We start from the raw sequence: 288,358 nt of genomic DNA on the forward strand, positions 1-288,358 counted from the left end.
ATAGCCATTGTCAACCAATAGATTAATGCTGATATACTTTTCTGCACTGTTTAATAAATGCTGGGCAGGTTTGGGTAATTCGGCAAATCTAGCTTGAGTTCTTCTCTCTAAAGTGACTGCAGTAATGAATATGTGTCCAAAGATCATATTGTTTCACTGTGCTTTTTGTGAAGTTACGTTGTTTTAGAGAAAGTTTATGTTCTGTAGAAATTGGGAAAGATTCTGATTAACAGAGCAGAATGATTTTTGGAGCTCGGAATATGTCTTTTTTTATGCAGATACAATAAAATTAGGTATTTTCTTGATTTGCTTAGACATAATTGCTCCAGGGGAGGTTTAGATTGGATATTAGGAAAAATTTCTTTACTGAAAGAGTGGTTAAGCATTGGAATAAGCTGCCCAGGGAGGTGGTGGAGTCACCATCCCTGGAGGTTTTCAAAAGACATAGAGATGTGGTAGTGCTTAGGGACATGGTTTAGTGGTGGGCTTGGTAATGTTAGGATAATGGTTGAACTTGATGATCTTAAAGTCTTTTCTAACCAAAATGATTCTATGAATATATCAATAGCTGGTGTAAGCTTGAGTTCACCCTTAGGTCCCCAGCTACCAGCCAGTTGTACTGCTACTGTTTGAGCTGTGGTGGCATTCTTGCTAAATATAAAAAAGATCCTGGTGAATTTTAAGACTTGAAATTAAAGCTTCTATTAGCCTCTTTCTTGCCTTTCTGTACCCAGGATGTTATAGGAGTATGTTGCTGTGGGCCCCATTTTCAGGAAAGCCACCAGCAGAATTCTGCATTTCTTCCTTTGACTTTTTTTCAGTTTTGCTTACTGTGATGGCTGCATTATTTAGCCCTTTATGTAACCTTCTCCTGCCCCGTGCTTGCATTCACCTGGCAGAATTAGCAATTGCTGTACAAGCAAGACTTTCAAATACTTTAGAGTACACCATGTTCTCCTGCACACATAGCAGTTTACGATGGATGGCCCTCTCAATCATAGCTAGAAAAACACTCCTCTAACATAATTTTGTAGAGTGTAAGCGTGAGTTATATGTCAAATGGATTCAACACAGACAGGATTAAGCATGTAAAAACAAAATACGACATAGTAGTAGCGTGCCAGAAAGCAGCCGAGAAGGTCTTAGTGCTTATTGTAGGGAGTCTTGAGAGGTGCCGTTGTTACTCCTAAAGTTTAGTGTTTGTGAGTCATCTCTTCAGCTTGCTGTATAAGAGTGAAAAAAGTGGAGAGGAAACTTGACCTTGACCTCAAGAGTACAGCTGACCCATTGCTACTGGAAGAATTATGGAACTACTTTTCCTGTTCCCGTAATACCTTCCTTATATTTAAATAAAGTTTTAGCAGCCAAGTCATATGACCCCGCAGCAGAAGGGGGCTTAGCCTACCAAGTGCCATACATGACTTATTCTTTTGGGAAAAAAATGAGGCACAGGCTTCCTGATAGGCAGCCAATGAAGTCAGGTGGAATTTGCCTTCGCTTGATGATAATCAGCTTTGTCCCTTTGCTGATGCCACCTCAGCTATACACTGTTGCCACCTTCTCATCCTGCCACTTACTGTTGTAAAGCTCAGCAGGGAAAATAAACTAAGGCCACAATAACATATGGAAGTGTCTTGGCTAGATTTGGCCGGTTGTGAAGGTTTTTTTTGTTTTTCTGTGGGTAGGAGGTGAAGTCAGAACTATATGTTGTTTCATGTATAGGCATCATTATTTTTAGACCAGCAGCAGGTCTTAGCCTCTGCATGTAATGCGCTCAGATAGAGCCACAAGAGGCATCAAGGTTTGCTCAAAGTGTCTGTGGATCTCAGAGTTACTGAGTATAACTTGCATTTTGGAAGTGTGGATGCGCAAAGCACTGAATTGTGTGATAATTTAAAGCTCAGTGACTCATGCCTGTCTATGTCAGCTTGTTTCAGGCACAGCACATTTGTGATAAAAGCTTTTTATAAAACCAGATCCCAACTTATATAATTCTTAGTACATTGGTGTTCTGTGTGTCGAGCGGGGGAGATACAAGGCTGTGCTGTTAACTGTGGCCAGACTGCCACTGCGTTTGGGGTGTGCGTGTATTGCAGACGGGAATCTCTGCCTGGTCTCAGCAGCCAGGGCCAGTGCATATGGAGGGAATCTTGGTACCTTTAAATGTTATCAGGGCCTGTTCTGAGAAACACCAGCTGAACTGCATGCATTTGGTGCTGCCAGTGAGAAGGTTTGCCTAGGATGTCATCCCTCAGCTATACATAGCAAACTCAAAGCTCCTTACAGAGAAACCTCTTACCAGTCACTTTCCACAAATGGTGCATATACCTAAAGGTACTTAATGAAAATCCTTGAGAGGTATTTAATGCAAAAGCAGTTAGTCTCTGGTATTTTTCAGAAGCCTCTACACACCACTAGCAGGGAGAAGTGCAGTGCAGCTACAGCATAGCGCTTGGGCCAGTTAGTCATTTTGTTTCAACCAGGCTCTGCCACCCCAAGAGCTCGCCAAGATGTGTGACATGGGGGGGCTTGACAACCTGATTGCCAACACAGCCTATCTGCAGGCAAGGAAGAGTGGAGAAGGAGACACCAAGGAGATGCAAAAGAGACGTAAGAGCCTCTCGCTGCCCAAGATCGATAAATGCGGAGAGGTTAGACAGTCCATTGTTGCTGATTATGACAGCATCTGCGAGCAGCAGCCCATTGGCAAGAAATTCTTCAGAGACTTCTTAGAGACAGTGCCAGAATATTTGGTAGCTAGGGACTTCCTGGATGAGGTCTCAAACTGGGAGTTGGCAGAGGACAATGTCAAGAGCAGTACCATGGAGAATATGATCACTAATTTTCTTAAGGCAGGCTCCAAAAACTATCTGGCTTTCATGAGCTCTGACTTGGCTAGCAAATGCCAGGCAGCTACTGTGAAAGACTATGAGGATGTCACACACCTGGCCAAGGAGGAAACCAAACTCTTCCTTAAAGACAAGCCCTTCCAGGACTTCCAGACCAGCCCTTTCTATGACAAATTCCTCCAATGGAAAGTTTTTGAGAAGCAGCCGGTAACTGATAAATACTTCTATGAGTTCCGAGTGCTGGGCAAAGGTGGCTTTGGAGAGGTAAGAGTTGTACTTTTAAGGATGTGGTTCGTCCCTCCCCTTTCAAGACCAACAGGTGAGTTTGCAAAGAGGAATTTGGCAATGGATTAGGGAAATTGTCTAAGGTTTTGCAAAACTTGCTTGTTTAGATTGCCCATTTCCCAGAAGTTAGGCTTTGTTTGTTGGGTTTGTTATCTATACTGTGATAAAGGCTCCAGATGCCTGTTAGTGAAGAGCTACTCTAAAATTCTGATATTCTGTATCTGTGCTAGTAAAAAAGCAGGCTTCTTTGCAAAAGCTTGCATGACAGTCCATATAGGTGTTTATTAGTCTGCTCCTTGGCACTGCATTAGCCTGTGCTTGCTTACACACTCCCAGATAAATCCTAGATGCAGTTTGGGGAACAGCAGAGGTCAGGATCTGTTCCCAAAACACGGTATGAATGAGTTACCTTTTTTTGAGATGGAGGAGAGTTCAGCTATACAGATTCAAGCTGTATATGCCACTTAGTCTCATGGTCAGAGAATGGGTCCGTGTTCATTTTATTTGCTAATACATGTCTACTGATGGTGTCCTCAAGAACTTTGCATAAGGTCCACCATAGACTAGTCCAGAACAGATTGTATGCTTTTTTCTTCCTTATTTTCTCTGCTAATACACTCTGCCGCAGAAGTTAGCATCAGCAGCTACTAATAGGCATCTGTGATTCCTCGGTTCCTGCCTGTTACTGCCTCTGATATCCGAGTCTGCGTATGTAAAATCACTTTGTTACTTTTCCTTGTGCATCTTGCTTCTCTAGGTTTGTGCTATCCAGGTGAAAAATACTGGCAAGATGTATGCCTGCAAGAAACTGGATAAGAAAAGGTTGAAAAAGAAAGGTGGAGAAAAGATGGCGCTACTGGAGAAAGAGATCCTGGAGAAGGTCAACAGCCCTTTCATAGTCACACTAGCTTACGCCTATGAGAGCAAAAGCCATCTGTGTCTTGTCATGAGCCTCATGAATGGAGGCGATCTGAAGTATCACATCTACAATGTGGGAGAAAGGGGTTTGGAGATGAACAGGATCATCTATTACTCAGCTCAGATCACCTGTGGGATTCTGCATCTCCATTCCATCAAGATCGTGTACCGGGACATGAAACCAGAAAATGTCCTCCTGGATGATAATGGTAATTGCAGACTGTCTGATCTTGGATTGGCAGTGCAAGTCAAAGAAGGAAAAAGCATCACTCAGAGGGTGAGTACAAATTCATTGAACGTGGGCAGTGGGAAGGGAAGCTGTTCTATTTCTAATGCATTATGAGTCCAAGGCTTAATTCCCTGGGATTTGTCCTTTGCTAAAGACCTTACGTGGTCATTTCATTCTAAGAGACAGGTGGTAAGAAGATTTGGTTAATTAACTCTCTGGGCGCTATATGTAGTAAAATAATTTCTCTTACACAGAAACAGTAGAATCAACTTGACCTGTTGATTCTCATGAAATAAACTCTTGAAGCAATCATTTTAGAGAGGCTAGCACAGATACCTTGTGCCTTGAGCAACAGTGTGTAGTCAGGGATTTAACGAATTGTTTATTGAGATGCAGTCAAAGATGTGACTCCTTCTGTATTCAGTTTTTGTTCCTAGAAGCATACAATTTCTTCCAGATTACTCTTAAGTGATGCTACTGGTTGTATTGCAGGTGTTCATGGTGCTGCACAATAAACCATTGCCAGCCTTCCTTCTCCCACAAATTAATTACTGAAAAAATTAGCAGGCTTGATGACAGTTTGCAAGTGTACATGCCTGTGTGCATGTGTAGGAAGAAAGGGATGGATGACCAACTGGTTTTTGCTGTGTCGATTAGACTGTGCAGCACTTCAGCTGTGGCTGTGGTCATCCCAAACTAAATGACATTTATAATAATGTCATGAGGTTTACACAAGAAGGATGTATTCAGGTAGCTTAACTATGAAAAAAGCGTATTTCTCCCAAGGTGTCTAGAGCTTAAAGATGTGTATAATCAGTAAGTGTGTCTGAAATACACTAAGAAACAGAAGCAACGTTATAAACTGGTCTAACTGCCTTATGTTAAACTCCCCAAGTCTTTTAAGTTACTCTGTTGAAATTCAGTAGAGAGAGGACCTGCTAGTGTAATCTTTTTGCATCGTGCTTGAAGTACACACATCTTTTGACATTGTTACTTAATACAGTAATTTGTAGTTTGAAGGGTTTGGGTTTTTTTCCTGGCAATTTAAAAGGTTTGTATTATGAGTGTTTTTAGTTCTCAGTGAAAGAAAATACGGAAGCCGATGTATTTTTAAATATGAAATAATTTTAAGATGAGACTGGACTCTTTTAAATATCAAAATACAGTTTCTGTGAAAGCTAAGGCAGGTTTTTAAGTAGAACTTACGTGAAATGGGAATGTTGTTTTGTTTGTGAAGATGGCATTTTGATCAGTGAACCCAAAGCCATAAACCTTACTATGCTTTGCAAGTTATAGATGCATGCAATTGTTACGATGAGAAAAAGAAATTTTGTCCAAGGGCAGTTTTTCTTATTTGTAAATATGTGTGGTTTTGCAGAAGAAAAAAAAAAACAACCCAAAATGCAAGAGTGTATTTAGAAATGTCTAACCACTTCAGCTGGTATTAGGGTAGAACCTCACAGCAGTAATGGACGAGGCAGTTCCTCCTCACTTTCTTGACGGTCATCAAGTTGTTACAATGATTTTTCTTGTATTGTTGTTCAGTGTTTTTTAGAAGCACTATTTACAGTTACGTGGGTGCTTTTATTAGAGCAAAACCCACAATGAATAATATACTACACGGTTGTAGTGTGTTATAAGGGATTTCTGCTAAAGGCAGTTTTATTTGTACTGGAATCTGAAATAGGGGAAGGAAGAAAAAGAAGTTTTGTGGGTTTTTTTCTTTATCGTAGCTATGAGGCACTTGAATCAGTAATAACTCCCACTATTTTGCATTTCTATAAACTAACCTTATTAGAGTAATTTTGGAGCTACTACTAAAAACATTATATAAGATCTAGATATTACTATTATTTGTAGTAGTGTCATACACAGGAAGACCTAAAAACACCTTTACAAAATTTGTTGCATTAAGCTTCACCCTGTAGTAAAATAAAAATCGTGCTGTTAAATTAATTTTTGCTTACTGATCACAGTTACATTGTGACTTAAAATGAGCAGAAGGTTTATCTCATAGCGTGCTTTTTGAGTGACTACCAAATCACTTTAAAGAAGTGTTATCACTTTAAAAAAATCTTGTGAGAAGATATTTATATAGCTTAGGGGGTTTTTCACCCTCAGATACACATGGCTCCAAGACAGATTTATTAAATTAATCAATTGTACCATATTGTGGACACAGTTCTGTAAGGGCAATTTTGTACACTAAAGCAGAAAATATGTTCCTCCAGGACAAATCAGTGTTGTACTGTACATCTGAGTGAAGTGCCTAGCATCATGAAGCTGTTCCTAGATTTTGGATGATGGTCTGAACTGATAATTTAAGGCTTAGAATTTTCAGTCACTAATTATAGAGAAGACACTACTGATCTAGAACATAAAGCCTTTTCCTTTAAATTTATTTACCCATTTGCAAATAGTCCTTCTGTTTTGATGGATGCTGTAATACACTGAACTTCGTTCGTATCTCCAGCAGTTCTGACTTTGAAGCTTTGTAACCTTGTAACCGTCTTTTATGACCTTGTTCTTCAATGTCATTCTTAAAATACTGTTCGATTGCACTATGAGAATAATGCCTAACTTTACTTTAATCATACTCGTAAGTCATTCTACTGCCTGAAAGTAATTAGCTAATATCCCTAGTACAAAAAAATGAAACAACAGTTTAGCTGTCTGGTACAGTTAATGGTGATTTATTTCCTCTGTTAAGATAAATGTTACTTAGCCAGTCTTACACATACTATGAAGAATTAAGATAGTTTATTTGTTAAATAATTTTAAAAATTGCATCTATTGTGGCCTTTCTGTAAGGCGATGTATTAAAAAAACAGTAGGATTTTTTTTCCCCTGCTCTCTAATGAAAGCTTGTGAGCTGGAGTTGTTTGGTCTTTCATTTTATTTCTTGTTTATTTCGTCTTAGAAATATCAGTAATGGCAACCATTTAATTCCTCGTTTTGCTGAAGTACCATTTCAGAGGAAAAAAAGTAATATGCTTTTCTAGGTCATATTTTAACAGTTTACTCGCCACTGAACAAATTTGTACAATGCAAGCTACCCTTCTGTTCAGTAAAGCTACTTTTGGTATGAGATTGTATTCATTCTGAGTATGGAGATCCTGTTTTAGTCTCACACTCTGAAATGAAGAAACAGAATGGTGCCTTTTTTAGAATAGAGCACTTTCCTCCAAATTGTTTTCCACAGGTGTGAACTGAATAGGTACTAAAGATAAAGGAAAATAATTAAAGATTTTTCAACAACTGTTTAAAAATCTCTCCCAGTAATTTAGGTTTCTCGTCCTGAGTGCTAATCTTTTCATGATCTCTCTAGTTCTTCAGGTGTTAAGTGGATCTTCCTTGTGAATAAGCAAAATAAAATAGAAAACTCTTCCATACCTTTTATATATCAGGAGGAGCTAAGTAAACAAATGTGGAGTAGACATCTGATCTTAGGCACCTGCTTAAAAAATGTTAATCTCCATGTGTTTGACTGTAACTATACTGGTATGAAAATACCTCTTAATACATCATAGACAGTGAAACAAAGCAGCAATTTTCCACTTTTTTTTTCCTGTCTCTTTTTGCTATATATTATGAAGTAGAACATTGTGTGATAACTTTCATCGTTCCTTATACAGCATTGAATAGTATATAATATATGGCTTTATCTGTGTACTATGTATTAGTAATTGCAAAAAGTATAGAATGTCAATGCATTCTGAAAGGTTTTTTTATACCTCTCAAGAGTGTACAAGCCATTAAAGAAAAATTTGTTTGGCTTTCAAAGCTTTAGAAAATATCCTAGCCCCTCATGTATGAATAAGTGCACATCACCCATACATCAGCTGGAAGATCCATAAATCCCTTTTAAATCTTGTTAGGTGATTAGGTTATCACATGGCACAAGTGATAAGCTAGTTAACAAGTTCCTGTTTTAGACATTTTCCAAGTTTTCGGTGAAGATTTCTATGAAACTGTAACGTTCGTGTACTGTTTACCAGCCAAAGATTATTTTCTTAATGGGTGGAAAGGTTTTTTGAATTTTAGGTGAGTGACTTCAATGTGGTCATCTTATAAAGTAATGCGTGTTTATGCTGCAGAAAAAGCATTGTGCAGCTGGTGATTTAATACTTAGATAAATGAAGAAGTAGCCTTGGAATCCTTTAAGTATTGTCATTACACACACTCCTTTTGAGAAATACTTTTGTGTTCTATACCAATTGTCTGTTGTTATAAATAAAAATACCCTACTTTCAGAAACAATGCTTTTTACAGTTATAGAAAGAGTTGGATTCCCAGCCTTAGTTTTCTTCCCTTTCTTTTCAGTTGCTAAAGCAGCAAATAGAAACATCTGGCTTTCCATGTGAATGCTATTTTGAGCATATATAGGTAGTTGTAAGTAATTGGTACAGTAATCATCAGAGACTTTAGAAAACTTATAATATCACTAAGTTGTGCTGATTTGTATTTGTAATGTGCTAGCTGGCTTTAAAATGGAGAAATCACAAAAAAGCCCACACAATTTTGAGCAAAATCATTGTTGGAAATAAGTAGAAGGCAATTGAAAGCTACTTATAATGTATTTTTTCTTCATGAAACAAACATGGATTATATGGGATCTTCTCATGATACAGACATGTACCTGTGCAATCTACCTAGAAATGCACGCTCTTTGCCGGTGAATATATAATTATTCATGACTTTTGGAAATATCATTATGACTTTTTGTACAAAATTGCTTGTAACAGAGGCAATCTGTTCTGATGTGTTGATGATACAATGCATAAACTAGATTGTATCTTTAAAGTACACCTTTTTAAATGTTGATTTTCTCCTTAACTTATGTAATTGAAATGGGCAACAAGGAGAAACTGGGAGCCTGCAAAGACGGCTTTTGCGTAGGCAAAATGTTTTGTCCAGCTATGTATTCGCTTGATTGATTCTGGAACTAGTTCTTTTTGCCTGTGACAGAAAGGAGGAGCCTCCATCCCAAGTTTCTCCACTTGAACAGTTTAACCTGGCATCCTTTTTCTTGAAGTCTCTGCAACTTTTTCTCATACACCTCAAAATTCACTTGTTGTATGTGAGTTAAATGCTCCTGCCCTTATCCAAGAGAGTAATACTACTTAATTTCCTGAGAACGGTTGTGAGAAAAGTGAGCATACTCTTCTGTTTAGTACCCTCATATCCTCTGCATATCAAAATATAGAGGACTTAATTCCCTCTTTCCAGAAGTCAGTGCGTATTTTCTGTTTATTTCAGGAAGAACTTTCTGCCCTTACTGGGTATGGCTTTGTGCAAAGCAGCTGTTGCATGTAAATTGTAAAGTACTTTTGTGCAGATTCATGTGAGCCAGAGAGCTTAAATATTGATATAATGACAGTGGAAAATAAGACAAACATATTTTTGTAGTATTTATAAAAGTGCATTCATATCTTCAGAGGTTTCAGGCTTCTTCACAGTTTTCCTGTGCTATGTTTTATATATTTGAAGGACATCATAATATTTTTATAGGAAAAACATGTTTTGGTTAAAATCTTACTCAAAATGTCCTTTTGCCCTCCTGTATGTTTGTTTATTATAAGATTCTATTTCTTAGGAAAACAGAAGGAAATCTATTTAGATGTTCCTGAAACTTGCAGTTTAATTTCAAGGCAGTTGAGAAGCGGGAGGAGGGTTTAAACTTGTGAAAGAAAAAATAACTCAGCAAGCTATTCTACAGTTGACCTTTGGTCATTATTACGTAGCATTCTTATTGGATAAGATTCCGTAAAAACTTATTCTTCCTTTGCACTTTGAAAAATGACAGCCCTTCATTTGCCCAGGATGAGAGTGACTTGCTGCTATTTTATAGTTTCAAAACCGCCATTCTCCCGGTGCATTTTAAAGTATGACATATAAAATTGATTATGTTTTGCTAGCAGAACTTTGTTCTTAAAAATTTTGATAATCATAGTTGTTACGAAGTGCGTCATCATGACAGGTATTTCAGATTTTTTTTAAATCTCTGAAACATATACTTTACAGAATACAACCTTATCCACTACGAATGCCATGATCATGAGAGTGAAGGGAGCAAAAATTAGTTTGTGAGATCATTCTGCCTTCTGCACTTTTGGAGATGGCAGAAAGGATACTATAGTCATCTAAAATTATGAGAATGCAATGTGTCTCATGAAATGCTTTTCCTACACAGGGTGTGCCGCCCATGAGACACGTTTTTCTCTCTGGGAAAAGACCTGGAGCCCTTTAAGACATAGCGTCAGGTCACTTTGCATGACTTTCAACCTTGTTCTTCATTCAGTTTAATCTGACAGTTAGTAAGTGCTATAGCATGTTCTGTAAAAAAGTAAGAGACAAGATTCCTTATCAAGTTGCTAGAGCTGGTAGAAAGCTTAATTAAGCTCTTTGAACTTAAAAAATGCTATCTAAGTGCTAAATACTACTGTTTAGTCCCTTTGTCTCTCGAGACTCGTTATTTATTATAAAAAATAATATACATTCTGGAATGATCTATTTCGTAAATTGTCTAGTGGGCCACTTGTTGGTTCAGTATTGTCAAAGATGTTTTTATTTTACTGGATAAGAAATGCAATGTTTGGCTGACAGTGTAATTCTTTGAACTGTTGCTTTGACCAGAAGCAGTATTGCAGGTACTGTAATGGTATGGGATGGTGAGGAATGTAGTACTTCAGTTCTTATTGGACCACATGTGACATCCCACTTACTGTGATGAGTAGTTTCAGTTAACAAACATGTAATGACTTTTCTATGAAGACAAAATAAAATCCTACAGTTACTGACACAAACAAGTGAAAACTGTGGCCTTGGTTTTGCTCATTGTTCAGGTTTACAATCTGCTAGTGAAAGGTAGCAGGTTCAAAATATGCGGAGATGGTTCTTAACACAATGTGTAGTTAAGCTGCAGGACTCTTTTGCAATAGATCATATAGGGTCTAAGAATTTATCTAGGTTTCAGGGAGAGAGTGGACAATTGATGGAATATGTCTTTTTTGAGAGAAACCGTTTCTTTCTGTGGAAGCCCTTGAACTGCAAACAGTTGGAGTCTAGGAACCTATTAGAGAAGTAGCAATGTACACACCAGGTTATTGCAGTCTTCCCAATGCATTCACTTTTGGCCAATTCACAGACAGTGAACTAGCCATATGGGCCTTTGGTCTGATACAGCCAGTACCCATCTTCCTGGATTTACATGTGAAAGAATTGTACCTCCAACATCAGTCATAATCCTGAAAGACACAGTGGATGAAATCCTGTGGATTTCAGTGATACACAGTAACCATCCAGGCCTCATTGTCATTCACACTGCTTAACCTACAGGGGCAGCACCTATGTTGGAGGGCCAGTACCCTTCTCAGGGCACCCTGCAGTCCTGTTCCCTCAGTCACACTGGCACTGAACACAGAATTTTTCTTTGATGTCCTCTTTTTGAGAAAGCCACCTACACGATGTGCTGTGATACTGTATTTGCATTCATTATAAAAAGCTTCATAAAATATATACAGAGCTAAGCAGGTGGAGAATTTTCTCCCTTATTAATATTGTTCATGGAATATTCTGTGGTCATTAAATAATAAAACCATAAACATCTCTGAAGTGAAGTTTTACTGTTCCTGCATTAGAGATGGGAAATTGTCAGGAGAAATTTAAAGGGAAATTAAAGGGAAAATCATGTTACAGGAAGACTAGAGAACTCTGATAATTCTTGAATTCTAATTGTGTGGTTATGAGCCTGTACCCAGCGTTCTGCATGTCCTGTATGCTGTGTCCCTGTAAGATCTGATTACTTCACTGTCTATGAATGCATATTTATTCTAATTGAAACTTCACTAAGGTGGGGGTGTAAGCAGGTACTATCTCCAACAGGGATCTGAGGCAAAGATGGTGATTTACGTGTGATCACACAGGAGGGAAGTGGGGAGATGCTCTAGAGTCCAAAGTTAAAATCGGTGCCCAGTTACTCAACCATCCTTCCTCAAGCCGTTTGTCCCTTTGATTTTCATATAACATGAATCTAAACTGAAAAATGGGCTATAACCATGTCTATTTCTCTTCCCCAGTGTGAACACAGAGGCAACCTGCCCTTACTGTCACAGAAGTGGCTTTCTCTTCCATTTGTGGATTTCTCTTTCATTTTTCATTTTTCTTTCATCGACTTTCTTGCTTTCAATGACTACTGATGTCCAAGGTTAAAAGAGTAAAAACCAATGGTGGATTTTTTTTACTACTCCAGTTGGTGACTTTAAACCCATAGGCAATTTTGTTTCCTTTTTTCTAATATAGCAGAAATTTGTTTTGTCCTGTTTGTGCTTTTATCTATGTGGGATTTTTTTAAGGCAGATGGCTTTCCCTGTTAAAATTATGTCCCTGTGTGAAAACGAAAAAATCTTTGGTCTTGAATTTTGTGTAAGCATATGGGATTCAGTAGCTGCTAAGCTCCTGTACAGTACCTTTTGCATTATCTTTTCCTGGTACTCTGAATAGTCCTCCTTGTGTTCTTCTGAATCAACAACAGATCAATTTATGGGCTGTCCCATCGTAAGGTCCTTCCTTTTCCTAAATATTAACAATATGCCGAAGTCTTTGTTCTGTGAGACTTTTCAAGAGTGCGTTTTGTCCTAATGAGATTTGATTTTATCTTCTTTTAAAAGATAGTTGCCTATTCATTTGATCAACTAGCTTCTTGTTACTGTATGATGATATGGTGATAACGTGTAGAGGAACTGCAATTCCATGTGACTCATTAAAATTATACTCCATTCCTCCTCACAGTGGCTCTTGGGAGGAAAATGAAGATTCTAAAGTGAGTGACAGAGGCGGATTGGTTGTTCTTCTCTACATCTAGGGCCTATTAGCTCATGTGCATAGAAGAGTTTTCTGTGGTCTGTTCCTGCATTCCTGCAGGGTCTATTAAGGCCATTGCTGAAGGAGTGGAGGAACAGCTGGACAAGAGAACAAAGCAGGCAGTGGCACCCCTTGGAGGAAGGAAGGACCGAGCCCCAGGATACAGCTGATAGAGCTAAACTCAGCTTGTTTTTTTTCCTCTATTCAACAGTTCTTGTGCCATGGCAAACAAAAGATAGACATTCTGATTTGCTTTACTGTTTGGTTTGTGATATCAATTGAGTTTGTTTTGCAGAGATCTGTGGGAAAAGGTAGAGAGATCTAAATCCTATTTCTCCTCATTTGCCTCTTTCTGTGCTGATGAAAGCTCCAGAGAGTTCTGTTTCTTTCTCCCCTGCATCTGCGCAAGGCTGGGATAACGACAGTGTTCAAGAGACTTTCCCTTCTCCGGTCAGCAATCTGAATAGGCTGTATGAGTGTACTTGCACCGTGGGCCTCGTTCTGCTTGGAGCTGTGGAGTGCCAAGTACCTGTGGACTGTACTGGGAAATGAGTGCACTTAGTGCTTCTCAGGATCACATCTTGTATTATTAAAAGATTATAATTATGTGACCTTTTAAAAATTTATACAGGATCACATTTCACAAAAGAAACATTTGTATACTTTCAGATGAGTCATTTCTACTATGCCCTGTCAAACCACACTCAGAGCAACAATTCCACTTAACGGAACTTCTTCGCTAATGTATCCAAGGACAACCTTTGGTTGTTACGTTTTAGAGGATTATTGAGAAATTGTATTTTGGGTTGTTCTCAAGATAGAGAAATAAAGGGAAGCGTAGATCTGTTAACCCTTTTCAAAAACAAGTAAATTAAAATTTAGTGACTATTTTTATATTTCAAACAGCACATGCAAGTAAGGCATCCTGCTTACCATCACAAAAGACAGTATTAGATGGAGAGCAAGTGAAAAATAGCTAGTGTTGCACTGACTACACTTCAGAAAGTTGTGTGCCTCTGAATGGCATATGCTTTCTGCCATCTGTAAAAAAAGTTGGGATATTATAACATTCTTTGGTTCCTTTGTGATTTTGTTGTTGTTGTTGTTGTGTACTATTAGATACTTTCAGGTCAGTGAATGAGTAATTCCATGTGTTCCATAAGATCACTTGACTGGTCAACACATGTTCAAACGTTCCTGGTATTACCAGGAATCCTACAGAAAAGAAGACAATAATGTGCTTGGTCTTAGTCTCAGTCAAAACCCAACCCAATGCACATCCTAGTAATGTAGAGTTGACAACAAGGATATTCAACTTTCTGAGTGTGGGGTTTTTTTTTAGTTTTCCCTGTTTCCATGAAAAGAGTGAAACTTATCCACAACCTAGTAAGAAAAAGTGGGGGTTTTTTTCAGTTAATACACAACTTCTGAATTTACTGTTAAATTGTATTGAGCGAAAACAACTACAAAATTATACAAACCTAATGATTTTTTGTGTGATAGACATACCAGTAACCCATACCTGGAGGTATCTATTCTGAGGCACGGTCAGATAATTCTAACTGAATTAAATATTCAGTACCGACCCATGGAAAATAGACCCTGTCTCAAAAATAATGCATTTATCTTTTTTGTGTTATCTTTTAACTCCATTGTTTTCTGTTCTTTTTTTTTCCTTTATACATGTAAGTATAATTTACAGTATATATACTGCTGAGTGTAACTTAATTCATTACTCTGGTTCACTTTTGCTTTGGGAATCAGTGAATATATTTTCCACCTAATACCATATTTTTTGCTGCTCAAATCTCTACTGCTAGTGAGAGTTGTACAGTTTAAAAGCCCCCTTCACTAAGCTTCTGTTTTACCTGCTTAAATAAACCTCTCCTGAGTCATTGAGGCTGCCTTTCATGGTGCCACAGGATCTCTTCTGCTTGAAAGAGGATCTGATTTTCGACATCTTGTTCTCCATAATGATTAGTGGAGGGATGTTAGTTTTTAGCTTCCCTCTGATGCTATCTACTCCCCAAAGATAGAATTAAATCTTCGTTTGAAACATGTATGTTCTTCCCGTTCCAGGGGTTGAATAATTCCTTTTTTTGTATTCCCTAATACAGCAAATGCTTATAGCTTTATCATCTTTCTTCCCAAATGATTTTGCCAAAGCTCCACATATGTAGAAATAGGTGGAAAAGACTAAAATTTAAGCTCTTTTCTTCATTTCTTAAAATTTCTGTTTTAATAAAGATTGCAGAGATTTATATATTTCTTCCCCTCCTTGTTTATATGTTTCTTGTTTATATGTTTCTTCCCCCTTAAACATCACTGCTGACTACTTGTGAAATGTATTCTGTTTCTGCTGTAAAATGGTAATGTTTAAGTGGATTTTGAGTCTCAGGGGTTATGAGATTAGGTTTAGATTCCTCATTCTCAGTCTGTTCCTTCATTATGAATCATAGGAAAGCTTCAGAATTGGGAGAGGTTTGGTTTAAGATTAGGTTCAAGTTTGATGAAATTCCATGAGCAAAACAGCACTCTCAGAATTCTGAATTGGAATGGTTTGACATGTCAGAGGATCAGTATGTTTCTAGACTTCTCTTGGATTGAGCTGAATCAGCTCAATGACAGCTCAAAAGATTTCGGTGCTACTGCTTTAGAATTTTGCTGTTTAATTCTTGTTCACAGTAACGTCATCCACAGTCTTTCACTTCAATCTGAAGGGGACGCTGTTGTTGATCCATCTCTATTTTCTATTGAATAGTGGTTATGCACTGTTCTTGGTCTGTGATCATGGTCTTGCTTTCTCTGTTCTTGAGAAACACGAGTACCACTTTAAAGCACGGTGTTCTGTATGGTGTGACTTGCTGAAGGTTATGTGGAAAATGCACATGAAAGAGACTGAAGTTACTTGACAACTGTTTCTTTTGAAAAAATAACTATGGAAGAAAGAACAGAAGTGGAAGGAAGGAGAGGCAGTCTGAAAGGAGCTGCCTTGAGACGCATTTATGATCGCAGAATTCTGACTTTTCCATGTCAGATTTATCCAGTTCCCATATGATGATGCTAATTTGCAGCGAAGTAATATCTTATCAGAAAGATCATACTGCGCTGTCAGGGTACACTGTGGTGATGATATGACTCATAAGTTCTTCAAGGCATTAGTGCCCCAGCTTCATCTCAGTAAAAGTAAGAATGTTTATTGCTTCCCAGAAGGTTAAAAAAAAAAAAAAACAAAAACCAAAAAAAACACCAAAAAAAAATTCCAGAAACCTATTTAGTGTCTGTGTTCACTAACCCACAATGAGTTCTGTGTGCATCCTTTTGTACCAAGCTTTCTCTACTGCTTTCAGCCCCTTCTCTCCCTTCCAGTGTTCATGATCTTCTGAGACCAGATGGATCTGGGTTCTTTGGTCCGTATTTGAGAGCTTGTACCCCTTTTTTGAATGGAGCAGTAATTGTACATAAAAATGTAATACTGTCAGGATATATTTCAATATTAACTTTTACTTAGGGAAATTAAATGCAAACAGTACAAATTACCTGTGGAATGATGTCAGCTGCTGCAATGCCACTATGGCTCCTCTGTACTTTTGTGGTTTTAGTGAGAGACAACAGTTCACTTTTAACCTTTTCTTTTGCTTTCAACCTGGCTGATGTTTTTGTTCTTCTCATTTCTGTTTTTCAACCAAATGGAGGATTTTACTCCATATCTCTAAAAGTAAAAAAAAAATACAAAGAGGGAAAACAAACTGGATTTCATTTTCTGTCTGTTAGGCTTATGTTGTAGTTGATGCTGAGATGTTCCCTCTTGCACACATTGTTTACAGTAGAGTATATTCCATAATGTATAGCGGCATGCGCTGAAGTTTGTAGGGAGACTCGGAAACACTATGCCTAAAGTTGCAAAAATTAGAGGAGTTACCCAAACCCCATAAAATAAAATTAATCTGAGGAGCTCTGCTTTTTACAAATAGAATTTCCCAAATGAGCTCTAGTTTTAGTTACCTTTTTCTAACTGTTTTGCTTTGGACTGAATCTCTGTCACTGCTTGTGTTCTGGTAGCAGTAGTAATGACCATCTTGAATAACCTGTAGTGGGATTTTGCACAAACATAATTTTTCATTTTAAATTATAATACTGCTAATACATCATTATCTACCTGGACTTTAGTAAAGCCTTTGACACTGTCTCCCACAGCATTCTGCTAGGAAAGCTGGCTGCTCATGGCCAGGTGTATTCTATGCTGGGTTAAAAACTGGCTGGACGGCCAGGCACAGAGAGTTGTGGTGAGTGGAGTTCAGTCCAGCTGGCGGCTTGTCACAAGTGGTGTCCCCCAGTGCTCGGTGCTGTCTTGTTTAACATCTTTATTGATGATCTGGATGAGGGGATTGAGTGCTCCCTCATTAAGTTTGCTGATGACACTAAATTGGGTGGGAGTGTTGATCTGCTCAAGGGTAGGAAGGCTCTGCAGAGGGACCTGGACAGGCTGGATCGATGGGCTGAGGCCGATGCTATGAGGCTGAACAAGGCCAAGTGCTGGATCCTGCACTTGGGTCACAACAACCCCAGGCAGCGCTACAGGCTTGGGGATGAGTGGCTGGAAAGCTGCCCGGCAGAAAAGGACCTGGGGGTGCTGGTCAACACCTGGCTGAACATGAGCCGGCCATGTGCCCAGGTGGGCAAGAAGGCCAACAGCATCCTGGCCTGTATCAGAAATGGCGTGGCCAGCAGGAGTAGGGAAGTGATCGTGCCCCTCCTGTACTTGGCACTGGTGAGGGCACGCCTCCAATACTGTGTGCAGTTTTGGGCTCCTCACTGCAAGACAGACATGGAAATGCTGGAGCGTGTCCAGAGAAGGGCAAAGCTGGTGAAGGGTCTGGAGAACAGGTCTTACGAGGAGCGGCTGAGGGAACTGGGGTTGTTTAGTCTGGAGAAGAGGAGGCTGAGGGGAGACCATATCTCTCTCTGTGACTACCTGAAAGGGGGTTGTAGTGAGGTGGGGGTCGATCTCTTCTCCCAAGTAACTAGTGACAGGATGAGAGGATATGGCCTCAAGTTGCACCAGGGGAGATTTAGATTGGATATTAGGAAAAATTTCTTTACTGAAACAGTGGTCAAGCACTGGAACAAGCTGCCCAGGGAAGTGGTGGAGTCACCATCCTTGGAATGTGTTCAAAAAACCGTGTAGATGTGGCACTTCAGGACGTGGTTTAGTGGACATGGTGGTGCTGGGCTGACAGTTGGAATTGATGGTCTTAGGGGTCTCTTCCAACCTAATGATTCTATTATCAGCCCCAGTATTTCAAAAAGATATAAAAGAGGTTCAAGCAATTTCTGACATAGTTATCACTGTTAGCTGAATCTAGTAAATACATAAAAATACAGCATCAGATGTGGCAGGAAAAGTTGGGTCAGCTTAGGGAATGCTGTTTCAATTGAAATCTCATACCCTCAGTCATGTGACAGCGCAGCAGAAGGTGAGAGGTTGACCTCCCCTCTTCCCTCCCAGGTAAATGAGCTCCCTAGAGAGAGAGGCAGCAGGAGCTATTTTGAACGCTGTGTGGTCTGTCCCCCAAGGTGAATGTGCTAGGCCTGATCTGGGAAGGAAGCAGGCAGATTCCTCTCTGAAAAAGCGGTCACTTCTTCTCTTGGAGAAGGGTCCAATAGTACTGTATATAGCAGTAGTTTTTATTCAGAGAGCTAGAGAGCTTTTTTCGTTTAGGAAATACGAACTTGTTTGTTCACCTGAATGCGTGTAATTTACTAATTATAATTTTCATGATTTTACTTTCTTACAATGATATTAAGAGGTTTTCTTGGCCCTTGATGGTAGTACTTCCTTCCAGAAACCAACAGGGAGTGTGGATGAGAACTTCCTCATGCAGCTTAGCTACTGGCTTGATGAGAATTCTGTCATTGGCAGCAGACCCCTGTGTTGGACCAGTTATAACCACTGAACAGGGAGGGAATAGGTGGTTGGTTGTCTGATTTTTGTCTTCTGTTTTTTTAGTATTTTCAAATTGATTGCTAGTTGTGTTCACAGGGCAAAGCTAACAACACTGTCTTCAACAGGAGAAACATTAATAGGGAAGAAGAAAGCAAGCTGAACATTAATTTAAAAAGAAACCACTTTTAGGTAGAAATTGCACAGACATTCCACCTTTGAAGAGCATGTTTAAGACAGTTTTTTCCATACACTAAGATGATTAAAGACATATATAGTCCATGTGCTAAAACAGAGTTATAATTCAGTTTCTTGATTAAAAAAAAGTCAATTATACAGTTTCTAGATAGAAGATATATCAGTTGTATTACTAATATTTTGGAAGAATTGTAGACTAGTCTGTTTAATTGTCTGCATTTTGTTACTGGCAATGTATAGTAAATCTGTCTGTATGTTTGCAATAGGCTGGGACAAACGGTTATATGGCTCCGGAAATCCTGAAGGAAGAAGATTACAGCTATCCTGTGGACTGGTTTGCTATGGGGTGTAGTATTTATGAGATGGTTGCTGGGCGAACACCATTCAAGGATTTCAAGGAAAAGGTCGGTAAGGATGAGGTTAAAAGAAGAACTCTGGAAGATGAGGTGAAATTTGAACATGCCAACTTTACAGAGGAAGCGAAAGACATTTGCCGACTGTTTTTGGCTAAGAAAGTAGAGAATCGTTTAGGAAGCAGGTATGACTTACTTCTCAAACTCAGTAAAAGCCAGATTAAAGCTGCAAACAATATTGTTATTTTACATATTACACAAAACGAGGTTAGATCTTGACTTTCTACAGAGTACTGAATTTTCCCTTTCACTTCTAGGAAGAGAGAGGTGAAAAGTTTTGAAGATAATACGGAAATAAGGAATTTTGTTGCAGTAGTGTGATTGTCCATTCTCACCCCAAACCAGTCATAGGAGTTCAGTTCTTGATATTTTGTGGGGTTGGACTCTATATAGTTTCGGGAGAAGGGAGCAGCCCATTTCTCTTGCATTTTCTTTCCTAAAGGAAAACAATATTCAGGTAGATACTTGCATCTATACTAATGCAGACTGAATGCAGAATCTTAGGCTGTATCACTTACTGGCATGATGTGGGCAAAAATCCAAATCTGCAATGTGGATTCTCTTGCCTGCAGATATCTAGCTTGCAAGGTTGCGTCATTGGCTTCTTAGTGACCTTAACCCCTCTGCTTTACTCAAGTGCTTAAAAAAAACCCTTGTAGAGGTTCTTCCTGACTCATCCCAGGGAGAAAAGGGAGGAAGGTTCTTGTAAAGCAAAACATTTTTGGGGACTTCAGAGGTGGCTTTGGGTTGATGAAGACTGAGGGATGTGTCCCTGACTTAGCAAATTCAAGTAGCTGTTCAATAAGAAGAAAATTGGAAAGCTAAGCATTTTAATATTTAACTTGTAATGTCTCTGATCCTTCTGATACGTGTGTGTGTGTATATATATAAAAAAAATATGTAGTGCATTTCTAATGAGGCAGATTGGGGATCTACACTTGCAATATAGACAAAGTAAAAGAAATATAATACAAATGTAAAAAATGAATAGGAAACTGATAGTACCTGTCTTTTGAATCGCCTGTGAATACAAATATATGTATCAGGTGCTTTTCCAATCTAAAGGTGGAATAAACACAGGGACTTAATGAAAATGCACATAGTCTTCTAAATTTATATTTCATAACAATGAGGAATAATTTGGCAAAATGTTGAGTCACAAATTTGCCTGAAATTCAACTTTAATGAAAGATAATATATCATTAATATACATATTCTTATTATTCCAGTGCTAAATGAAGACAACTACTCTTTGTGCCTGATGAGTTTTCCCAACAACTCTGGAAGGCTGCAGAAAAAAATATATATTTTCAACAGCACATAGAGTATGTTTGATATAAAATCCATATTATTTTAATATGTTTAAAAAGCTTATTTTAAAAATAAATTTAATATAAAAACATTTAGAGCATTCTACCTTCCATGTCAGCATGCTTTGCAGACATTTAGTCTTACAGCATTTTGTAAAGTATACAAATTTCAGAGTAGGGGAAAATGAAATTTAGAGATTCTGAGTGACTTGATCAAGTTCATTCAGTGAGTCTCGAGTAGAACCAGCAACAGACTATTCACTTACTGTAACCACATTCCTTTTGCCAAGGGTGCCATTTACAATCATTCTGTCTGCTTACTGTTGCATTATTTCTCAGCAATGGTAGAAATGTACACAGAAAGGTAATTGCACAGATTATTTTCAATTTTCTGCTATTTAAGATGTGCTTACTCTTATGTGTCATACTTAGAGAAGGAAAATGATAGGATATATACCATGCCTGGGCATGATACAGAATAAAAGCCTGCATGTACCTCTTAAACAGGGCAATACTATTCAGGACAGCTCATCCTTATGTAAAGATTAGCACTGTAATTCTACTAAGGACAGCAAGACCTTGGGTTATCTACATAAGTGCCTGTTGCATAAGTTAAAGCTGCTCAAGGATAGCTTTACTTTGTACACCTGACCTTTTAAAATTCTCCCCTTTTTTATTGAAGACTCAGTGTCACTGGCTAACTTGGGAAAGATGTAATCTTTTTTTCTCCACTCAAGCTTTTTTGGATTTGTCATCTCAAATCCCAAATCTGTAAAGTGATTTTTTATTATTTTTAATGGAGGAATATAAAATTGACAGAGTTTAGATTAGTTCATTTGCTCTTTCTATTTAAGTTACGTAAACATGCAGTTCACAGAGGAAGAGCTCAATCTCATCTCCCAACTAGTTGGAAGATGCCTCAGTTGGTTCCAGTAGATGGCGTTCCTGTAGCTTTATGGTTTTAAACTTTTTATGGTTTTGGTGGTGTCAGAAAATACATCGGGGGAGAAACTGCAGCAATCCATTCTGGAGCCTTCACCAGCTTCAAGTGCTTTTTGGTTTATGTTACAGAAAGGAAAAGCAAAATAAAGTGACATTTTTGTAAGTCCATCTGCCTAGAAGGATTGTCAGCACTACTAGCCCACTATTAGTGTCCCAGGACACTAGTTAATTTGAACAGCCACTCTAATGCACTTCAAGCTTAAAGTGAAGGTAAATAAATCACATCAGGCTCGAGGGCTGCTCAAGTATGTGGTTATCACTAGCTAGTTAAGTTAGGAGATGATTGTGAGACTTGCCAAAGATTTGCATTACATTTTCTTCGTAGAACTTTGGCTAGAAATACATGAGGGCTTACACTTTGATAAGTGTATGATTTTGTAAGAAAGTGGGAAAAGAAAAAAGCAACATGTTAGGAACTACAATTTCCTGAGGCAAAAAAACAGACAAATTTGTTTTTTCTGTGTTACCATTTTCAAGACCAGTGCATCCCGAAACACGTTAAAGAATGCAGAGGTGTAGAAAATATAGTGGTCCTCTTTCCACCTCCTTTCACTAGAATTCAAAACTCAAACTTTGCATGCCTTGATGCTAGGGGCACAGTTCAAAAGCTGTGATCCTTGGTCATGCTTTAATGAGCACACATTTGAGGCTCAGATTATTCTCATCATCAGAATATCCTACAAGTCTCTCTGGGTCTACAGTGAAACAATTCACTGTTTCTTTTACAAGCAAAAGTTCTCCCTGAGATCTGCAGGTTTTTGTAAGATATACTTAAAACTTGTATTTACAATGATTTTAGTCCTTTCTGGATTTTATTATTGGCTTTTAACAATATTAATAAAGGATTGTGTTTGTGACAGTGGCACATGTACTGTTGCTAACGTCATAATTTGTGAATCTCTTGCTTAAAATCTTTGTTCATTTATAAGAGTAATTAGTTTGAATGAACAGACTTACTGAAACTGGGAGTGTTTATTAGAGCAACCACATAACTGAGTTTTATGATGTAAAAGCATAACTGCTTTGAATTAAGATAAAACCTGAAATGTCATTTCTCACGTTTCCCATTCACTGTTGTTCCTCAGAGTCAGTCCCTAGATGTGTTAACCCAGTGCTCCCCAGTCTGGAATTTAATAGATATTCTTGTCATAGTTAATGTAGAGCCAACCATTGGACTTTCATTGCTGGACAGTAAATCCAATACTTCTCTTCCCCATCCTGCTTTATCTTCAGTTCTGGTTAAAGTGTATCTTTGGATATGGGTCTCTCAGTGCACTGCCAGAAGCAGCACTGTAATTTCTTCGTGGCACCTTGCCCAGACTGAGTTACCCTGAGAGGCAGAGAAATGAATAATGGGATCAGGATGTTTTCTGCTTCTCTCTGTTTTCTTATATTGTGCAATGCAGTGATCTTTGGTTATGAAAAAAGGAATTTCAGTTTATGAGAGACATATAGACATGTATCTACAGATATAGCCATGTATCTAGGGATATATCTCCTCCTAACTATTAATTACGCTCATGTACAAAACACAGACACACCTGTATCTATCTGAGAGCAAAATATCACACTGATTAACAAACTTTTGCTTTATTGCAGAAATGAAGGTGATGACCCAAGAAAACATAGTTTCTTCAAAACAGTAAATTTCCACAGGCTAGAGGCAAACCTTATTGACCCTCCATTTGTGCCAGACCCATCAGTTGTCTATGCCAAAGATGTTGCAGACATTGCTGACTTCTCTGAAATACGAGGAATTGAGTTTGATGACAAAGACAAGAAGTTCTTCAAAAAGTTTGCAACAGGTGCTGTCCCTATACCCTGGCAGGAAGAAATTATTGAAACGGGACTGTTTGAAGAACTGAATGATCCTAACAGAGTAGATTCTGGGGGTTATGCAAACGGAGGTGAAGCTAAGTCAGGAGTTTGTTTGTTGTTGTAAATATCACATCGTTAACAACAAGAGTAGAAACCACCTCAGAACTTTCCATATTCTGACGCTATTTCAGAAACTCGATGCATCTGTTTTAGAACCACCAATCAGTGTAATATGACATTGACAGGCTATGTAGGACCACCAGCTGTATAGACTATATTATTTTCCTTTGCTCTAACAAAGGAGATAATACTGTTTTATTGGAGGTTTATGAACACAAAGAACCATATTTCTCTAAGAAACTTAGAATGATAGAAATTCTGAAATACAAAAAGCGATAATAGAGTGAAGAGGCAACACCTTTTGAAAATAACTGACTACAATTTTGAATACAATGATTTGTTGGTTTTCTTTCTATTCTCCTGTTATATCTCTAACATTTCCTCTTTGTTCCACAGTTTTCAGGAAATATTTTTTTAATATTTGAGTAATATTCTCAGTTAGACAATGGAGCTCATATACCATGTCAAACTTGGAATCTTATTGGTTAACTGGTCTGTCTGTTGTTTTCTTAATTTCTAGTAGTGTTTGGATGGTTTGATTGTAATATGTTCAAATTGTCATAAAATGTAAAAGAAGGCTCTACATACCACTAGGAAATAGGACCAACAGGATCAAGCTCTTTTCAAAGTTGATTTTAACAGAGTGAAGATAATATTGCACCAATTTAATTGAATAAAGCATTTATTTATTATTATTAAGTGTATTCTTTTATGTGATAATACCATATACAAAGAGAATACTAATAAGTGAATGCACATTCTTTTTCACAATCAGTTTTAAACTTTTATCAGGTTTCCTTGATAATTGTCTATTTTAGTGATAAATTAAGCTGCAAATAGACCAAAGCAATTTGTAACTGGCTTTTTGAGAGACACTTAGTTCAGTGTAATATCAATTTTAATTCAGTAGTTACAAAATGCATTATACTCATAAGTGCTGTAATGGTGGAAAGGTTATGCGTTCAAGTTGACACTATCTTCAAATGTTCATTGATTCTCATGCAAATGTTGATGTGTTTTATTTTTCAATTTTATGACAACCTAAATTGATTAATTGAAAACATTTCTGCAAATACTTGCTACTGCTGAAGTGTATTACTCATGAGATGCATCCTGCTGATGTACTCTGGTAAGAAAATAGGCAGTAGTTGTTTGCAACAACTTTTAAGACTCATTCTCCATGCTCTTTACTGTCATCTATCTAGCCATAATTTCTGTTGACTAAAGTGGAAGTTTAAGCTGCTCCATTCCTTGGAGTCCTGGAGGCTGCTAATACCCCGTTTCCTGTTTTTGATAGAGTAAACCTACTGAACTCAAAGACTTCTTTTATATAGACATTGGGAACTCACATATCTCATTTAAAAGGGGAAACCCAATAGATACATCTCCTATAGCTGGGTCTGTCATGTGCAACACATAGCTTTAGTATTTCTTTATAATCTAATAGCTCATCCCAAACATTGCAGTAATCAAAAACTCTTTAGCTGTAAATACTTTATATGATTTAGTCACAGCTAAGTAATACCTTGGTAAATACATTGTGGTGTTCTAAGTAGAAAAAGTATAGTTCCCTTTTTTTACTTTTAAATTTGCTTTTCTAGTGCTTTATATACTTAATTTTCAAGTGAAAATAATGAACAACAGTGTTACTTAGGATTAGTGGATAATTCTGTTCATGAATTATGAGCATATAATTGTCTGCCTTTTGAGGGGAGACTTTCTATCAAATAGTTTGAAACAATATAAGCTGGATTCTGACTTGGGCTTTTAATTGAGAAGGACGATCCTGAAAGATTGTGAAAAGCAGGAAAGAGAGTCATGTGGTTCTGTCAAGGATTTAGGAGACAGCTTCCACCACTGACATCCAGTGATTTTATTTCTCATTGATCCCATCTGTAGAAAGCTCTCACAAAGTGGTATTAGGAGATATATAGATAGATAGATAGATAGATAGATATGGCTATATAAATATATAAGAAACCAGACAGAAAACTTTTATTATATATATATTTAACAAAACAACAACAACAAACCACAAAAAAACCACACCCCCACCTTATTACAGCTCAGAGAGACCTTTAGTGCTAGTGATACCAAACTTTTTCATGAATCAGTACGCCTCAAATCCACAGAAATGCCATTTCGCGAATCCTCCAGAGCTAAAAAGCAGTAATATGAGATGGCTGTAGGTTTTCTAGTGCATAACTAATTTTTCAGTATGTACATGTTCCCATATGGAAAGAGGTTATGTATAGACAGAATCAGAATTGAATGTTGTGTTAGAATCCCCCATGATACCAGGTGTTGTAAGCCTCGGTTTTACAAAATGTGTTGCAGTACTGAGATCATAGAATCACAGAATCATTCAGGTTGGAAAAGACCTTTGAGATCATCGAGTCCAACCATCAACCCTACTCTACCAAGTACACCCCTAAACCATATCTCCAAGCACCACATCTAAACGACCTTTAAACACATTGAGGGATGGTGACTCAACCACCTCCCCGGGCAGCCTATTCCAATGCCTGACAGCCCTTTCGGTGAAAAAATGTTTCCTAATGTCAGGCCTAAACCCACCCTGCTGCAGCTTGAGTCCATCCCCTCTTGTTCTATCGTTAATTACCTGTGAGAAGAGACCAGCACCTGCCTCTCTACAGTGTCCTCTCAGGCAGATGTAGAGAGCAATAAGGTCTCCCCTCAGCCTCCTTTTCTTAAGACTAAACAGCCCCAGTTCCCTCGGCCGCTCTTCATCAGACTTATTCTCTAGGCCTTTCACCAGCTTTGTTGCCCTTCTCTGCACTCTCTCTCCAGCACCTTGATGTCTTTCTTGTACTGAGGTGCCCAAAACTGAACACAGTACTCGAGGTGTTCAGGACATCATATGCGCATAACATTAGGTTATTTACTTTTTGAAATGTTAAAATGTCAATAAATCCCAACAGGTTGTATATCAGTGAGATACTGGGATGTTAGGTGTTCCATGAATCATTCAAAGAAGCACATCAGAAGTTGATAATGCACAGTTTGGCACAGCATATGACAGAGAATAATGTGTTTGAAATTATTAATTTTAATTTTCGAAAATTCTCTATTTCAGAATGTGGACAACTTCTGTTTGCACTATGAAGAGACAGAGCAGAGCAAAGATTATTTCTGTTAGCATTTTCAGTGCATCTTTTAAAAACTAATTTCGGCTTCTTTGGAGGAGTCTGTGAAATGCTTGGTTCCTTTCTTCTTCCTGCCACTGTGAAGTTCATTGTTAAACTTTCAGGAACAAAGTTATTTTAACATCCTGCTTCACCTTAGCAAAACAAAGCCAGCGATCCTAAAAGATTTACACATTTGATGAATTGTCTTATTGCAGCCCATGATGCTACTCATGTGAGTAAATTTAAATGTATATGCAAATGTGCAACATCAGGGCCCAAGTCAAAAGTATCAGCCAAGTCATTGGATGTTTATGATAGAAAATGAGGGATGATTTTGTGGGAGGAAAATAACCTTGTGGTTGTGGGATACTTAAGTTCTTGTGGCAAAAGAAAATGACATAATTTGAAACTGCTATTTTTTTTCTTCTAGCTGTCTCTCTTTTTCCTCCTTTGCCAGCTTTGTGGCGTCTCACTTGCCTGCCTCTTTTTCAGGCAGATCAGATGCATTCAAGTATTAATCTAATCTAAAAAGCTAAATTGTGAACTCTATTGCATTAAATGCCATCTGTAAAAGGTTACTGAGTGCCCTGGCCACTCTGTACAGTGATTGTACTAACAGTGCTGTCTTTCGTACCCTGTTTTACTTAGTACTCCTGTTAGAGATATTTGATAGTTTTAACTGAAGAAGGCTGAAACGTGAGATTCATAATGGCTTGAAATCTGTTCTTAAAAGAACATCATTTAAAGTACCCTGGACAACACTGAAGAAAGGCTGCTAGCACTGAGAAGGTATAAAAGAAAAGCTTTCCCTTGTATCTCAAGTCTGCATTTTCTTTGGTACCATTCCTGTTACCCTTACCATTACCCCACCAATTTCACTGAGCACAGAGACAAAATGAGGTTTAGTATTAACCTAATGAAATCATTGTTCACAGAGCTTATTTTTCAGTGGTAGTAAAGCTCTGGCTGCGTACCTTCAGTTGTACCATAGCAAAGGCTCGTTTAGTCAATAAACACCTTGTATTGCAGCAAGTAGTTCACTTTTCTGTTCCAGTATGAAATAGAGTCAGTAATTGGAACCTGCACGCAATTTCCAGGCTATTGAGTAGCATCCGTATTAGGGATGGCAACTTTACATTAAGGTAAGAGCCTCTTATCAAACATAATACTCGAGATATTTCTTCAACCATAAACAAATGTCAATACAGAAAGCAAAATGAAACTAAGTTGAGATCTCTAGTTAGAGCAGATGCCTGTAATTTTGCAATGTAGCTATAAAGGGATGCATGGTTTTATATACTTTTAATATCAGCATTGTTTTTTAGAAATAAAATGCTTGTAATACTGTAATTAACATATTGTTGCTTTTACAGATTTTAATGATATACATGTAACATTTTTTGATCCAAATATCCACATCTATGATTAAGATAAGTATGCTCATGTCATTTACCTTAAAAAGTATAAATTGCTTCTTTTACGCTATGATAATCATTTCTATCTTTTTTATCATTAGTTTTTTAATACCAAAAGATTTAAATTCCTTATTTTTATGCAGTAATGAATTGTAAAAATTACTTTAATTATGCACAGTGTTTTTTGTCTATAATAGTATTAAAATTTAAAATTAAGATCTTGGCAACTGTGGCTCATAGCATGACAGAAGCACTGAAAATCCTACCAGTTCTGGGACTTCTGCCAAAAGCAAAGCATACATTTTTCCTAAGAGACAAACAGACCAATTTTGAAATCTGTGGATAGCAGAAATTACTGGCTTTTTACAGTATGAGACCTATCACTTGTAGTGTTATGGGTAAAGGTCACCTATGATCATTGTGCCTTAAGGAATATGTTTGAAACATTGCCTTATGATAGCCTTGGGGAGCTTTGTAGACGCATTAAGGAATGCATGGACAGAAACTGAAAACCAATTCAATTAAGCCTATAACTTTTTATGATTAGGCATTGCATTATTGCAGCAAGTAACTTTAAATCTAGTATTTCATTTAAAAAATAGACCAAAAGATTAATATTTCTTAGGAAATCATTGTTTGGTATTTCTCTGGCTTTCATTTATATAACTGTCTGAACCTGAGCAGAGCTGGTATAAAGTTCTTACTAGTTAGCCCTCTGAATTTGCAAAAATGTGAATAAGTACTTAGTGTTCGTAAGAGAGTGGAAACCCTTTAGGCATCTCTTGCCTGGAAAAGGAGGAGCAGGACACAGGGGGGTGTCACTGGGTCTCTTACAATGCAAGTATCTACATCCGTGGGAAAACATAGCTGGTGACATCTATAGGTAGCACCATTCATACCATTCTCTTGAGTTCATTTCCTTTATGTGACATAGTGTATTGCTCTTACATTTATCCCACATCTGTACCACCTTCTGTCACCTCCAGAAAGCTGGCACAATTCTGAACAAAGGCACTTTAACTTTCAGGGAAACTTAATTCTGTAGCTTGGAGAGACAAAAGGTGCCATAAGGAATAGCTGACAACACTATTTCAGTCAAGCATTGTTCCATGTAGTGAAAGGCTTTGATGGGGGTGGGGGAACATGGGAAAAAAATCACGAGTCTCTTTGAAAGGGATTCTGGGTATATTAGTTCTGCTCCTTTTCCTCTGACAACTTTGGGGCAGCTGCAGTGGTTAATTCCTCCCTTTCCTGTTGACCAAGTGCAAGCACAATCTCTTTTAGCAGTTATTTTATCCTATCTGTGCTCTTTATCCGTGCTTTTGAATGCCTGAGTTTTGTTAGTAGGCCAATTTCTTCCAAGTGTTTTGTTTTCTGATTAATGTACACCAACGTGGTTCTCTTTCAATGTTTGGTAGAATGACTTATGAAGAAAGAAAATTTTCATTTTTCTTCCATACACAAACATTACTTGAAGCTAAACATAACTAATTCATTTTGACATGTGTTTTATCAGAGTTGTTCTTCACCAAACCTACATAGTAAGGTTGTTGGCCTATGTGATTCATTCAAGTTGTTCTGACATTTTAGAGTGGAAAGATACAGCGAGGCTGAATGACACACTGTATATATGTCCTTATGATGGGAGTTCTTCATGATGAATGTTTCTGATTCATGTTTTTATAAAGAATGCCAAAGGGATGACTATGGATATATCAGTTGTCATAACTTGTAGTTCAGTTAACAATAGTGAAGTAACTGTTTAAAAAAACAGCTATTGTACAGGAATGTTCAATTGTTTGCTTTGCAAGGCTTCATGCAAGTATGACATGGGATGTGCTAGACATGTCTTGTGACTTTTGAATCACTGTGGTAAAAGGTCTACTGTGAGTAAGAACAGATTTGTTGTTAATCAATCCTGTCTGCAGGCATTCCTACAGTAATATAGACTGTTCTGACTGAACACCTTTTGAACAGCAGTGAAGACTTTCTTTTGACTACACTGCTAGTCTGCAGTCACTGTTCCATCAAATACATTGATGGAACGACGAAGAGATAAATTGTTCCGATATCTTGGATTTCTCAGGAGGACGTAGAGCAGAGCCTGTCACTGTAGTGGTTGCTTCTGAGGGCTTGAGCCTGCTTCTGACATCATCAGCATGTGAGTCAGAAGTGGCTTTAGTAATATGAAAAGTGGAGAAAAAGAAGTCATGTTGCATGATGCATTGAGCCAGTTTGGTCATACTGTTAGGAACTGCTTCTCTAGATCAAATGGCAGTAGAGGTATTTCTTGTTAGAAAGGGATATTGGAGTGGAACTGGTGAGATAATGTCTGCAGCAGTACCAAACAGGGAAGCTCCTAAAGCATTCCTGTTCATGCACTTCCTTGTATGAAGGAATTGAATTCATAGCAAGAAGATAATTTTTGTCATTATCAGTAATAGCAACATCATGATCATAAAGAATAACCACTAGTACCAATTACCAGTTTAGCCTGTTCCTCTGTAATAAACTGGAGAGAGATGCCTGATTTACAAACAAGCCCAAAGGAATTTTGCTTCTATTCCTAAAACTTAATACCAACAGGATATCAAGAACAACAGGAGGAAATTCTGTTGAACTTGTACAGGAGAGCTGACAGAATAGTAGTCTCAAATATGGTATCTGGCTTGTAAATTTATTTTATTCTATCCTAATTATGCACCAACTATGAAGCTGATATGAAAACACTCATTAGGTGAAGAAGTTTATTCTGATGAATACAGGAAAATTTTCTTTTTTGTTCTTTTCAAGGTATCTGTTTCCTTCTTTCCTCCAGACTGACTTCTATACTATCCCCCATTAGGACATGATATATTAATGCATTTCTGCGAACAGGTAAGAGACTGTTTTTGACCACAAAACCATGATGGAGTTGGTAAAAACGAGGTACCTCGAAAATGTAATGAGAGATCAGCAATTAATTGGTGCCCCAAAAGATGAAAAATATTAAATCAACCTATACGGAAAATTAGGCTATAGTTTAAGGAGTATTTTCCTAAGCAAAGAGAGCCTTATTTTAACTCATGTCAGTTCCTTAGTACAATTACTGTACATGTCTGTAAACAAACTGTATCACTGGTGCAGGCTATTTTAATCACCATCCACATAGAAATAAATATTCATCCTAATAGTAAGTAAAGTTTGAGGAGACCAATTTAAATATCTTGCTGCCCAGAGTGAAGGCAAAGACTTAATTCTGGATATTTGATTAAGACAGCTAAGCTGTGCTGCCAACATGTTCTCAGCACTTTTAAGAAATGTAGGCAGGTCTTTTCTATAGTTGTGTTGCACAACTGAATCTTTTCATCCTATACAGAGGAAAAAATGAGAAAATGTGCTTGATACTAGATGGTAAGGATACTTTGTATGCTGCTTAAAATAGTCTGATAAATACATTGTCTGATACAACCTAAGAATCAGTAGTTTCTCATGCCTTCACCTTAGTATAAGACATCCCATAATGAGAATTCTTCTCTGTTAATCACGCAATGATATCCAAATACTGGTTTTCCTGAGTTCCTCCCCCCAGTGATTTTTTTTGTTATTTCTGCAGCTCACATTTTTGCTTCTCTCTGCATCTTTCTGTGTCAATACTAAATCAAAATGTTATATTCTTTTTGACATGAATGAAAATGTGGTGACAGATACTGGATGAAAAGTCCTGTAATTCATGAATTCGTAATCCTAATCCAGGGTCTACTACCCATGTGAACTAAAACCAAATATATAGTCTTATATTTGGTCCTTTTAAAGACCAGTTCCAGGCAGGGAAAGCAATAGTGAAATGGATAATCTCTTCAGAATTTTCTATATGCCTTGTACAGAGAATAGTGGATCAAGTGTTCTAAACAAAGGAAGGAAGGAAACTTTGATTTGTTGCCAAGAGATTGAAACCTCCCTGTCTCTTACCAAGCTAGTTTATTTTGCTGCCAACAAGGAGTTTCCTCTCCTTAAACAGCTCCTTTTTGTCTATGAAACTAACAGCAGTGAGGGCTTTGCAGAATAGCAACGCTGTAAGAACCTGCTCTAGTTAAGGTAGGGACTGATTCACATTCAAATTTAGGTATGGACCAGAAAACATGCACAGTTCACGTCTGGGGTGTCCTCAGATAGTTCCAAATCACATTTTACTTTTTTTCTCTAAGTACATGAAAGCTGCTGGCATTGTGAACGATGATCTCATACCACACAAAAATGATTTAACTGCCTTTGCTGTTGAATAAAATATGGCCCTGATTTTCAGGATTACATATATTCTTTTTTTTTTTTTTTTTTTTTTTTAAATTGTTGAGGTTTACACAATTTAAGAACTACTTTGAAGTAAACTGAATGCATCAGTTCTGAAACTTAGCCTCCCTCAAGACTGGTACGTTAGTTATCATACAGTTTACATCATATCTGTAGTGTTTATGCTAGTGATTTCAGAGCAATCTCTAAGCAGATGTGGAGCACAAGTTCTTAGTTATTTTGCGTATCTTTCTTCAGTGAGAAGGACAAGGTGAAGATGTTTGGTAAAGTCTGAAGTCACAGTCCGGCCATGAGTACCATATGACAAGGTTTTTAGTTTTGTTGTCCTAATAAACCCAAGAGCAGACATGTGTGATAAAATTATCTTCTGTGTAGCAATCAAGCGTAAATCTGCACACCCCTTCAGCCTTTTGTCCAAATCATATTTATGCAAGGCTAATTAATTGAGAGATTAACCAGCTACAGGTATCTGTTTAGTCCTTAGGTTAGAAGTAAAATAGAGGGAAAGATTTTAATTTGAGAATTATAAATTAAGACAATAATGGAAATTATTACTTTTGAGGGGAGGAAGCTGTAATTAGTGAATTTATGAATTAGTGAATGTAATTAGCAGACATTTTGTCTGGATGGACATGGACAGTTTGTTATTCTGACATCCATGGAACAGCCACTGCTCCAGACTGTAACCCGTTGTTCTGAAATGACCATGATCTTGACAGTATCTGATAAATAAACATTTTGAAATCAGTTTAAGACAGGATATACAGAGCTTTAAACCTTCATTTGAATCAGCAATGGCAGCAAATGCATTAATTGTGTTTTGTTCTTGCAACCTTCTGGTAAGGAAAAACATAGACTCATTCTGTAAAAGCTGTTATTTTAAATGAACAATGATTTGGTGTTTTGCGTTTTTTTGGTTTTTTTTTTTTTTATTTTTACAATAACAAGAGAGGAAATGCTGTCTGAATCTTTTTTTTTTTTTTCCCTTGCAAATACACTCTAATTTATAGTAAACCAAGTGAACAATCCTCTTAATTTATTTTTTCCTTTATGTAGCTAGCAAATGCAGTTAATGCTTCTACCAGCAGAACTGATAAATAAGAGAATGAGGAAATAATGTTTCAGACTTTGATATATATCTTTGGGTCACCTAGATGATCAGAAGGTATTTTGACTGTTTAGAAGAAATTAATTTATTTTCCAATAAGTGTAAAACACTTATTGTAGCCTACAGCCATCAAGCTAGAACTACGCCATCTAACTTAACCGTGCACACTAAGCTGACTGCAATAAAGTTCTGTTTCTCTCTAGAGAAATTGGTAGGTGAACCATCCCTCAGTTGCTCAATGTACATTTTAAAGATTACTGCATAGCCGTTCGTATAGTTTTCTGTTTCTAGCGAAAACATAAATGGTTTTATCAACTTAAAGGGCTTTTATTTCATTAAAGAAGCAAAGCAATGAGGAGGGAGACACAAAAGGAGACACTTGAACAGCTTGAGAGCACAGTATATGTGCTCAGTAGAACACAATTAAAAAAATATTTTTATTACAAGAGTCTCTGTGGTTACAGATGCTTATCTGTGTAACACTAAGTGATACCCTAAGGATTTTTTTGAAGGCTATTCTGCTGCTTCGTGTTCAGACAGCAGCGTTTTTATTTACTTTGTGTTTAATGTCAACTCTTTTTAGAGCAGGGAAAAGTCTTATGAAAGAGAAAATTAGAAAAAAATATTTTTAATTGTACAGTAGGAAAGGTCTTTAGGATTGTGCATACCCTTATGAAAAAACACAGTCCCTCTTTTCTTATTTAAGCAATGGCCATGAGCTTTAGTGAAAGAATACCTCAGATTTCCAGATGCAAATGGATTGATTCTGAAATAAGTTGTTCAAAAACAAAACAAGAAGTGTACTGAACCCAGCACTATTTGACTGAAACTGCATACAAACTTACAAAAGTGAGTAATACGAAGGAATGAATTTTTTAATTAATAGGAATCTTAATCAGCTAATTGTCCCTAGAAACTGATTTACTATGTATGTTTTGACCCAAAAGAAGTGGAAATCTTATGTCTAGGAAACAGCAGAGTATGTATGTCACAATGGCATCTTTGTTGGTATTACAGAAACCAAGTTAGAAAATATTTTTTTGTCAGAGTTGGCAGTTCTAGCATTAAAACCAGGGAAAGTTTCTGTATGATTATGCAGCTGAAGAATTATGGCTAAATTCATTTCAGGAAGTAAATTTACTCTTGTCAGGGATATATATCATAATACATCTCATTTTTAGCTGATTGTTAAATTTATATATTCATATATATATATATATATAATTTTCATGTAATGTATCATATATATATTTCTCACTTTTAGCTGACAGACCCCTGAGTCACCAAAGGCTTTAAAGCCGACCTACTCAGTCTTTTTTTAAAGTGAACATGCTGAAAGAAAACAAAAGCTTCCTGTCTCTAAAGTGAGATGGTATTAGCACCCAAAATAACAAACAAGAGCAAGAGTTTTTTACAGAGAAGGCTGAGGCTTATCAGTGGAGTCTGAGAAAAAGTTTGCAAATAACTTCCTGCCCAGTGTGCCTTAAGGGATGAATTCCTCCACTCAATTTTGCCTTCCATTTGAGCAACTTTCAGCTGCCTCCTAATCTGAATGTAATTTACACAGGTCCCCATTAGGTTCCTATAGAAACACTAATTCCTATAGAATTTCTAGGTCTGATTCTGAGCCTTTTGCCTGCTGCAAGCAAACCCTTGTGTTTGTTTCGGCTTTCCTGCCTGCTGTTCCCTGCTTGCTGTGCTTCTGCCTGCCCTCCCACCCTCTGCTCCAGAGCTGCTTCTTCAGAAAGGCCAGTGCTTGTCCAGGCAGCTCCCCTCTCCTCAGAAGGCTGCAACCCAGATAAGGCAAAGAGTAGTCTACCACTCTGCTCTCTGTACCATTTAGATAATATATACATGTAGAATCTATGTATAAACCAGAAACAAATTAGTAAAAGAAATACAATCTTTGTCCCATCATTAACTCTTCAGTGTTATTTTTCTACCTGCATGTTAATCACAGGATGATAAATCTGCCCCAAGTGCAATTACGATGGAAAGATGACAATATAGTAGAATACTCACAGCTTTGTAAATAAATGCAATGCAGGAAATTCAGATTAAATGATGATTTGTGCACAAAGATACAAACTTTTTCAAAGTTAACTGCTGAGGATTGCAAATGAGACTTTGTGTCTTTCTGCTATAGAAGTGGCAGTAACAGCAGAACCTGAATCCCCACTGGCTTCCAGTAAATCCAGAATTTCTTAGGTCTGTGTTCAAGAACACTGTTCAACAATAATTACTGACTGTTCCTTATGCTGCATGAACAATTTCTCCTCCCATCTCAATACAGAGTTTCCAATTTGTGGCTTATTTGTCTTCCAGTTTACTTAAGGGTATGTATATCTAGATCAGCATATGTAGATAAGATGAACTGGGTTTGTATCTTGGTAATTTCAATTCTTAATGATCAAGTGAAAAGGCCTAATTTAATATAAAAAATTGAAATCAAGCCTTCTTCTAAGAATGTTTTAAAATACGGACTGTGTATTTAAAAGACATATATTATAGCTGCCCTAACTAGACGTGGGTGTTGACATAATGACTTAGAATACTAACAAAAAAATCTGCTCTCGTTGAGGTCATCTTAACCACTTGACAATTACCAAAGAACAAGGAACAGGCATAGTTGTATTTCATGGTCAGTCTTAAGGCAGATGTTTAGTATTTCCTGGCATAGTATTTATTTGAACACTGTTTTGGGCAATATATAATGGTTTTGAGAAATCTGCTGTATAGCGTCATCGTGTTAAGAATATGAATTCATTGCCTGCTGTCCTCTGAAAAAGCCTATGCAAATAACCATTTCCTCCTCAGTGACTTCAGTGTTTTAAATGTGATTAACTCTGGGTAGTTTTCAGCTATAGTTATCCAGGGCAACAGCAGTCATTCCTCTCAAGTATTGGTTAATAATCTTTAATAACCTTCTTAATAACCTTCTTCTGTCTGCCAAATTTCAGTAGTCCAACTTGACATGAAATGCAAGGATAGTAGCTTTTCAGCCTTAACGCTGTAGGTGTCTTCCATGCAGTGACTAACTATACTTAGTATGTGTTTACATGCTAAGAACACAGCACTAGTCTTCATACATGTATGAAGTACAGTTCCTTCATCAGCTTCATACTCAGGGAAACTGCAGTGTGATTTCTTTCAGAAAACGCAACCAGATTTGCTCCTTAGGATGACTGTAAGTACTTAGTTTTATTTGTATTATGGAATTATTAAAAAATACCCATTTCTGTGACCCCAAATTTCTTAACAAATAGATCTCTTAGATATAATCAGCATCTTTGGACTGAGTGTTAGAATGTGCAGTTATGATTGCACAGATCTATGCAGATGGGCTTTTATTATAAATGACCTTATCTTTCTTCTGTTAGCAAACAATTTAGTAAATAAATAAAAAACAAGTATTAATGATACCATAACATCATCGTACCCATTACGATTGCAGCAGCAGAGAACTGCAATAAAAAGGATGTAGAACATTTCAGTCTATTTTTTAATACATGGGTGTTTATTGTAGTTTAATATTTTATTTTATCATAGGCTCTGTGGTTATAACAGACCACATTTTGACAGTTTTGGTTTGGTTTTTTTTTCCTTTACTTTTTCGGTGGACAAAATCTTGCTCCCCCTACTCAAATACTTCCATTCCTATATGGGAAGTATCCCATTCCTGTATGGGTAGTATCTCCCCCTGCACAGGGAAACAAGCACGGGGAAGAAGATGCAGCAGTTTCACTTATGTAAGCACTTGAATGTGTTTTTTTCTTGTTTTTATCTGCAGTATGAATCTGAAAAAAACTCTCCCGAGCCACCATATATTTGAAAACTTATGTTTTACCATCATCTGGTAGTTACCACTGTTGCCCTTAAAGTATATAGAGATCAGTTAAATGTACTGGTTTAAGTATAGCTTTCTTTCAAAGGACTGCATGTGGTGGTAGGTGGTAGAGTGAACATTTTTAGATTGTATTATGCTTAGGGAGCAATGGAAAGGAAGGCCTGTTGCATATGCTTGTTCAAACATGAGAGAAATTGGAAAATACAATTAAAAAAAAATTTAAGTCTTATTGGTGGCATTTTTGGGGGAATGTACCATTGGGAATGAAACCTGCAGGAGCCTGCAGAATCAAAAGAAATGGTTGTATCGATCCTATGTAGCTCTGATCCTCTTTTATATTATTCATATAGTATTTGTTTATAAAACTATATTATAGACTACAGTGTGTATCTACTGCTCTTTCAAAGCCACAGGTAGTTAAAAATCAACAAAAATCAGTTTCAAAGAGGTTATATTTTGTTTAAAATGATGTAATAATTTGCTCCAAGGGTAATATAATCTTAAAAAAAATGCTGTAAAAATGTTAGACAAAAATAGAGTAATGGTGGAATTCCCACACATTCAGACTAGAAAAAAATGCTGACTGTCATTTTCCATTTTCAAAAGTTCTCTTTTTTCCCAACTTCTTCTTTCAAAATCATATAAACAAACAGATTGGCTGCGTAACATAAAAAGTTAACATTATCTCACTTTGCAAGTCTTGTGACTTTGTGTGGGCATTCCACAATTGTACTTCCTGTAGGGATACTCCCTGTGAATGAATCTGTCAAGAACAGATGGAGGTGGGACTTCACTGAAAAAATGGTGAGCATCTTCAGTATCATTTGTGGTTAATGAGAGATGAAGGTGGTTAGCCTTTTAACAAATCTAGCTCTCATGGAGTGGCAGAGATATTCACAAAGAGTTAGTAAATAACCTCAGATGAATACATGAATCAAGAGCTGTTCCTGTATACCAGCTGGTTAAATATTTTTATTATTTCAGTTTGATGCCACTATCACCAAGGTGTAGGTATGTAATACACACTGTTTGGGTTAGGAAGTGAAATGAAACATAGCCAAAACAAGTAGGTTACAATACGTTTTTTAACAGTTACAGGAGAACTACATGACATGGTTTATATAATACAGTGAACTTTCTGCTAAACAGTACATAAAAGCTAGCTTGCTGTAATTTTTTTAGCTAATGTATGCTCAGAAGGACTAATAATAGGCCTTATGAGTCACAAGCATTCATTAAGTAAGCCACCAGAGTTTTAAAAACATTACAGCTGAGATCTAGTCTGTTTGAAGTGAACAAGTAAATTAATACGTTTTAAAAAATAGTGGTTCTTTTAAAAACACTATGATAATATGCTTCTAAATATTTAAGATCCCTTATTCTGTGCAAAACCAGCATGTTAATTACTGGATTAGCAAAAACGTCTTTCAGAACCAAACTTGAACCCGTCTTCTAGGTTTTGAAATGCATTTAGAGTGCTTGACTCCCTCACAACGGTCCCAAGGGAAAATGGGTTAGTCTCACCCGTGTTTGTTTACTCAAGAAGGCATGGTTTAGGCATATTTAGTTTTCAGTGAAGAGCTGCTTTTTACTTCAGTTATCCAGCTGGCTTGATATGGGTACAATTAAATCAAATGATTTGTTCAAGATCACTAAGGGAATCAGTGACTCGACTGGAAGAAGAAAGTTAGACTGGGAAAACTGAAAATACTGGTTCCCATCGTGGAACAATTTCTCAGTAGCATTTAAGTAAATTAGAGGGACAACCTATTGTATTTCACAGTCGTCTGACCAAACTACCAGCACTGTATAAACTAAATTTACATCAGGAGGGAAATGTAGACGCAGGAGGAAAATTGAATGAAAAAAAAATAACACTTTAATGTGATAGGTGTCTAAACATACATGCCAGATAAAGAACAGGAGAACTTAAATGAAAACTTGTCTTCCAAAACTATTTGGTTTTGTAGGTATCGCTTTTAGGGGAAAAGTTTGGCTATATAATAAGTCTTTCTTTCTTGGCTTTAGTGATTTATTAACCAACCTATATGAACTGTAATTCTAGGATTTTTCTAATTTACAGGTGTTCAAAGTTCCTTTGTGTTTTTTTTTTTTCTTAATTATCTTTTTACCATCATGTTGATATGATACCACCGCTTTTATCAATATTAGATTATTACAGAAGACTTTTGCCTGTTGCAGGTGTTGATTACTAATAAGAGTAATAAGTTGTCATCTTCTATGATAACAGAAGGCAATGACATATGCACATTGGCTCATAATTGGCATTGCAAAATTTGGTGGTAAAGCATTTTCTGATTTAGTTTCGGGGCAGGACATGTTGCTCCAGCAAGGACAGGGACTTCTGCAATTGCTTTCCACCCTCTCCTTCCATCCAAATCCTGCCTCACTTCTCAGGCCTCTCCTTCCCTCCAACACTAGTTTTTCAACAGTTTTCTGTCTTCATAGACTCTTCATTTCAACCTCATTCTCCTGGCTCAGCCAGTGCTGGCTTTCTCCTTGGCTTGCTGCCCGAGTCCCCTGCTGAACTCAGGATGCGGTTCTGCCAATCTAATTGTGGGCTGCTACTGAATGGGATAGTCCCATTCCTTCTACTGTCTGCTCTGGTCTCCCTTGTGAGCAGAGTCAGGGAACTAAACTTGTATGATTCGTTTTCTTTCCGTTCAGCTCTCTGAATCAGGTCATCATGGGGTAAAATGAACACCAGCGCTAAAAATTACAGCCAGGGTTGGAAGGGACAGTGGAGTAGGGAGACAAGGGACCATCTCTTTCAGCAGTACTTCACAGTTAACACAAATTTCATCATTAAACTTCATTTTCAGCTCCAAACTCCTCACCCTGCCTTTCCTGTTCATCTTCCCTCTTTAGTCCCTCTTCATAATGGCTTCCCATTTGCCCCTGCCCTTTCTGCTCCCATCCCAGAGTGACCCATCAGCTAATGCCAGCCATCTTGCCCAGGTCCTTTTTCTGCCTCAGTCCTTGCACTTCACTGGTCTCCTTTAGACAGACCTTGTCAGTAACAGTACCTGTGGTCCTCAGTCAATTGCTTTTACAAGCTATTAGCTCAAAATGGGAGAAAAATGCTTCAGAAATTAAGACCGATACCTTATTTTTATAAACTCTTCTCAAACCAGCTTTAATTAAGAAACTCTTTTACTTGTCCATGAAAAAATTCTGAAACAACTCTGACTGCATGTGTTATAAAATGGATAAAAGCCTAATAGTTATGAAGTGAAATTCCTACAAATTAAGCTTTCCTTACTTCAAGCCCTTTGTATTAAAAATAAGCAGTGAAATAGTTTTCAACAATAGTTAGAGGCTCTTTTTCCTACTGTAAACAAATGCTGAATATCTGGGCAAAAGTCTCCTCTGCGTACTGCAAGTCAACTCCCATTGACTTAACAGGAGTTGTCGTGCTATATATGAGAGCAGAATCTTGTCTCTGTGAATAAAGGAGTTTTTTCAAGAGTGAGGGGGCTCAGCACAATGAACGCATTTTTACCAGCCCTTTATGATTCATTGGCAAACTACCAAACACAAGAACTGTTTCTGTAGTCTTTCTGCTCTCACAATGACAGACATTTTCTTTTTCAGTTTTAGTGGGAAGTCTTTTGTATTTTTTTTCCCCTCATGAAAATATGTCTTATGTTTCTTGGTATTTTGTACAATGAAGTAGAAAGGATTTCTCAGTCATAATATCTTTGAAGTTGGTCCTTCCTGAGTTTATATATATCTTCTAGTTCCAGTTTAAAACTTAGCTGAGGATAAAGAAGCAGATTTGGGTCTAGCTTACACACACATCTCTGGCACTTCAAAAGCTGCTTTGAAACTAGACTGGGCAGACCCCTGTAGAAGTTAGAGCAGCTCCAAGGAGCTATCCAAGTGATGCCAACACTGTGTCTTGCTGTGGTCCCCCCTAGACTCAAACTAGAAAAGAAGGGGATGGCTTTCTAGTCATCAAGAATCCTCCACTGGGCCAAAGAGAAATTTCCTTTAGCAACACAAAGGAAATTTAGCTTGTGCTAAAAACTGCCCTCTGTAGAGTCTCTGTGCTGTAAACTGTAGCAATTTTGCTTCCAATCATATTTTATTTTCTTCAGAGTTGTGCATGAGAATTTAAAAAAATAATTTAGCAGGTATCTTTATACAATTAATATTTTAAAATTTTGGAAATTTTTGTGTCCTATGGTTTACGTTTTTATCATTATCATACATTAATTTCTTGATAGTCAGTCGAGGTGGTTTTCTTCCTATTGTGCTTTGGAAAACATGTATTACCAATTACACCATTACAAAGGTCAACCATGAAGATAAAACTGCCTTTCCAGAGAAAGAAGGAATTGTAAACTGAGGACCATTCCTAGGGCTGAATGGTCTGTGAGGCGATGAGCCCAAACCTGACAATCGTCAGCCAGCCATATTCAGAACCACCAGTGTCATTTGTTTATTTGTGTCTGTGGAACCCAACCAAATATTTCAGTAACCATCTGATCAAACATGGGCAAAATCCTTGTGGACAGCAGAGACAATTTGTCTTGCTTTCTGGACAGTGTCTGCAAGTAGATGATACTGCTTTGGACCTAGAATGTCGCATTGCAATGTTATTTGGCGGTAAGCAAAAGCTGACTGCCTGTCCGCACACAACTGGGTTTCTTTCAAAGCTGAACTAAAACCTGTCTTTAAATTTATCTTTAAAAAGTATATCTAATCTCATGTTTAGAACCCAAGCAAAGGTGTACCCACTATCTCTCCTGATATAAACTATTTAAATATTTAATTGCCCTCACAGTCATGAAATGTCAACATTAGGTTTGCCTAGCTACAGTTTCCAACAAGTGGATACCATTGCCTGTGTCAGCGAGGTTGAAAAGGTCATATTGTCAAGATTTCTTTTTCTATATTTAAGTACTTATTCAGAGTAATCCAGTCTCTTGTCAGGTTTTTTTCTTTCAGAAGGTGAATAAGCTGAAATGTGGAAGCTTTGATGTATAAATTAGCTTGTTTTCTGCTCCCTGGATAATTTTTCAGTACTCTTCGAATTATCACTAATATTGCCATTTTCCTGCTAGCGTAAATATCAGAACCGGGTGCAAGTTTTTTTGTAGTGTGTATTCACCAATGTGAGCACAGAGATCTTCTTTCTACAAGACAAGTTTTTATACATGCTAGATTGCACTAGTTCTTTTTGCTAAAGCATTGCCTGTGCGTTGCTGAACCAATGAACACGCTGATCTTTCTATCCTTTCCAAACATCATCACTAAAGACTTCATACAAGCACCGAGACTGCTAACACAAAATACCTTCAGCTTAGGAATCAGCATCCTGAAGGATGCTGCTAGAAGCATATCAACTCATTGGTATCTTGCCACTGACAATTACATTTTGAAATGTCAGTGAGCCAGTTTTTAGTCCAATTATTTCTATGTAAATCAGGTGTTTTGAATCAAAATGTCTTGTGGCATTAAATCAATACCTTGGAGAAATCCAAGTTTAAAATGGGATTGCAATTAGTTTTATCAGCTGATTTTTATTTAAAAAAAAAAAAAAAGGAGACATTTGTTCCTACTCATGAGAGCCCTGAGTGCACCAATAGGTCTTAATTGCCCTGACCAGTCTGACTTCACCCTCACCCCCCATGGCCCTAGAGCCCCATTTCACTCAAACCAGCACCTCCAGAAGCGTGCTGGTCTCCAGCCCCTGTCATGCCTGCACCTGGCTGTGGGCCCTGCTGATCTAGGCCCTAACTCCTGTGCTGATGTCCAGGCCTGGGCTCTTGTCTGCCCCCCTGCTGTCTGTCAGACCTGCCCCGTTCCCTGGTGGGGTGCAGTGGGAAGGCCCTGGCGGCGAGGCCATGTCCTGCTGCACCCACCCTGTGGGGTCCCCTGTGGCTCCCGGCCCCCAGGGAGCCGCTGGCTTGCACTGCGCCCTGACGCTGGCTTGCACAGAAGATAATGCAGATCGGGAAGGGATGTAGGCTGTCAAACACGGCACTGTGATTGCAGCTGATCATATAGCAGGTCACACGGTCGCCATTTGTTACTTTTTACTAACAAAGACTGGAGTATGGGTGGACTTTTCCATCATTTTACCTGGGATCAGTGTCTAGCTAATGGGTTTGTATGTCCATGAGTAAAAATATTTACCCTTTTGCATCTGGGAAGCAGTTTCATTTTCAGTGGGGAGGAGGATCCACCCCTCCATCCAGATCAGGCTGGGCTGCATGAGACTGCTGATTTTGCAAACAAGTATAATAGTTATGACAGTCACACTGAGCCTCTGAGCTCACTGGAGCAGAGCACGGAAAGGTTCCTGTGTTTTATGATGAGTAGACTGAAGAGTTTCAGTGGTTGCTGGATAATACTAGTTCCTCTAATACTTTGGTTTCTATTTTCTTTAATGTTTTAAAAATATGAATATATTTAAACGTTGAAATTTCATTGCATAATGTAGGGCATGGTCATTTCTTAGAGGCAATTTGATTTTTTTTAATTTGCATTAACTCCCCCAATCTTTGTATCTAGTAAACTTTAATCTGATTGAATCAATTGGTGCCCCATCCAAAAAGGTGGCTATAGGCACATTTTGCTGACATATTATTTCTTAAGAGTGCAGGATACATATTTGAATAAACAAGGGAAAAAATTCAGCAAAGCAGTTGTTAGAATGGAGTGACATTCGGTCTTTCGCTTGGTGACATTTAGAGGAAAAAAGAAAAATGGAAATAGCTTATTTTTGACCTGAAATGAAATATCTTAGCTGATCAGTGTTACACAGAGTAAGTAGTAAGTTATATGTTATTTTCTGCTGTTGGTTTAGAGCAAATAGAATGATTTAGATGATGTACTGTAACAGAAGAAAAGGGACTACTGCAATCAGACATTCAGGAGGCAGATAGGTTTATTCTATTTTATGCTTCACATTTACTGCTTTCTGGCATGAATAAGACTGCAACCATCATAAGGATTTAAACTAACCATGCTGATAAATACTTAATTCTTCTGGTTTAAGACATCTCTTATATTGTTGCTCTTACATTTTTAAGATGCAGTCTGTCTTAGCGTTTTCACTCGGGTTTGATCTCTGGCTCATTGACTATTTTAAGAACTGCTTTGATGTAGGAGCTCTCCTGTTACACTTGAGTTTTGCAAAGTCCCTAATTAACGGTCCATCATTTACTTGGCTGAGCAATAGATGAGGGAGAATACGTTAGAGCCGACCCACAAGACTGAGTGATGGGGCCGGTGGTGTGCAGTGACTGGCACTGCTCCGTTCAGTGTCGGGGAAAGGGGGAACTTAAGGGGGTAAGCTCTGATCCACGCCAGAGAGTAAATGGAGTCTGTTCCTCTGCTGTCAGCTGAGAGATGGAGAATGCTTTTCTGTGCTATTCTTACTCTGACCTTTAGGAGTGTGTTAGCAAATGGGTTTTTGAGGTCTTAGGCTCAAAGAAGTCGTACCACCAATCCCCCTTCTATAGCATTTTTACACATACGTCTTCTTTTACCAAGGGTTTCAGGACGGTGCCACAATTAAAGGGAGTTCCGAGGTGGGAATTAGACTTGCTAACCTTTCTCTCTTCTGGTATTTTTCTAATGTAGGTGCGCTTCGGCAACAAATTTCCGCAGCGCAGCATCCCTACCCTGCCGCACCGCCAGGTCCCCGTTCGGAGCTCTGCCAACACCGCGGCGGCCAAACTACCCGGCTGTAGGGCCTGGAAGGGAAAAAGCGGGGCCCTGGCGGCGGCTGCAGGCGGCCCGGGGGGAAGCACGAGGCTCAGCGGGCGGCGGCGCCGCACCGAGCCCCCCCCCGCGCCCGGCCGGCGGGCGCCTGAGCCGAGACCCCCCAGGCGGAGCCGGCGGGGCGGGGGCAGCAGGTGTCACGTAGGGCGCGATGGGGCCGCAGCACGCCCCCCCGCGCCAGAGATGGCCGTGTCTCGCCGCTGCCGGCCCCAAGCTTCTCGGAAACGCCGCCGAGGCGCCGGAGCCGCCGCGCCCGGGAGTGGGACCGGCGGGTTCCCGCCGTCCCCACGCGCCTCCGGCCCTAACCGCGGGGAGTGGAACCAATGGGTTCCCGCCGCCCCCGCGCGCCCCCCGGCCCCAACCACTGCCGGGCGCGGGGCCTCAGCAGGGTGCGAGGCAGCGCCGCATGCCGGCGCGCACCCGCGCCCCTGCGTCGCAGGCGCGCGGCCGCTGGCCGCCAGGGGGCGGGAGCGCGGCGGGCCGGGATTGGCTGGCGAGGGCGGAACGATGTGGCGGCGGGTCCCGCCTCGCCGCGGAGGTGGGGAGGGAAGGTCCCTGCGTGACTGGTCCCCCGCCCGCTCTCCCGCCGGGCGCCGCGGCGGCAGTTACTTAGAGGTTGGGAGCGGGTGCTCGCTGCGGCTTTCTCTGCCTGGGAGGCTCTGCCGCCGGGGTGCGCGACGCAGCCGCTTCTCGCCTCGCCATGTCCAAGGAAGCGAAGAAGCCCTTCCGCCAGAGCATGGCCGAGTGGCGGCAGTTCGTGTACAACCCCAACAGCGGCGAGTTCCTGGGGCGCACGGCCAAGAGCTGGGGTAAGGGTTGCCGCGGGGGGCGGGCAGTGGCGAGCCGTCCCGGGCTGCGGCGGAGGCGAGGGGCGGCGGGGGATGAGGCCGAGCGCGGGGGGCGGCAGCAGGGGGCCCCCCGCGGTGGCGGGAGGCGGGGGCCGCGGCGCGCAGGTGAGGGGGCCCGCGGGGCCGCGGCGCACGCGCCCCGGGTACTGTTGCAACGCCGCCGCCCGCCGGTCTAAAAATAGCTCCGGCCGTGCCGGGGGCGGGCGGGGGCGCCCCCCGGAGCAGGTGGGGGTCGGGGGAGGAAGAGGAGCTCCTGGGAGCGCGTCCCGAGCTGACTCACCCTCCCGCCTCAGTACGCAAATGCAGCAAACTGGGCCCGCAGGCTCCTCCTCCGCGTGATCGGCGGAGGGATGGGGTGGGGAGTGGGGGGCCGCCGGGGGCCGCCTCGGTGCGGCCGTGACGGGCTTCCGCCGCCGAGGTGTGGGGCCGGCTCCCGCCCCGCGCTCATCCCTCCCAGGCGGTGGCAGCCTGCGTGCGTAACGGTGCGGCCGCTCTTCTCCGTCCCGTCCTCCTCCCTGCCCCCTCCCCGCTCTCCAGCACCGCAGGAAATCGAGAATGAATGAGCGCGAATTGCCTTTGTACTTCTAGGCGGTAGCTGCGGATCAGAGAGGGGAAAGAAAAAAAAACAAAACAAACAACCCCAAAACCCCAAAAAGTTTATGAGCACCAGTTCCAGATGGTTACAAAAGAACGATTGTTGTGTGTTATTGCGCGTCACTGTGCTAAATTTGTTCCAACGTAGGGCTTCTGGGGCTTTTATTTTTCTTCGAGGAAGCTTTTAAGTGAAGGTTCGCCAGTAAAGCTTGTGAAGGCAGTGTTTGTTTTCCTATTTTCAGGTAGTCTTCCCATTGCTTTCCTCTGAGCTGGAAAGCATGTTATCATAGTCGTGTTGCTTCCAATAAAAATATTTGGATTTTCTGAGTATGTTTTCTCATATTAAACAGTTGTATAAATGCTTAATATTAGGATGTTTCTTCAGGCCTCATGGGACATATTTACTGACTTCAGAAAATGCTGCGTCTCCTCCCAAAACTTGGATGTAGTTGGGATATTTAATAGTTGTGCTTACAAAACCAACAAGAATCTCAGCGTGGCGTAAAGGAACAGGCCAATACATCCTTGGCCTTGACACAATCTCAATGAATACTAATGTTGAAATAGTGAGGAGGAGCCTTAAGCAGACTATGCACGGGGGGTGCTTTCTTTGCGGTGCCAATGTCTCCTGTCTATCAGAGGGCCCTAGCTCTGACAGGAGTGCTCCTCCATTCAGATGGAAATAAGAGCTCGCGAGCTGCTCTGCCAGTTGAATAGCAAAGGAGAGGAAATTTCCACTATGCTGTTGTCTAGTGATCTTTCTGTACAGGCACGTTTCCTGAAGTGAGTGGGCTGGGTGGATGGGTGTATGGATTGCCGAAGTCTGTCTGTGCCATGAATCTGATGAGCACGCAGGCTGTGGGCACGTTAGAAATAGCTCGTAACTTTTTTAAAAAGTGAAGTTGAAACAGCCTTCTCTGTTTAAACCTATCTAGTAGGATAAGTCGCTTATAATGTTACTAGTCTGTGCTAGTCCAAGGCCAGTCGGTAATACTTGAAATCGGTACAATTTAGTTGGTAATTGAGTTTCTACAGCCAGCTCCCTTGATAAAAGATGTTTTTCCATATTGAGAAAGTCTGTATAGGCTTAGATGGCAGTTTGAATAATTTTACTTTGTTAATAAGTTTTCGTAAGTGCTTTAGGTGATTGGTATGTGGTTAGTGCTATGTGCCTTTTCTTTGGCCTGGATGTTAAGAGGTGTCTGCTCAGCCACACTATAAATTGTCAGTGGTTTTTTTCATCAGTATTTATTTGTCCTGGTGTTTTGTGATTAATATACTGTGCTTATTTAATTTAATTATATATATTAAGTAAATCATAGTATTTGACTGTTTTGGGGGGTGGTGTGTGGCTTTCTATTTGGTTTTTATTTTTTAATTGCAGAACACTGATTGGCACAGAAGAATATGCAGGGTTTGGTCTCACTTCTGCCCTTGCAGTACTGATGTGAGCTTAGAGCAGTCTCACTGGCTATTGTTCCTTTTCTGCTGCCGGTCTCCCCTCTGAAAAGCGGGGAGGTAGAAGAACAGAGCTCTGGTTGCCAGTCTGCTAGGCTGTGGTGTGTCTCCAGGGGCAGCACGGTAAGAATTCAGTTGGCTCTGATTCTTCCGTGCATATTTCTCTTGTCTCAAGACGGCTTCCTCACAGAAGTAAGACAGAAGCAGTAGAGAAACTGTTAAATAATTATTCACAGTATGTACATGTTTTGCCCTAGTCTGAGGCAGTCCTGGGGGCTTCTGTAAAGTGTAACTGTAAGGCAGTGATTCTCTGTGAATCTGAGTACTGTGCCCTTGGAGTACTCATCTTTATCTGCCATTTCTACACCAGGATGTAAAAAGATCAAATACAAGCAGCTCCTGTACTCATTTGTCATGTAACAGAGGTATTTTGCCTTTTAGAGTTTGGTAAAGAGTCGCCTTTTACAGGCTGGTAAAAACCCAGTACGAAGTCTCCTCTTGCTGTAAAAAATGAGAGGTTTTTACTTTACTTTTTGCAAACTTGAGGGATAATTCAATTCAAATCGGTATCCAAATCTAACAGGAACACCCCACCAAAACCCTTACGTTTTTAGTTATCTGGCATAATCATTTGTTGTTTTAAAGAGATAGAAAGTACTGGAAAAAAAACTGTTGATGAGTTGGTGGTGTTCTCAGCAACAAGGCATAAGGGGTGCTAATAGTTCACACAGAGGTGATGGGAAGGAGGATGGGTCCTGGGGTCCACACAGGGTGTAATCAGGTAGGGCAAAGAAAGGAGTTGGAAGACTGCCATGGGGGGCCTTCCTGTACATAACAGGAAGATTAACATCTGGCTCTGCCTGTAGTGGCAAGGTGCTGTGCCTGCCTAGAGTTACAGCAAGAACAGAGTGAGATGATTACAAAAGTATTGTAATGGGATGCTCACTACACACTCCAGTGTGTGCATAATCTTACTGTATAGACAGGAAGCTCTTTTTCCACAAGGTTACAGAAAGATAATATGTGCCCCAAAAATGTACAATATAGAATCTGGCAATACTTCATTTATGGTCACACTAGATGTCATATCAAGCCTGTTAAGCCTTTCTGTAAAGCCAGTTATGTCAAGGTGTTCAAGGTAGAAGTGACATTGTCTTTGCAGTACCCAGAAGTTCAGACCTACTGAATATTCTTTTGAATGTTTAGCTGTATCCTTCAGTGCACAAATGTGTGCTTTGAAATTAAAACAAACAAGAAACCCCGCTAACAAAACCCAACACCTTATTTTTGGGAAAGCTTTCCACCGTGTCAATGGATATACAGTCTTGTCAGTCACCATAACAAAAGATCAAGTTTTGTTTCTGTTTAGTCTTCACTGAGTTTTTGCTGGGACACACAGTTCTGTCAAAGTTTTAACTGCTTTTCTGACTTGATTCTTCTGTGTTCTTTAGCAGTGTTTTGAGCAGGGTTTTGTTGTGATTTAGCTTTCTTCACAGGTAGTGTAACACTAAACATTCTGGCATCACTGTCTGCCATTGCAGTAGAAGCACTTTCACATCCAAGTTGTGAACTGGAGAGAGACATGGTGCTCTTTTTCTGTATTGTGGCAGATGGGCAGTTCCTGTAAAAAGTCCTGCACCACCAGGAATATGACTGCAGTCAAAATCTTAGAAAAACTTTTCCATGATACTGCATATTGTAAGAGATGAATATTTGAGAAATCAGTAGCGTATTTTGTTTTCCATGACATGGATTGCTCTGAACAAGAGAAGGCAAGCCTTCTTTCTTCAGAGCAGTAAGCTTCAGTAAGCTCTGGTGGTACAGTAAGTGTACTTTGGAGTTTTGGGTTGGGTTTTTTTTGTATGTTGTAAATGCTTAATCATTACATTAAGCACTAGCTTTTGTGATTATTTGCAAGTGTTATATATGTCAATTTTTCTTGCGTCCTGAAGCATTTAGCCATGTTGTATGTGGATCCCTGGCTTACTGTGAAATAAACTGTAACACAGGACTGAGGTTTTATTTCTTCCTGAAGTCTTCCTTCCCCCTTTCTTCCTCTCCCTCCCCCTACCATCCCCAAAATTTGGAAAACAGTAATTCTCAAGTGTGTAGGTAATAAAGTTGAAACATGATTAGTGCTTATCTAATAGAATCGTAGAATCATTAGGTTGGAAAATACCTCTAAGATCATCAAGTCCAACTGTTGACCTAACACCACCATGCCCACCAAACCGTGTCCCGAAGTGCCATATGTACATGTTTTTTTGAACACCTCCAGGGATGGTGACTCCACCGCTTCCCTGGGCAGCTTGTTCCAGTGTTTGACCACTCTTTCAGTAAAGAAATTTTTCCTGATATCCAATCTAAACCTCCCCTGGTGCAACTTGAGGCCATTTCCTCTCATCCTATCTAATATGTGTAGTTGTGTTAGTTTAAGGCAAGGAAATCCATCTGCACGTGGACCAAAAGTCCTTCTCAATGTTGCTGACATTGGTGGTGGTCACTAGTAACATTACTTAGGTATTTAAATCCCACTAGTTAAAGATACCGAAGAATGACCATGCAGGTGATGGGATCAATGCAGCATGGAATCCAACAAACCATAAAGACAGCGTTTAATTTTCATTGTTGCAGGTAATATTGAATAGTTGCTTCCATGTCTGTTGTGAGAGTGTTTATATTGACACTTGTATGTATCTACCTATGTATTACATATAGGTAGATCTGCCAACCTGGTTTATGCCAAATTGACATGCTTTTTATTACTTTTGCCGTGTAAAGTTTGGAAAGCTTGTATTCATCATGGAAGTGATGGCCAGGTACGTGATATCTTGCATTCACCAGAGTCAGAAATTCTGATTTTCATAGTGGAGGTGTTTTGATTCCTGCAAGTGAACTCCAACTAATGATGGCACCAACATGTTGGTTTAGAAATAGCATTTTCCAGATTTGAGTGTTGCTTATCCACATGGTTAGCATATGAAGGGTTTTTGGTACTGCGATGCCCTGCAAAAAGGGGAAAAAAACCCCACCAAACCTGCAACAAGAAGCCCCAACTAGGTAAATTATAATGCAGAATTCTGGTGTTGACAGTTTGCCTTGTGCGATACTTCTAGTGTCAAAGACTGAGACACTCAAAGGGTTTGGTGTAGCAAGAAGTTCTGCAACAACTGAATTGAGTTGCAAGTTAGCTGTGGTAGCTGTACTTTCCTTGCAGTGAATGTGGAGGATAGCTTTCCACTATTACTTGGGCACATCTTGTTTCCTGACAAGAAGTCCAGCATTACGTGAAGTTATTTTGGCAGAGCTTCTTGACAGGTTATGGCTTGTTTACTGTGATTAGCTTAGGATAATTAATACTAATAAGCTCACAAAGAGCAGCTTACTCAGTTTGGAGCCGTTGGAAGTTGCAGAGGGTTTTTTGTTTGTTTTTTTCCCTCTTTTTGATGTGGCAGAGTAGCATAGATGGGGCAGTTTAGTCTGGCAGTCAGTGTTCTGCGGTGCATTTACAAGTTACATTAAGATTAAAAATAATCACTGTGTGTGTATGCACATGCACGCTTTGCTGGACTGGGAGTCTCAGGGCTGTGAATACAGTCAGTCTTTCTACCCTTGTTACTGCTGCAGCCCTGGTGGGTGTGATGTTGCTGGGAAGGACAGGGACTCTGTGAGGGACTGTTAACACTGCAGCCTCCACCACGGGGTTCATCACTGTGTTGCAGACATTGGGGTCCCTCTCATTTCCCCCAGTATTGGCACTCCCTCTGTGGGCGAGGACTCCCCAGGGACTGCCTACACATAGCAGTTCTGCCCCACTGCAGCGCTTGCCAGGGGAGGGGGACCCCAGCAGCCCCATTGCCTTGCCTGAGGGAGCAAAGGAAGAGAGCTGCAGCAGGCTTGGATCACCTCTTCGGGGTGCTTCAAAATGAGGTCCAAGGCAAGGCTGCAGATGTTATGGTAATATTGGCCAAAGCAGTACCATACTTAAGGCCACGTCTGCTTAGAAGTGCACTGCTGTGGTGCTGTTATGCCCATCAGTAATAAATAAGTGGGCAGGGATTTTTGTTTCTTTTTAACCTGGTGAATTTAGGCATCATCTTTTGAAGATTAAAATACATACGTATTCTGAAATAGCTCAATGAAGAACATTTCCCTGACTTTCTTGCTTTTATGGTAATTGCCCCTGAACATGCTTGTCATAAATGTGAAACTTTTTTTCTGTTCCATTAAAACTGCTTGGTGAATGTCTTGGTCACTTGATGGGAAGTGTACTTTTTAGACAGCCTGATGAAACTGTATTCAATAATTGATTAACTTGTAGGGATGGAAATGAGATCTGACCAAAGCTTTTGTAAGGAAGTTTTTTTTTTGGTCCGGTTTTGTGATACTCAAAATACATTGGGTGTTAATCAGAAGATCATTGTTCTGTTTTGGATCCAGTTAAAGCAATTGTAAGCTTACAGGTAAAGCAAATTGCTGATGTGCCAAATACACGTGCAACTTCTATAATGGCTTTTATTGAATAAGATTTCTACTATTCATTTTTTATGCTCTTTTCAGCTTCTAAATAGCCTTAGAAATAGTTTATAATAGATGTCTAGCTTGTTCTTATGTTCACATACTTTGCTACTTAACTTCTAATCACTACTTTGTATTTTACATCTCAGTGGTTCCCAAATGTATTTTAAATAGCTGATCACTGATTATTGCAGATTGGCAAATAACTTTCTCAATATGTGAAACTGAAAACTAAAACCAAACCAAAATCCAGTAACGTTCAGCTGGTTGCTGCAGAGAACTTGCATTATGATAAAAACAATTTGGGAGCCACCTCATTGTTTTAATATATGTACACTGAATTCTTTCAGGAGAAGTAATACAGGTACTTGCATCTTCAGCGGCCCTGGATTGCCGGGGGCTGTAGTACACTAGATAATATTTCAGTGCGAAATGCAAGCAGAGTTTCTGGGACAGGAGCCGGGGTTAGGCTTCCTTCTGTCATCTTCCAGTGGACAGTATGCATCACTGGGTTACAGTCATTTTTCCTTTTAATTTTTCCTTTTCTATGGAAAGGTGAAAAGTACTGAACTTGATTCTCTCATATAATCAAGTGTTAGTGGTAGAATGTTGTGTAATGGTTTTGATGTGATTTTCTTGACCTGCGTTACATCTCTTTGGCTTCCTGATAGCAGCCCTGTAGCTAGAATATTTTATAAAAATTGAATTTGTGTCATTGTTCAGTTATGTTTTTGAATTAGAAAGGTTTTGGAGATGGCAGTCTGTGCAAGCATCTGAATTCCTCAATACTTATTCAGCTCTCGTTCTTTTTGACAATGTCTGTGCTTGTGTCCTTGTCTCAAGTGTTCAGTCTTAAAACAGAATCACATGCTCTTTTTTTAGGTTAGTATTGTATACCAAATTAATACAACAATTTCTGTTGAATCTTAAATGTCTTTTAGTAAGCCTTCCATCCATATAATATATATGCTTCATCTTTATTTGGGTACTATCTCCAGGTAAACATAAATTTTAAGAGGCAATCTAGTAGTAGTCATCAATATCTTGGAGCTTCTGAAAACAAACCCGAGACATAGCAAACAGTATGCTGTTTTTTTTTTTGCTTTGATGAGATATACTAATATGGGTCCATCAGGGTCAAAAAAGAAATAATGCAAGATTATAAAACTTTGTTTGAAAACTTAGTTACTAAAATAATTGAGCTGTCCCAAATTTTGAAAGGCTTTTAAATAAGGGTTATGCGTCATACCTCTGAGAAAAAGGGCAGAAAGTTCTTTGAAAATCTCTGCAGCTGATCTGAGTCCCTGTCATCTCTAAAGTAAGATTTTAACTTTGACCTGTCTGTTACCTTGTCTTTTCAGTAAACAACTGATCTGTGTATCCAATGCATGTCTGTGCATGCATAATGAAAAATGAGGGGGGGTGGAGAGAACAGGGAAAAACAATCACAGTGAATTTTCAAGCTGTTTTGCTAAGTAGTGTTCTCACTTAGCGATTTGTGGCAGCTAAGTGATGGAGAGGTACAGCAGTGTAACAAGCTGTTCCCTTCAGGCTGTTTCCTCAGGTTTTGAGGAGCTCTTCCTTAAGCAAGTGTCAAGTTGAAGCTGGTAACATCAGTGTAATTGGTGAATTCCAGGCACACTGCTGGGTCCCTGAGGTAGCCTGGTAAAGCAGGTGGATGTGTTAAGCAAAGACTTGATAAGTTTGAATAGAAGCCTTGGTTTGTTTTCCATAATAGGCAGCGGAAAGCATTGTCACCTTGAGAAGTCTCTTGTAAGAGGACATACGTGTGAATGAATGCTCTGTGTGGTCTCTCAGATATCAACTATGTTATTAAACCACCAACTGCTTCCTACTTGTTCTGGATCGCATGTAATGATTTTATCTTTTCACTCAGTTCTTTTGTCTTCCCTACCACCTCCTCCTTTCCAGATAAAAAACTAATTCCCTTAAACAAGTGAAACTAATTTTTTTTCTAATGGATTGCTTATTTGCCATTTTGATTTTCAAAATCAGTAATGAAATTACCTGAACTGAAATAGTAATTTTAGCTTTTTCTTTACAGGTTTGATTTTTCTATTCTATCTGGTATTTTATGGCTTCCTAGCAGCACTCTTCACATTCACAATGTGGGTTATGCTTCAGACACTGAGCAGTGATATACCAAAATATCGTGACCGGATTTCTAGTCCAGGTAACAGTGTATTTATTTTTTCATAAACCTCTGTCTGGTTTAACAGCGAAGTTTCATTTGAGAGTTTGTTTGAAGTATGGACTGCCTATGGGAAACTGTGATTATTATTCAATTACTTACAGGTTTCAAAGGTAAAACTTGGTGTGAGGCAAGTTGTATACGTTTATAGCGTAAATTCAGTCAGTAGCTTTTTGTGTGTATGTGCTAACTTCTGTTTTTTCTCTAAGTTCTTTTCAGTTGAATTTGTCGTGTACTGTGCAATTTTACCTGCACAGCAACACAACACACTGTTGTAGAAATGGGGTAATCATTAATCAGATTGCTTTAATGATGCTGTAAGGAAGGCCACCTGCGATTAGTATTTGCTACTTCAAAGAAAGTACAGGAAGGCTGCTCAGGAGCGTGTAAGGACTGTGATACAAAGGCATTTCCAGACTTTCCATTACAGTATTAGATAGCTTTCAACCGATGCGGAATGTCTGTGGGTGCCAGGGGTTGTTGACCTGTTACGTGGGGATCCACTGGAGAGAGAGTGTCCTCTCTTATGATGAACCAAAGTCCACATAACATGGAGCTCCCACTAAAAGTGGTGTCTTGCTTCCTGGAACTACTGCTTCAGTTGGATACATGCCCATCCAGTTGCCGCTGTTGGCTGGTTCAAGGAGCTCTACATGGCAGAAAAAAAACCCTGCACAAATAAAAATTAATAATAAGGTGGTAGTTTTTTCTGTGGGTTTTAATTTTTTTTTTTCCTTCTTTTTTCCTTTTTTTTTAAAGATTGCTTTAAATATATCACAGAAATCTGTCATTATAGGCTCTATTTTGGTGTATCTCCACATTGGGGAAAAAAAAAAAAAAAGGATTTTCACTCTGAAAGATTTGAAAGATGCTTCTGCATACTTCAGCTACACCAAAGAGATTAGTGCTTTCTAGTTACTGTTTCTGGACAATGTGTGTGTGTTTGATTTGTACATGCAACTTAAATGATTTGGCCACCTGAAAATTTGATAAAATGTCTCAAATTTTATAATAACTTGGTTTAGGGACCAAATTTATGTTTAAAACACAACAAAACTAAATGTCTGTGCAATGTTAATATTTTGGTGTTAGAAGGCATTATTTTTTAAAATAGTTTTTCCTTTTTTTGATCTCCAAACTTTTGAAATTAACAATCATCTTGCAGCTGCATCAGTACTTAACATGATACAGTAATCTTTGTGTGAGCAAGTTGTGATTGGGCCAACATGATAAACGTCTTTGGATTCTGAGCAGAATTTGTTTTGATGTAGTGTTCAGGCCTTCTCTAACAAGTGTCCTCTTATAAGGGATTCTTGAGGATTTGTGCTGTTTTTTCAAGCTAAGAATGGGCCAAATGCTGAAAAGAATAATAAAAAACACCCCAAAACCTGACCTGCTTTGTTAAGAAAAAAAAAAAGAAGGGGAAAAAAAAAAAAAAAGAGGGTGGCTTATTTGACCATTTCTCCCAGTTTCCTTTGTATTAGTCAGAACTTTGGTAGTGGATGGAGCTGTGGGTAGCTGTGACTTAATACTAGACTTGCGACATTTTTTTTTCTTTTGTGCCTCTTGCAGTTCAGGCTATTAATTTTCCTTTGTTCTAAAATAAGTCATAAGAGATGTTTGTTTTAAAAAGTACATATGCCACAATTAGTTTTTAATTTAAGAACGCCTGTTTCTAAGTTAAATTTTGTTATTAATGATGTCTTTAATTACTCATACATAAAAGTTAATAAAATTGCTTATTTCTGTTTTAATGTTTCTCTTTAACTGTGTCATTTTTCACTTGCAGTGAAACATGTCATGTTCCTGGCTGTAAAACTCTAAATTATAAAAAAAATTCTACACACAAAACCTGGATGGCGTAGGTCAAAGGTTTTAACTCGTGTTAAATGTATTTGGAAATCTCACAGTTGATTTATTTTATAATTTATATTTGACTTGCATTGTACACTGGGATATAATAGTATCAATCAAATCCAGATGATTTTAAAACCTTTTTTTTTTTTTTTTTTTTAAATCCCTCTTGGAACTGTAGGATAATGTAATCTCTGTTACAATCCTAGATGTGATCCTATGTTGAGGCTGCTAATTCTGTACCTCTAGAAGAGCCAAAATCCTGCATCTCTCACAGTCTATGCATCAGTCCTTCAAAGAGCTTTTTCTGTAGAATTTACACCATAGTCTCTAGGCAGACTGTGAGCCACTGGAATTGGAGCAGTCCCATCTTCTTAGGATGTTTTTGAAGCTTCCCTGAAGCAATAAATCTCTTCAAATTATTGTTTCACTTATTGATGACTAGTTTAGTTACTTTGTCGTATTCACTTTGAAAACCAGCATCTAAGTCCTTCATTTACAGTATAATTCTATAGATAATAACAATCTCTGTGTGTAAAAGCCCTTCAGCAATTTTTCAGCCCTGTTACTCATTATCTTGTATTTTGTTGAATCCCGGTTCAATGTGGAGGCCAGATGATGACTGTAATGATGCAAAGGAATTTGCAGTCAAAATAGTATTTGTGGTTTTATATAGACTGTCAGTCATTAAGGCATTTAGTTATGGCTTGCCTGGAAATAATTTAACTGCTGCTAATGCGGAAAGGAGAAGTTATGATTTATTTGAAATCCTACAAAAAAAGGTAGAGAAGAAAAGCATTAAATTATATCTGGGGTTTTTTAGACTCTAAAAGATGTTTGTCTGTGATAAATTTCTAGTATATACCTTTATTATTTCTCAGTTAAAGTATCTGTAATAATTTCTGTCTTTGGATGAGAAGCCTGGTCGTTTCTGTAGGTGAATCCCTAATAAGCCTGGGCTGCTCAATTGCACTTTTTGTATGCTTTCCAAAAGCTCAACTGTGATTGATTAACCACAGTAATGTATTAAGAATCCAACATTAAGACAACTTATCTGACTTTATCTTCCCTCTGTAGTCTTATCTTCTTAAATGTTTATTTTGTATAAGGAAGGCCTGATTTTATTTTTGTTTTCTGCCTTAAATTTTATTCATTTGGGAATCTAGTTTTAAATGGTTTTGCCAGAGTATTGGAAACTACGTGGCATCCTAAGCTGATACAATTAATTGCTGCTGTAATTGCAAGTTCCTCCCTTATGCCAGATTTGATGTTGATCAAACCATTTTAGTATTCCAACTTAAAAGAAAACTAATCTGATAAATAGGTTGGGATTTTTGTTTTGTTTTTTCTTTTGTGCAACTGCAATGTCAGTACTTAGCTATAGTTGAAGAGACAGATGCATGGACACTCATCTGTTAATCACAACTGCAGGGTTTTTATCCATTCTAATTATTTATATTAAATAAGAGTTACCTTAAGGTAGTGTGAATAAAGCAATCAATCATACACCCTTTTTTCAACAGATTTCATCTCTTCTGCAATATCTGGTGGTGTAGTGCTATTTCATCTGTTACTGAAGCTGTGATGAATAATAGTAGCATTGGGTATCCATGTTAGACAACTCTGATGGTACAGGGCTTATGTATTAGCAAAGAGTGTGCCTTTTGCTTTCACCTGCTACAAAAAAAAAACCCTATGACTTAACTTTGTACTACCCTTTACCCATATCCTGGGGAGAAGGACAGTTCACCTCTATCAAGGGCCCAGACTCCATGTCTGCGTCTGCCTTTTTCATCCTTCAGCCCAAAGCTGGACTTCAGTATTTGGTAATCTGTGTCCTTGTTTCTCCTGCCGGTCCTGGCTCCCTGGCTATAGATTGTTTCTGTTCCAGTGCCCTCAGCCAGCAGCTGAATGAAGCCAGCCGTGGCCCCCACTGCTGCAGTGTCCCTGCTAGCAGCCTGGGCGGCAGCTCAGGAGCGTTTGTAGCTACCACAGACCGAGTAAGGCATACCCCTTTCAAGAGACACGGGTGCCGTGGTTTAAAAAAGTTTCCTGTATTCTCCGTGAAATAGACGACATCTAAACTTCCTGTTTGAGGAGAAGGAGGAGAGGACCAACAGCTAGCTTGGCTTGTCTATTTTGATTGGGAAATCTTTCAAACATCTTTACACATTATAATGTTTTTAAAAATACTTTGTTTCTTGTGAGTTTCTATGAGATTAATACAATCATAGCTTCACTCTATATTGCCTAAAGCTTTGAAGCATAGCTTTAACTGGAGGTTTTCTGGGTGTGCTTTGGAGTATTTTTTCAATTATTTTTTAAGTTTAATTTGCTGAATATGGGAAGTGGGAAGCGAATCAGTAAAATTCTTTGATTGAAAGTGATTAAGTTGCTGATTTTGCTGTTCCTGATCAGTTTGGTTTGGATTGTAAATTGCAGTTCTACATTGGATTGAATATTAATTAATGTAATGTTGATTTTGATAACTGGCTTCAAACACAAACTACCTTCCAGTACTGTGGCATATGGGTTAACGCTGGTGCTTCTTTACAGATAGATATTTTCCAATTTCTGGGTATGACTTTTGAGCAGGTTAGAGTGGTGTAGGGAAGAGAAATTGTTTAGTTCTTTACTTGAATTTTTTCTTTTTAAGGACTTATGATTTCACCAAAGCCAGACACTGCATTGGAATTTTACTTTAACAAGAGTGATGCCCAGTCATATGCAGAATATGTTTCTACACTTAGAAAATTCCTTGAATGTAAGTAAGTTACAACTGCCCAAGTAATTCAAGAGTCTTAATGTTGAGTACATTAGTTTCCTTTTCTACTTGTAGTTACCAATTCCTAATGAAGACTGATGCAAGTTCAGGCTTACTCTAGACATGTGTTATTAAAGTATATACTTTACAGAAAAGGTAAGTATCAGTACTTATCAATACTGGACAGACAGCCTGAGCATGAGGAATAGTGGGGTACATAATGGAGAGTCTTGGGTCCTAGTCCAGTGTTTTGGTGACATGGTTGTTTAAGTACTTTAAGATATAGAAATTACATTGGCCAAAAGAATTCAGTGTAAAATTACATTGGTTGTGTATTTGGAGGCAAAGTTTACCAAGACTTAACTGTTCAGTCTTCATCTAAATGGCTTGGTAATGGAGTGAGAATCCTTCAGTCTTAAGAATTTGAGTGTTTGCCTGTTTAAAAAATGAGGCACACAATGATTAACTTAATTGCAATTTATTAGTTTTCACCCTGATGCACAGTGTTTATGGGCAGAAATATTAAAACACTGAATTTAGAAGAGAAAAGGTAACACAGGACAAGACTGAAGGATGGCAAAATCGCTAGTTTAAGTTATACATGATTATGTGTACATACTGGCACATATATCAATTATAGTAATACAGAAATCAATTAAAAATGTTAGTAAGTTTAACCCCTCAGAAGTTGTAAGTCAGAATTGAGGAGGTGCTGTAAAATCTCACCTGTGTGTATGAGTTGCTTTGTTGGCTACACAATCTATACTTAAATCTACCTGGATTTGTAGTTTTGGTGCCTACTAAAAGCTTCGATGAGTAGGCTTTTCTTTCAGAGCTCTGCCAAGGGTTCCTGGGAGGAATGATATATTTCATGACTACCTGCCTCTCCTGCTGTTCACTGGGTTTTGGACTCTTGCATTGAGGATGAACTTTCCCTTTTTCCATTTTACTTTGTTTATGCTTAGCTGGGGGTGGGGTGTAAGGGCAGGGAACAAACCCACAAAATGTGTTAAGCATGAATAGATGCATGTTTGTGACAATGTGATCTGTGTACTTGTGAAACACAAGAAAGTGAGAAACAACTTGGGATGTTATACTAACATCAGTTATACTACTTGATGTAAATGTAGAGGCAATTTAATATTAGTTATTGAAGTATTTGAAGTTTTCCTGTGTGTTTATAAAAGAAATATGTGCAAAGGGAAAACTGGTTTAGTTTCCAGGTAGAAACTTGGTTGTTTATATTTTAATACATTATTAGTTTAGAAAACATAATTAGTTTAGAATTAGTTTCTGTACAGAAATTAATGAAATTGTGATTATTGATATGATTCGAAAAGCAGGACAGCATTATTTCTTTTGTAATTCTCTTATTTTACTCTTTCATTCAAGTGTAGTGCCACTTCTTCAAAGGCTTTGAAAAAGCATTTAGTAAGGTGGATACAGGAGACATAGTGCTCTGAAAATAGTCCTTTAATTAAACTCCTACACAAGTAACAACTATAAATTAGATGATTATATAGACTTCTGCAGTTTTTCGCTACTTGTATGCTTTATACCATTGATTTACAAGCTATTTCTGTTTCATAGCATATGATGATTCAAAGCAATCCCAAAACATAAACTGTACACCAGGAAGGATTTTTGATCAGAATGATGTTGCTGTTAAAAAGGCATGTCGATTTAACCTCTCTGAGCTTGGACAATGCTCTGGAAAGGAAGATAAGACCTTTGGCTATTCTAAAGGAACTCCCTGCGTGCTTGTGAAAATGAACAGAGTAAGTGCCTACTTATTTTTTAATTCTTAGTATAAGTGCTCCCAACTACCACTGTATGAAAAATGACTGTAGAAAAGGACTGAAAATATGTGTTCAGTTTGCTTCTCAAGATATTTGCATTTCTGGAATAGTGTAATGTTCAGCAATTCATGTGTTTCAGAGAGTAAAATGAAGTGAGCTTTTTGAGCATTCTAATACTTACAGGTATTGGCTTTGATTACTTGCATCAAAATATCTGAAAACCCTGTTTTAAGGAGCACAGTGCTCTGGTTTTACTTACTGTTCTCTGTAACAGATTCTAAACCACTGCACAGGTAAAGTGTGTTTTACTTCATGTCTGCATTCTAGAAATGTAATTAAAATGTTACGCATTCTGTAACTCCTAGACTATGTAAGGTGATGAAAACTGAGTGAATATGTATTTGCCTTTTCAGTGATGTTGTACATTACTTGAACTACTAACTGGTTTGAGCCATTAATGTTACATGCTTAATGTAAAATAAGAAAATAGCTCTTTCTGGGGCCGCTGTAACTATTTGAGCTTTAACTTTACAATGCTTTAAATCTTAGTCCTAGTCTAAAATTGTGCTTCATGTAAAAATGACACTAGATAGATTTGCTCCCTGTATGAACTCTGTCATATTAAGTGGGGGAAAAGTTCAAATTCTGTCTGTAAAACAGGAAAGGGGATGAAAGTCTATAAATATTTTTAACTTTCTTTCCTTCAGATAATTGGATTAAAGCCTGAAGGAGAACCACGTATATACTGTACATCTAAGGTCAGTTCTGAATGTAAGAAATAAGCGTGTAGTTAATTTTTCTTGTGATCAGGATGAAAAGTGATGTAATACGCTGTGTCAGAGCATTTATTTTACTCTCTTACTTTCTTGTTAGTCTTTATGATTTTTTTTTCTTGTTTTCATCTTACTGTATGTCTAGTTTACTTTTGGTGTCTTTAATTTCTTCAGTGTACTTATAAAAATGCTTTTTTGTTGTTCTTTCATCTTTAGATTTGTTTGAGCTACCTGACTTGCTTTAGAGTTGAGGAAAATGCACACATGTTATTTGTGGTCATATTTATTTATTTATTTATTATTAGTTGTGTTTTGTTTTCCCATTTCATAACCTATATTTTTGTTTTTTCTTCATGCTGCAAGTGCACCTTAGACAATTTTATAAATGATGGGTAAGACACAGTGTGGAAACCAATGTTACTGTTTAAGTAAAAGTTGCCTTCAAATGAAGTATAAACTACTTATAATAATGGCTAATCTATGCGTATTTGTTGTGTACCAATGGATTTACACTGAATGTTTTACGGAAACTGTAATAATTACTTTGACTTCTGCATGATTTTCCTAGACCGCTTGGGGAGCAGCGAAGGCCTTGGTTAGTTAGTAGCTTGAGCAAGGGGGACTCATAGCTTTTTAGCTTGAGGTGACTGATAAAAATGTAGGTTGGGAAATTTCAGCAATTAATGACACAAATACTGTGAGTATTCCTGCCTTCACCCTAGGTATCTATGGCAGGCATAAATTTTAATACTTGATTTTTGTAGCGTCTTTGAACATTTTGATCTCCCTATGGTGGTCTGTTGCAAGTAAAGCTGACTCCTCCTCTTGTTTGAGACTGGTTTCTTTGTGTCCATTCCTAAAAAATGTTGTTCTGTTGGACCATTTATTTGTTTCTTTAGAATAATGCAATTAAGTTCCTTCTACTTTTAGTAGTACTCTTTCTTCTGTGACTTCTCTAGTTCATTATTTTTTGTAACATGGTATCCCAAACTGGACAGACATTTACCTCTAGCCGAAGTATTGTTAATGACAGAATTTTTCCCTTTGTCATCACATGCGAAGTAATAATGCCTCTTGAGGTGATTTTGCCATTTGTAATACATTGAGTCTTTATTTTAATGATTTTACTATTTAGATCTTTCTTTTGTTTATTTCCCAGTCTGTATTTGTAGATGTGATTTCTTGAAGTTCAGAGCTTTGAATTTCATGTTGCTATTTTTTGGTCCCCCTCTGTAATTTTTCATGATCATTTTAATGGGATTGAGGTCTCTGAAGTGTCTTGAACTACTTACGGCTTGGTGCCATCAGTGACTGAACTTTCTTTTACATCCCTCAAGGCCTTACTGAAAACACTGAATAGGGTCATCTTCATTTCTGCCTGAAGTGCCTTGTGATGTGTTGCGAACTAATGTTCAAGTGATATATAAAATATTGATGGTAATCCTATTTTACGATGGTTGTATTTCTTCAGCTTTCTTACGTGGAGGCTCTACGAGGTGGGGGTAAAAGCTATACTAAGCAAATCCAAGATGATGCTTTTTCTTACCCTCTTAGCTAATTTCACTAGCAAAAGAATAAGTTTGATAACAACTTGGTTGATCATGGTGGGGGATTTGTTTTATTTTGTTTTGTTTTTTTTTTACTGTTTGAGATACTTATAAATAAATGTGTTGTATGTTATGTATTTTCTTGCATTCTCTTTCTTTAAGTATGAAGTACTGCTTTTCACCATATCCAGTTAGAATTTCTCTGATCTACACAAATATGGTGTTTTTAAATTTTAAGATTGTTAATCTTATTAGTTCTTCAGTGACTTCCAGGGAAAACATTTGTCAGATTTTACCACTTCAAATGCATCTATTTTATCTTTAATAGCCTGTTCTCGCCCTAACTCATCATGATTTGCCTGCTTAGGAAAGCTTAAGTATTGGGTACAAGTCATCCTTCTCTGTAGACAACAAAGAAGCACCATCAACAACTTTCATTTTCTCCTTTTGTCTGTGCTTCATTTTTAAAGAACTTCTTTCTGCATTGCATCTGCCAGTGTACTTGAATGTTCCCTAGATACTGTCTCATAACCAAAATTGAAGCGTAGTGGTCATTGTACTACTTTATTGCCTCTCTTATTCAGGGTGTTTACCTAGTGTTTAAGTAACTGATATGTTCTGTTGAGGTGTTTTGGGGTGGGTTTTTTTTTTTTCCTTTTGTGATGCTGTCAGCGAATGTGGTTTAAAAGAATTCAGGGTGTACTACAAAGTTTAATCCAGGTGACATACATTTCTGAAAATAAACCTGGCACTGGATATTGTCTTCGAGAATATATAAGCCTATTTGTGCAGTTCATAGCACAAAGGCAACTTACTAGCAATTTTCAGTTTTACATCAGAAATCTTTAACATCTGACTGACAAAGATGGATTTTGCTTAAAAGGTGATTTAATTGAGCAGAGCGGAAATCCTGCTATCATGTCCTCTTCATTATAGAGCAGACTTCTTTTTAACCTGTAGATTTGCTGTTTACGAATTTTTATTTCCCCATCCTCTGTGTTTTTAAATATTTCTTGTTCTTTATAATTAGTGTTTTACATATATTGAGAGCAATTTGGAGAAGTGTCTGCCTGGACTTAACACAATCTGTCTTTTAAATGGAAAAAAAAATATTTTTTATTTTTTTTAATGAAGAGGACAAGTCCCTCAAATACACAATTAGGTTAATAGCTTCTGTCTGTGCATCCTGCCAGTCTTTGCCAACTGAAACATCATTTAAATTTTTCACTTTGAAATTTATGTTCTTCGGGCATTCTCCTGTGAGATTATTCTTCTTTCTTCTCCCTGCAATTTTCCTATGGAATTTTTTTAAAATAGAAGAATTTTAGATAGGTCTGTGATTTCAAAGTCAGCATACTTGATAGTTGGGGATGCTCCCCTCTCTGCCCCCACATAGTGGTAGCTGTCATCACTGTAATTTCTGTAGATGAGGGAGGTGAGTGTTTCCAGTGTCAGACGCTAATTACAGCTGGTTCTTCCTCCTGCAGCCTGGAGGGACTGAGCTGCTGTAGTCTTGAGGATCTCCACAAAGAGAGACAAGCCAAAAAATAATTGTGTTTCCAAGAAGTTTGAAGATCAGCATTTTAGGTCTTTAGTTTGGGGCTGGAGGTGCGCAATTTCAGGTGCACTGAAACATCTTGCAGCAGTATTCTTTCAAGTTAAAACTACTGAAAACTGGTAGATTTGAGCATGATTTTTTTAACTACAGAAAAGAAAAATAGCCTTAATTCCAAAATATGTATATTTCTGCTGTTTAGCGATCATCTTGACTTTCTATTTGGTATAACTTTCTAGTTTACAAGAATGAAGAATGGCTGTATGAATGACGCTACATGCCTTGCTATTGGCAACATACTTAGCCATCTGAGTTACCTTGCTTTTTTTGACAGAAGTCTTAGATGTTTTACAGTTTCTACTAATGGATACTGCACTTTACCTTGTGCAGTGATACCATTTCTTCTTCTCAAATTATTACAGACCAGTCTTGCCCAAGTTCTTTCCTTGGGTCTTTGTGCATTATTTTAACATCTGCAAAATTATTCTTTCTAAGACACTGTCTTAATAAAGACCCAGTAAGTGAGGTGGAAGTCTACATGTCCAGCTAAGTCTGATTTTTAGATTTGGTGACTGCCTGCAACTCTTTGTGGAAGCTGTAGATGGTAAGCAGAAAAAGTGACACTCACTAACAGACTGATTCATGAAGCTCTCAGCAAACGCAGCTTGTTTAGGTGTTGTGTTCCATTGTTTTTTTTTAACTGTGTAGGCATATTAATTAGGATTAATTAATTATTAAAGAAAATGCCAAACCCCACAGCAGTTGCATGAGACAGGCAGTTGCATGTCCCAGAACCTCTCTGCTATTGCATTGATAGCCTCATGTGTTTGTATTTACAACTGCATGCATGCCTTGAGTTTAGCTGCTCCAGAAACCTCTACTCCTATTTATCCTTCTTGTGCTACTCTGTATTATGTTTTTAACCATTCTTTCAGAAATATATTTGAAAAAATGAGTATTTTCAGGTGCATGAGCTTTGAATAAAATAAAGAATAATGGCGAAAAGCAACACATTTCTACTTAGTAATTATATTTGCTACCTCAAGGTCCAAAATACTTAGTTAGCATATATTGAAGAATTGCAGTAATTTAGACTGCAAAGGAACAAGAATGTGGCCGTATTCTAAACAACATATATTTTATGTTCTTTTGAGGAGGCAAGGAGAAGGTATTCTTGAGCTTTGGTTTATTCTTTACTATTTTTTTTATCTTTGTGTTCCTCTTTTTTGCTTAGTTCTGTTACTGCAGTTGTCTTCTGAACTTTGTAGTGTATCTTTTTAAAATTGCAGCTGCTGTATATGGTAGTATAGAAAAAACAGTTAAAGTTACTAACACACTTTGAATTTGTGAATGACACCGAACAAGCAGTGATGTTCTGAAAATACATTTAGCATTTTGAGGCGGTTGTTTTACTGGCCTTTCCCTTTATCATGGTAATGTTTACCATATTATAAAAAGTCACATTAGATGTGGGTGTTTCCGGGTGGTTTGAACTTGTGGTAGTTTGACATCCTGCCAGGATTACACAATCCTGAGGAATACTGTATATAGGGAGATGTGTCTATGTATTAGTATACTGGTAGCCTATGTCTGGGACAGCTCAATTTTATTTATATATATATATATATGTTTTCTGTATTATCTTACAGATTGAGTGATTCTTTAGTCAGAAATAGGCAGCAACTTTGCAGTTAGCTGCTTCTTGTTACAAGATCTGGGATTATAGGGGAAGTCTAGCAATAAGGCATGCATATGTATATTGTTCCTCTAAGGTGGTGATAACACTCTAGTAACATCACCGTTTTAAACTTGAGTTTCCTTTTAGGTAGCCTGTATTCCAAGGCTAGCTGAACAAATGTTAGGAATAGTGCACCATTGTAGGGAGGGGGCTATTTGCGAAGGCTTGTATTGTTCCAAATTTGAGAGGCTTAAAAACCTGGCTTTAAACAGAAATTCATCTTTAACTTAAATACAGATACGCTCTTGCTTCACCAAAATATACAGGCTTGCTTGTGGATACTTTGAGGTTTTTTTGGTTGTTGTTAAATTATTCATTGCAATGAATATCCTCTTCCTCTCTCCCCTTTTCTTTGACTCATAAGGGAAATGTGAAGGGAAGTTGTCTTGATTTGATTACTAATTTAAATACTATTGTTAATAATCCTTACTATAGCAGATGTGTGCAGCATGTAACTGTTTGCCAAAAATAAATCTATTTTGGAAATTATTCTAAGAGTTTGAAGCTCAGTTGCCTTTTTTTAGGGATCATGCACTTTATCATTAGGTTAGAATTCTAATTTTGTATTCATTTTTATGCAAGCAGATGTTAACTTTTAATTTTGCTGCTGTCTCCAATCACAGGAAGAAGGCATGGTTGAGATAAATTATTTTCCGCCTGAAGGCTTGATTGATTTAATGTACTTCCCATACTATGGGAAAAGCTTGCATGTGAGTATGCCTTAATGATGGTCTTCATTTTGTAAATATTTTGTTTCTGTTTACATTTACAATTACTAATATCAGATTGATTCTGGAGTTTGAACTTTGTAATGAAGCACTCGTAAGGAATATTACATATGCAGAAATTTCACAGTGCCTGGTGAGATTAAAGATATGCTTTAGCAGACTAAGGAGATAAACTGGGCATTGTCCTAATGGAATAAGAGGCTGTATACTAGCAGAATTAAGGGCATCTACTGCTTTTTGGTTACTGATGTCTTTTGGAATCTTTTTGAATGCAGGGAAAGGCAGGAAAAGTAAATTGGTTCTTTGAATTACAGTAGTTTCTAATAGTAATCCTTGGGGTTTATGTATAAGATATTAAGTTTATAAGTCATTATGGTATTGTTGATTATATTTCTTTGTGACTCTGCGGTCATGTTTTCTATTTGCTCTGTTTTATGAAGAAGCATTTCAAGGTAACAGATAGTTTGCTTTTGCCTTTTTTTTTTTAGTATTATTTTATTTTTAAAACTTTCTTATCTTTGCTTTTCTTTGCTTGCTCCATCTATCCTTATTGTATTCTGACAGAAATTTTATTTATCTAATTGAAGAACACTTGTTTTAAAAAACCCCCAGAGCTCACTACTTTATGAACACAGAATACGTAGAGTTAGAACTCCAATTTATTTTCAATCTTGAATTTAGTGGGTTTTTTCTTCTCTTGCATCAACCTGTGATAACTACATACAGAAAATTTGTACATTATATCACATATAAAATTATTTTGCCTGTTACTGACCAAGTCACTGTTCACCACTGAAGATAAAAGTACTTTTTAAACATAAATCTATTATATCCATAATATACCACATTGGTTGTTTGTAATTTCCTCAAGGTGATTTTTGTACTAAATTATTCCTTTATCAGTTATTTTTGCAGTGTAGTCTGTACTTACCTGCAGCAGTTCACATAACCTTTTTTATCCTCATGTGGCTTTTACTAATGAGGAAGGAGTTTGGTTTTTCTTCAACATTTGCTTTCATATTACTTATGGGTGGTTCTGTGTTTTCCATTTTGTTGACAGACTTTCTGAGTTGGTTAAACCATCCATTTTCTTAGACGTACTAGATTAGAGAAAGACTGTCCACCTGTGCTTCCAACAGGCAGGGTCAGTATGTACTCTATCCCATTCTTGGAATGAAAGAATAGGTAAGGAGAGCACTGCTCCTAAGAAATGCAAAATACAGCATCAATAGACCTTGAGGTGTTAGGAGGAGTTTGTATCAAAGACAGGATGAAGAACTTTCATGACAAAACTCCTATCTTGCTGCTATACAGATGGAAAAGGAAAGATTGAGAGTAATGAAGCCAAGCAAAACTCGGTGCTATTCGTTGCTTGACTTGGGTAGTTAAGAAAAAGCTTTACTCTTCCCTCTGCCCCCCTCTCCAGTTTTTGGTTCAATGTCCTTTCATGTTCACTTTGTCATGTGGGATAGGGACTATGGTTTGAGGGATCTTTTCTTATGTGAGGCTCAATTCTTATAACAGTAGTTATTGTGACAAAGAAGAGGCAGTAAGAAGAGTTGAGAGGTTGAGGTGTTTGACTAGGTCTCAAGAGAATGGATTGATTTCTTGGCTATACAACTGAATTTTTACATTATATCAGCATGGAATTGTTGAGATACTTTATTATGTAAAGGAGTGAAGAGGATTCAACTAATCTTGCTGCTCTTGTGCTAAGGTAGGAGCCGTGGAAGTACTAATACCTACAGTTTTGTGGTCCAGAGTAGTTACTTGCCTTTTGCTGCTTAGCACGATGAGCCCAACTCCCAGACCTTAGGGAATGTTACCTTTTTTAGGTGATCTGTAGTGCTTAATGAGGATGCTGATTCTCTTACCTCCTCCCCCAAATTTTATATTGAGTAAAAGTCCATTCTGGTATCATCTGCCTTCAAAACATCATAGAAATTTCTGTACCTATTTGAAAAACCTTGGCAATGAGGAGACTTCTCTAAGGAAACACAGGAATTTTATTTCTGATTTTTAGAAAACTCAGTTAATTCTTCAAGTACGGTATCACCCTTACAGCCAGAGAATTTTGAGGGTGCCTTGCCTAGCTGCATTTCCCCCTCCCAGTTTGAAGTTTATAGGAGCACAGGAAAATTTCTGATCTAGTAAAATCGCTATCCAAAGAAAGCAGTTACTTCAATCTACTTCTTACTGGTACTTCACATTAAAGGCTTTAGCACATCAACTTCCATGGCATCATTCTTGGTAAATAAGACTTTGAGTATTCTCTAGTGCTTTCTTTGGTAGAGGAGTAGAGAAGATAGCCTAAAAAGAACAGAAATGTATTAAGGAGTCTCTTAAGTTAATGAGGGGAAAAAAAACCACTAACACAAAATTTTGTTCAATTAAAATTTAAGGCTTATACGTGTATAATACTGTAGTGTCATATTTAGTCCACTGGCTTATATGAATTTTTACCAAGAAAGTAAATAATTTTGCTTAATCAGCAGTCATCAGTATTTACCTAAGAAATATAAATAAATTATGGAAATACTTTGAGTATTGGATGAAATGCTGCTTTAACAGTGTGTAATAAATAAGCTCTTATTTAATTCATAGGCACTTTACAAGAGAATTCAAGTTGTCCTAATTGAATTAGACTTGAGAAATAATATTGGATTGACAAAAAAGCGCCAAATCCTGCATTCATTCTTAAAATTTAATTTTTATTAGAGGGAATGGAGTCAAGAATCGTAATTGTTCCGCCAAATATGATTGACCAGGGCACTGTCAGAAAGAATATTCAAGAAAAGGTTTCTGTGTAAAGCTATCAAACAGATAACACATTTTAGAATGGATTGTTGCTGAACAAGTAAATGGGATAGGGTGGAAGGGAAGCTAGTTTACTGGTATTTGTTGAATCATGCTTTTGGCAAAAAAACACATAAAACCGTGCTAGAAAAGTTACGTTCTATAGCAGATTTTTTTTTTTAAAAAAAAAAAAAAAAAAGGCAAAACAAACAGAAGAGACAATGGAATGGAGAGGAAGGAAGGCTATCATTTCAGAGGCTGTTTCAAGTAGAGGTTGCTAGGAAAATTGGACCCAATATAATAGAAAGGGGTAAAGTCATATGCCTGTTTAAGATACTGTCTGTGACTTAAATAATGTTGAATGTCTTAGTTAAGAAATAGTATGAAGAATGTATGCCTGACTATCTAACTTGGAAAAAAGAGTCTTACCTGAGTCAGATTGGGCTTTGGAAAGTTGGGTTAATTAGCTTTTTTTAACTGTTTGATGGATTAAATGTTAATTTAAATGCTAACTTACTCTGATATCTCAAATATTTTCCTCGTCTTTCTGTTTACTAGGCTCACTATTTACAGCCTCTAGTGGCTGTTCAACTAGCAATTAACTCCAACAGTACCAAAGAAGAAATAGCAATTGAGTGTAAGATCCTGGGCTCACCTAATTTAAAAAATGAAGATGACCGTGACAAGTTTCTGGGACGAATTGCCTTCAAAGTTCAGATGACTGAATAGCTGGAGTAAAAAATTCTCCACAAAGTAAACATTGTGTTGTCTGTTTTGTAATTAGCTGGACATGCCATTCTAGGATATGAGACCACCTTGGAGAATGTTAAGGTGGTTTATGGCATTCAGGGTAGCATAATAATATGCTTCCAAATTGTATGTTTAAAATCCCTCAAAATAAATGCCTATCCTGCTTCTGCCTGCCCCATTGGAACAGTGTACAGACTATAGTTATGTTATAGGGACCTGTAAATAGCTGTTTTCAAACACATAATAATGGTGACCTTTGTCCTGTTCTAAAATGTGGGTTTATTGCCCCAATTGAGTGTCTCAAGCTTCATGTGCTGTGCTATGTAAATATTGTACTGATTTAACACTGGTTTAACTGTCATATCTCAATGCTGACACAGTTATAGGGATAAATAATAAATGGTACCTGATTGACATAGTGATTTTTTTTGTAAGAGCAAACACCTCCAATGTAAATTGTGTGTATGGGAGTGGGTGGATGGCTGGCTGTGTAGAGATGCCTTAAATTGTAGACTGTGTGGCGTGGGAGAATTGAAATGGATTTTAAAAGTTGGTATGGATTTCTGAAAGTAAGTGCTCAACTTGTACTCTCTTGTGCTTGTCACTGTGCAAGTATTGTGTACATGTAATACTTGGTATAGAGTTTGGTATTCTAGCTGAGGAATTGAATCTGTCTTCGTGTTGTTAATTGCTTGCGATATGTGGAGCACAAATAAAATCTATACAATATTTTAAAAATTTTTAGTTCAGAAATATCAATATACAACAATTTAAATTGTTTAGAATCCTGCTAACAGTTGTACAACAGAGCTGCTTGAAAGAAATGGCCTCACTATTGTGGGAATAGGCTTTCATTTTCCAATTAAAAAATCTGAAGAACCTCTGTTTAAAAAGAAAGAAAGAAAAAAAAAAAAAAAGAAAAAAAGGATTGTCTTGATTAAACATTCCTGTTTAATTTATATACTGTTGTTTTGTTGCATCATTTTAACATGCTTTATGTCTTTGTCTGCTCTTTCATCATGTTTTCTGTGTATTTCCTCATCATCCATTTAGAAAATCGGTGTCATCAACTGCTTTATAGAAATATCCTATTGACTTGGAGTGGATTACTTGCAGTTTAAGTTAAATATTTTTATTAATCCAGTTGCTAAAATTACTACAAATAGACTGGTTTATTTGTGACTGTACCTCACATTAAACCAAGTTGACCCATTGGTTATAACTTCCGCAGTTGTGCTGACATGGGATTTATATTACTCTTCCCCAGGGTTTTTGTTTGTTCTGGTCTTGGGTTTTTTTGAGTACATGGTCCACATTCTGGTGTCTTCTCAATATTAAAGACCACAGCAAATCAGCATTTGTGTAAATACCCATATGTTCTGCTAGTTAGGCGTAAATTTGTTACTTAATGTGCTTTTATGCCCAATTCTTATAGTGGTTTTTAATATTTTATTTAAACAAATTAGATTAATGATTACTAAAATTCAAGATCCAGTCTTAATGCCCTGCTTTGAAAATGTTTGAGGCCAGTCTAAGCAATATCAGTGCAAAACTTTTTTACAACCTGTGGAAGCTTACACTGGTGCACAGTTGGAGGCAGCTGCTCTTAATGGGACTTGAACAGTGTCTTGAACTTCATGAAAAATAGATTTATAGTGATCTGATACCATTCAGCATGCTTTTTTGTTGTCTACAAAAGAAAAATTGTTGTTCCTACAATATGCAATGGGTACTTTTGTAATAATAGCATGCATTAATACTGAATAAGAATGTTCTTTCAAAATATTCCATTACTAACGTTTTAAATCATGCACTTTTAGAGCTGGGATACCTGGGCTCCTGAAGATACGACTAGTTGCTTCTCTGTATATTAATACTGCTTGAAAATATTTTAATAGTCGTGAGGGAACTTAAAAGTGTAGATGTTGCATCTGGAAATGAAAAGGACTACCTTAATGTAAAAAAAATTTGACATTTGTGTTCACTTAGGAATGGTAAGAAGTTCTGGAGAAACACTCAGTTTTCAAATGAGCTGATTTTTGCAACAATTTCTCTTTCGACTTACCTATATAGACAAAGCATGAAATGGCAACTCTTCACCAGCACTTTTCAGACAGGTAGAACTCAATAAACTCCTGTTCTCCCTAGATATTGTAGAAGTGTTGTTTTTTGGTTTTTTTTTTAACTTTAATGACATAAGGGTGATCATTTGGGGGAGGGGGAGAAGAAAAAAACTTTTGAAACTGTTCAGCTATCAAAATTATCATGTAAAATGTACATAGGTAATGAGTCTAGTCTTAAACTATTTAATTAAATTGACCTATTTCCTGATTTTTCTTTCTGTGTCTTAAGAATTTGAGCATTATTTATAAACAGGTGTATTGACTATTAGTACATGATAAAATTACTGATTTTCTTCACATGAAATTTACAGTAAAGGTTCCTTGGACTTAATTTTAAATTATGATTAAAGATTTAAATTTACTACCTTGTTGCCAGAAACCTGAAATGTTTAACTTTTATTTATACTGGTAAATACCTATTTGTCTTATTGGGTAACTTTTAGTGCCTTCAGGTCTGGAACAAGGACTTTTGAATGCTGTGAAGTTGTCGGTTGTTGCAGGTGCTGTTTCATACCACCATGAAAACCTACTTATGCCCAATTCAGTTGAGGTACTTTCTTCTCTTTGCCATACCCACTCTCAATCCCTCTGCCACCGCACACATGAACATACATACGCAGGGTTAAAGGGGAAGCTGAAGATTGTTAAGAGACAAAATTAGCTGAAGGTTTTATTTACATTCATCATGCAGTAGATAAGATGATCCCTTGAGGACAGATGCCATTCAGCACTGCAGTTATTTCCTGCTGGGGATGGTGCTGCTTCTGGGCCAGTAGTAATGAAAGCAGCCTTTCCTTTTGTACTGAAATGTCATCTTTAGTAGTTCCCAAGCAGTAGAGAGAAAAAGAACAAATTTGGATGCAAATGAAGGAAGAGCTGTAGACTAAAGGAGTTGTAAATTGGTATAAGAGACAAAGACAAGAGTTGGGGGATGTTGGGTTTTGGTTTTTTAATTCCCTGCGCCCTTTCCCTCTCTCAGTAGGAGGTCTGGAAAGGAAAAGTATGTCCAAGTTGCTAGGCCACTTTCCATCATACTTGAGAAGTCATGGCAGTTTGGTGAAGTGCTCACTGACTGGAAAAGGGGAAACATCACCCCCATTTTCAAAAACGGAAAAAAGGAAGACCTAGGCAACTACAGGCCAGTCAGTCTTACCTCTGTGCCTCGCAAGATCATGGAGCAGATCCTCCTGGAGGCTCTGCTATGGCACATGGAAAATGTGGAGGTGATTGGTTTGTGGATGTGGACATGGCTTCACCAAGGGAAAATCCTGCCAGATCAACCTGGTGGCCTTTTATGATGGAGTTACAGCATCAGTTGACAAGGGAAGAGCAACTGATGTCATCTACCTGGACTTGTGCAAAGCCTTCGACACTGTCCCGCGCAACATCCCGGTCTCCAAATTGGAAAGACATGGACTTGATGGATGGACCACTTGGTGGATAAGGAATTGGCTGGAAGGTTGCACTCAAAAGAGTTGTGATCAATGGCTTGATGTCTGAGTGGAGACCAGTGACAAGCAGCGTTCCTCAGGGATCGGTACTGGGACTGGTGCTATTTAACATCTTTATTGGTGACACGGACAGTGGCATTGAGTGCACCCTCAGCAAGTTTGACACCACCACCCAGTTGTGTGGTGAGATCAACACACTGGAGAGAAGGGATGCCATCCAGAGGGACCTTGACAGGCTGGAGAGGTGGGCCCAGGCCAACCTCATGAAGTTCAACAAGGCCAAGTGCAAGGTCCTTGGCAATCCCAAGCACAGATACAGGCTGGGCGATGAGTGGATTGAGAGCAGCCCTGCAGAGAAGGACTTGGGTGTGTTGGTGGATAGTAGGACAAACACGAGCCAGCAGTGTGCGCTCGCAGCCCAGAAAGCCAACCGTACCCTGGGCGGCATCAAGAGAAGTGCGGCCAGCAGGGCGAGGGAGGTGATTCTGCCTCTTTGCCCTGGTGAGACCCCACCTGGAACACTGCGTTCAGCTCTGGAGCCCCCAACACAAGACAGACATGGAGCTATTGGAGCGGGTCCAGAGGAGGGCTACCAAGATGGTCAGAGGGTTGGAACACCTTTCCTATGAGGACAGACAGAGAGCTGGGCTTGTTGAGCCCAGAAAAGAGAAGGCTCTGGGGAGACCTTACAGCGGCCTTCCAGTACCTGAAGGGGGCCTGCAAGAAGGCTGGGGAGGGATTTTTTACAAGGACCTGCAGTGACAGGATGAGGGGTAATGGTTGGAAGCTGGGAGAAGGCAGGTTTAGACTAGATACAAGGAAGAAGTTCTTCATCCTGAGGGTGGTGAGACACTGGAACAGGCTGCCTAAGGAAGCTGTGGATGCTCCATCCCTGGCAGTGTTCAAGGCCAGGCTGGATGGAGCCTAGTGGGAGGTGTCCTGCCATGGCAGGGGGGTTGGAACTAGATGATCTTTGAGGTCCCTTCCAACCCAAACCATTCTGTGATTATGAATCTATGATTCTCTGCACCAAGCCCTGCTGACTGATTTCCTACTATGTTTTAAATGCAGTGTTCTCATGAACCTAGCACTTCGCTGATGAGGCTGGATTTTCCCTATTTCCAGATTTTTTCTGCCTCTCTGTGAAGCTTATTCATCTTAACATTTGGATTATATGAGTCAAATGGAGTTTGAAACAACATGAAGTTTTGCATATTTAAACATTCGTAGAGTACAATTTGGTCTTAGCAAATGAGATAGGTCTTCTGTGATGGAGAAAAGCATCTTAATTTTATAATTTAAGGCATAACTGAAAAATACTGGATTTAGATACGAAGAGTATGGGGTAGGTCTGGGTATGGATTTCCAAACCTTAAAGTGCTTGAAGCTTCAGTCTTATCTTTTTGCAATCATTCAGAGCTTTGACTTCCCTGCTACAGAAACGTTCATCTTCTTGCTAGTTAGGCACTTTGTTGAAAGACGTCGGCATTCATGCTAAATCTACTGTCAAATTACTGAAGCCTTCTAATGAATTTATGTTAACATGTTCATAGACAGAATAGCTGAAAACTAGTATTTTTCCTCTTATAGAATAAACCATTCTGCTAATACCATCTTCCATGAAAAATTTAAATTTAGAGAGAGGGGTTTTTTGGCATTGTATTAGTAGACTATTCAAGGCATAAATGTGTTCAGAAGCAACTGTTCAGCTTTGCCTGTAGATCAGATCTAGCTCTGAGAGCAGAAGAAACTTCACCTACAACAGGCAGAACTCTGGTCTCCCTTTGCTAGAAGATGCTGCAAACTTGGAAATGGTATGAGGCCATTGTGCTTTTCTACCCGTGCTGTACACTGGCAGAATGTAATTATTTTATTTAGTTCAGCCCACCCTCTACATCAATACTGAGTTGTTGTTCTGGTTTGGTATTTTCTTTTAGATAAGAATAAAGAATGTATGTGAGGTTTCCTTTGTTTCCTTTTGAAGCATATTCCTTCTGTATTGGAAGCTTTACTTGTATTAGCTATGCTGGGGGAATAAATAGTTGGAAGTAACTTTTAACCTCAGCTGTTTCACATGCTGAATCTTTGTCCTGGTGCTTGTTTGGTTACAGGTGTTGGGCTACACACCAAAAATGTGAGCGCTCTTTTACCTTAGAAGTTACCTGACTATGAATTCAGTGTTGCTGTGGACAAAGATTCCATCATAGAGGCTTGATTTTACAGTAGTCTTGGTTGCCCTTCAGTTACATACAGTAACTGTCATTGTCTTGTTAGAAGAAGCTTTTTAATACAAAAGATCAGAGTGAGTTTCTCTATAGGACACTTTCTACAGTTTTTCTTGCTATCTAAGTGGGAGGGAAGAAAATCAGAAAAAAGCTAAGCCAAAAATTCAATTTATTGCAGTTAATTTGGTGACTGTGGTTTTTAATGTAAAATCAGTGCAACGTGAGGGTTATCAGAAGCTTGTATGTCGCTGTAGTTTATTTGGATCAAATAGCTCTAATAATTCATGACTAAAAGTAAGACTTTTTTGTCTCTTTAAATCTCAGGCAAACACCTAAAGAAGCCAATAAAGGAAATTTCAAAGTTATGTTCGCTAGCATGCGCTTAAATCTTTTTATGTGGTGCAACTCTGAACAGTGAGTATTGCGTATAGTTGTGGAAGCAGTGCCTTACTTTGATTTTGCATTAACTGAAGGGAATTGTTAAGACTTTGATCTGGATTTGGCAACAATTCCTTAAAAGGGCTGACAGGTATCAATGTATTTGAAGCAAAAATTGTAATCCCATATTTTATTTTAGAAAGTATGCTTAGCTCTGTGTGTAAATTATGGGTAAGATAGGATTATAATCTTTTCAATTTGCTTTACAGTTGTATGGAATAAAAATGTGTCCTTCCAGTACCAAAATATTATGTGACTTGTGAGCATATTAATGCTGTTTCTATTTTTCTGACAAGAGAGCCCCTACAGTGATAACTCCTCCAGGGTTTATTGTCCCTAACAAGGTCTTTCTTCAGCCTGCTGTGGCTCTAGGTTCTAACTTCAGAAACTGCCACTTCGCTCCTAATTACAAATGGGACAGATGCACTTACTTAACACTTTAAATATTTTAATTGCTATTACTTAGTACCAAGTTGTCTCAACATTTTAAGTGTTCTTGTGTATGAGAAAAAGCATAATGCATCAGAGCTTGGATGAGTTTTAGTGTAAGCAATGGTTTTTGGTTAACTCCAGACTTCTTTTTGCTTCTTCTTCCTTTTAAGTTTAGGGAGAGGTTAGCATAGAATTAGTACAGCATCTGTAATTCCTTAAGTTCCTCTAAATCTATTCATGTTTAGAAATTGCTTAATTTAAACACTACTTAGAAGTGGTAGTACATTTCAGCCTGAGTGGTTTAAATGTTAGTCTAAAACAAATCCACAGATAAGGATACAACTCTTAATCTACTCTTCAGAAAGTTACACGAGTGGCTCTGCCTTCATTTGAAGTGGCAGGTATAGTAGCAGCTCATTATTTTGTCTTGTACCCCTACTAGAAACTGCTTGATAATTCATTGAGCTATTCACTTAAGGCCAACTTATAGCCACAGCTGTAAAGTTAGGAGCTTTCTAAGACTTTTCTCCTGGTTCCCCACCCTCAGCATTTCAAGTAACTAAAGCCCTGGACAGTGAGCAAATAAAGTACAGAGAATTTTAACTGCTAAAGAAAGTGAAATGAGATTCTTCACCTGAACCTGATTATTGACTTTGTAAGAAAACAGAAGAAAATAATCCACTTCTGAAAAAGTAAAGCTGAAGTCAGAGAAATATCTCCAGGTGGTTGGGAGTGTCTTAATTACTTCATGTTTTATATATCTATATGTCTTTTCAGTAGATGGTGCATGGATTGCTTGCTGAGAGCAAGTACTCTCTCCTGAAGCCAGCTGTGCAGCTTGAACTGGAGGAGTCTGCACTCATGTTGACAAGACTTGCAGGTTCGTTGTAGCGCAGTCTTATCTTCAGGCTTACAGCCCTTCTGCTATGGAAGAGAAAGGATGTGATGTAGCCCGAGAATGTAGTTTTGAAAGACGGGAAATGTTCCTGTAGGTAGTTCCCTCAGTCTAGATTGGTAGCTCTATATGCTTGTGGGTTGAGGAGACTTTTTTGCCAAAGGGAACACAATAGCTGTTAAGAAAAGGAGGATGTGATGTGGACTGGTTGGGAACTGGGGGGGGTGTCAGGCACGGGACAGGAAAGGTTTGTAATGCTTCTGTGGATTGTATAGTCACTTCCTCGTTGGGTATAAGGAACCTTCTTGAATCTATTAAGAGATTGTTGGCAAGGTCTGAAGTGAATTACACGTAAAGCAACAGCATTATGGATAAGAGAAAAGTTAAAGAGGTAAAATATTATCTGTTGCGTTTGGGTTTTTTTTTAGAGAGCTGTATGATCAAATACTATCCCCTTTAGTAGCCCTTTCGTGTAATGTACCAGTTTAGAAAATGATATAGAAAAAAAGAGATTAAATTTAGGAAAACTGGGGACAGCTTACAGCAAAAAAAGAATATATTTTCCCACTGTAAATTCCAGCTAGAACAGAACGGATCTAGACTTCTGTCACTTAAACAATTTTCAAAGGGAAGATGAGTGAAGCTGATAGGCATAGAAGGGTTTGCACTGAGGTTCAAGGTGAGGCATTAACCTACAGGTGAAGTCTGAAACACCTCTTAATTTTATTAATTACCTTAAAGGATATAAAACCAGAACAGTGAAGAACAACCTTCATTACACAAAACCCCTTTAATGTGACAGAGAAGTAATTGACCCCAAATCAAGAGTATACCAAAATGCTTGTAGTTTACCTGCAATATAATACCCTCACATAAAAGCCGAGGGATTTCAGAAAAATAGTAAAAGAGAGATCATTAGGGGCACTGTGGTAGGGAGGTACAAATTATACTGGAATGGCAGGGCAAGAGTGATAACTGGATGTCGTTTGGACTTAATTATTTTGTCTGCATGAGAAAAGTTCTAGAAGGTTAAATTAGTAGTCAGTTATCAAGCTTGTATAGTGTCAAGTACATGAGATTTTAATGTCAAAATTGTAGCTAAGTGTCTATAGATTTTTAAGGTGAAAGAGCATTATTCCGTTAATGCAAGATATAGAATGACCAAAGAAGATACAGGAGGTGATAAAACCATTAGGTCAGAATAGGGAGTTGTTGTGAGCAGTGACATAGAATACACACATGTACAAGCCAGATGATGGTGCATATTGTGTTTGCTTCAGCTGTGCTTAAAACTTTCCTGATGTCTTAATAACAGAACCGGGGGAGGACAAAAAAAAAAAAACAAAAACCTTTCCAGGATTGTTCTGAAAAAAACCCAGTGCTCTGTAGATCTTGAACTTTAACGTAGTTTGCAGTGGCAGGTGTCCGTGGACCCACTCAAATAACTGTGGTCAGTCACCTTAATCAGATTACAAATTTGAAATGTACACACATGTGGAATGTGTCTTGTAACTTTTAAACAGTCCTGTTTCTCATGGTGCGGGGACTGTCCCTTCTCAAGATGAAGAGAATTGCAATTTTTTTCTTGTTACTACCCCTCCTGTTCAAAGATTAGTTTGATTAATAGTGGGAATACCTTTATTTGCTATCTCTCCTTTAGTAGTTGTGATTAGCTCCTTAGCTGTTCACATTTGGTAGTGGAATAGATAATAGAAGAGTATCAAAGATCCTCTTTGATAAAACCTTTAGTTCCTCAAAGACCTTCTGCTTATTGCTAGAGTTCGGGGAGATATCTAGAAGATGACAGCTTTCTTGTCCAGCATCCCGTCTGATAGGGCAAAATGTATGTATCACTAACCCTGTAGTGTTTTATTGTAACACATGCAAGCGCTGATTTGAGGTGTTCTTCAAGACACTGCAGCCTAGAAAGATTGAGAAAGAGCACACAGCTCAGTGTATATGTAACAGCTTACTGATTTTTGACCATTTGATACTTTTGAAATAACACGTACAGTCTGTAGCTGAAAATAATAGGTATCATGATTGATCTGGACGCTCCTAATGGTTTGACAAATACCTTGAAAATTAAAGTCTGTTTTAATTTGTCACCTGTATTTTAGTGGATCAGTGTATTTGTCTAAAGACTTGCTTCCTGCTGCAGTGTAACACAGTCAAGCAGAAAGCTGCTGCAGTGGATCTCGTGTTTCCAAGTGCCCCAATGCGTTAAAGTAGGTCAAAAATTGCATAAGATGCCATTACTGGAAACTGCTGTAGGCTGACTTGCATATAAAAACTCAGCAGTGCAACTAGCAAATGCACTCTGACAAACAGAAATGCAGCCACGACTTAAAACACGACAAGAGAGCTCTCTGAAATCTCCCTAGGACATGAACGGCTGTTGTAATCAGCCACTGAAATGTCTTTGCCCCTTGAGTTCATGTTCCTGCTATCTGCTGAGCCAGTCGCCTGCCCGGCTCGTCAGAGGTTTCACATTGTTCTTGTCTGCAGGGAGCTCAGGCACAAGGCTCCTTAACTCGTTCTGGACCGCAAAGGTGTATTCTGTATTTTCCTGCTTACCAAGCTTCTCTTAAGAACAAACATACATAGCACAGGGAAAATGATGTAAAGTTAAGAATCTGTGACAGCTCTTCCATGACTGAACTGTCGCTGGTGACTAGTGATGACCAGTGGGAGTTTGTGGAGATAAGTGCAAAAGTCTTCATAGTTTCTGCGCGTGGGAGCAGCCTGTTCAGTTTTACGCCGCTGCGCCCTGTGGAGCACTGAGCAGAGCACGGTGCTCGTGTTCTCGCTCTTTTGAAGCACTGTTTCCTGGCTTCAGCACGGAGGGGGAACACATGCCTAGGCATCCAGTTTTATGGAGCATTTTACCTTCTACACAGAGTTACAAAAACGTGTAAATGGAGAAGGAAAAAAAATTCTGGAAATAGGTAGTATCACCTCCAAAGGCTCATCAGTGTGCATTCAGACCCAACTGCCTGTTGGCCCACTCTGTGGCTGTGTCTGTGCCCTTGTACTTCTTCACTACGTTGGGCAGCATGGAGAACAGCGCATGGGCCGCTTCCCTTCAGGTTTTGTATCTTTCAAGAGTCTGACCACTGGTAAGGGCAATCGTCTGTATTATTTTTTTCTTCTTGCTACTGATACTTTCATATTTTCTTTTTTCTAACACAAGTTTAACTAGTTGAATTGAAACAAGAAAAAAGCTCCCAGTTTCAGGGATTATATCCAGTAGCAATCAGAGTGGGGTATATTTGGCTGCAATTATTTTTCAGTGCAGTACATTTGTTTAAACCGTGAACAGTTTATTAGTCACAAAATATACCACTCGATGGATTGCATTTTTCCAAAGGTTTGAAACAGAAGTAGTCCTCTGTGAGATGAATTAATGAGACCTGTGTCTGAGTCTGGCAAGAATTCTTTGGACTCTGGAGTAATTTATGAAAAATCTTCTGCAACTGGTACTGCTTTATTTCCCAGAATTGTTGCATCTCTGGTGGTATATTCATTTGTTATTGTGCCAGTCACACATTTCCTGTCTTTAAATAGATGGCTTAATACCAGTCATTTCGGGAACACACACACAATCGTACAGTTACATGGGCTAGAGGGTCCTCAGCGAATGTACAAACGTGACATCAGGTGTCTGTCAGTGCTTCTGCCCCTCATTTGCTGCTCAAAGGCCAAGAAATACTGATCTGATAAATGCTCTGATGCAGTTGACTCAGTCATTTGGCGATGGGCCCTAGACAGAATAGACCTATCACATTCAATCTTAATTTAATTGTCTTAATTTGTTGCCTGAAGTCAGAAAACTGTAGGTAGAAGCTTGGCCGTACATCAATAAAGTTTGTAAGCCTAGGATGTTTCCAGCTGGGCTTAGTCGTGCTAATGAGATGATGAGAAAACATCAAAGGTGAGAAGGTTTGAAAGTAATAATAACAATAAAAATCCTGGGCTTTCCCTGGGCTTACATCAGAATGGCTAGCCTGACTGCAAACAGCAAACAAACAGCTGTATTAATTTACATCTTACAAAGTTATCTTATGAGCAATAGGTATTGCAGCTTCTTCTACAATTTGGTTGATTTACTACTAATAAGATTTAATTACTTTGTTATGGTAATGTGAAAATGTTATCTTAGTGTTAAGATAATTTAAAAAAAAAAAAAGAAAAGACTTCTCCCTCAGAATTTTGCAAGCACTGGATCGTTTTCCATCTTGAAGTTTTTGTCTGCAGATTCTCCAGAGCTGTTTCTATATTTTAACTCTCCAATCTGTTTAAAACTGTTACGGTTTAGATCTAAGTGCTTAGCTGAATCACTTTTTTTTTTTTTCCGCAGTTAACACCCGATAGATTTCATACACTTCATATGAATGTATTCTCCCTGTCGTGATTATTCTACATTACTTTGATTGTCTGTTCAGAGTTGTGAAGTAGCAGTCTTTGTTCCTCATGGTGAGAGGCCCTTTTCTGTGGGAGTGGCTCCTTGAATTTCCTAAACCCAGCCGAGGAGTCTGTGCGAGGACTGGCGGCTGGAGAAGCCCCAGGCACTGCTGTGGAGGGCTTTAGAAGCAGAATACGTTAACGCATCGGTCGGGAACTGTTGGGGTTGGGCCGCTTTTTCTTGAATTAGTTTTTGGTAAAACCAGAGTCTCACATTCTTGCAGCTGAACACTGCTGGCCTACAGCACGCTTCAAACGGCGGCATTTCCTAGAGCAGCCCTAAACCGGAGGCTCGTGGCGGGGCTCGTTTCGAGCGCGGACATGGCGGGCGGGCCGGGCCGCCCGAAGGCGCCAGTACTTCGGGGTCGCTGCTGAGCCCGGGCGGGCAGCACCGGGGGAAGGGGCTTCTCCGCCCCGGCCGGCGCCAGCCGAGGGCGCCCGGGTCCGCTCGTCGTTAACGCATGGCGCGGGGACTAGCGTCTTGTACCGCGGGCAGCCGCCAACCGCCGGGTTCTAGAGGTTCCGCTGGGTGACGGGGCGTTTCCAGCCCCAAACCCTTCAAAACCCAGGGGTGTTTACGGAGGGGTCGGTCCAGCTTTTGTTCGCCCTCTGGTTCAAACCCCGCGGAGCGCCGGCTCCGCGCGGGCAGACTGGCGGAGACGCGGGGCCCCGCCGCCGGCTCCTTTCGGCGCGTTTTGGACAGCAGCGCCCGGGGCCGCGCGGCGGCGTTGGGGCTACGCTCGGTGCGGCCCGCGCGCCTCAGGGCTGGTGGCGGGCGGCGCCGGCGCGCGCAGCCGCCGATACCCGCGGGAGCGGGAACTCCCAGAGGCGCCCGCCGCGGGGCGGGAGGGACGGAGGCGGCGCAGGCAGCGGGGCGGGGGCAGGCCGGCGGGGAGCTGGTCCCGGCCTGGGGGAGGAGGGCCGGCTGCCCTCGCCGGGCCGGCGCCTCGGGAAGGGTGGGAGCGCAGAGCTGCGCCCGCTGCGGCCAGCGCGGGCTGCCCGGTGGTAGCGGAGCTGAGCGCCGGCACGGCAGGTCTTGGAGAACGAGCGACTTCAGCCACGTGGAGGGGCTGAGCACGTCGAAGCCCGTGTGCGTCTGGCAGGGCTGTGAAGAGGAGAAGGGGCCAGCCGGTGGCTCCGGGCGGTGGGCGCGTTTCGGCCTTGCTCTCTGCAGGCGCGGGGAAGATGTGCCCATACGTGTGGCTGGGGGGCACCGCAGGTGTGAAACCTCAGGTGTGACTTGGCTTTCTGGGAACTGAGCGCAAAACCAGCCTTGGAAGCGCTGGGGCAGTGGCAGGTGGCGTGACCTCGCACCATGTGTTCGGGGCACGGCACGGCTGTCCTGCTCTGGGTCTGCAGGCTGCGACGCCGTCGAGTGCGGTGTCACAGTGCGTGTGCCCGGGGCGCACGGCGCTGGGCCTCGCGGGGGCCGGAGGGCAGCGGTGCCGGCGAGCTGGCGTTCCCTGAGGTGCGCAAGAGCTCTCGTTTAAGAGCAGGCTGAGCTGGTGAGCAGGCGTTCCTGTGTCGCTGCAGCGGGAACGAAACAGACAGAGGCACATACGGGAACTTGGCAAATACGAGATGTACCCTAAAGAGAGGGATGTTGTTTTTTGAGAGCGATACAGCTGTTCTGGTCATAAGCTGCCATCCCGCAACAGTAGATTTAAAGCACAAAAACTGGCTCTTAACAAAATACGTGAACATGCAAACATCTGTTTTTCTGGTCCTTAACCAAGGCGTGGCCTTAGAACATGCTGCTAGCTGTGGAAGCTCCACTTTATCTCTTTTTTCCTTAAAAAAAAAAAAAAAGCCTCACCTTTACCACAGAGAAGCTTTCTGTGGGGTGCATCATGGGCAATTACAGTGTGTGAGCCATCTGTAGTGAGTTCACACCCTTCCTTACCTTGCAGTAACTTGTTCTTGTCCATGCCCTCACCTAGTGCTGTTTCTGAGGGCTCTGAATGGCATTTAATTTCATTCCGGAAAGCTGGAGGCTTAAATTGTACACAGGTATATGCTAGGATGTTTTCTAGTCGTCCATGTGGTTTACTCATTTGAAATGTTTTTTAACTCCTAAATGTGCCAAGAAATTTAGGTCCTTGTTGTGCTTATTTATTAAAAATAACTATCTTGCTTATGCCAGCAGCTGCTGTAAAAACGTAGTCTGCTGCTTTTTACATAATATGGTATTAAACGGGATTTTTGTAATTTAATATTTGGAAAATAACATTCAGTTAATGGTGATAGATTAATTAAATGTAATATTTATATACTGTCATTGCTGCATATCCTGGACTTTAATGTCAAGATGATGAAAACTTGGGTTAGCACAGGTCATTTGAACCAAAGGAGAGTATTGGTTTTGTGGTTTCGTGTATTGTAAAACAATGGTGCTTAGATAATTTTGCCATTTTGTAACTGTTTGCTGCCTTATGCTGGAAGAACACGAACCCTTCTGTTTGCCAGGATGTCTTCCTTTTGATGGCATCTCATTGTTGCAGGCTTTTATGGCACATCCTGCTCAGCTATGCCTGGGACAGTGGCTTTCAGTTACGGTTTGTGGATCTGTGAGTTCTCTGAGTGACTGATGAGGGATTCTGGAAATGTAACAAAATCAAGCCTGCAATCGGTTTCCAGGAGGCAGCTGGAAGAACCAGTAGGCAGGAATACAAATCCTTCAACAAATTCTGGGTTTTGTTTTTCAGTATGACAAACTTATGTTAAACTTATGTTAACCATTGTGCCAGATGAGAAGTACCGTTTGTCCTGTGAAATACATCGCAACCGTTTCTTGTGTTTTGTTATCCTTGAACAGTGGTTTCAGCAAGGAGACCATCCCAGTGATGTTAGGCTTTTGCGCCTTTCAAGTGATCTATAGTAGGAGCAACGGAATAGGAATTCGGTATTAAGTAGGACCCCAAGAGCAAAGACACGCTGTTCTTCAGGCAGGCGAAGGACAGGCCTGTTGCAGTAAAGCTGAGCTGTGTTCAGGAGCAACCTACACAAATCACACGCGGTCAGGGACGTTACTCGTGACAGCAGACTTCCACAATAAGGTATTGTTCCAATTTGTCCCCTATCCTACACTTGGGGTTGAGACAAAGTTTAATGAAATACAAACCTACACAAATTTGGTGGTTTTCTTTTTCTGGTTTCCCTGAATGTTTTGAGAGCTTTTCGCTTTCAAACAGAATGTGTGTAATTCAGCAAAATACAATTTGAAAGACTTTTATTTTTTTAACCAAGGAAAAGTTTTGTTGTTGTCTTTAATGTTTCTGTTGTTACCACAGAGCACCTTAATGCTGCAGCAGTTACTGTTGCTCAATTCCTTTTTTTTAGAAAACATACAGATTTATGTGAAGAAAAATATGATGCTGTCTTATTGGACAAAGAAATTCTAGGGAAAGCATTTGTAATTTCAGAGAGAGCTATTTGCAGACTTCTCTGTTCTTCGAGAACCACGCTGAGTACTTCTTTCTTAGGAAAATAAAAGGGCTCTTATGCTTTAACACCTTCTCGATCTCTCTGTTGGGCTCAGAGATCTCTGGGCTCATCTCTCAGAGATGGGAGCTGCCCAGGTGAAAATGTGGCACAAAGAGTCCTTTTAGATTCTTTAGAGGAGAGTATTTATTCCAACGAGCTTCATCCTTAGTTTAATGTTCCAGAATCCTTCTGGTAGCAACTTAAGTAGCACTGACACAAAAGGAGGTACAGATAGACTTTTTTTTAAATAAGAGTATCCTTATTACTGTGATAAAGACTGTACCCTCTAATTTCTTTAATTGTGTTGCTTGCCCATGAAAACCTTGTAACATACATTTTTTTCTAGTTATTTGGGGCTAACTGGAGTCGGCCAAATTGTTCACAAAATTGTCTTCCCAAATATGCCAACACATTTTAAATGAAAGGGGTCGGTGCTAGAGTTTCTATTTGTTACACAAGAATGAATTTACAGTTTTGCAACTCTCTTCCTATTGTCTTTTAACCTTCACTTTCAGCTGGTCTGAGATTAAAAATATTGAATCATGGGTCTTCTGTGCACATGGCAAAAAACAAGCACTGTGAAATTACTTGGTGGTTTTGTATTTGGTGAAGTTGCAAAACCAACACAGATGATGAAAAGGGACTGTGTTTAATGCTCCTAAATTCTCATCATTTGGGTTCTTTCTAAGAAAAGCCGGGGAGGGGGTTGGAAGGAGGGTATACGTTCAGAGCCTATAAACGTTTGAAGGGTGTCCACAGGATAGAGGGGGTAGCACACAGAGTACTGGAACACAGCATGCTGAGGAGAGCTGTGAATTCCTTCCTAGCAGACTTGACTGTTAAAGACATAACACTTAAGAAAACAGAATGAAAAAGCCGTGGGAAACGTGCATTCAGTTAGATGTGGAGATTGAGTAGCTGTTTCTGAGGCCTTCTCTTAGGTGTCGGTTGGGCGCGTGCCTTGATGAGATAGAGACAGTAATATTCCTAAACACTTTGTGAGTTACTTTGTCAAAACGTACCGATTTCAGAAGTCTGTCATCTTTCCCTGGGTAATGACATACTAAGTTTCTCTGAATGGCCAACCAAGCAATGAGGCCACAGCTGTGAGATTTTATATCTGTTTTCCAAACACCAAAGGATGCAGTATTTCCTGAACATTAAATTGTAAAGTAGGAGGTTTCCTTTTTTTGTTTTATTTTTAAATGAGGCACATGTACTGTCGACATTACCCTTGAGCAACTTTTTTCCGCAGTGTTTTTGTCAAAAACAAGCCCAGTCCTGTTGCCTTGAAATTCTTTTATTCAGTTCTTCTACAGTTAAGCTTCACGTTCCTGTTCACAGACAACTGGATGGTTTTCTCCAGAGCGTACATAGTTCTCACTTCAGTCAGACTTGTCTGCTCCCCGCCCCCATTTTGCAATGTACAGTCCCCATTTGCAGCATTTTCAGTAAACATGGGATCAGTTGAGAATACAGAAATAGCTTCTTCTATAAAATTTCCATTAAAAAAATAACAAGTTTTTATTTACAAAGTGTTTGCTGCTACAAAGTAATATTTCCTATTGGTTTAAATATACTATTTGCTAATGCCAGTGTTCCTATTAGGAAAGTAAAACTTTGTATATGCATTTTTCTTTATATCTTTGTCAGTGTTTAAAGCACACATAATACTACCGCATCCTTTTTTATGCTACTCCTAGCCACGTACAGTGTGGTAGTAGAAAGTAACACTATTTGATCAGGACAAAAAATCAGCATAGCTTAATAGCAGTCTTTCTGCAAAAATAAAACTTTAGTTTATAATTTAAAGGTATTTGGAAAGACAGAAATCTATGGAGAATTCAAAAATACGCATCAAATTGTTGAAAAGATGAATGGACAACTCGGACTTCCCTGAAGACACAGGAGTTTAACACAAGAAAAGGGAGAAAAAGTTCTGCCGAAGTGTTGTGTGACACTTAAGCCAATACATATTGGGGGGGAGGGGGAGAGAAAGACCAGTGAGTTAAGAAAATAATTGAAATTTCAAATCCCATATAGTTAGTATCCTCATAAATTGGGTTTGTCAGTGCTTCTTTTCTTCCCACCCACCGTGTTTACAAACCCTCCTTTGAGTTCAGCATTGAAAGAGGTCATAAAATAGCTTTGTCCATGACTGGCCTTGTTCTTAAAAAAAATTTTAAAAGTCTTACTTCATTTAAAATTCATTGGACTTCAAGCAGTCTCTGCATTTTATACATAAAAAGGAAGTGTCTCTACAACTTACTTCCACGTAGAAGATAGTAGATGTCAAGAAGTGCTACTGTAAGGAGGGGGACGGATGGACCTGCCTCTTCTGTCACAGACTGCATGTTGCAGGGGCTCCGTAGCGCTGGTTGGTGCGTACGTCAGCACGAACGCGCTGCCAGGGGATTGATCTGCTGCCAGGTCGCCTAGCGAGCGCCAGCAGGCAGGTGCGGCTGGAGAACCGGTGCCCGTACTTGCTGGCTCATTACTGCTGACGCCGGGTGGGATATGCAAATGTTCAAGGTTGGTGCCTTGGTCCCAGGGCATTATTTGCAGTCGGGCCCTGAGGAACGAGGATGACCTCATGTCCTCGTTCTTACAGGTTTGTTCAAAGTAGGATTGATTTTTTTCACAGTAGGTGCTCATGAGATAGTGTCATAACATTTGCATATACTTCTCTGAAGTATTTTTCATATATACAGCCTGGCTTTAGAGACGAGGGAATGTGCCAGAAACCATGTGTGATGGGTTGTGATTCAGCTGGTGTTTTCCTAAGGAAGTTCTGGGAGACTCACTTAATCCCTGCATTAGTGCAACCAAATCTATGAATTGTTAAAGTTATATTAGCGATTTAACAAACCTACCAAAAAACTGGAGATGATTTTGTGGACTTAACCTTTTCTGGACAATGTTTTAGCTTTAGTGGCCATTCAGAATAATTGTATGTGACCTAAAAATTTCAGTGGGAAGGGCTGTGGATATGTGATGGTTTTTTCCTCTTTGACTATCTTGGTTCTACGGGTGTGCCACTGCTGCTTCACGGAAGGCACAAGAACCACAGAGCGCTAGGGCTTAATTTCTCTGTTTCACTCAGCCTGGATAATGAGAAGAGGCTAAAAACACGTCACCATTAAAGACTCATTTTGTCTTGGAAAAAGTTTCCTGTCTACTGCATAGATGAGTTCGATTTGCATCTACAACGGGATTTAAATTTTACATAGCTGTACCCTGCTATCCCATGGTGTTAATGTATCTAAAGCGCCTGTGCCTGGTATGAGTATATAAGAAAGGCGTTTAGAGAAGTCAGGAGAGATTTAAGTGGTTGCCACTTATTCCAGCCAAAAGATGCAAGTCTGGGCTACCAGGGGGTTCCTGTATCTGCTTGGAATTATCATGTCATTCCTACAGATACTGATCTGATCCAGGTCAGCCTGCTTTTCTTGTTGGAGAAAGGAAAAATTAAGTTATTAACTTGCTCCATATTGTTCCTAAGCGGGAGGCTTTCTCCTGGGATTTGGGTAGTTAGATCTCAGATGTTTCTTCTGCCCAATTTTGAGCAAGGATTTTTGGTGTCCTGCGGGTTAGGTGGATATCCTAAATGCTGGATTCTTCGGTACAGTCAAAAAGATGTAAGCAGAAAGAAAAATTTTGGTTTGGGCTGATCTTTGGGGTAGGCCAGACAAGGTAGGAGTATTAAAGATGTAGAATGAATATGTGCTCTCTGAACAGCTGCGATGAACAGCCCCTAAACTGAGCATTCCCTCACCTGGCTGTCAGTACCAGATGGGTTAGGTGTCCAGGGATGCCAACTCAGGTAATTAGACTGAATGAGCTAGGAAGGACTTGTATGAGCAGCTCTACAGTGACTTGAAAGGATGGGAGGGAATGAACAACTGAGAGTAATGTTGGTTATGGGGACTTTTTTGGCAATATACCTGGGTCCAGGGGGGACAGTTGCTCACAACCTCTTAAAAAAACTCACCATGCTAAATTCTGCCACCTAAATAGGAAAGAGAGAATCTGATTTGGGAACTTGGTTAAGTCTAAGGAATGAGAGTTTCAGGAAGCCTCGTGGTATCAGGATTTGGTAATGTGAACACCTGCCAGCAGAAAATTAAGTATTTAGAGCTGGCATATTGCTTCCAGACGTAGGTCAGAATTCAAGAAGTGGCATATTTTAAAAACCAAAAACTCAGTAAATGACCAAGGGTGCTTAGCCTCTTGTTCATCGGTAATGCTGCAACAGGCACCACTTCCCAGTGCTGAAGGCTGAGACGCTTTCAGCTGTAAAATATACCAGGCCTTGGAGTAACTCAACTGCAGCATTTCTTTATTTAAAATTAATTAAGCTTGTAGTAAGTAGAAGGATGTCACCTCAAAGTATGACTATTACTAGAATGTTTAAATCAGAAGCTTTAAAAGCTCATATAGTCTTTTCCCAGCCTCATTGTATCTGGTTATTTAAAATACTGATGTTCCTGAGAGGCTCTTTTAATTACAAGATCTGAATTAGGTGCGTCAGTCAGAAGATAACTTGGTTTGGTTTGTTTATTGTCTAATATACCCTGCGGTTACCAGCTTGTTTTTAAATGAATCCAAAACCCAAACATCTTTAACTTGCTAAAAGGAAAGTCTTCTTGACAAACTGCCTGAATTATTTTCAGCTGGAAAGAGCCCAGTTAATTATAAAAATCCGTATTGCCCAGTGTTCAAATGTGATTAAGTTTCAGACACGCTCTTGAACTAAAATGGTGGATACAGTCAGAAAAAAAGAGCATTTGACATTTAAAACCTTAAAACTGTGGAGTTCTAAATTCAAGCATCATTTTATGTATGAACTTCAGGGTTTTGTTTTTCTTTTTTTTAAAAAAAAGATTACAATTTGATTATTAGGCCTTTTTACATCATGTTGCTTCAGGCTGACTTAGTTGATCAGCACAAGTCCTGTGGGTATCTGTGTACTCAGCAATTTCCAGCAGCTCAAAGGGATGAGGATGATTTGCAAGCTATAGTTTAATAAACCCTTAACCAAAGTGGAAACCTCTGCAGTGCAGCTTGTACTAGGTATCACCTGCTTTAGTCTTTCCTGAAATAGCAGCCGTCTGCCATTAATTCCAGTGTTGAAAGGAGAAGACTGGCACACCTTAATACAATTTTAAAAACAAAGATCCATGAACATTGTCAGATTCGTGCATAATGGAAAAACATTGTCTCCCACTCATTGTTTTTTCACCTAGTTCATGGTGCTGACAAGTTTTTCTAAGTCAAATTTAAGTTTTCGAGCACCATAAAGTAACTCCAGAAATAAAGCTGTTCACTGCAATACACCTGAAAAGGCATTTACACACAGCATTGTCTTGCCTGCAGCCAAGTGCCTTCTGAATGTATAAGCAAGAAACATGTCACGCCTGAGAATTTAAATGTTAGCTTTGTCTTCAAAGAGAAACCCTATAGTACCAGTTGCTACTTGCTTCATACCGATGAATGTCAAGCGTATTGCATGAGACAGGAGAGGGTGATGGTAACTGAACACGCTATGGGAAAACCAGTCTTGCTAATGACTGTTTTGTCCTGGGCAGTACCTGCTGCTGGCGTGCCGCGGGAGGGAAGGCCTGCGCGCTGAAGCAACTGAGCACCACTACCGCCGGTAGCTTAGCGGGAGCTCTGCGGTTGCTTAATGTTCTCAATCTCCTTGTTACTCCTAATTGCTCAGAGCTCAGTTCAGCTGCAAGAGCTGCCTTTTGTGAGGTCCTGCATTTACCTGTTCTGCTTTGGGTATTTTTTGTGGTGGTGTTTTCTTTTTTTAAAATATGTCAGCGAAGATGAACAAGAATGATTGAAAGGCTTGTCTAAGATTATACAGGAGTGACTGGCTGGGTAAGGCCCAAAATTCTCCTAGTTCCCAGACTTCAGTGTAACCACAAGACCGCAGTGCTTTAGTTAAACTTCATCCTCAACTGGAACTTGCCACAAAGAATCCCAAGGAAAGAATTTCCTTTTGAAGTCTCTTCTGAATGTTCTAACTTGTTTTGTCCTTTGTATTCAACTAGTCCAGGAAAAATAACTTACTTATAAAGTCTTGGTTCAACCATCTAAATAAATGTTATGTGCTCCTAGATTATTGTTTATTTTTTTAAAAAAAGTTGATAGCTTGAAGTTTGCCAGAAAGCAAGTGTTGTGCAGTCTGCTGCTGTGAAGGACATGGACATCAGTGAAGGAAGGTATCAATGAAGATCTTCCTCCTGTGAAGCAGAATGTGCACTGACTGCTAATAAAATGCATTCCATTTCTGGGCAGGAAGCCTTTTTTTGCTGGGTTCTTATAGTTCAAAGTGCTCCTCTTTAGCAATTGTTACGTCTTTTGCTGGTTTTTCTTTCTGCACAGATCTCGAGTGGAAAATGTGAAGAAAGCGTAAAGTTAAATGTGCCCCATACATATTGGGGGGGGGAATAATAACTTTAGAAAATGTTCCCCTCTTAAAGAGTTCTGTAGGATCCTGCATATATCCGGTGTCTTTGATCTGCCCTCTCCAATGAAAGCTGACTGACAGGACAGTTTTTGAAAAAAAAAAAAAAAAAAAAAAGTTTTTTTTAATAAAAGCAATTATCTGTTTAAATGAAATGTCAACAATTCCACAGCAATATGCCTGGAGTATCTCTTGCCTTCTCCTCTTATTTCAGAAGTAAGCCGTTCATCAAGAGGACTGACTCTCTCAGCGAGAATGTTATTTTGCATTTGTAAAGCTTTTCTTCATATAGAGGTAGTGTTACAGATTTGGTTGCAGTGAGGTGGTGTAAATCCCTCAGTCTGCTGTTGCCTGTGAGCCATGAGCACAGTCTTAACAGTCTTGCCCAGAAGGTGAATAACATGGTAGGCATATAAAAATTCTTTTAACTCATTTGTGTAAGGTGGCTAGCTCTAGCTCAGCCAAGAGCTATACCTAAATAACAGTGCCGCCCTAGCTGTACCTCAAATGCAGGAGCTCAGCCCCTGAGAGAGGGCTCTACATTTTTAATGCCAACCTGCACGTGTGCTTGTATGTTCCTCGCAGCTTTACCTGCCCCTGACGTAGCTGAGCCGTGTGCTGACTCCTGTACAACAGCCCGGGGGCTTCTGAGCTGGAGCCTGAGTTCATCGCTCAGGCCTCGTGTGCTACGGAACACAGAGCCTCCCGTGGCAGGTCTAATGTAACGGTTCAGATGGGATTCATGTCGTATATTTTTAGCCACAAGTTATTTTAAGAGGTGGTTCAATACTACTGGTTTTCGAAGGCGCATCAAGGTGACTGCAACTGAAGTTCATTTTAAGAAAGTTAGTCTATCGTAAGCCAAGCTGACTAGAATGCAAAACATGAAATGATGTATTGTTGAAGTTTAATTTTTTCCTAAGAACCTCAACCTATGACTTTATAAGTAAGTCACGTGACCTGCCCACCCTGAATTTGAAAATATAGCCTTGAAAACATGCTGCTTGAGATCCTTAACATAGAGGCCTTTCTAAAAAAAAAAAAACCAACACACACATGCTATAAAAATCAAAGGGATTATAAAGTTAGAACAGTAAAGGAGAAGCTATACTGGATACAATGTAACCTAGAAATACAATTTTAAAACTCTTTTTTTCCTTGAAAAAAGCTGGTGCAGAGAATACTGGGTTTATCCTGACTGTTTAATAATGGCTAAGAATAATCACTTATTTATAATAAATTACGTCTGCAGTATAAATGAACATATGAACCTTTTAAAAGAGACATTGTTGTTACTTTTAGAGTATCTAAAATGGATTTAAACTATTTCAAGATTCATTTAATCACTTGCAATTTATATTAAGAATCTTCTATACAGCAAGTTGAACAGAAAAAAGCAAACATTCTAACAGCCCCTCTTCCCTAGAGCAATTTTCATATAAGATAGTTTTAAATAGCTATTTTAGCGCATTTGCGCCTGCTCTCTCTCCCTTTTTCTCAAGGTAGCACAGCCAAAAGACAATGCAAGAACTGGCATTTGTTGACTGACTCTGTTTTCTTCTCCAGCTGGTAAAGATAAGGGGAAGACAGAGACTTGAGACAGAACGTCCCAAAATGGAAAATGTGAACTTGATGTTTACTTTGCCAAATCTCCAGGGACTTTCTTCTTTTCCTTGGTTATAGTTGATAAAAACCACTTCCCTCTGTGTCTGCATGTCACTCTGTGCTCAATGCCAAAAAGTTTTCAACTTCAGCTGTGGATGAATTTGTTTTGAAGCTTTCTATTTTGCTTCACTGAACACAGTGCAAACCAAGGCAAGAAACTTAAGTAAAATCCAAACAGGTGCTCCCATTAAGAATATTTATGAGCAGCATTTTGTATATTCCGTTTTCTACTGTCCTTATTCTGGGGAAGAGGAATCCTCATCTTCATCCTCTTCATCTTCATCATTGAATGAGCATGGAGTTTCTCCCCGTGATTCCGAGTAGCGGGATGTTGCACTGCTGGACTGTTGACTGCTGGGGGCGAGAAACTGCCCAGTTGCTAAGGCCACTTCAGCATCCAAGCACAGCCCTGGATTCTCACTATCAAAACAACAGAAATGTCAAAGTTTAGAGGACTTGTCATGAAGTTTTAAGTTTTCTTTTTGTCCTCAGCTTTTCCTTTAGTTAAAGAAATGCTACTAACAAGGAAAAATCCCACAGCTTTATACGTAACACAGCTGACAGGTATGAAGACTGCTAAAATACTGGAAAGTTGCATTAAAAAGATTATTCTGTGGCTTTTTTCTCATAACTGGTAGAATTGCTCAAGCCAAGGAAAGCTTAATGAAAACCCCTTCAGTTTTGTCAATATACAGAAATGTTTCCAATATGAAATTAAGCTGTTAAATGCCATGAGGAAGAACCTGTGCCAGAATAATCCCTTCTTCCATTTTGTTAAGGTAAAAGTAACCTCGAAGCAAAGTATGGTTGTTCGGTGGGTTTTGGATTGGGTTTGTGGTGGTGGTTGATTTTTGTTTGGTTGTTTGGTTTTTAATTTAAAATTATGATTAGACTGTGTGGACTAAACTCCTTTCATGAGTGCTTAAGCAGTAGTGCAGTGAGACACCAACATTCTTTTGTGATGTTCTTCAGAAGCGCCATCAGGCTTTTCTCCACATGTCATTACGTATTTGTAGTCCATGCCCAGGCAGGAATTTAAGGTTAATCAGGAAAACTCTGTCCTTGTAATAAGGGCTTGGAATTGACACTATTCTTCTGAAACATAGATACAAATAGCTGGTATGTTCAGAGTTCAAAGCGTCTTGATTTGACCTTTCAAATCAACCCTCCCTTATCAAAGAAGACAGAATAAGAGTCTTTTTCACAATCAAAAATCAACCATAATGGAAAACATCTCATGTCCTGCATGTAAATGATACAAAATACTGAGGTTACCGAAAGTACCACAAGCATGTATCACTATCCTTGAATTAAAAAAAAAAAAAAAAAAACACTTTATTTACCTTGATTTAGTATCAGAAGTGCCTCCTGCTACCTCTAAATGTGAAACTGCTTGTGCTGAACTTGACAGTAACCCTTGGTTTATCCATGAAAACCCTGCAGACATATCTAGAAGAAAGCATAATTGTATTTATGAGGAGTTACTTAATTTTTTTTCTTCCTTTTACAATCACAAACTTTGCAGTTAGGATTCCTTAGTTTAGAAGAGAAGGTACCAGTAGCTCAAGCTGATTTCATCCTGCAGCTGTGCCCTGTTTCAAGATGAACTATATCTGTACCCGCCAGTGTTTGCAGATGCACTCAAGCCTTGCCCCCCCTCACACTCAGAACTGTGGTTATTTCTATGCAGCTTCTCCCTCGGCCTGAAGAGAATTCACACTGCAGATGACCCCAGCTAGTGGCTGTATGCAGTCACAGGGACCTGAAACAGAGTTTGGGAGTCCTTCCTGGAAATTCACTGCAGTCACATGCCCCAACAGCCGTCAGTGCCTTTGCTGTTGCACTTGGTGAAGGTATAAATGGAACTGAACTTGTCAGGATTGGGCAAGCTGCAGTGAAGCCACCCAGGCAGTATGCGTGTCAGCCGTGTGTTCTGATGGCCCAGGGCAGTTTCACCTTGGTGGTCTCATAGCTGGCTGTAATGCAGCCACCTAATTCTTTCGGACACTGAACAGAGGCGGCAGTCAGCTGGGGACATGAACAGGTCTTGTGCCAAGAGTATGAAAGAAAGAGAGAGCCTGTTGTACCCTGCACGTCTGATGTGCAAGTAAGTCTCCTCCCTAGGGCCAGGAAATTTTAGGATTAAAATGGACTTGCAATAAGGCTGAATTCCTTGAGAGAATTTGTTAAAAGCCCTCTGAGGGATGTGAATGGGTTACTTACAACCCTCAGTATTGTTTTCAAATTCCCTACCAGTACTGCCTGTCTGTTGTTTCCAGTTACGCACATTCTGCCAAGGGAATGAGCAAAACAAGTCCATTGACCCAGTTACGCTGATGGGATTTTTTTTTGGGGGGGTGTGTGTGTGTGTATGTGTTTTTAATTTCTTAGGTAAGGTGTTTCTGTTGACCTACCCAAATTCCATCTCAACACAAATTTAAAATTATCAGGCCTGTCTAGTTCTTTTTCATAGTGCTTGCACGTGGTTCTAGATGGATGCATTGAACCAGGAATTACAGCCCTTACTGTTCTTTTCTGTGCCTAACAAACCTCTGTTTTGTACAGCACGATGGCAGTAAAGTGGGATTGTACTAGTCATTTTATCTAGAATTGGTCTCACAGTGCATAAGAGGAATAACCAAATGTGGTTGTTACATAGGCTTTGTCATTTATCCTTCTGGGTTCTTATCAAGCTGTGGTTCCTTGAGATTTGGCAGTGTACTGCCGAGCTCAGGAACTGATTTAACAGCCATGTGAATTGGCTCACCCATCCATTGGGATTCACAGGCTGCCATGTTCTGTGCTGCGGAGACTTGTTAGCAGCACGGTGGTTAAATTACCTGCTACAAAGCAAGGCGAGCAAGGCGGATGTTCCTGCCAGCAGAGTCTTTGGAACATGACAGGAAACATTAATAAGTGGCAGCTTTAGGGTGATCTGTGAGGATGGAATAGATGAGAATAGTTGAATATGGACAGAGCTGGGTGGTTTTCATTAAGACTGCCCTCAATGCAGGTTCGTTTTTACAGAGAACAGGTTCTGACAGTCTGCTCCCGTCTGTGCAGGAGGAGGCTGAACCATTTGGAATGTCTGCCTTGTATTTAGAGTAATAAAGTGGATTAGAGATGTATCACAGCATTGTTTCCTGGTCTTTTGGAGGGCTGTACCTGTGTGTACATGCTTAATATTTCAGAAGAATAACAAGTCTCTGCTAGTAATCTTGTGGTTTATTAACAGCCTGGGATAATGGCTAGTTAGCTTTTCTTTCTGAAGAGCGAGGTGAGGGAAAGCATGGCTTTTACACATCAGGCAGAAAGAAGGTTCATGGGTGCATATCTGTGCCTTGTACTTTCATTACCTTACATTTCTAATTTCTATTTTCCAGTGGGCTCTGAGGAGCCAGGGAGAAGAGGAAGTATAAAGAAGTGGCATAATCTAGAGGTCCTAAACCGCCAGTGCCTTAGGGGGATACACAGAAGTGGAATGGTGTTACCACAACTATAAGTGCCTCGGAATTTTTATTTCCTGCTTTTTTATCTGTAGTCTCCTTCCTAGGAGCGAGGACTGAACTGACAAAGGCAGGACTTGGTTTTGCATTAACAGCCTGCAGTATACCCATGGCGTAAAAGGCACAGAATGTTACTCTGGATAGGGTTGTACAGGAGTGTAGGCTTGTCTCAGTCAGTGGCGTATTTCTGTTCATCCAGCAATCTCACTCTTTCCTTCACACTTCAACTATTCTGGTTTGAGCCCTTCACTAGGTAGTTCTATATGCTAAACTGTCAGGAACTCCTCGGCCAGATAACAGGCCTGCAGTTCAGTGCCCTGGACCAGCTCGTGAAGAGGGCAGAGGAGAGCGCCTGGGTCAGAATGAGGAAATGGGCAGCCCTGTGTAGCTGGGACTGGGGCCCTGCGATGCTGTCTTACGCTGGTGCAAGAAACAAGTGGTTGTTAGAAATAACACTTCTCCTTCTGCAGTAAGAAGCTGGCAAGTGTTGTGGTTGTAGTGCAGTCTGTTCCATGTCCCCCTCCTTCTCTGGATTTCCAACTTAGCTGAAGTAACACTTCAATGTTACCTTTTACTGTAAGGTATGGTGAAGCTGCCATATTCTCTACTCTTGCTCCCTTCTGGGAAACAAGAAAGTCAGTTTTAGAAGTCTGCATCAATTATGAGAATTGAGCAGCAGAAAAATGTGTTAGAAACATCATTTAAGATATACATAGTATTTTTCTTTATGGTGTTGATATGCTTAGCTTCTGCTGATTTCAATGGCCGTCAGACACGTGAGGATAATACCAATGTAGTACTTTTAAAATACGTATTAAAAATCCCACACTTTTCTGCTAAAACATCATGAAACCTATAGAAAACATAGAAGATGCTACTGTTATCAAATCAGGGCACTTGAAGAATGGCTAAAACACATGATCCTCCTGCAAAGAAAATACACTAAATAAGGTTTTGATGCACACAATGCCAGTTCAGCAGTTCCAAGCAAATTATTTGGCATGTTTAATGCAACTAGAAATTATGTTTAGGTTTGGTGGTTTTTTTGTTGGTTTGTTTTTTTTTTTTAAAAAAAAAACCTGAGGTGGTCCAAGTATTTTGTCAGTTTTAAATTTCTTTGCCAGTTTTTTGTCAGTTTTAAGTTTCTGAACTGGTTTAGACTCAGATTCTTCCAACTGCTTCTCCAGTCCTGTTAGCAAGCATGACAATGCAAACTACTGTTAGTGATTGGAAGTCAATAATTACCTGAAAACGAGATGACCAGGCTAAGGTCAAACTAACATTGTACAGGAAATGACTTACCTACACAGAGGTACTAGAACAGGACTGGTTTCTACAGCAGTTGAGTTCATGAAGCCAGCTAGTGTGAGAGAACTTTAATCTTGATAGTAATACATTTACCCAGTGAGTAAGTAAAAGCCCTTGATTTGCTTTTCTTTTATAGTAGTAATTGGAGCCAATGTACTTAAAAGTGCCATCATGGAAGCCATGGAAGTAACAATGATTTCTAAAAGCCAGTGACAAGCCTTCCATTTCACTGCTCCTGCAGTGTAAGAACAATGTCTAAAGACTGCCAGGGTTAAAACAGGAAGTTAGACTTAACTGGAAATACGTCATCAGGCATGCCGGCTTTTCAGGTATTGTGCAAAACATTTAAATCTGTTTCCCTAATTTGTCAGCTGCCTCTACTATGCAAGGCATCCTTAACTGTAGATTTGTGCTATTTAATTAAGTAGCAGCCAACAGACAGAAGAAACCTTTAAAATAAGTGTACATACTCTAGTAACAACACTGCTGGACTGATTTTTTCAGAGGCTGAAACAGCTGAATGTAACCCATACCTGAAGAGTGCGTTACGTGCCTCAATGCATTTTGAGTAAAAAATAAAATCAATACATTCCTTATAATTAAAATTCTAGATAGGTTTCTGGCTGCTGGTCTGCTACTAGGGAAATAACCCTAATCATGACATTCTTTAAGAATATGCCATCTTAGAATCTGTTTTCTTTTCTGTTTAGTTTCTTTGAAACAGAGTACTACTTGTTTCCTGCTTGCACAGGAACATCACTGTTGTTTTCCCTTTAATGCTTTCAATAAAAACACCACCAGAAGTACATTGGTGAGACTGAATTTTTTTCAAAAGAAACTCAAATAAACTACTAATCACTAGTTTAGACATGTAGTTTTATTGCTTAATCTGGTTTTACTCAGCAAATAGTGTAATGGCACAGGGGTTTTTTGCAAATGTAAAGAAACCCTATTCTCTGCAGATAAATTAATGCAGGTTTAAAATGAAGTAAAAATTTTAGTTTGCTCCTTGATACATGGGAGCAATTAAGTAACCTGAAGACTGCAACACTATTAAAAGATGTGGGTTCTGCTCCTTTCCCCTTTTTTACATTGGTGGTAAATCATGTGGTAAACAATGTTTAGTTGAATGAACATGCAAGGAACAAATCAAGATTTCTTTCAACTTCTTTTTTTGGCACCAGTGCAGCCTTATAAAGACTTGGTGTGTAATTTCAAAATTGACCAAAATTAAAATATGAAATCTTAGTTTTAAAACCCACAGGACAAGGGGAAGAGGAATCACAAGTGTTTGATAAACATAAGCACGTTTGATGTCGTTTGAAATGTTAAGCCATTTTAAACGTACTAATCTTAGTGAATGTAACTGAATTCTAATTTATATCCAGCAGTGTTTTGACATCACAAATTTTAAGAAACTGTTTAATTCTTAATTGTCTCGCATAGTAAAATCAAGAATACAAAAACACATGTTCAGCTTCCTGACTACTTAACTATATTTTTCTTAGCAAAACCAAATAGCATTTTTAATATAAACCCTGCATTTAAAAGATCCTGACATGAAGATTAAATGTTGCCAAGAGAAGGGGTCCTGGTTTGAGCTAGAACAGAACTGGTTCTCTTCAGTCATTTTACTTGCAGCTCAGCATCTGTCACTCGTTAGTGGCCAGCCCGGTGCTAACCTGTGACAGGGGGGAATCAGCTTTAGGAGAGTTTAAAAAAATTATGTCAACCTCCCTGGGTGAAAGACACCATTTTATACTGCTGTAATTTAAACATGACCAAAGCCTGGTTAGCAGAGAAGTCAAGGGCACTAGCTTTGTTCCCCCTTCCCTCAAAACAGAAGCTCTGTATACAGTAACTCATAGGGTAATGCCTCCTTTACAGGTAAGTCCCTCCCGACACCTGGAAAATGTTGGGCTACGTTTAAGCTTTGGGTGGAGCAAGAAGAACGCAGTCTGGCAGTAACTGAAGGACGTGATTACCAATTTTAGCAGCTCCAGTCCAATGATGCAACACTGAAAGAGATCTAGGTGTGAGTCTATTTAAGCGTGACCTGTCCAAACAGTGTGACTAGGGGAGGTTAGCGCCTCTGCACAGGACCCCTGTCCCGGAACTCTTCAGAGCCCCTTGCTGTATGCAGAGAAGCTCACTGCTCAGCTGGCACCTGCTAGCCATGGGTTTAATCTAAGTACCGCTGCTTTACATGCCAAGTAGCGTGTAAATGCCTGGACACAGGAGAGCCTACTGTCCGTGTATGGAGCGCACACTGAGCAGGTCTGCACGGACAGCGACAGGGAGAAGTCTGAGCAGAGCTCACCGACCTCAGGCCAAGTAAAGTGCAAATGCAGCTGGGTCACATATGGATTACACGCATCCAGTTCAAGATGCTCTTTTTCTTTCCTTTTCATCCTCAACTTGGGAAGAGCTGCTTTCTTCCAGTTTGCTTCTCTACACACCCACAGTTATTAAAAACTAATACTAACCCATGAAAATCTGTTCTTGGTGTTAGTTTCGTTCCTGAAGAAATAATTTCTTCATAATGCAGCTCAGAAGTTTGTTGTCATAAATCGGTGTGAATTAAGTTTACAGGACAACTATGATAAGCCTTCCAAAATTAACTGTAAACTAACTTGTTTATGTACCAACCCCACTAGCACCCATATAACTTCAAACGTTACACACCTGTGTAGGTTAAGATCATTACATTTGCTTCAGCCAATGTTATAAATTTGATGAGGAACAATAAAAGTCTCATCTAACTTACCTGTGATGTAGCCTTCTAAAGCTTTTGGCACCAGTGACTTTGCAGTTCTTAGGTCCTCAGCTGAGCATTTGCCTGCCTCAAGCCCAAAGGACATTCCCATTCTTTTCAGCACCTCACTGTCATCATGAATCTCAAAAGTGTTATCGAAATTAAAGAGGTATTCAAATCTGCATGTAAAAAGTCAAAGCGAGATGGTTTTGAAAAGAACACAGCTATGCTTTTTTTGCCTATTTTTCCTTTTTTTTTTTTTTTTTTTAGTATGCACTGAGGTGCATAGATTCTTCATTATCTATAAAGGGTCCTTAAGGAAAAAAAAAAGTGCAGCAAATGCTTTTTCTCTTCTGCTTCTGTGACTGGCATGCTTACAGGGTTTAAAATGGCACTTTCTCAATTAAAATAACTTCACCACTGCAGGAAGAAAATCTAAAATTTTCTACCTCATTAAACAGACAGAAAGGGGAAGAGGGAGGCCTTACTAGACATGAACCTCATTTGTACTAAATCCAGTATTTTTAAAGGTCACCTGCAGCCCTGTCACCAAAATAACTATTTTGGTTTTGCTTCTTTTACATTTCACCTTCTGTTCTAATGTGCAACACCTCCTGTGAACTGATCTATTTACCTTGGTGTAACTTTGCTTTTTTGGATGCGGTTGGATGCAGCTAGCAGAGCAGTCTGTTCAGCGTCCTGCATGTTCACAGCCTACCACTTCTGCTGCAGGACTCTCAAAATGTTTTTCATTGCATGTAAAAGTGGAGATAGGGATATAAACTTAATACAGCTTTAAGAAAAATAGCGTCACCTAGACTGGCCTTATGCTATGATCCCAGGCTATTAAAAAGCCTGGACAGCACTGGTCCCGGGATTACCCTGTAAGGCTCCTTCCTAGTACCTCATTTTCTGCTGACCAAACCTTTGTCCCTGGAAAAGCAACCCATCCATGAGACACGGCCTTTAGAAGAGAACTCACGGGTGGGTCTTCCATCAGCTCTCCAAGCTCATGCATGTCACCTGGATTTTCTCAATAGGTTTTTTTTTTAATACTTACTTTCTTATACCTGATCCAGTAAGTTTGGAAAAGTTACATCTTTTGTGCTTATACACAAAATTTTCATCTAGAAATCTACATGCTTTGTACTAGGTGTAACTGTCAGTTACAGGCATCAGTTCTTTGGTGACTCATAGGGTATTGTAAAATCTGTTGTTTATGCTGCTATATTTATGTAAGCATAACCACGTTAAAAGGGAAAATAAGATGTGTCACTGTACCTTTACTGGGTACAATTGCATCCCTGCTACCTAGACTGGTGCAGCTCAAGTCACTTAACTATGTTTACACCAACAGGGGATGGGAGAGCAGTGTCATACCAAGTTACTACCAGCAAGTTGTGTAGTTAACTAAGTAATAACTGAATCCAGCTTTTACGGTACAGGATGAAAGGCTGTATTTATTCATGGCTCTGCCTTTCTCCTCCCAAGTGTGGTGGTCAAATACTGGATGCTAGAAAGGAGTGTAACTCCTTTCCTCCCCTGCAGGTTTCCCAACAAAGAAGCTTACAGTAATATTTCTCCAGTAGAGTTTCTAGCCACCAGCAGCTTCTGACACAGGAAGTCCTACTCTTCTACCTTTGCTGTTAATAGCTACTTGAAGATTTTGTTTCAGGGACTTGACATGACCATTTTTGAACTTATGTAAACTCCTGGGATGAACAACATCAAACGCTATGATTTGCATAGACTAACTGGTACAAAACCACTTAAATTCTTTTGTCTAAAACCTGTCACCTGGTATCTTCACTTAATTTTAACTTTGATAAGAAACCGTGTACAGCTGTTCTGTATGCACATTCCCCATGTCATCCGTGATTTTATAGGCACCTCTGAATCCACTGTCCTCTCTTTTCTAGGCCAAAGAGTCCATCTCTTCCTTCTGTGAAAGCCTTCTCGTAGCTTCAGGCATTCTTGAGGCCCTCCTGTGTCTCTCTCCTGGTTATGCTCTACTCTTTCCAAGCATAAGACACCATATAGTATTCCAGATACAAAAGCACAGTACGTATTATTTATTACTGTTTTTCCTAATAATTCCTAGCGTTATTTTGGCCATTGCTGAGAAATCAACTTTTGTCCTCATAGAGTGATCTGCTGGGCTGCCATCTTACTATTTAGCGCTGAAAGCTAGGTCCAGAGGCCCGTACTGTGTGTGTAAAGTTTGGGTATGGTTTCTGTCTCTTTCCCATGGCAAGTGCAAATTTAATCTGGATTTTCTGCTCTTGCAGGCAATTCTTTCTCTAAGGGTACAGGAGCCTACTTCCTACATGTTTTCTCTAATGTATATCATCATATCTCCAATGCAAAATCATCTGCATTTCCTGTAAGAATGGAGATGTTCTAATTTTCCAAGTTTCTGATACATCTGTTGTGTCTCAATGCTTGTTTAAAACGAGGTATTAGGGTTCCTTTTTTTTTCTTTTTTCCTAAGACCCACAGCATTTATATAGAAGCACCATATACACTAAATACTTTTTCCTGTTCAGGTGCTTCATCTTTTCAACATAATTATTAATTTCTTCCTTTTTATCTAAAGACTCCTTTTCTTTACTCCCAACTTCAGGAATATCACTCCCAGTATGCTGCTTGGCACCCATCTGCCTTCTCAAACTCTAAACACTACCCAGTAACCTCTTTGTTTTACATGCGAGAAATTTCATACTGTTTTGGCTAAGTAAAGCCTGGTCTTGCATAGGAAAAAACTTGGAGGACACAAACCCATGTTCCTCATGATGCTAAATCCCCATTCCATGTACCATTTTTCCGAGCAGTTATTTTCTTTGGAAGATCCTCTGTAAATACCATTCTGAGTAGAGCAGCTAACACTGTGAGCTTATCTGTTCATTGGACTCTCTAACATCACCCGCTGTTGCATCGCAAATACCGACCAACCAGTGCTTTATGTAACTGCTGTCTGGGAGAAGAGAGGAAAACGGAAGCCCATTACAACCGCGGGTTATTAACTGAGGTTGAAACCAAGTGAAGGGCAAGCACTCAAGCTGACCAGTAAATGGGGCCAGGCAGCGCAGATACTCCCCAGATTTTGAATTCTCCCAGCTGAGTGACCACTTTTGCCAGCTGCCTTATTTAGCAGATCAGTGTAACAGGTTGACACACTGGCAGTTTCTGGCACTGCTTACCTATATACTGCTGCTGCCACGGATCAGCTGCACAAATAACAACCGCAGTGGAACGCTTGTTTAATTTGGGTTGTACAGCTAATGATCTCCAGATGATGGTAACGTTGAAGCTGGGTTATATAAACTGAAATACCAACAACTTAAATAATTTTGGTGTGCTCATTTTCAGTAGTGTTTTCTTACAGTTTGAGATTGTAGAAGCGTGTTAGGCTTGTCTAGATCCCAAATGCCAGTTTAATCTCTGACAACTTCAAAGCAGCAGTTCTGAAGTTTCAGCATGAAATCCTTGAACTTTTTAATGACTTCAAACCTAAATATAGAGCTGTTTAAAAGTGCATGAAGAACTGTATAGTATGCCTATAAAATAAGTGTATAGTTAAGCTAAACCAACATTGATCCTAAAATTCCCAACCTGCTGAACTGCAGTGCTGATGGGAGTATTCCAGAAGTTTTGTCACAGAATGTATCAGCCTTCAGTCCTATTTTCTACAAAAGTTCAACTTTTAATAGTATTGCTTTTTTGCATGTTGGTGCTTAGGTTACTAGAGACTGTCTATTTTTTGCTGTATGTTAATTGACTTGAGGTTCAGTGCAGGATTTGTATAGCACAGAGTGAAATCTGTAAGCTACAGTATTAAAGCAAAGCCAGCTATTTTCAGCTAATAAACTAGTTGTGATCCGATTAACAGTTAACATTACCTCATTCTTTCAGCCATCTTTTCACAGGATGAAGAGCACAAGCACGTAAGTGGAAGATTTCCAGATTAATACAGGAGTACAACTATAGCAGTTCGCTTAAAAAGGCAATATTTCAAGTTTCTTTATAATTTCCTTCCTTCTTTTCCTTCAGAGAGCTACATGCAACCATTTTTGCTATTAAAAGACACTTTCAAAGTTGTTGTTATCACCTCTAAGATGTTACTTTTGTGTTGCATGGATCACCTTGTGTTTCTGACTGAATCATTTATGTCATACTAGGAATAAGAATTCAGAAACACTGCTACATGGCTTCGTGAAAAGCTAGTGCTGTCCTAGTATAGAACTTCATCCAGTTACTTCTCCTGTGCAGTGAATGCTCTTTGAAATGCCAGTCTGCAGTCCCTTTTACAACAGTGAAAGGCAGCCTGTTTTAACTAGCGGTTGTAAAGCAACGTTGATAACTTACTCCTGTTACCCCTGCAGTTGCATTAAATATTTAAAAAAAAATGCAAACCAAAAGACAGCCTTGAAGTGACGGTGGCAAATTTAAATGCATAATTAGTTTTAGTTAACTAGAAAAATTTCTCTCATTTGTTCAAAGAAAAATTCTAGTTCACAAAGAAAATAAAATTCTAAAACTGGATTCTATAAACACTCACTTATCACTTGATATGCTGCAGTCTATAACTGTTCTTTTGCTCGTGTTGACAATTAAGAAAGGCAGCTGTATCGTTGAATTCAGTGCTGGAGGGCCTTGGTTTTGTTGTTCATTTTGCTGATTTCTTTGTACCAAGTTTTTGAATGCTATTTGCTGTAGAAAGAAAGAAAGAAAAAATCATCACTGACAATAGAAGAGCAGACGTCAGTGTTTCCAGGAAGTGGAACTTCATAGCTCTTATTTACCAACTCTCAATATCTCCAGTAATTTTCTGTCAAAAAAGTAAGTTGTGGCCTGATTTCCTCTTTGCACTCATGAAGCTCACCAGAACAGAAGTTAAACCACAAATTTGTCACACATATCCTAATGGCTATACCCCTGGCTGTGCCCCCCTCACAATCCCTGGAGCAGAAACAAGAAAGGAGCAATAAAGTTTGGTGGAGAATGGTGCCCCAGTCCTTTGGAAAAGGCACTGGAATCTGAGGTCTTCTCTTGTTTTATATGCGTAATCCCCTCAGACTCGGAGCTAGTTACAGTGAAACAAAAGTTAACAAATTACAGCATTCCCCCACTTCCCATGATCTATATTCTCTTCCCCTTCTCATCCATTGCCCCCTTTTCTCTCTCTAAAGAGTTAGTTTCGAAATTCTTCTCTAAAAGTTTTTAAATGGGTGCCGTTCATGACACTACTCACCCTCTATAGAATTCTTATATCTGACTGTTTATGTATGAAAATGTGTGTTTTTAGGAAATGTTATTTGAGGGGTTGGAAGTCAGTGTACTTACCCATTTTGAGGCACTACTTATTCCACTTAAGGGGAAGATGGATAGACAGAATCCCAAAGAACTGGTAAATCATTTGACAATGAACATAATCAAGGAAATAATGACAGGTGTAGATAGTGAGTGAATGCAACACCGTCATTTTCAGACTAACAGTTAAGAGGGCCTGAGCTGCCTTAGTTTTCACCAGGATAATTTCATGTTACTGTTAGAGAAGCTGCTGATTTATTAGATCAGACAGATAGAATTGTGCCTTAAGTAGAGAAACAGTTTTGGTGACGAAAAAAGGAGAAGCATCAGGTATTTAAAAGTTTCAGTGCATATCTACTTACATGAAAATTGTGTCAATATAGTTGCACCAGGAAAAAAAATATAGTCTTACTGCCTGTAACTTCACAAAAAAGTTTGACTGCATTTAAATTACTGAAAGTCTGCACAGACCAAAACACTTAAGAATGCTCATAACTGTATTTTTAAAATGTTACTTTATAAGTGAAGATGCATTCGAAATCTATTTCTGCAAGCAAAGCCAAAACCCAAGTCATCTCAAAGGTGCGTGTCAGAACGCAGGAGAGCTGAGTGTGGCAGCCCTCTGCTCGTAGGATCCAGAAATGTCTGTCTCCCCCAAAACAACTCCGTACACGCTCACACAAGTTTGGTTGTAAATGCCATAGCTTAGAATCGAAGAGAAGTTTTCCAGTAAGAACTACGCAGAGGGAGCAACTTTGGGGGGACTTGGAGTCGACAAAGGGCACTCGTGAGATTTTCCCATTCCCGCTGATGCTGACAGAGCTTCAGCAGACACTTACAAAAGCTTATGCAGCAAGCTGTTTTACAGCAGGTGAAAATGAACCAGAAAGTGACCTTTCCAGATTCAAGCGTGAGACTTGTCTCCCTAGTATATCACAACTGCTAAATCAATCTAGAAAGAACTTCAGAAGTTCTAGCATGTTGGATTTGCACTTAATAATTTCATTTATAGTAAAAATAATTAAAATTAAATATACCTGCAGCAGCAGTTCTTGTAGTTGGGCTCGCTTCTGTTTTATCCTTTCAATCCGCTTCTGTTTTTCTATCTTAAAATATAAATGTAAATGCATCAAGATATTTACTTAGTCACCTTGTCTGTTCCACTGTGCAAACTGAACAGGCTTTACAGCTACATCAGTGTGCAAGCACCACTACAAAAATCCACCCTTTCTTTGTAAATGGTGGTGAATTCCACGGCACAGTAAGTAAACTGCACAAGTCTTTTTAGGCCCTACCCATTTGCCATATATATTCTTCTTTTTCAGACTAACTGCACAGTCACATGAATTTCTTCATAAAACAGGTCTGACAAACTGTAATTTCTTTCTTTGTTGACAATTTTAACTCCAGTAAAGAATCAATTATTACAAGAGACTGTATTATTTCCCCACCCGTTCCTTCTCTTTTGTATTGTGCCCTCAGTGCCAATTAGCACTAAATTACACACTTGCTTGAGGGGATGCTTTGGGATTGTTTTTTTTTTTTTTTCCTCTGGCCCTCCACTCTGTTGGAATTGCGCACATCCTTGCCACTGTTCCACCTGCAAGCTACTAGACATCGGTGTGTGGAGGCTGGGCTCAGGATCATCACCTGCAACTTTCCAGTGACCTCCACTTTTTGTTTGGATTACTCATGGGAGACTTGATTAAACTAACAAGATTTCAGCAACAAAAAGGGGGTAGAGGGAACATTTTCTACGTGAACATGAACACAGAATCCATTTCTTGCAACAGTTTTGTTAATGCCAGTTTATGGGGCAAAGCCATCTTCAACCTAAATACGCAGCAGTGCTGGATGCCTAAGGAAGTGGCAGGGACAGCCAGCAGTGTTTTGAATAGTGCTCTGGGGCAACGCTAAAGAACTGGACAGTAGTCATCATGTTTAAATGGTAGTTTTCCTCACCATCCTGTTGGTGCCAGCACTGTATTACTGCGGCCAAAAAGATTAAACTCTGAAATTACTTGTTCATTCAACCACTGAAACTAAACCTTAGCTGGCCTAACCCCCCTGTTTTATTTACATTGTTGTTTGTGATGGTGTCCGTGTCCCGCCCCCCCTTTAAAATGCTTCCCTCCGAGCACAGTACTTCTTTGCTGGGACAAATATAGAACTCTTAAAACCAATAAACAATACAGATATAATTTAGACATGGTTTCTATATAACAAGCTTTTTTGTACTGATTTAGCGGTTTTGTACTGGTAATCTTATTATGGAATTACACTGTAAGAAGACCTGGCACTTTATACAGCTTTAAAAGCAAAATTAATTCTGATTTTCACACCATGAAAGTGCAGCTTTATTTTCTGTTCTTTTCCATTATGTCATAGGAAGCAAAATTTTAAGAAAATATGCCTGGCTTCCATTTTGTTCCTATGTAATTAGAGCCTGAAACAGTGAATAGCATATGATCACTGTAGATGACACAATGAAATTAAAGTTCCCTGTTTGTAACAGTAGCCTCTACTGAAGATATTCACATTCACATGAATGCAGGTAATACGTAGATTTAGGCACGATTTTTTTTTTTTTTTTTTTTTTACAAAAGAATCCTGGAGTATCATGATTGAGCATATGTATACTCCTTGGGTGGGTGCATTTGCCAGGTTGCTGTAACGGACAAGGATAGTAAAAGCTTTTTTCTTACCATGTCTAGAAAGACAATTCACGTAAATGAACCTGCCCCCAAAAAATTGTTCTGTACTGGAGAAGCACCCCACCCACCTTATAAGATATTTACTGTCACAAGTGTCACAAATATAATACATATTAAGATGTGTTTACAGACATTACAGCACTCTGCAGTAAATACAGTAACTTCTGCTTTTTATTTATAGAGCATTGCCTGAAGGACAAGCAACATTTGTGCACATGGATTCTGGCATCCCTGCAAAAACATGGTAACTCTTAGCCTGCTGGAAAAATAATGGAAAGAACCAATAAGTAAAATGTCATTTTTTTTCCCCTGCTGGTTCATAACTGGTATCTGACATCCTACCAGGAATTATTTTTCAATTTAATTTCCTTTGAATGGCATTTCCAGGTACGGACTTTAATAGAAAATTGGTCTCCTTTTAAATGTATACCATTTTGCAAGCATAACTGCACCATGAATTCTTTTGACTTTCTTCTGGTTAATTCAGGCTGCTACAGACTTGAATCTTAAAAGTAATCCCTGATTTAATCAATGTCCATTTTTGTAAGGTAAAGGGTTTTTTTAAACTTCATATAATATGTACTAAATAAAACTGAACTAAGCATAAACATATCCCTTCAGTTTATTCAAATATCAAAAGTTGTAATTTTCAGAGTGTGCAAGAATCAAAACCTCAAAGAGGTTCAAATTGAGAAAAAAACCCTTTTCTAAAGTAGAGCAGCTCCATTATCACAACCTCTGAACTATACAGAACTTCCCATCTACCTCACTTTACCTCTAGATTCTGACATTCCTGAGCAGAGTTTGTAGGAAGTCCGATCCATCTGATTTCCTTCTTCTCCTTGGAAATTATGTTCATTGCCATCAGGACATTAAGGGCATCGTAAACTCTCCGTCTAATATTTTTCTGATCATAAGCCTGCTAAGAAAACAATGCAGCATTCATTACAAGGAAAGAATTCAAAAAGCAGACTGCCCTCATCCTTCACAGATAGGTAGAAGATAAAAAGCCAAAATGGCAGGTCAAGTCAGAACGGTATTAAAACGTGATGCCTCCGCCTGTGGTGCTGCTTGGACAGCACATGGCGCGTGTGGTTGCAAATGGAAGCTTCAGGCCTGCCCGAAGCCTCTGGGCAGCAAATTCCCATCGTGGCAAGTCTGTTCCAGTTGCAAAGCCTGACAAGACCACCTAGGGTGGGTACAAGGGTAGCCTTTTCTTAAAGGTAAGTCTTTTGGCAGACTTCTCTATTTTATTTATCACTTGGAGGGAGTTCAATTCTTCATTTTAATTCTGTGTTTTCAAATTTCAGAGGTAAGTCTTTTTAGCTGGGAAGCAGTTAAATAAGTGAAGGAAAGTACGGAGTTTGGCAGGACTATTATTCCATGATAAATCAGACAATTTTGTAAAGGTGTAACAGATTTCAACACGTATTTGCTTACCGAATCTGTGGCTAGGTGGCTGTTAGAATTTGTGAATTCTGATACCAGCTCATCAGCGACTTCGTTGTATGAAGTTGTTCCTTTACGTTGAACTTTTTCACATACTTTCATTGAAAAATGCCTGAGACCCTTCCCATTTTTATCTCCTTTTTTGCTTCTCTTACTGGAATGAGAAAACTAATTATTTTGATACACTGAATGTTAATAACCTACTTTGTTACACAGTAAAAGGTCTAGTTTTTGCAACAGGAATCAGGACTCATGACATTATTTACTACCTAAATGAAAAACTGTTCTGCTTTTCTGAATCAGTTTCTTGTTTCTTACAAGCTGGTGAATGTACACGGAAGTCCTTTCCCCTTTCTTGGTGATTTCTACATTGATAGTATTTGAATACTGCTACTGGGCAGATGCTTAAAAAACTGCATTTGTAATTCATCTCCAGGTAGTTTCACAAAGAAGCAAACAAAACAAGAGGAAAAACCTCACAGAGTGTTTCTGTGCCTGGAAGCCAGATTTACAGGGAACTCTCATGTTTGTGCTTAAAATAGAAAGGCTCAGACATCCCTATTTACAATCCAGCAGAAAATACCTTAATTCTCCTAACGACCAAGTCTAACGTCTGTGCTGTCATCGTGAAGACTGAGATACAGGAATCTCTTTTGTGGAGAGTAAGTGCATATTCATTGGGTTTTATGGTGCCAAATCAGTAACTGGCAACTGTCAGGGTTATTTTCCATTCACTTTCTTCCTCCAGAAAAGCAAGAGCTTAGTTAATGGTAATGGAAAAAAGAGAAGCAATTGGCTTTACCACACACACTAGATTTGGATGCATATTTCAACAGCATTAAAAAAAAGCTTTAGAAAGCTCAGTTCAGCTGTGTTGTGTTGTTTGGGTTTTTTTAATTACAGTTTTACAAGTTGGTTTGATAATATGTTTCAGGGAGATCTGTTATTTTACATAAAAAGGCCTAGTTCTGTCAACAGTAACAAGCTAAGGAAAACATTAAAATAGTAGAATGCTTTTCTAAATTTTAATGTATTTAAGAAAAAGAACACTGGAAAGAAAGACCAAAGAAAAGGAAGAATGGAAAGGAACACCTGAAGATTTGAAAAACCCCAACACTCCTAATCCGTACACAGTTATTACAGTTGAGTAACCCCTGATAGGTAAACAAACAAAACCAGGGCATTCAAAGAAGTTCTGGAAGCAAAGGAACACATCATCTGTTTACAAGTATTTGTCACATTGAAAACTAGAACAGTCCTGTTTCTGAAGACGTGTTGTGTTTGTTTTTCACAACTCCCAGAATCACCAGTAACAGCAAATGTATTTATCAGGAAGTGATAAAGTGCGAGAAATAACATATAACAGAGCTTCTACATGGGGGAGTGAAAACTGCTGGAAGTGGGAACTGGCACCACCTCTGTAACGGGCAGACCTGAAGAAGGAAAACAGGTATGATTGTATACATAAACCAGGTATGTCTGTGTTCCGTAATACTCACCTTTCTGAAAAATCTGACTCTATAAATTCTCGAGTCCGCTTTCTGTCCCTAGGAAAAAACAATTCAAACTTAGATGAAAACTGCACTATGTATTTAGACCAACAAACCAACTGTTTGAGGCCTAGCTGGGTACTAGTTTGCTGCTACATGTTTACTGAAGGGGGAAACTAGCACATACACAGCTTGACAAAATTTGAGAGAAGGTGGTTAGGACTTTGGAGGCTCTCTGAGCTCACTGCCAGACAACTTCTGTTCCCAGTTTTACCACGCTTTGCCTGTATGATTTTAGGGAAGTCACTTCATCTGGAGCTACAGGAAGTGCTGATGTGAGCTAGTTAACCAAATCCCATCAAAAAGGAGAAGCTGGGCTCTTTTGAAAATTCCCATTTAAAATTCCTCCATGTGGAAGAAAAATGCCTTTAACTAGTCCGTAAGATATACCCTGTATTTTCAGGATCCTGAATGCTTTGGTACCTTTAAAACGAGGTTAAAGAGTAAAAAGGTGCATACTAGAGCTGATGCATACACAGCTGAAGAGAGTTACTCTGAAGAATAGCTGACAAGAATTTTGCAGAGGATTGGCAGCCGCCAGTCATTGCCGGTTGGTTTCCTTATCATTCTGTTCACTAGCCACAGCAATCAGACGTCAGCAGTCGTATTCCAAACTTGCCTTTTGCTTTTGCAGCTGATGCAGCGCAGTTGCTTGACGGCCGTTGGTGAATTGCTTCCCGTTGTGACCCTGCCGTTGCACGGGGGGGCTCGCAGCAGCAGCTGACGCAGCTGAAAACCCGACAGAGCGCTGGCGGGCGCGGAGCAAGAGGGCTGGCTCCGCAGGCCTGCGCCCCGACAGCCCGCAGGGGCGGCCCGGCGAGCCACGCCGGCCGCGTCCCGCTCCTCGGCGGCAGCAGCGGCCCCGTCCCGGGCGGGCCCTGTCCATGGTGCTCACCCGGCCCGGCCCGCGGCGGGAGCGGCGGCGGGCGCGCCCTGCGCTGAGCCCGAGCCGTGCGGGGCCCCAGGGCGAGCGCGCTCTTGTCTCGCCAGAGTCTGGAAACCCCTTGGAGTCTGTGAAGGGGAGCGAACGGCGGGCAGGGCAAAGGCACCTGGGCTCGCCACCCTCTGCAACCGTCTTCAGCAAGGGCTCACCGCTTCGGTTCGGCAGTGCCACAGCCCCCTCCTCACCGCTGTTCTTCAGATGGAGACATGACCTCGCACGGACCTCGTCAGGGATCAGTACTGATCGGCCAGCCTGGTGAACATCTTGGTCCTTTTTGTCGGCGACACCACAGTTGGGCCCATTGGAAACACTGTGTTTGGACTTTCACAGCATACAGAGAGAAGGACAGGGCTTCTCTTTGTGGTGGTGGCTGATGTGCTGCAAGTAGGCTTCTCTCTGGGGATCTCCACCTGGGTGTTGCTGAACCTTAAAGCAGGTATTGATCCTCTGGTTTAGCTGTGAACAGACACTAGCTTTTCCACCCTCTTGGTACTGAAAGAACTTCTGCCTGGCTCCACATTTCAGGAAATTTGCAGAAACAAAGTAATCTTTGACAACTTCTTGTGCAAATAAAATCAGAACTAAGTGGATTCAAAAGGTATTTGAGGAGATAAACACATACTTAGCAAAAAAATCCAGCTTAAAAACTGCTCAGCCCAGCATGCAGTTTATTGACTCTGAGGTGGGAATATAGCAACTGGGAAGTACAAGCCTATGGCAGTTCTTGTTTATGGCATCAAATGAAGAAAATCAAGGTACAAACATTATACTGTCATTTCTGCCATGTCCTAGATGCTCCATTTTCCCACCTCTAAAGCTGGAAAGGTACTAATGACATTCATCAGCTGTTTAGAAATAAATTACTTTTTAACTTTCAGAGGCAAAGCACTATATCTGTCTTGGGACAGATAAGCTCAGCAGTACTGGTATTAAAAACAAGTAAATCATGAAATACTGTGAAGACCAGATTTCTATAGAAGAGCTAAAGATAGTCATGTTACTCTGGAGTACCTCAGAACCCCATGAAAACTTGTTGCTACTGTAAAATAGTAATAAAAATACAACATTAATTACACTAAAAATTTTCCATTAGAGCTTTAAACGCCTCTTGAAGTGTTTTTGACAGCCTCCCTCCCTGCTGATAGGCTCAACACCAAAGCTACTCGGATATACCATGAACTTGTGAAAAAAAAAAAAAGGCTTCTTTTAAGAGGACTCATGAATTTGTGACTCTCCATTTTCACAAACAGACAGACACTGCCGTAGAACAAAATTAAAACAGACAGTGAAGTGACTGGTGCTTGTATGTCTGTGATCACATGCTCCAGACATCAAAAGTGCCTAACAGGCTAAAGAGCAGACTCCTTTCAGTTGTAGAACTAGAAGCTGTAAGCCAACATACAGATCGAACAGTATAAATAAAGGAAAAAATCAGAACAGATCCTCAAACATCTTTAAATAAAACACAGATCTTACCCTGGGACCCAACCAGAAGCTTCTGTTATGTGTGTCTGTGTGACCATTGTCGGAGCTGGGTTATATGGACTCCCAATCAGAACACTCCCTGAATTGGTCAGTCTTTGCGATGTGCTTATGATCTGTGAAATTTAGAAATAAAAACCTGTCTTAAGAAAACAGAGGTTACCACAGCCCAGAATTCATACTAAGCACGGTACTAAGAAAAAAATACTAATTCTGTACCAGATACGAGCTGGGGTCAAAATCAACAGAAGACATGTCTCAGAAAATCTTCAAACATGGAAGTAATTACAGCACTGTTAAGTTTGCTACTAATTGTACCGTGTTACTGTATTACTCATACGGCCAAGATCTAGACAGAGAGACATAATTACTAGGTATGGCAGAGAGGATCTGTGCACAAATACATCTAATGGTTTCTTTGAGAGTATGTCTAGGCAATTTCTTGATCACTGTAATCAATAAAGCCTCATTTCCCATGGATTTGTCTGTTGCTATTGTCCGTCTTTGGTACCAAAGACAGTCTGAGCTGCAGGCAAAGTATTCCCTGCAGTTTCTGGCGTTCACAAGATCTCCAGGCATTCCGGCAAGCTCATAACACAATCCTGTACTCACAGAATTAACTGTGAGGTCCGTGCAGCATAGACAGACTTTACATTCTTTCAAACCTGCAGGTACAATGGTTGTTAATACTGAGACGCTTCATCTCAACTTTTAAATCACATCTAAGTTCATTCTTTAAAGTAGGCCACCAGAAGAATTTAGATTGTATTTAAAAACAAAACAGTGTTAATTAGTTAATCCTTAAAATAAAACACATGTTAAATTATTTTGATTCCAGTACAGTAAGATTCATACCAAAGCTTCCTGGACAATGCTTTTTACTAATACACCTTATTTTGCTTTTTTAAACTTCATTTTGCTTTACTGCATTTGTCAGTGACATTTTGAGTACCTACTGTATTCAACTTTGTAGTTTCGTTTACTACTTAACTTAGCCCACACCCGTGTAAGTATACAGCAGAATCTTTGTTTGGTATCCATCACTATCGTTTAAGCAAGTAGAAAACATGGTATCTGAAGAATTTCCCATTGCTTAGCTCACTGAGCATCACTTCACATCCCTCATAACATCACACCATGATGACATGTATGTATTTTTTATCTTAAAGACATAAATTTATCTTATTTGTTTTTGCAAGTGGGTAGCTTGACAGAAACAAGTGAAAACAGAAATTTGGGAAAAGCAAAGCACTGGCACAAGTTAGGTATTTACTGGCTGATACTGGAGAACAAAAGATCCCTGGCTGGCTGCTTTACACACTGCACGCAGGCACAGGAAAGGTACCAGCTTCTATCAGCTTACTGCTACATTGGCTTGAAGTCAGAAACATTTTGTGACAGAATGATTCATTTTTAAAAGCTTGCTGAAGTTCAGCCCTGGTGTAATACCAGTATGTAAGTGAGAATCAGTAATGCAACATTTCAATTAAACGTCAACCCAATCCAGTAACTTTTTATATCAATTCCTTGCAACACTAGAAATAACGTTTATTTTCAAGCATATGGTAAGCATATGGTTCTGCCAGCATATGGCAGACAGACACCAGGGAGAAATGATTTTAAGTATTCTGCCTACTGAAACGCATTTCACCCTCTCGGTTTCACATTGCTTTACTGACGTCTTGTAAATCACACATTAAACGTGTCCTAAAAGAGTATTTTATGTCCCATTTCCGTGATTTCTTTGTGACAAGCACGGTATCAGTTGAGGTGGCAAACCCCCGTTCGGTGCTCCCCAGACCGGCCTGTCCCGTCTCTCTGTCCCCCGGTGCCACCTAGCGGAGCGGCCCCCAGCAGACGCTCCCCGCGCTCGCTCCTCCCCGCTCGGGCAGCGCCGCTCTGAAGGGCACGTACAAGCCTCAAAATCCACCTGCCTGCGGCGTGTTGTTAAAGCTAAAAGTCCTTCTGTGTCACGGGGCCGCAAATCGGTGTTATTTCGGTGTCGCTTAAATCCACTATTGAACGTTTGCTTTCACAAAAACCGCCACACGGTGTATTTTCAAAGGACTATTTCCATCTTAACAGCAAACATTTTTCCAGTGTGCCTGAGAAATCTCGTAAATCCACCGCATAGCATAGATCAGAAAAAGAAAACCTCACCCTAAGGGAGCAAATAGAGCATCTGTGGGATGTGTTAAGTTCCTGTAATTAAGCACTAACATTTTATCAGTCGTACTTCTGTAGGCGTAAAGAAACTGTAACAAACACCGTACACAAGAACCCAGACCACAAATTGGGCTGATTCCACTGTTTGGAGCGCTGTACCCCGAGGGATTCACCCTTCAGCCAACAGTCCACTCCACTGGTCTAGGGGGCAGTGTGCTGGTTTGAAGGACCTGGGGCAGCCCCAAGGGCTGTAACCTACAGTGGCTGAATAGAGCCAAACCCCCTTGCAGCAGCAGGATGTTGCTAACACAGGTGAGATGCCAAAGGAGCACTAATTCATCACAAATCCCCACTATTAACAACTCGTGAACATTCTCTTTTAAATGGTCTGGGACACAACACAGCCATACACTGGATGCCTTAGGAGGACTGTGTTGATGGCTATTTAATAAGATGTTTCCTGAATATAGACCTATCCTTGCAAAGCATCAGAATGACATAAAATAATTTAAAAAAAAAAATAAAATGAAATGCGTGTCTCTCCATGCAGTAGCTTTTGCAACTTCTCCCTGCTGCAGAACCCGCACTGTAACTAGGGTTCACTTAAACCAAAAGCGGAGCTTTGAGAAGCCATGTGTAAGAGCAGGAACTGCATTGACTGCCTGCTCTCCCCCGTTCTTGGCTATTATTTATCACACCCACAAAAGACACCTTCTGTAGAACTGTTCCAGCACAACTCCACAGGGCACATGCTCTAGCAGGACCTGCATCAGTACCTATGCGCTGAGGAACACTACGCTGGTGGCCAGCCTGTGGCTAGTACTTCAGATGGAGAGCTCTGCACAGTGGAGAACGCAGCTCAGGCTGGGGGCTGGCTGTAAATGCTTGTGCCCATCTGTCTGACCAGGAGAAAAGCCACTGAAGAACAGTAATAACTTCTGATGTGAAGAAAACCTACCACGAGTATCTATAAAACACATAGTTGGTCCTTGCACTCAGGCTAAGCGCTTGGCAAGTGGGCACCAGGTTACTAGAAACACTTCACTATTTCCTATTTAGTTCTCTGGCCACCAGAAAAATGAAAATTTTTCTCCAAACCAGATCCAAAATCACAACAGCAATATATGCTCATATACAATTATCACTGACAGGAAAGACAGTTTTAAGAGTAGTAGTTTCGACAAGTTAAATCTCTAGCAAGATTTACTGGTGAGAACATGACTCACACTATTCAAAGAGTATCAGTAACATTCTAAATGAGATTTTTTTCTTAATACACTTTTGAGTACTAATTAAAATGTCAGCTAGTAAAGTTGTTCCAATTTCCATTAAAAGCCAGGAGGACAGGCATCCCCTAAGGTCACATACCAGACTGCTGTTGGGAGTGGCACTTCTGGCACGCCCAGCCAGCTGTACCCACGTGCCATCACCTCCCCGGCCAGGTGGGCACTTCAGCAGCCTCTGCAGCTGAGGCAGGAAGCGGCCAGTTCCTAGCACGGGTCACATCTTTGTTTTTCATGTTTCCATGTTACACCAACAGGAAGTCACACAGCTAGTTACACAAGTTCGCACTACCGGAGTTGCAAAACTTACCATTTGGGGTCCAACATTCACATTGATTGGTCCTAAGGTTTTTGGCAAAATCTTAGTTGGGGAGTTGGTGCTGGAAACCGGTAATGTGATTATTGAAATATTACCTAAAAAGAGCAGTAAAAAGAGAATTTTAAATTACTTCCTTAGTACACCTATGAATAACGAATTTGGCAAATTCTCACATCACTTTAACATTTTGGAATGAGGTTAGCTCTTTTTGTCTCGTACACCCTCACATAACAGCCTCCAGACCTTTCAGCAGATTCCACAAAGACAGCTCACAGAACTACACCTTCACTATCTTACCTTTAAAACTACGTGTTAGTATTTTATTTCCAGAAACAATTTCTTCTTGCCTAAGACAAAGAGCACACAGCCTGCCATACCTCAACATTAAAGTTCAAATTATTGAGTCCACTTCTAGAAAGTCAGCATACAAATCCTATTTATAATCATAAGCACGTGCACAAAGTATGTACCCACGTATCTTCATAGCCTTAACCATTCCTCATCCAACTACGCTAAAGTATTCCATAACCATCAGTGAGGTAAGCCTGTTGCAGCCTATCACTGTACAGATGGAGTAAACGACACTTTTACAACTCACCTCACGTAACGCAGCAGGCAGTTGGACGTCAAGACAAAGCCAGTCATGCCATCTCCAACCCAGCATGTTCTCATCCCAAGATGTTCTCATCCCAAGATCACCTTTGTGATCCCGGGCTGTTTACAGACATCTTACCTTCAGATAGAGAAGTGCAGCTCTCTGCTGAGAGCCTCATGAATGCTGCTGCTCCTGCTCTAGCCCAAATTGTATCTTGTAATCTTGATTCTTCAGACTCAATGTCTTAATCCAAACTGTCACACAACACTGCCATTAGCCCACGAGCGTTCCAACTGGTGTACCCACACCACTCAAAGCAGTGAACACTCATATTTATCGATGGACACCGTGGCAGCAGCAGCTCCTGACTCTATGACAGTTTGAAAGCAAGAGAGCTGGGAATCGATCTGCCAAATACCTCCCGCCATTCTTCTGCACAGCCTTATTCAAAATGGGGAATGACAGTGGTGAGTCTGGAGGCAGGATCAAGTATAAGGAAGAGCTGCCACTGCCTTGTAATCCAGAGTCAGCTTGGGTCTAGCTGGGATCATGAGCCGTAAGGACAAGGATTGGTTCCCGAAGGGCTACTTATGCTCGCTGGCACCAGCAGACAGAAACTGAAGGCATCTGAGGTGATGGGTTCCTTCAGGACGGCACAGACACCAGCCCTCACTACCGCCCTGCCCTGCCCTCCTTCCACAGGTGCTGGCCAACATTCAGCTTAGCCCAGATGGTCCCAAGCTGACTCAGTGGTGTTTGACATCTCTGTTCCCTGGTCTTTTCTCATATAACCTGATCTCCACTGCCCACTTTCTCTCTTCTCACTCAGTCCATTGACAGAAAAAGAATACTTAATCTTCTGTAGCTACAGCACAGAAGTAGAAAAGATGTAGGCATACACAAAGTGCCACTTTTATAAAAAATGAACAGAGATATGAGAAATATTTACAATTTGAGACAAGGATGTTCTAATATTCTGTGTAAATTCCTCTGGTATCTTGAGTTACAATACTACTTAAAACTAATTTTCCAAAAGGCAGATTTGTATCTGAAAGCATCTTCAGAAGCAGCTTGCCACTACTCTATTCAATGAATTGAATAATCTACTCAGTCACCTAACTCACCTAGAAACACTTACAAAACTCACACACTCTCAAACGCACCCGCACAGTAAATCCTTGCTCTATTATGAAACAACTTTTGTGAGGTAGTGCCAGTGTGCACAAGCCAAGAGTAATTCATGATTTACATATGCTGTGTTCCCATTTTGAGCTCAAAACAGTTCTCTAAACTGGCCAGTTACTTGTCAATTTTACTTTTGCTACACGACTTTGCCCAGGACTTGCTAGCTGTGCTAGCATATTCTCATCAAAACCTAGTCTCCTCTCTCATTGCAGGCTGTTGTCATCAGTGACTTGCCTGTCACTTCCCAGTACTCCTGTAGGAATTTTCCTCTTTTCTGCTGCAGCTGAAACTTTTAACCCCTTTTTCTCCAAGATCAGCTCTAATGCTATTTCTCCTTGTCCCTTTTCTTACAATGGAAAAGAAATTAATTACTTCCTCTGGTGCCAACAACATAAGGTCACATTGCAAAGTGCAGTAAAATTCTGAAACGGCAGCATCTGGCTGACAGTTCTCTTACACAGGGCTACCTCAGAGTCGTCTCCAGCCACACTTCCTGGCCCGCAAGAGGCACTGTAACGTCAGTCAGACCTGCTGCACCTACACTAAAGCTGCTGGTGTGTGGCCAAATGCCCCACACCAACCGCTGTGCACACGACTTGTTCCTTTCTCAGCACGCAGACTGTGACCTGTTTGCACCGGCAAGTGTTTAACACACATATGTATGTACCTCCCCTCGCACACACATGCAGATTCTCTGAAAATTGTAGCTTAAAAATACAATAGCCATGGCCAAAGCCACACACAACCACTGGATTTATTGTAGCAGCCCTGGAAAAAACACTGATTAAGAGCTACTGCTGTACTGTGCCTGCAACTGCAAGGCTACCTAGATAAATGCATACAGTCACCATTAGGGCAACTTTAGTAAATACAAGGGTCATTCAAATTACTTGATCTTGGTTTTGAAAAGACAGTTGCTTACACATGACAAACGTTTAGAAGTCTTTTTGGCTGGAGTTACTGTCAGTAAGAAATATCTTCATCTTCTAATCCCTATGCAAATCCCCCATTTGGCAACAGCAGCAGCATCAAAACGATCTTAAGAGTTGCTCAAGTTTTCAAAGAAATGTTTCTCTGCCCTTGTCCTTCCTTTCAAATTTCTATTTTGGGTAAATACAAATATGTGAATGTGTAAACTTTTAAACACGGATATAAAAAGAAACTGGTCTCTTTCTGTCCTGAGTGAGGTCTCTCTCATCCACCATGGACAGAAGGAAAGAGCAATCAAGTTCTTCACAATAAAAGATCATTCTGTGTGTTTGTCAGCAGCTGAAAAAATGATAAACAAAAAGTTTTATCACTTACAAATAAAATATTCCCTCCCTCCTGGTGGTTTTTTGTTTGTTTGTTTGTTTTTTGTTTTTCAAAAATAGTGTCATAGTCCAGATACTCATGTGACCTCAACTTCTCCAAATATTTAATGGTGGGAACACTACCTTCCCATCTCTCTTCACAGTAAAGATCATAGCTGGTTCAGGTAGTTGCTGCAAAAAGTTGATGCTTTTCCAAATAGATGAGGCCAGCACCCCAACCTGACCAGGCAGATTTTACAGTCAGTATCGCCAGCGTCACTACTCTTCTCTAAACAAAGAGAACCCCAATTTCCAGAAGCATTCTGTCCTGCCAGTGGCCCCAGTGCAGCGGCAGCCCAGGTCCGTGGGACACAGCTGCCACTGAATACCTGGAGCTGGCCAGGACCAGTCCCAGCGCAATAAAAACATCACCACAAACCAGAAACTGCCAACACAAGAACAACCAGCTCAGAGAGCAGGCACTTGCTTGCTAAGATAACCAGCTGTATTTTATACCAAATTTTGAGGTTAGTGCACCTCTTTTTGCTGAAGAGCTGGTAATTTCTAAAGTTTTGAAGGCAAGGTAGTATTACAAAACAGCGTGTATCACAGGAACAATCTCTCAAAGTCTTATTTAAAAGACAGCATAGAAAAAGTAGAAGGAGGAAGGAGATGTCACACTCATTGTAGATCATCTAAAAAACACTCAACAGACTTCTGTATGCAACCTAAAGCAGAAATATCACCAAATTATACATATTTTATCACATAGCAACTGTAAAGGGTTTAAACATGATCAAATTCCAAATAAGTGCCAAGTCTTAACAACGCCCGTCATTTGGGGACAAAAAAGATTACACTGACTTATGTTCTGCTGAAAACCAGCAGTGCGTACAGTGATAAGCTAAACACAATGAGACCCATCAGCCTCCTAGTCACGGTAATCTTACTGCATGGATGAAAAAGGTCAGCAGAGATGGATCAAACTCGAGTGATTTGTGTAATAATACTCAATTCTTATATAATGTTTCTCGCCGGTCCTTTCAAAGCACAAAGGAGGTCAGTGCCATTATTCCCATTTTACCTATGGAAAACTGAGGACATGGGAAAGAAAAATCACTTAAAACTCTCATAGAGAGGCTTTAACTGCAATATATACAAAACCACCACAAACTGAGTATGCTCATCAATGATGTAAACTCAAAATAAAAATCTGTCGGTGGATATATGTATATTTCTCTTAGAACAAAAGCTCTTTGCTTCGACATAAATTAATTTTCCATCCCTCAGGCACTACTATTGTTCCTCATGGAGAAAAACAAGCACTGCTATTCTTTCATATTTAGAAAAACATGAGCATTACATAACTATTCTTCTTCCTGACATTTGTGAAATATTTTTACTTGCACACACAAAGAAAAATTAAATTTAAATTATCTTCAGCTTCAAGCAGTCACAGAACAAAGTTACTTATGTTTATATACATGTACGCTCACACGCACACACTAACTAACCATCCCACAAAACTAAATCGTTCTGTGGCATCCTAAATACCTTAACTTCACACAAACAACAGGGACTCGATACAAATATGAAGCTAAAGAGATTTTAGTGATTTTTTTCCTGTATAACTAAATCTGTTAGGTCTGCAGCTTAGTTGCAAAGATAATCAGAAACAATGTCAACCGGAGAATCTATAGAATCTGTCACAGCCAGTTTGAAGGAAACCATAGCTGATGGGAAGCACAGACCAACCAGCTGGGGTCACACACAATGCGTAGATCAACAAAAAAAGTCTTTGAGTGTTTAGACAAAACACCAAGAAGTGCTGGTAATTTGGATTTCATATTCAGAGCTCTGAAACTAATGTCCACATTTTTTAAAGTGTGTCAGTGAACAGCCATTTTAAATAATACAGCCTATGGCCTGATGGTAATCGTAGTTCAGAGTTGTTGAATACTGGAAGTCCATCAGGGTATTTTGCAGTAACCCATGTGGTGTGTCCTCAGGCTCCTCTGTTACGCTAAAACATAAATTGATCTCCAAGATCAGGACACAGTATTATAAAAGCATACAGGAAAACCCAATTATTACCATGGTATTAGTATGCATGTCTTTTCTTGGTACATCTCTTCATTTGTTTATTGCATTAACTTACTAGTAGGCTATAAACCTACTTTAAAAAATTCAGTCTGTAGAAGCACATACATATCTAGAAATATATGAAATCAGAGATCTGCAGAAAAGAAAAAACAAAATGGGGCAGACGGTATTTCACTGTGCCTCAGGGTTACATGAATCAGTACATTTTCAGTCTTTTACTGTTCAATTTGAGACAAATTTATAGGAGCTAACAGCTGTATGAATCCCAAAGTACCAAATGTAGGCCTACAGATAACAGATTCTGTTGTCTCGGTCATTTTCGCAGATCTCTTCAAGCACACAACCTCTTCTCGTGCTCTTCAGGCTTTGAGCTGGAAGCCCCTTAGGCCCTTATCAGATATTCAGCATGCTGCCACTAAAATTCGTTTATGCAGACCTTGTCACCAATGCTCATTCCTGCCTGCAAGCCAGCACAGCCGCGGCTATGGCTACGTAGTGAACTTGCCTTCTCTTCTTTTGGCAAGGGGGAACAATGGGCATTTTTTTGGCTGAAACTGTTCCCTGGTCCAGCTCAGCCACCAACACAGCTACACTGGCACTAAGCAAAGGAAAATGTTTGAAAGCAGCTGTGAGGTGATCAGAGCCAACTTGACTGGCACTGCTGCGAGAGAAGGTGTGTCTCAAAGCAAGCAAAAGATTACATTCACAAGGAAAAGCAGAAAATGGCAAATGCATTCACTAAAAAAAGGAAAAAAAAGAGAGAACTGCCTTACTGCTTCCATTACAGGAGCACAGGCACATGGCAGCCTGTGCATTGAGGAGTTTCTAAAACACCAGCCCTATCAGGACTGAGTAAAAATCAAGTGCTGCATAAAAAAAAGACATATTGAAACAAAGTTCATTGTGAAGTTGTATTAAAAGTTAAGATTCCCACCCAAAGCAATCTGGATCACAGTTTGATCTGATTAAGGGATCCTCCCTCATGCAGTCTGTTGCAAGGCAGATGGTCTAGAGCTGGACTTTTCCCTTCACAGCAATAAAGAGAAAACACCATGAACATTCACAGAAATGTAAGAATATAGTAACAGAAAAGTATTAACTAAGGACAGTACGATTCACCGAAACTATTGTGTTAGTCTACATTATACATTTTAAGATGAGAATCAAGTACGTCACTCATAGTCAACCAGCTGAAAACTGTTGTGGCTTTCTTCCACACCCCATTAACTAATAACCGTCAACTCACTGTTCATAAGACAAAAGTGGATCAGTACCTGGTGTCTTCACCCGAATACAGACACACTGGGTCAGGCAATAGATTTTGTTTAGGAGGCAGAGTGGTTAACTGGTGAAATAAACTCATTTCTTAGTGCAAAAGTATTCCCCATGAGAGATAAGAAAATATGGTATCAGTAACTTTTCTAGTTTTTTAATGGGCACTTACAAATTTAGAATTCTTAAAATTTTCAGGTCATTATCTATTGAAAATTAAGCTTGTGCTCCAGGTGACTTCTCTGTGTATTTAATTGATCTGATTTACTTTTGGGAATATTCCTTACTTGCAGGTCATGTAAGCTAAAAGCATGCCAAAACAAGACCTTAGAAACAGTATAATTAAAAATGCAACCTATCAAATACAGGTTAATCCTTACTTCTATTTATATCAGATGTATTACCTCTTCACTCCTACCAGCAGCTATGAGCTTTAAATGAAACAACATTGTTACAGGAGACATTTTGGGTTTTTTCAGAACCAAAATCTCATTGGGAGTTTTCTGGCTCAAAGTCTGGTAAGACTTTTTTCCCCCAAAATAATTTCTACTGATTTTGCTGTTGTTTTTCTTCTAACTGTAATAATTCTGATCAAACCACAACTTCTCAAGTTTATGAAAACATTAACTCATACCTAAACCACTCTCCTCCTCAAAACCTAAACTAACTATTCTTGGTAAAACATGTGCTTAACAAGCAAAGCTGCAAGAATCTACAGACAGAATCACAGAACAGTTGGGAGAGACCTACGGAGGTCGTCTTGTCCAAACCCCCTGCTGAAGCAGGGTCAGCCAGGGCAGGCTGCCCAGGACCACATCCAGACAGTATCTGTCTGTCTCCAAGGATGGAGGCTCCATAGCCTCTCTGGGCAACCTGTGCCTGTGGTTGGTCACCCTCACAGTAAAAAAAAAGTGTTTCCTGATGTTCAGAGAAAACCTCCTGTGTCTCGGCCTGTGCCCTGGCCCTGTCACTGGGCACCACTTGAAAGACCCTGTCTCTATTCTCTATGGACCCTTCCTTTGGGTATTTATATACATTGCTAAGTCACCCACTCCCGAGCCGTCTCTTCTCCAGACTACAGCCCCAGCTCTCTCAGCCTTTCCTCAGAGGAGCGATGTTCCAGTCCCTTCATGATCTTAACGGCCCTTGGCTGGACTCGCTCCACTCTGTCCCTCTGCCACTGGAGAGCCCCACACCTGCAAGCAGTGCTCCAGGAGTGGCCTCCCCGGGGCTGGGTGGAGGGGAAGGGTCACCTCCCTCGCCCTGCTACCAGCCCTCCTCCCCGCGCAGCCCAGGATACCGTTACCCTTCCTCCTGGCAGGAGCCCACCGCTGGCTCCTGGCGAACTGCTCCCCACCGCACCCCGGCCCCTCTGCAGAGCTGCCCTCCAGCCGGTCGGCCCCAGCCTCTACCGGTGCCGGGCCGTTCCCCCCGCCATGAAACTCTCCCGCTGTCGAGACTCCCCTGGGTGGCAGCGCACCCCTCTGCCGTACCATGCACCGCCTGGCCATTTCGGGTGCGCGCTCCCCAGACCGCTGTAAAACCTCCCGCCCCCCGCGTTCGGCCAGGAGCTCCTTCCCCCGCTGCGCCTTCCTCCCCCTCAGGCGGCGCCCCGCACGGCCGCGCCTCTTCCGAGCAGGAACCCCGCGGAGTGCCATGCCGTCCCGTCCCGCCCAGCCCAGCCCGAAGGAGGCCCGGCGGCCAGCGGGCGGGGCTCCCCGGCGCTGCGGGGCCGCCGGGCCGCTCCGCGGGGACTGGCGGGGCCAGGCGGGAGGAGCCGTGGGCGCGCGGGGCGGCTGTGCGGGAACCGCGTAGGCAGAACAGGGCGGCGCAGTCTCGGCCCTGCCTCAGCAAGGCCCCTCCGGGTCCACCCGCAGCCGTAACGCCGCCACTCCCGAGCCCCAACAGCCAACGTTAAAGCGGGCAGTCCCAGCTGCAGCGCGGCGAAGCAGCAGCGCCGGGAAGGTGAAGGGGCCGAAAGATTCTGCTCGGCAAGGCAAGGAACGTCAGCGCCTCGGGAGAGCAAAGCAAAGGCACAAAACCCCACAGCAGCCAACGCTGTTCTGTGCCCAGGACAGGGTGCTCTGCCAGCGCAGGGGCTGTAGCGACCGGCAGCAGGACGGTCCCGCTCTGCCCGCTCGGTGGCGGCCGGCAGGGCGGCAGCAAGGGCTCCTCGGCCCTGCCCCCACACCCCGGCTTGCCCTCCAGAACTGCACAGATCAAGTAGAAATATTTTCAATCTGCAGTTGCGTTCAAATTTAGAGTTCTCCGCATACCTTGTTTCATTCCAAGGAATCCTTGGGACACGCTGTCCCGTTTCCTGTCACTGCTGATGGTAGCAAACCAACTCATATCAAGTGTGCTGAATTAGTGTGCTCACTTGACAGCACCACATCGCACTGAATTTACAGCTGAGAAGCAGCAGCTTCTTCAATTACCAAAATGATTTTGCAAATAATATCTGATTGCAAACCTTGATTTTATTACAGGGCTTCATACCTGGGCAACTTCAATGCTCAGCAGATCAGGTAGCCTTGGGACTACTCCTAAACTAAAATGGAGCCGTCGAAGCTGTGGACACCCATGTGGATGCACAGAGGGCAGGTGAGGTGGCTTTACGGGACAAGCAACCGAGTGGTAATAGACAGGCCCTCTGCTTGGAATCAGTGGAAAAGATTTGATTGTCCATTTTTATGATATATATGAACGGGATTACAAAACTGGAAGTGTTTAACTTACTGACCAGGAATGTCTCCCAAACAGATACAATTTTAAATTCTCCAGGTTACATATGCAACTTTTCAACATGAACTCTACAAAATGTCTGATTTAATTCATTCACAGCTTGAAACAATCACCCCACAAACACAACCGAACTGTCCGTATCCAACTCATTCACAAACCTAATTATAGCTCTTTAAGAACTAACTTGAACTACTATACTGAATAATTTTAACAGAATGGGCCATCTTCACAAAGACAACTTGCCACTTAAACCAGGATTTTGCCTAAGTAATGGAGTACCTTAGTTGTTGTCAATTAACTTCATGAGGCACCAAAGTTCTGCCTACACCCAAGAGCCTGTCAGTCTTTTTAGCACGGAGCATGCTTGCAGTTTCTCCCAAGGGGCACAATCTACAATAAAACACTAGAATAATACCTAACGCTTATGTACAGATCTACCCCCAAGGCTGAGAACAGCAACAATCATCTCTGTTCTCCAAAACATGAGAGGAAGCATCCATTTTGCATTCAGTAACCCAAGAGCATCCATTCACTAAAGAACGAGAACCAGGGCCAATTTTTTCTGCCTGGGAGAATCAAATGCACGTCTCCTAGAGGAATAATTTTTATCACTAGTCTGCCAGGTACTTTCAGATAAGGAAATTAAACATAGTCAGCCCAGCTTGCCATAGCTGAAGAATTTTGATGAACAGTAAGAATCTATTATGTCAAAGACTGAGTAAAAGTGTAAGTGAAAACAACTTTCAGAAAGGAGATACGCAGACTGTGCTGTGTGGTCTATTTAAAATATTTTACTCAATGACCATCCTTGCACAAGCAGTCCCTGGCCATTAGTCAAGATCCATCTCAGATCCAATGAGTATTCATTTCAAGCAGAGGAAACAAGCTCCAAAGGGAGATCCTTTAGCCAAAAGAGCCTGTTGCCTATGAGTTAAAGGCACAAGTGTAGGAAAATAAACTGTCTGTTGAACAGGAATTGTTCACTAAACGAAGTGAACAACGTTCTGAGTTAATGCTCTACTGAGCACTGTGATATTTCTTCTAGGCACACCTAGAAAGAAAAATCTTGTTCCCTTCAGAATGAGGCAGTAAGTCTTTTTACGAAGATTACAAATTTGGATGTGCTTTGATTCTGCAACCATCACGTTTAAAACATCAAATTCCTTAGTAACTCTGTATTGCGTTTCGACACACCAGGTTCTAGAAATGCTTCTTTTTCCCAGACATCATCTAATCAAGGAATTAAAAAAATATTGAAAGTATTCTAAATAGCCGTAATCAAAAAAAGCTACAGCAGGAAGACCACAGTATTTCCTAACAAGCACAGGAAACAAGCAAGTCATAAGAAAACAACGCTCAAATAAACCAAACAACCTGTCAACCTGTTCAGGAACAGCAATTCAGATTTAAAAATCAGCAGAAGTGACACAGCAGTACTTGAAGATTAGATTGCAATACCTAAGCAGTCTGTGAGCATTAACTTCTGTAGCAAAATAACCTGAGGTTATGCATGGCCACTACAGGTCATGGACACAGAGATAAAGGAAGCCTGACCAAACACATACTGGAACAGCAGCAACAGAGTAACTGCTTCAGACGGTTCAGCGGAAAAACTCAGCGAGAAAAGAGATTTCAAAAGTGAAGCCTGTGAACGGAAAAAAAACAGAGAAAGTAATTTTACAGCGCAAGGGTCAAGTGACTAGTTCTTTTGATTCGTATTTTTAGTAGAAAAAGCCAGAAAATTTCCCTTGCATAACTACATCTAGTGGTGCTAATGCTACAGAATGAGGCTGCAGTTCTATGGGTACAGAAAGTGCAACAGCTGAGCTGGTGTTTCAAGACATTCTGCAGTTTCAAACAGCATCCCCAAAGATCCAGGCCGCAGTCTACTGTTACTAGGCAAAGTGGCAGAGCAGTAGGTTTACCCAGAACAGTCCAGCATTTTTCAAAATTAAACCCAGTAAAACCAGGATTACACAGTAGATTTCACAGTATAATAAAAGATCAGAGTTCATTTAAAAAAGGAAGATAAATAAAATTTGCAAGGAATTTTCTATGTGCTCATGGCTTAGCGATGGAATCTGAAGTGTCCCTTTAATGCAATATTGGTACTAAATTAGTATGTTTAGAGGCAAATAATGAACAAACACAGACCACAAATAATCACCTTTTTTGAAAAAAAAAAAAAATTACATGCAACTTTTCTAAAGAAAATTTTCTAGCACTTGAAATCTGATGCTTTCAAGAAGATCCTTATTTGAGCAAATGGCCTCTCCTGCTCTTGAACATATCATAAATCCATCATGCTTCAGTCTAAGAACACCGTGAAGGCACATTATGAACAAGCCCAGATATGCAGCAATAAATTGCCTTTATTTTTAGTCTGGCAAGTGAGTTAAATAATGGATAAAACAATAAAAACTGTATTCACTAGGAAGTTCACAAAGCCCTGTTAAGAGACAGTGGATCTGAATGCCTGGTTGGGAGTTTCTTCCTCCTTCCTTAATTTCCAGAGTTCAACAGAAAAAGTAAGCAAAGGATACTTCAGATTGAAAGTAAGAGACAGCTTTGATACTGGCATGCAAGTTTTTCCAGCTTTTACAGAATATTTGATTCTCCGAGAAGAATAAGCCAACATGAACAAGATGCTATATCTCAACAGAGATGTCAGTGATTTTTAATTATACCTGAAGGTTAAAAAAAAAAAAAAATCATTAGACCATAACATTTTAGAAAATATAGAAGAATGGAAGTAATAAACAGAAGCAAAATCTAATAAGAGACTGGGATAAGGATCACTGAGGTATTACTACTAACAGTAACGTCCTAGACTTTATAGTTATTCAATTCAGTTATTCTCTGAACAAATCAATTTCTTGTCCCACAGAAATTATTTGAAAATGTTGCACTTCTTTTAGTCTTCTTCCCTGGTATCGTGACACAATAATCACAAAATAATGAAACGCAAAGGGCAGTTATCTCACCAGTGCGTAATAAATTGAATCTCAAAGGCCTAAAATGTAATGTTCTGCATAGTTTAGAAAACTAGGAAGATACTGTAGCTCCATCCATTTTCTGTTTAGACTCTTAAGTCTGATGCACCTAAACTGTCGTGATGAGATAGCAATCATTCTTCCAGCTAGTACATGCACTTGTTTATTGCAGTGAGTAACAGCAAACCAGTATTTACTTAGAAAGGCTGATCAAAGTGTTTCCTTAATTGTAAATCCTCAAGTTTTCTAATACTGATAAGGGGTTGCAGTTTTATTTTACTGGAATTGTACAGCTGTTCTGACTGCCAACACACTGTTTTAGAGTCAAAAGTGAGTGATCTAGAAATGCTAAGATGAAACAGGATAGGATAAAATATAATTATTATTGTAAATTATCCTGAACACTTATAAAAGCACCACAAGATACCACTGACCATGAAGACATGCTTAACCTTCTCTCCCATTTGGAGTACAACAGAATCTGGGAACTTTAAGGGCAGGGTAGAAATCAGGAAATTCAGCACATTGTTCACCACCAAGGAAAGAAAAAAAAAAAGGGCTTATTTTATCCTCTAAATATTTTTACTATGCTCTCTTTTCCCCTCTGAAAACCTGAAGATCTTCCAATCTCTGTTACTGACACTTGCACGTCAGTAATAAAACATCTACCGATGTGGATGTATGAAATACATTTTGAACATTTAAATTCTGAGTCTCCCAAAACTGAACCAACCATACACAGTGAAATGAGCAATAATAGTCATTTAGTAAACATGTGAGAAGTAAGTCTTAATGTATGCTTCTTTTCTATGTATACAAATAGAATTCTCTTACCTTTTGTTGGACTCTGGTTCTGATCTATAAATCCTTTCAAGTCTCCATTTGTGGAAGTCACACCAACCTGAACAAAACATTTTTGAAGTCTTAAAATATGATAAACCTTTCTGTTTTCTAGTATGCAACCAACAGTATTATGAAAGTAATCTGTTCTGTGTTTCTGAAACATCATAATACTATGCATATCAGAGTCTAACAAGAGCATGAGATTCAAAGCAAAGGATCCAAGACATTTACTGTGTATATATAAATACAAACTCTAAATTTAACTAGGTTCTTACCTAAAAAACCCCCTACATATTCTGGTACTGTACTATATATGACCTAAGAGCACATTCTGGCTATTATGGTGTAAGTCACTGTCCCTTCCAAGTCAAACAGAGCAGTTGCCACCAATTACACAGCAGAAATCTGCCTGATGCCCAGTATTCTCGGCACTAAGCCGCAGGGTCTACAGGTCCGAGGAGATGTGACTATTGATGCATTTTAAATACGTTCTCTAGTCTTCAGAGATAAACTGATTTACCCCGAAGGTAAATTACCAGAGACATGGAGAACTTAAATCATATACAGAATGGCGCATCTCAGATTTTGGCACGTACACAAAGCATAGAAAGGTGGAGTTCGTACAGAAAAACGCAAGATTGCTCTTCCTGGATGAGGGAAGGAAGAGACGGAAAGTCCCTCAGATCCCAGCTAGCAAGGGATGGGCCCAGCAACAGCAAGTAATGGTAAGGCATTCTGCAGTTACAGAGCATTATGCTTGCACCACCTTAGTAACCTCTCGAACAAAGCTCAACAAAGCATTTTGATTTGCTTCCAAGACAGAAGCTGTGGTAAACACTGAGGGACTGAGCTCCATTGGAGGAGTAGGCAATTAAAATACTACACAAAATCTCTTTTCAAAATATTATAAAATTTCAGTACTTCTGTAAATAATTGGGACAAAGGGTTCAGGTGTCCAAGTTAAGAAAAAACAATCATACAATCAAGGATCGAATATTTGCTTTATTTTACAGATGTATGTAGTAATAATGGAACGTGTGCTAGGGCCACTTGTAGAATTTTAATCATATCAAATTAGAGAATCATTTAATTGCAGGCAAATTAAACAGCAGTAACATAACAATAAAAGAAACTACACAAGAACAAAAAATACCCACTACAAGCATTCAAGCGCTCAGTTCTGCTAGAGAACTACTACTTGGCAACTAATTTTTGAAGGGGAAAATCTGCACCCATCATTGTGACAGACTCTTTTGAAACTACTTCTATTAAGATTTTTTCACCATCAGGAGCAACATACAAACATTAACTGTTGCTCCACTACCCTGATAGTGAAATACTGCCTAAATAAACTAAGTCACGTGCTTCTGTGAACAAGCCCTTAGAGATGCTCAATATAGTTCATCAATTTATCCCAAGTGTCGTCTGTATCAGACTTGCTCTTTCCCGTCACACCCCACTAGACAGTCATACACTATTTCCAATGGACAACCAAGTGCTTTGGTTGTTGCAGACTATGGTATCACTAGAAGTTGCTTTTGAAACAGAGCAAGTCTGCTTCCTATTTTCCTCTCAGTTTTCCCGTTTGTCTCCCACCAGGTGGCAGCGGTGCAGAGGCAATGCAGCCGGGCAAGGGAGGACGTGAACAGGAACTCCTGGTTTCGAGCAGGGGAAAGAGGGGGATGACATGAAAACAAACGCAAGACGTCCAGGTCCATATGGAAAACAGCAGCGTTCTAATATTCTTCCCCCGCAGGGGGCTTGGGCGGCAAGGAAAGCTCACGTGGTAAGAGGTCACTGTGATTCCTTACACTGAAAATGTATTCTTGAGGAGATCTTTAAAATAAAGGTTGGAAAGGTTAGTAAATTGCACAGCATATAGCACTGAAAGGGCATTACGACTGCAAAGCCAAGATGAAGAGCCAGCACTCTTGGGTCATACTACTGCTGTCTTTGCACAATAAATAACAATTCACCTTCTCCCTAGAACACCTGCCTCTGCAAGAAACAGAAGACAAATAGGAGAAAATTTTTATCTGGAGAAGGAACAGGGGAGCCACAGGGACAAGTATCAAGTGTCAGATACAAGGCCTTAACTCATTCCAAAAGAAAGAATAAGAACTATGATTCCCAAGAACATCTTCAGACAGCACTGCAATTTGTTCACAATTGAACCTCTGGCTCTAGATTTACAACTGTACATTTCCCTATTGATTCATATTGGTGCTTCAGTTAAACACTGAGGATGATACGCAAATGCACTGTCAGCCCAAGACGACTCTCCAGCTGTTATGAAAATTCAAAATTTTATTTAATTTATAAAATTTAATTAAATTTACATTTAATTTTCTGAAATATTTACATTATTTAATTGATTAAATATTTAAGGAAATGTAATAAAGTACTTTTTTGTGTGTATCTTGTACTTCAATGATCCAAATGATACAACATTACAGCAGAATTTTAGTTTGCATAGAAATATGTATTTTCATGATGATGGTCCCAGTAACACATTTATAAAAAGCATCCAATGAACAGGAGCACTTCTCAATTTTATAATCTTCATATCTAAGTTTAGAAGAGCTTGAAAACAAGCTTGAATTTCATGAGAACTTAAATGAGAAATGTGGCAGATCTAAAGGAATTTGTTCCTCTTACAGAAGAATTATCATAACTAAGCCCTCAGAAGAAGGAAAGTGTGATGCAGTATTACAATACTGCAGCAGAATGAGAACTTTATAGTATTCCATATCGATGTTAAGAGAGGTGCCAGGCCATGTTGTTATCTGGAGACTGTACCACGCACTGCTTTTGGCAATCTTGTTATTTAACCACTCCTAAGCTGAAACCAACAAACAATCCAACGCTTAGATAAGTATAATTTATTACTTTTTGTACAGCTCTCACATGATGTTTCTGCTCTGTAACACTGCCCCACAGTGTCTGGATTACTGGGTACGGCAGGAGCTGGACTCTTGCTTCTGTCCATTTGCACCACGACGACTCCAGCCATAAAGTAAGATGAAGCAAAGCACCTGGCCAGCCTTTGCATCTTATTAAATATTTTAATCAAGTCTTTTTTCCCCTTTTCCTAGTAGGTGACTAAGAAGTTTCCAAATGGGCTAAGGGGAAAGAAAAAAAGAATCACAACCAGAGTCTTGGATGGGACAAACTGTCACAAGCTGCTCTTGTAGCTTATCAGCCTTTTCCACTGCTTGACATGCTAGTAGTTCAGGTAGCAAGTCTCCACCTGCAATCCTCCCCTTTCCTTACAGAAATTAACTTTCCCATTAACCTGAAAAGATTTTGTTCTCTCTGCTCCAGAATTAATTCAGATTATAGCATGTAGAAGTTGTAAATGGGTAGGGAATCCATTAACTGCTCATTTTCTTACACCTGCAAGCCCTAGCAGGCTCATTTGTAGATATGCTGTAGTAGTATCACTTACAGAAACAACTCAAGTAGGACCTAAAAAGGGCTCCTTCATCATAAGCTAAAAGAAACCTGCATGGACTACCAGTGCAGAACAGCTAGTGTCCTTTAAATTGTTTTTGAAGAGTTTCCTGTGTAAGACAGACATTCAGGTTTGTTTAAGGCCCTCTTGACCAACTTCAGCAGTTAAACTCGTTTTCTTCCATACTGGCATGTGAAAGGAGAGCTATTCTAGCCATTTAACTGACCTCATCTATGACAAGACAAGCACCCTCTGAGAAGCAGTGACAAACAACTTTACAAGCACATGTGTATAAATATATAAATTCAGATCAGACAATCAAAACTAACAGTCTTACTCAAAATAATCCTCTTGAGTCATATTATTTATTATTTATTTTGTCCTAAAAATAAGTTTACCATGAGCATTTGCTCTTTTTTTCCCCATTTCTCAATACTGTTTTGGTGCCTTCTTACCTGAAGGACAGATGGAAATAGAAGTACAAAACAGGCAAGAAAAAATATATAAGCAAAGAATGAAACAACCGATTATGACAGGGCGATTCAAATTACATCTGGGTACAATGTGTATGCCAAGCACATAAACATCTCATCTCCAAGAGAACCCATAACTATTATTCAACAGTTTATGATTCATAGCTGTTTTGGTTGGATTTTTTTTCTAAAGAAGGTCAAATTACCCATAAGCAATGTTCCATAAGCAGATACCAGAAAGTGCCTTTAGAGAAGGCAAGCAGTGAGCCCAGTCTTGATAGTTCTCCCATGATGTACTCAAAAAGTTATCATGGAAAAACAGTGATGGGGAATGTTATTCATCTTACATTCAGTCTACAGAAGCACAAGCTTCCTTGGAGACAAGGTGGCTCAACAGAGCTTATGCATGTGAGATCAAAGACATTTTAGCCTAAGCTCACTGCACTTGGGTTTTGCAATGCATTAGGAGCACAAACATCCCTAGACTACTGTGTCCCAGTTGAGGGGTAGCGATTTCAAAACAGAGAGGTGACAGCTTCCTGATGCATACATATTTGATGAAAGATATGTGCCCTTTAAGAGCTTCACAGATGTCCAAATTCCAGTACTTTAAAGTTCCCTTTCCTTGATGCTTCAACAGAAAGAAAAAAAAAAAAAAAAAAAAGAGATGGAAATACTTCTGCAGAGAAGCTCTCTTCCTCAACTCACTCTGCAGATCATTAAAATATTTCAGCCAGTATAACAGAAAAACACTAACCTTACATTTGAAACAGGTTTTGGGCTGCAGAAACCCATAGACATAAGCTAAACTCTGGAACTCTGCAAATTTAGAAGCATTCTTGGGCCTTCTAACAGCAACAGACAACACTACAGCTGACACTGTTGGCCTGAGTGTGCAGTTCTGAGTAACTGTGGTTGGGAAATCCTGAAGAAGTGCTACAAATAGGGACAGAAAGCATATGACCACCCCTGTTTTTACACTGTTATTTATTTTGCAAATCCTTTGAACAGGTAGACTGAACAAACATGAAAACTGAGTTCTACTTTCAGCTGCACCACAGTAACTGATTTTTTAAAAATAAACCGAAATATTAGCTAAATAACTGGGTTTTCATAGTTTCATTTGCAAAATTTCAAAGAATACATACCAATAAAATATGATTTCTATAAAATAACTATAGCCTTGCATTAAAGTAAACAACAACTCCCCCCACATTTCTGTACTCAGCACAAGAGTAGGTTGCCCAGACTGAATGTCATATGTCTGTCCTCAGAGGTTTTCAAAACCCAAAGCCCTGAGCGGCCCTGAACAAAGCACCAAGCAACTGGGTTCTGAATTCAAGTGTCAAAGAGCTTTATGCAACGCACCAGAGTAGATGCCCTCCTGAGATCCCTTCCAACCTATGTCACTCCATGGCTCTATCACACAACACTCCCTGGATTTCATTGGCATTGCTATTTATCCTCTGACTGCATTGAACAAAAGGTCAAAACCACAAATGATTTGGATTTGTGCAGCTGTTCCACATGCATCAGCAGAATTACCTATTTATACTACAGTTGAATATGGCCCATGAAATAAGTCAAAGGGATTTGCATATACACATCAACTTATTTTCTGGCTTGGTCAGCTTGAACCAAACAGTCAGACAGATACAAGACATCTGAAGCCTTACCTAGAATTACACACCAAATGAAACTACTAATAAAGCCAGCAGAAAAAAAAATTCTGACACTTGAGAATTAGTTTAACTAAACTATGCCCTTGCCATCATCTAACCAAATATGCACAAAAGCTTTTGCAGTTACTGAACAGAGAGCCATCCTAGGGTTACCTGCGCTTCTATTGTGGAGTACTTATTCAGTCACGTGCGTTCCTAAACCTGTTCAGAGTTAAATAGACTGCAGGATGCCCTGTCAAAGGCAGTCTCAGGGCCTAAAATCATACTCAGCACTCTGACCACCAAGCTTAATCAGAACTGTTCTCTATACAAACTGTGTACCCCAGGAAGCACAGCTAATGAGGCAGAAAATTAAGGTCAGGATGTTAGACATTTCATAAGCTTCCTCAGAACTCAGGATAGGGGAGTCAAATACAGAGCCTCTAGACAGCACACTACAGGCTTGTTAATGTGGCAGACAAAGAAGCAGGAAGGCCCTCAGTCTTCTGGAAACCAAGAGTGTATCGACTAGTAAAGAAACATGCTGTCTTTCTGTTAGTTCTTGAGTTTTGAGGCTCAGACTCAGTAGAAGGATTTTATTCTGGTGCAAAGGTTAGATGCTTCAACAAAATGAGAAGCTCTCCTGATAAGTTTGGAGCAATGTTAGAGGAATCATAGAATCACACAACGTCTGAAGTTGGAAGGGACCCGTAAGGATTGATAAGGAAACAGCATAAAAGCATTGCCCCTGTTACCAACCTGACCTATAGCTGAGTAAATTCCATGTCCTTAAAGAGCTTCTAACCAGCTTAAATTTATCAAAACACTGCAGGAGATGATGGGATACACATTTGTAGTATACAAAAATTGAAAAAGATTTTTGAATTTGAAATCAAACACAAAGACCTTCAAATTCTGAAAGTCAGAAGTGCCAATATAAAAAGTAATACATATTGTATTATTATACTTACATTTTTTGCCGTCATGTCAGACAATATTGTTTTCTATTCTGTAAAACCATCAGATATCCCTTTTCATCTTCACAGAATCTTTAAAATGAGCATCCTGTAAGAAAGTTAATAAAATAATTTGGTTAAAACAAATATATTTTCAGTTACCTCTCTAGCTGAAACCCTGCATCTCTAGAGGATAGATTTTTTTTTTTTCTTATCTTTTTGATAAAATCAATCACTACAACAGTGAGGTTTCACACAGATACCAGAAATGCACATTGCTTGGAATAGGCGGAGATGTAATCTTATATATAAAGGCCCAGCTTACATAGAGGCCTAACTATATTAATGTGCTAGCAAAGCATGTCATACTATTACTAAAGTCTTGTGATTAAAACCATGCAATCATTTGCATCTAATGCAGATTGACTCTAAAAGTGGAAGTGAATTAATTCTCTCCATCATATCTTTAGCCTCCAAGAACTGAGAAAGCTTCTAATTCCACCACTACAGACAACCAAAGATCTTGATAAAAAGTAGGAAACACTATAAAATGTATATACAGAGCAAACACGAAGTATTTCTAGGATACATCCAAAACTATTCCTGTTCAAACTCATCGTTTTAATATTTTCAGGCTTTTTTATTAACCCAATGTAATTAGGATCACATTAGAATTCCAGGAAAGGCAAATATTTCAGTATACTGAAAAATACTTAAAGTGACTTCTTTTTTAAAATCAAAGCTTCCAGAAGTCTTACAGAAAACAGAGGAAAACAGATTACAAATCAATGCTGGCAGCACAAACCATTTTAAAGACATACTTAACTTGACAAAGCATTTAAGTACTTCGGAAGTACTTTATGAATACTACTTGCTATTAAAAAACGGCCTACAGAAGACGTATGAATTGCACTTGGATGTGTAAGACAGGGAGAACTGTTCACACTTTCAGTGTGGAATCAATTCAGCAAAATCTTTTGGAAGATGCCTAAAATAGTTACCAAATACGAGTCCCGACCATGTACAGCCAAACTCACCTACAAAACTCAGCTACAAAAGCAGGGTGCAATTCATGCTATTTCCTCTGTATTTTAACCTATACAAAGTTTGAGAATCCTTCTAGATAAGTGCGAAAAACTGTTTCAGTAGTGTGTGTAGCTAACGGGGAACTACCATCACAGCATTAGTGGTTTTGGACAATCCAGAAGAATTTTAAATTCTAGGATGTTTCTATAGATCCCTCGGTTTAATGAGACATCATATCAATTAAACTGTTATTAGAGTTAGTGGAAAAACATCCTATTCAACTTAGAGGTGCTCTCCATTTCCTGTTGAATGAGTTGTATCTATCTTCCTTAGTGACTCAATTTATTGCAACCATAATTAAGCAGTTACTCCAGCACGTTAACGCCACAGAATTCTGTCTACTAATACATTCTCTGATGAAAACTTGTAAGTTTTAGTTTCACAACAAAACATCCAAGAAAATAAGAAGCATTTTTCTCTGCCTTCAGAGAGGACACTGCAGAGAGCTATCTATTTCTACCCCAGGGAAAGGGGCTACTGGATCTGTGTAGCAATCCTGAAACCTGAAGAAGCGCCACAGAAAAGTTATAAAGCTACAGTGGTAACAGCACAGAGAAAATACTGAATCCTTGCATTGCATCTGAAAATTACGATCTACGTGCCTTCTCTTTTTCCATCTTCCTCCTCCTTCCACACAAACTCTCCAAATACATCATCTGGAGCTCTGGCCAAAATTCATGATGCAGTTTGACCTCCTGCTCTTGCTTTAAGAGGCTTTACAAGTAATTTACTCAAAACACAGTTAAGAACACATTTGCTAAGCAGTCTTAACCCGTTTACAGATAAGCAAACTGGTTTCATCTTTGACAAGTTATTTGCTGTTAAACTTAGTGATCCAGAAGGTATTGTCGATAAACTATTACAGTCCTTTGCCACAATGCTCTTTAGCCAGTACGAACAGTTGGTATTCTTCCAGCTTTATGAACACATTTTGTAAAGCTCAAGAAGCCAGATTTTGTGACCCCCACCATCTGCCATGATCTCTTGTCAGGTTCAGACAAAAGAACCTACACAGATGGCCTCAAAATGGAGATTCTCTTCATTCCCAATTGCTGTTTGACAGCTTGCACCACACAGATAGGGAAACATAAAACTCAACCTTTTTGTCCTTCAGCTGGTTTCTACTGAAATGAAGCTGCATAAAGACAGGTTTAGAGTCCAAAGCACAGGAGACACAAAGACTGCTTTATCTGAACTAAGGTTGTCCCTTCATAATCTGAGCCTTGGTTTATAATCCACTCCCATAATTTTGCCTTTTCGTCAAATATCATACAGTACGGTGAGCCGATCGAACTGTCTGACTTTGTAAGCCTTGAGTTGTAGTTTCTTCTAGAACATATGCTGCCTAATCACTTATGCTAATGACATTAAAAAGCCAGTTTAGGCATTAAATTTACAAAAGCCCAGACAATCAAGCTCTAGTTACAACAAAACAGTACAAGAGTGTTTATCTGTACCTATTCTCATTACAAGTTAAAAGCCAAGTTTCAGTGATACTGCAGCTGAATCTAAGTACAAGAAACAATGCAAACCAGAAGATTGTTATCTGCAGAAAAATATTATATCCCTTCATAGGTGTATTTTCCACGGTTCAAAGCCTTATTTTTAAATTATCCCTTTAAGATACCATACTGGCTAAAACCTAATAGTAGAAAAGAATAAAGCCCCGTACCATAACAGTCTATTTTCTGCCCCTGAAAATTAAGCTTTACCAAACTTATCTTGGTTTTCTTTCTCAAACTCTTATCAGTACTTCACATATTACACCTTCATGTAGACCAGCACCACACAAAGATTCTCCCCAGTCCCAGAGGCCACTTCCACTTCACAATAGAAAGTGTCATTTATGTAAGTATTACATCAGTATTAAACATCTACAAATTAAACAACTATTGGACAGTTACTTAAATTGTTATAATGAAAAGTCTTCATGGAACACAGCAAAAAATTGTAGAGATATTTTAGTATACTAGAATGATTTTTATCATCACGAAGGAGTGGTTTTTTTCATTTACTTGATCAAGAGTATTGCAAAGTAAAAATTATTCCAACTAACTGGGGTCAGCTAAGAGGAAAGAAATTGTCATCAGTTTCAAGAAAAAGAAACCTGTATAACATCAGCCTTTCCACTAGAAATTAGTTTATATTCTTCACACCCCTCTCCATAGTACCTTCAAGCTATGGTACAAGGCTGATTTCAGAAGACAGCAGTAACGAAAAGATTCCTTATTAATCAATATAAGCTCAGTTTTAAACCACCGATTTATGCACAGCATCTACATGGATTAGACCACCTGTTTCACATATGTTGCTTCACTATGTCTCAGTTTTCAGACCAGTAAAATTTCAAAATTACAAAGTACTCAACAGAAATCCACCTGCTCCTAGGAAGTGTTTCCCCATCTTGTTCCTAAAAACATTTCAATATCCAACTCCTTTTTGAAGCAATTGAGATAAAAAGGGACAAATTTTAGTGAAAATATCTGTATTTACCAGTCAGGTTAACTTCTTGGTACCCCAATAAACAGAAATACAACTTTGTTATCAAATTTCTGAAATTTAAGTTACAGACTTTGCATCTCTAAGATTCCATTGATTTGTCAGCCTTTTTTCCTGAGGCCTCTTCAGATGACTTAGTCACAGTTTTATCCTTTATTTATGTATGCAAGAAATAAACTTGGCCTACAAACTGCAAAAGACAGGAAGACGCGTGTCCATTTAACAGCTTGTCACTTAATGAAGAACTTAAAAAAGCCAACCAAGGCGTGTATTCAACAAGTCACACACAGAGTGGGAAATAAGTCACTATCTTCAGTCATCACATAGTAATTTTTATTTTGAAAATAATATTAGAAAGTAGAAAGTAGGAAACATCTGAAAGGCATTCCCACCATGATGTGCATGACAAGGGTCTTGCAGATACTACAACTTACTTTTCCAGCTTTTACTGTGACCAACTGTATGCCTTCAAAAAAGCCCTGGTAGATAACAGACAAGGTGATCAGAGAGACTGAACAAAGGAAATCTAAGTGACTTGACTGCTAAATGATATTTGGAGTTTTTAACAAAATAAAATAACTTGAGTAGTGAGTTTAAAAGCTTCACCATTTAATCATTTTTACATGACTTAAAAGACCGCAACCTATAAATCCAAAGTACAGAAGTTTTCACTACTACACGACACAGAAACAAAATGAGCACGACTGCTTTAAACCAAGATGCAAATGGAAGCTATTGCTACCCAAACCTAATTCAAAAGTGAAGATCTCATCTTGTAGTTTGGAGGAACCAGCTGACACACAAGAAACCAGAAGGAACAAAACCAAGTACCTACAATTGACCAGGTTCTTCTAAATTGCTATGATTGAGCAAAATGCCAACATATCAGTACAAATTAACCGACATCTCCTGACAACAGCAGTAATTACGACTCAAGTTTACACAGTACAAAGAACCTGGAAAACCAGACAAGGCCCACATGCAGGTTCCATTAGTATAAAACGCAGCACTTAAGCTACGTAACGAACAACCAACATTAGTGTGGTTTGCTGAAAGTATGTCAGGGGAAACGTCCCTTTAAGAACCTCATGCAGCATATATTGAGGCAACAAATGAATCACATCCCTTTCAATACCCCCAGCCTTGATCCCAAACGCTACATCCCTATTACTCCCACTACTTGCTATATTTACTCTCACTGTTGTACATACTATAACATGACCAGCAAAAGCACAGTTGATGGAGGCTACTGAAGATCTTGAATCCCAGTGATTAAAACAGGTCTGAGTGGATGTACAAGTGACAAGAACACACAACACAGGAGTAAAATCCAAAGCTGTAATCAAACTCTCCCCTAGATGAAAGTGCCCAAAGTCTCCGTGCGCTTAACTGCACTGCTGAGCCTCAAGTTCTGCTGCTTGTCCAGTCCTGACAGTGCTGAGACTCAAATCCCATCAACCTGGAACTAGATATTCCTTCCCTCAAGGGACTCAGGCATGCTCTTAGACATGCCTAATGCCATGGAAGTACTAGTGGTAAACTCTATGTCTAAGAATAGGAGCAGCACTCATGGCTGATTTCAAAATCAATGAGGTGAAGCATGTCCCTTATTGCAAATAAGGAGGATGTTACATTAAACATGTGGACTAATTCCCAAGTACTTGAACCTTTGAAGACTCTTTTAATTCCCCAAACCAGCTTACTGTCATTCAAGATAAAGTACGCAGAGCTTGACATCAGAACAGCGGATAACATTCATACAGCACTTAAAAAAGTAAGATGATCTAAAATTTCTTCTTGCATTTTATAGACCACTTTTATCAGCACAGGTATGCACAGATACATTTGGAACTAACAGAAATTTAGATGCAGTTCTTTCAAGTAGATAATCTATTCTATAAGCTTATCTTGCGTTCTCTAACTAGGTTTCTAGCACAAGGTTTTTTCCAGAGCTGACTACTACGCAGGGCACAACATTGGGGAGTCTACTGCTTCAGTGGAAAGAGGCAGGTATAACTCCCTTTCAGAGTAAACAGCACACTGTATTTTCAAATATATTTTTGACATAAGAAATTTCATTTTAGCAACCGACTGACATTTGAAAAAAATCTAGCAATCTATATGACTGACTGTAAAATACCTTGGTAAGACAGTCTTTGTGCATTGCCAATAATGCACTATCTCCACTTTCAATTAAGCCCAGCTGAAAAGAGCATCTTTTTGACTGCTGAGACTTCAAACAAGCTTCTTGCTACCACCAGCTCATATACTGTATGATACATCAGAGAATGCTCTAGATAGTAATCTGGTCTTGTAATGAGTTTTAAGTTTTTAAAATTTCCAGAGTTATCAGTGCATTGACAAATACATAGAACAGTTTAACCATCCTGTTGAGATACTTTTGTCTACACCCTGCAGCTGGAAGGATCTTAACATCCAATGAACTGAAGATAATTTTACATTTGCATTTAATTAAAGATCACCAAGTTACACAGGGATAAAGAACCTGATGATGCAGAGAGAGACTTAGTAACCATTTCCTATATTTTCCTTATAATTTGCTAGAAGCTTTGTTCTAGTTTAAAGCCATGATTAACTCTACTCTTGCATGGACTGAAGATTACGACAGTATTCACTGAAGGGTAAAGGTTACAAAAAATGTCATACTTCTTTAGTTATAATTGAGCCAAAGGCAGAAAGGGATTTTTCTAGTGACGCACAAGCTCTCAAATACTGATTACAGCACACAAAATTACCTGAAGGGAACAATTCCATGAAACAAGTTGCACTGATGTAAGATCCTACCCCTGCTACCATTGCTGAAAGGGATCTTCCACTTTTCCCTACTTTTTCCACTTTCCATTTCTTCCCCACGCTACAACAACTCCCATTTCTACCTGACCCTCTCAGTGAGCCAATTTAGATCTAATATCGTCAGAATAGCAACAATGGGGCTGAAAGGGGGAAGAAGAAAGTTTTCCATATGCTGCAAGCCACTGACAGCTCAGATGACCATCTAGGCCTGTGCACAGGACAGGACTAACCCTTCAGATTTAGCAAGCTGTTTGATCAGTTCAGTTTGGTTTGCAGAACCACATCATGACTCTGTTTCTGAAAAAAAAGCATTTATGATCTCCTGAAAATTTACTTATGGGTTGAAATGTGACAAAAGGTGGGATTACGGTTTGTTTGTGTGACGACTACTTCATGCTTTTGAAGAGTTCACTGGAGTGTGTGCATGCTTCAAAAATCCATTAGGGAGAAGGGGGATGTTTTGTCTTCAGATCTTAGCTTTCCCAATTTCTTATACAGCAAGAAGCAGGATGAATAATTTGCTTTTGCCAGACAGCAGAAGCTTGCTGTTATACAGAATCAATACACAGCTTGAAATTTTATCAGTTGTATGTATGAAGTTATTTATTGTAAAAGAATGTTTAAATGTATTTGCAATTGCAAGTTGAATTTGAAATAAATTCAAGCTGAAGCTTACGACAATTGGATTGCATAGTTAAGAGAACAGTTTCTCAAGTCTGAAGGTCAAGTTTATAATGAAAGGAAAGGTTACCTAGCTCCTTCCTTACAACAAACGGAGAGCCCATGCACACAAAGGTTTTTGATTTCACTCTGGAGACATAAGATCACTTTCACTTGCAGTTCCTAATCTCATTCGTAATTACTGGTCATGTTACCACCATAATTTCTATTACAGGTCAGTTACAGTTATTCCGGTATTTACAACTATTGCTCAGATGGGAAAGGTTTAATACTTGGATGACTGTTATGGTTCACAAGTGACTTTTAATATGTTAGTGCATTGGCATCCACAAGCCTTAATGAGCAAATACTGATACATCTGCTTTAAGACTTTAATTCCAACAAGTATCATTATAATAGCTGCTACCAAGTTGAAAAATTCATCTATACAACTTCACTAAAAGTTCATAGCCTTAAAGACAGCGTGTACCTGTAGCAACCTGCTAATTTAATACTGAACATACGACCTTATCTTTCTTGATTTTTTTCCACTTGCATTTTGGGCTGATAATCCAAATAACAAAACAGTGAATGAAAACGATCATTTATTCTTGCAGAACATATCTGATAACACCTACTGTGGGGAAATGGATTATGAGTTCCTATCAAAGCAACCTTTTCATGCACCCTGCCAGATGATATAGTCACCCAATAGAAGTTATTAAGGTAGTCTGTTGAACCAAAGAACTACAGAGGTTGTAAAACAGAACTGAATCACTTGCTATTCCCACACAAACTGAGACAAATCTGGCAGCAAGAGGAACCTGATGAAACAGGAGAAACCTGACTTGCCAAACAGAAGAGCATGCCCTAACTTCCACAGGAGAGAAATAATTAAGCTGCAGGACCAGAATTACATTCCGAAATGGACTTCAGTCTAGAGAAGTTAAGAAAAATTTCATGTTTGGGACACTGGCACTCCATTCACTGTTAGGAAAGAACCAGCTGTCTAGGAACAGGAGAAGCACCATCTCAACTACCATCACTGCTTCCTCTTATCACTGTTTATGTAAAACCTGATGGTCAGGGCACGTCTCACTGATTGAAATAGTGTAAAATGAGACAAAAGAAAAGGAACATCACCTTTGCAACATGGATTATTTCTAGAAGGTACGTTAACCAACAGCATCTTCAGAAGTTTTGTGAAACACTTGGCTGTTCGTGTCTATGAAATACCCTAAGGGCTGTAAACCAGGAAGAGCACAGTGCCGTTGACAATTCTGGATACACTATCCTTCAAAGATACCTCTAAAGGACCTCCCTCTGGAATTCATGCTTAAGTGATTTAGGAAGTTAACAAGTTGTCTTCTACCTCTCTTTTAAACTTTACCATCAAGTCAGAAAGAATGAAATTGTGCCAACACCTAAAGTGCTGCAGGTCACAACCAAGCATACTAACAAAACCAAACACTAATCTTTTTCCAGGTTAGTTTCGGTCTCTGTTGTGACAGCCAATATTGTGATAGAGCTGGCCAAAGCATTATTTTATCACCAAGTCAGTGCTGCAAAAATCTAAAAATTGCTATAAGTTTCAGTAAAGACAAATATTCTCCAAAGTGGCTTCAGTAGGCTGTGGATTTTGCAGACTGTGTTCTGAAAAGCAGAGTTTCTTCAACAGTACTAAGTGAATAGCTAGATCTAGGGGAAGATATTTCCAAATATCATCCCCTCTCATTTAATTACTATTCTGTATTTCACTGGAAATACGATATTCTAGAAAGCTGTACTTTTGCTACAGATTCTAATACATATATTAGAATATACTAGTATACGCATTATTGGCATATATTACACTACCATATATTATAATATATAGTAGTCTTGCAAACTGAACTATCAGGCATGCAGTTTGATTTGCTTGGACTGATTTTTATGCTATTAATGCTGCAAAGTGTAAAAGTAAATTTGAACAGTCTGTAAAGACCTTTATTGGAAACTATCACTGCACAGAGGAAATCAAAGTAGCAAAACAGTTCCTTTAATGAAAATCTAAGATCACTCAGTACTGCCTCACCTTCTCGCAAAAGCTCTAGCCTACAAATCAAATAACGGGGGAAAGAAGAATTAATTTCATTCTAATACTGGATGTTACAAAAAAACACATGAAGAATCAAACCAGGAAGTTGTTATAAAATTGTCACTCGCTACCACACTTGGATCTTTTTACAATATTTCCTAGCATATACCTCATTTTTCAGATCCTGCAACAGGCATTCATATATCAGCTTTGATGCAGTACATGTACTATTGCCACACCAAGACATTTGGATTGTTTTCCACTGAATACTTAAAATTTTATGATAATCGTGTCTGATTCTAGTGGCTTCTTGCCTTTGCACACAAGAACACCACAAGTGTATTTTCTTGCACTGCACTAGATAGTTTATTTTTCCTACTTTAAGATTCACTGTGGTTCATTAGTAGTCATGTCCTATGACAGGCAGAGAAGAAATTCTTAATCATTGCACAAAAAGTATGTAGAAAAATCAAACAATTTCAGAAATTGTCATTTATTGAAGTCAATCCTAAGAATACTATTTTAAGGTATCGCATCACAAGAAATGCAATTCCAAGAACTGAATTAGACCAGCTATAACTGAAGAACTCTTTCTGCTCCCTATTAGGACGCAGAAGTTTAAGTATTACTATCTACACAGTATGGGCTGCAGCTTCCTTCCCCTAACCAGATCAGGTTGCTGCTCTTCTACCGCTTTTCAAGATTTGCACTAAACTTCCCTGTAAGCACAGTAAAGAGGTCTGCACACTTAAACAGAGTAACATTGTAAATTCTTCAAGAGGATGGAAAGTTGGGATTTTGGTTCCTATTATTTTGTAAACCTCTAACAACACTTTTAGCCAAACCCACTGAAAGATCTTCACAGTGAAGATGCTCACAGCTGTCCAGATTCACAAGAAACCCCTACAGTAGTGTCCAACAGATACAAGAGCAGACGAAGACAAAGAATTCTCCTGTAGCACTGACATCCCTTGCAAACCAGCACTGTGCCTTTTGCCCAGCTGAACTGTTTGGCCTATCCCCTTTACGCTGGGCAGCTGCTGTCAAGATGCTGTATTGAAAAACTACCTCATCACTTCGTAAAGTGAGGTTGCCAGTCAGAACCCTCTGCAGCAATAACAAGTTTTTCTGTTCTGTTACAACAGTGATTTTCGGTACAAACAGGAAGCTGTTACAAGAAAGCCCAATAATTTGAAATAAGAACACTCTTAAATTCATCCATGAGATGGATAATGAATAATGGATGAAAATATTTAATAATTTTCAGCTTTTTCTTTAGTATAGAACTAAATCATTTGCCCTATTACTCTTTTCTCTTCTACAGGCACTAGACTCACTTCACAATATGAAAGTTTTCAAAGAAGAATTTGTCCTTTTTGGCCTCTTATGACCACCTCTCCTGCCAAGTCTTTTCTATAATGCAAACTTCCCTGTACTCTTTCACGTTTCTTCAAAGCGCTGTAGTTAGCACCCTATATAATATTTTCAACAGAAGTTCCTGAAATTCAGTACTTCACCGTGTACAAAACATTTCTGAGTACACACAGCATTGGCACAAACACAGGCTGTGAAATACAGTCCTGCATTTTTCTATAACAGTGGTCATCTGTCATGAGCCTTTGCCCCATGTATACAAATCACACATTTTTTGTATAAGACAGCATATAATATAATCAAATGAACTAAAGTTAATTTGGGAAGAGCAAAGAAATGGAGAAAAATTGATTCATTTCTCTTTTAATAGCATCAATTTATACTAGCATAACATTATTTTTAATCAAAGATTCCATGAAGTTGCAATTAGTTACACCATCACACAACCTCCAATATTTTGCTCTGTTTTCTGTCAGCACAATTAACCTACATCAGTGACAGCAGTTGAAAAAAACCCCAAACCATCAGCTGTTAAAAGCATTAATGAAGAGCCACAAAAATAATTGAACTGATTTCCAAATTATTAAACTGACCAAGTAATAACTTTTTACAAATTTTTACATAGTATGTTAAATGGTATCAATTTAAACCATTCATTTTCTCTGTCAATTCAAAAATTGACAGTGAAAATGAAAGCCAAAGTCCTTTCTACAGCGGAAAGCAGCACAAGCACTGACATACGGCTCAGCACCACCCCTTTGCTCAATGAGGGAGCACTCTCTCAGTTGCGGTTTTCTTCCACATCTCACGGAAGTTCCCTTATTCCGCATTTTCCCCCTATTGTTTGCATTCTCGACTCCGAAGGCGGTATCTGTACGTGGATTCACCTCCGCCGTTAAACCCCTTACGGCAGAAAGCCAGGGAAGGCCTGTGACTCGAAGGGCGCAGGAAGAGGTACGCAGTCAAGTTTTGTTGTTGTTGCTGCCGGACTAACCCTCTCCCGATAAAACCCTTGAGTCAAAACAACCCCGCAACGAAGTTCACGCTGCACTTTGCACGGCCGCGAGCTCCGCCGGTCCCTCCTTGAGCCGCAACCCGGGGCGGGGGCCGGCCTCGCCCCCAGCCCCAGCCCCAGCCCTGCCCCACCGCCAGCCCGGGCCGCCCCGCGGCCGCGCACACCCGCCGCGGCGCCGGCCCAGGCCCGCCGCTCTCGGCGCGCTGCCCACAATGGAGGACCGGGTGACCCGGCGGCGCGCAGGGCGGCTGGCGCAGGGCGGCTGGCGCAGGGCGGCTGTCACCCGCCGGCCGGGCACGCCGCCGCCCCGCGGCCGCCCGCAGGTGTCAGGCGCGGGTGGGGCCCGCCCCGCGTGCGGCACGGCCAGGGCGGGGGGCGGCGATGGGAGCGGGCCGCCAGACGGCGCGGGGCAGAGGGGGGGTGGGGGGCGGCCATTAGGCGCCGCAGGGCGGGGGACACGGCGCCCCGGCCTGCCGTGAAGAAAGGCGCTGCCCCTCCCTCGCGGCCCACCCCCGGCCCCCCGCTCGCCCGCAGGCCCGGCAGCGGCGAGGGAGGAAGGGGAGGGAAGGCGGTAGCGCAGGCCGGGCCTAGACAGCGGCGCCGAGACAACGAGACGGCGACGGTCCCTTACCAGCCGCCGCGGCAGGAGCCACCCGCGCCGCTCCGCCCGGCCCCGCGCGCCGCCGATGCCTCTCGGCCGGGCCGGCCCCGCGCACCCGCCGCTCGCGAGGAGGCCCCGCAGACGGGAGCCCACCAGGGCCAGTCCGCGAGCCCCGGCGCGTGGCGGCGCGAGCGCTCGCGGCGCCCCCAGCTCGGCCGCCGCTGCACGCCCCCCCCCCACCCGCCCCGCGCCCGGCCCCACTCGCCGCCTCGCTCCGCCGCCGCGCCGTGCTCTGCCCGGGTCCTTCTCCCCCGCACAAGCTTGGCGGCGTCTGGCAACGGGGTGCGCCTATTGGCCTCCGCGCGGCGTGAGGTCAGGCGCCCTCCCAGCGCTATTGGCTCCATCCCGTGTGTGTACACACGCCATCCACCAATCCACGGGGCGACAGAGAGGGGGGCGGGGCGGAAGGGCGTGCCCAGCCCTGGGACGGGGCCGCTCCATCCCTTCTCGGCACCCGGTGGGCGGCGCCGCAGCTGCCGTCGGCCGGGGGGGGCGCGGAGGGCCGGGGCACCGCCGGTGCGGCCGGGAGCAGGGGCAGAGGCGCGGAGGGGAGGGAAGCAGAGCAGAGCAGGCCGCCGGGCGCGGGTTGGCGCTTGCTGACAGCTCCAGCAGCCGCACCCGCCCTCACCGGCGCCCGGGTGCGGGCGCTGCGCTCCTGAGGCGGGGCGGTCTGAAGTACGCACAGTGATGTTTATATGCACGGAACGGCGCCGCAGCGTCTCCAGGCACGGGCTATGCTGCCCCCCTTATCTGAGAGGGGCCGGCGCGGTTGTGCCTGGGGGGATGCAAAGTTCAGCCCCGCCGCGGGGGAACGGCGGCAGGACGGTGCTCGGCAACCCTCGGTGCGGTTCCCTTTTGTAACGGGCCCTGCAACAGCTCCGTAACGATCCGCTGACAAACAAAGCGGGGGCGTTCCGGCAGGCACCGCGCACCGGCTCCGCCGCGGGGGACGTCCCGAGAGCGGTGGGTGCTGGGTGCACCCCGAGAAACCGATGCCTTGCTGCAGTTGTAGGGCCCGGCGTTAAAGCTTGAAGTGGTATTTGCTTTCAACATTTCCTTTTTTAAAAATTTGTTTCAATTCAGCAGGACTATTCACCTTCTCTCTATAAAAATATTTAGAAAACACGCCTGCACGTAAACCAACAAAATTAGCACTAGTTCCACTCAAAGCAGTGATGCGACGTTTGTTAACACCTCTCCTGTACAGCTAGGCACACAGCCAAGGCATGCAGTAAGCCATTTTTCAAATTTCTAATACACAAATTCACCATAATGCCACTGAGCGAAACAAGATGCAGAAACACTATTTCTAAGTTTTGGAAACCTCCAGACCATACACAGAGTAAACCAAACATGTTAGACCTGTGTTTTTCTTGCTTTACAGACAACATTAAATGCTCTAGAAAGACATATTTGATCCTATCCTCTTTATTAAAAAGGGACTAAACATCAAAAAAGAGGTGTTCAGCCTGTAAAATACAGTTCTTAAAGAACTAGGGAAAACTTGAGCAAGAACTGTAGGTTTACTTCAGTGGGATAGTTCACAACTGAAAATCTAGCATGTACCCAGGAATTTGCTGACTTTGCAGTTTTAGTTTTCTTTTCATCCTCTATAAAATACTGTCATCACATGCAACAAGACCTTTATCAATATTTGCAGTGTTATGCAAGACACCTTCATGAAAGCATTTTTTTTTTTAAAAAAAGTGCAAACTACTGTGTATTCTCTTGGAGACCTAACAGGTACAACCACAATAGCTAACCTAAAGGCAACTGAAGCATGCCCTGATAGAAGCACAGACAGCTTCCTTAGAAAAGGAAGCAAAACAGAAGCAAACCAGGTTGGCTAGTTTATTGCACTGTTCAGTGTTACCTGAGCTAAACAAATACTCAAACTCAAACCCAGCCTCAATAAAGACACTCATGCTTCAAATATTTCTTTTTTAGTTCATTGGTTTATTTACTTTTCCACAAGAAACACCGATGAACTGAAGTCAGATACTATAATCGATTATGAACATGAAAAATAGGCATTTTAACCACTAAGGAGAGAAACAGAAGGAAGGTCACTGCTATAGTTTGCATTTGCTTTCAAGAGCAAACTGCAGAATGAGTCGACTATATATATATGCACACTATTGAGTATGAAGCTGATGAAAACCAATTCAGTTTGCATGAGGGTAAGTATGCTACTGCGGTAACATTCTAAACCAATATACAGTCTTTCAGAACTTACACAAATCCCAAACTTTATCCCAGAATGAGGGCTCCACTGAAAAACACCTTGGAATTGTTTTTTAGCATGCTAGGGCATGGGTTTAGCGGCTACTTGCAGTAAAACCTGGACTGCGAGAAGTTCTTGTGTCTCCCTCCAGAAAAGGTCTGTGCTCTCCCAGCCTTAGAACAGCATCTTGCTCCTCTGGCTGGTCTGATCCCTTTTGGATGCCCCACCCTCCCCTTTCACAACATATTGCTTTTCAACATTGGCTAGTTTCATTGCTTTCTTGCCAGCCCACAACCCTTGCTGTGAAAATCTGTAAAAACAGTAACCCAAAACAGCCCCCCTGCCTCTTTTCTCATGCTGAACTTGCCCCCACTCCCTATAAAACCTGAAACTAAAATGCTGCTCAACTTCTGGGTGAAAACACTACCATATTCCCCGACTCAGCCTGCAGTACTAACACACTTACATGCTTGAAGAGGGCATCGCAACCTTGTCTGTACTTTTTGGCTTGGACCACTATGAACACAAAACCCCCTTCTACACTGCGGCCCACTGACTGGCATGAGATGGTTGTTATCTTTTTCCTCAAGGCTGCTGTTCAACTGGTGAGCCTCTATGCTGTGCCCTGATCCTGGAAACAGTGGGACTAGTTGAAGGATCTTGCTAGAGAGATTATACTGAAAAGAAACCAGCAGGCTGAAACAGCAACTCAGTAATTTCCTTTTTTCACTTTGTTCTGACAGGAGAGCCAAGTATAAATGCTCTTGTCAAAAACAGACAAGAGCAACTGAATTAATTTTACATAAAATTAGCTGTTACAGGGGAGAAGAAAACACTGCTTGAAAGAAAACGGTACTCAAAACTTGGCGAAGTTCATTACAGTGAGATTTTAAACATGGCTGATGATCCTTAGTTATGCAAGAAAACTCACACGATGTCTGCTCAGTATTTTCAACTAGCTGAAGGCTATTTTATCTGCCCTTTCTCTTGACATGCATTAATTAATCCAATAGTAGTGAGATCCCCCCAACATTTGAGGGATTTTTCACGTCATGTAGTCCCCACATATATAATAGGACTATATGTCATTATGAATGGTAAAACTGCCAAACTGCGATGAAATTACCTACCATCAGCACCACGTGGATCTGTGAAGGCAAGATGCCCAGAAATCACTTACACATGTCTCAACTGAATTTCCAATCTTCACATGCCTGATGAGCTGCATTACTACCCACTCCTAAGTAAAATATTCAGTCTCACCACGGTGTATCTCTTAAAATGAGAAAACTATGAACTAGTTAATATTTATAATTTTTGTATTGTTACCTTTACTATCAAACACAGTTGACAGCAAATATAAAAGCTACATATAGTTTTCAAACTGATGGAAACCATCCCTGAGGCAAAAATCTGTAAGTTAAAAGGGCAGCAGTAAAAGCTGTCATATTTTAAATAAAAGTTAGTACAAGTGAGGTTCTACAGTGGTCTTAATGCCCTTCTGTGTAGCAAAAATTGAGACAGCAAAGTGCCTGTAAAAGTATATCCAATTGCTAAAAGCTCATTTCAAATTCATCATCCATTAACAGCTACCACTTTAAGATATCAGCACATTAAAAATTTCCTTGGAAGATAAAAATCAATTTTTCTCGTAACAGAAAAGCAAAAGAGGCTTAGGGATCAGTAACCAAATTTCAAGATGCCTATTGTCCATTCAATCTTTGGACAACTACGCTCTAACCTCCAGAGGCTGCTCCATCTTGGTAGACTTAAAGACACCCCATCTGTTTCAGAGGCTTACTCATTACTTTGAGCCTCTCCACAACAGACCACACAACTCTGCAGATCATTTGAAGGGCTCGGGTGGTGAATATAGTCAGGCCTTCTTGCATCCTTAATTTGCAGTCAAGTTTCTCTCCTATATATTTGCAGCTAGTGAAAGGAAAACAGGTTAAATTTCTTGCTTCAAATTAAACAGTGACAATAGTAAATAGTTATCCAGAATAGGTCCTCTAGGACACTGTCTAGAGCAAGAGAACTGTCAGGATGAAAACCACCACCACGTACAGGTGCAGGTACAGTGAAGTGATTTGAACAGAATCAGATTCAGCTCCCATTAGAGCTCCATCTGGGAATGCTGCGGGAACCCTAATCAAGCCCAGAAAACTATCAAGTGAATATAAGTCAAGAAGCTTTCATCAAGAGGGCAATAGCTGGATATTATCCGTAGGCAGACTTTGATGAAACTAAACTCCTTCAGTGAGAACAAAGCGTAGAGTTACCAGCGACTGAGGCACAAACTTGTGCTCAAAATGCCAGACTGAAAGCCTTTCTGTTTGGCCTAGTAGAACCTTCTGGCCAATAAGCAAAAATTTTCTTTAGCAGTGAGGTTGAGGTAAAAGAGAAAATAACAAGCTGAATGTGGGTGTGGAAGCAAAGCAAGTGTTCCACACTGTAACTACAGGTTCTTACCTTACAGCAGGAGGAGTGGAGGGAACATCATCAATAGACTTTTAGAGTCTCAGCCCTGCACAGCTGTTATTTCACAGTCCAAAAAGAAAAAAAAAAATGAAGTATCTATAGAGCTATCAACCATATAGATTGTAGCCTGGCATATTACTAGAAATCAGCAGACAGACCTGTTTCTGGACTTCAGTTGAGGATTCCCATTAAAGTAGGTTCAGGAGAGAACTCTGGTCTCTGCAACTTGCAGGATACCCAGAGGAAAAAAAAAGTGCCAAGATGTAGCACAAGTTGCAGGACAGAAAGTAACAGAATAAGAAAAATGGTATGTTAAGCTAAGGGTTACAGGCAAATGAGATCTAGTTTGGAGAAGATCACAGCTAGACCAGTAGGTGCTCCAACTCATGGTAGATGACTGAAAGAAACTGAGGCAATGGTGTATGTTAAATGTATAAACATTTTTTGTCTCCCGTGTGCAACACAATCACCCACAGCTTGAATTTGGTATTATTCTGAAATGAAAATGTTTAATAATTTTACATTTTTGAAACTGATTTACATTCTCCTGAGAAAATTATAGTCATTTAAGATCAGTGATAAACAAATACATAACAATAATTAACTACACATTTCTTGAATTATAATTTATTTGTTTAAAAAATATAAAAGTAATTAATAGGTTCAAAGATAGACTTTTGACCCTTTTTAGCTAATAGTAATGGGATTTAACAATAGGCTTGAAAATACTAATGTTACAGATTTTTACAAGTTAGCTAGCATAACTGTAACTAGTTTTAATGTATTTGTATTAGGCATGCCAGATAATATGGCTTTTGATCTTTATAAAATTTACAGAAAAATAAAGTTACAAGCTAGATAGGAACCATTATCTACAAAAATCCTGGAAGTTTTTTTTTTAATGGAGTACTGAAAGCTTATTTGCTTTTGTATTTCACCTTAATTTAGTGCACAAAATCACAGAACTTAGTCAAATGCTTCCTTAGAAAGTCAACCAAAAGGTGGTAACAGGCTACTAATAAGAAAATATCCTTGTATACAATCAAGTTCATCACAACCCACCCCCCAGCAATCATTTTACATTTATTAGAAATGCCTAGGGAAGTATATGTGCCTTTTACCCTTCCTTGATGACTAACATACCAAAGATTTTAAAGATCCGAAGGGAAGCAAGTTCCTCACAGTAGAAAACCCATCCTAGGAAAAAACTCCCCATCTCTAGTACATGTAGGATACAAGCAGCTGGGCCACCCAAAGAAGGTCACTGAAGGGACACAAACGCTGCAGCTGGACTACAGCTGTCATAGGGATGACAGGAAGGTTCATTACGGTGTGGTAAGTAATCTCGCAGCAGGGGGTAACTGAAGTACTGTATAACTTATATATTTACCATCACAAATTTCAGTTATGGTTTTTACTGTCCTGTTGATGTCAAGATTTTATAAATATGAATTAAAACATTTTAATTCTTCTATAATTAAAACGTCAATCTCTACCAGTGCAGGGAGCGCTTCATTGCTTGTAGCCAGGTATCCATAGCAGTTTTGTATTCCTCCGAGTCCTTCTGGGGCTCAAAAACTGCTTCTATTCGTCTTAGCTTCTTCAGTTGTTCTTTGTCATTCCAAAATCCTATAAACAGAAAGTTCATTCTCAAGCTCAACTGCAAGTATGTTATTTCTGAGTTGTTTTAATTTATTTCCAAGAGATCCAAAGCAGAAACAGTAAGAAATCATGACAGCTTTTCTTTACTCAACCAACAACTTTCTCAGAGGGAATTGTATTTTTAATGTTGTGAAACTCCCTTCCAATAGCATCCACTTGTTTGGAATCCTGACAACAGCACATCTGCTTAACTGGGACGGTTTCCAAGGAACAGCTCTAGTACACTGAAGTTCCCTTAGGTTTCATCCACACTGTGCTTTTGGCTGCAGGTCTCTCTCAATGAAGAAGGACCACAGAAACCAAGACTTAGGACTAGGTTGCTTTCTTACTGTCTTAAAAATTGCATAAATGGCAGAAAACAACTGGCGTTACGCATTCAGATTAATTTATGTTATTGACTCATTCTTATCTGTCAAGGGCTGCAGCTTTCTTACAGTTCTAATTGCAGAGTAAGTCTTATGTGAGCATATAGCTTTTATCTCCCAGTTGCGTTATTTACATATCAAAGCAATTTAATGAAGTTAATGGAAATATATTTTGTAGGTGGATATTAAGCAAAACCATTGACAGTTTGTAGTTTTAAGTCTGGTTAATTATCTAAAAATTCTGCATGAGCAGAGCTGGATTTTTTTTCTGTTAATAATTTATTTTGTAGTTCTGTTGTGTTTATTTCTGTGAAAACCTCAAAGCATAAAGACTCTGTTCACAGATGACAGGACACAGCTTCAGTAGGAATGACATGGCTGCACGGCAGCTTCCTTGTCCCATGACCCAGCCCCACCCAGCACCGCGCCAGGCAGTGCGAACATGGAAGGGACCAGAGTGTCCCGGTCAAGACAGAGGAGGCAGGAAAGATCGGGTGCACGTCTTGCTTCTTCAGTAGTATAGCCTTCTAAATGTAAATGACTCTTACAAACACATAGGCAGATACTTTTCACTTTAAACTCACTGTCACCATTTATGTAAAACTAAACAAGCATACAGCTGCTCAGCAAATTGGGACATTGTGTTAGAAATACAAATAAGGCCCTTGATTTGGTTTATGTATGACGTTATCGGCTGTCTCTTCGGTCCATCAAATACAAGTACGTAGGTACAAAGCACTATACAGAGAAACATAAACACTATGTACCTTGGATTCTCACAAAAATCGCTAAAGTAATCCTTTGGGGAGTTTCTAAAATTATTTGAAGCTATGCCCTGTTTTTGTCTAATTTTTTTCCTCTGTATTTAAAAACATGCATTATGAATGTATACGTACCTGAAGCAAGGCCTGCTAGAAAAGCTGCACCAAGACTAGACATATCTGCATTTGCAGGTTTTTCTATTTTCTTATTAATTAAATCTGAAGTCATCTGCATGACAAAACTATTATTACTGACACCTCCATCAGCTCTATAAGGAGAGAGGAAGAAGTAGTTAAAAAAAATGCATTTAGTTCAAATGTTCATTGTCAACATTTCAGAAAACAACTTTTGGGGTTTCACACCTATCCACAAATCTTTTTGTCACTCATGCACAAATGCACATCCATTTTATGGGCAAATTTAGAAGCAAACACAAAGTGCCTAGGGTAAAAAGAAAAAAAAAAAAAAGCTTGTAAACTGGGGGAGGAATGGCAGGCAGAGAGGGACATGGGACAGACACATTATCAAAAGCTTTGAACACTATCTGCTAAAATGATACATCATCCTGGTTGAAATGTTACGGTTTATAACAGAACCTTCACATAGTTATCACCACAACATGACAACAATCAAAACCATTACATTAAACAAACCTTTTCAAGTGTTCCCAGATCTGGAAAAGCACTTTTTTCATTACTACCGTATCTTTGTACTAGTTAGCTAAAATGGCTTCACAGTTGTGTCTTCTTATGAAGAAGATGAGAATGAGGCTTCCCTCTATCTATTTGCCTAACTGCATCATGTCAGAGGCCCTTTTAATGGAGAAAACTACAACTTATCAATGCTGATCTTTAATCATCAGAAAGTGATTACTAGTGGTGCAAAGTAATCTCTCTTGCAAACAAGAAATAACCGTTAACAAAAAGCAATCTTTGAATCGTCACAGATTGGTTCATTATGCTGTTGGACTCCAGTATCAGCCAGGTATGGAGCTGTGTTCTATCAAATGTGGTGCGGTAAAGACATCTACTGTTTATTACTCTAGAAAGCCTTGGGTAATAAAACTGAACAGTTGCTTAGAAATCTTCAAATACACCAGCTGAAATCTTCTATTCTACGTAATGCCTCAGAAAATTTTTGCATAAATGTTTTGGCTGTTTCTGAAAGTAGAATCAGGGGAGACTGCCTGATTGGTGATGTTACAGGGTTTTGCTTGTTTGTACATATAGTTAAGCAGGGTTACCACCTCTATGCTACGGCATAAAAACCTTTAACTGGCAAAGTCACTTTCTAAATGCCAGTGACGTGGATTTTCCTTCTTCTATAAAAATAAGACATCCATTTGATTCAAGTTACAAGGGGAAAAAAGAAAGAAAATTTCCAAATATTCCGTTTTGCATTTAGCTATATTTTGCTGCTAGATACTTTCAAGATTCAGCCTGTACAGTACATCTTTCAGCTCGAAGTGCCTACATGCCATTTAACTGGGGATGTGCTATTTCACAGAACAAGTAAATAGGTGACATTCTAGGACTCCAGGGACCACCAGGATCATCCCTGTAAATGCTGACACAGACTGCTACAACATAGGACATGAGGACTAAAACTGAGGGTTCCTCCTCTGTGCTTTCCTTGATGGTGTTGAGACAAGCCAAGAAAGTAATAGAAATGTAGAGGACCAATGAAAATGACAACTTTGTAGGAGCCAGAGACCAGGAAGAAACGAAGGATATAGGACAACAGCTAAAAAAAAGGAATGAACATATTTATGGGATAAAACCAAAAACAACGAAAAAATGAAAGGTAACGCATAGATACTAAAGATGTGCAGACAAAAGGGCGGGAGAGCAGTTTACAACCCTATTGAAAACCCCATTAAGTGTATCTGATTATCTTCTAATGCTTAATCCACAAGCTGAATTGTTACTTATTGTAGTTAACTATTACAGTCACTATATGAAACAACAATTTTATATTAATGAATAAAACAGAACACGATCATACAATTAAAGTTTACATTACGACGTAAATGGGATCAGAATAGTAATGTTCCACACTTCCTGTTTCTCAGTTCACAGTCTTAATATGACTTCTCAAATTCTGGATGCAATATTCTACGTAAAAAAGCTTCCTAAGAAATCAAGAATTCCAATATTTTAAATCTTTTCCTCTTCATTAACACCCCAAGCCTGGATGTTCCTTCATCTTTGCCTACCCTGTTCCAGTATGTGATGGAAGACAGAAACTTTTACCTGCCCCCACTTCATACTTTCAATTTTCTTCCACTGCTAAAAAGATTTCTCATCTGTCTACATGCCTGCAGCCTATTTCTTCCTTTGCATGGGTACCAGGAAAAAGCCACAAGAGGGACAGGAACACGCTCCTGTCTGTTCTTGACCGTGGTATCACGGTGACCCCTGGCTGCCAGAAGGAGAAGTTTTGGCGAGCCTTCTTGGCTTGAGAAACAATGCTCTACAACTGGTGAGTTCAAACGAAGCACCTACCAAAAAATGTGTAACGTAGTTTTCCAGCGTAGCATGATTCAGCTAAATTTTTCCAAGACATTGTGAAAAGCATATTCTAGGGATCACTGTTAGCTCACTAAATTTGATTTGCTTCTTCAAAGACTGAAGTCTTCTTCAAAGACAGTCTTAACTATTGACTTGTAAAAATATTTTCCCTCTTTCCCTCACAAATAGATCCAGTTTTAACTGACATCTTCAAAAAATATTCAGTCTGTGAGAGACTCAGCACAAAAAAAGTCAGTATGAAAGAATGGTAATAAAGGATAGAATGACCTTTGTGGTAGGCATTGCTATATGCACTCTAGTGCTATCTGAAAACATGAATTTGCCTTTTTTAAAAAAAAATAAAAAATAATTAAAGCAATTCATTACTCACCTACTGACAATCACCAATGCCAATAGTTTAATTAAGAATCAACCTTTCTGTGGGCAGACTCTGCTGCCACTGAAGTTACATTAACATTTGACTTGGTAATCATCTATTTCTCAGCAGCAGAACTTTTACAGTAAGACAAAATGCATAATAAAGATCACACCTATTTAAAATCAAACTACCATATATCAAATTAAAGAGTTACACAGAACTTACCGAATAGTTTGAAGAGGAATGGGTACCTTCTTCACAATGATATCATAAAGCTGTTTGTTTCTTTAAAAAAATATTTAGTTGAATTAAGCATTAGATATTCCACAAAGTGTTGCCAGTATCTACATAGTCCGAAAATAAAATATAAGGCAAAAAAATGCCTCTGTTGTGTCAGAACTGCTGCAATAGCTAAAAAGTATCCAGAATGCATAAATTAAAAAAAAAAAAGTGGAAAAAAAAGAGACCGAAACTGGTCTTTGTTACACACCTACACATCATTATGAAGGCTCAAGTATGGCTAAATCATGGCCCGTTCTATCACAAGTCACTGCAGAAGGCACATTTTTCCCACCTGAAATTGCTGACAGGTTTCTACAGATGGGATGCAACTGTTGATGTAACAAGCGGTTTACAGTGAGGAAAGCAGGCTGAGTGTTAATCAGAGTTTATCCAGCTGTTGTTTAAAGAGAACATCTGAAGGCGTTGTAAATTTGACTTGTTCTCAAACCGTTTCATTTAATGGCAGAAAATCTAAACACAAAGGATCTCTACCATTGTCTAGTTAGTTATTTGAGTAAGATGAGATTCTTAACATCCCTGTTTTCAACAGACCTATGCTTCAGTTCAGGAATTACTGCCTCTCACGTTACTCTTACAGTGCAGAAAAAAATGCATTAGAAACAGCGTCAGCAATTCAGAATGCTACCTTCCTCCAGACATCCTTTTTGCCTCTTGCAGCAGGTTATTATGCCCAAAGCAGAGCTGGTGACTAGATGGAAGGAATCATATCAGTGCTCCCTAACTGGCCATGGTGCAGTGTGAGCCAGACTCAAATCACATTCCGCTTCAATTCCAGGCACGCTGGGTGGGTCTGCTGGGCAGAACCAATCTGTTCCACAGTGAGCTACTGATGTGGTTTCATCAGTGACTAGTAGTAACACCTTTAACCCTGACAGTTAGATCTGGAAGTTGTTGTCCATTCACATCTTTAAAGATGTTTAAAATGCCTGTTACTGTGTTTTGTAAAACACCAAAATTTCAAGCTTTACTCAAAGAGCTAACATAAAATTTCCAGCTTCAGGGACTTTAAACACAGCTGGAGTGCATGGGCTACAGCTTTTGGCAAAACAATGTCAGTAGAGTAAGGACAAACATTAAACAGAAAACATTTTACAACATGCAGAAAACAATGTAATTTAAGAATATCTCTATGGTTACTTAATAACAAAAACTCTGAACTAAGAAATATACATGAGTTTATTTGTAAAGCATTAATTAAAAAAAAAAACAGAAGCAGACAAATTTTTTTTATAACAGTAACGGATGACTACGATTTGTGTTTTACAAACCGCAAATTCCAAGTATCCATTTAACGCTGCTGATCAAAATAAAAGCAAACGTAAGAAAACATAAGCAAGATAATTAAGCAAACAGTACCTGAAAGCAACAGATTCCAATATAGCTCGTACGAGATGGTTTCTGGTAGTGGAAGGTTTCAGCCCCATGAAAGAGGCACATAAATATGGGTCATTCAGAGAAATCTGCAGAAAAGATTTCACCATGAGTTCAGCGAATTGTATTTGTAGGCTTTTGAGAAAAGAGTCAGATAGTAAGAAAAAAAATAACTTACGACAATTACAGGCAGCGTAGTGAAAGAAGAAAATTGAAAACAGTATGTAAGAGGTACATAGTGTTACTGTAGCTAACTCAGAAAACAGTTTAAATAGCTTCTTTCAACAGCAAAAGGTTTAAGTGACTTCTAAATTTGACATACTAAATAACACTAATCTGCATGACTTCTCTTTAAAATACATATACTGTATGTATCTCTAGCAAGATGTCTCACTTTTTTTTAACACTCCTGAACAGCTGAAAGAAAGATGAACTGACTTTTAAAAGTAACACTGGAAAGGATGGTAATACTTTTTATTAGTTTACACTACAGCCTGTTTTCAGTGACATTGATAAACAGAGTCCAGCTAAAATTATAATGGCCACTAAGTTCTCTCTTACTTTTTTAAGTAGGGATTAATTGATAAATCTCCTCTCCACCCTGCCAACTCCTCTCATGAACTTTATGTTAAATCTTATTTTCACTGTAGACAGTAATTTTCAAAATGAAACAATCCTTTCTACTTGTATTGTGCTAAATATTAATTATGACAACACTTACCAGAAGTTTGAATTTCGTGCTTATAAGATACATACACACATATTTATAAAGTTAAGAAAATGCTATCATATGTTAAAGAAGATTAGAAAATTATGCATGGATAGGTACACATAGCCAAAATAAACACTGGCATTTTGTAGAAGCTCCTGAATAGAAGAAACTTCTGCATTCAAGTCAAAGAAAACACTATTTTTTTTCCACACACAAGTACCCTTCCCATTCTAAGAACGGAACCACTTGTCCAGCCCAGTAGCATAATAAGATTCATGGCTTCCAAGTTTACAGATTTTGATATACAAGATAATAAACTAAAAAGCATAGACTCATATTCTACATAAGGGTGAGTATCTTGAAAGAAACAATCATTAATGAAAAAAAGAAAAAAGTAGCAGTGTATATACATGCATACACCCCAACGAAGAGTCTTAAGGTTTTCCTGTTACTATTCATCACTCAATTTCAAATACACTTTCACAATGATGCTCCTCTCAGTGCGCTGCACCACAGCAGTAGAATCCAGTAACAAATAAACTTGTTTTTATTTTTATTGCCTTAATATGGATGAGTAGAGAAACATTTTACTCTGTGTACGAAATGAACATAGGAGCTTCATAAACCCCCTCCCTAACCACTATAATTCTGAGGTCTAAGAAACATTATAATAAACATTAGCATCTAGCCAGCGAAGCTAAACACCCACATTACAACCTCGAAGTGTTCAACTCATTTCATGTCCCTTTTCATCCCACTTAATCTGCTCAGTTTCTAAATTGATACAGATTCTGTTACTGTGAGTCTACTAGCTAAGCACGGTCCACTGGCATAAGCAGGGCTTTTAAAACACAAAGAAATCCAGCAAGGAAATCCACATTGGTGGATATTATTAGTGGTTACTAGATGTCACAGTTTTCTAAGTACAGCTTCTAAATTTGGACTGGGAATATTAGAATTACAGAAAAAAAGACTGAATCAATGTTTACCAAGAGGCTAGCTGGGGTTCCTTCTGGAGACAGTGTCAAGAAAGCAAGGGGGAGAAAAACCCACAAAGCAAGTAAAAAAATGAATAAACAAAAAAGAAGTTTCACCAACATCTCTAGAACTTGAATATTAATAGAATTAAATGTTCAAAAAATATTCAGGTTAACATTTATCTACCTCAGGATTCCTGTCTGCAAATATTGGAATTTGGCATGGTTCAGAGCTTGCTTATTCATAGCACAGTTACTCACAGTAAATGCTAAATGGAAGCTTCTTAGCACAATCAAGCTCTAAACCCCTAAAAATAAATATTATTAGGGCAGCTGTTTGAGTGAAGGTAGCTGGGCTACCTGTTGAAGAAATGAAATTTTTCCTTGCCTTGTTCCAGTAACATACATGACTTACATAAAGGTAAGGTTAAATATGTTAATTTTCTAAAGAAGAAACACTAGTCCTGTGAATGACCAAGTATAGTACACCAAGGAAGATCAAAAAAAAACCCCAATCCAAAAAACATCCCCAAAAAACCTTTTAGATACACACAGAGAGATGAGCTGGTATATGTTCAAACCAATGAATTTCTAAGACTTCTAAGACAGAAGTCTACAATGCTCTGTTTGATCATCCCCATGAGAAGTGTCTAAATACTAGTATCTTTGCTTTTCCTAACACCAGGACTTGCAATCTTGCTCATACTTAAGTACACTTAAATATTCCGATGAATTGCAACCTACATCTTGAAAAAAGGCAGAATAAAATGAATTATTTTAGAACAGTGCTTAGAAGTATTGTCTCGATGAAAGCTCTGCATGAGGCAGAAAAGCTATGGGATTGTTTCTGTCTCTGCAGGCACTGCCTGAGTTACTGTGGGCAAGTAATTTAGTTTATCTGTCTCCCAGGTCTCCACCTGCAAAATGGAAGTAATTGTTCTATTTTGTAAGGCTTTTCTCATGGGGGGTGGTGTTTAAGCATTCTGATATGACAGTTATCTTCATACGTTGTGGTGAGGGACAGACAATAAGAACCTGAGTAGTACAGAATAAATACTGTGATAAGATGTAAATGATTACATTTAAACATGTGAAAGTTAAAACTTTAACTGGGTTATTAGAATATATATTCTCAATTACATTATTACTACTAATAATTTTACCTGAAAACCTGGAACAAAACAAACGCCTTGAGAATCAACAACACTCCGTGCCATTTTTGCTGTTTCATCTACATGGGTGAAAAGATCTGTAAAGATGCGTAAGTCACATGCTTTTATTATTTACTTAAATTTCTTCATATATTACTAAGAGACAAACATCTAGAGTTAGGCTATTTCCTTCTGCAATATTCTCAAACTATACATTCTAAGGGAAACGATCACTTCTGTATTTCATGTCCATAAGTTGCACAAAAAAACCCAAACCCACCTATTCATATGAAGACTAAACTCCACATATTTATTATGCTATAGCCTTTTAATCTTCACATCCTGTAAGAGGTCATTAGCTTTCCAAATAGACAGAAATGGGAATTGAGAATGCTAATGACACCCTAATTTTGCTAAAATCTAGATTTGCAAAATATAAACCATGTTTTTTCCCTCAAAAGATGTTATCGTCAGCTCAAGCACCAAATGACTACAGAGAAAGGCCTTATTACCCATTATATTTTATCAGCACCCTTAATATTTTTACAGGTAACTGAGACATAAATATAAATAAGATAGGTCCTCTCTGATAGACACTACTTTTATTCTCTGTCTAGCCAGATGTCTCCTTTCACAACTCTACAGACATCCCTCTTTAGCTTGCTCTTCACCCACATGGAATTCTTTCACTAACACCTATCTTCTGCAGTTTTAACTAATAATGTCCTTATGTGGCCACACAACATGTTTTTACAGAAGACTAGAGGTCTCCTGTAAAGGAGGGCTATTGCTTTTTCTTGTCTAAAAAAGTAAGTTCTATCAAAGATAAATTAGGTTAATCTAGCTCAATCTATCCTTGAAAAATCCATCTCGGTAACTTACCAGGAGTTTCAATTCACCTTTGTAACCTTCATAAATTTCTTTGAAAGCTTTGGATTCTGCTGTGCCCAGACTAATAAGCCTATATCACATCTTTTTCTTCTTGCTGTATTTGCTATTACTGAACTGTGTCTAGTACCTCTATGCCAGGACAGAAAATGAAAAAAATAAGTAGATTGACTTCACCTTGAAATTCCACATACTACTTTTTCAAAATTTTTATAAATAATCTGATCACACCAGAAGCCTAGTAAACAAAGTTCGTCTTGTTGCAGAAATTCTATTTCCAAACCTTTACCAGTATTGTGTGTCTCATCATCATCATCCATGTTGAGCCTCACCTTACTGAGGCCATTACCTTACCTTGTGTTTTGTCCCAATTCCTTCTGTAGAGCAAAAGACCCTTCTCTTTATTTGTAAAGCTGATAAAAAATTCTGAATTCTGTTTCTCTGCCACCGTATTTCCAGAAAATAAAGGTCTTACTTATTAGAGAGTTGAAAGCAGCACGCCTATTTTCTTCTCTCCCTCTAAAACTTCCCCAAGTTTTGCCTGTGGTAACAACTGTAGGTCATGACCGTTCCACTACTGGCTAGCAAAAAATCCTTTACACTCTTGCTCTGCATATATCAATAATATCCATTTTAAGTACAGATAAGTTCCATATGGATAAGTATCCATTTTAAGTATGGAATTTGAAGTAGCCAGCTTATGTATGTACCACTAATACTTGTATCTGCAGCACTGAACTGTGTATTGAATTGAGTGATTTCTTCAAAATACTAGTGGCTGTTATTCTCTAAGCTCAGTCAAATGTTGAATCATGGAAGACCTGAGGACAGATCTGAGTCATACTTAATCCGTAAGGGCACATACCTAAGCATGTACATGCACATATGCACTGGAGGTTGACAACTTCAAGAAATGTGTCATTTTGTGGTGAGCTACACTTCAGGAAAACCTTTCCCAGATAACCCAAAGTTTGAGACACTAATTCCTTTTTTGCACCCTAGTAAAGGTTTACTAAATTTCTAAGTAAATCAAGTAAATAGATTGAGAACACTCAGAATGGTTGTCCTATAAACAAGCAATGGTTTTGAACATCAACTACTATAGAGCTAGTATTTTTCTTAGTCTTTTATTAAACTGGAATGTAAATATTTTCATTACATGATAGTCACAGCCAAAAGGCACATTACTTCTACGTGAAGCAATACACACAACACCTTGTACTTCTAAAAATAAAGTTCTTCATGTTATTTTCATGTAACTCAAACCTGTTATTAATTCTGAGATGTACAGCTAGAGATCTCTCAAAATCATTATAGGAAGTGTTTGTGGAATACTGCATTTCCAATCATGCTACCTAGATGTAATTGGTAGTCAATTTCTGTGCTTCTCTCCCCAACTAAAAATTCAAGTCCAAATACCCAAAAGCAGGACATATCTAACTTTAGACAGGTCCCCTTTACACCATTTCTATTCAAGTCTGGATATCAGGTTAAAAAAACAAAAGAAGGCGTCAGGAAGTTTGTCATGCTCAAGGGAAAGCAAGTGAGGAGTAAAATGTTTCAGGAAAATAAAAGCCTACATAGGTTGGAGGGTCTGAGAGGCAGAGCCTGAAGAGGAGATGATTGTGCAAACCAAACTCTCTGCAGTAAACACACTCAGCAGAGAACCTACCAACAAGACTGTGCATTTTCTGCTGTTCAAAACATTAGGCCAGTTTGCTCAATTATGGAAAATAAAACCAAGCCCAGTAACATAACCATAACCACATAAACCAATTTCTTAAGCATTAATATATTTTACCCTCTATAAAACTAAAGAACTACTTACTTATATCCTGAGCCCATTTTATGGCAGTGCCAATGTCTGACATACAGCCTTCAGTCAAGTAAACAACTTCTTCCCCAATCTTCCAACCAATCAGTGGATACAGACCTGAATTATTTTCCATGAAACGAAACAAAACATCTAGTGAAATTAAATGTTTCCAGAAAAACATATACAGGCACCCCTCACAATAAACCCAAACAAACCAAGGTAGTTTTTATTCAATTCCTTTGCAGAATTCAAGCTAAAAAAAACCCGACTCACTGATAGACGTTAAATGTATTGTTTAAAAACCTAGTGATGGGATTACAAGAGACTCAAACAACAGTTGGTTAAACCAAAGTTAACCTAAAAAACCCCCACTATCAAATTACAAAAAAAACCTTTTTAAGCTAAAGAGAAGAGCTATCTGCACTACTTTTTTTTTTATATATATATATATATAGTAAGAGATTGTATATACTTAAAAATTTCTTTCCTATTTGTTTTAATTCCATCTAATTTTCTCCAATAGTTTCTAAAAAGTTAGAATTTACTTCCTCAAAACATAAAACATGAAGGCTGGGCTTTCAGATAGGAAGCACAAACACTAAAACAGACCTATACACACACAAAAAGCATCACAAACGTAGAACACTGATCTTATTCATAGAAGATGATGAAAGCGATATACTTTCTTATTCCTTTTTCAGTACGCAATGCTTCCTCACACAGAAAGCAAAAAAGCGTCACAATTTGCCCATCCTTGTCCCCAACAAAGACTACTGCCAGTTAACTACAGGATTTTGCCTGTATGTTTGCCTAATATAAACAACAAAAAACCCACACAAACTCCTTAAAAATATTTGGTGATATACTTTGTCCATAATTACAAAAGATTACCACTTCTAGGGTTTACATGACGGGATTTGCAGGAAGTTATGATTTCCACCAAATAGTTTCAGCTTTGCAGTGACTCAAAAGAAAATTCAATTACTTGGAAATTTTTTTTTCCTTTTCTCTCAGAAGAAAGGCTGAAATACGTAACACTGTTATGTTTATCTGAAAACACAGTACAGCATCCTTCAAAGAGCTGTCTGCTTGAAGGTACTATTACATTAGAAATAAACAGCCAGTAACGAGGATAAACCTGACTATTGTTCTCTGCTCCCCCATGGATATGTTGAAACCTTAACAAAGAAATGGAGACATACTACTTAAAACAGTGTGAACACAGAGACATTCCTGTTTGATATATGTATTTGTAAGAACATAGCTCAAAAGTCTGCTGAGTACTGCTTTTAATGATAAAGCAAAAAGACTTTGTTATCTAGCTGAACAGTAGATGTTCTCCAGCACTGCAGCTGGACAAATGGTTTTTCAAGTCACTCGATAAGAACCTAAGCATTCAGTGGCCACCGCAATAAAAACTTCACCCAACTCAAGTATGGTAACTGGGGGGTGAAGAAAGCACACAGACTTTATCAGACCCTGCTCAGGACTCAGATACATGGGTAATACAACAAAGGTAAATGAGTCCTAATAACTAAAGGACCAGAAAAGCATCAGAAGGATCTAGTGATTACCTCTGCTTTCTCAAGGTGGCTTTGCTGATATGCAAATGTGCCTCACAATCATCTCCAGCTTGCTTGCCTGTGTCCAAAATAGTGACACCATAGTACTAGTGCAATCCCAGAAACTTGGGTTAGTGCTGGAGGCACACTGGTGCTCACAATGGAAAACAATCAGCAGCACCTATTTTGATTAAAGTTTGTATTTGTCTCTTGAAAGGAAAAAGTGATGTACATATCTCCAGATTGCTGGTTCAGGTCTCCCTTACAATCTTTATTTTCTACCAAAGGTACAGCTGCAAAGAAGCAAGATTTATTAATTAATTGAACCAAAAGTCCTAGAGAAGGACAGCTAATTAGGGACAGAGAAGTCCATCAGGTGGCTTTCCTCAAGATGCTCAAACCAGAGTCTCTAGTAGTGTAAGATAATCTACCTCTAGGGAATGGATCAACATGACACTTGGCATGACCAGAGTTATTGAGAACTATCAGACCGCCAGAGAGATAGATTTTAAATCTATACAGCATGCTTCCATTGTTGAATTGTGAGAAGTGCTGTTCTTGAAGGAATTACTTGATTTTTTTAAACAACTGTCATATAGAGCAACTAAATGTAGACCAGGAACTAGAACAGCAGCTAATGAATAGCTTGCACAAGGATGCTGCAGGGATTCATCTTGCAGTCTTAAACATGTATGTCAACTTTAAAGATTGAACACATTACATTTCATGCCCAGGGCACTGAGAAAGCTAGGTACTTAACTTGTCCTACTACACATACCACAACAGCCAAAGGACACAAGGAAAATAATTTTAACACAAATTAACAGCCTAAAGCAGTAAAAGTTTTACAGCACTGCCTTAAAGATTCTGACTCCTATCAGATCACAACAGCTAAGTATTTTCTTAAAAGAAAACAAAATGGAAAAACCTTACAGCATGTTTTTGCTACTACATTACCATAGACTGCATACATATGATTTCCTAAGTAAAAGTATCATCATAATGACATCATTAATTAGCTTAAAAAGCATTTGTATTCATAGGAAATTCAATGTCTATGCTATTCAGTTCTGACACATCTGATGTATTTGCAAAGGTCCTTCCAGACTTTAGCCGGTAAAAGTCTCCTTAGCTCACTATTGTCCTCCGCAGCCCCACCCCTCCCATGTCAAATTGTAGGCTTCCTGAAATTAGTAACTCTTTAAAAATAACAACAGACAGAGAGACTGTGCAGGCAAATTTACTTCAGTATCATCTGTTGCTCTCTTCACTCATCTATAACAAATTAACAAGCTTGACAGACCACAAGTGTTCAGTACGACAAAGTTTCAAACACTAGAAACACACTGGGAAGCCCATTTCTAGTATTTTAAAAGAAAACTAGTAATTGCTAATCCTGCATTATCTCACTGCAGGTACTTCAAAGTATATGGGCTCAAGAGGAGGAACTTACAGCGATCCATTAGAACATTTTGATGTAAGAAGCCAGAAGACCAAACCACTTTTTCTCTATTCCTGTGCTGTATAACATTGCTATCAAGAAGAACAGGCGCAGGTAAAAAAAAAAAAACAAAAAAACACCAAAAAACAAGGGAGGGATGCAGGCAGCAGACTTAATTACTAGTCATGTTACTTAAATTCTCTTCTTGAGAAGCATATTTCAGGACAACCAAGATGTACATTTCTAATTAAAAACGTCCACAGCCTTCTGTTCTGAAAACACTTTCAAGCTCTTTTTCTATGGCTAAAGACAGAAGGAAAAGCAAAGCCGTGTTTTATCCCTTTTTGTACCCTCATCACTAACAGCTGTCAAGTAACATGAAATAGTCTGAAACCAAAATTTCAGTATCTTACCTCTCTGTGATGCAAACAGATGCTCTCCAGTATTCACATTCCAGAAACCACCTGTTCCCATTGTCAGTTTAACATCTCCAGGGTGAAAGCAGCATTCCCCAAACATAGCTGACTGCTGATCAGCTACCTGCCGTACCAACAAAGACAATACAAGTTAGCTTCCACCAACCCACCATGCTGCTGGATTTTAAAAGATAATTGCAAACATTTCAGAGTTCTGAATACAAATAACCATTCAGAAAGGAATTCAGCGTTAAGAGAGGACTCATATACAATTCCTTAAGGATCTGCACGCCATTCCAACAGTCGGATTTATCACTAGAATAAAATTACACCAGGTTTGGACACAATGTGAACACCTGCAGTATCGTGTACCACACTGAAAAATATGTTACAGAAACAAAATTAGTATATTATATTTTAGTATTTGACAAGGATAAACAGGGCATTTGCAATCCCATGTTGCAGAACAGTGTAGCTTGGCTTGAATTCCTCTTCCCCCAAATAGAAAGTTGAAGCTTTGAGGTTTCATCTTCCTTTTTCCTTGCTACCCCTCCTGTACCAAATTATTCCATGCTCAATGTTTCAACAATGATGGTTATTAAATGTATTTACTTATGCTTGTGCCTTGGCAAAACAGTAACTTTACAAATAATTTGAGTCTACAATTCTTTAAAAATAGGAGCAGAAATTCATGTTAGCTAGGTGAAATTTTTTCCATTTAGCTCAACTCAAGCAGATTTTTCTACAATTCATTACTTAAGAAAAATAATGTGTTTTTCTTATCCAAATCCTAACTACTGAAGCAAGAACATGTTATTTAATTTTAGCGAAAAAAAGAAATAAAAGGTATCACATTTGATCTATGAATAAATACTCTTGCATTTCTGTAAAGTCTTACTGAAGTCAAGCCAGAACGGACCCCATTGCACAACTTTATACAGAACAACGGAGTTCAAGCCAGCAACAAAACACATTACCAGAGCTCAGAGCAGAACCCAGCTCTGTTAAGTCCTACATTCAGCACTTAAACCATTTGGTCATCTAACCTTAATGGACCTCAACCTCTAGAAATCCCTTCCTGTTCTTCTCTCCTTCTTTCCCCTAAGTTGTAAACTGAGTTTTTGGAGAAAAATTCAACAACCAATCCTACCGTAGTTAAGTCACAGAGAATGAATAGAGAATATTTACTAAACAAGCAAGAATTAAATGAAAGCTAGATAAAAAGAATATAAGTTAAAATATACAGATTTAAGTAAGAAACATTTTCACTCACCACTGCCATTATTGGAATGGGTACCCCAAATATTTCAGAGTCAGCTGATCCGAAGCTGAAGCTTGAAACAAATGTTATGGAGAAACATTACAAAACCAAAGTGACCTTTTTGTTAAAATGAAATCTAGATATGTAAGGCCTGGGTCTGCATACATATATTTACTTTAAAGAACGCATTAAAACCGTCACTTTAAGAAATACTAATAGTAAAAATAAAGTTTTGGACGTAGTGTCAAAAAAGTATATCTACATATAAAAATAATTTAGGTTTTTCTGGTGTATCTATATATTACTTTGCCTGTGCAGATTATGTAGTGTATTTCTAAAGGCAATTAATTTGATAGTTACCATATTCTTTTGAATATGCCTTCATAGTTACCTTGTGTCTTTCACTGGTGGATAAATAGACATTGGAATGGAAAGTAAATTACACAAAGTAGGGTTCCAACATTTCTGCAATAACATGGAAAAAGTAAAAGTCAGCAACTCTCTCAGAAGCACAATAAATAGCTACAACAATTTTTGGGACCAGCACATACCGTAAAGGGTTCAAAAACACCTGTGGCACTGGCATTTGAGTAATCTGTGGCATACACAGAACCTACCATGAAAAAAAGGACAAAGTAAGATTTTAGATATCCAAGTATTTAAGAGTCATTTTAAACACACTTTTTCTTTAAACACCTCAGTGGCTCCCATGAAATATAAACTGAGTGTCTATAGGCAAAATCATAATGATACAATGAGCACACAAACTTTACCTGCTGCTCACTATAATGTGTATACATTAATTACCTTATTTTACCCTCATGAAACTGGCTAGAAGCGAGCCAGTACTTCTGACATGTACCACACTGACTGCATCACTGTCTATCATAAGCTATCCAATTCAGTCAAGGCCAATTTGTTCTGGTAGTCCTCTTTAAATCTTAAATGCTTAAAAGATTGATTACAATAAACGATTTCCCTTTCTGACTACCCTTCCAGGCAGGCTCAAAGAGTAAGTAATTCAGAAGTTGCTTTTTTTTAAACAGTAAATATATAACTATATCAATCAAATATAAAAAAGCACAAATTGTCAAAAAAGGATTTGAATTCTAGGATGTATCAGTTATGAACACCATTACATTGATTCCAGTTTGGTTTATTAATATTTAAGAAGAACTGTAACATTCACCTTTAGTCAATCTATACAGTAACCATGTGTCAACTGTCCCAAAGCAGCAGCTATTTTTTTTGGCAGCCTCTTCAGCCTGGGAACAAACATACATACAAAAAAAAAAAGTATTTACAACTGCGTACAATAAAGAGGAACCTATTTCCCAATTCCTTTTCTCATTCACTTCATGGTTAATGATAATGTCCCCCAAAAATAAGTCTCTGATTGCCAATTTTTCTTCTAAAAAGGGCGAGTTGGCTATATAAGTAATATTATCCTACAGTTCACGCTCCTAACAGAGAATAAGCACAGTTTCCTACAGTTGCTGCTAAGGAAAAAAAAGCAATTAATCTTCTACTGTAGCGGCATCAGAGCTCACAAAGGGAAACTTTATAGTCACAATTATAACAGTGGTGAATAAAGAAAACATGGTCCTGCATACAGCATTTAAATAAAAACTTAAACAGAAATAGAAGAAATAAGTGTTTTTTAAAGCACGTGCTTGACAACAATAAAGACAGAGACATTGTTTTCTGGTTTATGATGTCTGTAAAGAGTTCATAATGTTATTTTCCTCAGGATCTTTTTCCCCTTTAAAAAGGGAAATTCATGCTTCATCTAATTTCTACTAACTGATAATGTGTACAACTACAGAATTCATAAGAAGAACATACAAACGAATTAATTCAAAACAGGACCGAATACATTATTCTCTGTAACTGAGCGCCATGAATTTTTTAGCTTCTTGGTTTGACAGTCACATATTTTAAGTATCAGTTCATCTCACACTGAAAACTCAGCAGCTGCATAACCTTCAATTCTATAATCCTCCAAACACCCCACATTTTCAACAGGTCAAAAAAACCATGCCACTAAAAAATTCTAATCGACCCCCTCAATAGTGAGTTTTGTCTGGCATTTTCTGTCACAAAACCAAAAAGATTTCAGGGTTTCTTTACGCAAGGTAGAAAATAGATGATAACTATTTTCTTCAAAAATAACTTGAAAAATAATATGGACAATAAGATGACTGAAGTTATAAATACAATAGGAAGAAACAATCAAAATGGTAAAGATTAGAGCAAAGAATACAGCAATAAATAGCTCAATGCTCATTAGTCCATTAGATTATTCCAGCACAACTTATTTTATGTGTATTTTCCAATTTACACTACAACAAAATGCAAAAGAAATTGCAGTGTTTGATTGTCCAGTACAATAATATTTGTGAAACTGTGAACACTGGAATAATGCAGAGCAGAAAGATAAGAGTGCCAGTTGAAAGTAAATACAACTGCCATGCAAAACTAGAGTGCAACCAACTTTAAAACAAACCACAATTGCTAACTGTGCAATTATATCAAGTGAAATAAGGTGATTTGATTATGTTTCTTATGCACAAACAGAATTTTTTACTACTACGCATTTCCAGAATCAGATGAAAATGTTGTACAAACATGAGTAGACACTTAGACAGGCTTTGAATATTAACACAGACAGAAGTATTTCATTCTGGTTCTTCTGAGGAACAGCACAAGCAAGACAAAACTGAAGAGGTTACAGCCAACCTAAGTCACTAGCCATTATTACGACTTAAGCAAGCTATTATTTTTTTCCCTTTCCAGCTTACCTCGTGTATGTTTTTAAAAACCCATGACAACTTCATAGAAGTCTGTTGTGTTGAAAAAGTAAGAAACCTTGGTGCCAAATACCGATCATTCCCAGTCAATAAATGAAGCACTGTAAAAATAACATGGACTACCTGTTTCAAAAGAAAACAGTTGCTTAATTTTTAATCTCTCCCTTCAAAGTTTTCTGATCAATTATCTTTAAAGGATGACAACACAGATGAAAGCTGCTGGTATAAGATTAGATTCAGAAAGCTAAAACTGCTAGAGAATCTTTACACAGGATTTCAACAGATAGCCTTCTCACAAAAAATACCACAGGGAAGAGCAGCTGCACTAAGCATGTCTGTTTTACTGACTTCTGCTGGCACACTGAGAGAGACTGCTCTGCATTACAAGGACATGACACCTCTATGAGCACAACGCACGATGTGGTTGATAACGTTACATACTGTTATTCCAGTGAAAGTTCTCCTACAGTAGACAAGCTCAATCATATTTTAATAATTAACCAAAATTTGATCATTAATCAAGTTTTTATTCACAAAAGCAAACAGTGGCAAAACTGAAAATTTCACTTCTTATTGTCAGTGTGCTAGTTAGTTTCCGCTGACAGGAAAAGTAACCTCAGTTTTTCCACTTACAGTAAATCTTTGTCTTCTAAAGGTATGAGGCACAAGCCATGAGCAGCATAAAATGTACCTTCGCTAGACAATCTGGGCAAACAGCACATTAAAAAAAAAAAAAAAACAACAAAACCCCACGAAACAAAAAACCCCAAAACACTGTCAACCAAGAACCCCTACATCCAAAAATTATGCTGTAGCAGTGTTAACATGCAATATTTCAATACAATGAAGACACTAAAAAGTAACAAAATGTGCCCTAGACCTACAGATATCTTTTCCTGGAATTAATTACCTTCAGGCTATCAGTACTGCTTTTTTTTCTTGGTATTATATTCCACACTAACCTTGCTCAATTAAATGGTTTTAGGCCACAGCATGTCATATTAACATGTTAACAGGACACCTGCAGTATTTCCTATATTGCCCTCACTCTTCAAACAATTAAACAGTTCTAGTATGTCCAAACAGTATCTAGCTTAGCAGAGTTTTACCTTCAGCAGAAAGGACTTATTCCAGGAATTCACAAGTTCAGCACTTCTTAAGTCTTGCCAACTTATGAAATTATGAAAAGGTTTCCCTGTCCTCCTGAAAAACAGTATTTGAACATTCCCATTTAAAATTACAGAACATACACTGCCCAAAAAATTCAACATCATTCACCATTTCCAGTCAGGACACTTAACACTAGGTCATTTCCTAAAATAAGTGATTATCTTCTTGGTGGATTTAAGGAATTAGCAATAACATGAGGACATTTTGAGTGTGAGACTTCTCCTTAGAAATAAAAAATACATATATATTCATCTCTTCCAAAGTACTACGAACAAAACAAAAAGGACATACACTTGTAAACTCTTCTGACCTGCTGTCAGGTGTGGCTGTGCAAACACAAGAGAACACGAGTGACTGACATTTGGTGCTTTCAGGTAGTGATTTGACAGAGTTTAACATTTCTGCAGATTGCTTCCATCCAGACTATGAATACAGATTCATTTTAAACAACATACAATATACATACTTGTGCCAGGTAATGAAAGTTCCTCTCTGCGTTGAGATGCCAAGAGCAGCAATTTGCCTCATGTGAAGTCCCGCAGCTAAAAAACAAAATCAAACCACACCAAAAAAATAATTTACGTGAACAAACAAACCCACAACTTTTCCAATGTAACTACAAAAACTATTAAATGCTTAGGATACCAATAATTTAAGAGAATATAAATCTCTACAGATTACCCAGCTAAGTAGCTACAACAGTGAAACATTAGAGAACTTGAGTCAGACAACTGATTCCAAAGCAGGTAAATAAACCCACGTATTTTACAAAAGCAGTTGTGGCACTTTGACCCATTCCACCTCCTGAAAGGCCCGCTGACGCTTTACTTGAACAATCCCAAAGGCAGGCAGACAGGTTACATATGCCTATATAACCAACTAAAATGTGCATTTCACATGGATGAATGTGAATGAAAGCACAAACAGAAGGATCACCTTTACAAGCTTATAAAGAAACAAAACTAGATTGAGTCTACAGACAGTAAAGAGATTAATGTCAACATACCATGATTTTTTACATCACTTTGATAATGACATCTCTCCTTAAATTGCGTTAAGCAATCTTTCAAAATTCCTAAGAACAAATTTGCTTAAACCACGTATCACTAAATGCAAAGTGTATTTAAAATTCAGAAGTACAAAAATGTACATTTGGGTACACATCAATTTTGCCGTTAAACCTTACCTTCATAACTATTACAGAATATTTTTTCTACTATATATAATGGTAAATAATTAAATCTGTCCACAGCTATTTTCAAAAGAGCTCTGGTCAGCTTCCCAAGTACCTCCATGCACCCTTCCAGAAGCAAAATTATGTGAAAAAATATACATTAAGCAATGCCAGTTAAATGACAGACTACCTACTTTGTCCAAAGCACTGTTACTCTGAAGGGCTCTCAATCCTACTGCTTGAACAAATCACAGGTTAAGCGTGTCCTGCTCATATGCTTTCTTATGTTGACCTTCACGTGCAAAGTTACTCACTTGCGTAACCATATACTGCAGACTCTACAACCGACAGCCTCTGAGTGATGATTACAGAAGGGGTTTCATAAAGAAAGGCATGTCTTGCTCTGCTGACCTCTACATGTGCTTCTGCACCTTCCCTTATTCTGGATCTTGCATTCATGCAGGTATTGGTCTCAAGGCCCTCAATAAACTGAAAATTAAATCAGTGCTTTTGCAAGGCTACCTGCTCCAACTGCCTGCACAAGTGCTGCTGGTAGTGTGACTGCATGAGAGAAGGACCTGGGAGAACAGCAGTATTTATTTTTCAGTAGCAGCTGGGTCTAAACTGAAAGCAAAGTCATACCAGTACTACCACAGCTCACTATGGGTAAGCGGGATGTGTTACTCCCCCCTGTCTCCACAACCTGCATGCTCCCACCACTTCTTCTGTCTCAACTATCATGCTCTCTAGATCCGTATGTGAGTAAAGCTAACTTCCATAAACACAACAGAAGACAAGCATGGGTATTCTTCAGTTAAGCTGTCTCATGCAAGCGCTGAACCAGTACCAGAGTTAGAGAGAGGGGTGGGACCATGCAGCCAGAAGCAATTTCCACCTTTAGGCTGTGCTGAACTACATCAGCTCATCCACCCGTGCATGGAATTGCATCTCAGCTCCACACACCCTGTAAATCCAAGTGCTCCTCTGTCTTCTTTCTGCTTCTAGTCAGTCATCTCTGTCCCTGGAACCACACCCTCTCGGGTGCTGGCGCAAACACTGGTGAAGCTCTGCTGGCACAAACAACTGCAGTGATTTGACTCGGGAAACTGCTCTGGACTTTAAACAACCCTGTAAAAAGGAGGGCAGGACTGCTTCTTTTGACAGCAGTGTGGGCTTAAGCTCACTCACATTACACAACCACTTAAAAATTACTTGCTGACAGTGTGCACAGCTTGGACACAAGAAAAGCTTCCCCTTTTAAAACGAGCTGAAAAGTCTTCCTTCCTGATTAGCTCCACAGAATGAGAGTGGAGGAAGCTAATAAGGTCTTTAAGGGTTGAAGTGGCATCGCTATTGTGACAGAATAGTTGTGGCTGCTAAGAGAAGAGACTAAGAGCCCAAAATAATCAGCTACAGCGTACACCTGGTAATGGTTACTTTCCCTGTCCCCTAGGCTCCCTTCCAAAGGAAGAGATGAGCAGTTTTGCCTTGAGCCAGGCCTGGAGACAGAGCAACACTTGGAGACCACACTGCAAGAGGGGCTGAAAAGGAGGAACTTCAGGCATTGAACAAAGGAGCGTGATGCACACACACATGACAAGGAGGTTGGGGCACTGTGAGAAAGCAAGCTGGGATGCAGTTGACTGGTCCACAGCATCAGCATGGCACAGAAGGTGATCCACACTGGATCACAGAACACTGGAGCTGGTATAACAGGAAAGCTGTGGGAGTTGTAGAGAGCAAACGCATGGTCAGAGCGGCATCCAGAAAAGGGGGAAAAAAAAAAAAAAAGACATCTGAAGTTTGGCAGAAAAGGGAGTTGCGTATTTAGTGCATTAAATACTAGGAAATTTTAAGCTGAAGTACAAATAGAACAGAACAATAATTCAGAGATCGAATGGTAAGAATGATCTGTAGTTTAAATGGGAAAAGTGGGAATATCAAGTTGCAATCGAGCAAGTGCAACTACACAGCATCCCGCTGTCATTCTCTCACACACTGCCATTCACACACAAAGCGGCAGCAGAATAATGGGGAATCAGAAGGGGAAACAAGCCTACCCTCTGTTCATACACAGAGGCATCTGGAGGAAGGATATATATACACGAAAAGCTGGAGCAACAAGGTGCTGTCACTGACATGCAAATCGAGTACGCACATTGCTTCTGGTTCTACTTCAACCCTAATCTGGTCACACTAAAAAAGTAATTGCAATGTCCTATTTTACTTAAAGCATGTTGTAGAGCTGTGCTCAGTGATGAATTTTCAGTATTTTTAAAAAAGAAATAATTTTATTATCTAATGAACTATATTAATTTTGATGAATAATTAATTAATGTCTCCAACTTTATAAGCCATTACCTTGTACAGCCTCTTTTATTACACCCACAAACTGACTCCACAGGACTTCAGGATCTAATTCAACCCAGCCAGGGCGAGGATAAAGCGATTCCACCTATTCACAAAAGACACACAGCATTGTTACGATCCCTAGTTCACATAAACCAGCACTCTTGTGAAAGTTTGTGCAAATACACTTGGGTTTGCTTTTTTTTTTGTTCTTAATTTTTTTAATCTACTGCAAGAGGAGAAACAACAGCATCACTTTTAAAACATGGTTAAATGTGGGTGTGTGATCTCTAGACCTTCTCCATTCAGAGGGAATAAAGAATCCCAAATCCCCAGGAATTGGGGAGCCTGTAAACACCTTCTGGGGCTCCAAACTGGAAACCAGGTTTCTCAGAGAGCCTTTTGGCTCCGCTGCTGAACTCGGATGTTGATGCCCCTGAGCAGCTCACCAGCAGCGCAGTGCAGCAGGCCAGGGACCACCCGCCAGACAGGCTTCCAGCGAGAGGGAGGGTCAGGTCCACTGAGAACATCCCCTTCCATCTCTGAAAATCCAGCAGATTTCTTATACTTCCCCCCGCCCCACTGCAAGAGCTAACAATAAAAAAGTTAATTCTGGGGGTCACCTCGATCCCAAAATCACGAACCATGCAAACCAAAAGCAGCCTGAAATTCACGTTCCAAAGCTAACACTTCTTTTACACAGCACTGTGTGCAAGTCCTACACCAGCCTCAATTACGCCCCACCGACAAAACTCGGTTTGTTTGGAGCAGGATTAGTCGACAAGCAACCAAGGAGAAGGCAACAGGGAAAGGCGGGCGGGCGGGAGCAAGCGCCGAGAGGCACCGGGCGACTGCAGCCGCGGTATCCCCGCGGGGCTCCCAGCCGGGCTGGGGGTTTCGCTTCACCCAGGCTGGTCTGAGGGCCCTCGGGAAGCCGTCCCCTCCCGCCCGGGTCGGGGGATGCCCACGCACTAGGCAGAGCCAAGCCGGGTGAGCGATGTGAACGCTCCTCATGCCGAGCCCCGACCCGCGCCCCGCCGGGCAGCCCGCCACCTCCGGGACCCCGCACAGGTGAGGGACGCGGAAACCCGCGGGTCAACCCGCCCGGCACTCGGGGCAGAGCGGGCGCGTTCGGCCCCGCCCGCAGGCGCCCGCCTCCGGCGACGGCTCCCGAAGCAAACGCCGCCCCAGGCTGCCCTCGCCCGCCGCTCTGGCCCGGGGCAGGGCGGCCCGCGCCGCTCGGCCCGCCGTCCACCCCTGCCTCCCCCCGCCGCGGATTCACCTTCCTGCAGCCGGACCCTCTGACGGCGGCCGCCCGGTCATAGACGTGGCACTTCACCACCGTGCTGCCCACGTCCACCCCCACCACGTACCGCGCGGGGGCGGCGCCGCCGCTCTCCTGCTGCCCGCACGGCATCGCCCGGCGCGCAGCGATCGCGGAGCGCGGCCCCGCGGCCACCGCGGGGCGGGCGCCCGGCCGGCCTATGGGCGCGGGGGAGCGCGGCGGCGGCGTGAGGCGGGCCGCGCCACCGCGATCCCGCCGGGCTGCCAGGTGGCGCCCGCCGCCGCTGGGGGCGCGCCTCGGGACGGCTCCGCAGGCCGCGGCCTGTAACCGGCGCGGGAGCCGCAGTCCCGGCCCGTGCCCGCGCCCTGCGGCGGAGAGCAGCGGTGGGCCGGGGCGGGCAGAACGGCCGGGCGGCGCGGGTCCCTCCCGCCGGGCCCGGCGGGAACGACAGCACCCGCGCCCCCGTTCCCTCACGGCGGGGCGGGGGGATTTCCCGAGAGCGACGGCGCCTTCTCGGCGCAGACAGGCCCTCGGCACCGGGATCCCGCATGCAGAGCAAAACCAGGAAAACGAACCCCCCAATGTAGTCCGTGCAGCTTCCCTCCAAATGTACCAAACGCACCTGAAAAGCTTTTAGTTCAACACCAAATGTTAAAGGGTTCTAAATGACAGGATTTAGCGAGCGCCACTGGAACATTTCCTGGCGATGCTAACACTGACTCCAGGGGAACACAGCCTAAAGCCCATTTCTCCTTCTAGCTGTACCTCGTGGAAAAACGCCAGCTAGGAGCAGCGTCTGGTAAACAACCAGGCACGGTCACTCCTGGGATTTGTCACTGAAGGCACCGAGCATCAGTGAACGAGTTGCGCATAATTATACAGAGTCTTCACCTACAGCGATTCCCTTGGGCCATCACTTTCCTTCACAGCGGGAACCTCATTTTAAAAATGACTGTTAGAGCAGAGTTAGGGACAGAAATGTTCCATACTGCCCTTAGATGGGCTGGTGGTTTTTGAACAGGAACAACCAGAAATATTCTCAATTAAGCAATAAAATTCAGGATGCTCAACCCCAAGGTACTACCAGTGGAAGTTAATTTAAGCCAATTTAATTAGAAGATTTAGTCAATTAGTTTTAACTCCTCATTTAATTAGAGCAGCAAAAGCAAAAAATACATAGAAAATACTTCCCCCTTGCACTTCTGTTTGGCTCCTCTTACAAAAAGCTGCACTATGAATTACAAAAGGATATTATGTGGGACAACAGTCTGATGTCACTGTATCTTTAAACCAGGAATACTAACAACAGTGAAAGCTCCCCATCTCACCCAGGCAGTCACAGATGTCACTGGGACAAAGGTTCAGATCATGGGAAGCTGAAGGTACGTGAAAGAGAAAGCCAAGGAACGGCTGCTTTACTTCTCCTCCCTGAGGAATAACTCATTAAAAAGTCATTATCTCTTTGATTTTTATAGTTTCTGTCTATAACCTGACAAGTTAAAATATCTCTTAACATACAGCTAATAGATGTCTGTCAGAGAAAAGTATCAAGTACTTCCTATCTGATTAAGACTATTTTTCTTCAAACTAATTTAATTATTCTGTTGGTTCCTGTTAGAACACCTGAAGAAAGCTCCCTAAATAAGATTCAACATGTGTAATTAGTATAAAAGGCTAAAACCTCTCCAAACATTCAAAACCTAAGAAGCCTTAAGTAAAATTGGGAAAACTCATCTAGACATCCTTCATGTTTTCACAGTATCAAAACAAGTGGGGCCTGTCTCACTGTAAGATGACGCAAAACTTCAAAAAGAAAATGGAGGTGCAGCTTATTTTTTTTTTCTTTCACCAGCTCTTAAGGTAACAAATACGAACCCCTCCGATTCCCTGTATTGCACGAAAGTGACCATAAGCCAATTTCTTCATGCAAATCTTAAACTCTGTTTAATATGTTAATAAGAACTTAGATGCATCTTGAAAAAGAACACCATATACACTTCGGAAAAAGATAACATGAACCAACTTGCATAGTTGCAGTCCATAATCTGTTATATAGCATGTATTAGAATTGCTCAATTTTATCAGAGGCTTATGAAATGCAAATTTTAAATTATTGTTCCACTTGCAATGTGGTAAAAACAATGCAATAAGGGAGGCAATGGGTTTTCAGACATGCACAGCTTGCCCATACATGACTTACCTGGCATTAGCTTATGTTACTTTGTCATAAAGAGTATCATTCCCACACAGGCACTCTTTGTCTATCCAAAACCTCTCTCACTTTCAGAAAAACCTTACTGCAAACATGGGTAAAAGCCCCAAGTTCAGCACAGACAAGGAACATTCAATTTGAAATGAAGATGTACGGACATCCCCCTCCTTGTACTGCACTGCAAGGCTGGTAACAAGCCTGCGTAACCTCTGCTACCACCCTAGCCTTCCTGCTTGAGTGAGCGCATGCAGGAGCCGTTCCCACTGGTCAGAAGGCAGAGAATTCACACACCTCGCGTCACATACCAATTACCGCAGCAGCTATGTCCCATCTTCTCTGCTGAAATCCTCAGTTTCTTTGGTCTCTGGAAAGCGTGACTGGTCTTATCTTTCACTGGAATATCAAACCAAATGAAGGAGTGGAGGCACTCCAGGGACCTGCCCAATGCTGTAGCAAAGGAAAGAGTTACAGAGTAAAACCAACCAAATGGCAGGACATCAGGGACAAGAAGATCCTTCACTGCTGGCAGCGATGGCAAAACCCCCACCATGAGTAATTTATATCAAATATTTGTAAGTAATGTCATCATGCTCAGCATGTTTCAGACAGCAACAAGTACACTTTAGAGGATGCCAAGCAAGAGGGGTTAAAATAGGCCTTGAGAGATGGGAGTGTTGCAGATCCAGCAGAACCAGTTACTAGAGAAAAACCACAATCTTGACATTTTCTAGTACCAAATTATTAATTGAAATGTCCAAATTATTAAACTGTATTTGGAATAGGTAACTTACTTTTTCTTTTAAATAAAGGTATTCTCAGGTGCATTTCTGTTGTGCAACTGATACATAGCAGCCTCTTTGCTCACCCCAGGCTTCCAGTATGATTCAAACTTGCCACTGGCAGAGCTAACAGGATTCCAGCTACTAGAATCTAGGAGAGCAAGACTCAAAACTTGTAATGCATGTTTTTTTCTTTAACTCCCCTGCCTTAGCTGTATTTTGTCAAGATGTGTCTATCCTTCTACTGCCTCATCAAACTCTTATTTCCCATTTTATCCACTTCCTTAGCTCTACCATTTTAACAAGTTTTAACATTAGGAAAGCACTGACTGCGGGGTTCTTAGTCAGTTTGCATTTAAGTAAGAAAGAGCCCACTGATTTCTATTGCTCCATTGGTTAGTGCAGCCTACACACATCATTCATTAAGCCTTGCCTGGCAGCAAAACAGATGGCCCAAAACGAAAGCAATGACCTTTTGGCATATTTTGCTGCAATAATTTACCATGTGACCATTTTCAGCAGTTCCTCCTGTACTTCTGACAGAATTTACCAGTATCCTTGAAGGCAACAGACAACCACATACAATTACATCAGTTAATCTAGCACGTTAGCTTCGTGATTGTATTTTAGGCAGTGATGGGATGTTTTTTAAGCATTTCCACTCTTGCTAAATCATCCTGCCCTCACACCGTAAACTGATGTACAAGCACAGCTGTTCTTGTGGCTCCACGGCGAACTATCAGTCTGAAAAATACCACGGGGGAAAGTCTCAATCAGATTAATTCCTTGCTATGGTTCGTAATGTAGCGATACAAACAGTTTGGCACGATCCAGTGGGAACAAGTAATAAGAGACTGGTTAAGCCAGCATTTTCACTAGAGAATTGCACATCAAAACTGTGCCCACACACATGAGGTTTTGCATTGTGCCTGAGGCACAAGCAGTCCTTCCTTTCTGCCAGCTCTGCGACAGAAGTAATCTTTGACAGAGAATGAGGTGGACTTTAGGACAACTTTAAGCCAGGAACTTATCTACCAAAGAAAGTGAAGTGAATACTGGTGCACTTATTCTGTTAATGTTTCTTTACTTGCCTGTGCTTTTAATGTATCCTAAGTAATATCTACATTTGGAGATGTGCAATGTGCATATACATGACAACGTCCATCATCCTCTGGATGTCTCTTACGGAATTACGATGTGGACTAAAAATGAGAGAGCTATGAATAGCTTTGAGAAAATAAAAGATGGAGTCCCATATCTGTGTATATACATGTGATGGATGGTCATTTGTACCTAGAAAATCCAGGGCTGAACAACTCTTTAAAAGAACATTGATTTCAAAGTCTGGAAATTCACAGGGAAAAAAAAATCTAAAAATAAAGAGAGGAAAATGGTCATCAATGAAGCTTAAGTTGAAGACCAAGAGAATGGATAATCTAGAGACTGAAGGGATGAAAAATCTCTTGAGAACTATTGTTTCAATAAGACCTAGCCACTTAGAAAGAAAAGGAATTTAAAAAGAAAGCAAGGGTGAGGAAAAGCGAAAAAATTAAACGCACAAAAACCTAGAAGAACAACAAACCATCTCAATATAGGCCCAGTAAACTCAGGGGTTCCAGCAGCCTATGCTGCTCTCCATTTATCCTGCTGAGATAAGTTTCAATGACAAAGCATTTCAGCTATTTCAAAGAAATATGTGCTGGAAGAAGCATGAGGAGCTAATAGCAAATGTCACATTCTATCCCAAACTAGCGCTAAATCTAAAACATACATAGGTTACTTTTGAAACAGGTCAATCACTTGCACTGGAATCACAGCTCTTGCCTCACCCCGTACCCTCAGCATGCTAGAAGTTGCCAACCTTGCATTTTATCTCTATTGTTACTTGCACAGAAATTACATTTTGGCTTTTGATTGCCAGCCTCCTCCTGTCTTGCAATTACATAAAATACAGGACTAAGGGTGATTATCAACTTTCATAAAGCAATGCTGATACAGTAGGGCTTACTGCCCAAGTTTTACCGGAAAAAATACTAAATTTTAACAAAAAATGTTTTCTCTGTCATTTCAAACAACAGGAATCAGGTTTACTGTTTGCACTTGATGGCACTGCGACTCCTTCTGTTCTCTCTGATTTGTATTGTCTTTCAAAGCAGAAATGAAACAGGAAATGTGTAAATTACAGAAAAATAAAGAGTAAACACCCTATCAAAAATTGGCAGCAATAAGGAACTGTTGCTGGAACGACGGATTCTTTTGTTAATAAACAACAGCTACTTACCTCGTGATATCCGATTCTTCGAAATATATATCAGTTACAGTCTCAATATTCATGGGTCCTCATGCACCTGACTTTGGATTCTTTTGGCCAAGAGTGTGTATTCAGACTGCCCTTATGCCCTTGGTGTCACTGTGTCCCCTTTCCAGAGACAGAAAGAGAAGAACATAACTGTCTCTCAGTAGTAAGGAAGGCTGATTATGGAATACATATGGAGATCACATCTCAAATAAAAAGAATTAAGAAATCCCTTACTGTAAGTAACCATTCCTTCTTTGAGATTCCTCACACTCAGGGGTTATCTATATAGTAGTTTAGATAAACTAAACTGAACAATTCTGTCAATTTCTGAATGGAGTGTGCATGAAAGATTTATTACACACAAACTAATGTATTTTAAAGTTATCCGTTTACTTACTTTGCTTTAATTTTCTTTAGTGCTATATATTGAGATGGGAAAAGTAATGAGGCAGAACGTGCCATGCAGGATAACGGCAGTACTTAGAAGTCCATTGACTAATAATTTGAAGACCGCTTAAGAAATGCAAGATTGTATCGTGGCATCTTCATGCTGAGTAATACGACCTGAATGCATGTACCAACCAGACTGTTGTTCTATACAGAGTATTGTTACACAAAGTTGCAGCAGCTGGTCACGTTAAGGGTGTACTCCATTCTTTACGCTAGTTGCTTTAAACAAGCTAATTCACACAAAAATGTACGAGAAGGAAAATAACATCTCTCTACATGAAAAGCTGGCGCTACAGTTGGCAAAAGACAGGCCCTAACAAGGTTCATAACTCAGAACCAAAGAAACTAAGAATTAACTGACATGATTACAGTGTTCATTGTGGTCTAAAAGGGAACAACAAGTAGAGTTTGAACATAATCTGAGAGATAACTGGTCAAGGAGGACAAAACTCAGCACATGGTATATATACACAATACAAAGGTGAAGAAGTTTATTTACCGTCTCTAAAGGGTAAAATCTAGTAACACTAATTTGACAATTTTGAATTGAAAAACCTCCTATTATTGGGGATGAGGAAATTAATGTAACTTGCCATTTGTCTCAAAGAAATTCAAACACATTACACTGGTGTTAGTGCAGTGTGTCATTATGCTTCATTCAGAAGCCTCGTTACAAATCAGGTAACTATTCATTCTCTGCTCTAGCAAAAATCTCAGCACAATGTTTTGCTCCCGGTACAGAAAAAGGGTGTCGAATATTTCCAGGTACCCATAGCTGCTCCTATTTTTCAGCCATCAGCTCGTTTTGCACCTTGTTAAGAACCACCAGAACTGAACTTGCTGGAAAGTAATCTTTCTGCCTTTTCAAAAGGTTTGGGGGCGGGGGGTGGGGTGGGGGTGGGGGTGTTATTGTTTTTTAAAATCTAATGGGTGACAGAAGCCAAATAAATTTTGTAAGATCAGTATCTAGCTGAATGCTTTTAATTGCAAAGTGACCAGGAGCCTTTTTAACAAAATTCGTATCTTTAACTGAGTTGTAGTTGAAAGCCACCAAGAAACAGCTCAGAGGTCAGCAGCTGCTGCTTCTGAGAACCACAGAAATTTGGCTTAATGAGATTTAGTTTATATCTTAAAATTTTGGTTTGGACCATACAGAAGTTCCCATATAATATTTGGAAATAAAACAGTGAAAATAAGAAATGTTTCTTGTTTCAATATTTAATCCAAGCAGACACAGACACAATTTATAAAATTATTCTATTGCATTAAAGTTTTATATAGCATTTAACTTTTATGAATGTTTTTCCTTCAGTGTATCATATATTCATATTTTAAAATATCTTTGCACAGTCCTTTGTGCAACTACATGCTAAAAATCTGCAAATGCACACTTAACACTAAACAGCACAAAAAATACATTCTGTATCCATTCATATGCAAATTTAAAACATTTCACTTGGCAGATAAACAATGAAAAGTTATTTTAAAAAAATCAGAAACTACAAAAATGCGCACATAAAAGTCTTCCCTTTTGGATTTTTAGTAAAATACTGCTCTGTATAAGATCTAATGAAAAACTCCAGTGCTTACAAAATACTTTATATCTATGAGAAAAACAGATGCTTAAATTTATATCTGTATGAATTAAACATAATCACCTTGTTAAAATATAAAACGGAAATCATAGGGGACATGGCATAGGTCAATGCAGATGTCACATCTACCAGGACGTGTAGAACTGTAATTAACTGGGCACCAGGCAGTCAGTATCATAGAATACATAAACTGAAAACCAGGGACTAATACAATATGCAGCAGCTACAGAATGAGTCTTTAACTAGCTATATATACTAAATATAGCAATTCTCTTTGAAGAGGGAGACGTCTTAGTTGGAAGTAATTAATAATAAAAATTGCTGTGTTTACTGGTGTTAGTAGTGTCCTTCATAACTTACTTTCTAAAAAATTTGCAGAAATCGGCTAACCAGATATGTCAAAACTCTGTGATGCAAGAATCTAACATAGTCTCATCTCCATCAGAGGAATTTCTAAACAGATCTTTTCTCTGATGATCAGACACTTCATACAGGATATGGGGGACTAACATCTGTGTCTCATAACTAAATTTCACATAAACGCTTCTAAAATATTGGCATGTCAGCATAGTGTCAGTCTCATGTTGCTAATGACAATAAATCACCACAGCATACAACTTTCCCTTCATGCAATATGGCTTCAAACCCTCTTGAGACTAGATGGCTATGAAGAGAACAACAAAATCAATGTATTTTAAGACTGTATATAGACTGTTCTACAAGGTTTATGATAGTAAGAAAAACAAAATAAAATTTCTTAACCTTGTTTTTACCTCTGTGATCCTTTTTATCGGGCTTGTTGCTATTCTACAAATACTGCTGAGGCAACAACTGTTTCAGAGAAATCAACATAAAAAGTCCTGTAACATAGTGGTACTACACCAAGGAATGGAGGCAAAGATCAAAGGGAACTGAAAGAAAGGCTACAGATTTGCAGATCCAACATGAAACCTGTTTGGAGGAAACAAAAATCACTAAAGTATGCTTTATTTCTAAGCTTCCTGGGCCTTAGAGGAAAAATAATTTTTCTGGAACAGATTAGCATAAAGAAGAAAAATGAAGTTTAATCACCATCAGTAAGCAGCACCAACTGAGGCTTACCATTTTCTCGTAGACTGTCAGTAAGAACAGCACACGTGGGTTAGAAATAGTATAGGGGCCTTCGAACCTTCTTTTTTTCCTATATGAACTAACAATGATGGAGTTCTTTTACAACATAGCTCCCTCAAAAAACACAAGTTAAGTTTTGGTCTGAATATTCTTATGGAACCAATAGTAACAGTTTCTGATAATTTAATTTTGCTACACAGAACTTCTATCACAGAAGTAAAAAATAAATATTAAAAGTCACTAGCAATAAAAAATAACCTACCACACAGAAGGTTTCAGGGTGCAGACTAGTAGAGGGAGAAATGGACTCTAAGTAAAAATAACTTTGACAGCCATACTACACAAATGGACATCTTTAAACTCTGGCCATTTTTATAATTTAGAAAAAAATCAGGATATCACTAACATTTTAGGAGGCTATGCAGATCTATGTTGTATGTTGTTTTATCATCAGAAAACAGTGAAATTGATAATGCTGCTAGATTTAAAAAACAAAACAAAAAAACCCCCACCAAACCTCAAACATACCTTACCAAAGAGGTCTCTACTTTGCAAATACTTTTTTTTTTTTTTTTCAATACGTCCCATAAATTCATCTCCTGGAACAGATTCTGCATCAGCAACCACTTTTTGACACTCTAACTCTAGAGATTCAATAATATCTACATTTTGAAAGTTGTAAAGCTGTTGCCCTCCTGTATAAAACCTAGCAGTTCATCGCTAAAGTGAATGTGGCAGTTCCACTGTAGTTAGGTTTTAGTCACGCTGATTCAACTCAGAAGAACCCGGGGAGCCCATATTAAAGCTGCATTTAAATAATTTTTCCTTTCTGTCTTATTATGCTATTTAAAAATAACCTAGAATACAAAGCAATGTTAGATGCCCAACTTATTACCGCTCCATATCCCTCCCAAAAAGCACGGCAATTCTGAATTAAGGTTGCCACTGTTATTGCTGCTTACCCAGTATTGTCTGTAAGCCACTGTTTAGAAACCTAGGCACAATGGGTGGCATGGTAACCTTAACTCAGCATTTCCCAGCTTTTGCTAATTTATGTCAAAATAATTAAGTTTTAACATTATTTTTATAGTTTTCATAACAACCTGAAAATCAGAGCAAATAAAATGTGTTTCATTCTATATTATCCTTAAAGTGGCTGGTCTTTTTAATAGAGCTTTCTGATTTTTTTAAATGATAGAACATAACAGCGGGGGAAGAGTTAAAGATAAAATACACCTAGCTACCATATTTATTCTGCAGATTTTGGTGCGCCAAAATTGACAGCCAGCTTTCTTGGCTTTCGCTTGCTGGAAGTGTTTGGTGTTGATTTGTTATGAGGAACGCTTGGAGTAGCCACATTGTCTTGAAATGAAACAGTGGATTGAGCAGCTTGAGGAGATTTTAAAGGAGCTGAAGAACTATCTTGCTGAATGTGGTCAGAAGACACTGGCTGTTCATTCTTTAGTGGTGCAGCTTGAGGGGAACTCTGAAACTCCTTGAGCTCAAAGTTTTTCTTGCTAGCAGCCCTTTTTTTAGTTACCTTTAAATTAAATAAATATTATTTAACAGAATGCATTCTCAAAAAACTGCAAATATTCCACTTTTAGACAACATGCATACAATTTTTTACAATAATTTTCTAATACTAAATAGTGCTTCACAGTGGGGGTACTGTCGCATTCATCATGTAGGCACATTTTTTACAGAAAGAATATCAAGACAAACCTGCCAATCTTACCTGCAGAGGTATAAACTGGTTGTGAGAACCAACTGGTATACTTCCTGCCAGAGACACATTTCCTGGATAGGAGCCAGGATAATAATGTTTAGGCACTGGCGTTCCCCAGGACACTGGACGAAACATGTGAGATGATGGAGGCATTATATTAGCTGTGAAAATAAGTAACTTTTAGCTCTCTTTCCTCAAAAAGAAGATACCAACTCCCCAAGACCCCCAAAGTACCCCAACTACATTCGTCCGCATGTTGTTTCTCTTTCCAAAAAAGCCTCATATTCTTTGTATTTCCTTGAAAATAGAAGTATTTATTTTTTAATTGAAAAAATCCCAAACAAACAGTTCTGCTTTTACAGAACTACCCCTAGATGACAGCACAGTTAAGAGCACTAAGTCACAGCATCTGCATTTCAGAGCGCACATAATTAGGATCCTCACACCCTTAGCCGAGTGAACTGTCTCGGTAGAGGGTGCAAGTTCAGGCCATCCTTTTGAAACAAGTCAACAATACAGAAACACTGAGGAAAAGCGAGGTAGCAGCTGCTGCATGGGTTACTAGGATCCCACAATGGTGCCAACTCATTAATTACCAGCTGTGAATGTCAGTTTTAGTAGAATACAAAATAGATGGGAACCAGAAAAGTCACTAAGATTTTTAGCAATTTTGGGGGAGGTGACTTACCATGCTAACGTTTGGCAGCGTAAAACAGGCTTGTGATGCAGCACTTCAGTGAAAGTTGGTTATAAACAATAAAAAGCACTAATGCATGGATAAACCAAAACTATATGGGGAAGTGACATGATTCTTTGTACTGAATTAATTTGCATATCGATGAGAAGAGATTCATGAACTGTTTTCAAAGCAGTTCAGACACACAACTACATAACACAAAGACTAAAAACAGGGCTTTCTGGAAGGCATTCATTTTCATACAAAGAACTATTAAAATTACAGGCTATCATGACAATATTCGAAACATGTACTAGTCTAATACTTACCAGGGGGTTGTGCAAATACTGGAGGAATAGATCCAGGTGGTACAGGAACTCCCAGTGGCTGATAATTTGGAAACACTGGTGGAGGCGGAGGTGGAGGCAAAGGGAAGTTTACTCCTACAGAACTCTACGACAAGTGAAACGGGAGATTACAAACAGATGCAATGCAATAGAGACAAAGATTTTAAAAGATTCTCTGCATCCTCACCAAATGCTGTAAAGCAAAAAGTGCAGCTTTCTCCTTTGCTTCAGCTTCAGTATGACACTGTGGTCCATGAACCAACAAACCATTTGATAATTTTATGTGACAAACTGTCATGGTCTAGAAAAATGAGATAAAGATTTTTGAGGGAATTGTTATTGCTGACGAAAAGTGTGAGATAAAACAGAGGATTTGTTTGTTTGCTTTGAAAAAAGGCAACAAAAGGAGCTAAGATTTACTTTTAGATGTATTTCAGTGCTCAGACCAAATGTTTAATATAGGTCAGTTGAAACAAAGTGGAGAACTTTAACCTTTGCAGAAAAAGCTTTTTTTACCTGAGGTGTTTTTAGGAAAGAGAAATCTGGTTGTGACATTCCAACAAGAGAACAAATATGAGAAAGTTCAGAAACAGTAGACAGTGCAGGCTGTGGACAAGGGAAAGGGTGACCGCCAGTTTCCAGCGCTGGTGTGTTCTGAGGGCCTCCACTGCTATGAGGCTTGTTCATATAAGCAGCTGACAAAAGAAAAAAAAACCCAGCTGTATCACAAATATTTCCTGCAAGGACAGGATAGCAAATTCATTACTAGCAGGAAAAAAAAAAAAAAGCATATTTTACTTTTTTCTGGTATTTTCATATCTGATTAACAAAAACCAGGTGAGAGTGTATAAAAAGATTTTTAGATCTGAATAAAGAAGTAGAACTGAAAGAGACAAGACATTTTATTACTATATTTTGAAAATCAGTACTATACTTTTAGCTATATTCTAAAATGTCACTACAAGGTGAAGCGCTGAACTATGAGGTGATGTCTGAACATACCCATTTTTTTTGTTTGTCTATATTGCAAGGCAGCTCCATGGCAATCCTGTCTACCAGGGGGAGCAGGAACATCATTAACTTGGGATTTCACTTCATTCCTTGTTTCCAGGTCAGAGCCATCTATCTTCAAAATCTCTTTGAGCATCTGTGTTCCTTTCTTTAAAAATTAAATAAACCATTCAGGGACATGAAGGCACTCAGATAACACTACCTTCTTACTTAACTCTGAATATCATAATCGGTAACAAAATCTGAATTTTGTTCTCCTATCAGTTAAATTTTATCAAAGCACAGAAAACAGCATCATAGCATAAACAAATGTGTGTGTTAATTTTCTTTGAGAGTAGCTCATTAAAAGCTCATCAGTATGTTTAAAAAGGCAGTATGAGGTTTCATGGAGTGTCTTTAAATAGAAGCATTGATGCTAAGATAGCAGATGCTAAATTGCAATGTAACGATTCCTGCAGTATACAGACCATTGCGAATGATTGTGGTGACAGATGTTCTTCATTTGTAGCTCTGTCTTCCTTGGAATAAGCCTGCACTTCATTTTCTTTGGAAATTTTCAAAGAAGCTAGAAGGCCTTCAAGTTCATTGTCCTTCTTGAAACAAATTAAAAAAATAAGATACATCAACTTAGTATATTACAAGCAGATACCAGAGGAAAGGTATATCAGTTTGAGACTTAATTTTATGCTTATTCACGACGTTCTTCTCTTAGCTTGGGCAGATCACAGTCACATCTGCTCAGAGTGTGAACAGATATCCAGAGACTACATGAAGTTTTGCATACTAAAAAGATGCAAGTATTGACCAATAGAGAACTGATTTAAAGAATGATCAAGCTTATACAGGTCTGTCTTGTATCTGTCATACAATGAACTTGCACATAAGTGAGCAGGAATAATTGGAAGAAAATGGACTGGAAACTGAAGTTACTCAATAAGCATAAGAAAATCAACTATCTAGATCCTACCTTTGCACCCGTACAGGGACTGTCAACTGCAGCCTTCTGAACTACAGGCAGGTTGGGACTTTCATTCCTCCTCAAAAGTTTCACATTGTACTTATTCACACCTGCAAAACTCTGAAATAAACTGCGGCATTTATTATTGAATACTAATACTCCATTACTCATTATAACACGTCATATTAGAAATGCATTTGCAAATAGCTTTCACAAGCTAATAATCTTATAAAGGATTTCAGCTTACTGAAAACCTAGCTTTTGTGTTTTCCCATTACAGCATAGCTTTTAGAGTCTGAAAGGAATAGGAAAATCATTTGGTATCATCTTTATACGTTACACACTTTCTCTCATTTTCTGTCTATAAAAATCTCTCGAGAAAAAAAATACCTCCAAAATAAAATTTACCTAAGTAAAAGAATCAATTAAGACACCAGTTAAAGAGAAATCTGTAAAATGATGAATCAGATCAGAGTAAAATTAAAAGAAAAGAATACATGTACTCAGTACAGAAGAAATTACCTGTTTGTTTGACATTTTATTATGTGGCTGACTTTCACCTCTTGTAACTTTGGAATCTTCTTTAACTACAAAAGAATGCATTCTTTTGAAATGCTCTTAAAAACCATAATAATAATCAAGACTCAAAAAAATTAATAACTCCATACAAGTACAGAGAGTTAATTTGAATGGTTGCATCAACTGTTTAATTTATGCTTTATAGATCATTTGGTGTATGTTCTTCTTCTAGGATAAAATAAAATTAAGTATATGCAAGAATATATCTAATATACGATCATAAGCCAATTTTCAAAGCCAAATTGTGAGGGTTTGTTCTTTTGTTTTTATATCAGATGGGTGGAAAGCCATCAGAACAGCTTGATCAAAACATTGAGGCTTAAGTGTGGAATAACCTAATATGCACACCTGGGACGTTATTTGACAATAAAAAGTGCAACATAGTGTTTACATAACTATAATAAACTATTTTCTGTTGCTAACTACAAAAAATTCCATAGGCACTTCCATGAAGATCAGATAAAGCAAGTAGTTCTCCTAAACAAAGTTTCTAATTATAGTACTCACATTTTTTATATGGCTCCTGTTTTCTCTGCTGACCTTTAAAGCTGCTGTCATTGAATCCTGGCTTATAGAAGTGATTGCCAGCTCCCAGCTTGATTTCCTGAGGTAGAACTGCACCCTAGGATTTCAAACATCAAACCTTAACCAGAAAACTATGTATCAGCAGTCCTATATGATTACTTCTTTACAGAGCTATGCATACCCTGTGTAACAATATTTTCATCCAGAAGATTTACTTATAACATTAACGAGAAAGTTTTCTGATGTAATGAGCTGACATATACAATTAAGCACCTCCATACTTTGAACCCAGGGATCTGTCTAAAGTTTATATACTAACCTTCTCATGCACGTTTTGCTGAATGTGGTGAGACTTGCCAGAATTCTGCAATGATTGCCATATGCTGCAGAATTCATCATCTTGCTTACTCTGTGCCTGACAAAAGAAGAAACAAACACCCCCATCAACCTCAGCAGCTATAAACTCAACTTTTGAACAGCTAATCATATACAAAGACATTCTGAAAATTTTAAGTTCCATGTTTACCAGTGCTCAGACAACGTAAGTTTCCATACTGACACTAGTAGAACTTGCAGGTATTAGGCTATTGTGGTGTGTTGTATTTACATAACAGCTTTTCCTAAGAATCACTATTAAATTGAAATGAGCTTAGTTTGTTTTGATATTGTTTTTGTTTTGTTATTAACTGAAGTTATGAACATCAGAAAGATCACCAAGCTCATAATTCAAAATGGTTTCAAAAGCATGCTTTCATACTGGTGGTATTCTTAAATTTTACCATTAATGTATTATTTTGTAAGGCCTTATATCAGTCAGGCTCAATTGCTTCATAACATTACATGTACGTTATCACAGAACTGAAGCCCAGCTACGTAAAAAACACTTTTGAAAATCTGGAATCCAAACAAGGATAGCACAGGATACTATTCAAGAACTGGAACACATTCTACTCCAGTCTGGACTGAAGTATCTGATGTACTAAAACAATGATATCTGTTAACATGAGAAAAGGACACCCACTCTAAACAGGGGGCCAAAATAAATATTGAGACGTTTAGGTCCAACACTAAATGAATCAGAACACTCACCTTGTTTTTCTGATTGCCACTCAAAAATGATCCTTTCTGGGGTGAGTGAGAGTTGCCCTGATTTTCAGCCCTGAGATTGTAATGCTGTCTTCCATTCAGCTGCTAAATCATTGAGAGAAATCCAGAAGTGTTTCATTGCCTTAAATTTTCTTTTGGAAAGCAGTTTTTCTTGTATAGACTTATAAAACATGAGAGATAGATTTTATTTTTTTATAAGTGACTTCTCTAAAGAAAATGAGCTTAATGAGTGAGTTCAAGTTGCTATAGGTGTGTTTGAGAAGAAGTATCTAAACGAATGAGAATCCCAATTCACCTGTAATTTTTTCCTCCTTTACCGCATTTTCGAAGTAAATCATAACCAAGAAGCAAAACTGATAAGGAAATCATGTCTTCTCTTTCCAAGCATGGACAAACTTGGCCTACAGGAAGCATTACTTGCAACAGAACTTTAAGGAAATAGTTGGCATCTCTGACCAATCGAACTGTTTGTTGACACCAAATGTGGTACCACCACCCTGAACTAAATATTTGCCTCTTGGAAACACAACTGGAGCTACTCAAAGCAAAGCAACTGTCAATAAGGAACTTTTGGTCTCTTTCATTATTGGATTAACTCATTCTCCAAGATAAGGATTATCCTACTTCTAATATACTGACATAAAAATCAAATTTTGTTTGTACAAATGAAGATGATAACCATGGTTATAATTCGGCTACTAGGGAAAAACATTTTTGTACAAATGAAAGAATAGTCTTACTTGAGTGGGAACAAAAAGGGAGCGAGGAGAATGGTTGAGGCCTCCCAGATGCACCTTTTGTGAGCATACAGATGACAGATCAGACGCATACGAATTGTAGTTATTCACAGCTGGCTGAGGTTTAACTACGGCCGTCAGTTTTTGATTTCCCATTTCTGACCGACTACCATGGGACAGGTTAATTAAGGCACTTGATGGCAGACGATAACCTCTGGCAGGTGAGCACCTTAAGAAAAGCGAATTACATAGTTGTTTCATGTAGTTTAATTGTTGACATTTCAATATATCTGATTTAATAACACCGTTGCCTCTATGCCAAAAGATAATGACTCAAGTTTGACCAGCAGATGCTGAAAACTGTATCCAATATAGTACCATTACACACAACGTTTATCCCATTGTGCTCCCCTTTGGCCTCTGGCTGTCAAAACCAGAAAACAAGAGAAATCACTACTACTTTGAGTTTATATTGTACCTCAGTACTGAGCTCAAAGACATTTTAAAGATGAGTGAATTGTTATAGCATAGTTCTGTAGTAAATATTTCTATAAAAAATTATGAACCAGGAAATAATATTATTTTACTTTTCTGAGATGAAAACTGAAGACAGTAGCAGAATTATAAATTGAAGTTAAGCAGCATTTAGTCAGTTTTATATCTTCCTTTATGATTCTGAATACTGAAGATTATTTATGTTACAGGACATGCTGTTGCAAGGGATAGTGTTTGTTATGCTTGCTGAATGCAGGGAATAGGTAAGATTCTCTAATTTCTGTCATAAAAAAACCTTTATTTGTCTAAGAACAACAGTAAAATGAAGCCTGCTGGGTAAACTAGTGCACTTAGAAGTTCACCTGCTTAAATACTGAAGAATTATCACACTGTTTAAAACAAAAGCATTAACCATGCCTCCACCTCCTGAAGAACAGTTTTGGGTTTTAATGGCAGTTAGAATTTAGTGCTTAAGTATCCATTACTGAGAGTTCAGAGTCTCTCCTTCAGAGAAACAGATGATTACTATTGTTTAATCTATATGTTAAAGACATACTGATAATAACTTGTTTTCTAAATATTTGTTTTAGAAAGACATTTGGATCTAGTGATTCTACTGGCTCGTATTTCCTTTCTACAAATCAGAAGCTTCTAAACACACACAAAAGCCTAAAGAGCATTTCCAAAATGTAATATGCTTCATTAAAATTGTCTCTACTCAAAGAGAAAAGAGAAACATAAAAGAAATAAAACCCAAACAACAGTGTTGAGAAAGAAAGTTTTAAAAAGAGGCATTAAAAATACTCAACAAAGCCAAAAGCAACAATTTCATGTCATCTATACCAATAGCATGAAATGACTATGAAACTGCCTGCACAAACCTTATAGTTAGGCCTCCAAGGAATTCTTCATCAAACAAAACTTCAAAGAGCACATCTGTTTCTCTACTGGCTACAGAAAACAAAATTAAAAGTCATCCTACATATTTAACAACCTACATATTTAGCTGTTTTCATCTAAATTATGAAAATATCTATATTAGTTATGCAATAAATAATGAAAAGACCAAACCCTAACTAATCATCAACTAAAAAATCCTTATTCCTTAAATAATTTCATTATCAGCAATTTGGAAATGCTTCTCAAAGTCATATATTGCTGCCCTTTTAGATATACTTTCAACAGAAATGTACCACGCGTAACAACTTATCAACCTGTATTAATAGAACTGCAATTTATAGCAGTACATCACAGCTGTCAGAAACTGCCAGAAAAGAGATGCAAAACACGTTTACATTCAGGCAGTCAGAATCTGACAGCTTTAACATTACCTTCTTGCATAACGACTAATACTCCTCTAAAATTATACTAGTATATCATTGTTACAGAGAAAAGGATACCTCTCTTAAAAAAGCTGCATGCAAATCTAATCTGTTCAAGATTCTGTTGGATGCAAACTGAATGAGAAAGCAACTACTTAAATGCCAATTTCTATTACTAGTTCTCAAATGGCCAATGTGGTTCCGTAAATTCTTTTGTTTACCTGAAATACATTTATGGATAATCTTCTTGTCAAAGATGGTATAAATCCAAGCCATTTAACAGAAATGGAGTATCACACAGTAAAATCCAAATTCCAAATAAAACAATTTGAGACAAATAATATTTGACAAAATTTCTTGTTCAATGTAAGTATTAATTAATTTATTATTGTTTTTATCTCTACTTCTCTTAACTTTGCCCATATCTTCCCATAACTTCATTTTCCTTTTTTGCTGCCCAAGTTCCCTCTCAGATCTCTCTGCCTTCTTCATATTAAGAAGGAACAAAGGGTAAGTAAGTTCTTAGTTAAAGTACAGCTGAATAACACATGAAATTAAAATAGAATACCTGTAGGTTTAATTCAAAACAGTAAATATGTCATTAGTGGCTTCAAGCTGCATATGTTTCATAGGCAAGAAATTTCTGTGCATTCACAACCATTATACAGAACACTTTTCTGAAGCCTGCTTTCACATCACAAGCTCAGCTGTTATACAGCTATAATGCTACAATTATGAAGAAAATATTACCTCCTTTAATTCCTATAATGGTACCTCGAAGACCAACTGGAACGGAAAAGTTCTCTCTCACATTGACAACACGGTCAAACAGCCTATACTCTGCATCTCGATCTGGAACAACCCCATTCTGCTGTTCTAATGGCTGACAATAACCAAAAGACTGTGTTAATGTTTGCAAAAAAATAGAGATTACAATCAAAATGCATTTATAACAATACCTGAAACACACTATAAAGCAACCTTTCTGAAAAGAAAATTGTGTAAGAACATAGAATCTTCCCCTCCCCAGACACAAAGTAAAATTTTTTCCTCGCAACTCCCACTGCTTCTGTCTGAGAAACAGCAGTGCTGTATGTGATCCAAGCCAGACCAAGGGGATCAATTTAGACAAAATAAAACCATCAAGTATAACCTGACTGTATCAGTAACGCAGGTATCTGAAATACCAAGCAAGATGAGCAGTTGGTCCTACGTCAAGAACTGAACAAAAAGCAAAACAGGGAAGAAGAGACAAATGGGAAGCAGATTTTGTTTTGTCTTCATTATATGGCCAATGAGAACTGTAGAAGCATGAAGGACAGAAGGTAGAACAGAACTGAAAGTCCGTATGATACATGACAGAGTTTGTAGTTAGTAGAAATTCCTTTTAGAGACAGACTGCCGTTCTCAAATTGATTTTCCAGAAGGGATCATAAAACTCTTTCTTCCATCAATACTGTCATAAAATTCTACTCTCTGAAAGTTAGTAAGCTCAGGTAAAATAAATATGATCTGGACAACTTAACTTTAAAAAAAAACCCTTTTCACATCACTTACTCTGTACAGCAAATGAGGTTTCACAGTTACTCGCACCTTCTTATTGCTTTGTCTCTGCTAAAGGAAAAGGAACAGAAAGTCATTACAAACTAGTGTAGGAATCAACATTGGATTTCAGGCACAATGAAACACTTGAAAAGATAACGTAGAATTCTTTTGTTTCTTTTAGAGGAAGGTATACAGCTTTCATGAAGTTTTTAGCATGACTAAGTCCAGGTTTTAAAACATGACTATTTCTTACCAAAGCTTTTGCATTGTTTGGCTAATGCCACAATTCATATCAATTTTATTAACATATTGCAAGTAACTTCAAAGAAATCAGCCCATTATTTCATGTGGTTTTGCCCTTAGCTTTTGCTTTAGTAATTTCCATGGCCCCTTTTTTGATCTGTGGCCTTCAGAAAACAACTTTCTAATTTTCCTCAGACCAAAGAGAAAGTGCAAGGGAAGAACAGCTGGGATTGCACTTAGAAACAGCACTTCGGTAGTTCAGAACACCTGTTCCATTCTGTAATCACCAAAAGGCAAAGTTCAGAGCATAGCCTAATGCTGCTGTACTGCCTCAGAAAGAGTGAGTCAATTAAAAAGATTAATAATGAGCTTTTCTGAACTCCTGGGACAATTCAATATTAAAAATTCAGATCTTATGTTACATTCTGTATTCTTTTTCTTTGGAATGACAAGTAGTCTTCAATCGTCTTATTCTAATACAAGAACCTGAAAAATAATGAGCAGCTGCTTTTTTGTTCACCCCTCCTCACAATGATGTCAAGCTGCATACCTTGCATTTCTCTATTTCTTCTTCAATTCTCTCAACAATGGCTGCATCCAAAATTTGCAAGTCACAAGATGAGCGAGACAAAGCAGACACAGGATGTGCCTTTAACCAGGCAACAATTTCTTGAACTTTCTCAGCTCTAAATAAAAAACAACATTAATTAAATCTTTTAACTGCATAAACTAAGCATTTTACCACATTCCCTGATTTAACCAGTCAAGTATTATTCTATAGGCACAATGCTTGCTTACATTCATGAAGTAACAGAATTTAAGAGTTCTGTACGAGCTTACAACAGGGGTTAAAAAAAAACCCCAAACACCTAACTAAATCATGCAACACTGTTTCAAAACTATAACCTGAAAAAAAAAACAAAAAAACAAAAAACCAACTATTTAGTAAATTATGTTTGCATCCAACCAACTAACCATGTCCAGCTGTGATTAAAGGTTCTGTGACCAGCTGTTTCTCACAACACAGAAAGAACGAACTTCAGGGCGTGCCTCTGGTAAAATGGAGCACAAACCTGAGATTCTTGTAACAGATGAGTCCCACAATGTTATGTCTGCCTGGTAAGAGTCCTGTGGAGTGCCGGATCATGCACACTTTTACCAACTCAAGCCTGTGAATAGGGCTTACTAGCTAATAATAAAAGCTTCTTTAATGTTACTATACTGTATCTGGAATCAACGTTGCTCCTCGTGTCCCATGAAACTGACTGCATTATACTAAAAATGTGCTAAGTACTTTAAATTCTATACATGTTATTTTTCAAATTAAAAGTGATCTTAAATAATTAAATAATTATTGCTTATTTTCCAAATGGTATTTTGGTAACTTTCTGACTATTCATAACTATGCTTACCTGAAGGTCACTTCAAAAGCAAGAATTATGAGGTATATATGGAAAATTAGATTTCTCATTTATTGGACTTGAGACAGGAGCCTGACAGAGACTTCGACTCCACAACTGGAATGTACAACATTGTGATAATTTTTTTCAGAGTCATCCCTGAACAATCATTACTGCTCAGGGAACAGCAAGGTTTCAGTTACATAGCAGCCACTACATGATCATCACCAATTTCACAGCATTGTCGGCCTTTATTCTACTTATTCTAGGGGCTGGGGGGGGGAGCAGGGGGAAGAAGGATGGCTTACCCATTCTCATCCTCTCCAGGCCAAATGTCATCTTCATAGAAGATATCTTCCTGGCTATTCTTGGCTATATAATTAAATAGTTCAGGGACCCTAAAACACGAATAAATCGATAAATGTAAGATAAATTTAGTTTCAGCATAGAACAGAAAAAAAGCCTCATCAAAACAAACTTTGACGGGTTTCAAAATTTCTGGAGCCCAGACAGATTATTTTTTACTTAATTTAGTGTCATAATGCTCATTTGTCAAGGGTAAGCTGCTAACAAAATTACTCTATCCCAAAATGCGCTCCTCCTTGGAAGGAGAATATTGGAACAGAAGAAATTCCACCAAGCAATCTCCAAAAGGAAACTCATCAGTTCTTAGAACATCTGCGTCCAGAGGACAAAATCCAAACGCTGACATGAAGGTGGGTAATTTGGATGAAGTTCATATCCAATATTTACCTTTCTAAATACTCAGCAAGTAGTTGCTCTACTGCAGAAGAATACATCCATTCATTTCCAACTTTCTTAGTATAGCCAGGAACTTCTTCATTTTTCTTATTGAACTTCAGGTTTAGCCCCACATTTGCTTTGTGATCTCCATGAGGACTGGAAACAAGAAAAGGTTTATTAACTTGCAATAACATATACGTGTGTGTGTACATACATTAAAAACACATAACATACATCCTCAGCCTTAAACCACAGAAAAATTATATTAATTGTATTGTTTACTTGTTAGCATCGCAACAGCTGTAAATGCTACAGGACATAAGCTGTGCTACAGTAGCTGCTCATATCTTACTGCAAAGGAGGGTAGGAAATATTTTTACCCCTCTTCCTTAATTGAGATCTAACCAACCACAATCTACCTGGCATTTACCAAGATGCAGAAGGATGTCCCTGAACAATCAGTGGGGAGCAAATGTGCAGAGGAAGATGTTCAGGCATCAACCACTTCTTTAGTGAGCTGTCCCAGGAAGCCACAACTCTGACATTCAGGGAACTACAGGGGTTGCCTCCCTTATATATTTTAAGTAGCTCTAGTCTTAACTAGTTCTTAAAAAAAAATTACAGTTAGAATTATTATCCCTTTACACCAGCAGTAATGATAAGCACAATGAAATTAAATCCCAATTCCACTTTTATTTTCAGTGTGGCAAAGTCAGTTCAAACTCCCACTTCAATTATGCAAATAGCTAGGCAGGAAAGTCAATTTGTATCTTTCTACAACACTAAAGTCAACAGAACAATTCTCCCGTAAACAAAACTTAAAGAGAAGTTTATGATAGGACAGGAGAAGACTGCATATTAATTTAGTTTACAACAAATGTGCTTTAAAGAAAGCTTCACATCACAAACCAGTTATACACTTCATAAGAACAGCACTTAAACACAGCAGAAATTCTGTAGAGTTGTATTAGAATTTAGAAGCTTCTCTACAGTCAAAATCCACAAAGAGAACTTACTTTTTCTTTGATCCTCTTCCAATAAAGATACTCCCTGTAAATCTGGAGACAAGATATCCACTTACTCCAAGACGGCTGGCCAAAACATATGCAGGATTGTATTTCACAGAGTATTTCTTTAAAACAAACAAACAAAAAATACTGGCAATTCCAAAACGATATGGATTTTTATACAAAGAGCAAATGAATAACGTGGAAGCATCCCTGAAAGACATTTACCATTGCAAAATACATTTGACTCATTGTTTAAGCTTTTACTAGAAAACCAGAAGCGCTTACATGCTGGTTCTGTATTAAAGGATCAAGCTGGGGTTCACATGGAATACTGAAAACTACACGAATTCTACCTTCTGTGATCACATCATGTGAATCTTGAACCTTGGAGAGAAACAACACATGAAAAATGTTATTTAAAACCAGCAGCCTTTGGATACTAGACCTCACAGTCTATTTTATCAACAATTTCTCTGCAGTAAGCACAAAGACGCTTTGGGATTCACCATCTTGCCTTGGCCTGGACACTGCCTCCTCAGAGAGGCAATCAAACAGTATTAAATCAAAGTAATCCATGACTGAAAATGGTTCAAAATAGGAACTTTATGTATTGCAAATTATCCCAAACAATTAATAAAAATAATCCTGCATTCAAGTTATGATACTTTTTTCCTGTTATGCCAGCAACAGTGACAGGGAATGGAGAAAAAACCTCTCCTCCTCTGACTAAACCTTCAGGTTATCTTTAATTTAAAATTTTAGCTAGCAAATGACCACTACTGCCACACATCTTAATAGATTATTTTAGGCTCGCAAATACAGAAATCTAGGGGGCGGGGGGGGAGAGGAATTAAATTATTGGAACTAACTTCTCCCATGCAGCCATAGTAAGGAGATCCCAGCATAAAGGCTGCACTTCCAGGAGGAAACAAATCATCCAAAGTTTTGATGTTTGAAAAACGAGAGTCAAAGGCTTTGATATCCTAAATGAAAAAGACAAAATTGATTCTGTTAAATATCATTCAGTTCCAGTAGAATAATTTAAAAGTCATACAAATAGATGCTTATTCTAAAACATTTTCTGAGTCTGAAATAATTCATCACAGACAAAGAAGTTAATGCTGTATTACAAATGCTGCTACACAAGCAACTATGCTACCTCATAGAGCACTACTACTGTACTTCATTCAAAATATCATCAGTAAAAAGATGACAAAAGCCATTTTTTCAGTAACATCTCTAAACTGTGCAACAGGGTCCCAAATTTTGTGACAAAATACTTGCCTAAGCACTTTACAGTTTTTTTATACAATAAATTACATTAATTTAAGATGCTTATTTTTGTTCATTCTTTTGTTCTGAAGGAGCATGTGCTCTTTCCTCCATGTACCCGACCCCCACCCCAATGGTGTAAGGAGCTATGTGCAAGCAGATACTGAATTTGTGTATTTACCTTGACAACAGTTTGGTAAACAAAAGGAAGAACTTGCTTTGACCACTGCTTCTCCAAATAAACTTCTCCATTTTGGTTTAGTTGATATCTATTACCAGTGAGTAACTGAGCATATACAACTATTGATGTTTCATGAATAATTATTCCTTTTCTTCTCTGGTAGCTGAATAGAAAGCAGAATATTTAGTTTGATTACAATAAACAGAACTGAACCAAGAGGGTGGAATTAATTTCTTGAGGAAAAAAAATACTCTTACAAAAGGATTCTAATAGTTTGCTTCCTGTTTTATAAAAAATACCCAGAATATATTACTTAACCAATTGCTCATCCATTGCTGCACAGCCATCACTGCATAGTTTAGTGTGTTAATTTAAACATATTACCTTTACAGTGGGAAGGGTTAGGGGTAATTAAGGCAGTTAACTCAAAAGACAGATAATAAAATGGCAACCTACTGTAACTCCGTTGCGATCCACTGAGCACCCACACTCTAGAAGAGCAAGAGCTGTATTCAAATTTAACAACGCTAAGCTACTGAAGTTGTAACTTGGTACTGTGTGACTCCATTCTATGTACTTCCTACAGCTGAAGATTACTAAGACCAGAACAGAAAATTGAGTAGCAGAGTAAATACTGAAAGTCATTTATTTGAGAATTCCAGCACCTAACTTTAAATATCTAAGGACTAACTCCGTATACCCTGGAATTTTGACATAAGCTCTTTTATGTGGGTTTTTTGTTGGTGGTGGTGTGGGTTTTTATTTCCCCAATTCCAGCAGACACATTAATCTTTACCATTAAGTATGCAGTAGCTCTTCTCTGCTACTTATGTCTGTAATACAGCAACAAAACATAACTAAGCTATAAAATGCAAAGTAACACTTTAAGTTTCAAAGTTACTTACTGCTCTGAAATGCCTTGAACTTCTTTTAACCACATGCTTTGTTCCTTATCTCCAACGTACGCCACTTTAGTTGGGGGCACTGCATTTCCCATGTAAAGCTTCTGTGTGCCATGTGGTTCTTCCAAATAAAACCTTGAGAATATTATGACAGGTATGAATCTTACCAAGGAAGATTAATCTAGACATAACAATCGCAAGCAAAATTTAATACAGTTAGAAATTACTTGTTAAGGACATGGAAAACTTGTAGCATCATTTTCTCTATCCCTCCCACAACAGGCCACACAGCGTACCTTTTATAATAATACCAGTGCATGTGCTGAAAGGAAGTCTGTACAGAAATGTTCTCTTTTACATTACTCTGTGTGGATTTCTATGAATACGTTTTTCCCCTCAAAGCTAAGAATGAGCTCTCCTGAACTTCTACATCTATAGCAAAATATTGAAGGACTTGACTTTTACACAGCTAACCAAACCTTAGAATGATGTTAAACAAAGGTTCTTCCACCAAGCAGCCTTTGATACATCTGGACTAATTTGCTGTTAGCAAGTATTATTATATAACCAAAACTTTTGTACAGCTAAGGAACTTACTTTGAACAAAATAACAAAGACTGTCAACAAACAACTATCTACGAAATGTCTCTTACTTAGTTTCTCCATCTGACACAGCAACAACTCTGGCTTCCTCAAGGTGTGGCCAGTTAACAAAAACACGCTTCCCAAGTACCAAACTGGCAACGTTTTCTACCATCTGAAAAAGACCCAAAGTTACTATTAATAAATTGCTTAACATATTAAAAGATTGCTGTTAAAATATTTTCAAACTGTTTTTGCAATAAAAACTACTCTAGTTAAAGAAGAGGTTTTTTGCAGAATAAAAAGCTCATTTTAGCTTATTAAATTATACTCTGAGGCATATTGCATAATCTCTGATTAGAAATGGAGAATCATATTTCATTTTTTAGGACAAAGTATCATATTCCAAGTGTGGCTTTTTACATGTGGCATATGTTAATTGTAAGACCTGGGTTGATTTACATTCTGGCATAGACTTACTATGTACTTTTTTTGTTAAATCACTTAGAACTCTTTGTGTCTCTGGGACACAACAATCAAACTGACAATTTGAGATCAGTGAAATATTTTGTACCATAGATTTTAATTTTGTATCTCAGTGAAACAAAGAAACAGCACTTGTGTCCTGGACTTTGTTAGCATCTGTAATTTTAGTCTTAGTTATGTTCTGTTTTTCCAATGAGTTTCTGCTATTTTTTAATATATTAGTTTGGCTTATTCAATTCTCTTTCCCATGTATCTTGAACATTCACTCTCCCTATGTCTCTAGTGTAAAATCCTATCTTGTTGTTTTCCTCCTCCCTCCATTCCCCGTTTTACTTACGTATTTATCTCTGAAACTTTTTTTGTTTCCTGGACTTGTCTTTTGCTACCTGGTATTTTTGATTATGAAATAGAGTTGGCTTTTAAAGCATTCAGAAAAAATATTTTGCTTCTTAATGTCTCTACATCAACTCTTTCCTCTAATTCCTCTATCAAACATTCTTATTTAAGTGGAAGGTGTAAGTCTGGTTTGTTGATGAAAAGGGACTGATGAAAAAAACACCTATATACTCAGCCACACAAAAGGCAAGGGGCACTGGTCTGGAGACTCTACTTCCTTGCATTTATACCATTTCCAACTATTAATTAGTCAGGATTGAGTCTCATCAACTCCTTACCTAAAAACATCTGAAGGCTACCACAGAGAAATGCCAGAAACTCTACTAAGGAGACTGACATTTAATATTCCCAATCAGGACAAATTTAAATCTTCCAGATGATTCCCAAAATTCTAGACTGTTCCCCACACAAATTTAGCATTTTAATCCTAATGAACTTTACTTTTCACTATTGAGTCCAATAGTCAATGAAAGCTTTCACTGTGAATGAATGCTGCTGGTGTTTTCAGTGAACTGTTTCCAAAACATATACCGAGAATACTACTACCTAATCTGGGCTAGGAGCTAAGAACTGCAGAGACCTCCAGCAATTAATTCTACGGCCTTGAGCATAAAGCCGTATTTCACCTTCCTTTCTATCGATCAAATTTTAACAACTTATACATGAAGCTAGTTTTGAAATCAAGCATTACTACTTAAATAAAGTTAAAAAAAATCTGAGGATTTCTTTTAAATTAACTATTCAATATATTTAACTATTCTTTTTTAAGAAATGCTTGGGTTTAAAAATTTTTTAAACTTTTTCAGTACTAGTCTATAAACATTTTTCTCCTATAATACACTATTGAGAAGGTTGTTATTTTTATCTTCTCAATAGTGTATTACAGGAGAAAAATTGACTATTTAAGAAATTGAATCTTTTTACGAGAAGTTTTTTTGCCTGTTTTGTTGTTGTTTGATGGGTTTCGGGTTTTTTTGTTAGGAGCCGAATGCTTACCTGTTCTCTTGAATTCTCATCAGCTATGATTTCTAACATCATGTTCTCTCCATGGCTGCTTTGCTGAAATACCTGTACACCACTTTTTCTGAGATAGAACTGGGTGAAAACATAACAGCATGTAAAACTTACTTGAACTTTCACGTCGTTATCTATTAAATATAAGCGAAAACATCAGAAAAGGGAAATCTTTTACCTTATGTTTAATGTGCTTTAAAGTAGGAAATCCACAAAAATATAAAGCACTCTTGTTGATTTTAGTTATCTTATTGTGGGTTATTTCTACATGCCAAGCATCCAAAGGTATTGTTTTATACCTAAAAAAAAGTTGCACAATGTTTGATCATACATACTGACTTTCAGCTCTAGAAGCTCTCATTACTCAAACACTCACTAATTGTTAAACCCTTTGACTTTCCTGTAAGGTGGCAATTAAATTTAAGCCACTGAGAATCTATATAAAGGACTATAAAAACCCATGCTTTACGGCAAAGAGACTACTCATTAAGAAAAAGACAAAACTTCAAGCTGCAGTATGTCCCAATCTCTATTTTAATTCACTGTTATTGTAAAATTCTATACTAGCAATGGTTTCATATGGTATCACTCATCTTCACAACTCTTCATTCTTCATCAAGTGTAATCCTGTAACAGGCATTCCTCCCCTATTTTGCTGCAAGTTTTACTACTATTAAGGTTATGTTTCCATTTAATCTTGAAACCTCAGCCTGTACTAAATAAAGCTGGCTACTTTCAATGAGAAGGAAGCTAAAAACACACTTGTGTTCAACTCTGCACTGGATCCAAATGCTTACTTTTTTTTTTTTTTTTTTTTTAAAACAAATGGTCTGGAATTAGCATGCTGAGAAATCACCACTATTATCAGATATCTGTACCAGTCTTTCATCCTCTGTGGCATACAAAGTCTAGTAATTCTCTAGAGTGTTCTTGCCATCTTAGCATTGGGTCACCTCTTTCGGAAAGTAACACTTGAGGAAAAGGGACAAATACTTCTACTTACCATCCACAACAAGAAACATCTCATTCAACATTTTTCAGAGTATATATTGGCATACACAAGCTTTGGTTAAAACGCTATTAAAAGTATTTAACTACTTTTAGTCTACTCTAAAACAGTTATGCCAGTGTTACCTTGTATGACATCTTTCTATTGCAGGGAATTTCTCTGGCCATGGTGACATGTACTGGAACTCTGCATCTTTGTCATAGCAGTACATTAAGCAAGCACTATGAGTATTTCTACGTTTCTCCTCTTCTTTTAGGCACTTATTACAGGATTCCATGGCCTGCAGCAGTCGTTTCTAAATTTTAGAGAAATCAGCATATGTGAAACTAGCAACAAAAATTATCACGGAAACATCCACATTGGGAAAGCGGATACCTACACTTTTCTAGTTAACATGTTCATTTTCTAATTGCAGCCTCCCCCTTCCTCACAACCCAGCTCTCTAACAAAATTAGGACAATTACAACGGAATGGCTTTGGAGCATAAAGATTACCTTTTTGCAAATATGTTTCCAAAGGCTAGCCATATTTTGCCTGTTACATTGACCATACAAAGAAATACTAAAAAGATTTTAGATGTTATCATAAAATTCTGCAAAATAACTCTTGAAAAAGTTTCAAAACCTTATGGGTCATTCAAGTAGCAACTGTTGTCTTTTATATGAAGGCTAAGTCCTGTCAATCTTTCACTGAGAACTATGGAAACAAATGATAGGCACATGCCATGACCTGTACATGTCTTAACATCTAATCTGCACTTTTATTTTCATCCACTTTGATGTGCTCGAATTTAATCTGATAAAAGCTATTACAACAACATATGTAATACTGTTATCCTACATGCAAAAGGAAAATGTTACTATTTTGTAATTAATGTTTTACTATTTGATTTGTACTTAGTCTTCTACCCATTACTGCTGTTCATATGAAGAGATTTTCTGTAAAAAGACTTTTTTTTTTTTTCCAGTGTTTTATTTTACCTTCAGACTTTCCATATTTTTATATGTATATAGGAATAGAATTTTTTTTCAAATATCTGAAACCAAATATTTGGACAGCTGATCAAAAACATGAACAAACAACAAAAAGTTCACATCCCTTAAAGCTTCTACCGATTGAAGCTAACTTTGCTTGTGGTAACTTTATCTAGCCTTACTCTCCAGGCAGCAAACATTTGCATTTTCCTGTGATCTTATCAAGTGTTAATTTCAACTTCCATTTAATTGCATGTGTAACTGTTGATTAATTACGAAGTTTATCAGATTTGTTATGAAGCTTTTACAGACAGCAGACATTGAAAGCACTCACCTCATCAATAAACGGTATTAATACTACAGCTTCCCATTCTTGCTGTTTTCCATTTAGGTCAGTTTTAAAATCTGGTGGATAATATTCTATAATAGGAGAGTCTTGACTAATCATCAAATGCTAGGAAAACACAATAGAGGAATTAATAACAGAAACAATTTACAACTAGCTCTAGGAAAAGACAGAGGAAGGCTGGTATTAAAAACAATTCAAGGCTGAAGAGGAATTCAACATTTAACTGTTCTAGTCTGAAATTGCTTAACAAATGCAAAATTTTGTATTTACTACTCACTTTACAACGTACTAAGAATAGTAAGAAGTAGCAGCATTTAACCATACACCTAAAATTTAGAGGTAGAATGTAACTAAGAGGGTATGCAAAAATATCAAGAAGAAAGTTACTTCAAAATAAAACAGACAACCAGTAAGCGATAGATAAATTCAATTTAATTCTAAATCCTACCTGGTAGCATTTCGGCAGCAGATCTTTGCTAGCTGCTGGAAGTACAGCAAGAAGCTGTTCAAATGGCATGAAAGGTTTTCCCAGTTCAAATTTGATTTTGAGTTCACCAATGTTGCGAATATCTGACAGATAAGGTGCATAATGATAAGGATAATACCTGCAGGGAAAAAAAGCCCTCTTAAGTTACTTGACCTGGTTATAGGACAGATAAGAAACAAACAGAACTCCGTTAATTGTTCCCAGCGTACAAGGTGGAATATCACTTCAAGCAATTTCTCATTTGACATTTTTTCTTACCAGCTCCATGACTGAACTCCATGGTAATAATAATGCAAAATCCATTGTATTGCCTGGACATAACATTCAGCTTGATCGGCCAAGAAGTCACTCAAAAGAAAGAGAAAAGATACTCATCGGTTTTTCTTATTTTCACTGGTATATAAAAATTACCTAGCACCTTGTACATAGGAATGAAGACAGAGCATTTTGGGAACATAGCAAGACCCTGGTTTTCTAGATTCATTTCATACTGATTTTTTTCTCTCTGGTCCTCAAAGACTTGTTACAGAAAACTTGACTTGCAGCTCTTTTTGCATTAGCCAAAAGCATCACTGCTGCAGTACACTGCCATGTGTTCTCTGCTTTTGACATGGACGAATATTCTGTCTTGTATTAGACATATGCAAAGACTTGTCTTTGTTTTTTTTAAAAAAAAAATAAAATGCAGCAGCATACACTTACTCAGAAACTACTTCTACACCCATTTTAGTCATGTAGTAAGTTCTTTTGTATTGCCTAAACTCAGTTTCAAATAGATCATCATCTTCTGGTTCATCTTCCAACACAGCTGAAAAAGCGGTCATGGAAAAAAAAAAAAGGGGGGGGGGTGTTAACATTCACTTATCTACTACAACTTTATTCCTCAGTTCAGTTATAGATGCTCATACCTTCCTTGCACTAAAAGTAACACGCAACAATCAAACAAAATCTTTACCTAGAGAAAATCTGGAACATTTTTTCCTTTAAAGACAGGCAATTCACTTTGTAGAACAATTACAAGAACAGAGAAGAGAATATAAGCCATCAGAAAATAATTTAAGAAAATGTTAAAATAAATTTAAGAATTTAATCTTTTTTCAGCAACATCATCTTGTATCAAGGAGTAATATTTATACGTTTTTGACACTAAATTTCAAAGCATGAGCAAAAGTTACTTCCTACAAGTGGAACAACTTTAAAAACATAATCAACACAATCAAAAATCCCAAAGCCATACAAAAATCTCTTCATTTGTCTCTACCTGTAAAACAAAATACGTAGACATATAATCATAAAAACCATAACATTGTTGAAGATTTGCTCATTCATTCCTTTAATTCATCAGGGAAATACTGGTTGAGTAAGAAGCACTTCAATAGCTTTAGCACAACTCCTCTCACCATAACCCAGTGATGTGCAGGTCCATTTCTCAATAGCTGACCCACATAACTCTTTTAGATTAAGGTCATCTCTGACATGAAATTCTTACAGATCTTCCAACTCTACACACAAATTAATAAGTTTCTTTTGTTATATGGAAAAATTATTTGCACTTACTTTTAGGGGTCACTTGACCTTCGTTTTTTTCTAAAGCAGCCAAACATATAGAATTTTCCTGAGCCTATTAAATCAATAGTTGAGATAAAGTAAAAATACACACACACCTCATTCACAACCATATAATCTGCAACTCAAAATGCTATAATCAAGATGTATAAATATTATTATTATTTAGCATAAAACCCATTACATTTCCTTCTGTTCTAATTGCCTAGGGAAAATTATTTTATCAGACAAAAGGACAGATCAGACAAAGGAGCAGTCTCAAATAAAATCTCAACTACCTTTAAGAAATATCTGAATATTTGTTTTCCAAAATACAACTATTTCCAAAACTGTGCAGTACACATTTAAGCATTTTTACCTACATTATGCATTGTGCTATGGCACCAGTATACATTCAAATTTTTCATCAGCCGATTTTTAAGAGTTCCAATTACTTTTGTAGGAAGTAAGGATACTAAAAATCGTGGTTTAGAGAGTCAAACAAGCAAAACATTCACTTCATTCTCACACTACAGTCTTTTGTCTACAGCACTGAGTCGCTGTCAATAAGCAGAATCATTAAGTTGGCCCTCTTCTCCTGCACCTGAGATATGCAAGCTCCTGACTGTCACTGCCATTCAAAGGACCAGTCAAGATGGCCAGCTAATACTATACAGCTGCTCCAAACTTCTGTGGCAAATAAGAAAACAACCACAAATAAAGCATACCTTATTAAAGGAAGAGCTAATGTCCTGCTCTTACAAACCACAAGCTGCACTAAAGAACAGGCTAATGATACACAGTGACAGATTAAACTTGAAGGAATTTCCTGCTGCTATTCCACACTCTGCTGAAGGAATATATTGGAGGTGGCGGTGGGGAACATGACAGTGGGGCAGAGTAAAGATACAGAGAAAGGTGTTGTTCCTTATTCATTGGTTATATCTAGAATTGAAAGTTTAATAACCAATCTGAGATAGCTCACACCATGAAACTGCTATTTATCTATTCATTGTCAAATAGTCGACCAAGACATGCATGAACAAACTATCAGTGTATCTGAAATACATAAAACTTCTAGCAGGCTATTCATTAAAAAGTAAAATTATAAAAGACAGCAAATTCAATCATAACTGACCCAAAAGTAAGTACTGCTGCTATGGAGGAACAGATAAATTGACATAAAGCATAAAGTTACAGGTTTACAAGATTTCAAAAATCATGAGAACTTGACCTTGACTTACCCATTTAATCACTCACAACCAGCAATGCATACAGGCAGTTCTTCAAATGTTACATTTTACTATCTTTTCTGCTCTCAAAAATCTCAAAACAGAGATTTATGCCATTTAAAAACTCTTATTTCCAAAGTTGCACATGCAAAACACTAACCTTTTGTTTCTTTTGTTTATTTTTTCTGGCTTCCTCTGCTGCAATACCAGCCGCCTCATTGAGGTATTTATTGCCTACTTTACTTTCAAACCATTTTAGGTCTACAAAGACTTCACTGAAGTGTTCACGATCAAACTGTGCAAAAAGATTAAAGTAAGTTCAGAAATATTTGAGGGATGCCAAATTTAGAGTGCTAAATTAACAATGTCTTTTCCATACATGCATTAGATTACATCTAGAGTCATTTGTACATAAACATTTTGCCCCAGAGCTACAACTAAACTAACAGACTAATATTAAAAATCTTTTTTTCTTCGCAATATATAACATATACCAAAGTCATATTTTGTTCCCTTTCAGTAATGCAGCAATGGGTAACAAAAAGAGTTAGCTAACTTCCACACTTCACTACCAACTCTACAAGTAGTAGATGTATACAGGGTCTGGGTAATAGTTTGTGCCACACTCCCAACACTTTCATAGTTCCACCCAAGAATCAGAAGACAGGGCTGAAGCAGGGACAGCAGATGAACTTCCTCCTTCCAAGTTCATCAGAAGGCTGAGATCTTCAATTTCTATATGGCCTATACCTTTTCTCATCTCTAGGATGGATTACTGCAGTGGCACTTAACAGGATTGCCTCCTGTGCGCCAGTTAGTCCATAAAGAATGCTGATGCCTACCTCAGAGATGCTAATGCTTCATTGCTCTTTACCATTGATCTTCACAAAAAAACTTGCAAAAAATATTGCTCTCCAAGATCTTCAGACATAGCTTACCCTACAGGAAACTGACCAGCAGGGGAAGCAAAGAATATCATTGCTTGCAGCACACTTTGCCCAGTACTGATGCTCATTATTCAATGAGAATTGAGAACCACGATTCTACTGGTGAATCCTCATTCGACCTGCAGTGCTAAAAGATGCTTGCTAAAGCATAGATCAAATGAGTCAATCTTTTTCCTCTTATGGTAAGAACAGACAAGAACTGATTAGATCCCATCAGTCAAATGATAAAACAGCTGTCTGGAACACTTGTAAAACAGCCATTTAACAGTTCATTAAAACTACAGAATGGTGTATTCTAGGGCACTATATTGAGGTTATGTTCAACAGACTATACCATTCTATGCAGTGCAATTTCAAAGTTACTTACATCTGACAATCTCGTGAGATATTTCTCAAAGCGTTTTAAATTCAGATGCCCATTTTCATTTATGTAACCTATAGGGGAAAATAAAGCACGTTTTTTAAATCAACAATTTAATAATTTTTAAATTTCAATTTAAATGCCCATAGATAATAGAACGTCATCTTGCTGGCTCTCTATAAAGAAAGCGTAACAAATGCCAAATATTCTAACATGGCTAAAAAAGTGAATAAATATTAATGCAGGAATGTTAATGCTTCTACTTTCCACAACTGAACTTAAGTGTTCTTACCTCCCAGTTCTGGCAAGATAGCCATGTATGTTCTATAAAGTAGTGGCAGTGCATCATGATTAATGTGTAAATGAGGTAGATGAGGAATAAAATCATTTCCAACAAGGAAACCCATTAAGATCCAATCATCTATTATCCTTTCGATATCATACTCAAAGGAAATCTTGTCCTGGGGGGGGGGGGGGGGGATGGGGGAGGGAAAAAAAAGAAAACAACACAGCAGTATAATTTTTATTATTATGTTTGCACACACTTTTTTTTCCAATCACAGCTCCATTAGAACTTACTTTTACTGGTGAAAATTCATAATCAATATATTCTCTCATCAGTGATAAGTGCAGTAAATGAAACGTCGTTTCCTCTGGTGCACATGCTCTGTAAGTTATTCAAAAGAATAAGTTAATTATTTATAAACACACTTTCAATATGAATATTTAATAAGTCCAAGGTTACCTAAAACCAAGTAATCTTAACAGGATTGTACCTTTGCAGAAGTAGTAACGTACAAACATTTCTTTGAATCTATTTTAGGATTCATTTGGTTTGAGTCTATAAAATTTTGCAGCAGAATCTTCTAAGCAGCAAATTTGACTGCACTGTATGGAAAACAGCTACCTTAGAGAAAGCAGGGCAGCTTTATGGAGTTCCATAGTGCATTAACTATTTCCTAACTAATTAACCCATTGTCTTAAAAAAAAAAAAAAAACAAAACTAAAAAAGACAACAACCTAACCTAATTTTGCACCAAACCAAATAAATTTTAAGGTATTTTAGAACCAGTCTGAGTATATGCAGAGTACACAGATTCATGTCTAAACTGTCTGGATTACACTTGCCGTCATTTGAAATGCTTCTTGTAAGAAAAGAATATGCTGAACTTGAAAATACGCTCCACGTGTATTATCTACCGGCTTCACCACAGCATCAAAAAAAAAAAATTACAAACCTACTGTTTGTTTATGGCATAAATTAGCCTACCTATATTCTGCCTTCTTTTCCTTTTCCTTCCTGTCAATTAGAATTACTTAATACCTAAGCCAATGTTAGGCCAAAATCAGTTCATACCTACACCAAAAGATTAATGAGCTGAAGACTGATCTATTTTAAATTCGTAAAGGACTATTTCACCTTGTAGATACTCTAACTACCTGGGATCATCTCCAGTAACAAACACCTGTGTACTCACACATACACATACTTAATAGATTTTGGCCAAAATCCTCCAAGGAAGATGTATGATAAACAAGCTTATATGAAGACTACTAAGATGAACTCTGAGCTCCACCTGGCTGCATGGAACTTCAGGCCCAATTCGATCACTTTTAAAATGTAATCTTCATAGTAGCAAATCAAGGTTGATGTAGTAAGACTCCAGAGACATTCTGTCCCTTATTCCTTACTGCACTGGACTTGAAAATGCTGATAAAACAAAATAATTTCGCTCAGTCAAGAAATTGCTGTCAGAGAGTAACTTGTATGTATTCAGACTTCCAACTGTAAGTACTCATAAGTACAATATCAACAGAATACAATTCCTCTGACTTCCAGAAGTAAATTCCTGTCATGAGCAATGTTATCCAGAAATTACAACAGGAGCCAAGTATTGAACAATGTCTAATGGGGAAAAAAAAATGACAACACCTTGCCCTTTGATTTCATACTTTAATTAATCCCTCAAAAGGTCACCACATTTTTTTTTCTAGATTATTTTATTTTAAAAAAGGGAAAACCAACATTTTTCCTTGATTAGACTTAAAGTCTTTTAAAAACATTACAATGTTACATGTCAACACTATCAACAGAGTAAGTATTAGTAAAAAGTTGACTGTGGAAAAAAAAAAAAAAAAGACTACAAAAAGAATATTTAGTTCTGTTTATCATATTGTCCTTGGCAATAAAAACATTTGTTTATTAGCACAAATGATGCAATTATCTAAACATTTATAAAAGTTTGCAATAAAACAAATAAAACAAAGATTTGCAAAAGATGCAATTATCTCAACATTTATATGACTTATCACTGTATTAACCAAAATATTTTTTGTATCAAAGAAGTGTATTACTGTCTCTCCTGCCTTCTCCCTATATCCACCAAATACATGCTTAAGGTCCTCCAAAGAAGGAACCTAGCCACAGTGACAGTTATAAAATTATTTTTTCTATTACTTCAGAAGAGCTCCAAGTTCATGCAGTTTCAGAACAAATCAGTTTTTTCTGACTGATCACACCCCACAAGTTAGTTCAAATGGGCATATCCAGAATAAGAGCATCCAGTCAGCCACTTCAAAGGAGTTTATTTTAGTAATTATTCTAGTAATTTACTTACATGTACAAAACCTCAGAGTTATAAACACATTTTAAAAAGTCAGTATCTGCATTAGACAATTATGGAAACAATGTCAGTACAGCCTGGGCTGCTCCATTCATAATATGAAGAAAGAAGCACAACACACTAAAGCTCTAAGGAATTGGGGTTTTTTGGGGTTTTTTTTTGTTTTTTTTTTTCAAATCAGCTGTCCTGACAGGATACATTTTCTTGTGTAAACTAATTCAAATGCACAACTTAGCTGATTTCTCTAATTTCACGTACTTTCTAACACAAAAATAAACTAAGATTTTATTAATTTCGTATGCAATCAATAAAAAAATCTTTTTTAGTGTCCCAGTATACTTTGGATTTAATTTCATTACTTATAAAATAAGAGTAAAGTTAAATCAGTTCACCTTTGAGATTTTTTACCACCAAATCTGACTTCTTCTCTTAAGAGCGCAAAGTGTGCCTCATGACTTGTTAATCCCAGCATAATCTATTACAAAGAGATATTAGAAAGGTCTTACTTCAGAATTTTTTTTTTTTAAAAAAAATGTTACACAAGATTCCAGCAGTATAAAGAAATGTTGCTGTTCTGTTTCGTTACAAATTCAAAACTTCACAGGAATACAAAATTACATGTTTGTTTAATAACATTTTAGAAACCTAAGCACTTCGGAAGACACCAAAGACATACACACTTTATAAACTTATTGTTGTTTGTATTATTTTAATTGCACATACCAAGTCAGCATCTAAGCCATAGAGACAGTGTCTTGTGTTTGGATCATGATGGGGCTTTGCTTTTTCTGATCTGATGAACTCCATTATTTTATGCTCACCTTCCCCCGGAGTCTGCACAAATAAAAACACCCCATCAGTAAGTATTTGTCTATAAAATAAAAATTTATTTAAAATAAAATATTAACAAAATACAATGACCTCATGGCCTGATAAGTAGACTGTTACTCCTTGCCAGGACTTGTCTGTGGAAATCTTCATATTTACAAAATATTTAAGATGCTCATGCAATCTGGCCATGAATTCAGTTCCTGAAAACAGAAATCTAAGTTAAACACAAAGCTTTTCACTAGTCATTTAAAACTACATTTACATATCAAAAGTATTAATGCAAAAACAAGTAATAAAAATTTTGCAAGAGATGAAGGGGACAGCTGTTTTTTTTCCACAGAAATCTAAAAATTTTTTAGAATGAGACAGTATTCCAACCCTACTAAAAGGTATTAAAATTTTGTTCCCAACTTACCTTAGCCTTTACCAATTCCATCCTCTATTTTTTTTTTTTTTTTAAAACACCTTAGGATAGGAAAACAGAGCCAAAATACAGATGCAAACCCATAATTTATTAATTATTTAAATTTAAGTGTTTGGATTTATCTTACCTGGTGTTATACAATTGGAGTCAAATCTGGCTTCTGTAGGGAGAGTTTCTCCCTTTTCTAATGCCTTTTTTATTTTGTCCTCTGCCTCTTTTGCTGATCTAAAACAAAACAGAGTTGGAAAGAGAGAGTAGAGAAAGAATCATCTTATTCTAATATCCAAAGTACACCTTTACTGACAAAATAGATACAGTTGACTTTTTAAAGAGTGTTTAAAAAAAAAAGGGGGCGTGGGGAAGGAAAATTTAACTCCTGAACAGAGTTTGAACTTGTTTCCAATACAACTGGAAGGCTTAAAAATCACACCTTTTTCCCTAGTAATTATGATAATCTGTCATTACCTAGATACAGTTAATATTTAGATTACCAAGATGATCATTCAATGGCTGATCACAATGAAAGCAAATTAATGATGAAACAGTAGGAATATTCGGGATCTAAACACCTGAAGATGCTATCCCAATTTATCACCACTAGTAATAGCGAAACAAACAAACAAATACAACCCTAGCTTTTCTTGGCCAAGGATTTCATAAACACTTTTGAACCAGAAAAACAGATGCCACCAATGTCAGAATATTTTTGTCCTCTCAGTTTCACTCCAATCTTCTATTTAGAACTCTTTCTTAATCTCTTCTTCCCCTCAATCTCCTTTTTATCTTTAAAAAAACCAAACCGAAACTACAATAATAATAATATTAAAAAAAAAAAAAAAAAAAAAAGAAGAGTAGCTTGAAAACATTTTCTCTTGTCCCTTTCCCCCAGTTTGTTTCTGTCACATTTCACCCATCATCCCTGTACTGTCTGGCCGCTGGCTTTCCTTACAGCAGTCTTCAAAGAAGCTTCCACATCTCCCAAAACATTAATGTAATTCTTAACACTGTGAAAAGTGCTTAAGTGCCTGCAGCTCTGTATTTGAGCTAGGTTGCTAACTGGTATCAACAGGAAAACAGAGTTTCATTAGAAACCTCATTTCTCCTGTGACTGTCAAAGAACATTCCATTGTAATTACCAAAAAGGCAAATCTAAACTTCGCATTCGCAAATACCGAAGACTCTCACAGGTTATGAGACATCTGTAAGAGCTCCACTGCAGATTTATTTCACCGAAAAGTTCATTGGAAAAAAGCTCCCCCCACTCCCAAGTCCTGCATACACAGAGAAAAATCTAAGTAACAAGCAAACTGTCCTTTTTAGAATCCTGATTTTAAGTATCAAAATTTTACAGGTAGTTACCCATATTTAACTAAAAATTAAAGCTACTGTCAAAGGCACAAGAACTTATAATAACGTATTTTGCTTTTTGTGGCATACATTTAAGTCAATGTGGTTTTTTAAGTGTTTACTATCCTAAAGACAGAGCAAGAACAAATATTCTCACCTAAAACGTCTCCCACGCTGCTGATTCATTTTTGCTCTTGGAGCTACTCCATCAACTGCCATGAAGAAAACCTTCCTTGGTTTAATAATGCGAAACAGTACTTCCAAATAGTGAAAAATATCAGCAAAAATCTTATCTTCTGAGATTCTGAAGTGAACATCATCATCATTTGGATGTGAACACTGATGTATAATGCCATTCATGTCCAGGTATAAGTTGTCAAATTCTGGAATCTACAAAAGTCACAGTTAGTACCCATTTGGTGACAGCTGAAGCAATGCAATCACTTCCCAAGGCACAGCGGAGAGCAATGAATGAACTCTGGAAATGAGCCGAGGTGTGAAGACCTCCCTGGAACCTACCACACATCAATGGGCTAAGAATATCCTGACTGGTTATGGATTTGTCTGCACTTGCAATCCGTTACTATGATTTTCCCAGTGAAGAAAGGCAGCAGAACAGACTCCTATCCTATCCTGACTATTTCTGGTACTGCAGGACTTCTGCCCCCTGTGTGTGGCCAATCTTCTACATTGTATAAGGGAAAAGCAAATCACACTTTTCAGGAAGGGATAGTTTTTGGTTTTTTTTTTTTTTTTTTCTTTTATAACCCCACACATTTCACTGATTCAATCTTGCACAGCTGCACTATAAATGATAAAAACTACAAAACTGAGTATGCAGTTTCCAACAATATTTGAAAAGCAAAGCCAGCTTAAGAACCTTTAGGGCTCTCCCCCTGTTAACCAGTTCCTACCATGACAACTGCATGCTACTCCTTTAGCTATACTAAGAGCCACACGTGAGTCCAGAGTGGCAATTACCACCAAAAGCAGCAGAGTTATCAATGATAACATAGATTTTTTTTTTTCCCTATGCTTTTCAAGTGTGGGTTTTTTTCTGTCTAGTTCTCTGTATTTCCAGCAGCCTTATCTGTACAGTCCAACTTTCTTCTGGAGGAAAAAACCCCTCCCCTGAACGTACACAAGCAACATATAGTGCACAAACACTGTTACAAGGGGCCATTATTCACCTTTTTGTTATCAAAAACCACCAAACATGCACAAGAGCAATTTGCAATGAGCAAATCTACTCTTTAATCCACCAATATGATTGTTCACAAAAATCCTCCTGTCATTACAATTGGAAAAAGGCACCACTAATTTTGTGATTTTCTGTAGTATTGCTTATGCGTATCTTTATATGATTTTGAAACTATGTTGTTGGACTTTATCATCCAGATGCAAAAGAAACATAACTGTTTCTGAAGGAGGAAGGATGAAGAGAAGAAACAAGATTGGGTAGGCTCTCCAGTCACCTGCAAGTACTAGTCTTCTGTTGCACATAATGATCTTCATGCAGTTAAATTCAGTAAACAAACTGTTCTCAATCTGCTCAAACACCACAGCATCCACACAGGCACCACCTCCAGAAAAGAAGAGAGCAGGGCATTTTACAGGTAGCATTCTAAAGAGATGAAAACTAAAGCTTTTATATGGAAGCAACATATATACAGAAAACGGATGACCTTTCAAAAAGTGAGGCTATAATAGGGTTTAAAACTAATGATGTGTTTTACATAGGGATTGCTTTTTATTCTGGGTAGCTTTTTCTGTAACAGCAAGCAAAAAATCCTAGTCTAGATGCTAGTATGTGTCAGTCTGTATACTCAAGTGGTCTGGCAGAGACAAGTAAGAAAGGGGATACATGCTGTTGTTGAACAGACAACAATCCAGACATTTTTCTTCCTTTTTTATACAGAGTAAGTATTCCACATAAGTTAAAGACATCATCTAGTCTTTAGAAAGACTAACTAGAGTATGATATTAGCATACTTAAGGTTGAGTTGTATTTTCTGTTTATCCTAAGAGCTCTAACAGCCTCTTTCAGAAAGAAGCATGGGTACTACCCCCTGCTGCTATCCCCCTGGTTACAGCAGGCACATGCTAACCCCTCAGCTCGCCACAGTCCACACCTCTTCAGCAGAAGTTTAAAGCTGCCACCAACTCTAGTGAGCAGGCCAGGCTTTTAACCAAACAGCTGAAAAGCCAGCATAGACTGCTGCCACCTTGCTACACAGACAGCATGAGCCACTGTAATGAAATCCAACAAATGATGAGCAAAGACCTAAGCTTTGAAAACTGTTTTGAAACTAGAAGGAAGGGTCAAAGGTCCAGGTTTGTAATCACTTGAACATGACATCTTAGACACATTAATACAATAGCTTTTTAATCTTTTAAAATGCTGTCTGTTTAGGAAAAATGTATTAACACTCAAACACACAGTCAATCATCACCCAACTCATCTCAGAGCATCCTTATTCAGACTATAAAACCACTCCGTAATGCCAGACGAAAATGGTAATAAAAGTTGATAGCTTATGTCTAACAGGCACCAGACGTGATTTCTCTGAAAACAAGACTTTTTTTGCCAGACTGTTAAAAGCACTATTTACGGCTTGCGTTCTCAGGCTTCAACAGCCTTGTTAAGGTTTTTTTTGCTACTAATACAAACCGTCCGACGCACGGGACAACAAGGAAACGCAGCAGAGCTGTAAAACCTGTCCCTCGTCATTACTGTGCCCAGTCGTCAGCAGCAGTAAGTTTTCCGAGCCCGGTACCGAGGCAACTCCGGCCTCCTGCTGCCCAAGGGGCCGCCAGGTGCCGAGGCAGCACCGCGGAGTTTCACACGGACCGGGGAGGAGCGAGTCCGCCGGGAAACAAAAGCGAAAGGAGCGAGCCCGGACGCAGGGAGCCGGACACCGCCGCGCTGCGGAGAAACGCTCCGGACCAGCATTCCCTCCGGGAACAGCGCGGGTTCGGTTCGGGAGCTTCCGAGAACATCACCGGCGTGTAACGAGGGGTGCAAGTTCCTGCGCCGCCGGCCTCCAGCAGCCAGCTCCCGGCGCTGCTGTACGATAACGGCGACCTCGGGTCGGACAGTCAGCCTTTCGTGGGGGCGTCCGAAAACCTCGCCCGCTTCCCGGCGACCCGCACGCAGCCACCCCGCGACTTTGGCCGCTTCGAGCTGCGGGTCCCGCCGAAGCGCGGCCGCAGGCACAGGCGCAGCCGCCCCCCCTGCGCCGACCCGTCTCTCGGCGAGCCGGCCTCGGCTCCGGCTCAGCCCCGCAAGCCCTGTCCAGACAAGCCGGGCCGAAGACCAGGACCGCTCCCGCGCCCGCCGAAGGGCCAGTCAGGATCCCCCTCCCCCGGCCCAGTGCGGAGCGGGGACGGGCCCTTGGCAGGCATCGGCGCTCCGCTCCCAGCTCACCTGATGCTCCTTCAGCACCTGGCTGAGGCAGGGGTACCGCTCCGAGATCCACCGGTAGAACTTGGGGACCCCCATGGCCACCGCTGCCCGCCGCCCTCACCGCCCCGCCGGACCCAAACAACCGCGGGCCGCGCTCCGCCTTCCTTCCGGCGCGCCGTGTGACAGCGGGCCGCCCGCGCCATAGAGCGCCGCGCAGAGCGCCCCGCGCCGACCATAGAGAGCGGCGGACAGAGCGACGGACAGAGCGGCGCAGCCGGCGCGGGGCGGGGCCGGGGCTGGCTCCCTCCCTCCAGCGGCGCCCTACCTTCAGGCCTAACCACCGCCCCGCGCACGGCGCGCGGGTGCCTCACCCGCCCTCGGCAGTAGGCGCGCGAAGCGTCGTCCCGGCCCCGCCCCGCCCCGGGCAGCAGGTCCGGTCCCGGTGCGAGGGACGTGCCACAGCGGCACCGCCCGCGACGGGGAGCAGCCCCAGCACGCTCCCACCACCGCAGGAGAGATCACGGGAGGTTCCAAAGGTCTTGCTGGGAAAAGGCTTCAGCTGCATGAGGCTGTGACGACACTTTAGATTACCCACTAGTTCCTCGGAGAAACAAAACCACTCTAACCAGCTGTAAGCCTATTACTTAAATTTTCTCTCCAAAACGCCCTGAGTTGAGCTGAACTAAAACTTAAGTCTCACGCCACAGTGTCACTGCAATCACACCTACCAGCAGCGTTTGTCTCTTGGAACGGCAGAAGCAAAAGTGCTGTACAGAACCCCTAGGTACCCTGCCGCGGGGTGAAAGAGGATGAGTTCTCCCTGTCCCCCCGTCACCTCCCGACAGCTTGGTGCCTAGAGAGCAAGCATCACTGTAGGTTAGCGTATGCCTTCGGAACACACAGAGTTAGACTAATCTCATCCGTGTCAAAACACTTTTTCTGAAAAACACTCCCTAGAGCCACACTGTTCACGCGGGAGGGAAGAGAGAAGTCCCAGGAGCCTGAACATATGGTAAAGTCAGAGGTGCTATACCCTGCCTGCCGCACCAGTGTCAGAGCCGTACTGCCAGGGCCCTTGAACTCGCAGCTGTGTGTCCTTTCCACCGCCAGCGTTCCTTAGCACAGCAGGCAAGGGCTAAGGGAACAGCTTCAGAACATTGCAACACTTTAGCAGTTTCTTCACGGTAAGATTTAAGATCCCAAATGCTTTTCTAGACATAACCAGGCCATATGGAAGAAAGTCAAAGGAAAGCAAAATTCAAGGTCTACTGCTGAAAAGAAATACTAGTTATTTTTAGAAAGCCTTCTGAACTGTGAGGAGAAAAAGTTGGAAGAACCACTTTACATCATATCAGTATAAAAATTTAATGTCAGATTTTCTAATCTACAAGTAAGCTGAATGAGAAAAGTCTTTACAGAAGTGTACTGTACTTTACAGTTACAGTGAATTCTTTCAACATTGTGAAAAATTTTTCATATAGTCAAAGTAAGAAAGTCGCAGTCTCGATAAGCAGTTTCTACGTATGCCTTCTGTATGTATACGAAACGTAAGTCTTAACGCCTTACATGGCTCTAAATGTATTCATAACATACCTGCAAGTGTTGTTATATATTCTATACAGACTTTGGATTGATTGTAAGACTGTTCCACTGCTTATAATCAGAAACCAACAGAAGTAAGCAGTTATCACTGATTAATACCTTCTCAAGAATATTATAGCTACATCACTGGTGAACAGTATTGTTCCAAAGTGAACAAATCTCACATATATGGAGCCCAGCCCATATACATCTGGCAGAGCAGGTTGTCATCACTTGCTTCTTGAATAAGGTAATGAACATGCCCCTCAATAGATAAGGGTAATCCTTTTATTCTGTTTCTGGTCTTAATGACACCTTGCAGCCGTTGTTCTATATCAAGGACATGGGTTTTGGCCTGGAAACAAAGAAAAAGGGAAAAAAAATAATATTGCTACTATTCATGAACTTCCACTTCTTAAAACAAAGCGGTGTTATTAGGATGTATTTGAAATCTGTATGCTAATTGAATACAAAACCCAGATGTCTACACCAGTCACTCCGAAAATAAAGGATAATCACTTTTTAAAATCATTCTTTAAAATGGATCGATTGCTGGTCAAGTTACAGATTTTGCCTTACATTTTACAGATAAAATTTATCAGAGAAGAATGAAAAAGCTATGCAAATGTATTTGAAAATGTCAGAATGCTTTATTTCATACAATTACTTTCAAATAAATGCAAAATTTTTCCCAGCCTTTTTCTTGGAATTTTGGGTAAAATTAAAGAAGATACCTAGTCTGGAAAATTTAGGCCAAAATTATGACCAACTGAAAATGAAGAAGTCTAACAACAGGTTGTGCTGAACAACTCACAGTGAGCTGTTCTGAGGTCCACTGGAGTAGCTACTTCATTCCAATTTTACTCACACATTTTCTTTTAAAGCTCAAGCATAACACTGGCACCTAACCAAAAAAACCAGTTAACATACACAACTATGTGGGTGGTCCTGCAGCTAAGAGAAACCTTGTGCAGACACAGCCTGGTTAGTAACTGTTTGTAGACCAGGAGATTTTCTGTGCTGAAATAGCCCAGTTAAGTTCTTTGCTGTAACATAGCTTCAGTCCTGCAGTTCGTCCTTATCTTAGTTGCCATGTTTATCAGTGCTCCCTAAGTTTTATCTGCTGTTACGCATATTTATTTTCACTATTCCTTTTAAAGCAAAAAGACAAACCAGAATGTTTGCAAAGGGGAAAGAGAATGAATAGGTTGTTGAAGCTGTATTTTGGATGAACAATATAGTATTTAGCAGCAGCTACAAAAGAAACAGTACATATGAAATCCTAATTTTAACCAAGTATTCGTGGATATGTAGCAAGGCACGTATTTATTCAATAATAAACATCCACTCACAAAACCCACAAAAATACGCATGGAAAGGACTCCAGATGTTACCATCACTGTAAACCTGGAGGGCTGCGCAACAGCCAGAGTGAGGGGTAGCAAGAGCCTCGCCTATCCTATTGCTTCTGTTGATGTTGTCCTTGGTTTAGTAACACTAATTAAAGAATTACAGGCTCTATTTTGTTTGGTTCTTTAGCAGACACATTATGGGTTTTTTTATCAATAAAAACAGTGTCTTTATGGATAAGAATTATGAACACAGAGATAATCATGAAGAAACAACCAGAGCAACTTTTAAATGGAAGAAGAACCAAGACAGTTAAGGTTTCAATTAGAAAATACATAACTTGCAACCATAATGGACATTGGACATTTGAATACCTTATGCCACGCTTGTTTTAAACTAACCTTTTCATTGACAACTTCTCCAGTTTCATTCACCTGTGCTTTGGTATTCCCCTTAACAGGTTTACTCCATTCCACAAGAGGATCATGGATAAAAGTCTTTAAGACACTAAATAAATTAAAAATAAAGAAAGGATACAATATATATAAAATACATTTAATTTTCAAAACAAGAACACTGACAGGAGTCTAAAGTTAGCACTGGATATTTGTACTGTTTTACATGTAACCGCATGTCAGAGTCAGACTGAGCTGCATGACAGGCATGTGCTGGAGGTGGCATATTCACCAGCAGTTACTGTTTCAGCTGTCGAGAATACGGGCAGCTTTTCAGAGTTGCAGCAAACCCGGTTGCCGTACCTCATTAGAGGCTCCCTTTGATCACGCATAAGCCTCATTGTGACTTCACAAGCTCTTCGGAAGAGACCTTCTGTTCCCATTGGACCCATTCCATTAACCATGTTGTGAGTGAGGCGAAAAGGAACGATTTCCGGAACTTCAAAAGTTTCTCCCTTTACATTGATAAAAAGGGTATGCCCTTAGCATTTTAAGCATTATTAAAATAAATGGTAACATTTGCACTGTTTTGTTTTTTTTTTTTTCCCCCCTCATCTTTGTTGCTGGCAGTTTCCTAGCTGACACGAGATGTTTGCTCAGATCACAGTCCTTCTCAGCTGTTAATGGGAAATTACAGTGAATAAAGGATACCAATGTCCAAATAACCCCTTTTCCCCTGCTTTAATAGACTAATACAGGGTATAAAATTTTGTTCTAAATGTATATTGCTGCTCTGTAGTCTCACGCAAAATGCTAACATTTCTTTTATACCATGCAAGTTAGCTTAAAAACAATTTATTTTTTTTTTAAATTAAGGGTTACGTAGCACAATTTAGGCTTACTAGACAGAAAGCAGGACCAATAAACTAATGATATGTCTATCTCACTTATCTGAATTAAAAAGGGCATATGCCCCACACCAAAAGCATCTTTCAACAGAAACACCAAAACTTCAAATCCCACTCTGGCCACAATTTCTGCTGTTTATTTTTATAGAACCAGTGGAATTCTTGTGCTGAATTTGTGTGAGAAAAACAAAGAAGCTATTCACAGCAGCAGAATTCTAAATATAGCAATTACATCTTTCTTTGGAGGGTGGCAATGGAGAGAGGAGAGCCATAAAATAAAAACAACTCTACAATTTGGCCTATTTCAGGATATCCACATCAGCTCATCTGGTACTGCCTAAATCAAGAAGCTGGCTTTCATTAATGCAGTATACAGACAATCACATACTCTTCACATATCCCAGACTGTTTGTTTGGTATACACAAGAAACAAAGTGAGAAAGATAACACTACAACAGATATGTTAAAGCAAAAGAAGTGGGGGAAAAACCCAAGAGTAGAAATTTATTAATTACATGCATGTAAAATAAAGAGCAAGTTCAGCGAGTGAACCTTATTGAAAAAGCAGTTGAAATCTTACCTTATTGAAGAGGCAGTTGAAATCCACATGCACACATTCACCAGTCAAAGAATCGAACAGGATGTTTTCACCATGACGGTCTCCTAGACCAAGTATGTAACCTACCATTGACATAACTGCCACAGAACGACAATAGGCTGACCTACTATTGTACCTGAGGAAATAAGAATCAGATGCGTCCAAGTCACTTCCTCAGGTTATCTGTCTTTATTCAGCAGTATCATTAATATTTAGTGAAATACACAAAGTAGGTACTCGAGCTAGCCCAGTCCCAGTCACTCACCACGAAGTAGGATCAGGAAATGTTCTAAGAAACCATTCATGAAATAGAGGAGGATGACGAGGCAGAAGAACTTCTTTGAACATTTTCAGCTTTTCAGACAAAGGTGCTGACTTTGGAAGCATATGCTGACGCAATTCTTTCCCAGTCATATAGATACCTGTAACAGACCTCCACAATCAGGCAAAAGGAATCTCCAAGTATAAAGCTTTATATGTACTATTACAATACGGTATTTTAGAGAAGATAAACATCTCCATAAAGCGTACATAAATGAACAAATGTAAAATAAGCCACAGAACATGTTGGTGCTGGGGTACTGGAAAGTAAATAAAAATGCTGCACGTACATATGTTGCACATACATTCCCATGCTGCTGGTGCTGCTGCTGAAATAATTCACAGAATTTTACAAAAGAATGTACTAAGATGATTGTGTTGTCAGTTCTCGTAAGGAACTTGTTTATTGCAGGCACCAATTCTCTTCCATTTAAAAGTCTACCACACATATGAATAACGTATGGCAGATCGTTAAAAATACATATGACCCCACCTAGTCCAATCCTTGCTGTTTGTCTCATTTACTAATTAAGATACAAGCCCTTTAAAAAAAAAAAAAAAAAAAATCACTGTAGACTAATATCAATCTTTACCTTTCTCCTTATAAAGTTTTATCAGGATATTTCTTAAACCAGCAGTATTGTTCACCCATTCAATTATGCCACATTCATCATTCAGTGGAATAACTGCATAGGTTCGAATATGGAGTTCTCGCCTACGTGACTCTGCATCTTTTCTTAAGCACTATTCACAAAAGAAAACCGAGATTATCAGATAACGTAGACAGGATCACAATGTATCAATAACATTAACCGTTCTATCTATATCTGTTTTCTGGCCACATGACGTAGAATTTAAAATTCTAAACTCCACTTTCTGCAAATGAAAACAAAATGCTCATCTGTTCTCTAAAGTAAATAAAAAAGATAATTTTGCAATAAAATAGTCAAACTGCACAACGTGTACGTGGCTTAAATCCCTTGAAAGCAGTATCTGAAATAACTGTTTTAGTGTTTCAGAGATGCTTCATGTGCTTTAATCTCCTGGAAAACATGGCACCTCAACCTCAAGCATATTGCCGAGAAGCAAAACACAACTACAATAAGAATTTTGGCAACGCTTTTAGTATGAAAAGATTAATTTAGCTATTTCTCATTAAAAAAAAAAAAAATCAGAAAATCCTGAATACGAAATATAAAGCATGACAGCAGAAAGTTTGCAGGTTTTTTTACTAATTTACTGTAACTAACCTTTCCTGAATAGTTTTGCTGGAACAAGCAATTGTTTTGGCAAAATGTTATATTTCATTAATGTTTTCACTAGTCTGTAAGAAGCTATACATTATCAATTGCTATTGATTTCCACTGAAATAAGATATTTTGCAACAGTTTACTTTTTGTCCAGTAAGCTTTATTTCAAGTTCAGTTGTTTTTTTTATTAGATAGTTCAGCATTTTGTTCTAGTCAATAAGTATAATACATCTGATTGTCTAACAAATCAAACCTTATTAATGAGGGAGTTGAACTCCATGAGCCGACAGTCTTTTCTTAGATCATCCTTTGGCTTACACATCATAATGTAATATTTCCCATCTGAACCTTTTAAGGTGATCTTTTTTGGCTTTTGAAGTGAGGCAAGAATTTCTACCTAAGGAAAAAGTTAAATTCTTCATTAACACCCGTATCAAACCATACAAAATAGCGTCTAACTGTAATAAACCACTGCAACCAATCACGCTAGCACTTCCATGGTGCTACAGCATATTAACCTCAGGCCAAAAGTTTATCTAAGTACCAAGAGGCCATATAAATCTCGTGTGGTTATGACAGAAGCCACCCAGTTTCCAAGAAAGTAATTATGAATTTTCCTACTCACTCCTCCATTTCCAGGGAATCAAGACATATTTGCAGCTACATTTGTTCAACAAAGTTTAAAATGAGGTGCCAACTAGAAGCTCACCGTATCATCAAAGCCTGCAATGTAGGCCCAGCAACCAGGAAAAGGGTCATGGTTATCATGTGTACCAGGAATTGAAGGAAGAGTTGGTATCATTACAGATTGTAGGGGAATGAGAATTTCACTAAATGTGTGCTCTTCTACTAATCTCTTCAGTGTTTTGAAATGAATACTCATGCTTAATGTAGAGCTGTTTCCATCAACCTTGAAAAAAAAATTTGTTCAAAAGTTAACAAACACTTAAAATATTATTATTTCACATTAACTAATGAATAGAATAATAAATGCTTATAGTAATAAGAAAAATGGCAAATTACATTTCAAATTAAATGTGAGCGGTCAAAAGTAAATATATCTGGCCTTTATGGCACATGTATTTTTCACTCTGAATGTAAATACAGAATAATGACGTAATTTATTTAGTTTTACCTTTATTAGCAAGTGTATTTGTTCATGAAAACACAAACAGCCTGTTTTTACAGTAAAACTCTATGACAGTTACTAGGCAAGAATCATACATGAAAGTACAAAACAATGTAAATCCCACACAATGTAAACATCCCATTATGTGCTGAAATACTGTACTCAATTTTGAGCTATTTTCTATATTTTGAATATATTTAATTAAGTAAAAAAAAAATCTTTTACAAGTTAGTGTAGTATCCGTTAAATTGCAGTAGTGCAGTGAACTGTCTAATGAAAGCTCTGACAAGAAGCTTTTGTATAACATTTTTGAATAATCTTATTACATGCATTCATTTGTTTATTTTTGTAAGTACCGGTTTGTTGCACAGTTCTAATAGCTTATCTGTAAGGCGCGTTGCATCTCCAATAAATTTTCCTAAAGATTCCTTCATGTGAATAGCTTTGTTTAGAATTTCCTTACATCTGTTGACACGCGTAGGGTAAGAGGACTGAAAAAAAGAAGAAAGTTAAAATGTATTAAATGACAGTCAAATCAATTAAAGAATCCTAAAAAATATCCCACAGCAATTAATATATTATTTTCTGTACTTATTGTTTGTCATATTTAATATCTGGAGAAGGATGTTCTCAAACTGAAATTTGGTACCTTAACAAGTACTAAAGTGGTAAAGTGGTACGGGGCGGGGGGGGGGGGTGGGGGGTGAGGGCAGTGTGTGGGTTATTCCTTTCTGAAACTATTCTTGGGAGTCCCTCAGCATAAAGGCCAATATTCAAGAATATGCTAGTGTATCCTGAATATTATTTCACCAGCCTTAAAGAAACAGTATGCACCATGCTTTCCAATTTGCTTTGGAATAACCTTACTACCAGGTAAGTATTAGGACTAAATGGTACACCTATCTCATTTTAATCAAGGCACAGAGTTCATTATTTGATTATAAAACTGGAAGTACTATTACAACTACTAAAACCAACATAATCTGTTGTCTTTAACTACCCAATTCATCAGCTATTTGTTATTCAAATTTCCTTTCCTAATAGGTCATACAAGTCAGGATGCATGTTAGCATTCTAATTTGGAACATTTAAACTGTAATACCTGAACTTTAGACTGCAATGAAATCTTTTGCAGTGCTAGCACTGATACACTGTTGTGCAACACTCTATTCACAGCAACTGAAACTCTCAATTCCTTCTTATCATCTTAAAGTAAAAGAGGTTATATTCACATTTCTCTCCGACAAAAAGTTTTACAAACTTAATAAAGTTGTAGCTATACTTATGGCAGTACCTTGGACACAGCAGTCATCATCCACATGGCTTGCTGTGGATAGGCTAAAAACACTTTAGCAACTATCACCATCAGAACTGCGAAGACTTCATCATGAGAATGGCAAATTCGAGAGATTAACTGAGAAAAAGCTGTCAGAAACTGGTAAGGTGCCAGGTGATTTGTGTGCTCTGTAATCACCTTATTTATTTTAGCTAAATCATTTTTCATTTGAACACGTTCTGAACGACTAGCTGAAAAACAGAAGAGGACAAGACTATGTTACTTTTTTCCACCATCCGAAACGTAAAGTCATTTAAATGAAGCCTGCAGAAACGTATTTTGTTGGCAAATTTCATAAGCCAAAAAAACTCAAAGAAAAGGAAAAGCTCCTATGGTAAAGTTCTTTTTAACATAGCATACAATGACTTAACACATATGCTATTTAACTAGCCAGAAAAACAGGAAATAAACAAGCATAGACAGGAACACAGAACAGACAGTATCAGAAAAGCTCTCCTTAGACTCTTAAAATAAAACATCTATTACTCCTCTAAAGTGATGTGATGGCATAGAACAAAAACACTCCATGTATTTCCCTGGAAAAAGGATTCCAGTGTTCTTTAGTGGAGAGGAAATTAAGAAAGTCTTTACAAGGGATGAAATTAGCACATCTGCTCCTATCTCCACCCCTGCCCCTGAGGGCCCAGCATGAGTAGCACGTCAACAACACAGAAAGCAACATCTGATGTGCCTGCAGCCAAATTCAGTTGACCTAAGAGTATAGAACCAGGTCAAGATCAAGAAGCCACAACTACCTGCTTCACTCCAGACCTGCAGGCAATGTTCGCCATTTTAATTTGTACGAAAATCTCCCACCCAAAATGATCTATGGTAGTAGTTTCCCATGCCTTGATGCTGCCTGCAGGATTCCCGCCCCCTCACTTAAATTTCACTAAAATTCCTTCAACAACTGGAACCAAGATAAATTGGAAAAAACCCCCAAAGCCTAACACTTTACTGTGACAAGTGCACAAACCCACTACCTATTAATCATGAGGCAACCTAGAAGAGCTGACGGGTGATGACACACAAGAATTTCCCTAAATCTGTTTATCAACTTAAGTTACCCAAGGAACAATGCTGCCTCATTTTATATTTAAAAAGAAGTTCTGGAGGGTTTAATTAAAATAATACTGTCCTGCATATTAACATCCTGTAATTTAAAAGAATAATAATACTTTCTTGTTTCCATATAATCTCAGGCAGTAAGTCTAAACAACGACCTGTAAATATACTTCACTGCTCTTTCAACATATATACCAGTATGACACAGGAAGTATGTACTGGGAAAAAATGTTCTACCTTTATCACATTCATATGCTTTTGCTCCGAAGTCCAGCCATAAAGATAGCATTCTTGGCATTGACTGGTAGATGAATTGGTTTCCATATTGTAGAGACCTGTGAAGACACGTTTAAATCACAGCATGTTAATGACATATATCAGCAGCATTACGGATTTTACATCCTTAATTGTTTCACATTCCATTCTAGACTTTAGAAATTTATGTTCAGCATTTTAATGCATCTGCAACAACTAAAAGCTTACTAATAGACAGAGTCAAAACTGCAGATGAAATAATTGTCTTGCACAAGACATACTATTGCTTACTCAGAAGGCAGAAGTAAAATTAATTAGGTATGAAAACAAAAGGAAGCATGCAGTATATTGTTTTACAGTACTGCATAAAAGCTGGAGTCAGTCTGAACTATTGAAAGACAATATATTCCTATAAAATGCTTTTTCAGTATAATAGTCATCCTTCTATAGAACAAAGTTCCCCTAGGGTCTAACCTCCCAAAATGATGAACTATGTATCTAATCAAATCTCCTTGTTTTTCCATCTTGTTGTCAGTTACCATTGGCATTAATTTATCATAGTATTTAGCAAGATAAAAATGTCCATCTTCCCATTCTGGCAAGAAAATTGTAACATCCTGCAACAAAAATCAAAAAGAGATAATTACTTTTGAGAGGATGCTAAATTTAAAATAAAACAACAACAACAACAACAAGATTCCCAAGAAACAAGAATCTTGTATTAGTTACCTTTGTTCAAAGTATGTGCAAAATTTTTAATTGCGACTTTGTAACTCCAAAAATTGTGATTCTGCCCCAAGATAAATGCCTGTATAAACTAGAAGTCTATTCTTGAAATACCTTTTGGATTTGGAGGCAGCAAGAGGATTCCTCAACTAGAAAAGATTATAGATTCATTAAAATATTACAATAAAGTTCCTGATCCTGATAAATCAATACTGGGTTTCTTTTAGTTTTTTGAAAAGTGGAACAACAGTCTGTTAATAGTTGGACTTTATGATCTTAAAGGTCCTTTCCAACCAATATGATTCTATGATTTTGTTTTCTCCATTTCTGTTTTCCTTCTAAATCATGATGTTTAAAAGAAAAACAAAAAAATTGTGTGACATATTAGCGAAGAAGCAACTTACCAAGTGGCGCATCCATTCTCTAATAAACTGGCTTGTTTTCAGTGCCAATATTTAGACCAAAGAGAATTCTAAGCATTAGTATTTTTAATATAATCCACCAAAACTTCTTTAGTTTCCATTGGTTTCCATTATTTCAACTCTCATTGGATTTGATGCATCTGTTAGATTTTTCTCTAAATTACTATTATAGTAGCATTTTAATTAGTAAGACAGCAATAAGCATGAACAGTGTCAAATGCCAAAACTTGGATAGGAGACATACTACTTTTAAGGAAGCATAAAGATCTGCATCTACTACTGGTTTAGTAGGCAGTATTAATCAACGTCAAAACAGTATTTCACTGGCATAGAAAGATGAAGCAGTGTACAGCTGTGTTGTTAAAAAAACCTGTACCAGTTGCCCCTTTTCCTAGTTCTTCAGAGATTGCAAGCATATTTAAAGCACAGTTACAAGTCACTACCAGAGAGAGAGGTAACACTGAAAAGTAGTGCAACATGTCATCAAGTTATCTGTCTAGTTGGAGTAGCCCACATTTTAGTGAGGAATTCTAATTTGTACATGCAAAGAAAAAAGCCACGCTCCTGTTTGGTTTTTACTTTAAAAGTTCTATTAGGTATTCTTAGCTCCCACTGTTGGGAACTGTGGACTTCCCTGTATTGATGTGTTACATTAAAGGTAATTCAGATAGTTAAATCTTCACAAGAACTACTTCTCCTACATATTGATGAACCATTTAATCCCATTGATGTAATCCTTGTTCGACATCATCAGGAGCATAACGATAGCTCACTTAAGGGAAATATTATTAAAAATGACTGTCTTTTTAACACTAGTGTATCAAATTACCTTATACTTTTTCATAACTGCATTGCTTTCAAAGTTAGCAGTCTCTTCCATAAATCTGCCCACTAGCAGCATTGCCCGACCATGGATGAGCTGATTTTTGCTATTGCATGGTGCCTTATTTTCAGGGAAACATAACTCAACCCCCTTCTGGAGAACAATGAGTGCCTGATGAACCTCACCCTAAGGGAAAGAGGAAAACATTTTATGTATTTTAAGTAAGAGAGATGTAAAACTTCCATTTTACAGTTGTTATTAAGGCAAAGCCATGTCCCTGAGTGTGTTCTAGACCATTCTGGCTGTAGTAACTGAGTATTACCGACTTCAAATGTTTCTTATAGTCCCTTGTTATCTCAGCATTGTTGTCCCTTAAGGTTTACAACAATAACTGCTCCCACGTTTGCTGCCTACCTCTATTAGTTAAAAGGATACAAATTAAGGAAAGATCTACTATTAAGACAATTTAAATTTGCCTGGGCTGCTTTGACAGAGGCAGGTAATCCACCAGTTTTATACACAGCTGCCAGAAGAGTCATGGATACAGAAAAGGGCTGTGGAGCACTTGGAGGTAAAAACTTCACATGGCTCAACCATCCCAGCTGACATCTTCTGTTTTACAGATACTGGTGTGCCTTCTTTTTCTTGAAGAAAACTTAAGATTATTTCTTGCATGTAAGCAAGTAAATTCCATTTTTATTTTCTTTACCTTGGACCAAAGCCACTTTGCTCTTTCTACATAAAGTTCCGAGAGCGTAGATTCCCCAGCATTCAGAAGAGCATTATACGCAGTCTGGTGATGACCAGCTTTTCTTGCAACTCTAGCACTCTGGAGCCAACACTGACCAACAAGTTCACTGTAATCCTGGCTGCAGAGATATTTTTGCAGAAAATGAAAAATTTCAGTCGTGAATGCTACTTTACAATCTGAAGTAGGTACCACAATGTGTGAAACACAAATAAAATTTCTCAGTAAGCTATATACTACACAGTAATAATTTAAAATTATTTGTAATACATCTGTTTCACCTTTTCTCCATTTAGGCCTAGAAACAAAAACTCTTTCCCCCTGCTTCTCCCTTGTCTTTCCTATAGACACCCCCTTCCCCTTCTATTTTTAAGGTATGTAATATTGGAGAGGCCTGTTTTTGTCTATAACATAAATTTCCACTGAGTTTTACCTTCCCTCTTCTAACACACATACGGAAAACCAGAGTATTACTGAGAATACAACATAGACAGACAGGAAATAGTCATGTTCTCACCTTTTACTGAGACTAAGCAAAGCCCTTCTCAATGCTAAAATGGGTTCTTTTGCTCTGTAAGAGTTTTGGGTCATTTCAATACGAGCACACCAATTCAGGGCATCTCTACCATTGTCGCCATCTGATTGCTGAAACATTGGTCCAATACTATGTTCCAACTCACACAGCATATGCAACCTGTGTTAGCAAAATAAAGGCAAAAAATTGTTGAAAATTAATTGCTGTTTGAGATATACGCAAGTTTTACAAAGCTTTTGCCATTTTCTTTCTAAAAGCTAGCCATGTAAAAATAGTAGGACTTCTTTTAAAAGCAAAACCGCAGCAAAACCAAGCACACAAAATCAAGGATTTGTAAACCGATTAGTTGTTTTCTCACTATTCCCTTGTCAAGCTGCTGAACACAGAGACAATGAAGATCACTCGGAGAGGAAGTCAGTCTTTAGAAAGAGTATTTCTATCCATTACTTTTAGGAATAATTCTTCAAAAAGTCTGTTATTTTCAACAAATACCATCTTAGAGGCAATATACTATCTGTTACTTAAACACCTCCTTTACAATAAAGTTATTCCATTTATTTAGAAATACCATAACTACTAGCTGTCACTGTAAACTTGCAAAGCTGAGAGCTTGTAAAAGCCTAAGTTCTCATCAGCAGAATCTAAGCATAGTGGGTACGGCTGACAGAGAAACAGCGTCTCTTTGAAGGCTTCCAAGTAGCCCAGGTCAACAGCTAAGTCGAACTATTCTGAAACGCTTCTTTCTCAACACTCCATTTCCTAAATAAAGTAACTGCAAAAATTACCAACACACAATAGAATTAAGAAATATATACTTCAACTGGCTAATTTTATGCAATAGCTTGCCATAAGGATGCATTTACAGTGCAGAGAAGTATTAAGTATTTTTCATTAAAAAAGGCTACTCACTTTTTAGTCTACTACAGCCAACATAAAAACTTATTAAAAAAGAATAACTACTGAAAAGGATGGGGTTTCAATTCTTACTGCTCTTTGCAAATAAAAGAAGGGAGTGCTTTTAGCCCACCATACAGATTAAAAGCAATGCTCTTAAGTTAACAGAGTTATTGGCCTATATGTACTACTTTAAGCATGGAATTAAATTGATTTTTATTAGCTGATGCTTACATAAATTTACTTCCTGATTTTGAGAGACTATACCCAGCAGTTTTACTGTGAATATTTTTCATGGGGGATAAATATAAATTCCCACTTAATCAAAGGTTTCCAGTTGGGTGAGTATTTAAAAAAAAAAAAAAAAAAAAAAAGAGGCAATAGAAAATGCACATCAGTAACATTTATTGTGGAAATGGAAAATTCTTTCTGCTGCATACTTGATTATGTGATTTCTGGATTTGAAAATAGTGACATGAAAATCAGAAACCTGATAATGTGTTCATATCCTCGCTGATAGGATCCTCTTTCAAAGCTTGCTGCTGAAAGGGGCACAATCTGTTCTGCTCGAACAACTTTGAGTGTTTCGTAAAAAGCTGCTTCGTTTTTCTTCTTGGCTGATAATAGTAAATGTCCCAGTCTGACACTCCAAGTAGTGGACTTCACATCTTTGGGGAGGAAAAAAAGCCTCTCAAACTCTGGTTCTTTAAGCAGCTTAATCTGATCATGCTAATTTGTCTTAATATACTACTGGAAAATGAAGTTTCTCAGAACTAATTAATTGAATTTTAGAAATACTGTAGAATTCCAATCAACAATCCACCCCCTCAAACAAACCTACAAGAAATTTGGCCTTACACCCCCTTGAAATTTCTGCTCAAAGACTATACAGTTTCCAACCAAATACATTTACAAAACCTAGAAGACTGTCAGAACCAACCCCCCGCTGCCCCAGTAAAACTCAAGACTAAAAAATTACAAAAGCTGCCCCTTGGTTCAAGATGATTAGATTAAAACATACACTTGTTCAGAAATGCAAGGAAATATTCACATTTGGATATCATGGTCTCTTACCTGAAGCCAAATAATTTTCCAGTAAATCCCACCGTGACAGCTTCCAGGCTGCTTCCACTCTGTAAGTGTTCAATTCAGAAATCCATTCAGACCTATTAAAAGAAAGTGAAGGCAGTAAAAGTTTGTGCTGAACTCATTTTTTTTTTTCTTTCCCCCCTCAGTATAGTCCTACACTACATTAGCAAATATTCTTTATATAAAATTTCTCTTACTTGAAAATAAGCAAGGTAAGCTTGCTTGTAATCAAATTCAACAAAACCAAAGGATACGCATTGATAATAAATAACAGCTGTATAACACAATCCCACAAATTCAATTTCCAAGTCATGTATTTAACTTCTATAGCACATTTTAAAAATTACCATCCTCCAGTCCATTTATTCTGTTAGGCTACAGTATAGCTATGGAACCAGTAACATACCAGACAATGAATGAAAGATTCTATTTAACAAATTAAAGCACATATCAACACTGCACACAGTGCAGACAAGAAGTACTAACATTTCTGGAAGTCTTGAAATAAATAATTTATAGACAAAGCACTTAAAAGTTTTCTAGCTTCACATTGCTAATTGGATATGCTTGATAAGCCTCAAAAGCTTAATAATGCAAAAATGGCTACTGGGACACGTGTAACACAAGAGCTTCATATTACTCAAATAAACATTGTATTAGATGCTTACAGTACCTGTTTGCAAGCACTCCATTGACCTGAGTAATTACAGTAGATAACTGACCAAGGCCTAGCATGGACTTCACTACACCATGATAATGAATAATCTAGAAATAGGGAGGGGAGAAAATAATTAAAAACCAAACACACATACATTAATGAAATTCACAGAAGTCTGAAGGAGGAAATACGCCCTTTTGGATGCTTTTTATAATACGAAAAGGCATAACAAATTGCACCAGAAACTAAATGAACGTTCAAAATTTAAAAAGCCTAAGATTACCAAAGAACTTAAATCACCACTAGCAATTTTTGAAATGCACTTCACCACAAATATAGTTCGATGTTAACTTATTAACACCTGTATCAGAGCTGTGAATAAAAATTTGATTTAAAGAACAACATGAAGAAAAAAGTCACAGGAGGAAATAACTCCAAAACCCAAAGCAATTTCACTCCTCAAAAATGTTTTCCATACTCTGGGAATCAAGTAGGCCCATCCAAATACTATTTACTATACCTGTTATCAGCTGTGCTAGATAATATTTGCTTCATAGGGCAACCTCTGCAGCAGGGGAGGTTTAGATTGAACATTAGGAAAAATTTCTTTACCGAAAGAGTGGTCAAACATTGGAACAGGCTGCCCAGGGAAGTGGTGGAGTCACCATCCCTGGACATGTTCAAAAAACATGTAGATGTGGCACTTCGGGAAATGGTTTAGGGGGCATGGTGGTTTTAGGCTGACAATTGAACTAGATGATCTTTGAGGTTTTTTCCAACCTCATTAGGAAATTTCAGAATCATTATTCTATGATTCACAGGGAAGTGCAAGAAACCATTGGGATACCCTAGCCTAGGAAACTTTTTACCAATTTCCATTAGGAGAGTATTTCAAATACAGAAGGGGTAATGCATGTCCTCAACTTTCTTTTTGCATTTATCACATCATCTCTGAATATTCACTTTGGCATATGAAAAGCATGATTGTTTTCCAGTACTGCTTAACTTTACAGTACCTTATACTTCTATGTTCCAAATAAAGGAAGGGAAAGGGAAATGGAAGACAAATAATCATAAGTTTTCTTTGATCAAACTCCGATGGCTGTTATATCATGAACATTTTCCCTGGAAGTCAATAATCAAAAACAGTAAGTGAGAGTTACTTTCAATAAAAGCTGTGGTGACTTGCTTTAAGAGTTCTCTTGGCATGTACCAGTACCGACTGATACTTAAGCAATCCCATTCCACGCTTTCCCAAGCAAGGCTGAACTTTAATCTGTAAGCTGTCCTAGCAAAAACCTGGCCATAAGCATCCAACTATCAACCCAAGTCTGCAAAATACAGTATAAACCTAAGAAGACATTTGTTTCATTTCACAGACACTTCCAATAGCAATAATTATTCAGCAACTGCCACAGCAAACTCTTTTATTCCTGTTTTAATTAAATATTCTGAAGAGGTAATTTTGGCTTAGTCTTTGGTTAGTTAAGAAGATTAAAAGAATAAATAAAGAATTTGTCTTGTATTTACCTGATCAGGTTCCAGTTGGATAGCCCTATCATAACAGGCTGTTGCATCTCTCAACAAGCCAATGCTTTCATGTTCAAGGATTTGTTCTTTGAGAGATGGTTCTGCTTTCCGAATTGCACTCACCCCAGCTACACCATCTGGCTCATGCATAGCAGCATACAATCTCTTTATTCAAACAGAATTGGAAATTGACATTAAAAACAACTCTAAGACAAGAAGATATTTTATACATAACATGGTTAGAATCATGCATCTTCCTAAAAATGGAGAGCAAACTATTCTATAGGACTTCTTGGCATTATGCTTTCATGTAAAATGTCAGCTTTGCTGAGCTACTTCCAAAGCTGAGCCCTGCTTTTGCTTACCATACTGTAATACTCATGATCTCATACTACAGAACGAATAAGAAAGAATAACACATCAAGTTGCCTGAAACAATCTGTATAAAGGGCAAAATAAATACTCTACTATTACATGATAAAGTTTTATAATAAGAAGCTGCAGATTACTCAAGGAGGAAAAGCAACATATCGTTTTTCAAATTTGAAATGTCACTGAGGAATATAAACCATAAAGAACGACAAACAGGATCATCTCACAGGCTAAACTCCTTCTTGAAAACAACCTAAGTTGTTTTCAACACCCTTAGCATTAGCTCTTTCTCTACTTTAGAATAAGCCACTCAGCTTTCCTTCAAATGTATTTTGACTTTTTTTTTTAATTATAGTTTTCTGTGTTTCCTCTGACAAAAGGCAGTTACCAAAAAGCAATAAATGCCGTACTTTCAACAAAACTGCATTCAAGTATTTTCAGGATTTTACAATCTTTTATTACACACTAGAAGGCTACTCCTTCCTTTTCATATAGGAAGCATGCCAAGCAAAAGGAAGTACTAAATACTGCTGAAAGACAGATGACTGAACACTTGTATCCAACAGCAAGAGCCCGACTACATTTTTTCTTCTTCCCATCTCAAAGAAGAATTTGACAAAGCTCTATTCAACTATGTCTCTTTTTATTTTAAAATAAAACTTTACAAAAATCAAAAAGAATTTCAGAACCTGAAGAAATCCAAGATGCTCTTGAATATTTTGTTTCTTCTCTGTGATGTATGATTCAAAGTGCATCACAGCCCTTGTGTAAGCCTTAGAGCGAAAGGAAGCCACAGCTAATGTATCCTGAGGTATGAGGTCTAGAAAACGTGTCACATTTTGATACTCTCCATAGTCCTCACTTGATGCTACAGAAAAAAAGACATTTTAAAAAGTCTGTCCATTGAGGTTTCATTTATAAGAATTACCTTATGTGTCAAAATTCAGTTAATTCGTTTCACAATTTAGTGAGATAATCTGATTAATTTAAGAACACATTTTTCTCTTCTGTCAACAATAATTTATTTAAAACAATCCTGGTGAACTTCCTACATCTTTCAAGACAGCACAGAATATGTAAATGAATCTTTAGAAAACTACCAAATAATTCACATTTCATTTTTTTGTTTTGAATCTGTATTTCTTGCAATAGGCATTCAAAACAATGGATTTGGGGTGGGAGGAGGTGGAAATCACAATATGATAGTAAGAAATCATAAAGCAGAATAACATATTATAGTAATATTGTATTCTTAGATGGTCACAATGTGAAGTAACAAATTTAAATTCTTATTTGCAGACTGTAAATGTCACTTTATTTAAAGTAAGCATCACTCACTTTTTAGATCACCTCTGTCTTTGCTAGACTTGCTAGTATTTTTCTCAGCAGTAAGTATTTGAAACTTATGTCTAGCCCACTGAGTGAGATGATCAAGCATGGAGAACACTGTCTGTGTGCTCAGCTGACTTAGATCAGACGCACTGTCTTCAAGTCTTCTGGTAGACTTGTCATCATGTTTCAGAACAGCCATGATCTCCACATAAACCTACACAAACAATATGATATAAGACAGAAGTGCCATACAGGCATCAAAATACCAGGAAACAGCAATTAACACAAAAATCAAACTAAAATACTAGATATTTTAACTGTATATTTTAATAATTTCGGGCTTGTTTCCAAGCTCTGTTCATCCCACAATCTTAAGAGGAAGAAATGGCAAACAAAGTAGTAGCTGTTGTCAGGAGATTCCATACAGGGAAAAAGCCCTTGAAAAGCAAGCCCTTGGATTTGTAACAACCATCACTACTACTGGAATTTTAGGTTTCAAGACACAATGAACGCTACTGCCTTCCTGCTGCAAATATAATACTTCAAGGTTTAGTAAGAGTCAAGTTATCCACTGGCTACCAGATCACAGATCTATTTTTTGCTTCTGTTTAAGTAAATACCATGCCGAAAGACCTGCTTCCCGTTTGTTTTAGTCAACAGATTATCAGTTCACATATATTACAGACGCTTATTGTGGATGTACTTGTTCACACAAGAAAAATCATCACACACGCCTACACACCCACAATATTTAAACATAGATATCTCAGCCATGAAATTTCAAATTAATAGAAAGTAAGTTATATTTTTTAGTCTCTTCAACTTCTGCTAAAGCAAACTGAAGGAAAGCACACTGGACGATTCTACTCTCTCCTATCTCTGCTTTGCTACAAGACATCTATGAAACCTGCTCTGCATGTATCTGGTAGCTAAACAGTTTTTCCACTTAAATTGTAAGTATATGCAAGGGAGAGAAAAAATTATGGGTCTGAATTCTTGGAAGTATACAAGTTCAATATATTCCTTGTTTGTGTTGCACTCTCTTCCTCTTTGCACCACTCCAGCTCTTGATGTTACTGCAGTCATAATTAACCGCATACTATCTCATCCTAGGCCCTACTGAAGAAATAAGATGGAAAATCACAGAGAAGCAGTTCACCACAAACTTGTGTGAGTATATTCAAAACCCGAAAATTTATATTAATACAGGAAAAGGAGTTTAACACTTATACAATTTGTTCATCTAGGTCTACAGTAATTCTGCAGAGCTGAACAGCTCTTAGGAAGATCAGCTCCTGAACATTCCTACAAAGAACATTACCATTTTATACATCTCACCTCTTGCTGATCCTCTTCACTGCATCCCAACAAAACATAGACAAGGATGTGTGGAAGCAGATAAATTGTCACTTTATAGTCATTCTTCATCATAATACTGCAGCAATCAAAAACTTTTCTGGCCAGATCATGTCGCACCTATAGAAAAATATTATTTCCAGGAAAAGCACCATTACAAAAGTATAAATGCCTCAACAATTAATTGGTTTCTTTTTGTTGACAAATAGAAATTCTATTCCATCAAATAATTTCAAGATGCTTGTCTCCTATTGTGGTGGTTTGACCCTGGCCGGATGCCAGGTGCCCACCAAAACCACTCTATCACTCTCACCCTCTCAGCTGGACAGGGGAGAGAAAATATAACAGCAGGCATGTGGGTCAGATAAAGACAGTTTGATGAAGCAAAAAGCTGTGTGCGGAAGCAAAAGGAAACAAAAGATCTTATTCTGTACTTCCCATCAGCACGCGATGTCCAGCCACTTCCTGGGAAGTGGGGCTCCGGTACACATAGCAGTTGCTCTGGACGACAAACGTGAAACAAATGTGTCGTCCCCGCTCCTCTTCCCGATTTCCCCAGCTTATATTGCTGAGCAGACGTCATGTGGTCTGGAATATCCCTTTGGTCAGTCTGGGTCAGCTGTCCTGGCTATATCCCCTCACAAGCTTTTACCCACCCCCAGCCTACTGGGAAAACGTTGGGGAAACAGCCTTGGTGCTGTGTGAGCCCTGCTCAGCAGCAGTCAAAACACTGGTCTGTTATCTAGCTACCACTGCACAGCACGGTGAGGGCTGTATCTCAGGCAGACCCACTACACCTACAGAAGGTTCATCAGACTTAAACCTGCAGCAGGGATGCCAGATGGCAGCTGCTATTACATGTACCAACTGCTGATACCACAAAAAGCCAGGCAAGTGTTGCTTATACGTTCCACCTTTCCGTGTTTTCTACATCATCGTGAACTTGCACTGGCCACAGAAGAAACCTGAAGGGTGAGAGTCTACTATTGCACTCAGCCTCTCTTCTGCCCTTAAAAGCCTGCAAAAAGTCGGAAATTATGAAAACATTCAATTCTTCTCTGTCTGAAGTAGAAAGCAAACAGTGTAGCTACTGAGCTATTGTAATCAAATTCACTTCTTAAAGTGGTTGATTTAGAAGTGAAATTTTCAGCAGGTCACTTACATGTTGGAAAGGGGAAAGGAAACAAAGAGACAAGAACTTTTTATGTGCTAGCACTGTGGAGCTATAGGGAAATGAAAGAAATCCTTCAGAAACTGAGAAGGTAAATTCGAGGTTTTCCAGAAGCATTTGTCAGTGCATTCACCTGACAAAGGCAAACTTCCTAGACTGGCTCTGACACTTACCTGTGAAGCCTAGCCTAGAAACAACAATGCTGCAGAAGGGAAGGTGAATGGTTACCTCGATGATGCAAAAAGCAGGTATATGCTTTAACGGGCCCATAGCAAACAGGCACATGCCCCCATCCATCCCCAGCTTTCAGAAACTGAAATGTGGTTCAAGTACTGTGTTGTATATACCAATATAGAGGGCAGATCTATTCCCTTACCTTTGTTATAAGATAACCTGCCCAAGTTGACGACCATTCTGCAAAATTATCACCTAATTTGCTTAAGTAAATTGGCTTCTTCATCTTAGACCAATTTACAGCCTTTTGATAACTCTTGTACCTGTAATGCAATTTTAAAACATCCATTTAATAAAACTAACTTTTTCTATTTAATATAATAAAAAACAATAGCACATCCTTAATTATGAAGTCCCCTAACTGGAATCATATTAGGTTTCACCTTCTGAATCTTTTAAAAAAGAATTGAGAAAATACTTCCAGTAGTCCACATCGTTTATTCTAGAGCTTCTTAAAACGAAACATGACATACAAACAACCTAACAGGTTACCAGAATTTTTAAGTATACTTCAAAGTGCTGTTCAAATCAGTTTTAAGAAATGCAGTTTGACAAATATGTGAGTACTATGTTTTTGACAGGAAAAACCCAGAACATATATGAAAGCCAAGAAATGCCAAAAAGTTTGTCTTCTAAAAAGGCAAAACTTATCACAGAGGAGCATGACTGTATTAATGAGGAAACAGAAAGGAACATTGTTGATTATTTCAAATTAACATGCATACATAATTTTAAGTTTTCTTCACATTATTTTTAACATTAATTCAACAAAATGAAAAGTCAAATTAAAACCCAATGAGCTGCTCCTACTTCTATAAAGGGTAGCAATAAAGGGATATTAATGCATTTGAGTACGAACTCAAACCCTAGTGAGAATTTGTACAGAGGAAAGAAAACAGAAACAAAAGCTTCAAAACATCATACAAGACAATGCTTGAGGGACAAACAGGCAAAGTATGAGCTCAGAATTTTGCTTGTTTGATTTATGGAGAATACCATTCACGGAAGTGCTAACTCAGCTTTACCTAGAAAGATCTTATTTGAATTTTATATATACACATATCACTCTTCACAACCACATAACCAAATGAAGTTATTGCTAGCCTGGAGAAAGAAAAAAAAAGAGGTTTTAAAGCTGTTATGAAAAGAAATTGTTTAAGTTGTCACATACCGCGTATTTAAGTGAGGTTCCAAGATCTCCTGCACGTGCTCAGGAAACCTCCTCCACAGCCTGGAGCCTGGGCAGTCGGTGTTTGTCTCTCTACAGTCATAGATAGACAGTAACTCCTGAAAAGGCATGGTTTATATGACCAAGTCAGCACTGAAAATATTTAATGACCACAGTACTAAGTAACAAAAACTGGCGTATATAGAGAAGTAATGAGATAGAAGTTACAGAATGCTTAATTCAGAAATTTCAACTGCAAAACTTCCATCCAACATTGCTAATCCCCTATTACTAGGCAGTATTGATTTCAACCAACTACTGATTCCCCAGATTCTCTAGTTGGTGTTCGGACCACATTATCTCATATTCTTCACATCTGCCTGGTGTAAGGACTAGAAGTTAGTCTGATTCCCCTTTGTACATAAGCTAGTGAAATTTTCTTATTCTGCTCACTACTGGGGCCATTTATTTTCTCCCGGAGCAAAGAATTGTCTTGAAGTTTTCAAAGAGATATTAAACAATAACAACCAAAAAAACCCCACACCAAACCAAAACACCAAAACTCAAACCACAAAAAGAACCCCAACCACCAAATTAGCTTGGAGTTGGCAAACCAGCATAAAAGACGAATCTGAAAATAAGTTGCTTCTTAAAAGTGTAAACAGAAACCCTCTTAAGAATACTTAGTGCTTTTCATTTCTGCCTATGGAACCTGCACCATTTCTAAGTCAGTCTCAGGACTAGTCCTTGAATCACTATGTATGGACTATTAGTTACCTCTAAAACATCAGATCTCTCCTAAAATATCGTGACACAAAAGCAACATATTTGACAACTCCCCAGAATTCTAAGCAAGCACTGAGGTGTTAAAAAAAATAAAAAAAAATTACTACCCTGAAATAACCTTTTACCTGGTAGTTTAAGGCTCTATAGCATTAAGTTTCAAATACGTAAACATGTACTTGAAAACATGCATTTATATTGCATAATTCTAAGTTCAGTGGGATACGAAATAATTTGTGAAGAAAAAAAATAGGATCTAACTATGTATCTTACCTGAATCGCATATGCTGCAGAATCCTGAGCACGAACATTATCAGCATAAGCAAGGAATGCTCTGGTCAGTTCCATTAATAATCCATATGCAAAATTTGGATCCTCCACACCAGCCTCAATCAAAAACAGAGTGCCAGTTTTATTAAAACAGAGTAACAGCTGTATCCTTACTCTCTAAATAACCACTTTGAAGCCTGACTGTAAACTGTTTCAGATGAGAAAGCAAGTATAGGTTTTCAAAGGGTCTAAAGTGGTTCCCTACTCCCAAGAATTTAAAAAAAAACCCTTAATGCTAAACAAAACAGTACAGCAGCACGTCTTACCACAAACGTAAAATGTTTTCCTTGAGTTTCACTTGTTGAAAAATCGAGCCTGCCGGGATCTATGGCTCCCAGTTCACCTAAACATTCTCCACAAAGTAGTCGGGCTTGAGAATTTGCATCCTGGCAGCCAATCAAAAGTACAGTTACCAACTGGGAGATGACTGGCTCCACAGTTTCACTGTCTGTTACATACTTTATCAGTTTTTCCTAGGAAGTTGAAAAATAAAGATGAGTTATTCTACAACCATATTTATGGCACATAATCTCGGAAATTTTCCATCTGTAACTCACTCCTACTTCGTACGACATTTACCCATGGCTTTAGGTGAGCGATTCAAATACTGTCATTTTGTAACTATATCCCAATTGCCTCAAATTGCTTTTTACCCTAGGAAGGACTAAATAAATAGATTAGAATGTGGGATTTGGGGCTCAAATAATAATGCTGTCATGGCTAATATTGTATTTCATTACCATACAACTCTCTACTAACTTCATTTTCTTTCCTTGTCTTTACCAAGAACGTCTCTTCTTTTCCATATTATCTTTTCCACTTATGTGTCCCATTTCTTCATGTGTTCTGACACTTCCTCCCAATTTCTTTCATGCAGGTGTTGTCATACTTTCTGGTTTCATTGCCATTTGTATCTTTATTATTTCCCATGTTGGCTATTTCTTCACTCTTAGTCCTACAATGCTCAGAGTTTCAAGTCCTTTAATCAATGCCCATCATTTTAATTTTATGTCCTTTCTTCTTCATTTTGGCCCAGCTTTTTTTCCCCAGTTCCACATTTAGTCCAAATGCAGAAAAAGTTTTCTCTTAATAATGTGAAGATGTTTGCCATCGATACATTTAATGAAAACCGAAACCACAGCCAACATAACAGAGCAAATAATTCCATAAGCTCTGAAACTAATTAAGTTTGATTTGCCTCAATTAATTTGCTAGATTTCTAACTAAGCAAGACATGACAAGATTCTACTGACCTGAGCTGCGAGAATTACCAGTTGGCCAGGAATGCCAATACACAATGACTGACTGTTCTTTTAGCTAAGATTTTTTTAAATTTCTGATTGAAGAGTGTCCTACCATCTTATAGCTACTAAGGGGACAGATTTTTTTAGTACTTTTTTTAATAGGTCACATACACCCCCCTCTGGGCTAATAACGACACAGATTTGTAAAGCAGTTCTTCAACTTGTACATGGCTATAAAATGTATTTGAATATGATCAACGGATTCAAATTTTTGAGGGTGGAAGGCAAAGAAGGAAAAGGAAAAAAAAAATTAAAGGTGTGAGCTGGTCACACACATCTTAATTCTTTGAGATATTAACACACAAAAAATGCTGGTTTAATGCACTAAGTCTCCTGATTCAAAAGCCATACATGTTCTAACAAAGAACAAGCCCACACAACAGATTGCTGAAATGGACTTCTTGGATATCTTTTTTTCAACTCTGAGGTCAAATGTAAGTAATGTTACCACTAGCTCTGCTGAATCAGCATCAGACGGATTTGGAGGATTTGAAAGTCTTTTATGAGGAGACATGATGAAAAGGAATCCCTTCTCCCCATTATATTAAGAAACAGCTAGCTTAATAAATTGAGGAGAACAACACAGTTCATGTGAATATCCAATAACAGTAAGGAGTTTTAGATTGTTGGTCCAGATGCTACTTTGATTGATTTTTAATTCTACTGAAGAAGTTTTTCTATACCTGATTTCTATATAATGTTTCTTTCAAGCTGGTAAGTGCATGAATACGAACATCCACATTCTCATGCTGAATAGCTCTCATAGACAGCTGCAGTGTTGTCTGCAAGTCAGTGCTTTTGGAGGATTCCTGAACAAGACATGACATAAGATGTTCAAGTTAAGCATAACAGGAACACAGTTAAGCAGCATCTCAAAAGACAACAAGTGAGAACACATACTAACAACTACCTTGCTGCCTACATTCTTGCCTATAACCATACACTGCTGTCCTCCTGTCTATTTTTTAAAATGTTTTCCTCAAAAAGGTGCTATATTTATATTATAATGATGATGTAAATAAAAATTATTAAATCACAAGAAAATGCTTTGAGTACCTCATTATCTAAAATCAATTTAACTGTTACTTTTGTTACCTCATTTCTGCTAAATAACTACTACTTCCCATCTATTACCTAACCATTCTGAGGGCAAGCAAAAGAAATGGACCATAGAGTACTCCTAAAAATAAACAAACTTTGTTACTTTTACAGAGAATATGGAAGAGGAGTCAAACTAAAAGTAGCTTCTCTTGTAACACAATCATTCCCATAGCTAATACTGCTGACTTTTAATCTTATAATCTCTTTAGTCTCAAAAAGATGAAGTCAGTCTTCAGCAGATGCTACAGAAAGAAGCATGTTAAACATGAGCATATTTCACTCAAAGAATGATCAGAACCTGCTTCAAAGTATTCCTGCAAGACAACATCTGTTTTATCGTGGCTGTGATAAATACTATCTTCCCTTAACAACAAACTTTACATGTTTTCCTCATTTGTCATGAATTCATCTGATGCATTAAAAATAAACAAATAAATCAAAGAAGCTGTACCTTTCTGTATTCCTGAAGGACAATCTGTATTTCTTTTAGTTCTGGAAGGTCAGGCAGAAAATATATTTCATGTAAAAAGTCTCGTACTGCATCCCTAATAGTTACCAAAAAAAATTGCAAAGAACATAGCAAACATGAGCTGGATCGGAAAAATCTTAAAAACCAATCAAAAGAAAGCAATTAAATGTAATGACTAGAAGAACAAAGGCTTGAAAAGCAGAAAAAAGTAAATTCCACTAATTTGTTATCTAATTAAGTATAAATATTAAAAAAATCTGTTTCTCTTGTTACTTAACTAAGCCACAGGTATTTCTCCTCTACACATTAAAATTACTTTCGCTTTTAAAGACAGTTCTTCCCAAAGCGTTCAAAGTTTCCATTCATCTCCGCCAGGACTGGCTCTCCTTATTTTGGAATCTGGCCAATGGGTGAGAATAATCCCATTTGATGTGAATCCAGTTTCAGTTTTCCTCATAAGAAAACACACAACCAAAAAAAGAATTCTGTGTTCCCAACACGAAGGAATCTTTCAAATTTGCTACTATGGGCTTCTACAAGAGCCTTATTATTCCTATTGTCACCTTTTATTTTGAATACTGTGGGTATGACACAGTGCAAGAAAAAAGAAAACCCAACAAAAGTAATCAAGAATTAAGCTATCACCATTCCTAAAAAACCCCACAAAACCATCATTTTAAGCTACAAAACATAAGACGAAAAAGAATACAGACTCAACATAGTCTAAAAAAGGTTCAGTCACAAAAAATTGAGTCTTTTATATTAAACTGATTTTATTTTCAGTTGGTGTGACCACTTGTGAAGAGGATGTATGAAGTCTTACTCAACATTAAGTTCTATGCATTTCATAATTATAACTCTAATTATTGAAGGAAACAAATGAAAACCTCATTTCCTCCCTACTTCCAACTCTGTACACTTCTCTCTAGCTTAGACCAAACGTTAGCAATCACTGTTCTGCCTGTGGGCCCTGTAGAGGGAAGTCATTTTCCGTACCAGCAGAAAAGACGCAGAATCAGAGAACCTGGCAGGGGTAAGTGTCTGAATGGGTTGTAACTTGGCCATAGCATCACATATTTTTATAAGGACAATATAAAAACACCTTTTCAGATGAGGCTGTCACTTGTCAAATTTCAAAATCTCACTGCAATTTAGAGAACTGGGAATTTTATAGAACAATACACTATTTTGCAGAAAACCAAGTTCTCTCATCTCAGTGCTGGACAACTTTAATTTCAGGTTATCCCCATTCCTATTACAGGATTTAATCCATATAACTGAAAATATTTTGTACGGTACCTGTTCTCAACTATGAGAAAGTAAAATACTGCTGTAGTTTCCTTTGGTTGGATATGTGTAAGGGGCAACAACGCTACTATCACATGACTAAGCAAGGAGCCAAGGTATGAATGGTCCAGACTTCGAACAAAGCAATCCCAGGCTCTAAACAGGAAAAGACAACAGAACAGTTGTAATCAATTATTCTTCTCTGCATAAAGACATTTCAGGTGAGTCATGAGAAGCATTTTAAGTTATTTCAGCTCTGTGGTTTATCTTATCGTCTAGAACAAAACAAAACAGTGTATTCAAGGACAGAAATAGCAGGTACGTCACTGTTCGAGTACACTATCGGTTCACCTGCAACATAGTTCTGGAAAGTCATCCTTGTATCTTAGAGCTGTTCTCAGTGTAGTCATCATCTTCACTCTCACTGAACTGATGTGTTTGGGACCCATGAGCTTCATCAAAGAGATAAGACTGTTTAAAGCCTAGAGATAGAGAAAAGTAATTTTAGTGTATTAGATACTCAGTGAAACAGACAAGCCATATTTTCTAATAAAACCAAGCTGCACTGGTTTAAGAAAACATACCCTATAAGACATGAAATTCAGTTCGATGTTTCAATGAAGAATTTGAAGATTAGAGGAAACGAGAACAAAAGGGAACTGGTAATGACAGTATTGCAAGAAAAATGTTGTTATTTAGGCTGTTGACAGATCGATGAGGGAAGAACTGTGGACACCGAAGGAGTTAATGGTTATAGAAGTCCATTATAAGACATGATTGACTATATGTCCAAAGTTTTAGAAACTGAAAAGAGCAGATTTTGGAAATATAGAGAAAACAAACTAACAAACTTGCATTAAAAAAAAAAACAACAACAAACAAACATCAAAAACAAAACAAAACACCAACAGAATCGACATTCAACTTCTGGCAGAAGTGACTGGTACACTTCAGGGAACAGGTAATAGCTCAGTTGTCAATGAGGCTAATGAAAGATAAAAGACATTAATGAGATGCAGAAAAAGCAGACTGATATTTCAGTCACAGTAACACTGTACCAAACAAGGCAGTACAACATCCAGCATGACAGACCAGTAACGCAGGAAGAAACCTGAGCTTGAGGAAAGGTCATGGAAGGCGAAAACTCACCAAGAACAAAAAAAGAATAAGAAGATAGAAACAACAGCGGGTGCACCAGAAGAAATGTCATACAAACGAAGAAATTCAGAAAGCATGAAGACATGGGGCCACAAAAATGACAGCATCTCAATGCCAATACCCGAGAAGCAAAAAGCTTGAAAGAACACCAGAGAAAAAATGCAGTCCATCAATGTAAGGGTTACATACATTCTAGCACTGAAAAATTCCCCACAGAAATCATCTGTGCTACCTCTGTGAGGTGGCTAAAAGGCCTGTCTTGTGGTTAGAAGCACTGCCTCAGCATAACAGAATTTTCACTTACTCTCAAGTTGTGAGCTCTAATTGCTCTAAGCACTTTCTACTGCAAAGCTAAAAGGAGCTGTTCTGTGAGAAACAAAACCAATAAAGCCCAGTTCCTCTTGGTTTTGCATCTTCTTTTCTTCAGCTGTGCCCTCTGGTACTCTTATAACCCTGTTCCCTGCAGTAACTTGTTTTCTCCCACATTTCCTCATCCTCCGTTTCATTTGTTTCACACATATAAAACATGCACTTGGATTCCTCCTCTATAATTACTGTTTGACTAACTTGTTACATATACCCTGTCTGACTGAAATACATACATTACCTGACCTTTAAAGAAACCAAACAAAAACTTTTGAGCTTACACAGAACTCCTACCTACAGTGAGACCATCAGTTTTCAAGTATCATGTCGGAACCTTAGTATCTTTGAGACTTCAATGACAGTTGCATAATCACGTGAGTCTGGAATATTAAAATAGCCCTTGCTTATCTTTGTTTTAATATACAAAATTATGTTTACGCACCATTTTTTTATCCTCAATGCCAACACTGGAACTCAGTAACTGCATGTTAAAAAAAGCCAAGATACCAAGCAATTTAGGTTGCAGATAATCAGCCTGTGGAGGGAGAAAAAAAGAAAAAAACCCAAATAATCTTATTATTAACACATTCCTAATCTTAAGAAATTAAAAAACAAGTATGAAATGCTAATTCCGAAGACAAATGAGAAGAATCCCAAATAAATACACTGTTCCTTAAGAAACACCAATGTTAATGAAAGACATACCCATTAGGCTGTGCCAGGGTTTTTTGGTAGAATTTTGCAGTCGGGGTGGAGGGGGGGGCGCAGTGTTTGCTTGAGGGTTTTTGAGGGGTTTTATTTTGGTTTTTTTTATGCTTACTTGGTATGTAGCGCCCTATTACAGAAACCCTTAATATGAAATGCCAGCCTTTCCTTCACTTTTTGCCTCAAGTAAGTGATGTTGAGAGAATGTCAATTTCTCTTCACTCTCAGGCTGGAGAAAAAAAAAAAATCACTGAACAAAACTGAACATGAATATTTTAACATCCTTACCATTTGTTCAGGTGATGTTATCTCTCTAGGTCCCTGATAGGGATCATCATGAGATGCAAATGAAGCCAATATTGACAAACCATTGAAGACTTGTTGATAGTGTTCTCCTATACGCAGCAACAATTCATTATGCAGACCCTGGTAGTCCTGTCTCAGCAAGCTGCCCAGTTCTATCTCGGTCTCATTCTGTACTCAAATAGCAAACAGAAATCAAGTCTTCCTTTCATCACAGTGAAACTAGCACACAGAGACAGGAGGCACTGAGCTCTGGCTGATTTAGAAATCAAACAAAAATCTTCCAACACCTCAATGTTAGATAAACCAAGTTTTTAGATTTTTGAAGCTTGCAAAATATCTTACAACAGTTCCTCCAAGCCAACAGAACAGATTATAAATAACAAGAATAACTAAACTTCTGCGTATACAAATTTCCGTACCTATGCTCTGCAATACCTTTACTCAAATAAAGCAGAAAGCTCACTATTCATCAAATGTTGTTCCTAATCTGCATGTATAATAGAGAAAATGCCAATTTACCTTGAGGTAATGAAGTGCCCGCTCAAGTTCATCCTTGGAGCAGGAACAAACCAAATGAGAAAAGATGTATTTGAAGTTATTGATTAAAATCTCTCTTCGGTTTACATTCAACTGTTTTGCTATGGTTCGAATAAGTGTGGAAGCTGCAGGACTAGCCTTGGCTGCAAGGTCAGGAAGCAAAACTTGCAGGGTCCGCTGGTAAAGTAAGAACAACGTAACAACACTTAATGGGAAAAACAAACAAACAAAAACCCCTTCCAAAACCCCAGGGTTTGGCTTTGTTCCATTTCTGTCAGTACAACAACACACAACTCCGGTCATACGTATGACCATAGGTATGAATAAAGAAGAACTTTAATAAGATGGCAACACCTAGTAAAAATACAGACTAAAAAATAATTACTTAAGGAGGTGCTTCATCTAATCAGTACTGAGAAACATGAAAACAAAAAGCAAGCTAGCATCTTTTGCATCCATCCAGACTCTCCACAAAAGGAAATCTTAGAAGAGAAAAAAAAACAAACACAAAAGAACAGAAATCACAATGAAAACCCAACACACACACAACAACACTCTCCCAACCTACCAGTCAACTATAACACTGCTCGCTTTACAGTTGTCTATTTCCCGTCTACCAACAGGCAAAATACGGGTATAAGCATGAAGCTGCTTAGGCTTCAAGTAAAACAGATATCTAACCAGATCAAGAAGAGATCTAACCACAGAACAATAGCCTTCTTCATTTGAAACAAGGAAGCAGACCCCACGCAAAAATCATGCCTTACAAAGAATCCCTTCAAGTGCACTACATCATTAATATATACTCAGTAAGTACTCAAGACCTTAGTGAGTTCATCATCTGTCATACTTGAATTAGCACTGTAGCGATCACTAACTCCTTGATAAAACTGTTCCTCTGTATTTGAGCTCACAGTTGTGGCAATCCCAAAGTATTCTATATTATTGCAAACAGCAACTAGAGAAAAAAATTCTTATCTATGACATTCACAGAAAAAATGTGGACTAAAACAAAAATCCAGAAGCACACACACACAGACAGAGGTAAAAATCAAAAGTAAAAATGACTGACCAACTTACTGAGAGAAAGCGATTTAGATCTGGAAAATCAAATACATTGGCGACCTCAGATAACATGTCCAGAGCCATTTCCCCCTGGTGAGCAGCTGTTTGTTTCTGTAGCTCATTACCCTGGCATGAAGCACTCAATACTGCCATCTGGCTGGAGTGCAGGGATTCCACTAGAAACTAAGCATGAAGAAATATTAAGTATTATTTTTCCCTTTTTTGCTCCCTAAAAACAAAAACAAGTTTCGCTCCTCTCTCTAGGCATCTGTTTTTCTTTCTCATTTATTGCACATAGATCTAGGATTATTACTTTGCGACAGAACTGGATTATCATCCGCTTAATAATTGTATTTAGTTTTGCAACCCTGGATTCAGACATTGCATTATTAAAAAAATATTCAAAATTAGAAGAGTCCGCCTTTGACACTGTTCTTTTAAATAGAATTTCTGTCTTTAGGTAATGGGTATAACAAAAGAACAAATCAACCATGTCAGTATTATGCCTGTAAAACACTGATTTCAGTTCCAATCCGAAATCATAGCCTCTTGTGGCCATGGTACCACACAAGGCAAGAAACTATATAGTTCCTCTATTTCAGAATGCAGCATCTAGGGAATAAAAGAGAAAAGCAATACTGTCGAGGGGAGAAGATCATGACAAAGTCAAAGATTTCCCATTCCTTCCTGAATGTTTGTGGGGGTTTTGTTTTGTTTCTTAAATCATCTCATACCATGAGATTTCACCTTGCAAAATACTGTAATTTTTACCTTTAACACCATTTTCAAAACATACAAAAAGAACCTAAACATACACCTTTCTAAACCACCAACTCTTTTCTTTTTACCTGACAGATAGGCTTCTTGTACTGACTGAAAAAAGCTTGCAGTTTCACGGACTTAGCTGCCGCCAGGGATCGAATTTCTGTGTATGCTGCTCCAGCCACAGAAGCTGACTTGGACAACAAACAGTGTAACAAATGCAAGAGGGCAAACGGTACCAAATCTCCTTTTGATGCTCTTACAAAGTAAGCAGAAGAGAAAAGAATTAAAAAAGAAAAAAGAATCGTTGCATTAATGAAATGACTTAAGAATATACAATTACCATAATGCAAAATGACTCATCATATTTGCATAGCTTATCTGCACTTCCTATGACAGGGCAAAAGAAAATGAGGAATATTCCATATGAATCAACAGCTTAGTACAGTTGCAAGGGACTCTAGACAAAGGCTGACCTTGATCTATGTAAACTAATCTTACATTTACACTTGAACAAAAAGATACTTTGCCTCACAAACTGGTACTACTTCGCAATTTTCAAGATACTATCAAAAATACCTTCCAATATCTCCTGTTGTGAGAATCAAGGTATCTTTAAGCTCATTATTTCTTGATATTTTGGCATTTGTATAGGCTTCTTTCATTCTTGAAACAAACAGCTGGAACACATTAAAACAAAACAAAAAAATAATTTTAGGGTGTTTGACATCAGTCAAACAAAAAACATAGTAAGGTAGTAAAACCAGACAAAAATAAATATGAATTCACCTCTTTTATGAATCCTTCTTCAGAGTCTAAGGATTCTAATATGTTCTTGATGCAGTCACTGAAAGCCACTCTTACATCTTTGTCTGGATCTTCCATTAGATTTAATAAAGACCCAAAAAGAATCTTCACACTGGACTCATCAGTGTTAAAATCCAGATGTTTGCATAGATGAGGTATATTTTCTATAAATGCTGGGTGACATGGGTTGGAGGAGGAAAGGAAAATGTATTTTTAATACTTTTAAAAAAAATCTACCGAAGTACACAAAATAGTGACCTAAGTAAGCCACACAGCACAGTATATATTTTTTTTTTTTTATCAAAAGAGTAAATACTGTCAAACCAAATAAGCTACTTAAAATTCAGATTTTATCAAGTATTTCTAGGTACAGTCATAGACCAAAATTAAGCCATGGTAGTCTAAAAAGAGTATCAATGACAACAGCTTACATTAGCAGTGATATCAACTGAAATACAACATTTCAAGCACCATTATAGCTATAAGAAAAAAAAAAAAGAAAAAAAGAAAAAAGGAACAGGGAAAGGTACAGAAGTAGTGACTTCGGATCTCATACAGAAGTACAAGAAGTTATATAGGTAAAGTCACATACCTAGCTTTACTGAACTGGATACTTTGTTCTCAAGGAGAATAAGAAATGGCTTGAAAACACAGGCTTGCACAGAACAAGTTTTTTCATGAGCAGAAGTCACAGTAAGGCTGCTACATAAAATATCATAAGTGACATGCTTAATAGCAGAGTCTGATAAGGAAGGTTGTACAATGAATGTACCAGAAAGACAGCAAGATAATTTCCCAACTATAGCAGCACAAGCCTCCTTGACCAGCTCAGACTCATCTTTGATTTGATTTCTGAAATGGAAACAAAAAATTAAACCATTTTAATAGATCTTTTACCTAGAAATTTGTGTTTCTACATTGTCTGAATTCTCTAACTATAGTGAAAGTACTCCTAGGCCAATTTAAGGATCTGTCTCACTAAATTCTCTTTCTCCTTTTCAGATTACCCTCAAGTTCTATTAAATGCCTAAAGTAGCACCGGGCATGGTGAGTCCGGCACGTTACAAAGAAACTGAAGACTAGACACAATAGGACAGAAGACACCTAGACAAAAGGCAAAGAACTGGAAAGATTTTAAGAGACATATGGACAAATACCACGTATATTTAACTGACAAAGACAGCTCCTTTCACCTCCTTAGTTTAAATTTGTTAATCAGAAATGGGGTCTGCAACTAGCAAAGTAACTTGTATACTGACAGGGTAAGTGAACATTATTCTATCATACAGACATTGTCACTTAAGCCTATCCTGTTGATACCTTAAAATTTCTGAAATTGAGATCTACCAAATTCTGAATGAAACAGAAATAAATATCTATTTTTTGTGCTTATACTACATTTCTTATTTATTCATTTTTCTTCTTACATGAACACAGAAAAACAGCACTAATACATACAAAAGAGCTTTGGGAATCATACTGCAGGACTGCGCACTTGGTGGATGAAGCAGGAGAGAGAATCCTTTAACACAAGCAGCTCGAACTACTTCATGGGGACTTTGTAGTGCCCAATGATAAATGGATTTTCTCCAATCCAGATGAATGTTTCTTGGAAAGAGAGACAGAAGGAACACGCAGTGTGATTGAGTTTGGGGTGCTAAAGAGAAAAGACAAAATAAAGCAGATAATTACTTGATTTAAACTTTTAATATCATCAATCATCATAAGAGGGCAAAGAAAATAATTTCACATTAGAACATTATTCCAGAGAGATATTAGGTTTTAAATACTTTAACATACTTACAGAAACTCTGTGCAGCTTTTTGACCCAAGACTAGAGGATCAAACCCAAAAGCAGATGGGTTAAAAGAAGAATCATCAGGATGGCTGTAAATCCAGGGCAGAGACAGCAATCCACATAAGTTATCAAGAATCTGATCACTCAGTGGAATTTTCACTGGGGGGAAAAAACAAAACAAAACAACAAAAAACTTGATACTTTTACAGCTCTGTATAGTTTATAAAACAGATGCACATTTTATGTTCTTAATTTGCCACAAAATGGGTGTGGTTTTTTTTCCTATCAGCAAACATTGGTATCGCTATTCCCACATTGACATCCTATATTTCAGACATACAACAACAAACAATTTAGCGCTACAGTAAAATAATCTAAAAATGTCATTAAACATTTGACAGAGTGTAATACATGAACAGCAGAATGAATACAACTCTAGTATCTCTGGATTTGTATGAAGACTCTCAGGTAGACTTTGGGATGGCTAGTAAGCTGAACTCATAACAACACTTTATTCTTAGTAGAGTCTGTCCTCCATCCTACTAGCTACTTCTAAAAAAAAACATGCAAGTACTTAATACTTCTGGTACACTTCCTGCATGCCACATTCACTAAAGCTGGTCAGAAGCTTTGAAATCTGAGTGAAACAGAGATAGTATGACATGCTGTCTGTGTGTTTTAAAAAGAACACACCTAAAATCTCGTTTCTTTCTTAAGCATATTCACCACCCCCATGCAGTCTCTTGTTCAGATGAAAATGAACAGAAGTACAGATAAAGACTAGAAAATCATGTTTAAAAAGCAATGCAAAGGAAGCGCTCTAAACAGAAAAGAATGCTTTTTTTTTTTTTTATTTAGCCTTTTTTGTACAGGGACTGGAATTCTAACACAAGATCTATAATTTCAGTACCTGTACCACAACAGGCCAATTTAGTCAGATGCATTGGATTACAAATCCAATAAAAGACATACTAAAGTTTAAAGGATTTCTCACCTTGTGCATACAGCAAAGCATCAAAGATTTTCACTATTCTGTCAATCACTTTATCTAGATTAGCAATCTGCGCAGCAGCCTCCAACAGGTTTCTGCAGACTTTCACTACTCTTGTGATAAAATCAGAGGAAATCCATGTGAACTGTATATTCACCGCTGAATCAGAAGAGCTCAGAGTACTCTTACATGTACCAGAGTTACATGGATGGGTTACTTTATGATCTATACTGTTAAAATAGAAATCATATCATCAATGCAACAGACCATAAACATTTAATACTGTACTGCTTGTAAGCAAAGTTGCTATGTAAAGGTGGTACTTCAAAACATACAGGATTTACCCAATACTTGTCCTAATACATGGACAAGCATTAATCTACACAAGCCACATTAACAGTTACAAGAAACTGTTGGTCTTATGGTTTCACCTTGGTACCTTTACCTGGTAGAAGTTGTTGGGGGAAAACAATGAACCACACACAAAGCAGCGAGTCGCAGAATTACAGTAATTCCTTCTACAGTCTGAAGACTATCCGCTGTTAGAATGTCTTTCTCAAGGATAAATATTAAGGATGCAGCTTTCTCTGTTATGGCATTCCATAGCGTGCTCTTCAATTTCATGTTTACAGGACTAAGTCTGCAATTTGAGCATATTCATTATTTTCCAACACATTTTTTTTTTTTTCCAGAAAAGATAAATCATCATAGCAAAACCAGAGCTAATTCATATTGGATACAGGATTAGGAAAATACTAAACGAAGCTTTAGTTTAAATGTGCTCTTTGGGAGAACAAGATCTAACTAACTCTGAAGTTAAGTATGATGCAAATCAGATTTATCTGAAAGGTGTAAAGGTACAACTCCACAATCCTTGGGAGGTCATGGTGACCACGGTGGTTCCCGATGACTATAAAAAGGCAAACGTTACACCCATCTTCAAGGCAAAAGAGGATCCAATGAACTGCCAGCCTAACCTCAGTCCCTCTGAAGGTTATAGAAAAAAAGTCTTCCTTGAACTCATTTTTAGACACATATGGGACGAGAAGGTAATGGGGAACAGCCAGCACGTATTTACCATGGGCAAATCAGGCCAGACTAACTTGATTCCTTTCTACAATGAGGCAGGTAGCAGAGTTGCTTATTTGAAGGATCTCAACTGGCTGGAAAACTAGGCCACCAAGAACCTCATGAAAGTCAACAGAGACACATTAGAAGTTCTGCAACTGGCACAAAAACCCCTGTGCAACAGAACCGGCTGAGGGCTGACTGGCTAGCAAGGGACTTTGGAGAAAATGACCTGGTGGACTTGCAGAAAAGTTGAATAGAAGAGCTGTGTGACCTTGTTGCAAAGAAGGCCAACTACATACTGGGCTGTATTCTCAAGAGTGAAGGTTGACCATGAGCCCACACCTGGAGCACAGCATGCTGGAGCCATTTCAAGTGCCCAAATACAAGAAAGAGATCAACATGCTGGAGTAAATCCAAGATAATCAGGGAGCTGAAGCACAGGCAGAGGCTGAGAGAACTGGCTTTGTTCATCTGAGAACAACCTGACTTAACTAGACCTGCATTAAACATGTCCAGTGCAACAGTATAGCCACAGAGATGATTCTGTCATTCTGTATGTATTCTCCCAGCTTTTCTGTTTTCAGTGTGTAAAAATGAAAATAATTTGCATTGAACTTACTAAAAATACAGTCTCTTTTACTAAAGTCAAATCAAAGTATCATTTAGATCTTTTCCCAGAAGATCTTTCAATGCATGTTACGAAGACACCATCTCAAAGAAGTCGTCATTATTTGCTGTTATTCACTAGCCAAACTACTATAAAAGTAGTTATTGAGTAAGTGTCATACCTTACTGGTGTAGGTGATTTCTTTGGATGCTTTGTTGGTAGGCTTAGTCGTCGTCTTTTCTCTGGAACTTCATCACTGCTGTTGCTCCACCCATCAGTATCAGAAGTATCTAGCTGGTTCTGATGAAGCTCCTGAAAGATTTCTTCTGTTTGTGTTTTTAATGCTGTATAAAGTGGACTCACCAGATACTGGGATGGACAAACAACAGAGGTACCATGATGTATGCTATACCTTACTTCTCAAAGACACGATATTATTGTTTCTGACTTAAAATATAAAATTTCAAAATACTATGGTAACAAAGCTCTTAAGAACCTTTCTGTTCAAAAATCTTAATTACAAGATGAAAACTCTCATAAGCAATGAAGTTTCCTGTGTTCCTACCAGAGAGGATGCAGCTTGTACAGCTGTTTCCAGCTCTTGCCGTAATACCTTGCTACCAAAGCCATCAAGACAGACACATTAAGTTTAAGAGACAATAGATGCAATATGAATGTGGGCATACAGGGCAGAGGGAACATATCAACACCTCATTATAAACACCTTATTATGGTTTTAAACTAAAAGAGGGTAGATTTAGATCGGACGTAAGGAAGAAAGTTTTTACGACGTTGCCCAGAGAGGTGGTAGAAGCCCCATTCCTGGAAACATTCAAGGTCAGGTTGGATGGGGCTCTGAGCAACCTGATCCAGCTAAAGATGTCCCTGCTCACTGCAGGGCGGGTTGGACTAGACCACCTTTAAGGGTCCCTTCCAGCCCAAACTATTCTATGATCCTATTTTAATTCAAACCTTTCTATCCGCCTGTCCCCAACAAATATGACTAAAAGCATATGGTTAGAAAGCAAGAGCAGCTCAGATATAGGGAAATTACTTGTAAAGCTGACCTTATATGAGCATACTCTGTGCCTTACCCCCCATTTTATACTATGATTACAGACAGACCCTTGTGCCTGCATAGCTTCTCAGCAGTTGAAGACATTTAAAAAACATAGCTTGCAGCTACATCTAACTAATTAAAGAACTCAGACCTGTACAAATATGTGAAACAGTTGAGAATCAAAGGTATCAATCTAATTATGCAACTAAAACTAGAATTTCCTAGACATTTTTCTTTGGGCAGATAGAGGTTTTTGTACATGATCTATTCACAAATAGATAAATATGGTTTTTAAAATTAACCTACCTCTTGTTCTTCATGAGTTCCAAGCACATTCACAAAAATTCCACATATGGTACTGATATGGACTTTCCTCACTTGTAATGCAGATTCATAGCCATTTGGAACAAATTCCAGAAAATATTGCAGTATATGGCAAAAAGCAGCTTTCAGCTTTTCAGACCGAAGACACCTAAATACATCACCTTCAAACAATGCACAGAGCTTCTCCAGTAGCATATTCAAGTAGACAGGTTCAATATTTTTGTAAGACTCTGCTTCAAAAGGCAACAGTGTCCTCACCAACAGCAAGAGTGGTTCTCCAAAGAGTTCTGATTCTTCAGTATCCATTTCAGGTGCTGACTGTAGAATTCCAAAAAAGACTGTGAAGAAAACACTGGCCAACTGTTCCGGAGGTCCTCCTAAATGAATTAATTTTACTAAAAACTTCACTGCCAAAGCTTTAACTTTTGGATGGCCATACTCCAACAGGGAGCAGCCTATCCCCCAGAGAATAATATCTTGCCGAACAAAAAACACATCTGCAACAATGTCTGTCAGAATGGACATTAATATAACTTCCAAACATTCTACATTGGGCATACTCATCAGCTGTAATGGTGCCAATCTTAAATATCCCACATTGTCACTTGTATTGCTTGAAAATCTCTTTATAGTCACTGGCCAGACCAGTCCATCTCCCCAGAGATGCTTCTGAGCATCTCTTTCATGCAGGAAGATTAAGTCTTGGAAAAGCTGTAGCAAGTCTTTCGTTAGCACTTCAAAAATAGAGCAACTCTTCATTTTAAACAGAAAAAGTAAAGAGCAAATGACGTCACAAATGTTCTTGTGCAATGTGTTGCAGTTGGGAGTTGCAGCAATTCGGAGAAGCCTTGTTATGATCCAGTTACTAAATTCTAGGACAATAAAAAAGAAACAGCAAACAAAATTATTAGGATAAAATCCCAAACCTCCTATTATGTCAGCACCTCCTTGAAAGCAGGTTGCTCACCAGTAAAACAAAAGAAAACTCCTTGAGATAAATGCCTGCAGGCTTAGTAAAGGGAGAGCCTTCACTGGGACAGTTCTCCAGCAGATCTTACTGAAAAAGAGGAAGGGGGGCACATGTAGGGGTCAAAAAAACCCCAAAACACCAGATATTTTACACTGGGTAGTTCCAGATATTTTCCTCTGTCAAAAAAAACACTCAGGCAGTGAATAAGTGCACAGGATCTCTCTTCAACATGAACCAGGTAATATCACTCAGCAATGTAATGAATAAGGTCAAACTCTGTCCTGATAAATTTCCATTATCACAACTGCAAAACAATTCACAATCTTAAAAAGCTATCATAATATTCACTTACTTACAAATATGTAACACTGAACTTACGAATCTGCCTTTTCCCCATTTTTGTTCTTTTGTATGATCCATTGTCCAAAAATTTAAATCCTGAAAATATCAAGCTTCAACACAAACATTTTCAACAAACTCACCAATGCAACTGCATTTGGTTTCCTCCTGATTTCCATCCACATTTACAAACATAAGCGGGGAAGATTTCATGATATGTTGAATAAAATCAAGCAACATTACAGAACTTGGCTGTGAATCTGATTTCTTAATCAGTTCCAAAGCAACTTAAAAAAAAAAAGAGAGAGACATTTCTGAGTTAGCATTGCAATAAATCAACTTCACAAGTTTTGTTCATATCTAAACAGAAATAAAATTCTTTTAAATATAAAATACTATGATATGGTACTAAACCTGTATAATTATCAATTGGGAGTGTGCTTTATTAATCCATGAAGACAATTTTGTGCATACTGTAAAGCCTCTGTGTGATGCCAAACTGAAGAAAAACATAAATTACTCCTCTTAAATGTTATTCGTTAACACTACATGCATTAACATCGAGTTAGTATTATATCCAACTCTTTGATGAGTGAAGAATAGCAAATACTTAACATTTTAATTTTTAATCACACAATTTTCCCTAGGTTTCTGAACTTGGTAGAAAAAACCCTCTGTTCTAAATCTCCAAGAAACAGAAGTTTTTAAATGGTAAGTTCAGCTTACTGAATCAGAAAGTTTATCAAAATACTAAACACATCTAATGCTGCTGTATAACTCCATTTAAACAGGTATCTGAATTACATTGGATTTATGCAAATTCCACATGGTTAGTTAGCACAAGAAGGAAACTATCTCAGATTCAGAGAGCAATCAACCAGAAAAGTTACATGGTATTGATAAAATACAACACTTATGTATTCAAAAGCAGTACCTAAAGCAGATTGGCTTTTTATTTTTACAGCCTTCCCTTTCAGGACTATAAGAGAATTACAAAACACATCATCTATAGAGTAACATGGGTATGATACTCAAATTGATTAATTCACTAGAAAAATATCAGTCTTATTGAGACAGCTACATGAAATTATACCTTGGAAACATTAAGTTACCTTACTGTGATTCCTTGATGCAAACATACAGATAACTACAATTGATAATTTTATAGTATATGTATTTCATAGTTACCAAAATGTTGTTAAAAGTACTGTAATAATTGGACCCTTAACATGATTTAAGTCATACTAAAATAAGGCTTTGTTAGAATTCTAAAGCTAAAAAAAAGCTGTTTATATCAAAGTACTTAAATTCTGAAAGACCACGTGAGTATCAAGACTTCCAAACTACATTACTTGATGAACAATCATATTACATGATACTCTTGATTTTCACTGTTGAGCATTTACATTCATACAACTCTGCATTGCATTTCCCCCCTCCTTTTTTTTTTTTCACTTGTTACTTCACATCATAATAGCAAATACTTCAACATGGAAGTTATTAAAAACTAAGTCATAAATGGCATTGCATTCAACTACTAAATCTTTGTTGAAACGAGAGTTGTAAGCTTTTTTTTTCGGCCAGAATTACTTAAAGCCTAAAGCAGATAATAATTTTAACAGATAAGGATGTAATACTCACCAACATCTACATCTGTAAGAATTCTGTCAATGAACTGGCAGAGTATTTGTCTTGGTTTCTGCACGACTGTATTGTATTCTTCTGGACTAGCGCTAAAATGAAAAGTATATTACTTTGACATTATCCATTTTAAAATACAAAATAAATATTTGAAGTCTACCTCAACAACACAATGTTGAACACTAATTTTTTTTTCTTCTTGCAGTCTTCAAGAGGAAATACAAATTGATTTCTTGTTTTAGTGACCAGCATATTGCCTAGTCCTCTTTCTCTTTATTCTTCAGAAGTACAAAATTTTATGAAGTGCTGAACATCGTTTAACTTTGTTAGGCAGTCACACTTGATATATATTAAATTCACATCTGACAGACATAGGGGATTTATCTGCATGATACTACCAAGCAACAAACCAGCTTTTGTGCAAAAAAAAAAAAAAAATTTCACTTTTGGAATTAACCAAAAGTATTCAATCAATTAGCTACTAATATCCTGGGTAAGAGATGTCAAAATCAAGTGCTCAGGTGACTAAGATGGCAGCTAGCTCTTGTTAGTTCAAGCCTTCATGCCAGCTAGCTGCCTACCACAAAACAAAGCTGCAGTCTTGAGGCTGCCATTAAAACTTCAGAGACAAACATTTTCAAGATTGTTTAATTCGCAGTGAAACCGCGCTACAAACACAACGGAAGTCCCCAGGTCGCTGGGTGCTGTGCAGGCCAACCCACCTCTCCCACCAGGTTCTACCAGCACCACCCGGGAGGGAGGGAGCAACCCAGGCAGGTGGCGGGAGAAGGCGGCGGGCGGGGGGGGGGGGGCGGCGGAGCCCCGGGAGACCTCGCACAGCGGTGAGGAAGGAACCTACTTGTCCACACCCCCCCCCCCCCCACGCCACACACCGATGCCGAGAACGGGTGCGCCTCCCGCAGCGCAACCCCTCCCCCCCCTCCGCGGCAGAGGCTGGGTCCGTCCTACCTGGCCAGCTCCCGCAGCGCCGGGATCATGGAGGCCATCTCCAAGCCCTGCTCGGCCATGGTTCCCGCTTTGAAACAGGCCGCGCGCGCCGCCGAGGCGGGAACTGCGCGACGGCGTCCAGCAGGACCCAAAACTCCTCCGTCGCCAATCGCGCCGCTGCGCGCCCCCGCTGAGGGTTAACCGCTTCGCTACCAGAGGAACGAGCGGGCCCGGCGGCTCAGGGCTCGGTTTCTAATGGCCTTCCACAGGGACCTCGCTGCCCCAGTGGGGCTCTCTTCGGCGGTGCAGTGCACAGTCAGGTAACAACCAAGCAGGAGCCGAGCGCACTCCGCGACCCGCGGCCCTTTCCCGGCACGGGCACTGAGGGGCTGCCGGGAGCGCCAGCCGGCGCCGGCCACGACAGACGCCTCGGCGGAGCATGGTCTGCGGCTCTAGGGCCTCGCAGCGCACAGCGGGGAAGGGAAGCGCCGCAGTTTCGAGGGTGGCTTAAAGTGAAGGAGGGAGCAGCCCCGGTCCCAGGGGTGGCGAGGAAGAAACGTCAGTGCTGACTGTGAAGCCCCGCTACAGCGCTCCCTGCAACTCGCTGCCCCCCAGCCGGCCACGGTGGCACTCTCCTCAGGGTGCCCCACCGTCCTGCCGCCCCGCAGGCAGAGCGCAGCCCCCGGCTGGGCGCCCTCCCGCTCTCTCGGGTGTAAGATGGGTCCCTTGGGCAGCAGAGAACGACCTCCTGCGACCCCCTCCTCGGCCCGCCCCTGCCGCCGGCCGCCCTGCCATTGGCAGCCGGCGCTGCCCGTCCGCTCGCCCCGCCCCGCCGGCAGCAGGTGGCGGCGGGCCCCGACGGGCGCCGCGACACTGCGGGAGGCGGCAGCCGGCGGGCAGGTAGGGAGCGGGCGGGCGGTGCTCGGTGTCGGTCCTTCCCCGCGCCCGGGGCAGGGGGGTGGAAGGGGTGAACTCAGCTTGCTTAGCGGGTGGGCGTGGGGCTTGGTGCCCACCGGCTCAGCGCCCCTCCTTACAGGTAGCGGTGAGGAGAGTACTTAAACAATATTTAAAATATTGCTGGGGGGATTGGTTTTGTGGTTTTATTGGGGTTTTGTTTTTTACTTTGAGCGTATGTTGCTTTCTGTTTATGTTTTTTTGAGGGAGTGGGCGCGTTTAAATGCATAAGGTAGGACAGGTTTTGAGAGAATCTCGCAAGGCTGCTTCAGGATCGCAGCGGCCGTGGGGCGCGCCGCGCCGCGCCAGGGCAGGGGCGGCTTTTAGCAGCGGTCCCGGGATGTGCTGGTGAACGTAAGCGTATGACCTGCGGGTGTGGGCCCTACCTGTGTAGCAAGTCTGCAAGGCTTCGGAGTGTAAAAGGGTAAAATAAGGGGGTTTATGTAAAGATAGGAGTAGCAGAGAGAGTATGCGAGGGGAAATTAAAGTCTGAGCTTTGTTTTTCTCATCAGGAGGTGTAGCTCTTTCTGCGTTTGTTCGTGAACTTTGTCTTACCGTTGTTTCTGGGCTGAAATAAAATCCTCTTGGAGGCTTCTAATTCTGTTGACGTTTCCACTATGCTAGGGCTGTGTCTCTTGCATGTAAAACAGTCCGTGAAGGGGGTGCATGTGTGTATTTTGATTACTGATTCATTTCAGATGGATGCATTTGAGGAACTTATTATTAATTTTTAATTCATAGATGGTTATTTTTGTCCTGCAAAACATACGTATGCTGTTTCATTAGAAATTCTGCTGGCCTTTCAAAGGTTAACATGGGAAGGACCTGGAATACTTCAAGAAACTTTACAAAATATAACGGTTTTATTTTAGTTTGTTTTTCAACACATAGTGCAATGTTTTCTGTCAGCTTCCTTTATAAAATTAAAGAGTCATTCTTGGAGAGAACGCAGAAGCCTTTATGTGTAGCTTTATGTATTTTGTTAGGTAGAACTTTAATGTTCGAGGAAGATCAAGTATGTTTGGGTTTTGCTATCAGTGTTATTTTGAACACAGTTTTCTACACAATTTCAATTAAAAAGATCTATTTATTGTGAAAACAACATTCCAAGTGTAAACCACCAGGCCTGAGACAACAGTCACACTAGGGAAAGTGTAAAGTGCACTACTTGCTAGTTTGATGTAGAGTTAAAATTCCCATGTCATGCCTGATAAACTTAAGAAGGATAGCAATGTATTGGGATTTTAGGAGAGTTTGAGCAGCTTATATTATTGTTTAGCTTTCAAGACTAAGAAATATGATGAATTTTTTGAATCATAGGGTGATTTTTTTTGTTATTGGTGAAGTGTAAGTGGGATACACAAAGTGCTTAATGAAAAAAAAAAAGTGCTTTTGCCTGGAAGTCTCTTGAGTCAACAGCAAGATCATATTAATATAGATATTCTAGAAGTGCTTTCATTTGTCATAGGTAGAATGCTATATAAATTTGTGGTGCAGTTTCCTTAAGCATTTACCAAGCATATAATTCAGGCTTTTTTCTTTTTTGTAGTAAGTACTTACAACAACTCCCTAAAGAGAGATCTCCTCCTCCCTGTTCTTCACTGAGAGTGAAGTTCGGAGACTTTCTTCCTTCCTGATTGCAAAGCCCTGTCTACTGCCTTCTGACAATATCATTAAGTTCCTCCTGATACCATGGTCTTACAAGACTCTATAGTAAAGACTGCCCATAATAACAACTTCATTGTGCTGCAAGGTTATAAGAAGTCTTACAGATGCTTCCCATAAAAATATTCTTAGGGACACTCACAAAACTTAGCACTTCCCAAACCCTCCAAAGAAACATGAACCGAAACACCTGACTTCGTTCCTTGCTTTTCTTGAACGCATGACAAGCAGCTCAATAAACTCTTCATTCATCTACTTGTTTCTTCCTTGTCCCATTATTTTATGCTTTTGTGTCTCTTAACCCTCAGGAGGAGGAGCAGGTGTATTATCATCCAGCTGGAGAGTGACTAATTAATTATTGCTGAAAATAGTGTGCCTTGAGATAGTTCTGTATTTTTCTCTTCCAATGCAGCATTCGTGTTGGTGAAATTAGTCTTAGGTGTACAGAGCTTGCAGAACTCTGGAGGAAATTCATGCGGATAGGTAGAGCTAAATATCAAATCCAGTCTATGTGTTGCTACCAAGACTTCTGCCGGAGGTCATGTTACTTTTTTTTTTTTTCTCCCTCCCCCCACTAGGGCAGTGCTCTCACTGTGTAGTTGCATGATTCTTCCATACCCAGGCCTCTACCTTCTTGGGCTTTCATTGCTTCTTTACCACATGCCTCTGCAGGTCAATGTACTTATTTTAAGATACTGAGTGACTTTGCCTTGGACCAGCAGGTCGCAGAGCACAAGAGCATGTTGATTGTACTTTCATTCCCTCTGTTGTTGTTTAATTCTGAGGTAGAATTACTGTTCTTGGGGCTCATCTGCTCTGTCGATGTATGTGAGATGTTTCCCCATGTGGTTAGCATGACCGCAGTTAAATCTCAGCTGTCTCTTGTAGGTAGACACAAGTGAATATACTAAGACACTTAAATACACGTGTGTATTCCTTGATGCCTTCATGAACTGTGAAGGCTGATATGGTAGTCAGAGGAAATGCAACCAAGATGGTGCATGGAGATCCTCTGAACTGTACTAAGTAGTTTCATGTAATATCAAGGTGTTCTTATGACAACATTTGCGTGGTTGCTGTAATAACACCCGATAGTCTGAATGATTACTAGAGGACTAATTTCCGTATATAGTCATGCAAGTGGTTGTCAGAGTAGTTGCCTGACCTTTGAATGCATTGCATTGTTCCTGTACACCAGAGGGACATGTATTCCGGCATGCTCTGTTTTTATCTATGCCTGTGTTGCTTAGTCAACTTGACTGCAGTGAAAGGGCACAGATTAAAATTATATCTCATCCTGAATATTGGTTTGATGATTGATTGATTGATTGATTGATTTTAAAAGTGAAAAATTAAAACAGTAAATGGTGGTAAGTACAACAGGCAAGCCAGAAACCTAAAAGCAGAATATGTACATCCAACTACTAAGCAAAAGCTAACAGGTAAAAGAGGAAAATAAGTGAGGAAAGGAAATACATAATATTAAAATCTGCTTTTCTCGTGTCTTTTGTTTCTTTTTGTCATCTAGACAGGTCCTAGTCCTGCAAGCATTTATTAGCCACATTTTTATATGAATACCTGCTTATATACTTAAGACTGTTGATAAAGTAAAATTAAACATTTGAGTAATTTGGACAGATAGCATGTTAGATTATACATTCTTTTGGAACCTGGCATTATTATTTTTATATATACTTTTTTGCTTATCTACAACTATTACTATTAAAAAGTTGCCTGTATATATCTTTTTGTTACTTGTTTCTCGCTTTCCAGTGTTTCTAGAAAACTATTATTCTTAAGGCTAGTATCTGTGGAGGAAACTCACAGAAATGTATTTACTACCAGGATCAATGTTGTTATGTAAAGACTTTTTGAGTTGATAGTTTTTGAATGAGAGGTAAGATGCCTGGAATATAGTTCCCTAATGCAAGATTTGCAGAATCTTAAATGCTGATTTTAAAAATTAAAAAAAAAAAAAAAAAAGCGGCACTAAAGAGTGTAACTGTCATAATGATTTTCTGGGAGCAATTTTTCCATGGTTAATTGGTTCTGGAAATTACTTTTTTTTTTTTTTATAAAAACTTGTAGCAACAGTGGTCCTTAAAGATATCTTAATAAAGTGCAAAACTAGTCATGCTAGGAGAAAATTTTTCAGGGTTTTAATTTAGAATGTAATTTAAACTACATTTGGAAATTCTGGCTGTTGTAATTACATAGATTCTTTTATTAAAATATTTCTTCAATGAAAATCTGAATAACTGTACTGGCTACAATTTTCACAGTGGAAAACTGTTGTTTTCTGAGATTTAATGTGAGGAGAAAAAATTTTCCATCTGTTTGTGTTCCATACTGATTAAGACTAAAATAGAATTTATGCATGGGAATATTGATAAAAGTTCTGTTAATGTCAGCTTTCCTCACTGCATGGCTTGCTATAGAAACCAACACAATGGAGGAGGGAGAAAGGGAATTCGTAGTTTTTGTCCTTTTACCCTCTTTTTTTTTTTTTTCGGAAGCCAGATTTGTTAAACCTATATACGTTGGAACAGTGTTTGTTACCTTTTGGAGAAGCATATGTTCATGAGTATTTTCCCAGTACTTGGAGCTTTCACTACTCTGTGAGGGTTGTGTCAATGGAATAGACGTCACCTTAACAGCATGTGATATGGAAATAGCTAAACAAAAAAGATTATACCCTTACATTTAACACATCATGTAAAGTCTGTGTGTAACATTTAGTTGCCACCCTTCTTATTGCAGTAATTAAATAAATAAAGTATTTTCATAGTATTCATCATGATGTGTGACATACTTCACATCATGCTAACTGTTGCCATAAAACCTCCAAAAATCACCAGGTTTAGATAAAAGGATTAAATAAATTTGGAACAGAAGTACCAGCAAGTAAAAGGATCTGATCCTAGCAAACAGAATTATTACTGCAGAAAGCTCCACTGTACTGTGCCAGACAGTAAGGAAACAATAAATTGTAAATGTAGTGCTGGGAAAAGATCCCAGCTAAGTAACTGCAGATACTTTTCAATCTAAAACCCAGATTTTAAGATCTTCTGTGTAAGACATGTCGTTAGCTCACTTCAGCCTTGACATTCACTAAGCAAACAGTGGACTAGTGGTCATGTTGTGATATGCACAGGGAAATTAACAATGAAAAGAATAACTGATATTAGTCAGATCAGTATGGATCAGGAGTTCCAGGTTACTGATAGAACCAGTTCTGCTTTACAGTCCTGTAATTCTGCTTCATTAGGGGTTTTTTAAGCATCACTGTTGGTAGCTTAACCTTTAAATAAGGGCTGCAAAATGAAACAGTAAGGGTGACTTCTCTATTCTCCAGTGTATTACATTTGTGATAAAACTATTACATAATTTCAGCTTTGATTCAGCTAGTCACATGCAGGAAATACTAAGTATCAATCCTGACCTTGATATATACATAATTATTGGTTTTAGTACTTCTAAATGTAAATTAGTTGATGAATTTCTAGATTTTTTTTTTTTTTTGTGGAGGTGTGTGCTGAGTTACTGATATTACATACAAGTGTCCAAGGAGAATAAAGGTAGTACATTGCAGTAGCTCATCAGTGAGACTGGTATTGCTAAGCCTCAGAAATAAATTATGCATAAAGTAGATTGTGTGCTTCTACATGCATGCTTTTGGTGGGAAAAGGATTATCAACCCACTTTCAGGGCTCTCTTGCAGATGTTTCCTTAATAATGATAGGCATTAGCAACCAACATTAATGCTGGATCCAGTATTACCCACTTCGATTCATTTAGTGTATTCATCCTTTCATCTTTTTAATAATCGTTGGTAGAATGGACTGATTGAAAACATTGACATGTAGAAAAGCTGCAATAGTAGGCCGTATGTTATCAGCAAGATTATATTTACTTGCATGTTAATTTAGAGGATTTGTCTTGGTGTGAGCTTCAGGACCTAGCTGTTCCTTTTCAAACCAGATGTTCCCTGATCGGTTTTTCTTTTCCAAAATTTTTATAGTTTGGAATGGTTTTGTCTTGCCGATTTGTCATGCTTCTCTTCCAGCTCCATGTCTCCCTTTCTCCCATTTTGTTTCCACATGTTCTACCATTTGTTTATCCCTTTATGACAAAAGGTAACTAGATTCTGTTCTTTCTTTAGTATATCCTAAAGGTAAGTCTATAGAAAATAATACACAATTTTCTTTTTCCATTGAGCTAAATATTTTACTTCTGCGATGTTTCTAGTCCCTCCAAACTTGATTTATAGAAACAAGATATATTTAATTGAAACTAGTGTGGATTTTGCCAGTGATATAGCTGGCATCAGGACTTGACTCTCATTCTAAGTCTTTTTTTTTTTTTTTTCCCCCCTTAGGTAACATGATGTATTCAGTGAGAAAACAATTCCTAACTGGATAAAAAGATACATTTTGCTTTACTTGTAATCACCTCTATCAGCCACTTAATTGTATGGGGCAGGATATTTTTCACATTCCAAATTAGCAAACTGTTGTAGAACATAAATTTAAATCTTATCAATAATTCCATTGATTTAAAAGAGAGTTATGTGCTTAGAGTTGTATCCACAGATAACTACTTCACTAGTTCAAGGACAAATTCTTCTAAAAGCTGATATCTCGTTCATCTTAATCATTGATATTTATATATCTTTGATCTTTCCAAATGGATTTAATTATTCTGCGGTTACTGTGTGTCTCCAGCTGTGGATTGCTAAACATACACAAAAAATGTATAACCTATGTAAGCTACAGTGTTGGGAACTCTGTAATCTTTTGAATAAACTAAAACATAACTTCATCAGCATTAACTAAAAGGTACATGTGGGTATGCCATTGCAAAGTGCAGGTTTCCATTGTGTATGTGGGAATTACTCGAACTTTTTTTTTAGTTGTTCTAATGAAATTAAGCCTGGCAAAATTTCAGTTGCCTCTTGCAGTTTGATAATGCTATATGTGTCAGGGTGATGGAGCTTTTGTATGAAGATGATATTAAAAGGGAATGGAATTGTGGTTTTAATGGAGATTTTTTTAAAAAAACAACATAATTGTAAATAATGTGTACACTGCCCAAAATATCCAAAGTCTTTGAGACCATCCATTCTGCGTGAAACTCAAACCTCCTGGTTGGCTCTTCAGCATAGGCAAGGTGGTTTGGTCACCTCCTACCAAAGCTGCTCCCAAGAGAGGCTCAACAGCAACACGAAACTAGTTGTTTGTCATGCTACAGCAAATCCCTACTTCTGGCACTCTGCGTCATGTTCGTTTTCATAAGGTGGCTTGCACCCTAAAATGTCTGCCCTCCTATTGTGGCGACAGACAGCTACTGGGTCAGCCATGCTGGGCTTTTTAATAAAGTTCTGTCTAATAGACTGGCTGTCTTGGGGAAAGTAGAAATTATGAAATGATCTATAGTAACAAAAGCACATTTTTGTTGTGTTCCAAAATTTTTGCATGCTTTCCCTCCTGAAATATTTTTTGTGATGGTTAATCTATGGAACAAACTCCTCTGCCATATAGTTCATTCTTTAAGGTACCATTCTGCTTTTTACTAAGTAAATTAAATTCAAGGCATTTAAACTCAATAGGATTAATCTGTATCAGTCTTCTCAACCAAATAAGCATATGTTGGATGAGTAATTGGGTGCCACTATACTCTCTGTGCTACCTAAGTACTTCATTAAGATGTCACTTCAGTGATACTGCTTTCAGCTGGACCAAGCAGAGGGAGCTAGACCAATAATGGTGAGAAAGCTTGTCCCTCATATTTGAATGAAAGTATGGAAGGTAAGCAGTGTTGGCTTGCTAATCGTTAGTAATGGCACAATAAATGTTTCTGTGCCATGTTTAGAAATGTAAAATGGGGATTTAAATATCGATTACTGCTTAATGCTCAAGAGCGTTAGTTTTGGAGAGTTGGGTATATGAATTATTTTTCATGAATTTTCACTGTGTGAAGTGACAGTAAACAACATGACAGAGTTATTCACTTTTTGTGAAGGTCAGTGGAAGAAGGATGAACCCCTTGGTGCAGACTTGTAGCTAACTTAAAATCCAAAATGTTTGCTTATTTAGTTAAAATATTATGTGGAATAAAATGTATGTCTTGCAGGATCTGCTCCAGAGACATGTTTTGCCCTTGTAAAAAAGCTGATGTATCAACCAGCTGATTTATCTGGTAGTTGATCATTTTATCATCAAAGAGGCAGTTTTTAGCTACATATTTCATTTGCTGAACATGTGGAAATATGCTCTCAATGTCCTAACAAGTGTTATGACTTACAGGTGCCGTAAGAAATATTAATATTTTTCTTTGAAAGTGTAACAGTTTGGGAAGACTTTGGACTGTTATCTGGCAATTTTGGAAGACTGTAGCATTTACTGCAGGGTATGAGAGCAAACAATGGTCACATTACTGTGGGACATCTTAAAACTGCTAGCAAAACAACTGTAAATATGTATTAAATTTAAGAATACCCAGAATTCATGTTTAACTAAGCAAAAAGGCTCCTTACAAAGGTAATCTGCATGACCAGCTTACAAGGTTTTCTGTGTACTAAGTATTGTGCCCTATAGTGAGTAGACTGTAGGTAACTGCATAAGCATATCTTTATCATTTTATGGGACTATAGGTCATTAATTTTAAAGCAACAAGTAATTTTTTAAAACTATCATTTTTAGGTTTGTAAGCATTGTTATTAGCCTAGCATTATTTCGTCAGAGGAATGCTTTTGTGATACTTGAAAAAAGGAAACAAAATTTCTAGTTAATAAAATCATGCACATCTTTATGCACTGTTTTGCAGTGGATGGATAAAATGTTAGATATTTATTGTTTAATAGAAAGTACCTGGCTATATTTTATATTTAGACTAATTTTTTAACTCATGATTTTTTTTTTGCGTAGTTGCAATGTGTGATTTAAATGCTTAGGGATGTCTGCTCATGTTGCCAGCTCAAACTATTGGAGGGGAAAAAACAAAACAAAACCCACACAAAACTTTGTCTAAACACAAGATTTTTTGTAAAGTTTTTAAAAATTTTTTATTTCTGATGTTTGTAAGAAAGATGGTAAAGTTTTCACCTAAGCATCAGAAACAACTTTATATTCTTAAATGAAAGCTCTCTGCTAATCATATGAACCCTAAGGCTGAGGTTTTGAATAACTTATTTACAAAAAATTTGCTCAGAAATGTCTTTCTTTTTCCTCTTCAAAATATGATTAAAAATGACAGTTGGCAACAAGAACTGCAAATGTTTTCTTCTGGCCTGATTATTAAGAACTACAGTACCAGCAAATGAACTTCATGTGTGCCCCAGATAGTCTTCTAGTTTAGAAGCTACAAACAATACTCTATTTAGTTTTAGTTACTCAGATTTAATAATGTGCTCCTTTTATCCTCAACACTTTAGCAAACATAGCTCCTTAAGGCTGTGAACTGGCAAATGAGTAGCTTTTGTGCATCTGTAGACTCTGCAGACTGGACGGTTTTGAAATGGTGCCAGTTGCTTTTGCTGTATGTTGTAGAAGACCCTCCTTTTTCCTCTAGCTTGACCGATGCAAAAAGAAAAACAAAAATAGCCTGTGAATTTTCCATGACAGAAAATCCTGGCTTGCTTGTAGTATAGTAGCTGATCAGTCTAATCTTATAATAATCTTTTGAACCATGTAGAGTTGAATGAGGAATTAGCAGGTGACAGAAGGCTGTACTGCCATCTGATAATTAATGAAAACTGAAAAATACTCTGGCAACATGTATCCATTTGGTACTATTTAGTAATTGCAATTAGCTAGAGTGTGAAGAATATGTGGAGTTAAATGAAATTGCTGAGGGCAGGAGAGTGAATGTGCGTTTCTATTGTTACTCTTAATGATCTTCACATGATTAACTTCTGGGGTGACCTTAAAACTAAGTTCATTAGTAAGAGTTAGCCTGTGGCTCTGTGCTGGAGTTTCAGTACTTGCAGCAAGCTGAGGTTTCCTACTTCAGACTACCAGAGAGCAGGCGCATGGAAAAATAAAGGCAATAGTTTTCTGGAGTGTTGCAGTTGCACTGTTTTAAGATCTCCTTCCCCTTCTGCCAATTGGGCTCTTTGTTGACTGATAGCTTTTTCATAGTTTTGCTCTTTAAGTTATGTGCTAACTAAAAGTTATTTTCACACTTGGAGAAGAGAAAAATGGTTCATAATATTCCAGTTGGCTTAAGAAAAAGGTACTTTTCTGAAGTTATGAGTGCCATGGAAGGACAAATTCCCTAGCAAAGAGCACCAAGTACAGTATGTCCTACCTCTCAGGCAGCACAGAATCTGGAAGAAATAGAGGCTTGGGACAAACTATCAGCCTTGCAAAAGATATTGTAAAAATATCAGTGATATTGTAACAGATTAAACAATTGAAGGTGAGTACACTTTAATTGTAGTAGGTGGAATGCAAAATCCAGCAAACTGAAAAACTGTGAAGCTTATAATGTGAAATTGTAATTTGCTAATAGCAGGAAAAGAATTTTGGCTGTGAAACTGGTAATAACGATTGCAGTGCTAGAAGCTGGTAGAGAGTGAAAAGCTGTGCTATTTGTTGTATTTTAATGTTTCTGATTACTTTTGTTTCCTCACTATAAATACTGAGGTGGAGATAACATTGCAACTACTTGACTTTAATAGCGCTATCACTTTTAGAAATGTGCTATTTAAATGGTAATTTAGAGGCAGACCAGAAGATGGCGAGTCAGTGACTTCCACAATATCATTGATTCTCATAATTTGACTGAGGTTTCCATGAAAATTGAAGAAGCTTTCAAAAGCCACAGTTCGTGGAGTTGAGAAATTATGTGAGGATCTTTTTAATTTTAAAACAAATTTCTAGTCCTTCCATTTATGGAGAAAAGCTTGCAAAGTTAATCTGAGAATAATGTGAAGTATCTGAAAACAGAAGACAGATGTCATTCGATATGAGTAGTTTTAAGACCCTTTGGCATTTCATATTTATTTTTTTATTTGGTTAGGGTCTGACTTGTGATTGTTTTTGAAAAGTTTGACTTATGACTATTGCTTCTAGTTAGCTTTTCTGTTTAGTAATTAACTAGTGGTGCTATAGTTTATTAAAGAAGTACCAGAATAATTAAAGCATAACCCTCAAGTTGTGAATCTTATTATTATTAGGGTACTGGGACACCCAAAAAGCTCCTCTGTCATATGAGGGTCCTATCAATACATTGTGAGCTCTGAGCATGACTTTCACTGCGTGCACAGTGAATGTTTCAGTAATAATTTCAGGACTTGTTTCCTAATTAAGTTATGTATCAGAGAATATTTATATGGGAATTTCCTGTAAAAATAATGCAGTTTTTATTTGTCGTCATAGTTAAATGCTAACAAAAGCTGGATGTGCATAAACCTAGACAGAGAAAGAAAGAGATTAAGTATCATTTGCTCGTGAGTCTTTTAACTCACTCTCTTTTGCTGTTGTAAACTTGATATGTAATGTCAACCTAGGCACAAAAGAATGACTTGAGGATGGAGTGCCTGAATGAACTCGCTTTTATTAGTGTAGCCTTTCCATTTATATTTTAGTGTGGTTTACTTTAGTGAAATGTCACAGAGAAACAGTGTTTGGACTTAAAAAAATTAATTCTATTCTTAAGAGCAGTAACTGGTAATCAAATGGGTTTTATGACAAACTGTTTCCTAGCTTCTCATCAAATTTTCTATATGTTAGTCACAGACTCTTTCAGTCTAACATGCGTTTGCATGGTAAAACTGCCATGATGCTTTGACCTTTGTAGGCATTCATCTTGCTGCAATTTCTAGATTTTGCAACCTGTGCTACAGTGGCTGTGTTTTTCCTTGGTTTTGGTGGCAGCATCTGAGGCACCAGCTTCTAATGCTTATTGGAAAGCATGATCCTTGCCAACTCTGGCCTTCCGGAGGCAGTGCATGTGCCTAGTCACCAGGGGGATGCTTTCAGAAGTGGTACGCAAGCAAAGGCATTCATTCCTATGGGTAAAGGTGATGAATATGGTGACAAGGTCAGTGAGGTGAGAGTGGCCTTGCAGAATAGGAAGAGCAGAAGAGGTGCTTGATGGGAGCTTGCAGAAGTTCTCCACGAAGGAAAGCCAAATGACTAGTCAGCATGTGACATAGTTTTCAGTATAATAAACTGATTTTTGGAGTATCAAATGATCTATCTAGAGGGCAAATTGTATTACTGGTGAGAGGAAACAAGAAAAGGTCACATAAAATGAAACAGTACATGAAGTTGATTGAACTTCTTGAAAGAAAGACAAATCTGGTTTCTGTTCAAGGCTCAGTCAAATGCTTCCTGGACCAGTGTGAACATTGTGGTGTTTACACTTGTAAAGAAGTTTCTTCTACTGAGTCACCTTAATCTGTCCTGAGTCCCATCCTAATTGTTAATACCTTGCTAATTAATTTGGGTGTAGCTCTGCAGTCATGGATTACTTGAATACAGACATTATCATGTGTAAAATGGAAAAGAAGACTTTCAGAACAGCAACTTTAAATGTTTAATTTATATTCAAAACCACAACTTCAGATTCTTGAGTAAAAAGATGAGGTGATGAGGTTGCTTCACTTCTGCTGCCATTACTATTTGAGTTACAGTGGGCAGGCTTGTTAGTGTTCTTGAGCTGTCTAAGGAAAACACATTAATGCTTAAAAATAAAGTGCTTAAAAGTAAAATTTTTCATTGTAAATACATGTGACTTTTTAATTGTGAATAGAAGCAGACCTGATTGTAACTGTTACAATCAGAAGCTCAGAGGTGAAAATGAGTGTCTCAAGCATAAGCCACATAGCTCTCAGAAATGGGCTGCAAGTTTTATGAGTTTTATGCTAGGACTTGTGAATTTTCTATATGAACGCTAGTTTTAACTGTATCAGTAAAAGGTAAAAATTATTCTAGACCCTGGACAGTATGATTTACATTGGGAAGGTTAGTGAGAACATAAGCTTCTTCTACTTGCAAGGAGTTCTGGAAACACTTTTTAGTGGAAACAGTTTCTTATTAGTGGATAGTTGGTATGTTTATGTTGAACATTAAATCCTTATGCCTTTTGTGTTCTTTTTCATGATTAAATATTTATGTTGTTGAGGAATGAAAGAAATACTTAAAATTTTTGAACTTGATCTAGCATAAAAGGTAATTAAGATTTATGGTTTGAGTGTATTCAGATTCCTACTGTGCTTTCGTTTTACTTATGATGTGTCTGCACTTCTCTTGACAGAGCTTGGATACCATGTGTGTGCTGTTATTGAACCTTGACCGAGACAAAGGTTGTGCATAATAAAACCAAGAGCAAGTGCCACTTTAGCAGATTCACCGCATCCAACCTCTACTTTGGATCAGAGTTCTTTGAATTTAACCATTTTAGAGATTGTGTAGGGAAATTTTGGGTTTGTGTCCCTTAGTTTGTTGCTTATTATGGCACAACTGTTTGATATTTTATGTTGTATGCTTTGAATCTGTACTCCCTAGTTTATGGTAAAGCTAATATGTTATATATAAATTATATGAAATATCCAGATAGTTCAGAATAGTTTATCTTGAAGCCTTCATCAAGTAAAACATAAAGCCCATCTCAAAACTGGGATGATTTTGCTTCAGATTAAGGAGTATATTGTTTTTGCAGACAATCTGATTTTGTATTCTGAAAAATAGAAGTCTCTTATCAAGAGATCTATGAGAAAAATCTTGTTTATGTATTTCCAATACTGATTTGCCTAGTATTCTCAAGTCCTAAAGAAAAGCTATTTGTTGCGTGGAAGTAGCTTTGTGCATGTATTTTTCATCTGGAAATGGTTTGTGAACAGGTGGGGAGCCCAGGACACACCATATTGCAGAAATACATAAATTTAACTTTGTTGCTGTTGTGTTACTCTAAAAGTGATCCAACCACAGCTGGTGTGCTGTGAATGACTGCATGTATAAACATCAGAAAATACAGTTAGAAAGCAGTAACTTGTGCATGCAGCTCTGCAGGGCTAGTGGTTTTGACTTGTGTCACCTCAGCTTCTCAGTTTCACTGAGAATGTCAGATTTGCTCTTGATGATACACATGCTCATTAATATTGTATTAAAGCAAATGAGATGAGATGAGAAGTGGAGCTGTGGCCTGTAGTCTGCTGTGGGACTTCAAAGACTGGAGTTCACTTCCTTACTTTCCTCTTGGTCCTTGGAACTGAAAGGGAAGGTGTTATGCCTTCTCTTGGCAGCTGCAAGGAGCAATTGCAGAGGCGAATTCTTGCATACCACCTGCTATTCTAGACTGCAGCATGCTTAGCATAAACAAAACCTTGACACAACAGATTCAAGCAGGAATTTTGAGTTACATACATCAGGCGACCACGGGGTTATTGTATGAGCAGGCATCGCTTTGCCTGTGGATGCGGGGTAGACACATTTCATGTTCCAGTTCCAGAACAAGGGATAAAACACTCCCAGCCCTGTGCTGGAGGCAGGTGAAACTTGTGGAACTCTTAGAAAAATAACTAATTAACCAAACCAGAACAGGTCACACATGGTCTGAGATAATCTGTTTGGGCAAATTCAGCCCAAAGTGTTGGTGTAGCTAAACTGTAAATAGGTTAGGTTTGCCGAATGCTTCAGGAAAGGTGCTTCTATGAACTCTGCATGTGTTAACATTTTTTTTTTTTTAAATTACTTTCCTAGAAGTGGTCCTTCTGGCATAGGTAAGGTTTCCATTGATGTTTATTTGGACTGCTGAATGCAACAATACAAAGCACAAGCAGTATGAGAGCCTCTTGAATGATGCATGTGAAGGAAACTGTGTGAAACTGATACTGTTGATGAATGTGCATGGCTATTCTGTATACTTAGCAGCCAAAGGAAGCTGGAGGCATTTTTTTTGGATGAAAAAGTATCTTTCTAAAGTTAACATGTGTCTCCTCTATAATAGAATTGCTCTTCATCCTGACTTAAACCTCGTGAAATTCTCTTGTACTTATGCCACAGTAAGTGAAGTTAGATGAGGCCCATGACCAGTCTAACAGTTAATATCTCAGCTTGTTGTTTGACTATTTATTCTTGAGTCACCCATGTTTACCTTAAAGGCATAGTGGAAAATGTTGATTTTATTACTCACCAGAGTTACTGTACTATGTGAATGAATTCCTATAGAGTGAATAATTAGCTTCAGTGTAAATCTTCTCGTCCTGCTTATAGGAGATAAATATTTCATGGTCATAAAATTTATTACTTTAGCTGGCTTGGTAGTCTTCTTCTAGCAAAGAGCCGTGCATACAATTTTGGAAGAAGTTTAAAAAACCCTAATTTTTCCTTCTTAAATTGTACCTTTACTGTGTAATGCTGTACATAGAAGACTGAGGAAAATTCCATGGATTATCAGTTTATATGTTGAAGCATAGCATTTCTTCATTGTTATCGTCTAACTTCTAGTAATTAAATACTTTTATTGGTCATGAATGTATCCAGCCATGTTTATAAGCTGAAGCTGAGAAACATGATCTCTTACTCTCTTAGATAGTGAGGCTTCAGACTGACTGTATGATACTTGAAGAACTTTCCACTTCATACTACTCTGTTAATAACTGTACCTGATAGCATAATTATATCCTGCCTCTTCTTCCAAAAATTAGCAATGTGCTTCAGCAGCTGCAATATCTTTTTGATTTTTTTTATATATATAGGTGTGCATATATAGGTATATGTATTTATATAGCTAATTACTTTGACCTTTCAGTGCTCTCCTGTTTTAAAGGTTTACAAGCATCCTCTTTGATGCATTAGGAGTGGATCTATTTTTGTATCTTTCTTTATAAGACCCAATGATGATCTACAGGTTATTAGATTATTTCTGTGTTTAGATGACTGGCCGTGCCTGGAATACTGTGTTCAGTTTTGGTCCCAACTATACAAAAAACCAGATATAGGCAGGTTGGAGAGCGTCCACAAAGATGATCAAAGAACTGGGAAGCCTGCCATACAAGGAAAGGCTGAGAGAACTTGGTTTGTTCAGCCTCGAGGAAAGAAGGCTTAGGGGAGACCTTATCACCATGTTCTAGTATTTAAAGGGTGGCTACAAAGAAAATGGAGACTCCCTTTTTACAAGGAGTCACATGGAAAAGATGTGGAGTAATGGGTAGATGTTACTCCTACTCCTGGGGAGATTCTGATTGTACAGAAGAAAATTTTTCACAATGAGAACAACCAGCCATTGGAATAATCTCCCCAGGGAAGTGAATTCCCCGACATTGGACACCTGTGAGATTTGGCTGGACAGACTGCTGGGCCATCTTTTCTAGATTGCTTTTGCCGAGAAGGGTTGGACCAGATGATTCTTGAGGTCCCTTCCAACCTGGTATTCTATGCTTCAGTGACAGTTTTCAGCAACCAAGACTTCTTTCACTTTGGGTAACATGAAGTATATTTCTCTCCTGTTAGTCTCCTGCAGCTTTTTCACTGATATGGGAAAGATAACTTATCTTCCCATATCCTATACCAGTGTAAACTATACTAATAAAAAAATTATAAAGTCTCTGAACTTTATGGATTATTCAATTTGTCATAAAGATTAAAAGACTTATCACAATAAGATAAAAAGTTAATCTCCAGTAAATTTAAATAAAAAAGTTAATCTCCACTGCTGTTTTATTACAGACCACTAGTGAAACACCTGAAATAATTTGTCCTTTCACACTGTTGAAGGATTGATTTAATTGGCTGCTAATCATCTTTATATTTGTGTGTCAATAATAATCTTTGCATAAGTACAAAGATCTTTCACTGTAAGCTGCGGGGGGGGGGACACACACACGACACACACGACACCCTGACAAACAGCAAATAAACTTGGCCAGTTTTTACCTTCTTGAAAAGACATGAGAAACCTCTGTGTGTGTATTCATATAAAGCTAACATTCTGTATATGAATGGAAGTTAGTTCCATTGCTCAAATTTTTATTATATGCAGGTCTTTTCACTAATGTCTAATTAGGATTTCCTCAGATAAAATACACCAGCATTTTTTCTTCTCTCCTTACTGACTAAAGGGAACATCTGAGGCACATCCTTGTTTCCTTTTGTATGTGTTATACCTTATAATGCATTCTTTTCTCGCTGAGGCAGGGTAGAACTCCTAGTTTAATCTGGCGAGAGCTTAAAAGAGACTAACGGTGCATGAAAGCTACCTTGTCCCCACCACACTGGTTTAAAGAATCCCAGGTAAATGAACACTGGAATGCTACAGGTTAAACTATGGTGTTTGTGAGGGTGTTTTTTGCGTTAAAATCTATAGCAGTTTGATTCAAAGCCCAATAAGAGAAGCAGAATTTTTGTGTTTTGTAATAGTGGATAATGCATATTGATAACCAGCTGGTTGTTGACATAGAAGCACAACCTGTATTTGCAAATTATGCTAGCTTGCCTGTCATTAGAAACAACAGATTTAAGGATGATGTAGCAATAGATTGGTATTTGCACCAGGGACAGAGGAGGTGTGTCCTTAATACCGGACAAAAAGAACAGCAACAAAAGAAAATAAGCTCTCGAGTCAGCATTTGTCATGTCCATTGTCGTTGCAGAAGCAGCTGCATGTGGAAACAAGGCAAATAGAATTTGAAATGAAGAGCTAGAAAAGAAATTGGCAATTGCCTGCAGGGATGGAGAAAACTATTGGGCTTGATTGCCAATTAATTTCTGTTTTTTGGTTTGTGTTTGGTTGGTTTTTTTCCTAACAGCTTTGATAACAGGTCAAAAAAGCAGCAGGAACTGCTGTTTGGCCTACTCATATATT

The 288,358-nt window shown here is 38.7% G+C and overlaps 6 protein-coding genes across 11 annotated transcripts; 2 read left to right on the top strand and 4 right to left on the bottom strand.

Moving 5' to 3' along the window:
• The first annotated feature begins 2,510 nt into the window (after positions 1-2,510).
• Positions 2,511-23,979, top strand: GRK7 (G protein-coupled receptor kinase 7). Its single transcript, XM_009947434.2, has 4 exons — positions 2,511-3,113; positions 3,892-4,329; positions 19,552-19,823; positions 23,610-23,979. The coding sequence occupies exons 1-4, from the start codon at positions 2,511-2,513 to the stop codon at positions 23,950-23,952; spliced, it is 1,656 nt and encodes a 551-aa protein (XP_009945736.1). The 3' UTR covers positions 23,953-23,979.
• Positions 23,980-46,215: 22,236 nt separating this feature from the next.
• ATP1B3 (ATPase Na+/K+ transporting subunit beta 3) lies at positions 46,216-72,355 on the top strand. 2 transcript variants are annotated; one of them, XM_086467926.1, is made up of 8 exons: positions 46,216-46,324; positions 54,999-55,127; positions 59,656-59,763; positions 61,354-61,541; positions 62,270-62,320; positions 62,904-62,930; positions 67,799-67,885; positions 71,258-72,355. In XM_086467926.1, the coding sequence occupies exons 1-8, from the start codon at positions 46,216-46,218 to the stop codon at positions 71,426-71,428; spliced, it is 870 nt and encodes a 289-aa protein (XP_086324052.1). In that variant the 3' UTR covers positions 71,429-72,355. The 2 variants fall into 2 exon arrangements, with proteins under 2 accessions (XP_086324052.1, XP_086324051.1); XM_086467925.1 differs by lacking the exon at positions 62,904-62,930.
• A 22,840-nt stretch (positions 72,356-95,195) lies between these two features.
• TFDP2 (transcription factor Dp-2) lies at positions 95,196-139,487 on the bottom strand. Of its 4 annotated transcripts, none has more exons than XM_086468009.1 (12): positions 139,473-139,487; positions 132,905-132,971; positions 119,877-119,980; positions 116,112-116,233; positions 113,642-113,689; positions 112,134-112,296; positions 111,469-111,612; positions 109,017-109,085; positions 107,228-107,379; positions 102,682-102,848; positions 96,444-96,549; positions 95,196-95,520 (listed from the first exon to the last, which is right to left on the bottom strand). In XM_086468009.1, exons 1-12 carry the CDS (start codon positions 139,485-139,487, stop codon positions 95,337-95,339), a joined length of 1,341 nt encoding a protein of 446 aa, XP_086324135.1. In that variant the 3' UTR covers positions 95,196-95,336. The 4 variants fall into 4 exon arrangements, with proteins under 4 accessions (XP_086324135.1, XP_086324136.1, XP_086324137.1 ...); XM_086468010.1 differs by having other exon boundaries at positions 111,469-111,615; XM_086468011.1 differs by lacking the exons at positions 116,112-116,233; positions 132,905-132,971; positions 139,473-139,487 and having other exon boundaries at positions 119,877-119,893.
• A 17,742-nt stretch (positions 139,488-157,229) lies between these two features.
• Positions 157,230-182,847, bottom strand: GK5 (glycerol kinase 5). Its single transcript, XM_086468119.1, has 16 exons — positions 182,710-182,847; positions 181,440-181,533; positions 178,371-178,446; positions 177,844-177,937; positions 176,726-176,857; positions 175,114-175,189; positions 174,476-174,537; positions 174,316-174,389; positions 173,937-173,997; positions 172,661-172,787; positions 169,257-169,361; positions 166,553-166,638; positions 163,686-163,789; positions 162,252-162,311; positions 159,272-159,405; positions 157,230-157,977 (listed from the first exon to the last, which is right to left on the bottom strand). The coding sequence occupies exons 1-16, from the start codon at positions 182,842-182,844 to the stop codon at positions 157,841-157,843; spliced, it is 1,557 nt and encodes a 518-aa protein (XP_086324245.1). The 5' UTR covers positions 182,845-182,847; the 3' UTR covers positions 157,230-157,840.
• Positions 182,848-189,663: 6,816 nt separating this feature from the next.
• Positions 189,664-226,050, bottom strand: XRN1 (5'-3' exoribonuclease 1). Of its 2 annotated transcripts, XM_086468742.1 has the most exons (43): positions 225,976-226,050; positions 222,706-222,938; positions 221,329-221,426; positions 220,868-220,977; positions 220,670-220,780; positions 220,339-220,421; positions 217,902-217,989; positions 217,615-217,783; positions 217,329-217,396; positions 216,175-216,309; positions 214,795-214,858; positions 213,940-214,045; positions 213,496-213,585; positions 213,199-213,355; positions 212,736-212,855; positions 211,553-211,722; positions 210,597-210,717; positions 210,401-210,499; positions 208,594-208,697; positions 207,944-208,075; positions 207,039-207,201; positions 206,455-206,568; positions 205,871-205,969; positions 205,592-205,707; positions 204,585-204,731; positions 204,140-204,229; positions 202,982-203,117; positions 202,201-202,257; positions 201,394-201,526; positions 200,203-200,272; positions 198,830-199,055; positions 198,072-198,173; positions 197,302-197,397; positions 196,965-197,079; positions 196,401-196,465; positions 195,888-195,998; positions 195,388-195,513; positions 194,912-195,068; positions 194,426-194,604; positions 194,097-194,210; positions 193,892-194,015; positions 192,896-193,047; positions 189,664-192,697 (listed from the first exon to the last, which is right to left on the bottom strand). In XM_086468742.1, the coding sequence occupies exons 1-43, from the start codon at positions 226,048-226,050 to the stop codon at positions 192,407-192,409; spliced, it is 5,316 nt and encodes a 1,771-aa protein (XP_086324868.1). In that variant the 3' UTR covers positions 189,664-192,406. The 2 variants fall into 2 exon arrangements, with proteins under 2 accessions (XP_086324868.1, XP_086324869.1); XM_086468743.1 differs by lacking the exons at positions 195,888-195,998; positions 198,072-198,173 and having other exon boundaries at positions 216,169-216,309.
• Positions 226,051-227,653: 1,603 nt separating this feature from the next.
• Positions 227,654-270,009, bottom strand: ATR (ATR checkpoint kinase). Its single transcript, XM_086467535.1, has 47 exons — positions 269,951-270,009; positions 268,982-269,073; positions 267,484-267,627; positions 266,014-266,903; positions 264,829-265,016; positions 263,415-263,609; positions 262,973-263,199; positions 261,985-262,137; positions 261,639-261,837; positions 260,773-261,032; positions 260,163-260,353; positions 259,953-260,053; positions 259,460-259,631; positions 258,627-258,794; positions 257,529-257,723; positions 256,992-257,177; positions 256,441-256,533; positions 254,826-254,956; positions 254,487-254,630; positions 253,170-253,263; positions 252,301-252,426; positions 250,580-250,786; positions 250,257-250,370; positions 249,204-249,319; positions 248,175-248,295; positions 246,610-246,747; positions 245,278-245,485; positions 244,629-244,807; positions 243,568-243,732; positions 242,053-242,144; positions 241,365-241,456; positions 240,781-240,958; positions 239,379-239,555; positions 238,823-238,982; positions 238,120-238,299; positions 236,617-236,759; positions 236,125-236,222; positions 234,781-235,013; positions 233,843-233,977; positions 233,067-233,267; positions 232,611-232,754; positions 231,701-231,851; positions 231,052-231,208; positions 230,769-230,922; positions 229,644-229,795; positions 229,287-229,392; positions 227,654-227,890 (listed from the first exon to the last, which is right to left on the bottom strand). Exons 1-47 carry the CDS (start codon positions 270,007-270,009, stop codon positions 227,717-227,719), a joined length of 7,983 nt encoding a protein of 2,660 aa, XP_086323661.1. The 3' UTR covers positions 227,654-227,716.
• Positions 270,010-288,358: the final 18,349 nt, after the last annotated feature.

Source organism: Leptosomus discolor, chromosome 7, assembly GCF_034619465.1.
Source record: "Leptosomus discolor isolate bLepDis1 chromosome 7, bLepDis1.hap2, whole genome shotgun sequence".
NCBI lineage: Eukaryota > Metazoa > Chordata > Aves > Leptosomiformes > Leptosomidae > Leptosomus > Leptosomus discolor.

What these genes read in the sequence shown, in the direction of transcription:
- GRK7 (XM_009947434.2), top strand. Translation starts at nt 2,511, where the DNA reads ATGTGTGACATGGGGGGGCTTGACAACCTGATTGCCAACACAGCCTAT. An exon ending in GCAAAGGTGGCTTTGGAGAG is followed by an intron (nt 3,114 to 3,891) that starts GTAAGAGTTGTA and finishes TTGCTTCTCTAG; the next exon opens with GTTTGTGCTATCCAGGTGAA. An exon ending in GAAAAAGCATCACTCAGAGG is followed by an intron (nt 4,330 to 19,551) that starts GTGAGTACAAAT and finishes TGTTTGCAATAG; the next exon opens with GCTGGGACAAACGGTTATAT.
- ATP1B3 (XM_086467926.1), top strand. Translation starts at nt 46,216, where the DNA reads ATGTCCAAGGAAGCGAAGAAGCCCTTCCGCCAGAGCATGGCCGAGTGG. An exon ending in GGGGAGCAGCGAAGGCCTTG is followed by an intron (nt 62,931 to 67,798) that starts GTTAGTTAGTAG and finishes CTCCAATCACAG; the next exon opens with GAAGAAGGCATGGTTGAGAT. An exon ending in ACTATGGGAAAAGCTTGCAT is followed by an intron (nt 67,886 to 71,257) that starts GTGAGTATGCCT and finishes TCTGTTTACTAG; the next exon opens with GCTCACTATTTACAGCCTCT.
- TFDP2 (XM_086468010.1), bottom strand. An exon ending in TGAATGTTGGACCCCAAATG is followed by an intron (nt 116,234 to 119,876) that starts GTAAGTTTTGCA and finishes TAAATTTCACAG; the next exon opens with ATCATAAGCACATCGCAAAG. An exon ending in TGCAGCATATCAAGTGATAA is followed by an intron (nt 102,849 to 107,227) that starts GTGAGTGTTTAT and finishes TTTTACATGCAG; the next exon opens with ATTTGAATACCTCTTTAATT.
- GK5 (XM_086468119.1), bottom strand. Translation starts at nt 182,844, where the DNA reads ATGCCGTGCGGGCAGCAGGAGAGCGGCGGCGCCGCCCCCGCGCGGTAC. An exon ending in TTTTTAAAAACATACACGAG is followed by an intron (nt 175,190 to 176,725) that starts GTAAGCTGGAAA and finishes GTTTGTTCCCAG; the next exon opens with GCTGAAGAGGCTGCCAAAAA. An exon ending in CCATTCCAATAATGGCAGTG is followed by an intron (nt 172,788 to 173,936) that starts GTGAGTGAAAAT and finishes TTGGTACGGCAG; the next exon opens with GTAGCTGATCAGCAGTCAGC.
- XRN1 (XM_086468742.1), bottom strand. Translation starts at nt 226,050, where the DNA reads ATGGGGGTCCCCAAGTTCTACCGGTGGATCTCGGAGCGGTACCCCTGC. An exon ending in ATGAGAATTCAAGAGAACAG is followed by an intron (nt 208,698 to 210,400) that starts GTAAGCATTCGG and finishes GGTCTTTTTCAG; the next exon opens with ATGGTAGAAAACGTTGCCAG. An exon ending in TTTACCAAACTGTTGTCAAG is followed by an intron (nt 206,569 to 207,038) that starts GTAAATACACAA and finishes TTTTTCATTTAG; the next exon opens with GATATCAAAGCCTTTGACTC.
- ATR (XM_086467535.1), bottom strand. Translation starts at nt 270,009, where the DNA reads ATGGCCGAGCAGGGCTTGGAGATGGCCTCCATGATCCCGGCGCTGCGG. An exon ending in AAGAAGGATTCATAAAAGAG is followed by an intron (nt 260,054 to 260,162) that starts GTGAATTCATAT and finishes AATGTGTTCCAG; the next exon opens with CTGTTTGTTTCAAGAATGAA. An exon ending in TTTCTCATAGTTGAGAACAG is followed by an intron (nt 253,264 to 254,486) that starts GTACCGTACAAA and finishes GGTAACTATTAG; the next exon opens with GGATGCAGTACGAGACTTTT.